At 40.5% G+C, this 260,318-nt stretch overlaps 12 protein-coding genes across 30 annotated transcripts; 10 read left to right on the forward strand and 2 right to left on the reverse strand.

The window, feature by feature from the left end:
- The first annotated feature begins 4,660 nt into the window (after positions 1 to 4,660).
- On the forward strand, positions 4,661 to 22,368 carry anln2 (anillin, actin binding protein 2). Of its 7 annotated transcripts, none has more exons than XM_061721232.1 (24): positions 4,661 to 4,792; positions 6,671 to 6,770; positions 6,903 to 7,070; positions 7,510 to 7,581; positions 8,605 to 8,789; positions 9,011 to 9,103; positions 9,514 to 9,603; positions 10,144 to 10,231; positions 13,201 to 13,529; positions 13,617 to 13,711; positions 14,397 to 14,526; positions 15,003 to 15,138; positions 15,472 to 15,657; positions 15,779 to 15,905; positions 16,009 to 16,057; positions 17,049 to 17,102; positions 17,187 to 17,219; positions 17,335 to 17,356; positions 17,522 to 17,631; positions 18,068 to 18,121; positions 18,569 to 18,655; positions 20,489 to 20,596; positions 20,685 to 20,830; positions 21,132 to 22,368. In XM_061721232.1, the coding sequence occupies exons 2-24, from the start codon at positions 6,677 to 6,679 to the stop codon at positions 21,286 to 21,288; spliced, it is 2,613 nt and encodes an 870-aa protein (XP_061577216.1). In that variant the 5' UTR covers positions 4,661 to 4,792; positions 6,671 to 6,676; the 3' UTR covers positions 21,289 to 22,368. The 7 variants fall into 7 exon arrangements, with proteins under 7 accessions (XP_061577216.1, XP_061577218.1, XP_061577217.1 ...); XM_061721234.1 differs by having other exon boundaries at positions 10,147 to 10,231; XM_061721233.1 differs by having other exon boundaries at positions 9,517 to 9,603.
- Positions 22,369 to 26,109: 3,741 nt separating this feature from the next.
- On the forward strand, positions 26,110 to 46,379 carry exoc3l1 (exocyst complex component 3-like 1). The gene is made up of 15 exons (XM_061721239.1): positions 26,110 to 26,371; positions 31,481 to 31,656; positions 31,736 to 31,955; positions 33,436 to 33,648; positions 33,814 to 34,013; positions 34,111 to 34,329; positions 34,557 to 34,627; positions 37,569 to 37,686; positions 37,932 to 38,057; positions 39,392 to 39,492; positions 41,129 to 41,245; positions 42,746 to 43,016; positions 44,063 to 44,218; positions 44,304 to 44,437; positions 44,529 to 46,379. The coding sequence occupies exons 1-15, from the start codon at positions 26,329 to 26,331 to the stop codon at positions 44,713 to 44,715; spliced, it is 2,352 nt and encodes a 783-aa protein (XP_061577223.1). The 5' UTR covers positions 26,110 to 26,328; the 3' UTR covers positions 44,716 to 46,379.
- Positions 46,380 to 47,049: 670 nt separating this feature from the next.
- Positions 47,050 to 62,000, forward strand: prmt7 (protein arginine methyltransferase 7). The gene is made up of 17 exons (XM_061721241.1): positions 47,050 to 47,267; positions 50,198 to 50,234; positions 51,338 to 51,487; positions 51,984 to 52,092; positions 53,648 to 53,760; positions 54,721 to 54,950; positions 55,046 to 55,226; positions 55,383 to 55,510; positions 56,672 to 56,810; positions 56,885 to 56,968; positions 57,050 to 57,097; positions 57,770 to 57,859; positions 58,073 to 58,234; positions 58,493 to 58,567; positions 59,423 to 59,583; positions 59,666 to 59,762; positions 60,710 to 62,000. The coding sequence occupies exons 1-17, from the start codon at positions 47,173 to 47,175 to the stop codon at positions 60,866 to 60,868; spliced, it is 2,058 nt and encodes a 685-aa protein (XP_061577225.1). The 5' UTR covers positions 47,050 to 47,172; the 3' UTR covers positions 60,869 to 62,000.
- Positions 62,001 to 62,035: 35 nt separating this feature from the next.
- On the reverse strand, positions 62,036 to 71,982 carry ciapin1 (cytokine induced apoptosis inhibitor 1). Of its 3 annotated transcripts, none has more exons than XM_061721243.1 (9): positions 71,848 to 71,982; positions 68,171 to 68,333; positions 67,527 to 67,670; positions 65,853 to 65,932; positions 64,548 to 64,716; positions 64,378 to 64,454; positions 64,088 to 64,206; positions 62,803 to 62,884; positions 62,036 to 62,712 (listed from the first exon to the last, which is right to left on the reverse strand). In XM_061721243.1, the coding sequence occupies exons 2-9, from the start codon at positions 68,325 to 68,327 to the stop codon at positions 62,602 to 62,604; spliced, it is 939 nt and encodes a 312-aa protein (XP_061577227.1). In that variant the 5' UTR covers positions 68,328 to 68,333; positions 71,848 to 71,982; the 3' UTR covers positions 62,036 to 62,601. The 3 variants fall into 3 exon arrangements, with proteins under 3 accessions (XP_061577227.1, XP_061577226.1, XP_061577228.1); XM_061721242.1 differs by lacking the exon at positions 71,848 to 71,982 and adding an exon at positions 70,651 to 71,017; XM_061721244.1 differs by lacking the exon at positions 71,848 to 71,982 and adding an exon at positions 70,558 to 70,645.
- Positions 71,983 to 72,810: 828 nt separating this feature from the next.
- Positions 72,811 to 80,354, forward strand: coq9 (coenzyme Q9 homolog (S. cerevisiae)). 2 transcript variants are annotated; one of them, XM_061721245.1, is made up of 9 exons: positions 72,811 to 72,912; positions 75,102 to 75,339; positions 75,463 to 75,598; positions 76,928 to 77,070; positions 78,109 to 78,193; positions 78,293 to 78,499; positions 78,733 to 78,888; positions 79,680 to 79,733; positions 80,035 to 80,354. In XM_061721245.1, the coding sequence occupies exons 1-9, from the start codon at positions 72,855 to 72,857 to the stop codon at positions 80,068 to 80,070; spliced, it is 1,113 nt and encodes a 370-aa protein (XP_061577229.1). In that variant the 5' UTR covers positions 72,811 to 72,854; the 3' UTR covers positions 80,071 to 80,354. The 2 variants fall into 2 exon arrangements, with proteins under 2 accessions (XP_061577229.1, XP_061577230.1); XM_061721246.1 differs by having other exon boundaries at positions 78,293 to 78,397.
- Positions 80,355 to 80,876: 522 nt separating this feature from the next.
- On the forward strand, positions 80,877 to 86,650 carry polr2c (RNA polymerase II subunit C). The gene is made up of 9 exons (XM_061722528.1): positions 80,877 to 81,031; positions 83,085 to 83,134; positions 83,566 to 83,634; positions 83,752 to 83,804; positions 85,041 to 85,169; positions 85,261 to 85,312; positions 85,564 to 85,732; positions 85,821 to 85,895; positions 86,438 to 86,650. Exons 1-9 carry the CDS (start codon positions 80,946 to 80,948, stop codon positions 86,580 to 86,582), a joined length of 828 nt encoding a protein of 275 aa, XP_061578512.1. The 5' UTR covers positions 80,877 to 80,945; the 3' UTR covers positions 86,583 to 86,650.
- A 2,266-nt stretch (positions 86,651 to 88,916) lies between these two features.
- On the forward strand, positions 88,917 to 106,838 carry LOC133443909 (diacylglycerol O-acyltransferase 1-like). Of its 2 annotated transcripts, XM_061721247.1 has the most exons (18): positions 88,917 to 89,052; positions 91,457 to 91,586; positions 92,720 to 92,807; positions 92,925 to 92,965; positions 93,760 to 93,845; positions 93,975 to 94,027; positions 94,860 to 94,965; positions 99,497 to 99,592; positions 99,675 to 99,734; positions 99,978 to 100,081; positions 101,705 to 101,743; positions 102,811 to 102,852; positions 102,938 to 102,982; positions 103,213 to 103,322; positions 103,407 to 103,472; positions 103,600 to 103,687; positions 104,485 to 104,547; positions 104,822 to 106,838. In XM_061721247.1, the coding sequence occupies exons 2-18, from the start codon at positions 91,465 to 91,467 to the stop codon at positions 105,008 to 105,010; spliced, it is 1,398 nt and encodes a 465-aa protein (XP_061577231.1). In that variant the 5' UTR covers positions 88,917 to 89,052; positions 91,457 to 91,464; the 3' UTR covers positions 105,011 to 106,838. The 2 variants fall into 2 exon arrangements, with proteins under 2 accessions (XP_061577231.1, XP_061577232.1); XM_061721248.1 differs by lacking the exon at positions 102,938 to 102,982 and having other exon boundaries at positions 102,811 to 102,863; positions 103,254 to 103,322.
- A 3,341-nt stretch (positions 106,839 to 110,179) lies between these two features.
- wwp2 (WW domain containing E3 ubiquitin protein ligase 2) lies at positions 110,180 to 173,551 on the forward strand. Of its 3 annotated transcripts, XM_061721250.1 has the most exons (24): positions 110,180 to 110,239; positions 112,874 to 112,955; positions 118,943 to 119,099; positions 119,526 to 119,647; positions 123,289 to 123,426; positions 131,418 to 131,496; positions 133,157 to 133,320; positions 133,623 to 133,866; positions 135,828 to 135,917; positions 143,870 to 144,044; positions 155,800 to 155,854; positions 157,407 to 157,488; positions 158,407 to 158,535; positions 159,882 to 159,960; positions 160,835 to 160,906; positions 161,102 to 161,190; positions 163,640 to 163,799; positions 165,868 to 166,001; positions 166,789 to 166,929; positions 167,026 to 167,146; positions 169,814 to 169,918; positions 169,997 to 170,093; positions 171,562 to 171,634; positions 172,827 to 173,551. In XM_061721250.1, the coding sequence occupies exons 2-24, from the start codon at positions 112,886 to 112,888 to the stop codon at positions 172,924 to 172,926; spliced, it is 2,676 nt and encodes an 891-aa protein (XP_061577234.1). In that variant the 5' UTR covers positions 110,180 to 110,239; positions 112,874 to 112,885; the 3' UTR covers positions 172,927 to 173,551. The 3 variants fall into 3 exon arrangements, with proteins under 3 accessions (XP_061577234.1, XP_061577235.1, XP_061577236.1); XM_061721251.1 differs by lacking the exon at positions 158,407 to 158,535; XM_061721252.1 differs by lacking the exon at positions 123,289 to 123,426.
- A 4,142-nt stretch (positions 173,552 to 177,693) lies between these two features.
- On the forward strand, positions 177,694 to 191,268 carry adat1 (adenosine deaminase tRNA specific 1). 5 transcript variants are annotated; one of them, XM_061721253.1, is made up of 9 exons: positions 177,694 to 178,029; positions 180,106 to 180,174; positions 180,295 to 180,349; positions 180,460 to 180,590; positions 182,230 to 182,857; positions 184,285 to 184,430; positions 185,292 to 185,391; positions 185,506 to 185,592; positions 190,931 to 191,268. In XM_061721253.1, exons 1-9 carry the CDS (start codon positions 177,858 to 177,860, stop codon positions 191,061 to 191,063), a joined length of 1,521 nt encoding a protein of 506 aa, XP_061577237.1. In that variant the 5' UTR covers positions 177,694 to 177,857; the 3' UTR covers positions 191,064 to 191,268. The 5 variants fall into 5 exon arrangements, with proteins under 5 accessions (XP_061577237.1, XP_061577238.1, XP_061577239.1 ...); XM_061721254.1 differs by having other exon boundaries at positions 177,694 to 178,017; XM_061721255.1 differs by having other exon boundaries at positions 177,694 to 178,011.
- A 4,387-nt stretch (positions 191,269 to 195,655) lies between these two features.
- gabarapl2 (GABA(A) receptor-associated protein like 2) lies at positions 195,656 to 209,876 on the reverse strand. Its single transcript, XM_061721259.1, has 4 exons — positions 209,676 to 209,876; positions 208,099 to 208,154; positions 197,702 to 197,874; positions 195,656 to 195,951 (listed from the first exon to the last, which is right to left on the reverse strand). The coding sequence occupies exons 1-4, from the start codon at positions 209,707 to 209,709 to the stop codon at positions 195,849 to 195,851; spliced, it is 366 nt and encodes a 121-aa protein (XP_061577243.1). The 5' UTR covers positions 209,710 to 209,876; the 3' UTR covers positions 195,656 to 195,848.
- Positions 209,877 to 211,321: 1,445 nt separating this feature from the next.
- Positions 211,322 to 232,488, forward strand: tmem231 (transmembrane protein 231). The gene is made up of 7 exons (XM_061721258.1): positions 211,322 to 211,733; positions 214,165 to 214,331; positions 224,914 to 225,042; positions 227,609 to 227,752; positions 230,090 to 230,171; positions 230,283 to 230,388; positions 231,006 to 232,488. Exons 1-7 carry the CDS (start codon positions 211,595 to 211,597, stop codon positions 231,166 to 231,168), a joined length of 930 nt encoding a protein of 309 aa, XP_061577242.1. The 5' UTR covers positions 211,322 to 211,594; the 3' UTR covers positions 231,169 to 232,488.
- A 7,156-nt stretch (positions 232,489 to 239,644) lies between these two features.
- Positions 239,645 to 255,801, forward strand: LOC133443915 (carbohydrate sulfotransferase 6-like). Of its 3 annotated transcripts, XM_061721261.1 has the most exons (3): positions 239,701 to 239,765; positions 239,900 to 240,040; positions 251,083 to 255,801. In XM_061721261.1, the coding sequence occupies exon 3, from the start codon at positions 251,163 to 251,165 to the stop codon at positions 252,360 to 252,362; it is 1,200 nt and encodes a 399-aa protein (XP_061577245.1). In that variant the 5' UTR covers positions 239,701 to 239,765; positions 239,900 to 240,040; positions 251,083 to 251,162; the 3' UTR covers positions 252,363 to 255,801. The 3 variants fall into 3 exon arrangements, with proteins under 3 accessions (XP_061577246.1, XP_061577245.1, XP_061577244.1); XM_061721262.1 differs by lacking the exon at positions 239,900 to 240,040 and having other exon boundaries at positions 239,645 to 239,765; XM_061721260.1 differs by lacking the exon at positions 239,701 to 239,765 and having other exon boundaries at positions 239,778 to 240,040.
- The last annotated feature ends 4,517 nt before the right edge of the window (positions 255,802 to 260,318 follow it).

Here is a 260,318-nt window from a genome sequence, read left to right on the forward strand (position 1 = left end):
TCAGGGAACTAGGATCAAATAAAGGGAAAAGGTTCTCTTTGGCCGAAGCTTTTCCACGGCAAAATATGGGAATGTTGCCACCTCAACCGGATTCCAGACCGGCTGCTGGCCCAAACGTGGCCCATATCAGCAGTTTTGTTTGGCCCACATTTGGCTTTGATTGACATTACTGAGTCAAGGTGAGCGTGGCTGCCTAAACTCAGCCAGACATCTACCAGACATGACTCATGTATCCCATGTCAAAACTGTCTGACATCTGGCTCAATCTAAGTTTTACCCAATTTCTGAACTTTGGGCTACATCTGGCCCACGTAGCACTTGCCAGTGCTGTAACTGAGCCATGAGTGCCAGAAGTAGTCCAGTATGCCAATATTCAGAACCACAATGAAGAGCAACGACGGTAGAAGGTGAAGATAAACTACTCTGATCCAACTGCACTTGTCAAAACTTTCTCTGAAAAAACCTGGGACAGATATCATTTAAGAAAATTAGGTCTGCATTGATGCTGCTTTGCATCTTCCAAATTTGACATGCCCTGCAGGGGACATTGGTGACTACTAAAATATGAACACATTTATTTTACTGTTACAATTTTTTCCAAACTTCAAGCATACATCTGGGTTCGATTCCCGCCGGGGGACGCTGTGGGCGCTGAAGTGCGTGTTAGTTCCCCCATGACTTCAGTGCCCACACCCTGGGTGGGGTTGGCGAAAGGGCCTTTCTGTGTGGAGTTTGCATGTTCTCCCCGTGTTCCCTTGGGTAGCTAATGGGAGCTACCCTCACAAAAACATGCAGACAGTCCTGGGCTACACATGCCCCCTCTGGCCAACCGGGGCGCCAGATGGGGTGGGGAGGATCCGGCCGGAATAACGTGATCCTTCCATGCGCTAGGTCCGGCCGGAGAATCCCCACCCTGTCTGGTGAAAAGATGCGGCCTGCTCACTCCTCAGGTTAAGGAGGAGACCTGAGTTCAGTGTAGGCCCTCCCGGGGTTGGTAGAGGATAGCAATGCCCAGGACTGTCACTTAGGTAGCAGCACTGGGTGATAAAATGGGAAAAAAATCGGGGATAAAATAAAATATTAAAAATAATAAATATTTAATATTAAAATATTAAAAAAAAAAAAAAAAAACTTCAAGCATACATAAATTGTAAATTTTTTTATGTGGACATGTGGTGGATCTGAGTCTCCCTGTGATAAACTGATTATTTTGATGGAGCTTGTGAAGATGCCGCCGTAGATGTCTGCAGACGGTGGATAAGGATTTCTAAAAGAGCTGTTTCTGGTTGCAGTGTGACGTGAACCTCGTAATCTAAACTTTATGTTGATTCATAAACCTTGAAAAATTTGCACTTATATTGAAAATACAACAAATCTATCTGACCATCACATTCGGTGCCAGTCACACACAAACATGGCATGTGATTGCATTGGCATGTCAGTTGACAGAAGAATTTTCTTTTAAGAGGAAGAGAAGGGTCTCCATTGTGTTTTTGTGCTCCTTCAAGTTCTTCTGAGAAATGCTTAGTGTGCCTTAGTGAGTGTTTTCCACATGTTAAGCATGACCTGAGAAATGTAACAAAGTGACTGAGAAAAACTGGAATGGCTCAACCCTCTAAAGATCCTCACTGTTAAACTAATAATAGAAGAAAAATTTGTCTCATTGAGTCTTTTAGAACACTGTCTGGGAACAGAACTTGGCTTGATTCCTCCCTGAGGACGCCTCAAAGGGACTTCCCAGAGCTCAAGGGCAGGCAAAGAGAAGGAAGATGGGCTCCATCTGTCACTTGAAGCACCATTCAGAAACCAACTAAAAGGTTATACATGAACCCTAATAAATGCCACGTGTGATAAAGTGGCTGAAAATTCAAATTACTTGAAAAGAATTTGGGGATAGTTTGATACAATGTTTGGCATTTGGAAAACATTTTCTGCAATTACTTTGTGAGGTCTGTGTGGATGCTGCATTGTTGATGTAGCTTGTGTGAAAAATTGTAAGTATAACTCTTTCTAGCTTTCTATACATTAGTGGAGTTCACTTCTGCGGTCCCTCGGCCTTCACTTGTAATAGTTTGAGTTGAATCATTTACAAAGTTTTAGCAATTATGTTTTTACATTTTTAGTAATAATGTATATACTTTTATGTGGTTTATGGATGACCAATGGGTAATCATTATCTGCAACAAAAAAATAAATACACTGATTTTTAAGGTTTCAAACCAGAAGTGGGTAATAAAGAAAATCTTGCCATTACAGTAAAGACTTTTTAATATAACAGAACAACTGTAAAATGATCTTTAAGTCTCATTTCAGTATTTCGACCACATCAACTCGGGGAACGGTGTTCGTCTTGAACGGCTCACCCACAGATGTCTTGCAGAGATTAAAATCAACTTGTTTGTGACAGAAGAGAAAAAGAGTCTGTTCACCACCTATCTTTGCATCTTTATGCAAATGTTATCTGTAGCATCAGCTCATGGAAGTGCCGTTTAGATTATGCTCACATTGTCTAAAGCCGCTTTGCTGTGGAATCTTGGGGGATTCCTGTGAACTTCCCTCCTCTTAAGAATCTGGAAACATGAAATAAAACCTTTTCACCTGTTAAACCTTTGCCACATATTTGTCAACTCAAAAATAAATAAAAAAATGTTAAAAAAGAGTTCTGTTTTGTGTTTTCTTTTAAAATTAGTTTGGTGCAGCTGCATGATGCTGGATGTGGGTCAGCAATTAAAGCCACTTGCAACGAAAAAAGTACAGACAATAACCAGACAAACAAGTCCCTGGATAGGGATGTTAGTGGGGAAAGTCGAGACGACAGATATCTGTGTGTTTACATATATAGACTGAGCTTGAAGATTTACAGCACGGCTGTACATAAGAAAGAACTTAGTTCTGATTCTTGAGGAAGCAGCGGTGCATTGACATGAGCAGCAAGATGCTGGAAATATTATCTGTCAGTTGTGGTCTCGGTGGTCTGCTGGGGGAACAGCATCGTAGCCAGAGATGCAAAAAGACAGAAAAAGCCTGTGTCCGTCAGTGGGTGAAAACAGGAGATTTCTGAAGCTGATTTGAAGAATGGGACACCGAACAAACATATCCGTCATGGATAACCCCAACCACATTTTCCACAACACACTGGTCTGTCTCAGTCTACAGAAGAAGAGATTATTCACACGCGGAAAACACTTAAAATGGTTATACATCTTCCTAAGAATAGAAAACCCAATCATTTAATCCTAAAGATCAGACCATGCGATCTTCAGAAGAACTGCAAAAAGAGCCACAACCCAGACTCTATGGGCCTCAGTTAGCATATTAGGTCTTAAAGTTCATGACAATACAATTAGAAAAAGACTGTAAAGTGTTATTGTGGTTTTGCTTTTTTGGCATAAACATTCAAAGTAGGTTGTTCCAAATCCAAAGGCTGAGGGGTTATAAATATACACAAGAATACAAAGAGTAAAAATAAAAAATCCTCCTCTATGATAAATCACACAAATAGTTTAAAATTACACAAATAGTTTAAAAAAAAAAAAAAAAAAAAATCTCTTTATGCACACGGGTGCAGATTATAATGAAGACAACCGCATGGTGTTCACTATATCTTATCAGATCTACTCTAGGATGTGCTTGCAAACAGAGGCGTGTAAATGCATAGGTGACCCATTTTCTATAGATCAACAGTTTCAGATAACAGTTGCAGCTTGTTGTTCAACAATACCCTAGAGGAAAATGTGCAGCAGTTTACCCACAGAGATTGAAAGCCTGTAAAATAAGACACACACATTGTTGTTCATATTATATTTATTTTTATTAATTTTATAATAAAATATAATCAACCTTTTTTTGTTTGTTCTTTCCCCCAACATCACTGTATGAGATGAGGAAGGAATGAATATATATATATATATATATATATATATATATATATATATATATATATATATATATATATATATATATATATATATATATATATATATATATATATATATATATATATATATATATATATATATATATATATATATATATCCCCATCCCTCATTCAGCACAATTACACTGGACTCAATTATACATATCCTACCTGTTGTTGTACTGTATTTATATCCCATACTGCACTATTTTTCTGCTTCTGTATATACTGTATATATTTGTTAATTATATATGTTCCTACTCTTTTTTTTTAACATTTTTTCTCTGTATGTGTATGCATGTGTGTGTTGTGTGTACTGCTAATGCTCAATGTGAATTTCCCCACTGAGGGACGAATAAAGGAATATCTAATCTAACGATAGTGTATTCTGGTAAATGGTTTGCGTGTTTGATTCATGTATTACGGTTTATACTTCGGATTCCAGACTTGAGATCAGATTTTAGGATCAAAGGTCCCCAGAGTAACTGAGATATCCGGTTCAAACAACTGTTCCAGGATCAGCCAGCTCCTTCTACTTGTAGGAATGTAGTTGGATCGGTTTTTCCCGTGCGATAAAAGGCTGATCCCAGATCTGCGCGATAAAGGCTGATCCCAGACCTGCGCGATAACAGGCTGATCCCAGACCTGCGCGATAAAGGCTGATCCCAGATCTGCGCGATAAAAGACTGATCCCAGATCTGCGCGCTGGTAGAGTGATTTACGGCTTCGTGACGTCAGAAGACCCGCTGAAATTCAAAGTTGAGTGGAAGAGACTGAAACCTGCTCGACGCCGAGACAGCTGCTGTCTCTCTTTCTCTCCTGTCAGCCCGCGTTTACTTGTGTTACAACTATCGTTTTGTTCCGACTTTTACTCAGGTAAGAAACGAAGAAATTAACTTTGAACAAAACGTTGTTAAATTCAAGCTAAGACTTGGTTGCTTGAGTTTGTTTGTAGTGCTAACTCCGGGCTAGGCTCATGGTAAACCGGGTCAGCTTATAATATAATATTATATCAATAGTCTCTAAGATCCACTGATCTTATGGTGAAAGAGTGAGGACATTCAGCAAACTGCTGTTATGCCACTTGAATCGACCTGGAAAAGTGTCTTTATCTGACCAGGTATCAACTATTTAGGTTGTTATTTAGGTTGATACCTGGGTGTTGTCACGCTTCAAATCACAGTTTAAGGTGCATTTCTTCAGTTTAAAACCTCTTATTTCTACCTGACATTAAAGGGAGACTTGTATTGTTTTTACAGGGAGAAACAGTCTCGTATATAGTTTCAAATACCTCAAAACAAGATTTGACACATAAAGTAATTGCAGAGGTGTATTAATGCTGCGTTCCATTTACCTCGGAAGTCGGAACTCGGAACTGGTAATGACGTCACAGCCGAGTTATCAGCGTTCCAGTTACAAAGTAGGTAAACAAGTTTGTAGTTCGCATATACCACATGAAAAATGTAAATTACACTATAGCAGCATATATATGCCAAACAATACTTGTATACGACTGATTTAGTGTGACCAAAACTAGAATGAAGTGCTACGAATTTTTACAGAGCTCTCTTCTACTGTTTACAACCGGGGCAGCCATCTTGGAATGTGAACTCGGGGGTGGTGAAGACTCTCCCACTTTCCCAGTGGGAAATCCCACTTCGAGGGGAGTTCCAGTTGAAAAATCCACTGGGAACTAGGAAATCCCCACTTCCGAGGACAAATGGAACGCGGCATAAAACCTCTTCTTTCTACCTGACACAAAAGGGAGACTTGTATTGTTTTTACAGGGAGAAACAGTCTCGTATATAGTTTAAAATACTTCAAAACAAGATTTGACACATAAAGTAATTGCAGAGGTGTATACAGTACTTGAAAAAAGTAACTAAGTAAAAGTAGAAATACCATAACTGAAAAAGACTTTGGTAAAAGTTAAAGTCACCCGTAAGAAAATTACTTGAGTAAAAGTCTTAAAGTAGCTCACATTAAATGTACTTCAGTATCAAAAGTATCTTGTGAAAAATATACTCAAGTATAAAAAGTAAAAGTGCAAGTGTTTTATAGTAGAAAAGAAGCAACACAACCAAAAGTGATCCTTCCCTTGTTTTTTTCACTTTCAGGTGAATGAAATGTAGTATAGAATACAACACCAAAAATAAACTGTCTTTCTTGCAAAATATAATTCTTTGATTATTTTAATTTGTAACGAGTAACGAAGTGGCAAATGTCAAAGTAATGAAGTAAAAGTATATTTTTTAAATGTAGTGAAGTAACACCAAAAATAAACTGTCTTTCTTGCAAAATATAATTCTTTGATTATTTTAATTTGTAACGAGTAACGAAGTGGCAAATGTCAAAGTAATGAAGTAAAAGTATATTTTTTAAATGTAGTGAAGTAAAAGTAAAAGTCCTGATTTAAAAAAAAAAAACGCAAGTAAAGTACAAATCCTCAAAACTACTTAAGTAGTGTAACAAAGTACATCTACTTCATTACTATACACCTGAGTAATTGAAATAAACAGCTTGCATTGTGGGGGAAAAGAAAACCATAAACGGTCAATGTCAGCAAGGTCAAACTTGTTTTAAAGTAAAAAGCAAAAAATGTCTAATTGAAACCGGGATAGCAGGGTATAATATAAACTAATAGGTAGTTTAACAGGCTTTTATTGTTGAACCAGTGTGGTTGTAGTTGAGGTGTTTCTGTTCTGTAACAGTGGGTGACATGCATTGTGGGTGTGTCATGTCTCTGTGTTGTAGTCCAGTATGGAGGCTGGGGAGGAAAACTCTGGCAACGTCAACTTAAAGAGGCAGAGAGAACCTCTGTCGGATTCAGAAGACAACATACACTCAGTGCCAGGTTTGTTTGTGCCGGTACTTACAGGAATGTGAAGAATGATTACCGTATACAGCATGAACATACTTTATTCACAGCAGCCTTATTTCCCTTTGACACTTACTTTTTGTTAAGTTTTTGTTGTTGTTGTTTCAGCAATCAGTGATGCTCAGAAGCGGCGCCGTTTGGAGGCAGCTGGTCAGGAGAACCGTAGTCCTAAACCAACCTCCTCTGAACGACTGGCTGTGCTGGAGATAAAGCCAGACACACCCATAGTTCCTTCAGTCCAGTCCCGTGTTCATTTGCTCACTCAGAGAAGAGATGGTAATTTTTCTTTTTTACTACTGATAAAAGTATGATAATGGGATGTCACTTTTTATTCAATTATATAACTTCAAAAATATACAACCTCTAACGCTATAACACTGTACCACGTTTTTCTCCAAACTATAACCTCAGATATAACATCAAGATTGAATCATGACCTTGATTAACGCTTTAATCTCCGTAAAGGAAAAATAATTTTCACAGCTGCAGCAGTTATAGCTCCTGTAAGTGTGTTTAATAAACTGTAAAAATAAGAACACGTAGGCTTGTGTTATGTATCTAGTTAGCTTTCGTGCTGTTGCTGAGTGATGGTTACGTGATTGGACTATAGGTATGAAAAATGATAATACCAGTTGTCCAGGTGTTAACCTGTGACATCCTCGAGAAGTGTGAATGTAATGGCAAGAGATTTATGTATATATTTCCCCACCTCTAGGAGGATCCCATGTGCACCAGCGGTGTTTCTCGGATCCCCTTGAGAACAAGGGCCTCAGAGAGCAACTTCTCAGTAAGAGTGCAAATAAACACTTTCATTCATACAATCATGTACAGCGTCTGTCACTAACTGTATACATTGTCACTTCAATGAATACAACTGTATTGGAGTGGTCTTTTGTTTCTAAGGAAACTCATACATTTCAGTGAGTACATTTTCCAAATTAGTATACATAAAGACAATTTTTACAGAACAGTCCAGGATCCACAAATAAAGCTTTTTTTTTTAACAAGCTAGTGAAATTGATTAAGCCTTCATGTCGTACAGAATTTTTGTGAAAGAAAAACGGAATCGGCTGACAAACTAAATCCATGTTTTAGTCAAATTGCACGGCCCTTTCCCTACTTTAGCTATGGGAATATGAGGAAAAAAACTGTCCCCCATTGTCCAATAGGAAATGTGTGACATATACAAGCAAACTTGTCTCCACCAGTTTTGTCTGACGGAATTTGACCAAAGTTTCTGCAAGATATCGTGAGAAGAGCGTAAGGGGCAGTCGGAAACATTTGAGTCCGGTTAAACGGTTTAAAAGCAATTGTACTGCCTACCAATCAAGGAAATCTTAATGTTTGACTAAGATTTGACTAAGAAAGGTGGTCATACAGAATCGCTTAGAGAAAGAATAAATAAATAAACTAATTAATTCTTATTAATCAGACATTTTACAAGTTATAAAAATAGAACAGAATAAAATACATTTAAAAAAAAATCAGGTATCCTCTGAACTGCAAACAGAAAAAGTCTTTTGAACTCTTAGATATAGATTTTTCTTTCTTTTTTATTTTTAGACTGTGCAAACTTTAGATCACAACTATACATGGAGTTGAGTTCAGACTTGATGTGGGATAGCTGAATAAAGTATTAAACGATATGTATGCTGATGTAGGAATTTCCTGTCAATGAAAGAGCAGTTACAGACTAGTCAACTTGGACCAGACACTGAAATAACGGGAGGTTGCAAAGACCATTAGAGGAAGGTTCATTTTCAAATGGTCAAATCTGAATAAATGTCTGTGTTCACAAACATTTCTTTAGCTGAGGGAGAATTTAGTCAACGGATGGAACGCTTTAAAGCACCAGCGACTCAGGTCAGCCCTAACTCCACGCCGAGCCCCAGCAGATCCTGTCCACGGACACGCTCCAACTTTGTGTCGGACATTCATCAGAAACTCCAGTGCACAACAACACCCAGCTCCAAGGAGGCCACACGCATGCGCCAGGTTGGTGCCACAGCCTTCACCACTGAAATGTATCGATGCTACATAGGACATGGAAGAATCTTAAAAGCCGCTAGAAATAAATAATATACACACTATGTTATTCAGAATTAAGTAAAATCTATGAATCATTTATCACCAAAGCTTTTTCTGAAAATGGTAATCAAGTCATTCAAATGTAGTTCAAAATATCTAATAAGTGTTTATTTTGTTTTGCTGACCAGATACGGGACCTGGAGTTGAACCAGATGCAGTTCCAGCCCATCAGTGAGAATGCTTGGCTGAAAAGAAGGAACTCTGATTCTTCTTTAACTCAGGTTGGTTTGTGTTAGAAGGTCAATAGTTTAGTACGGCAGGCACCGATACTGTTTTATGGGAACCAGATCTTCAGCAGAAGATCATTATGAATATATACAATCTATACAATGTGTTTTGTGATGCACCAAAGGAGAGCAGGAGACCAAATCAATTTGTCCGGCCTGCCATCAAGTGATATGTACATTTGTGTATTTCTTTCACAAATGTTTGATTGTTGTCTTAGGTGTAATTTATGCTATGAACAAAAGCAGACATCATGCTGCTTTAGACATGATGCGGCACTTTCTAGTGTTATAGTAATGTTTTTACATTTTTTTTTAATACATATATTATACACTTTTTTTCCCCCTTGTTAGATTAATTTCTTTATTTTGAACGATCTAGTTTATGTAAACCTATGTAACGTTAGCAGGAACGGACCCCCACTGGATCCTCATCACCCGTCTCATGGGTTCCTAGATCACAAAGGAGAGTTTGGCCTCCAGTGCAGCCCTGGGATGTGAGTTAGTGATTTTTAAAATGGGGAAAAGAAAAACGGCACTGCACTGACTGGTCACTTCCGGGCTTTCTACTCATACATTGCAAAATATACTGTATTTGATCACATCATAAGAAAATGAACTGGTGAACAAAGAATTTTGCCTGATTTACATGACTGAACTTTGCACTTGTTCACCTCTGGCACATTGCACCTTAAGGTTGTGGTGTAGTTTTGGGAAAGTTTGCTATTCACTTAAGACAAATAGAATATGGTGCATCATAATACTTGTGTTGTCGGTATCTGCATAGAGGGATTTGCTTTTCACTGCCTTTTTACTTCCTTATTTCTTATCTGGATCATGTCCTAAAGTGATTGTCTTAAATCAATTTTCTTCCTTCATTTTCCTTTAATACCATCTCTGGTTCTTAAGGTATTAGAGAAATTGTTCACATAGAGACAACAACGGTTAGAGGAGGTATTTCATGTTGTAAATGTACTTATTCATGTGCACTAACTCACAAACGCTTACATCCTGTTGCTGTTTTCTTGATTTCCCAGCAGGATCCTGGTGATGCCGAGATGAAAGATGGCAGTTTCACTGAAACCCTTGTGAGAGATGTGGGGAAGCCCTCTGTAGACATAATGGGTAAGACATTTGAAACTGTACACTACTGGTTTCTCCAAAATATGATAGGTTTAACTTAAAATATAGATATCAAGACTGGTCTGTGCTTTTACCAGATTAGAAAAGACTAACATAAAATGTTCAATCATCTTCTAAGAGTATTTACAAAAAAAACATTTAGGTAAGAATCACAAAATTAAATAAATTAATAAAAAATAATTGATGATTGGTCTGCTTTTAGACGCCGTTTCTACTACAGATCATATGAGAGAAACTGAAACTACATAATTGCTTTGCATTGTTGCATATAATCTTTTAAATCCAGAGTTGTGGATGGTTCAGTTTTACTCACCTGAAGCATGAGCAAATTCATATGCAGCATGAGAGCTTTCTCATGTGTGAAAAGTGGGTTTTATAGAAGATTGTTCTCAAGTTATTCTTTTCTAACATACCCAGTTTCAGGTCCCGGGGAAGTTGTATTAAAGTAAAGATCTCTACTGTTTGTGTCGGTTCCATCAGAGGATCGTCCACCTCCGTCTTCACTTTTTTTTTTTTTTTTAATTTCTAATCACATTCAATTAACTTTCCTTTATGCATTGTTTTTGTGTAACACAAAAATCATAGTTAACCAATGTTGAAACATTAGTTCCCACCTGCTACATTCTTACACTGGTAAAATAAAATTAAATAATGGTATTATTAAATTAAATAAAAGTAGATGATCCTCATAGATTTTTACTCTACAGGTCCTCATGCATCAACCTGGTAACCATCTCTCAGCAGCATCCGTGAACATCTGTCTCATGTTGTCAAACTAGCTTTCTACCGGCTCTGTTGTCTGCAGAAACATTTTATTTTATTTTTTTCATTAATTTCTCTTTGCTGAGTCGACATGATTGTGTTTGTGTCCGAGTTGGGGAGGTCTTTATTATTGGCTGGTCAGTGAAGCAAATGAGCTGGATGAATGTCACATGTGAGCTAAAGTCACACAAACACTAACAACTTGGATACTTAAAGCATAAATGTACAAAACAATCCATGGATTTTAGATTTCATTTAAACACGCGTTCTTGATTCTAGCTGCATTAAAATATTCCCAACTGAGTTACAACTATATTGGATACAAAAGTAAGTTTAACAATGAGCTGATTTTATGCAGGGTTTTTTTTTTTGGTTTGGTTTTTTTTGGGGGGGGGGGGGTTAAATAGAAATTAAATGATAGACTACTGCTCACATCTTTTAAATGTATATTTCTTTATGTGAACTAATGATATAAATGGTAGCTGACATATTGATCATAACATTTTATCAGGTGATGAGGCTCCTTTTTCAGCAGATCAAAGAGCACCCTCTGAAACCCCTGCTTCATCTGCAGAGCTTGAAGGATCTTGTAAAGAACAGGAGCCAAACACTTCTCATGGGGAGGAAGTGGGAGAGCAGGGGGAAGACAGTCTTCCACTTGTAAATGATCACAAGCATCGAGTTTTTGAACAACCAGAGAACCAGACAATACTGAAGTTGTCTTTCAGTGAGGGTCAGAATGTGATGGGGTTACCTACAGCTGAAAGGGAGAGTTTTCTGGAGTCAACTGCTGTGGAGGAGTCAGACACGAAGGAAGTAACAGATGTTTGCAGCGTAAGTGAGGAGGACGGGTCCGTAGTGTTTGCTTTAGATGAGGCAGACACAATGGATGTTTCTTCATTTGGAGAAGATGAAATTGAGCCCTCAACAGACGAGGAGCTCAAGATGTGGCGATATCCTCAACATGATGCGTTAAAGGATGAAAAATCTGTCATTGCTGAACAATACAAAGAGTGCACAAAAGAGGAGGCAGTGACTGACATCCAGGATGGCAAATGTCCACCTGCAGATGTCTCTTCTGAAAGTGTTTGCTGTCCTGAAAAGCAAGGAGATGAGAAACCCAGACCTGAACCAGAGAAACTTGAGTCAGAAATCTGCGTAAAGGATGTGGAAGATGGCCAAGGAAAACTGGGGTCTGGAGAAGGATGTCTTGAAGAAACACTTGCAGGAGATTATGACGTTCTAACAACGAAACAGGAAGAGAAAAAAGCAGAAAGATGTGATGCATTTGAGCAGTCAGGGAAGAGCCATGCAGTCTATAAAGATGTAGCTCTGACTTTGAAAGAAACACAGATGGAGACTGCAGACCATGAAGGGATTATTCAGAGTGAAGCCGGCCCTTTGATAAAAGCTCAGGCTGCATTATCAGTCACTAATGGAAATAATGGTGGTCAGAGTTTGACAGAGATCCAAGCATCTGACCCCCAGGAGATGGAACAAGAATCAGGTAACAGAAGGCAGGAAGTTGTAGATGAGCCGGCAGAAGAAACTTGTGAGGTAGGGGGAAGAGAGAGCTCAAAGAGAGTCACGTTTATGCTGGAGCCTGAGCTGATCAATAGCTCAGCTTTTTCTGAGACCGACAGCTCAATGGAGTCCAGGACAGATACAAGTCTGTCAGGTGAGACCAGTCTGAAGATGTACAAGTTGGCATGTGGGATGCTTTGACGAGAGGTGGAGCACCTGGGTGACGTAGTTTGTCGGGGAGAGGGTAATTACTTTCCACTGGTAAATGGCATGAACTGGTCTTACACCAAGAGGGTTTTTCTCTTTTTCTTTCAAAAACCACAAGTCACGGGATGTTCTCAGGGCTTCACACAGAATCTCTTCACTAATGTTAGCAGTTTATTGAGAACGTAAGATGTTAAGATAACATGTTTTTATGTATTATTTAATCCTAAATAAGTTATGAAATTAATGATGAAGGGTAATAAATGCACGGTTGTAAACTCACACATCTAGGGGTGCTGGTACCAGGATGTATTAGGATACTTTATTTTTTAATTAATTTATTTATTTATTTACTTATTTATTTATTTCCCTTGTAAAGTTGCCATGAACATGTTAAAATGTAATCATCAAACCGTCTTCAGAAAATTAACTGATACACTTTGAACACTTCCTTTTTTCAGATGCTGACCTGAGCTCTCACGATGAGACCAACACTGCTGAAATAATTGATCAGATGTTTGAGGAGGTTCTGGAGTGTGCTGGCAGGATAGAAAACGAGAGACAGCTCGATGAAGATGGAGTGGACCGTGACAGCGGTATAGGTGCTTGCTCTGGTGGCAAGGAAAATGTGGAGACGGAGGTGGGAAAGAGTGAAGACGTCGAGGCCAAAGAAGAGGGGTGTGATCAGAACAGAAAGCTTGAAAGCAGTGGGGATGAACTCCTCACTTTTCCTCCAGCTGGCATCCTCTCCCCTCTCAGCAAGTCTGTCGAAGCTGTGGTCACTCCTCTGGTAAGTTTTCTTGACAGCTATTATTTTTTTTCCCATGTGTAGAAATTTCCAGTAAAATACACATCTGTGCTGATTTTCCTCTAACAGCGACTGGCTGCAGCTCAAGAGTCTAATCCTTCATCTCTGCTGCTGACCCCAGACGAGACCAGCACTCCTCCTGCTGAATCTGCTCCCCTGTACAGGTGAGCACACTAGCAATAATGGCTAGTTTTAAAGAAATAAGCAATTTCAAACAAAACGGGATTGGTAGAATATTACTTAAGATAAGATAATCCTTTATTTCTCCCTCAGTGGGGAAACTCACTTTGTTTGGCAGCAGTACACTTAACACACACATGCAGGGGAGGGGTAAAAAGTAAAACATATATATAATTAATATATAAATACAGTACATTGCAATGGAAATAAAGTAGTGCAAAAGACAAAAACAGTGCGAAAAGAGCAGGTAGAATGTGTGTGAGGTACACAAACAGATATTGCACATATGGTATTGCATATCTTGTTATTGCACGTATTATTGTCTGTTACTTGTGCTTCTGGGAAACTGTGTTCTGGCAAAGCTTTGTGCTTGTTTTGTTTTCCTTAGTTGATGCTTTTCAACATCATGTTGACAAAGTAATACACTGCTAGCAACCCAGCAGTCATGAACAGCATGATCACCATGTCTGTGGAAAATACAGTCGAGAAGGCTTCCTCAGTGTGACGTAATTTTGCAAGAGGAAGTTGGACTTTTTCACTGAGTGATTAAAGTCTACCTCAGCTGCTAATGGCATCAGATTATTGGAGTCCAGTGCCCTTATTCACAATCTCGTAGTTTCATTCTTCATTATAATTTGGCTTTTGTGATTTGATGTCTGTTCCCGACAGCATTGACGCCTACCGCTCACAAAGGCAGAAAAAGCTGCCCACCATTCAGAGCGTCACTCCTGCGCTTCACAGACGGGCTCCAGACACATCCAAGCTTCAGACGTCCGTCAACACCAAGGAGAAAATTGCGGTATGTAGCTATGTGTGTGTTTTACATTTCAGAGAATGACCCAAGTTTAAACACTTCATGGCAAAAATGATAGTGGAGCTCACTCAGCCGACACATGACACCAATTCATTCAAATGAAACTGTAAATGGTACCAAACTCAGGATTCACACACGTCCTGGGCAGAGCATGGATAACTGGGAGATAACTGTAGAATGTCAAAGGAAAAATGGTAGTCCTGGAGAATTATCTAACATTTGTTTTTTTTTTTCATTTGTCATCATGTTTTAAGCTACTTTACCCATTTCAAACTTCTTCGGGGAGGTATTTTTTATTAATCTAAGGTTTCCGGGATCACACAGGGACTTGTCAGCTTTCAGTCCTTGAAGATTTTGCCGAAAATATTTCTTCAAGATTGATTTCTGGCTTTAGATTTAGACTATGTACCGTAAATGTACTCTTTACCCATGATGCGTGACATTGTGCTGTCCTTTTTTAGGGTCTGAATGAAGAAGCAGGGAAACTACAAAATGTGATGAACCAGACCCTGCAAGCTCTGGGCTGCTGCACTGATGAGCAGCATGGACGAGGCTCGCTGGAGGAGGCCGAGGCCGAGAAGCTCCTGCTGGTCTCCTGTAGGCACAAGATAGGATTTTAACATGCTGCAACGTTGTATACAGTTCATGATACGTCATGTTTAAACTAGTTTTCTTGGAAGCAGTAGTGTCTCGTATTTATTTATTTTTTTGGTTGGTTGGTTAAATACGAGTACTGACTACACCCAAATGAAGGTTTTATAACATTTGTCAATAGATTTTGCATATATTGTTTACAAAGATTATCATCACATTGTTTGGCTTTGGTCGTATCTGCAACCTGATAACTTGCTCCTACTGTAGTTGTTTTTGAGGCGTGATGACAGTGTCTCTTGGTCTTTATTGTGTTATTTATGGTTTTGTTTGTTTTAGGTGAGAAACATGCTGCCCTGGTGGCAGAGGTGGCCAGACTGAGACAGGAAAGAAGCTCTGAGTCTGAAGAGGCTAAAGAAGACACGCAGTACATCTCCCAGCAGCCCTGCAGAGGAACTGTCAGCATTACAAACATCCAGCTGCCTCTGAAGGTGGAATTTGTCTGCTCCTCACACAACCGCACAGGTACAGCTTACATTTTATTTACAAGTTGTTGTTTTTTTATAACTTTTAGATCTGTTAACTCAAAAAATGATTGAATTCAAAATTAATAGGATAATAGAGTAATTGTTCCATACCGGTTTAGGTCGGCCGAGCCACTACTTCTTCGTGCTGATCCGCTATGGGCCCTACAACGTTGTTGCAACGCCACTGGCCACGGCTGCTGATGCTCGAAACGGAGACACCATCTCCTTCTCAACTTCCGTTACACTGTAAAGCTGCACTTCATCAGAAATCACAAAATGTCCTTTAATCTTTTCAATTGAATTATGTTTTCTATTTTCTGTGTCAAATTCAAATCTCTTGACTTTTCAGGAAGGATATTCGCCCTTCCTTTGAGATTGAAGTTGAAGTCTACAGCCTGGTGAGATGAAACATTTTAAATTCTGCTGTGTAATTGTTTAACATGTATTTAAGTGAAATTAAAATAATACAAGCAGGACTTGGTTGGGTCTGCATGTTACAGTTGTAAATCTGGAAATGATAATTCCACGTCTGAAGTATTGCTGACTCCTATTCACTTTCCTGACAAGATGTTACATTATTACTGGTGGAAATGTTGCTGGTAATTGAAGCCTCCAGTTGAACTCTTCACTTTTAGAGCAGGTCTTAAGCCTTTACAGCACAATTACAGTAGAAGTAACATTTGTTTGTCTCTGACAAAAAGATAAATGAATAAACTGCAGCAGTATGTCTAGTTACTCACAAGCCAGTACCCACTTTCAGTCCATGTAGACCAGAGACAGGTTTGAGTTCAGGTGTGGATACAGCAGATAGGCCTTATTATTTCCAGTCACGTTCATACAAGTTATTTGCTCATATTGGCCTTGGGGATGTAAAAAAATATTTTTTTCCTATTTTGTTTGCTTGTATTTAAAAAAAAAAAAAAGGAAAATAGCCAGTTTCTCTCCTTTTTTTAAAAAAAAAAAAAAATATATATATATATATATATATATATATATATTTTCCTTCTAAAAAATGTTTTTGGGCAGTAGTGGCATTTATTCAAAGTAGCTGGACAGGAAATGCGTATAGAGAGAGAGGGGGAAGAGTGACAGGTATTCGAATCTGCACGAAAGCTTCTGTAATTGTCGCCGCTCGACCCACTGAGCTACCCAGGGCCCCTCTCCTTTATATTTTCTAGTATGGCCTTATGAATACATATGTACATTTGATTTTTGACATTAATGGAAAGGTTACTAAAATCTATGCCAATCTACGGACTTGTTCATTTTTTGCCAACTTACTGATATTTAAGACTTTGATTTTTCTCTAGTTTCTGCACCAGTAAAACCAGAGGAAAACCTTGATGTGATTCCTTTAGTTTCATATTTGCTCGTTGTTTGTGTTTTTAGACCCACGCGTCAGCTACCAGCGGCAGCGTGGACCGGGCCACTACTAAGTCACGGGCAAGTGGGGGATCTTTCTCACAAATGATTCTGCTGTGTATTTATCAACAACTGTCTTATATGTTTATGCTGTCACGTTTTCAGGTCACCCCCAGAAAGCTTCTGAATACCATCACGGTGAGTATTCAGGTTTTTAGTGCCTCAGTGTCCAACTGTTTTGTTTTGTCTTGTCTGTTTGTTTTTTTCCCCACTACATCATATATAACTGTCTCTTTTCTTTTCTTCCCAACAGAGATCGGGCAACAGTCTGACAGGTAAGTTGAGTTTTGTTTTGGTCGGGATGGTGGGATTTCTCTTGTCATCCTCTTTATTCAGTAACTGTACTGAATAAACACGGTCACGTATGTATGTATGCATGTAGTGCACTGCAAAGTGTGGCCATGTTATGACTTATCAGTCTGTGCTCCTTTGACTTCGAGGTTCGGCTCCCGTTGCCATCAACACTCGTCGCACCAGTAACTTTTCTCTGGTGGGCTCCCATAAGATCACCTTGTCCTCGCTGGGACACAGCAAATTCCCTCTCGATAAGGTAACAATGACTAATGGTACTGTATGTTGAGCAGGTCTGTCTGGTCCTTTTAAGTCAGTTTGAGGTTATTCGTGTCACTCTGGATGCTTATTGAATGATGCTGAACTGTGTAGTGAGCAGAGGAGTGTAAAACTGACCAGCACAACTAGTCTGTTATATAAAACAGGCTCTACTTACATCAGCTTATGTGTCAAAATGAGAAATGGGGAAATGCCATTTAATGAAAGCATTTTCCATTTTGATGCATACTTGTGTAGCACTGTCACTGGGCTGTTCACCTTTCTGTGCACAAACCCCCCCCACAAAAAAAAAGAAGAAAAGCATTGCAAACTTTTCATCACTTCTTTTGTTTATGTCAAGTCTCTGCAAAGGGATGGGCTCACTGGTGATGTAATTCTTCTCTCCTCTCCCGTTGTTTCTTGCTTCTTTCACTCAGATGAAATTTGAAGGCAAAATCAGGAGGCTGCTTGGAGATGAGTTTCAGGAAAAGGTCTCACTTTTTTTCACCACACTGTCACCCTTTCACTTCTTAGCATTTCTTCTCCTGTTTTTTGAAATCTAACCAGGTTCATGAATGGTGTCATACTCATTAATTCCCATTGCAGTCTTAGTGTGTTAATGTTGTAATGGTTAATGAATTTCATGCTACAAGTTACATTTGACGTCATGTTAAAGATTGTTCAACATATGCTGTAGAGTATGTTGTTAAACTGTGGATGTTCTGGTTGAGCCCAAAATTAAAAAAAAAACAAAACATGATTTCATTTCAATGGGATATGTTGTTGCCAGGTGAAATTAGACCAAAATATTTAGTTTTAATGCAGATTTTCTGAAGAGGAATATGTTCAAATGAAATTCTTAGAAATTCTATCTTCTGTTGCTTGTAATGTTTTTATCACACCAGTCTGACGGTGTCCCCTCCTTCCCATCATTGTAGGTGCCTTTTCTCTCTCCATTAGAGGGTAACATCTACCTGCAGCTGGAGAGCCAGAGCCACTCAAATATCCAGCATCAAGGATTCCTGGTCAGTGGTGTAGTGCTATGCCAGAGACAAATGTTTGCTATCTTCAATGTTGGAATATCTGTCGTTCATATTTTGATATAAGAAGTTTGAGCTCTATTAAAATCTGAGTTCAATTTTTATTAAAAGGTTCAGTCAAGACACAAATTGAATTACCGTATTTTCTGGACTACAAGCCGCACCCGCTGTATTTAAAAAAAAAAAAAAAAAAAAAAAAGATATGCAAGCCGCAGATATTTCTGTTGTTAGATTAGATATTTACTACATGTACAGAAGGATTTTGAACTGTAAATGATGTACATGTTTGTACCTAAATACTGTAGATCCTTTCCTAACAGTGTCTTTTAACACGGCAGCAACTTTGCTGATTAAAACGGGACAGAACCAAGAGAAAATAACCGGTATTTATGTATTTATTTATCTGTTTGAAATCTGCTTCTACCTCCTTCTATCTGCTAAAGAAGAAGTAGCGTATTCTTCTTTGCATTTATTTTGTCTTAGTTTTGATTCTAATTCCGGTTAGAGCGCCCCCTAGCGGTGGAAGAAAAATCCACAGAATAGCCGCACCCTTGTATAAGCTGCATGGTTGAAAACCTATGAAAAACGTAGCGGCTTATAGTCCAGAAAATACGGTTATGTGGTGAGGAAACCTTCATGGTGCAAAAGTTGAGAATACTGCCATCCATCCATCCAATTACTAGCCTGAGCAGAAGACCAGGCGTCCCTCTCCCTGGCCGCCTCCTCCAGCTCTTCCAGGGCAGTACCGAGGCGTTCCCACACAAGGCGAGGGATAGCATTTCCTCAGTGTCTTGGTTCAGCCCCAGGACCACCTCCTAGTCGGACACCCCAGGAAAAACTTCCCAGGAAGGCATCCAGCTGGCATCTCAACCACCGCTGTTGGGTATTCTTGACATGTAGGAGCGGTGACTCAGCTCTGAGTCGTTTTTGGTTGACCGATCTCCTCACTTTATCTCTAAGTAAGAGCAGCCACATGGTGCAAGAAACTCCCATCAGCTGCTTGTTTCTTCAGTCCTGCTCCTTTGGTCCCCATCCACAGTTCATGACCATAGATGAGAGTAATAAGAAGAAAGATGGACCGGTAAACGCAGCTGGCTGTAGGCTCAGTGCTCTCTTCGCCACAACAGACCAATCCAAGTTCTGCATGACTGCAGATGCTGCTCTGAACCACCTGTCGGTCTCTCACTCCATCCTTCCCTCACCGCTGAACAACACCCCAAGATACATGAACTCCTCCACTTGAGGCAGCGTCTCTCTGCCGGCCCGGAGAAGACATTTCAGCCTTTTCCAACTGAGAACCGATGTCTCGGATTTCAAGGTGCTGGTTCACATTCCAGTGGGAACTGAAGATTGCAGCTCAACACTTCCAGCGAGACATTTATCTGCAAAAAGCAGAGATTTAATCCTGAAGCCAACAAACTGAAGAATGATGATCTACAAATGTAATGACATGTTTTAAAAAAAGAAATGTTGTCCAGAGCAGGCTTGTCTTCATTACTGACAACTATTATTTAAGCTGTCTGCAGTTTGCATATTGATAAGAATCATCTGTTCTGGGGTTGGATCTTTAGGAAAAGTGTTGCTTATTTTGCAATAAGTTTTCCATTTTATCAAAGTTTAAAAAGAAATTCTTAACCTTTGCGTGGCGGCAGGACGAGTCATCCGATAGAGTGAAAATTCACACTGAAATGTTAAAGTTTGCACAGAGTCTGGTCGACCTCTAATTGGCTCGTGGCTGGTAAACTGACCAGACTGACCATCAGACTGACTTTCATGAATGTTTTTTATTTACAATCAATTTTGTATTCATCTTTTCAGACGAAGTTTGAACTAATCAGTGGTTATGGCGTCTGGCATCGCCGGTATTTCGTCCTGGAGGGATGCAACATGTATTACTGGAACCACCCAAATGAGAGAGAAACCAAGGTCTGGACGGACGGACAAACAGAGACACAGACTAGATCAGCTGGTGGTTGTAATGTGGTTTAATTTGCTCCTCTGTTTGAAATTGTAGGAAGCAGATGGCAGCATCTCGTTGTCTCGGTCTCTCAGTCAGTGTGTCAGGGCTGTCAAGAGAGATTCCTGTGCTCGACCTTACACGTTTGAGCTGGTGAGCAACATCACACAGCAGCAGGACCACGACCAGGAGGCATTTTCCAAGTAAGTTGTCATTTCATTTAACTTTTCCCAGCCACATTTGAATTGAAAGCTTCTCGAGTTTTATCCCACAAACCTTTAAATCATGACTCAGTAGTGGTTTGTCAGAACATAATGATTCATAAACCCGTTTGCTCTGCGATATTTCTCTTTTTCTTCAAGTTATGTGTTTTGGTTTACTTTTCTGTGTGAAAAGAAGACAAACAAAGAGGCAAATGTCAGCACAAAGTAAACAAACTACGATGCAAAAGCAAGTGAATTGCTCCAATTCTTGTACACAAATGCATGGTTGTTGTTGTTTCAGGTGTTGGTTCTCAGCTGACACCAAACAGGACAGGCTTGACTGGATGGAGAAGCTCAGTCAGGCTCTCTTGGACTTTCACACCTGGAACCCGACCCAGTCAGAAAGTCAGCACACAAAGGCAAACAGCACTGCGAGCCTGAGGGAGAGTATGCTGTGAAACGCCACGCGTGATGTGTTACAGTCTCCGTCTGTAAACCGTGACATCTTCCTGGATTAGTTGCAATGACAAAAACACATGTCGTATATTGATTTCATCACTGGGAGAAACCCGCTTAATTATTCTGTATATGTCCTTTAACCAGAATCCAATCTTTTAGTTGGTTTTCTTTTATTTTGAAAGTCACAATTCCCATTGAAGGATTTTTAGTTTCATTTAATCAGGTTTTTGTGGAAATCTGGTTTTATTTTGTTTTTTTCCTCCTCTCCTTTTGGGAAATCAGCTGCTTTAGTCTTTCTGGGATTATTATTTGGTCACTTTCAATAGTTAAGATGAAGTTTATCTTGTAGTATATATATTTTCACCATAATTTACTTATTTCGATTCAGATTGCATTTATAAAGATACACTAATAAATCTATTACTCTACTAATCTAATAAAGGAAAGTATAGTAGAAATGCTACAAAAATGATGCAATCTCTTGTTTGAATGGGTTTTTTTGTTTTTTCCTTCCTCAAAATGAAATGCTGTGATTTGCAGTATCTGCATATATTTGAACAACATTTTTCAGCTGGATGTTAACAGATGTTGGTTTTCTCCTGTTAGTCACTTTTATTCTTCTGGTTAGGGATTTCAGCTGATGCTGTGGAGGGTGCTGACGAAAAATTATACAACATATAAATGCATTATTTTTATTGAAGGTTAGGGGGTCCAATACACAATCATTGTCATCCCTGACATCCAACCTACTCTGGTGATGTTGCTAAAGAACTACCTGTCAAAATCTGACACCTGTCAATTACATTTATCCCTTTTTCTCTAGATGGGGTCTAACCTTCCTCCTCTTGCCCTTGAAGGGTTTACTTATTTACAAATCTAAATCATTTAACGTGATGCAGCGAGCAGGATCGCTTGTGTGCGTGAATTAAGGAACTGTCGTCACTTTGTTCAAATGAATGTGGTCTGTTCTTGTGATTGGTGAGTTTTCCATGTATTTGAGTTTGTCCCTATAAATGTTGTTTTTGTGTAGACTCATTCTATGCATTTGATCGAAGGTACCAATAAAATAAATGCATTGAAACATCTTCAGAGACGATTCAGATTTACAATTCTGTCCAACCCAGTCAGGCATTGGTTGATTGATGTATTACTTGTTAATCTGGTAAAATTTTGTAAAACCTGTTGAAGTCGAGAACAAACTTAGGTTTTGGCCTGTTATTTATTTGTTTATTCCCGAACACTCCCTCCTGTGTGCTAATTATCCTTCACATATGAAGTGAAGGCGCCGGCCGGCACGTTGACACGTTTGCGTGTACGGAGCCTGAGTAGTCTGGCAGGAAGCCTGCTCAGGTCAGGAATGTCATCCAGGAAGTGGTCTAGAATTAGACTTCCTGTTCGTCCCATAGCTCCTCTGGGTGGAGGTGCTGCTGGCCGTTATGAAGCCGGAGGGGAGGGGAGGGGAGCGCTAGCCAGCTTCCGGGACACCTTTGCAGATGGGTTCACCAGGACCATCAGCAGCTGCCTGCTTGGTGTTGAGCAGCGGTACCGTACAGCTCAGATATTTGGCTTCTGAAGACGCCTATTCAAGTATGCTGATTATGTTTCAGCATTTCCTGTAGTATAGTACAAAGGCATACGTATATGCATCTAAACTACAAAAGTACTGACGAGATAATTTACAGTAAACCTAGTTAAAGTTTAGGATATATAAGTTTACCACCCTTCTTGCTTTTAAAGCATTTTGAGACCCAACGGGTCCTTGAGTTCATTACCGGAGACTTTCCAGTCCTCTGAAGACTTTTCCTGTTCTCTCAACTTTAGCTTTAGTGATTGTAAGATGTTCCAACATGTCATTGTGTTCAACCCGAATGATTTAGTGTGTCACTGCAGTGTCGTCTGCAATTCTGAGAGCCTCCAACAGCCACCAGTGAAGTGCACCATCATTCCTCCCCCTCCGTGCATCACAGATGCTGACTAAACCCAAACATGGACTCATCACAAAAAGATTCAGTCATCTATTCATTTGTTTTAAACTGAAGAACATCTCATTGGCGTGGACTCTAACATTGACAGCTGGTCATTGTTGAAATGAGAAGCCTGAGACTTTTATAAACATCTGCAAGGAAAAGAAACCTCTTGACTTTTTTTCTGGGGAGGTTTCCATGGAAACGCTAAAAGTCTTGTTAAATATAAAACGTTTCCCCACATTATTATGAGTAGGCTTGATAAGCACCCAAAAGCATCCGTCTTGAGCTGCTACGTTACACACCACCTGGTGCAGCTTTTCCAGCGGGAGGCTCTAAGTTAATGTTGTGTTAACACCTTGTGCCGGGGCTGGGAATCGATCCAGCAGCCTTCTGTTGGGAGGGCAGCCACCTCCTGCCCCTCAACTGTCATGTGTGTAACACTATTTCATGCTGACTAGGATTTAAAAAAAAAAAACAACCCTGTCCTGAACGGTGATGTATTCATCCTGGACACTGGACGACGTCACCTCTGTCTGGACCGTGCAGGATGATTTGGCGACTCTGTCTGCTGATCGGTGGGTGATCGGGGAAGAAGCTGCAGGGAGGTGCTGTCAGTGTGACCAGACTAGAGAAAAGCAGGTCAGCGGCCTTGTCATCCTTATCGATGCGGCCCCACCCTGCCAGGAATACTTTTTTTTTTTTTTTTGCACAACATCCTGGCGTTATCCTCGATCTATTCCTTTCATGACTCTGGAGGAAATAATTCCTGTCAGGCCACAATGCAGGAGGTGACACCGAGGTAGACCTGTTCAAATAAGATTTATGGATGGAAAGATACTGCCCTGTTTCTAGGCGATGGGAAGTGGCTGCCTTGAGGATAGTTGCATTATCCTGCAGAAGAAAGGCAGGAAAAAAGTCCAGTTCCAACCACAACACCTAAGTGAAATGAAATCGGGACCTCTGAGACGTTACATTTGGTGACATGAAAGAGATGAGGGAAAACTTAGCAGCTAAACTGAAGGCTGAGACTGAATTTCTAATTGTTTTTCCATTATTAGGTTAAAAAACATCAAGGCAAAGTTAAGAAAGGAAGAAGATATGCTGTATGATTTCATATATTGTGGGGTTTTTTTTAAATTTCAGATGAGTTTGTTTTTCAGAGTGCAAAATGACTGCTCAAAAAATGTTGATCTTGCACGAAGAGATGTGTAGCACGGCTCTGAAAGCTGATTGGACCCCCCCCCTCTCAGACTGTGTTTGTGCTGGCCCTGGTTCCAGGACTACTTGGCACGGCCCCTGCTGTGTTTTGAAGAGGTCCGGGAAGCTCGAAGGCGTAAACAAGGGCGGCAGGGTCAGAGGACCCGACTGGTCTGCAAATAAACGTCCCTCGGTGGAGCAGCTGGTGTCACTCAAACAGCTGTAGGGAGTCAGATCGGGGGGGGGGTCAGTGACCCGGCCTGTTTCTGTTTCTGCTCAGATTCACGGCGGCATCAACAACGGGGAAATGATCAGGATCTTTGTGAAATCCGCCCCAGAGACGGACTAATGGAGTTGTTGACTCCCTCGCGACGGGTCAGAGGCTAACGACATCCACAGTCAACGTTGTTCCTTCCAGTGGACAGTTTGTCTCTGCAGGTCGAGGAGTCGCTCGGCCTCCCAGTGGGTCCTGTGGAAGAGACCCGGCCCTGTCGCTGTTTCCTCTTCACTCCCCCCGACCCGCCCCGCCCTGTGTGCCATCTGGAGGGTTTTCCTGGTCCCCTCCTCTCCTCAGGATCTCGTGGTGCTTTCATGTTCTGGGGGACAAGCAGGACATCCCTAAAAAATATCAAAAGTTTATTGCAACTTGAGGCATCTCAACGATACGGGCGACATATCGGTGTGTTTAAAGTCGTACCACAAACACTGAAGATGTTGAGCAAAGCAAACAGAGCATTTTTAGTGAAGTTTGGAAAGAATGTGATTTATTTTTTTCAAAGGTTACGACATAGTTCAGTTCATAGTCAGTATGAATAGTTTTAAAATCTATGTCACTTCTTTTCTACTTGCAAAGGTCATCTAATGTGCAGAGTTTTTGATGTGACAGCTTAAGTTGGTGTATAAGGAAATAAAAGCAAACATTGATTGGTGGGTCATTGAGACATGCATCCTTTAAACAACTACAAATATACTACACATTTATGCAAGAGAGCTGTTTTTTTGCTATTTTTCATACCCACAATTTGGATGTGGAGAAAAACCAATGTTAGTGGTTCTGAATTTGTTTGTTTCTTTAAACCAACCATCTTTTTTCTCTTTCTTCACCTTCTTTCTTTAGACAAGGCCCATTTTTTTTTTCTTTTTTGAGGGGGAACCAAGAAAGGTTTTGGTTTATGAAATGTTTATGTTGCCTAAAAGTTGACCCAAACAGTGCTGAGATGCTCCATCTGGGGTTTTCTGTTGGTGTTGTGGCTTTTTTAAACTATTGCACAATTTTTAGTACTTTTCACCACAACTTAAAAAAAAAACAATCAACAGACTTCAGAACCTGGTGTGCTGTTTTTGTCACATTTACAATCAATTAACTGGATATACATTAGTATTATATACATTACTTAATGTACATTTCATGCAGCATCTCACCATTTTTGGAAACACGTGAACAGAAGACGCTTCTTCCTCTTAGACCTTTACGATCTCCTGCCCAGGCTCCTGAATGCATCATATTTCCCCGTACCCTCCCTGTCTCTGCCCCTTTCTCCCCCCCCCCTCAGGCTCCAGCATTATTCTCTTTCTCTCTCTCTCTCTCTCTCTGCCCCCCCAGCTCCCTCCCCCTTCCTGCCGGCCTCTCGGCAGAGGATGTCAGGGAGAGAGAGGGTGTGTGTGAGGGAAAAGAGGAAAGCCGTTAGTAGAATGGATATGTGCCCTCTCTCCTCCACCCTTTCTTCTCCTCCCTGCTCTTCCTCCTCTCCTCCACCTCCTCTCCGGCTCTCTTCGGGCTCCTCTGCCTGCGTTGCACCCTGGGCACCTTCAGTGCCGGCCCCTGGGGGAGAAGTGGTCTCGTCGGGTGGACGGGTGGCTAGAAACTGAAATTCAATGTCAGCTGGGGATCAGAAGAATGGTGGTGACAAACCTGAAGGTAAAGGCTCACACACACACACACTCACACTCACACACAGGCACACACTCGCTCGCCACTCAGTTTGCCTGTTAACGTTCGTGGATGGCCAACACCCACTCCTTCTAAAGTCTCTCAACAGCTGTAAACAAAGTGGAGCAGGGCGCTGCAGCGTTGCCTCTCCGTGACACTAATGAATGAACTCTGCAGTGTCATCACCCGTGAGTCGGCTTCAGGGGGATGTATTGATCCGTCGCCTCTCATTGCATCTGGCATCCTCTCTTCAAGTGATGAGGGTCCCTGAGAACAGGTTGAATGTTTTGTTTTAAGAAAATGACATGGTGGTGTGTTAGAATCTTCCTGCAGTCCAAATCCCTGCTTACTTGTGTTTGCTGAAGCTCTCAGTGCTGTCACAAGCTCCTCAGCTGGAGAGTTTGCACAGTTGTCATGTTCCATAATCAGCTCAGATTTCCATCTAAAGAAACTTGCTGCTTGAAAACAAACACTTTAGGCCTTACATACTCCACATCTCCCTGATGAAGATCCTGTGATGTAATCAAGAGCACCAGCTCACAAGGAAACCTCGTGGTGAGATGACAAATGAACTATGAATGTGGGCCTTTCCAAATGTGTTCTGCTCTAAAATGAATGAGGACCATTTAAAGGGGGAGTGTAATATTTGTATCACTTCAGTAGTTCCTGTCTGGAACATCCAAACTTTTAGTTTGGTTGAGCTTCTGAAAACCATCCATCAACCTGATTTGTGTTGTAATGATGGAGTCAGATGATCCTCTATTAAGTCTTCAGTAAGATCCCAAAAAGATGGTTCACAAATTTTGTGAAGCAGACAGCCATAAAAACAGTGAAGATATTATCTCTATTTCAAAACGGTATGAAAAAAAATGAACACACTTTACAGATCCTTTCTTTCAATGGTATTTTATGCAATATTGGAAAACTTGCTGGTTTTTAGTTTCTTAAGTGTGATAATTTGCTGATTTTCACCATCCCATTTAAAGTATCTTCAAGTTATGATCTGATTGGTGGACAAGTCACCTCATTGTGCAATTTGTTTTTTATTTATTTATTAGTATTTATCTAATTTCTGCAGGACAAATGGGTTCAAAAGCTTACTATTCAGCTCTAAGTAATTTGCACCTGTTTATATAAAAGCAGTGTTGATAGATTATCAAGATCTCAATGTAGTTTTAAACACTGCAGCCATGCAAACTTGCAAACATGCAAATGCAGACGAACAATTAGTAATTCACTTGAACGAAGAATGGACAAAAATGTGTTGCATTTGAGACATTTAATGTTTGACATTCAGCCGTTTTGCTAATCGGTCGATGAGTCTGTGCTTGTAGAGCTTAAAATCTTAGATGTGAAAATGTTCTGCTTTTGTTCTTAATAGATGATAAACTATTGCATAGCTTCAGTAAACTGGGGGAAAATATCGATATGGTAACTATCATCACCCGGTAATGTGGAGGGTTGTTGGTGTTTTTTGCACAGGTTTAGTTTAGGTTGTTAAGTCTCCATCCGACCAGCTGAAATGTTGAGGCTCTGCTGGTTTCCATGCCAACCGACCAGCAGCATTCTGGTTCACTGATCAGTGAGTAACCGCTGTATTGTCCTCTGTGTGCCTGTGCCTTGGACTTTGCTGCTGCAGCACCTGATAACGTGACGCTCATCACTTCCCAGCAAGTGGTTTATTGTTTTGCAGAGTTGCTGATGATCAGATTTGGTCTGGCTGGGAGACGGCAGTGTCCCATAACCTCCTCGGAGACAGAGACGTCCCTGTTGTAACTGAGACAGGCTTGCAACCCTAAACAAGGACCTCTGACTCCAGCAGATGCTGAAGCTTTACCGATGCGTACCGAGCATGCAGGACGGGCCTCTAAACATTCAGCTCTTTCTGCAGAAAGCAATGTGGCTAAACATTGCTTTCTGCAGAGTCACTAATCTGCACATCATCCGAGACCAATTAAGGTGCATAACTGAAGCAGTGTCATGCAACTCCAGCTGCACATCTGTCTGTCTTTAGCTGACGAACAGATGGGAAACGATATCCTGCTTACCTGACCGGGAGACTGACAACAGAGCCTCTGCTCTCTCGGCTATTAAAAGATAATCTCCATTAAGACACAGAGAAACGCTGGACTCAGACTGAGCGGCGTATCCCGTTCCCAGAACATCGATACTCCTTATAGATTCCTGTTGTTGTGCCTGCTCAAGAGTTATTAAGTAAGAGTAGGATGGGAATTTACCTCCTAATTGTGTGAGCGCACTTGTAGAGGAAGCATGAGGTCTAATGTTGATGTTGATTTAGACAGTTGCAGTGTGGACTGAAAGTTTAGCCTCTTCTCATGAAAAGAAAACACAAAAAAGCACAAAAGATATAACATTGACAACCCTGTAAAATCAAGCTGATCGACTAGAGAAAGAAATCTGGCTGCCAGTTCCTGTCCCATCAGCGTCTTGTGTGTCACCTCGTAATAATCGTTTTCTCACAGTTATTGAGATCAGGATCTCGGATGATGTCATCTCATTTCCCCTGCAGCCTCCACTGGTACAGTAGAAAGCTCGGCAATTACAGGTGAACGTTGTTTCTGGCTGCTGCGGAACAGATATAAAAACATCATTATATGAAGCAACACTCTATCATTCTCGACACGCGAGCTCCCAGCTGGAAGCAAGCCCCAGAGCGCACTGCTTTTTATTTCTTGGAAGCTGCTGTTGCAACAGAAATAATGACACATTGTGAGTCACTTTAGCTTGACTTGGAGTGTGATTGGCCAGTTCCCGCCTTCCTGTCCTGGGAAAGGTTGTGCCCCAAGTTCAAGGCGCAGTTTTCTTCATAGGACTTTTAAAACCAAAGAATTTGAAGTGTTCACTCACCGACTTGGTGCCACGTTTGTCCAGTTAGAGAAAAACTAGACAAAACTTCCCACCTGAAACTGTGCAGGCTGGTTTGGTTAGTTGTTATGAGGCTTTTCCTGTGTTTAAATCATATTTAGGTGCTTTTGTGGGACACAGGAAGAAATCCATCCATCCATCTTCTAAAACTGCTTCTTGTTCAGTGTCACGGGGGTCAGCTCTCTGGGATGGGAAGAGCGGCAGAGATACACCCTGGACAGGCTGTCCCTTCACATAGAAATGCCTATAAAGATATTCAGAACATGTAAATATAGTAAATACGGATAAATACTGTTTTTTATCCATGTTCTGTGTCATTCAAAGAGAAATTGGTAACAGTTATTAATGATGGATCTCTTTGGCCTGACTACTCTGCATTTTGTGTAACTGGTCTTTCTGAATTAGTGTTTGTGTTTAACCATTTTTATGTTCATGACTCCAAGCCAAAAATCGTTTTCTTTATTTCTTTACAAGACGCCGTTGCTGCTGCTGATTGTATTTCTGTTGCACTTGTTCACTCGAGCCGACATCATTCAGATGTGTGAACCTGCAACAGCATCCTGGACTGATTCCTGCTCTCAAGATATGATGTTTACACAAGGATGAATGAGGAAAAACATGTTTAAAAAACAGTTTTTCCTCCTTTTTTGACAAACATGCAATCTATGACCTTAATTGAACCTTATGGTAACAAAAATCTGTAAACAAAAGACATGGTGGTAAGTGTCCTGTGTGAGCAAGGCCCATTTGATTATAGTTTAAGATTTAGAATTACAGCTTAAACGTGCTGACTAAGTAAGTTCTCTGAGTTCACATTTTACTTAAAAGTCCATATTTGTAGGATATAAACATTGATGACTTTTTAATTTGGACTATTTTGTTAGTATTGTAAATTCCAGTCAAGAAATGTTTCTTAATCCCATCATCAATAGATAATTTTCTTAACATGAGACAGTTTTGACTAGATTTATGGGACATGAGGGTTATTTCTAGAGGGGCTGTGTTTGCAGTGGGGTGTTAATGAAAGCCCAACCAAACAAAATTGTATGGGTCACAAAGATTTCAACGATGCTTTAGTCCCATAAAGACATAAAACATGTCAGGATATTGTTCTCAGAAGAGCGCTGCCTCAGGTTTAAATTAGATAAAAACTCAATATGAGAGCAGAATAATCTGTTTATTTCTTTTTCATTCAGTTTTATTTCCCGTCAAATATTGACATACAGCCAAAACCAAGCAAAATCGTTATGGAAACCGATATTCTGTTTTCAATCAAAGTTTAAATCCCCATATCTTTTATGTTTCAATGTAATCTTTAAGATAAAAACGGGAAACAACTAACTGGCTGGTTATTGGTCATTTTTAATCATTGTCATCTTCCACAGAAAAACCCACATTAGTCGACCTCAAGATGATAAGTTCACAAAATACAAATTATTCAGTGCAAAAGTCAGTATTTATTGGGTCTTCCTTCATTACTAAGCACAGATTTACCTCTTGTTAAAGAGTCTCATACAGGTGTTGCAGTGATGTTAATTAGGGAGACAGGTTCCTGTATTTTAAAGGAGCTGTCTGTAAGAAATGGCAAAAACTGGTACTGCAGTCACTTTCAAAATATTGTTGAGCGGCGTGTACCCTCCCCCTCCTCCCCCCGACCAGAGGTTGCCAGGTTTTTCATCCAACACATTCGTAGCGGCTGCTGCGATAATTAGAGCCGAGCTGGCAACCCGGATGCCGAAACAATACTGACTTGGTGATTGGGAGATAGGTGGAGGGTGGAGCTTCAGGCTAAAACAAAAAATGACAACATAAACATCAGTTGAGGGCTGCAACTCCTCTTTTTAAACTGGAATATCCTGGCTTGAGTGCTGTTGTCAGTGACATAAGTATTTGAAATGAACATGATTTTTAAATGTCTGTTGACATATCAGGGTCATTTTATGATTCGTTTTATTAGTGCTCTTACATACAGCTCCTTTTAAAGAAAGTGGAAAATGAATATGGATGTTATTAAAACTTTGACAAAAGACTTTCGCATGGTAGGCTGCTATATAATCCAGAAAGCATCTCAGCAAACACCGATTACAGAACTGTACAAGTATGCAGCTCTCTTATATTCCCTGATTTAATTTGGTCTGAAAGAAAAAAACCCAACTCCCTGGAGTTGTCTCGGCTGCACCTTCCCATCACTGGTGCGTGTCTCCCTGCCAGACCTGGTGCCGAGGCCTGCGGTGTGGCCAGAGGTGGAGAGGGCGGAGTGCTTGGCCCGCGGCGCCGCCCTGAAGTGGGCGTCGGGCGTCTTCTGTCGGCCCGAACAGCTGGAGCGCCTGAGCCAGTACAGGAAGAGAGAGAGCCAGCGGACCACCTCGGTTCACACCAGGCTGAAGGTGAACACAAAACCCTGATGCTCTGGTCATCTCAGTGAGTCACCTCTACTCACACACATACCTGCAAATGTGCTTCCAGTCTCTGGTGCAGTCGTACCTGGAGGGCGTGGGCTGGGGTCTGGAGCAGCTGCGAGAGGCCCGGGCCGAGCTGAAGGAGGTGTCCCACACCCTGAGGGAAGCTGGACTGGAGTCGGATCAAAACGCAGAGGGCGTGAAATCTTTGGAGAGCCTTCGAGAGGCGTCAGTCAACCACTGCCAGCTCCTCGCTGCCGTCAGCAACCTGCCACGGCTTTACTCTGGTGAGAAGCCCAGACACACATTTCATCATGTTATGTGGGGAATAATCCATGTCAGCCTTTTCTTTGGGAGGATCTCTCCTTGTTAATGTGTAAGTAACGTCCTGCCGTCATCAGGAGCTGAAATCTGCTTAATTTTGACTGTTCTTTTCATGTAACAGAGCCCCTTTCAGGTAAATTCAAGGGGGGAATACATTATAACTGGTTACCTGGAAAGTGTTAACATCTTTGGATATTTGCAATCATTGTTCTGAATTGTATTTCTGTGCAAAATGTAGGAACTGATGGTGTTTCTTGTTTTACTTAGTTTTTCTTTCCCCACAAAGTAATTTCATTTGTCAAAACACATCTTTTTCCCATTTCAGTCCTGCAACGCATTCCAAAAATTGTTGGTGCAGAATCTATTTAGTGCTAGTAAGAGAAAAGATCAACACAAGAGCTTGACTATGTCAACAAATGCATTTCTCAAGCACAACAGTTTGGAGCTGCATTTACAAAAAAATTGCACTTGAAACTTTTCTCTACAAAAGATATCTTTCGTGTTAGCCTTTTCTGGAGATGGCATTAGCGTGTTTGGGCCTTGAGACATCTGGGGTGGACTGTCACGCAGTGATAACGTGTAGTCTGGTCCAATGAATCGGTATGTGCTCCGGACAGAGACAACAAGGACTATCCAGAACAGAAGTGAGGCTCTGTGATCCTGTGAAGCTGCAGCGGTGCCTTTAGCAAAGGTCAGGTACACGGCAGCAGTCATACAAAAAGTTACGTTGAGACGTTAGGGCAACATACTGCCTTCACAATGACATCTTTCAACAATCAACCCCATGTCCTGTGCAGATTTAAGAGGCATGGAGAGGTTATAAGTAACGGGCTGACTCCGACAGAGAATCTGTGGAGAATGTTATTATAAGAAATACCTTAAAAGAATGACCTCCCTCCAAAAAAAACCAACCAAAAACCCTTTTTCACACCTTAACACATGCCTGTTTGAAGAATGGGACCAAGTCAGAAAGTAAGTGAGACAACAAAAGAACAATACGGAGGATTTATTAACCTTTATCGTTTTATATCCTCAAAGTCATTTATGTGTGAAGGGTCGGCAACAAAGAGACAATATCTCTTTTGTCCCTACAATTTTGGCATGTGTTGCAGGCCTGAAATGCAAAAATGCATATTTAATCACCAATACAATTAATCTGATGAGGAAAAAATGTCTGCAAGAAAATAAATCATGTAGTAAATCATCAAGTACATGTAAGAATATCTGTGTTTTTAGTTTAGTCCCGACGTTCTGCGATTTGGTCATTAACTACCAGTTCAGGTGTAGAATCATAGTTGAAGAGAGTCTTTTCCATTAGATGCACACTAAGTATATTCGTAGGAAGCTCAAGTAGGTCACTGCACTGGGAAACAGATCCGTGTGACAAGATGACGCCGTCGTGTGGGTTTCTGACAGAAGAAGGAATGCATGCTCCCTTTCCAGTTCGTAGCATGGTGCTGGAGACGGAGCGTCTGGTGGAGTCCCGCCGGCTCCTGGAGGCCCACGCCCGCCTCATGGATCTGGAGCACTGGCAGGACGACATCCTCTGGCAGCTCCACGGCGCTGGTGGGACGGCAGGAAGTGTGCTCAGCACGGAGGATCAGGAGCTGGTGGCCAAGTATTTCTCCGGAGTCGGGCAGCTGGTGGACGCCCTGGGTGAGGAGGTCGCCCACACATTACTCTGTGATGCTGCTTGGTCATTTTAATAAGAAAACAAACTATACAAGGAAAATGAATAATGTAGAATGTGTAAAAACATGAAAACAACACACCGCCTGTGCTTGAGAGCTGAGGTCTCCAACATCCGCCCCGTCGCTGCAGGGAGGGAGCTGTGGGCGGTGGTGAGCAGCGCTCTGGCTTTGGCCCGGCAGAATCCCACGCCGTTCGTGTCAGCTGTGAGGATAGTGGAACGCGAGGAGGCGCTGGACCGAGCTCTGCTGGCAGAGAGGGGGGGGTCAGGAGCCAACAGCAGGCCGCCGCCTGCTGGACGACCTCGCCGCTGGAGAGCCTGCTTCTTCCAAGTCAGCAACGCCCCGTGTGCCTGGAAACATCCCAACGTCTCACTGATTCTCACCTGTGTGTGAAAGCTTGTCTTGTTTCACATCGCCCCCCCCCCAGGTTCTAGAGGAGGCGGTGTCGGCGCGGTTTCGGAGCGTTTCCTACCTGCACACCCGGGGTCCGGGTCTGGCGGGCCACCTGTCCGCCCTGCAGCACGCCATCGTGGCCGACCTGGACACGGTGCGTCACCTGCTGGAGCACTGCGTCCCAGAACACTACCAGCTGACCGGGGCTTACCTGAGGGCGAGCCACCGCTGCCTGCACACCCACCTGGCACAGGTCAGTGATGGGCCAGAGATGAGCCAGCGCTGCACCTGAACTACCTGCAGCTGCCGTCATTTTTGGCACATTTAATCTCTCACTTATCTCTGGATTCTTGCCTAATTACAATGATCATAATATAAGGCACAGGTCTGTTGTGATACTTTGTCGTAGTGTTGTGGGTCTGGATTGGAGGGATCTGGGGTCAACTTCAGCGTCCACATCTAACTGCTATTCTTGCCTAGGTTAGCAGCTGGGACCTGGAGAGTGGGGAGATTTTTGCCGTCCTCAACTGGGTGCTGCACATCTACAACAGGTTAGATTCATGACCTGCACTACAACAATGATGGAAATGACTTTTTACGTAAGAGAGACGTCATGGCTGATGTACAAGATGATGTCCTGAGTATTTTTCTCCTACTTCAGTCAACATATTGCACGTGGTTGTGTTACAAAGCTCCTTTTTGAGCGCAGTCTCTTCATATTCATAGTTTTGTGGAACTAAATAGATGGAAATGTTGACACCAATTGTAGTCAATAACCCCTGAAAGCATCTGTTACTAATATGATAGAGAGGGGTGGAGGGGGTCCAGTTTGGTGCCTTCAGAATTGGGTCTCTGCTTTTTGCAGATGATGTGGTTCTGTTGGCTTTATCAGGCCGAGGCCTAAAACATCACTGGAGAGGTTTCCAGCAGAGTGTGAAGCAGCTGGGATGAGAATCTGAAGCCATGATCCTCAGCTGGAAAAGGGTGGAGGGCTCTCTCTAGGTCAGGGGCCGTATTGTGCCCCAAGTGGAGGGATTCAGGTGTCTCGAGGTGTTATTCAGAAGTGGAGGACTAATGGAGAGGGAAATTGAGAAGCAGATGCAGCTGCATCACTTTGTCGTGGTGAAGAAGGAGCTGAGCTGAAAAGTGAAGCTCTCACTTTACCAGTCAGTCTACTGTACATTCCTACCCTCGCCGGTAGTCAGGAGCTGTGGGTGGTGACCAACAGAGAGAGATCCCGAGCAGCGGATATTAGTTTAATCTGCAGGCCATCTGGGCCCTCCATCAGAGACAGGGTGAGAAGCTCCATCCAAGAAGATGGATGGAATGATGGATGGACGGACGGATGGACGGATGGAGATCCTACAGCACTGAGAGCTGTCTCTGACACACACATCTGAACACACAGGACACGTCGGCCTGCTAGGGAATGCTGGACTGGCATTAAGATATCATTTTCTTTCACATGCGCTGCAGATGTTTGGAGTCATAACGACTCGCATGCTGGGAAATGACTGCACCCCAGTTAGGAACACTGGAGTGAGTTTGTTTGTTTTATTAAGATCCCCATTAGCTTTTGCAAAGCAGCAGCTATTCTTCCTGGGGTCTTCATACTCTCATGAGTGACAATACACTGTACACACAATACAAACCAAACAGAAAAAATACTCATTCACAAATATATACAGAAACACAAACATTCACACATACAAAACATATAAACAAGAAAACATACAAGACAAGCTCCTACATTGAATCATCATGAATACTTTGTTACATTGCAAAGATGCCATGACCCAACAATATGAGTTAAATATTTAATTATTTAATTAATTAATTATTAAATATTAATCCTTAAAATCTTGTGTTGAATAATAATCTTTTAGTTTCATTTTAAAACTTAGCACATTTTTCTGTTGTGTTACATAATCAGGAAGTGAATTCCACTCCTTAATTTCCTCTCTTAAATTTGTATTTAAATCACTAATTGTTTCTTCTGTTAAATAAATCGTACTATCATCTGCATACAATGCCATGTGTGTTTTTTATGTAATACCAAGGGGAAATCATTAGTAAAAATAGAAAATAAAAGAGGCCCAAGGCAACTTCCTTGAGGTACTCCATGTTTAACATACCTTATATCTGACTCACTTCCATTAAAATAAACCAATTGCTGTGTCTCGCTCAAATAACTCTTAGTTGTTAACAATGCAGAAGAAGAAAAACCATAACGTTTTAGTTTTTCTAATATTAACTCATGATCAAACGCTGCAGAAAAATCAAGAAAAATAGCTCCAATAATTTTCTTTTAGTAACGTAACGTAACGTAACAGCCAGCTGACGGATAATGGACAACTCTGCTTTAATATTGATTTCACTTCCACTTCCTGTTGGGAATCATGTTGTTTACTGAAGAGCCTGTAACGGTATGGATGGATAACCTGAGACAGTATTTTCCCTCTATGTACACTCTAATCTGCTTTTACACTAATGTACAGTGTAAACTAGAACAAGTTATGACTGTAGAACTATTTTGTATTGAACTGTGAGTTGTTTTGAAGAATGAAAAAAATAATGAATCACGGCCCCCGTTGATATTAATCCATTTTGTTGCTGGCATTTCTCTCAGCTGATTCCTCTACTTTAAACCAACTTCATGAACCCTGTTCCTCACTTTCTCTCTTTACGGTTTTAGATGGTTAAGATTTATTGGTTATATGGGAAACATTTGATTGTTTTTGTGACAGTGGGTATTGTTGAGGAATTTATCAAAACCAGTTCAGAAGTCCGCTTTGTGGTATAGTGAGTTTTTATTCAGTAGCCGGCGGTGAGCACATCTACACAGACGAGTGTCTGGTTGATATGCCGACCCAGAGTGGCTCGACGACAAGACTTTTATACCGTAAATTCAAGGCGCAAAAGGCAGGGAATAGACAAGCCAAGTGACAGACAGTCAGGTGTGATCTTTCAGTTTTGGGACTACCCCTGAGGGGTCAGGAAGTCCATATATGGTCCTCGTCTCTGCAGGGGCTGAAAGTCAAATCCACTTCCACGGTGCCTGTCTCGGCAGGGATGCAAGACGCCGGAACTTGCGTGACAATGTCTTGAGCATTGAATGAGACTGGAGCTGCCTGCAAGTCCTCGTCCCTGCAGGGGTCCTCAGGAAGCTGGAAGTTGCATGACAATGTGTCAAGCGGGGGTATGAGGCTGGGGCAGTCTGCAAGGCATCGTTGTCCCTGCAGCGGCCACGTGCTGTCACAATGCTTCATCAGTATATATAGTGCCACCTTCAGGAACTATACAAGTAAAACAAAAAGCAGCATTATTTAAAGTTGTCTGTGGAATGAATGAGTGGCAGTAAACATGCTAACAATCCTGTCCTGATCTGGGTCTGTGATGTAGCGGATCCCTGCAAATCTGCTCCAGATAAAATAGAACTGATCATTCTCTCCGGATGGCAAAAACCTGAGTGTGTTGATCTTGTTTTCCCAGCCCGGACATGATGGGTCACGCAGAGCTGGTGGCGGAGATAGAGAAGGCAGAGCTGGGTCCTCTCATCTCCACAGACGGACTGGAGCAGCTGCAGAGCAAATACGTGCAGAGTGTTCGGGTGAGTGGACCTCCAACATTTCTCTTCAAGATGTGATGGGAATCCCTGCGCCAAGACAGACATGTGAAAACTCATTCCTAAACTAGTAATGGTGGCTGTTCAGTGCCATAAGCTTCATAAGACATCGTATAGTCTATACATATAAGTCATTGCAGATGTCACATTCTGGGAAAGCTACACATTTAACATGTGTTGTGTGATACTGAGGAATATGATGTGTGTTTTGTTCTCTTAATCTGCAACAGAAGAGTGTTTCAGAGTGGATGCACAAAGCTCTGCAGGTGGAGCTGCAAGACTGGCAGAGAGATGAGGAACCGGATACGGACCATGAAGGTTTTTACCAGACCAGCCTGCCCACCATCATCACACAGGTGAGCGCTAACGCACCTCATCTGACTCAACCAGCGGAAGCAGCCACTGCTTAAACTACTCTTCTTGCTTTTGGTGAAGAATGGTAATGCTGTGAAGCGTATGTGCTGTAGCCTGTCATGTTAACTGTCAGAGGAAAGCCTTTACAGGTCAGGAGGTCAGATGCCTGTTTTTTTTTTTAAAAGAGCATTGTAAAAATTAAACATTCGAATGAACAATCTCCTAAAGTTTGGCAGAATGATGTACATCCTCATCTTAACCATCAGTATTAGCTTATTTATCTCAGCTTCTGAGACAAGAAATACATTAAATAAAAGCTTTTAGAGACGTTTAAACCTTTAGTCTTCATCATTGGTTAATCCCTTTGTGTTCATTGGTTGTGTTTCTTGAAGAACATGACATCATGTAAAGCCCACTCTGATCACGCCGGCCTATACAGAGAAACACATGCAGACGTCGCTCCGGGTGTGAATGTGAGTCACGAGAACAACACGAGAACAGTAAATCCCTGGGTATTAATGGTTAGTGTGGGAAGCCTCATCGGTATTGAAACTTTGAAGTCTGGCTTCGATCATCCACGCTTAATGGAGGCTGTTAAAGATGGCAGCAATGGAAGAGTAGTGACACCAAAAGTGAGAATTTTAATTCCATAGAGGACTTTTGATAAACATTACAGGCTGTATGCATATGCAGATATCTGCAGTTTAGTTTAGTCTTCCTCAAAGGTCTTGACCCTAAAAGGTTCATTTTACATGTGAAAAATGTAGATAAAATAAGAGTTAGAACTAGTCAGGGATCCATTAAAGGCTTTTTATAGTTATTATAGTTATTTATAGTTATACAGTGCAGTTTTTTATAGTTATACAGTAATATTATAGTACTTTGAGGTAAAATTATTTTAAATGTGTTGTATTTCACAGATCAGTTCTTAATCACAGACCTTTTTCAAGAGTTTTGACTTGGCATCAATGCATTTTTGATATTGTAAACGTGAAACCTGTTCAGCCTTTCAAATGGCAGGAACAGTATGAGGATGTCTGTTGTCCGACGTTTCGATATCCAAGATGCAACTCCAGATACTGACTGAAGTGAGAACGAGCTGAAAGCAGCTAATCTCATTATGTTTTGATTTCATCAGAGTTATCATCCTCATGCCCATCCTCTCCCCAGAGATTCTGCTCCTAATGTTATTATGTTTCAGCATTGCATCAGGAAAAGTCTGCATGCGTCTCCTTCATGACTTGCAGAAGGCATCACGCCTCCTGCCTCAGAGCTTGTTTTGGGTGAGTTGTGATGTCGTTATTCAACTTGTGTGGATTTACTTGGTGACACGTAGATGTTGGAGGAGAACGCCAGAGTAGCTCTGATGATTGGAGAGTCCCTGCGAGATCAGACCATACAGATGGGGCTGTACGAGATGGAGAACCTTCTCAACAGGTGTGTTTTACTTCCCTTCTGTTTGAATCTTCCATCTGGAAATATAACGCTTATTCTTGCTTTTTTTTTAAGTAGCATATAAAAAGTTTGGATATAATGGAAAATGCACAAAAATAATTTACAATGACTTTTATTTCCTTGCAAATTCCATGAAACAACAGATTAATTTAATGTGTTAATGAATTTCAGGCCAGTGAGTTATGGAGGAAAAAAGAAAAATATAATCATGATTTCTCAAACGGATGGTGTCAGCAGGTGATCGTAATATTAACTTGATCCAAAAGCAACATCCATGAAAATGCAAATATGAGCAGAGGATCTCAGATTTAACAAAAAATAGTTTAAGTTTTTAAAAACAGTGTTTCTGAAAGAAATATGAGAACAGATTTTATATTTCTGTCTTTGATATAACATGATGTCTGTTATTTACATGTCTGTGATGGCAGTACAGACATGTAAATAAATGGGGGGGGGGGACTTCAGAACCACCAATCTATTATTCAATATTATGATGCAAAACCACATCCAGCAAACACCACAAAGACTTGGCTGATGAAGCGGCGGATGCAGGTGCTGGACCGGCGTGTTTGTGAGAGTGTGAACAGAATCTTAAAAAGATAATGATGACGTCAACCCAGTGTTGCACACATTAAGAAATGTTTACAGGAATACTGGGACAAAATGAAAAGTGAAACACATCGATGCCAGGACAAATGTTAAGTGTTTTACGTAGAAATAAATAATAATAAAAAAAACTGTTTTAAGCTTTAACCCTCTACAGGGCAAGTAAACATATTTGGTAGCTTCAGTAGAACTAATTTACATCCTATGATGATTACAAATAAAGGTTATAAAGTAAAAAAAAAAGTCCTTTAATATTCTCCAATAACTCTCTAGAGTTGAAATTTTACCGTTTTAAAGGGGACCTATTATGGCATCTAATACCTATTTTAAACAGGCCTTGAATGTCTTAAAAACAAGCTTTTGATTGTTTTTGCTAAATAAATTACAAATTCAGCCACTGAGCCATGTCTTTATCTTCCCATTCTCTAACCTCATTATCTATGCGGGATTCTGAGTGGGCGGGGCTATGATAATGAGACACTGTGCTGATTGGCTGCCTGAATGACACGATACACCGCTACGAAAAAATGGCGGAAGCTCCGGCCGGTGGAGTTAGTTGTGGGCGTGGTTTCACACATCGGAGGCCATCCTATGTAAATCGCATTTTCGTTACGTAACGACGGGAGCAGAATCTGAACGACTCATAGAAGTCACATCAGACTGGACGGCTCATCCGGGCGGCTGTACAGACACTGCAGAGTTTGGTTGCTTTCCTCCTTCTCTGAGTTGGCAGGCTGAGGGGAGACCACTTTATATATGTTAAAGCAAGAAAAAACGTGTGTTTCATAATAGGTCCCCTTTAGGTTTCTTGACTGCCCAATAAAAGATTATTATCATTTATGTGCCTCTGTTGCAGGACTGAAATTATGAAGGGTTTTAAAATACGCAGTCACTCAAACGATGCTCTCTTTTTGTTTTGTCACGTAGAGCAGGTTAAATAGGTCGTAGGTCATTTCCACCTGCAGCCTGGGCATCACTTTGTAACTGACATTCTGTTCTGGGAAAACGGCAGGTTTCGAGAAGCTCTGGTGGATTTTGGGAAGGAGTATCGCAGGGATCCGAGCAACAACAAAAACAAGTTCTACCTCCACTACCTGCTGGCCTCCATCAGTAACTGCATCATCCTCAAGTAAGACGATCGTACAGACCGGTCAGAAAAACATCATTGCTCCATATGTGACCCTCCACCTCTCTTACATGAGCTGGTAACGTGACAGCGGGGTCTTGAGTTGGTTACATCAATGGAGGGTGTGTTCTTAAAACTTATCTCATCATATTCTCACGCTGTTTCCAGGACGACTTTTTAAATTAACAAGCAATCGATGGGCAACACAGAGCGGTAGTTCACGGTGAATTAGTTAATACAAAAAGGATGAATAAACATCCCTCATTTCCCAGTTTCTACTTTTTATACACATGTAGATTTTGACTAAAGCAGTGTATGTGATGGACTGGACTTCCTTTGGCTATCTCTGAACCTGGTGCTATCCTGGTTTGGACCTGGTGCTGACTCGTTACATCACTGGAGAACAGCAGTCAGTAGCACTGAAAAGGTGTATGCTGATGCAACTGTTTATTACTTTGACTCCTAAAAAATATTGAGTCATTCTTCAAACGAGAGGAATGACTGAAGTCCATAAATAAAAAGTGAAACTGTGTTAAAACCTCCTGAAAAAGCAGCTTTTGAACATGTTCCTTGCTTCACAGTTAAAGACGATTATAAATGGTAATGTTTCCTAAAAAGCTCGATTAAAGACTACTGGACCTTTCTGCTTGGTCCTTGGAGATGTTTCACCTCTCATCCGAGAAGCTTTTTTAGATGTGACTGATGACGAGTTTCAGGCTCGTGAGCTGTTGCACTGAAAAAAATAAATCTAAGCGCATGTAAATATAACATATTTAAATCTGTGATATTAACAATTAAAAATGAAGTTTGTTGCTTTACATGAATACATCTAGTTTTTAACTTAATCTGCATTTGTTCAAAAAACAAGACATTGTGCAATTTTTCCTTAACAAGCAGTATTTCTGTAATCCCAGGCTTTTCATTTACACACAAACAACAAGCAATGATCTTGTTGTATTTACCTTTCCTTTAACAATTTTAATCTATTGGGCAGATTGACCAACGTTTAGATGAAACATGCTTTATTTGTTTAAGTAGAACACCACAGTAAAAAATATCTTGCTTGATCTGCTTTAAAAGAATTACGGCAACTTTTTCCCATGAGATTTTTTATGTAGATCAAGAAAGAATAGTCTTTGTATAAACTACTTAATTATTAGTATGTACAAAATTCATTTGCAAGTAAAGTCAACTTAATTTATTTTTTGTTTTTTTTTCCCTTTTTTTCTATTTTTTCCTTTTTTCTTTTTTTTCTTTTTAAAGTCAACTTAATTTTGATAAAGTAAACTAAAGTAAACAATTAAGTTGACTGTACTTGCAAAATGTATTATTTACATACATAAAATTAAGTAGTTTATACAAAGACTAGTCTTTCTTGATCTACATAATAATCTCATGCCATCATCATGTTGACTTATTTTTTTTAAGTAGATCAAGCACAATATTTGTATCAGTGTGTCGGGTCATTTCAAGTGTGAATCACAGACTCAGTTGTTTTTGCAGAAAGTCCGTGGAGAGCCTGCAGCTCCAGCGGTCCTCCCAGTTTGCGGGCCAGTTCTCCAGGACTCCCCCGAACCCACTGGCAGCTCTGAACCGGGCGGTGCGGCGAGCATGTCGCCTGGTGATGGATCAGCTGCTGCTGGAGCTTCAGCCCTTCCTGCCGGGCCTGCTGACCCGACCCTGGCTGGCCCAGGGAGATCCCACCCCCAAGCTCTGCCGGGTCCTGGAGCATCACCTGGAGCTGTACAGCAGAGTTCGACCGCCTTGCCGGCAGGTACGGTTCTCGCTCTGCATTCAAGTTGTAGATGACTGGATGACTGGATGAATGAATGAATGAATGAAGAAGTTTATTGCAGACTCGTGGTCCATACAAAATCAAACCAATAGCATAGGAAAAAAAATACATACAAAACATAAAACCTGTCCAGCAGGGAGAGTTACAAATATAAGCTTTTAAGCCAATGTCTCCTGAGACGAGAGGAGTATCTGACACAGCTCTTCCCAGGGTCATTTATATTGACAATGATGCCATTAACAGACTCATCCAAACGGCACATGAAACTGTGCATTACATTTCTAAGAGCAGCTTGAAGAGTATTGACTCTTGCAGCTACAAACATCTCACTTGCACTGCACCATCTAGGCCTTTTGAGTAAGATTCTCATAGCATCATTATATGCAACTTGAAGTTTCTGGAAGCTTACTTTTTTATAACTTGACCACAAGTGGGCAGTGTAGAGTGGTGAACAATAAGCTCTAAAGAGATTAATTTTCACAGTTTCTGAGCACATGCTGAACTTGCGTGCGAGGATGTTAGCCTGTGCGTACATCCTGCGGCACTGTCTGTGGATATCATCATCATCATTCATGTGTTCTGTGATAAAATGGCCGAGATATTTGACCATACTACAAACATGGAGACCATTAAAAGATAATTTAAAATCAGGAAACATTTGCCCCTTGTCCTCTTTACTTCTACAGATTAAAACAACACTCTTCCTGGCATTATACTTGATATCATTATCAATGCCATACTCAGTGCATATGTTGAGGAGCTGCTGGAGACCAGCGCTACTTGGGCTTAGCACCACCAGGTCATCTGCATACATCAAATGATTTACTAGTTTATCACCCAGCATACAACCAGTTTTACAGGCATTCAAGAGTTTAGACAGATCATCAATGTGTATAAATTAAAAAGTATAGGAGACAAAATTGGATGGAGCTGATACCGTGATGATTTCACTCGCAGGAGAAACACTGTGGGTGTGATCCCTGCATGGAGTAAGGCACGCGTTAATCTGGTTCTGGTGTCTGCAGCGCCTGCAGGAAGAGGCCCAGTGGCTGATGGTGGTGGAGTACGTCAGGGCTCTGATGCAGAAGAGGCTGGTATGCCGTAGTAGCGAGGAGAGGAAGCATCTTGCCCAGCAGATGCTTCAGGATGACCAGCTCTTCAGAGAGCTCTTCCACAGCCTGGTGAGGACATTTATCCATTGAAAATGTCTCCTGCTCCTATGATCCAGAGATCCAGACCCACACCAACATGTGTCTGTCTGAGTAGGAAGGTGAAGGCTCCGTGCCTGAGGTGAATCCTCTGGCCTTGCTGCCCACGCTGGCTGACTTCATCCGACTCAAAGACCCAGGCATGCTCACTCTGGAGGTGTCTGGACTGGCAACCAAATACCCTGACATCAGGTAATCATTTACCACCTGATTGGTCAGTGTGCCAGTGGGATTTTACAGCCCAGTTCAGGGTTGATACCTACATGTTTCTGTCTGCTTTCAGTGAGGAACATGTGTCTGTGCTGCTGGACATCCGCGGTGACATCTCCAGGGACATCAGAGGAGCCGTGCTGGACCTGCTGGAGCAGAGCGCCCCCCCTCTGCCAGCGGGGTATCGACCCATCTTCACCGACATCCTGGTGCCTCCCTCCACCATGGCCTTCTGTCTGCCAACAGCTAAATGTGCATGACTGCAGGGACTCAACTGTTGATTCTGCAGCCGTGGCCTTCAAACCCACAGTTACAAAAGCATTATTCATATCTTGTCCCAGTCTTCTTCTATCATCCAGGTTTCTATTACCTGGAGTGTGAGGCCTTAAGGGTTGTTTTCTTATGTTTTCCAGAGATTTGAGCTGATGACTTGCTGGTTCGGGTCAAACTTAAGTTAAAGATGTTTCTTTATTGCCTTAAATTATATTTCATGCTGTAGCAATTAATGATCGTGCATTTCTGCAGTCTATCGTGCAGATTTAAGAACCTGGATAATAAATCTGCAGTGAAGAGCTGTAAACAAGAATAACTGATCCTTAATCAGTCAAAAAAAAAATTGCACTTATTAGCCCCATACTCATCTATTATCATCTTTGTCTTTTTAGGAGTTGGGTTGATTTTTTTAAAATTATTTTTAGGGGGGTAATAACATCTCTTTTTAGTGATTTTAATCCAGTCAGGAATTTATGTCTACTTTTTTTTTTCTATTCCTGTATTCTACCACCTCAGTGTTCAGATTTTTTGTAATTCAGGGAATGATTTTCCAGTGTGACCGAAACATCTTATTAGCAACATATGTAAACAAATCTAGGAGAGCTACACCCAGTAATTTCATTACAGTGCTGTTGTAATAATAGTAGGATGCAGGTACTGCTGCTCTTTCGTGGCTTTCTGCTATTTATTTTTCTATTAGGTCAATTGTCACATTAAAATATCACCCAAAAAGTCCAAAGTTACTATCAACACCTCTTGCTTGTATTGTTTCTTTTATGTTAAAAGCCTATGATTTCAAAAGATGTGAAGTAGTTTACACATAATGAGTTTCACTATCATTTAAGTGTCTTGATTGCCAGCCTCGTAATAAAATCTTTATTGGGGTCCACATGTCAAACATATTTAAGAAAATGCATCTATTGTAAAAAGCACTGTATTCATTTGTTTTCCACAAGAGGATTAATCTCGAGGCGTGGTATAGAGAAAACAAACAAATTAAAATTCAAGTTCAGTTGAACACAGTTTGATCCATGTTATCAATATCATGTAGTTCATTTAAGTGCTTTTTAAATATTGGCACTTTTGGGAGAAGATGACCAGATGAGGAAACCAACAGATCACAGGTGTATACAGACGATCATTTTACGGAGTAGAAAATCATAATAATTAAATAAGTCAAGCTTTGTTGTTTGAAGGATAAATGGTTTTTATTAGGTTGTAAGTGAGTAACTCTGGCTGCTAAATCATTATTCCTAAATTACCTTTAAAGTCCTTTTTGACATCAACTCGTCATGAAGTATTTTTCTCTTCAGTTTTGTTTTATACTCTTGTTTATAAGAGGATGTTAAAAAAATCCTTTAATGTCTAGAATGTATTTATTATATTTATATTATTCTTCTGTTTCCCCTACAATTGTGTTCTATTTTTTTTTCTTCATTTTTTTCATTTTAAATAAATATTTTCTGGTTTAATACCTACAAAGCACACTGTAAAGGCTGTTGCATAAAATGTTAAATAAATTCTGTATGAAATATGTGTTGACGTTATTAAAACATTTGGAGCTCTGGTTTACCGTGTTAAATACTCTCAATAATATTTATCATGACAGTCTCAGTTTTTGTACATTCACTTTTAATCTGTAATACGTGGTTTCTACTGATATTGACTTCTTTTTGATTAAAAATATAAATGTATTTGTTTGAAACAGCATCATTACTGCTCCTGCCTCGACTCTGCAAGCTCCACCATGAGCCTAATAGGTCACTGCTCGACCCATAAGCCAAACTGATGGAGCTCTGTGGTTCTGGACAGAATCGTAAGGAGAATGGTGTCTTCTCCAGCCCTCTGATCCATAGACATATATACATATATATATATATGTATGTATATGTGTATATGTCTATGCTCTGATCTCTCTCTGGATACTGAAGGACAAAAATGCTCCATGATATTCCTTACTGCCAGATCTCTGTGGATGTGACAGAAGTTACAGGTATTAATTTTCACAGACTAATTTTAATTATTTTAAATAGTAGCACGTTTTACTTTTTGTTTTAATTTCAATTTTTCAAAATTCAATCATTATTATTAATGAAGTAATTTCAAAAATTCATGAAAGCAGAGAGTTTTTTATTGCACTTATTTATCTCATTGTATTGAAAACAAATTGTTTACACGGAACACGTGGGAGCTTCCCATAGTTCTCGTTTAATGAGTCAATAATAAAAATGCAAATAAAACAAAACAAAAAATTATTACTTCAGCGATGAAAACCCGTAGCGCGCGTGGCCAGTCACGTGACAAAATAGTTGTGACGTCGCTGGGCAAGATGGCGGCTTCCTGAGGCACAACGTTGATTCTGTGATCGAGTTAATATTCATCCTTCGGACGTAAAATCTTCGCTTTTTTTCTGGCTCAACAGCTCAAAAGAGGGTAAAGCAGACATGAAGACCTTCTGTGGGAGAGCGAACCCGACCACCGGGGCCCTGGACTGGGTGGAGGAGAGTCAGGAGTACGACTACCACCAGGAGATCGCCAGGTACCAGAGCTGAAATATGATCTAAACTGGCATAACTGTGTGAGCTCGCTTCTTTTAATAAAAGATAAAGTAGCGTGAACAATTGTATAAAGTATCAGTGTTTGACCCCGCTGCGACTTACTCAAAATATGGAGCCAAAGGTTCAGAAATATGATGATGCTACAGATAAAAAGTGTGCTTTGATTTGCTAGTGGCATTGACCAGAAACTCCCTGGCAGAAGATTGTATCTCAATGGGACTTTCCTGGATAAATAAAGGATAAATAAATAGATAAATAAATAATAATTATAGGCAAATTTATAGCCATAAACTCAAGATCATGAAATAAAAATCAGAAGTCATAATAATGAATGATAAAGTCAGTGATTTTATAATTAGATTTTATAGTTTATGCTTAATATGTAAGAAAATAAGAAATTCTGCTTTTTTTATTATTTTTTAAAGGCACCCTATGTAGCAATACCACCCCAGACCAAAGGGAGTAGCATATCATCATTTAAATATTAGGAGCATTCCAAACAAAAATTATTCAAAAAACATGTTAAGTCATTTTTTAGATTGGAGAGTCAATAGTGTTATGTTATCATTTTGGGAACTGTGATTTATTCTTTTCTTTTTCTTCTTTTCTTCTCTTTTTAATTGCAATTGGATCTGTGTATGTTTTGTAACTGGAATTGTATGTTATTGTGTATTGTTGTTTATATTGTATTTTTTAAATAGGACCCGAGGAAGACTAGCCTGGCGTTTGTGCGTCGGCTAATGGGGATCCTTAATAAACATAAACATATCACCCCCACAGCCTGTAAAAGTACTGGAGAAACCCTCAGACATCACTCATAGATAGAGACTTTCTTGATCCGAGGGAAATTCAAGTGACAAATATTTGTGGTACAAACGAACCTAGGAAGCTGGCTGGAACTTTATTTCACTCAACGTTAGGCTTGGAGCTAATGTTTACAGCAGAATATACAGCCTCTTTTTCTTCATGTGCGCCGCCATGTTGCCCAGGAAGCCGGGAGCGCGCCCACCATGGTCAGTCCAAATTTGCTGTGGTTACCAAGTACTTCAACCGATCCCCGTCAAAATAGCTGCAGAGCTGCTGGCAGACATTTACAGTGGAATATCCCCTCACAAATAAAGTTTCTGTGACAAAATCGTAAATTACTGCTGCATTTAACTGAAGCTGGGTACGTATAAGCCACCGATTATTTTGCTTAGCTTCAAAATGTGACGATGACTGGTGAGGAAGTGATAATGAGTAGCCACTGGCTGAGCCGACTGTCCTGCATAAGGCTACGCCTCATACTAAAGATATATTTATTGCTCTATATAAATTTGGTACGAAAAAATTCAACCCCCCCAGAGTTGTCATAGGTGTGAAATCTAACAATAGAGACCAAAACGTTTTTTTTGATTCAGTTAGGTCAAAGTTAGGTGGCTGGTGCTTGATTATTTATGAATCTTCGAAGCGTGACTGACTGATGAGGAAGTGAGGACGGCTAGCCATTTGCTGAGCCAGCTGCCAATCAAAAGTCTGCTCAGCTTGTTATACGTAATTTTTTTTGCTTAATATAAACATGCAAAGCACTTTTCTGCTACATTTATGTATGAAAAGTGCTTTATAAATAAAGTTTATTGATAGATTTATCTGATGTAGAATAGGAAAAAAGTCATCACCCGTACACTCGTCATGGCTGTGAAATATATCTAAGGAGACTAGTTGTGGGATTTAGGACCTGAGGTTCTCCGTCTTGTTTAAAGTCAGGCTGTATGTCAGATGTATCCAGACCATCTTCCTTTAGATCATAGATTTTTATTCAAGCCTTTTCTGCATCAGTTTCTTCAGTTTTCCGTTGCTTGTTGTCTTACTCGGCTCTCGGACTCAAACTGTGCCAGCCGTTGTTTATCTTGAGCTTCTAATCTTTGCAGTTCAGCAGCTTCCTTTTCTGCCTAAACTTGTAATGCAGCATCTTCAGCTGCAGCCTCCTTTCACTGAGAGACTGTTTGATGGGGAGGATGGGCATTTAGACCGGGGAGACAGTGACATGGAACGTGAACTGTTTGACTCTAATACTGATCCAACATCTGGCCGTGGCTCATCCCCATCCTTTGATGTTGGTCCGTTTAGTTGTTTTCTTGCTCTTTTAAGGATAACGTGAGAGCGATACGCATGTGTCAACTCTGTATGTCTGGCTCTGCAGTTTGCACTTGACGTAGGTCCTCATAGTTTAACGTCTGTGCCGGTGCTATCCACATTCTTTATGAGCTCCTTCAGTTCATCGTCAGAAGCCTCAGTAAACATTTCCTGTGTTATACCTCCACTTCTCATAGTTAATTCTGCACTGACGTATACTCTCAAGTCTCTCTGTGTGAAGCTCCTTTCCTTTCTCTCAGCTTCTTGTGAAGAGTGGTACGCAGGTTCGATGGCAGGTATCTGTGTTTGTTAGACGTCTTGAGAGATCTGAGATACTTGTGTGATTTAGCTTTAACTGTATATGAGAATGTATTAATGACACAACAGTAAGTTGGTGTGAAACAATATGTTGAAAAGAGAAAGGGGAACAAAATGAAAGAAAGAATTAACCCGACTTTAAATGAAACAAGTTATGGGAGGGTTGGTCTTAAAACTTTAAGTTCGCCTTTATCTATACCAGTGTGCAACAACAATAGTTTACTTGTATAGTCAAAGTTTTCCTAAGTCCACCTCTCACAGCACCTTGACCTGACCTTGTGGGAGAGCTTTCATGGTCTTATCTGGGAAATTGCAGCTTTCAGTCTAACCCCCGCTGCTCTTTAGTGAGATGGAGAGGGCTTGTGGCTTGTTTATCTCGAAGTGATCAAAGTAGTAAAAAAATGTTGCAGATGAAATCATCAGCAACACGTAATTTATGTTGACGGCATCAGTGGTGATATTTGTGTTTGTCTCTCAGGTCCTGCTATGCAGATATGCTGCACGACCATGACCGGGTAAGAGCACCTGAACACCTGAACACCTCCACCTGCACCTCCACTTCCACCTCCACACCCACCAGCCACAGCAGATTGTTTTAGAGAATAATAAGAAACTCCCGCGGCACACCACCACCCACTGTATTACTTGCGCCTCTTGCAGGGCTGAAGTATGAAAGAGGATTAGGGCCACTGAAGATAAAACATTTTAATTCTGCGAAAAAAGTCAGAATTCTGACTTTAATCTCAGAATTCAAATTATTTTTCTCTTCAGTGGCCCTAATCCTCTTCAGCAGCTGAAGACACTATTGTCTTAAATTCAATTAAATTATTAATTCACTCTGGAAGTCACTAATAGGATAATTTCCTCTGCACATCTTATGACCATAAACTTGGCTTATTCTTTGCATTAAAAAAAAAAGTAAAGTAAAAAAAAAAACAAAGTTACAACCAAACGAGGTCTTTAAAAGTGCCTTCTGGACTCTGGAGGGCAAAAAACCCTTTTAACCGCCTCTGAAGCACCTGGAGAATGAAAATGAAAGATTAAAAAGAAAAAAAATTGTGAGGTAAAAGTTTTTAAATTAGATTTTTCAATTCTTTGAAGAAAAACTTGTAATGGTTTGTCTTAAAAGTACCGATGCGGCGTGTCTTCACCAGTTTTTATGAATTCAACTGTGTATATGGACCAGACTCTTTGGTTTTACTGTTGTTTGATGTCTCCATATACACACTCTATCCCCTGCAGGGCCACACATGCTGTTTTCTGGTGTATTTGTCCACATACCGTAGTTGGGGTTGCTGTGCACGTTTCCCCTCAGGCTGTTGGTGGTGCCACTAATATTTGTCAGCAGAGTTTATCACTGTGATCTGACACGACTGTACTGCATTGGAGAGCTTGTACTTCACCACATTTCTCTCATACTCGAGCAAAAAATTTACTTAAAAACTGAAAAATAACAATAGTAGTAATTTGGCCTCAGCACACACCTAATTTTTTAGGATATTTTTTGTTTGATCCAGTTTTTAAAGATGATGTCTGTGTGCAATAAGCGTGATCAATACGGGTTCACCGTCAACGGCCTGATGTGATCAGATATTTCAGTCAGTTTGCTCTCTTGCAGAATGAGAAGTACTACCAGGGCATCCGGGCCGCCGTGGCCCGAGTGAAGGCTCGAGGCCAGAAGGTCGTCGTCCTGGACATCGGCACCGGAACCGGCCTGCTGTCCATGATGGCTGTGACTGCCGGGGCCGACTTCTGCTACGCTGTGGAGGTACGGACGCGTGTGTCAGCGGGGTTACTCGTGTGGTTCATGCTGAGATTGAAGTACACTTTACCACGAGAGCAGGGGTGTTTCTAGACCCCCTGGGGCCCTATGCAGGAGAGACCATGGGCCCCCCAGGAGTCCAGGACCACAGATCAGTAACAACATTTTTTATTAAACAATTAACATATAAATTAAATAATAAATAACATAACTATCTTTAATGCAAAGTTTACAGACACACTTACTTATTATGTGGCTACGAATGTGTTTGGAAGAGAATGGCTTAATTCACTTTACACAGACTTCATGTTCAGTAAACTTTCTTGGTGGATGAAGTGGCAGGCTGGCTAGCAGCACGACATATTTTTTTATAATATAACACACATAGCTTACACATTCCCACTTACCACTGAGTGGGTGCGTGCGTGCGCGTGTGTGCGTGCGTGTGTGCTACTTGTTGTGCACGGATGAATTATTGTTGTATTTTCCTGATTCCCTGCAGGTCTTTAAGCCCATGGCAGAAGCGGCTCGGTGCATCGTGGAGAAAAACGGCTTCTCTGATAAGATCAAGATCATCAACAAACACTCCACGGACGTGACGGTGGGACCAGGTCCGAGCAGCAAACACTCTCTTTACTTATGAGTCCAGATTTTTACCATTAACATCAGATTCAAGACGCACGGTCCACGTCAGCCGGCAGCGTAAATGTAGACACTCTAGAAATCAGGAGGAAGACAACACATTTATTCTTTTGAAGGAGAGTTTGTGATGTCACATGTGGCAGCCAAACACGTGTAACACTACTGGCGTTATTCCAGACCGGACTTATTAAAGTTATTATAGTTCACTGAGTGCCGGTGAAATGATTTTCAAAATTTTTTTGAAAATCGTTTTTTGACGTTTTTTCTGACGTTTGGTGCCTCATTTTTCTAATTACTCAAAAGAAAGAACAGGGTTACCACATTTTTAATAGGATTCTTTCATACATGACTTTTTTTTGTCACCACTTCTAAAACTAAGACGAACCAATTTTTTATACCTAAAACTGCTGATGCACCTGTTAAAATAACTAGAACTGAAATAATGAAACAAACTGAAAAAAGAAATGCAAAAAACTATTAAAAAGTTTTAAACTGTTATAAGTCTGTTTCAGGCTGGAGCATCTAGTTAAAACATGAGATGAGTGTTTGGATGCTGCTGCCCCGTAGAAGTGGTGGTGAGCAGCTCCAGACATGTTTTTACTGCTTAGACCTCCCAGAAAGTGGACAAGTGAAAACATCCTACATTTAAATCGTTCAGGTCTTTATTTAAACTTTGAAACACTTGTGTTTTTTTGTTTTGTTTTTTTGCTACCAAATTAGCCTCAATACAGTCCTCCTCATGTGGAAAGCTCAGCTAATGAGAATACATTTGTATAGATTGAATTTACTTTGAACATCTTTCGTTTAAAATTTGTACAGATTAAAAAAAACATGATAAAATTGCTATTAAATTACAGTTACTGTAATGAAACCATTTAAATGTGTTATATGAACCAGCCAGAATCTGCTAGTTTCCCAAATTGTTCAATCACCATTAAATTAATATCAATTTAAAAACTAATTCATTTCACATCCTTATTATAAAATTCAACTTTATTAATTCTGCTTCACTATGTTTGTTTCTATTTCCCATGTTCGGAATAAAGCTTTCATTCATTCATTCATTCATTCATTCATCCATTCATCCATTCGTTCTATTAAATGATTCAGTTCACTTTTTATTTAATGTTATCTTTCTGTTTAATGTCATTTTTCAGGCTTGTGTCATTTCAAAATCAGTCCAATTTTATATTCTTTTAGACTTTATTGTTTAATTTTTTTAATGCCGCTTTGTTATTTTTCCATGAATTTGAATTTTGGATGTTCAAAACTTTGAAGCGTTTGCTGTCTTCACCTCATAACTTTACAGTGTTTTGTATCTGCTCAGTTTCAGCTGAAAATATTCTAAAAACTCACAAACATTCTCCTCTTTCTTTTAATTTATAAATGTTTTCTTTACGGTTTTAATGTGAAAAATCTTTTACTTTGAAGGGCCCTTTTATTCAGAACAAAACAGTTTCTCCTCTGCAGGTTGGGTTTATCTTTTCAAAGTTGCGTGTATGTTTTGGTGGTTTGTTTTGACAGATGGAGATCTGCAAGAGAAGGCCAACGTGCTGATCACAGAGCTGTTTGACACCGAGCTGATAGGTGAAGGAGCTCTGCCCAGTTACGAGCATGCACACCACAATCTGGTCCAAGTGAGTGATTCATCTGTCGTCATCCGTGTTTTCACACCTCATTAATTATTAGTTTGGAATGAGAAAATGTTAATGCTCAGACGTAGTACAACACAGAGAAAATCTGCCTGGAGAGACATGATTACCAGGTCTGACGCATCAGGGAGCTGCTTTTCACTGCTGTACAAACAGGCAGCTCGTTCAGACTCTTGGTTCCCAGTGTAGGAACTAAGACTCCACTAAAACAGTCGCAAGATCATTCTGGCAGGTTATGTGATGACTAACAGAGAAAAAAAATAGAAAAATACAATTTTGGCCAAATAACTTTTTTTAGTATTATCAACCCATCCAAAAATGCATTCTAACAATTTCTTCTATTATTTAACTTGCTGGTTTTTAAATACCTGACATGTCTCTATATACTTCATGAGAGACTCTGATGAAGGTGTAAGTAATAGCCGAAACATGTCAGGTATTAAAAAACCTAAATATTCTTGTCTGACGAAAAGAATCAGCAAGTTAAATTGTAACGCCATGGACAAAAATAACTTTATTAAATCAATTTCTTCTATTGCCTTTAAAACAATCCTGATAACACATGTGCTTTTATTGTGGCAAAATTATAGAAAGAGTAGTGGCTTAATCTCAGAACTTTTATTTTGAAAATAATTTCCTGCAACAAACACTCCTCATTTGTCCACATAACATTCACAGAAACTGTATAAGTGAATGTTGACCAATGTGATTATTGCAAAATGAACCTCTGTCCTGGTATTATGTTATCGTCATATTGTTATCGTGTTAGTAACTTAATTAAAGCACTTGTTTTCTGGTGTAACATTACTTCATTTTGCCTCGTAAAGGTATTTGAATAAAACATTGCTAGAGGAGAAGGTTAGGGTTAAATAGAACAAGACTTCTGCAGGCTGGTTTGCATGAAGGAGTTTATCATGGTGATAAACATCCCTGGTCCCTCTGCAGGACGGGTGCGAGGCCGTCCCCCACCGGGCCACCGTGTACGCCCAGCTGGTGCAGTCGGAGCTGCTGGGGAGCTGGGCGCAGCTGCAGCCGGTGGAGGTGGAGGGCGCCCGGCTGCTGCCGCCCCCCTCCGTGGGCCGCTGTGCTGGAGCTCATTCGGTGTGCGACATCCAGCTGAGCCAAGTGTCTCCAGGCAGCTTCACCCCCCTGAGCCCCCTCTGCACCATGTTCAGGTAAGAGAGGGAGAAGCAGGTCCTGCTGGGTCGGGTTCTGCTCTGCAGCAACCGTTCACACCCCCCCCCACTACTATCCCTGCCCCCCCTGCCAGTGTGGACTTCAGCTCCCCGGTGAGCAGTGCCTTCCAGAGCCACTCCTCCCAGTTCGTGGCCCAGTGTGACGGGAAGGCGCAGGTCATCCTGTCCTGGTGGGACCTGGACATGGACCCCAGTGGAAGCATCGTCTGCAGCATGGCTCCCAGCTGGACTTACCCGCAGCCAAAGACGGCCCCAGTGAGTTATCCATCTGCATTTCACGAGCCGTTTTGTTTTCCAGCATCGTAACAACCAACCAACAGTTTCTAGACATCTGCGAGTGATGAGGTTGTGTCCAGCGTGGATGTTTCCCTTGAGTCTGACAGGCCCGCCACACTCTGCCGTGTGTTTCAGTGGCGCGATCACTGGATGCAGAGCGTGTACTTCCTGCCCGTGGAGAGTCGGGTCACAAGAGGGGAGGAGCTCAGTCTGACGGTCTGCCACGATGACTACAGCCTGTGGTACAGCCTGCAGTCTCTCGGGTATGTTTAAATGTCCCTCTTTAGATAGTCCTCTATTCATCCCTCAGTGGGGAAATTCACGTTGAGCAGCATCAGTTCACACAACACACACATAAAAGGATAAAAAAGTAAAAAATATATAATAATAGAATAATTTCAGACAAGACAGAGGCTCTGCATACATTGTGCTGCACATGAATGTGTTTGCAAAAGGAATGGAGAGTAATATGCAAACTCCACTTCAGATATGAGTAAAATGCAATGGCATCACGTTTTCACATGTTGAAACATTTTTTTTCATTTTCATTTAATTTAATTATTTATTCAAACAGGTTAAAACAAAAACAAAACAAAAAAATCTGAATACATAAAATGTATATACCGAAAAAAAAAAAAAAAAAACATAAGCAAAACAAAGCAAATTAAAGAGACGAATCTATATGTAGATAAATATTTCCTGTTTGAAAGGGTGTAGGATGAAGTTTCAAAATCTTTTCTAGTCCTACCCCTTCTAATGTTCTGTTTTTACAATTTCTTCATTTCACAGAACTTCTAAAAGAAAAGCATAAAAGAAAAAGTGGTTCAGCTGAGCAAGGCACTTTGGTCACTGGCTGTCAGTTCATGTGTCCATTTCCGTTTTGTATCCATAAACAGTATTGATTTTAAAGATTTGTTTAAACTTACTTAGTGATTTGCATGATTTCATTTAATCTTTGCAGTTGTTCCACAGATTAACATAATCAGTGATCCATATTTACATATTGTGTATTTAAAAATAAAACAAAATCTAGACCACCATGTTAGTGCAAACGTAGCAGAATTTGGGGTGTTGTGAAATAAATAAGACTTCACCACGTGAGAATGCTTTTGAAAGAGTTAACGTCTCGCAAAAAAAAAAAAAAAAGGTTTAAGGTTACGGGTAGAAAAGGTTTGATTGTTCTCAGTTTCTCACCAGGAGACAGCCTTCAGAAATGAATAAAATATGAGAATTGAAGTTAAGTGTCAGACACACAGCCTCTTGTCCTCACAAACTGTGATCTGTCCAGGAGACGCCAGCATGGTCCAGTTTGTCCCTCAGAAGTGTTTGTGTTTGCCTCTGGTTCTGTTTAAGCAACAAGACCTTTCCTGGTTTAATTAACGTCACCAGTGGATGTTTCCACTGAACTGGTGTGTCGTATTCAGCCAGCAGGACGCTCCGACGCCGGCTCCTTCCTCTCGGCCTTGCTGCACCTGCCGGGCTCACCTGGTCTGGACGCGGCCGCGTTTTGGCGAGCTCAACGACAGGCGGCGCACCAACAGTTACATCAGAGCTCTGCGCAGCGTGAGTGAAGACCAGCATCGCCGTGACCTCTGGTGGTCTGGGCTCACGTGTATTTAATGAGCTGTTCCACCCAGGTTCTGAGGGAGGACAGCGTGTGTCTGGCCGTCAGCGATGGAAGTCTCCTCCCCGTGTTCGCTCGCATGCTCGGAGCCAAGAAGGTACTCCGCTCTCCCCGGGGGGTTGCAGACTAGCTTCACAAACCAGGGACTCATGTTTGTGCTCTGGTGTCTCCTGCTCAGGTGTTCGGCTTGGAGAACTCCACCATGTCCAAACAGCTCATCGAGCAGGTGAAGTGGATTTATTTCATCTGGTGGCTTATCTTTGAGATCCTGAGATGTTCCCGTAAAACTCTGACACAGCGTTACTGGTTCTGGCAGCTGGTGGAGTTTCTCAGCTTCTTTTTCTGTCAGTCTGTGTACGTTTAACACAATGCCAAAGAAGACAGACATCAGCTGTGATTTTAGAGAAGCTGTTTTTGCTTCCCATCAGTCTGAGAAGAGTTAATAGCCCACTAAGGAAGATTAATCAGATCATTCTGATTAAAGATGTTACAGTGGACCAAAGTCCAGACCTCATCCTGACTGAAATGCTGTGATGGGAACGTAAAAGAGCTGTGCATGAACAGATACTCAAACTTCATGGGAGAAATCATTGTTTTATAGAAGAATGGGCCAGAAGTCATCCTCAGCAACATGAGGGACTGATTATGTCTTATAGGAAACGATTACTTCAAGCTCTTTCTTCTGAATATGCTTCTGTTAATAAAAATAATGATGCTATATGTTTTTTTGTCCATCTGAGTTTGGATGAAATAGTTTTTAAGACCTGGACCACATTTGGTTTACTGTCATGACGCATGACTCTTAATATTGAGAGCAGATCTACTTTCTCTTTACGTGACTGTAATTAAGAGCCATTTAACTACCTCATAAGTTTGAAAGTTTTCACTTCTCCTGCAGGTATTGGAGGCTAACTCGCTGAGAGGAGGGGTGGAGCTGCTGGAGGTGAAGCCTGAGCAGCTCACCTGCGGTGACCTCGGAGGAGAGCAGGTACTGTCATCTCTTCTTCGCTGGTACCACGAGGGAGAGAAGCAAAGATGCTCTAGTTTTATTCTGCTTGTAATGGTGCTGAGAAATGTCGGAGTTAGAAAAGTGTGTAATTTGGTGTAAAAAAAAAAATGAAATAAAAACACACATATATATTTTCTTTGGTTTGTAATGCAACAAAACTTCAGAGGCGTGTATGTTTGACGTCCCTCCCAGATCTCCGTCCTGATGGGTGAGCCGTACTTCAGCACCAGCCTCCTGCCGTGGCACTCCCTTTTCTTCTGGTACTGTCGCTCCGCCCTGGCGGGCCTGCTGCGGCCCGACGCTGCCATCCTGCCCGGCTCCGCCTCCCTGCACGCAGTCGCTGTGGAGTTCCAGGTCAGACAGAGGAGAAGTTCAAGAGCATTGTGGGATCTTTGCGGGCCTTAAACACCTTAAAAGGCGTCTTTATAGGGTTTATAAACAGCTTAAATGTTGTGTGTCAACATTTCTTTAAATTGAATCTCGTTCTTGGATGTTGATGGGAGAGTAAATGATAGACTGCTAATGGAAGTAGCGTTTAGTCCTTTGTGGAGCTTTAAACTGCTTCAATTGCTGGTTGGACGCTCATTCATGTTTGGAAATGTGAAATTCTAGGATTTGTGGAGGATAAGAGCGCCGTGTGGAACATGTGAAGGCTTCGATGTCTCCCCCATGGATGAAATGGTCCAGGTAAAATTGGTCAATTTTTCTTGCCTTTATATCCAGTAAAAAGATATTTTTTCCTAGTACTTGTCTGACATATAGTGTGTGAATATTTGTTTTAATCATATAGGCAAGGCAAGCCAAGTTTATTTGTATAGCACAATTCAACACAAGGTAATTGAAAGTGCTTTACATCAACATTAAAAGCAGCAAGACACAATTAAACAGTAAATAACAAATAAAATGAAATAAAATGATCAGAAAAGAGGTAAAATAATAAAATTGTTAAAAAGTAAGGGCAGTAGAGTACAGCAGGTAAGTATTTAATTTAAGAGTACGCTTGAGTAAACGGTAATGATTTTAACCCTGATTTGAAGGAGCTGACAGTTGGAGCAGACCTCAGGTCTACAGGAAGTTTGTTCCACCGGTGAGGAGCAGAATAACTGAACGCTGCCTCACCTTGCTTGGTTCTGGTTCTTGGGAACCACAACAAACCAGATCCAGATGAAGCTCAGGGGTCTGGGAGCTTCATAGGGAACTAACAGATCCAGCATGTATTTTGGTCCAAGACCATTCAGGTCTTTGTAGACCAGCAGGAAGATTTTAAACTCTATCCTTTGACTCACTGGAAGCCAGTGTAGCGATTTCATGACCGGTGTAAATGGTCCAGTTTCCTGGTGTTTGTAAGGACTCTGGATCTGGATATAGTAAAAAAAAATGTTAAATGGTGGGGAATTTTTTTGTCTTTTCAATGAAAAAATTAAAAGTCTGAATGGAGTCCTAACGGAGAAGTACGGATGGGTCGGGGAGGATGGTTTCAGTTCGGGAGGCAGAATCAGCTCCTGCGTTTGTTTCACCCAGCACTGACTTGTGTCCCCTCAGCGGTCTCTGGACTTCCAGGAGTCCCATGAGGCGGAGCCCCACCCCCTGTGGGAGTACCCGTGTCGAGCTCTGACTCGGTCCAGCGCCGTCATGACCTTTGACTTCACGCAGAGCATCCCGCAGCAGCCAATCAGCAGCCACGGCTCGCTACCTTTTCTGAGGTCTTTTACTTCACCTTGCTGTTGTCCGTTTTCTCAAGCTGCTCAGCACTGTTATTAATACTCTCTTTAATGTCGGTTTCAGGGCTGGCCGTTGTCACGGTGTCGCGTTATGGATGGAGTATCACTTAACTGATGACATCACTGTCAGTGCAGGCCTTACTGAACCAATCAGTGAGCAGGTATCAGCTTTTTCTGCCTTTATCGGCTGTACTTCTTTCTTTATTTTGGCTTTTTTGCGTCATCCAGTGGTCCTCAGTCTGAGGGCCGAGCCACGTTGTGGTTTGCTGTATCGCCAACTCGTCTCCAGATTACAGGTGTCGAACTCCAGTCCGCGGGCGCTGCTTTCCCGTATGTTTTGGGTGTCTCTTTGCATCAATACACCAGATTCAAATGAATGCCTCATCATCAGCTTGTCATCAAGGTCTGCACACGTCTGTTAGTAACACAGTTGTTAAAGCAGGGCCACATCCAACACATGCAGGACAGCGATCCCGGAGGACGGGAGTTTGAGACCCCTGTTCTGGAGTCTCATTGGCTGCAGCTCCATGTGCCTCGTACCACCAACTCCTCCTAAATGTGTAGCATGTTTGACAGGTGCAGCGTGGCGTACAAGGCTACTAGTTACTGCCAGTGGTACCCTGATTTGGTGCACATGGCATTATTGAGCTGCTATGTTGTATCATTTTATTAGAATTATAAAATTGCACTGAAATAACTCTGAAATGTGTATTTGGAAGATGAAATTACATCTCATTACTCCCTTTTTGCTTAGATTAGTCAAACCTGGACAATCATATGTTTGAAGGGGAAAAAAAAAGGCGAATCCCTCCTGATTCATTTGAATTGATAACGATTCCTGGATATTTTAAATATCCCAGGAGTCTTTAGTGCTCCTTTCCAAAGCCCACCGGGCTGAGGGGGGGAGGGCATATATTTATATTATGCATTATAGTTTTAATTCTAGGAAGTGTTTTTCTATAATTGCTGAAATGAAGAGGGAAACAGATGTTAGATGGATTTAATGTGATGCATGAGTAAACATTACAGCTATGTGAAGTTTGGTGATGACTTTGTGTTTAATGGCAGTTTTAATGTTTTTTTTGTTGCGTTTTTTTTCCCCCTGCAGGGCGACTGCAAGTGGAGTCGACACAGGAAACAGGGAGTGTACTTTTTAAGGTCGCCGTGGGAGAGTTCAGGCGACGGCAGCGCTGCAGTGTCATTCAGCTTCACCTTTGAACCCAGTTTAGGAGACATCAAGATGAACTTCAGCATCACGACTCAGTGATGCAAGTTACTGACTGAAATCCTGACTTTTACTTAAACTCTTTCCCCTTTGGTGGATTTTTTAACATCTGATTATTATTTTGTAAGGATCCATTTAGCTTTTATGGTATATCGATATCTGAGAAATTGTTTACGTGACCATTATCTCCCAACACCTGACCGGACTTGAGTGTTTTAACTTCAGAAAACAAAATGTACAACATCCTAGACTGCTCCAGTAAATACTAAAACAGTGAAGTATTCAGCGATGGATTTACTGCAACGTATTTAACAGGATTTCATTTGTTCCACATTTAAAGCTGCATTTTAACAGGGTGATTTTTCCCAGACGCCCCCGTCTTTAAGGGCTTCCTTTCCTCTGCCTTTTCATTTCAACCACAGGAACAATGGAATAAACAGACCTAAAAATGAGCACCTGCTTCTCAATGAATTTTGTTTCTGCCTTCCCACCGAGCAATCTTAAATCTAAATTCTCAACTAGTTTATAAAATTAACGTTTGTCCAAACTGTTTAAGTTGAGGATGCCATTGAAGTAACGGCTGTTGTTATGTAATATTAACAACAGCGTGCCTGGTCAGCTGTCTATGAATCCAAATGTTGCTATAAAGAGCTGTTTTATAAACTTTTATATGGATTGGTATATCATATATTTATTTACATGAAGCTGGTTTGTTGTCAGAACACAAGGCAAAGATTATTTTCGTGTTCAAAGGTAATTCCAGTCCACGTTTCCTGCTAACTTGGTACAAGACCATCAGGGAAGCACTTTAAGATGAAGCCTATGAAAGGTTTTCCTTGAAATCTCACCTCAAACACAGTTTAGGCACCTTTTTAAAAGCTATTTGGTCAAGTTTAGCTGGGATAGCCCTCCAGCAGATCAAATCTCATTAGATCAGGTTTGTATTGACTTGTTTCTCTTTTGGGGAATTTAGAAAGAAAATAAAATGCTAATTGACTTTTCATACTCACTGTGAAAAATTAATGCGTGTCTGACAAATGATAGTTGGGGCGAGTTCACACTTTAAAACATATTCTTACAATTGATTCGCTGCATCTATCTAAGATTTCCCAGTTCTGCTTAAAAATGATTATATAAATCCGTTGAAATGGCCTGTTATCAGTGACAGTAACACAAACATGTTAGAAACAGTGAAATAAAGGAAATACATTGAAACAAAGCGGATCAGTTTATTGAAATTCAATTAAACGAGGTGAAATTACTTTTTTCTTCATATTCATTAATAACCTGATTGGACTGTTTAAATTTGGCTTGAATGGCTTTCTGCATCTGCAAGTTGTGTCCATAAACAGGTTTAACAAGTTGCAGAAAACAAAAGCATCTTCATTCTTTAGTGGAAACCTCGCAGATCACGTTTCGTTCACATTACAATGGGAACACTTTCTTTTTTAATACATAGTTACATCGTCAGACTAGCTATTGTCACTCATTTGTTTATTTTGTTTTCATCAGAAATATGACAATTTTCAGGACCGAGTAGTTTTTGTTGACTGAAAGTCTCCCACTCCCAAGTTTAGCAGGAGTACAATGGCTACATGTTCAGTGCAAATCTCCCTCCTTTTTGCTGATTTTCTATTGCTGCTGTTGATACGTGAGCGTCACAAGAAAACACATCTCACCGGCAACAATTATGTCCAGTGAATAATCTCAATAATGCCTTCAGAGTGGATGGAAACGAAAGGAATGTAACGTCTTGAAGTTTGAACGGTGTATTTTCAAGCGTCCGTCAGCGTGGCGTTGTCCAGGACGATCTTCTCTCCTGGTTTGAAGGCTGGCATCCCCATGTACGGGCAGCTGGCACACCGGAAGGCATCGCCAAGGTAACACTGCCACAAATGAAATCAAAGGAGTTAATTCCTCCTGAAAAACTGAAAAACCACCGCTGACATCTGACTGGCTGCACAAAGTTTACTCACACTTCCACAGGCAGACTTTGGTAGGTTACTTTTCTGTTTTCCTTTACTGTCCTGTTCCAACTCTTCAGCGAGCCCACACGTGCTGGACGAAAATACAACATAGAGCAAGTGTTGAAACCAGAGTTGGGATGATTATATGCAATCCGAGTAACAACTTCAACCAGCATTTTAACTGAGATTATGACGCCCTCAGTTTATAAACTTGGGCGTTGTTTTTCCTATCAGGACTAAATGTAATGCTTACGAAATCTTAGAATTGCTTTAATACAACCTCAGATGAACATGACATCTTACAGTGTGTATTTATAACAATTCAGCTGTTGGACACATGATCTCTCTTTTGCCTCTATAACAGTTCTGCATTCAGAGCTCCTCGTCGACTCGATGACTGACGGGCGTTGACATCCTCCGTCAATATGGCAGAGGATGAGGTCATGTGCTGATATGTTCTGTTTGCTTTTAGACAAGAGTGACGTTGCATTATTACCCAACGCCTCCACTTTGGCCTCATCTTGCCGAAGGACATTGTTACAAAAATCCAGTGATTTGTTCAGGTGCAACATTGAAAACCTTGGCGCTGCTAAGATGTTCTGTTTGCATGAAACAGGATTTCTCCAGACCTGCTAACAAGTCCTATTTGTGCAACGTGGTAACTGAACCCTGTATGGTCCAGGATGTAGCTTTTGGACTTTGTCCAGTCCTGAGACAATTTGCAAATTGTCCCTGTTGCCTTTTACGTCAGCAACAACTGCTCCTCTAATATCAGTGCTGACTCCTTCTCCCTCTTGGCACTGTGTGAGCACTACTTAATGCTCCAGATGGGCCAACTGCCAAAACATCTGCTTTTACAGGCAGCTCACAAGGCCGTGTTTCTGATGCATGAATCAAGCATCTTTGATGAACATCAGCCTTCTCGATCTTTGCAGGAGCAGGAAGCTTGTACAGTTTTACACATCTAGCGTCTAAATTTAGACTTCTTGCTAAATAACACTGTGTAAAATGTGCTGTTCATCCCAGGTTATATTTTACCTCATTTAAATACCTGAAAAAACACATGCAGTCAATTCGGTAATTGACTGCATGTGTTTCTTCTTCAGATCTTTGGAGAAAATTAAATCTGAAGTCAGAGCACAAAGTAAGGACTTGAGAGCCTGTAATTAAGATAACATACTTCCATCACTAGTCTATGACAGAAAGCCCAGCTCTTTCTCATATTACAACCGTTTAAATAAAGTGCTTTTCAAACATTGACTGATGATATAAGACCGGTGTCGGGTCTCCTCACCAGTTCTTGCAAGCTTTCTTCTTCTTGGCACCTTCTCCACAGGTGGGAGCTTTCAGAGAAGCTGGATCTGGTTTCTTCAAATCATCTTCGTCCAACAGAGCGTCTGAGTCAATCAGGTCCTAGAGAGAACAGTAACATAAATAATCTCAACAGGATCATTGAGTTAAGGATAAATTACTAAGGCATTTAATAATCAGTAGCGTGTTTATATGGTACACATCCTCCTTCATGAGGGTCTTAATATCTCATAACATGAACTTGTGGAATCTAGAAAGACATTTCTGTCTCACCACATCGTCATCATCCATGTCAATGGCTGACAGCGTCCACATTTTCGCAGTGTTGGGATCCAGTGCAGGTTTCTCCGCTGAAAACACAAGTTTTTAATCAACTTTTCGCATCGTGTCTGAAAACAAAGCTTGTGATGCTTTCCTGCAGGAAGCCAAGTGCATGAACCCACCTGGCGTTGGCGTCTTTTTCCCAAATGACAGTTTGATCTGGCTGGACGAGCCCATCTCATAATTAGGTTTGGATGCAGATATGCGGACTCGAGACAGGGTGTTTCCTTGGTAACCTGTGGCCGTGCTGAGGGACTTCAATGCCTCAGGACTAAGCTGGGTTTTACTGACCTGAATGACAAAGAGCAAGGATCAAAAAAGCCAAACAGGATGTTCATCTTCTATTTCCTCCGATTAATACAAAAATAATGTTTAAAATAGCCCCCTAATAGAACAAAAACAAGTAATTTAGACACATTCACAAAAAAAATGATATACATTCTATCATTCCAATAATATACACCATGTCTAACTAGTCAATAATTCAAATATTTATTGCTCTACCATTTAAAATTTAGGAATTTCTTACACCAAAATAAAGATTATCAACTAATATTTGCTCTAATATTTCACGTTCTTCTTGCTCGCTCTGGTATGAGCTCAAAACGTCGTCATTTTGCTTCTAAAAAAACTTTCAAGCTCTCAGCTCGTTTCTGCTCAAAATAAAGTAAAAACATCAGCTTGACCGTTTTTACAAGATATTCAGCTGAGACAAACCTGCAACAGTTTCCAGTGTATCTCTCCCTACGATGAAAATCTGGTTACACTTCTGCAATCAATATCAAGTCACCTTTCAGGTAACAACAACCTTTTTATGGCTGCTACATGCTGGCCTTCCTTTGTGGAGCATTTCTCCCTTTTCCAGGTCTTGGTGCTTGTATTTAAGAGCCACTTTCAAGGAAGGCGTAAACCGCTTGTGATTGAACATTTATAGCAACTTTCTGATCATGTTGGTTGTGCGAGCGCGGTGCATTCACAGAGACGTGGAGGAAAACAGGAAACGTTTTTCTGCTCCACGCATTATTATTCATATTCACTCGTTACAGATTTAACAATGTTGTATTGGAAAGGTACAGAAGTGAGAAAACGCCTTAGTTTTTGAGCAGAAGATGAAATAAGGCGCTACATTATGGTCCGATTTTAGAACAACTGAAGAAACAGTCGAGTGAACGCGGCTGGAACGGCATCCTTTCACACCGAGGAAAGGACAACGTCACCCGTCGTCAGGCCAAAGAATCGGCCACAATTTACAGTAACGTGGTAAGAAAACAGAGATTAACTTTGAACACAGTGACACAAATTTGAAGAAAGCTGAAGACTTTGTCTCCTCCGTCATTACTGTTCTGATTTATGGACGTAACAGACTTGCACTGTAGAGGGATATCTTAGATTCTGTACTCTTTGTATGTTTAAAACAAGTAATTTACCTCCGTCACCGACATGAAACCAGACAACTTCAGTGATGACACAAGCTTCTCAGCCGTCCTTACAGTCTGTGCTTCTTTGCCTGCAACATAAAGTTCACAACTCAGACATGTTCTGACACAACCAGAAGTCCAGTCTAACCTGGAAAAGTAACCTTGTGGAAAAAGAAGAAAAACACTCGACCAGACTTATGAAAAACCAGCACTTTGTGTATTTTCCTGATTTTGTATATTCAGGAGATTACGATTGTGCATAATTTCCATGACACTTTAAATTTTAGAGACAGTTGGTCTGTATCTTAAAAAACATTAAATTTCATGAGATTTGATCCATCCGTCCAATCCATTAACTTCCACTTATCCAAAGTGGGTTTGGGAGGCAGCAGCCTAAGCAGAGAGCCCCGGGCTACTAGCCAGCTCCTCGGGGCATTCCCAGGACAGACAAGAGACATCGCTCCAATGTGTCCTCCTGGTCGGACATGTCCAAAACATCTCCCGCTTCACAACGGGTGATCAGTTGACGGCTCAGCTCCTCTCTTCACCACAATGTCCAAAACATGTTGACGCAAATCTGACGATACAATAATAAATTCCTGGTGCCACATGCACTGATGGACACTGATGGTTCCATCATGGTGTTTGTTTTGGACAGACTGTGACTAGCACAGATGTTCAGTAACAAGCTACAACTTGGGTTCAGATCAAAAGGATCATTCCTCCCAATCACCCTCTTCCAGGTAACACCATCATTACACACATGAGCGTTGAACCCCCCCAGTAGCACGACACCTGACAGAGACTCCAAGAAAGCTTGGTATTACCACCGGCATGTTGAAAAAACAGCAATAATGTCCAAATTGACCAGATGATTTATTTTACATACAATCTGGGAAGTCACCTATGAAGACAGTTCAGAAAAGGACAGGCACTTTCAAAGTAATACTTGGCAGAGGACTGGATGAAATGTCCATCAATCAAAGTCACAATCAGACTTAAACCACTCCGATGAGCCATCAACCGAACTCTGCAGCAACCGCAAAACAACAATGACAAGGAACACCTTGTTTAAATGAATCCTATTAAAATGGCAGCAGCAGCAGCTTTGTGATGTCAGCCTCTCCTTATCTTTTTTTTTTTTTTTAAGGTTTTTTTGGGCTCTAGTGGCCCTTTATTGGAGATGCAGACTGGAAAGGGGTAGAGAGAGAGAACGGGGAAGACACGCAGCAAAGGTGCGCGGGCTGGATACGAACCCGCGACCGCTGCAGGAGGAGGACTGTAGCCTCAGTATATGGCCCGCTGCTTAACCCACTGCGCCACCGAGCGGCCCAGCCTCTCCTTATCTAATGATGACACCATTATTGATCACTCCATTTCAATTTCTATGTATAGTCCTGAACTTTAGCTAGTGTGTGACTCTGCATTTCCAAGAGAGAAAAGTATGTTCCTTTGAAAGGTGGCTGGCCTTAGCCCTATATATAGTAGACTGCAAAGGCGCAGACAAACAACTGTGGCCACAACAAGAAAGCTACAGTCTCAAGATGACCATATTCTGATAAATCAGTATTTACCTAATTAACTTAGTTAACACATGTGCTCCAAAAAACTAAATCACACTAGCACACAACACAACTCTCAATAGGGACCAGGAAATTAATTGAACTGATTACTGTTTAATACCTGTAACTGGCTCATCCAGGATCAACTTCCCACCAGGTTTGAGAATTTTGACCATCTCTGCAAGGCTCTCTGAGTTGTGGATGGAGGAGTTGTCAGCCAGAAGGCTGGAGAGCACCCAGTCGAAGGTAGAAGCTGAGTGGGAGGCTGAGGAGTGGAAAAAAGGGAGCAAAAATCCCATCAATGCCTTCTCCAATATATTAACTGCCAAAAGGTATGAAGTGTCCATGCATAACTTTCACTATGCGTCTAGATCATTGGTCTTCAACCCTGGTCCTCAGGACCTCCTGTCCTGCATGTTTTAGATGCTACCCTGCTTCAGCACACCGTGATACAAATATCTGTGTCATTAACAGACTTCTGCAGACCTGGATGACAAGCTGATGATGACCATTAATTAGAATCAGATGTGATGATGCAGAGCAGGGCAACATCTGAAACATGCAGGACAGGGGGTCCCCAGGATAATAAAGATGTGTTTTTTTAAGAGAAGTTAAATGTTCCTGTTTGAACATTTAGAAAATTCTTGCTACAATTTTCTTGAAAAAACAAATAAAAGCATCAACTGTAAGACTGTTGCATTAAAAAAAAAAAACCCAGTTACAACAGTCATGCTTGACATATCATTACATAGGTGGGGGACTCACACAGCAACAGTCTCTCCATGTTCTCCACAGACACTTTTCCATCTGCACCAACAACAGCCCCCAGGTCTTCAGCGAGCTGCTTCAATGCCTCCGGCGCTGATGGCTGAGCCCACACCAGCAGCACCTTGTCTCCTGCTCTGATACCAAGATCTGCCATGATTTCCTGGAGGAAACATTGACACTGAGTTTATATTTCCACAGTTTTACTACATGTGTTAAAAGAAATACACAAAAAGTTTGGTATTGGATCTTGCGTTATTTTAAGAATAATCTGTAATATAGTTGATGATGAGATGAGCGGGAAATAATAATCCAGTAGAACGGCAACTTCAAAGTTAAGTTCTTCATAATAAGGTGGGACTTTTAACATTTAATGACAGTCTGGCTCCCATTAAATGTTAATTAAATCCTCACATTGAACACGAAAGTGACTGCATCTGCATTAGATTAGATTAGAATAGATTAGATTAGATTGTCCTTTATTTTTCCCTCAATGGGGAAAATGGGCAGCAGCAGTACACTCAACACACACATGCAGGGAAAGGGTAAAAAAACAAGTAAAAAATATATAATTACAAAATATAAACAGTTTATACATTGGAATGAAAAATAAATAGTAGTGCAGTACGGGAAAGAAAGAAAAACAGTGCAAAAAAAGTAGGTAGGATGTTTATGAGGTAGACAGATATTGCACATGTTGTTATTGTCCGTTGCTAGTGTGAGCAGGCCTGGGTGTGAAATTACCAGAAGTCAGTTCTGCGGCTTTAATTATAACATTCAAACGTTCCACATTAAATAAACATAAACCTGGTAGATAATTATAGTAACAAAATAATTACACTGCCAGGAAACAGCAGAGCTGCTGTTTAGATCTCGTCTGTGTCAACAATGCTATCCCAGCTCTTTATAATCCCCCCATTGTCCTTAATACTCTTGACTGTTTATACTTTGTATTCTGTAAATACTGTTTATTCTGTAAATACTGCACTTGCTGCTTTTTGCACTGAGATGCCAAACAGCATGTCGTTATCCTGTATTTTACATGTGTGATGACAATAAAGTAGAATCCAATCAAATCAAGTGATGACTAAAGAGCAGTTTCACGTTGCAGTGGGGCCTAGATCACACTCCAGGATTCCTACACATTTTTCAAGGTCAAATTCAAGCACTTTTAAGGGTCATTTTCAAAATCTTCAAGCACCTTATCACTGGAGTAAAATATCTACAGGAATATATATATACTCATAATTATTCTATCGTGCAGTAAACATCTAGTTAGGGCTGGGCGATATATCGAGATTTAAATATATATCGATATATTTTCAAACGCGATATGGTACGAGACAATATCGTTTATATCGATTTTTTTGATATTTTGTGACAAATTGACTTGAATGTTTTATTTGACATTTGCACAACTGTCAACCTCAGTGAAAAAGTCTGTCTGTTACTGTCTACATTGTATTAATTGCAGTGTATTTTAATTTAATTGTTATGCAGGAAAGGGATATTTGTTTTATTTTATTCAAGAAGCATTTTATTCTACATATGCAGGCAGTTTATTTTTATTTCATTTGTTTTATACATTTTGATATTGTGCAGACCTCTGTTAATAAAGGAACCTGTGTGACATTTGGCACGAGGCTTTGTATTAAAACTGACTGTTTTTTAAGGGTTTGCCTCAGAAAAAAATTAAGCTAACAGAGATGCTATGCTATAATGCTTTGGGGGAAACCCCAATTATGGCACAGAAAAAATATCGATATATATCGAGTATCGCCATTCAGCTAGAAAATATCGAGATATGACTTTTGGTCCATATGGCCCAGCCCTACATCTAGTTATGTTTCATCTGACTGATTGTATTTCTCCTTGTAATAACTAAACCACAGTCTGATCCCAATTTTGTGAAAGACAGAGTTATAATTTCAAGCACTTAAACTAAAATTCAAGCACTTTTCAGGCCTTGAAAACACAACATTGAAATTCAAGCACGTTCAAGGATTTCAAGCCCCCGTGGGAACCCTGACACTCAGACCATGTACACTGGAAGTGAGTCACAAAAAGCAGATTACCATCAAACTTCTGCCTGAAAAAAGATGAAAACAGTTTTCTTAAAACAGGATATCATTTATTCTGTTGCCTTAAACCGGCGCAGATAAATAAACGGTGGTAGGACTAAATTATATATAAATATACATGTATTACTTTGTATTTATAATCGCGCGTCGTTGGTGTATTGATCAATAAATATAAAGTGTATTTCCCGGCGGTTCAGTTTTAGCTGTTTCAGAGAACACGGTGATGACGCAGGTTCACGCTTATCAGCTCCATTAACACGTTAACATTGTTAAAACCCGCTACACGGCTCCCCAATAACACCTTACCTTTATATTTATTAATTTGAGCTCTACAAATCCCAGCAGAAGTTATAAAAATCAAAGAAAAGACCTTTAAGCTGACTGAACTGCGTGACTTACCTGCTGGTCTGAGGGAAGCTGAACAGTTCCTGAAGGTCAAGACTGTTTCCGGTTTGGACTTTCAAAATAAAACCACTGGGCCTGGCGGCGCTAAACTGGGCACTCAACTTCTCTTATAGCGACAATGTCCAACAACAACCAGCCCAACCGAGGTCCAGTATTAGATTTTAAGACAGGTTTACAAAATATTTAAAATATCTACCTGTCAATCACTTAAAAACTACAATTATGTGCTCTCCTTCCTTTGTTGACACTGAAATGCTGTGGACATTCTTATGTATGTGTCGCAGCGTCGAGTAATGGGCTGTACCAATACAAAGTTAAATCATATTGCCTGACAACGCCACCTCGGGAATTTCACCCAAAGAATTATTTAATATCTCTATCAAGACACACAAGTTCGTTTACTCAAGGCAAGAGACGTGAAATCCAGATACTTTATAAAAATAGGTTTTATTACACAATGTTTTAAAAGAATACTAAAAACCAGTCATGAAAATAAAGAGCAAAATAAATAAGAGGCAGGAGCTGTAGCGTACTGGTGCAGAGGGGAACTAGTGAAGGGAGTGGGAGTCTACAAAAATGAAAGATATTAACGTAAAAATAATTAAACACTCAACCACACGTGGCAAGCACACAGCACACAAAAGGGAAGGACTCCACCCAGGTCACCAACACCACCACCGGCCTACAGCAACTGCAAAACAACCAAATTGTTACAAAAATAATCATATAATAAACATGCAAAATAAGACAAAAGGGCAGGTAACTACTGCACTAGAAACACTGCCCGAAATGAAATAAACAAGGGTAAACAAACACTGGTCCCAAAGACTATTAAACTAAATTAATTAAAAGAAAATGGCACTGTATCGCCACATTTATTATCGGGGTCAAGCCGGGAACTGGGCGAGACTTCAGGGGACCCCAGCAGAGCAGACAAGCACCGCAGTGAGGACAAGGCAGAAGAGCAAGCAAGCAAGCAAGTGGGAGCGCAAGCAAGCAAGCAAGCAACAAACTGCAGCAAACAGCAGCAGGAGACGAAACAGCAGCGGTGGCTTTAATCAGCTGGTGGTTCTGACGTCACACCACCGGGGACTCCGTCAGCTGATGAGCCTTCCTACTATAAACAAAACTAAATTAGTATCCCAAGCTAAAAGTAAGTAAACTTGGAAGGCAGCAAAAGTAATAGCATACCTTCTAGTAGGTTCACACAGGCATAGAGTGAGGGAGAGAGGAAACCCGCACGGTCACCAGCATTTGTCCGTGACCACACTAGTGTTCAGCCAGCGTGGATAACAACCATAGTAGAGAGAGAGAGCTACACAAGAGATGCTAATTCACGCAACAGGAGCATAGCATTTAGTCGCCGCTCTGCAAGGAAATACAAATGATTTTAACATACCGAGAGAGCAAGACCACCAACTAGAGTGAAGCAGCAGCAGCATTACCTGAGAGGCAAGAACATCCGGGGCGGAAATGACGCAATGGGGGAAGTGCAAGACACAGGGAAAGCTGCCACTTATATACACAGCTGGACCAATTATGGTTGGCTACCAGCTGTGTTGATTAAGGGCAGCTCCCTCGTTCTGCTACATATGTAGTTCCTATAATAGAGTCTAAATGAAAACAAAGGCGTATATATATTTCTTTAACTGTAATGTAATTTGTTGGAGTTTGGAGTTTTTTGGAGTATTTGTCTGAAAGTTGCCACAGACACGAGAATTCAAAAAAGGACAATAAGAGTTATAAGACTTAGAAAATGTAGTTTCTTCCATTTCCTTCCATCCAGTTATTTCAGTATATTAACATACCCAATGATATTTTCTTCTCCTATATGTTCATTCAGCTATAATATAATAGTCTATAAACAATGAAACAGTCACTGTTTACTTATACTTTTGGATACTTAAGTACCTTTAAAAGCAAGTACTTTTCTACTCTTACTCGAGTAATATTTTGACTGAGCTACTTTTACTTGTAACGGAGTAAATGTTGACCAGTAGTATTTGTACTCTTACTCAAGTACTGGGGTCGAGTACTCTGTCCACCTCTGCATTTACATTTAATAAAATGTTCATTACAAAAAAAAAAAACAAGCACTTTTATTATGTAGTAGGTTGGTCGGGCTTTATTTTGACGTGCTTGACTTCCGGCGCGTCTCCGCGTCGCGCTGAGTGACGTCCCCGCGGTCACGGCTGGACATGGCGGCGCTGCTCAGAGGTCTGCGAGCTGGACGGCTCCTGCGGGGGCTCGGCACTGGTAAGACAGCAGCAGTGCTCTCTGTTCGGCTTGCTTTGGTACAGACCATTCACCGCGCAGCGACCTCTCTCTGGGACTGCAGCCTCACCGTGTAAACACCAGCCAGTGTTGACGTAGCGATCAGAGCTAAAGTCACTTCATGTAAGGTGATCATGAAGGACGGAATTAACTCACATCAAACTGGCTGCACTTCTGAATAAAAAAAAATCATTTTGGAGGAGGTTTATTATGCTGCAGACGTAGAAAGAGCTGAATCCCGACACATGCTTGTAATTGTAAACATGTTGGTCCTGCAGCTGTAGGACATTCAGCTAAATATAGCTGATTTGTTTCTCCTGTAGCACGAGAAGCAGCACACTGCACCACATGCACACTCATAATATGTTGTAAGCAGAGGTGGACAGAGTACTCGACCCCAGTACTTGAGTAAGAGTACAAATACTACTGGTCAAAATTTACTCCGTTACAAGTAAAAGTAGCTCAGTCAAAATATTACTCGAGTAAGAGTAGAAAAGTACTTGCTTTTAAAGGTACTTAAGTATCCAAAAGTAAATGCTTTTAAATTTACTTTAAGTAAGAGTAAATTTCTTATTTTCCACATCAGTAAATTACTATATTTTTTCTAAATTAATGTAAGGATCTTTTAACTCTTGTTTCTGAGAATTAACTCTTTGAAACCAGCTGCACTGATGTGCTGCTTTTAGAACCACAATGTTATATAAAACCTGCAGAAACACCAAAAACAAATCAAATGAATGGGATCATAAGAGGACAGCAGATGATGCAGAGTTTATTAACAATCATGAACTGAAACCAAATGAACCTGCACCATCCAACTAAGTCTGGATCCCCCTCAAAGACCACTGCTTTACAAAAAACTACATCTCTGCTTTCAATAACTCAATGTTGAAGTCACTTAACTTTACAGGAAGGACATGTACCAGTACAATATAGCAATATAGAGACGACTCAGCGGATTGTCTTCTCCTGACGCAGGCGTAGCCATTGTTGTCTTGACTTGTTGCGGCTCTGTCTTGACAAACGCAGGCTACTTTGGCGGTATCGTTTTGAGGAGGCTTGACGTATTTCCGCTTTACGTACATCCCAGTGGAGAGCGTGCACTGTGATAGGTCTCCTCCTTTGACAAAAAGCTTGTGTCCAATAGGATTTTAGGGAAGAAGAAAAAAGAGCAGACCTGAAAGTAACGAGTACTTTTCAGCCTTCCTAGAAATTTACGCGAGTAAAAGTAAAAATATTTGTCTTGGAAATGTATTCAAGTAAGAGTAATAAGTACCAAAGAAATCTAATACTCAAGTAAAGTACAAATCCTCTGGATATGTACTTAAGTACAGTACTCAAGTAAATTTACTCCGTTACTGTCCACCACTGGTTGTAAGGGTATGTTTCTGCTGAATTGTAATTGTTGAAGCATTTTAGCTCCTACAAGCAGAGGTGTATAATCCAGGTGCCATAAAGTAAAAATCCTGTCCAGCAGTTGTTCAAACAAATCACTAAACCAGCTCCTCTACAGGTAGATGGTAGGTCGTTAGTGAAAACACTTGTTTTAAATGTACTGGCTGATCCACAGGTATATGTTTTAATGAGCAAATATCAGCTTAATGTAAAGAAAATTATTTGACTAATGCTGCTTTGAGACTGACCCCATTTAAAAATTGGTCTTAATTTAAGATTGATTCAAATCTATTTTTGATTTTGTAAAAAAAACATTAAAGCACAGGTGTATAATCCAGGTGACATAAAGTAAAAACGCTGCCATGTTTCTGGATCAGCCTGTACATTTAGAACAGGTGTTTCCACTAACAACCTGCCATCTACCTGCAGAGGAACTGGTTTAGTGATGGTTGGATCAACTGCTGGACAGGATTTTTACTTTATGGCACCTGGATTATTATACACCTCTGCCCACAAGTCTACCAAACTCCCAATGACGTCACTTCTTCAGTGTGTTTAGTCAAAGCAAGTGGATGGGAAGCGTGTTTACAGCATTTAGGCACATGACAGCACAACAACTAGACTTCATTAACTGACAGCAGTTTCATCATCAGGTGTGACGGGAACTTTACTTTAAAAAGTGAATTTTGGGATCAAAGGGGACAGTTTTGAGTCGTTGACTTCTCAGCTCGCAGTTGGATCTGGTAGAAGCTGATCTAGATCTCTCGTCCCTCCAGTGGCGGCTGTGCCGACAGCCACGAACCCTCAGTGCAGCAGCCTAAGGAGAGGCTTCCACTGTGCAGCTTTGAGGCTGCAGGACGAGTCCAAATCCGACAAACCCCCCTCCTCTTCATCATCATCATCGTCGTCAGCGGGATCTACCTACCACGAGCACTACCAGGCTCACGCATCTGAACACACGGAAACGGCTTCCCATCTCGGCTCTGATCCAGCAGCAGAGACGACAAACACCAGGTTGGTCAAAAGGAAATCTTGGGTCAGTTGTGTTGCCGTGTGAAGTGCACATATAAGAAAAGAGTTGCAAATGTGGATTTTTGTGCTGTTACAATGCAACACAACTTTGGTATCCTTGCAAAGCTACCAGGACCAGAGTGAGGAGCAAGACGAGGAGTACGAAACAGAGGAGCAGCTGCAGGCTCGAATCCTGACTGCTGCTCTGGAGTTTGTCCCTCATCATGGTTGGTCCATGGAAGCCGTCTCGGCTGGTGCTGAGGTGAGCTTCAAAACCCATAGAGATACTATTCAAAGAACCTTGGCCTTGTGCAAATGTACATTGGTGTTTCTATAAATAGTTGCGCTCTCCTTTGTTTGTAATCAAAATACCAACCACAAGGCACTGTTTTTAATAGAGCAAAAAAAATGTCTGTCATTATCCACGAAATGCAACCAGGAGAACACAGGTTCCCTTGAGACAGTAACTTCATATACACAGGGCCAGACTGGTGCATACTTTCAAACCAAACCATTAGTCTTGAGAGTTTGCTTTCGTGCCTGACCCCCCCCCCCTCACCTGTTCAGTGTGCATCTGTGCTGAGAAGCTGATCTAATTATATCTGTCTAGCCATCAAATACAATGACACAAATCAGTGTTGTGCAACCACTTCAATCTCATAGCTTTTACCAGCTTTACCACCAACCTCAGTGGGTTCAGTCCCAAAAATCTGCAAATTCGACACATTTTAACATTTGTCAAAATATTCCACCATAAGATGTTAATTTACATCCAAAGGTGTTTAAAGTCTTGATGACCAGATGAATACAGATTGTCTTGGCATATTTGTTGTTGCCATGTCAACAAAGGTAGAGGTCAGTAACATAGTCTGACCTGGAACCACAGAGATAAGGCTGCAGAATCTGAACCAACCTCTGAACAATCTGAAGACCCCCCCCCCCCCCAAAAAAAAAAAAAGAAACACACTTTTTAAATACTCATACATCATTAGGTGGCCAAAGCCTTTATTTGTGTGGGCACAATCGGCCAAAACTCAAAACAAAGGCCCCCATCACGAAGGCATGGCTCAGGAAATAGAAGGTGCAGAAACTGCATCGACCTGGCTGCACTGCCGACCTTTTACACTCTAATTTTGTAACAAAGAATTCTGACAATAATATCCTCATAATGTTGCACACCTGAAGACGCGTTTGGAAGAAGAATGGGAAAAATCAACAGCTGAAACACTTGATCGGTTGCATCATCAGGAGCCCCTTAGGTGTTGTGAGAGAGGCTATGTTAGCTTTAGAAAGTGGTAAAAGTTTTAATGTCTTTTTTTGGGACTGTGTTGCTGTAAATTAACAAATGAAACATCAGCAATATCGCAGACTTGAGCTCACATATAAATGAAGGTTACAGTAAACATGAGAATTGCTTTATTTTTTAAATGCTTTTGGATTGAAATTGTAGAATAAACAGTTAGAGAGTGAATATCAGTGTGATGAGGGTAATTGAGGAGCTCCTGTGAGTAGCACAGCTGTAGGAAAGGTTTCAGATTGTCCTTGTTGCTTATTCGTCCTCTGATGTCTGTTCTTGTCGTGTTGGTACCAGTCTCTGGGTCTGTCCTCAGCTTCCACTGGCATGTTCGACAACGGAGCAGGAGACTTGGTCCTGCATTTCATCAGCAAGTGTAATTCAGAGCTGACAGAGATCCTGGCTGAACAACACAACCAGGTCCAGCTGGGCCAGGCCGAGTAAGTGCTGTATTCACACATCCCCACTGTCCCCCAGGATAAAACATTCATATCAAAGATGTTTATTTCAGAGGAAATTCATATCTGAAGGCTCGTGTCGTAAGAAATCATGTTAAAGCGGTAGACGGCAAAGTACAGTAGGCAAGTAGAGGGTTTTTACAAAGTACAAGAGCATTAAAATTCATGTGTGTTGATGAAATTAAAAAAACGTCTGGGAAGTAAATAAATAAACATGTTAAACAATTTAATTAGAATAACAAGAAATCTTATATGCAAACAGTAGTTATGAATTGTGGTGAAGAAAAAGGTATCCGTTACTGGAAATTCGGTGTAAACTGGGATGTTTTAAGCTCCGATAGTTTCAGCAGAGCCGAGGTCTTCAGGAAGCTCATTCCATGGATGGATTCATATGAGAAGCAAACAGTGAAGCTAAAATCTGCTCTGGCCTTCTTTGTTTTGATCCTGAGGACTCTAGGTCAGCCTGATCCAGTTGACTCTGACGGGTCTGCATGTTTCAGAAGTTCAGAGAAAATCAGATATATTAATTTGGGCCCCGGACCTATTGAGGGGAAAACATTTTCTTGTCATTTAAATCGTTCTGTACAGAAGAAGCTCTTCATCTGCAATAGATACTGACAAATAGCAAGAACGTACTACCGTATATAAAATAAATATTGACGACCCTGTAGGTAAATAATTAAAGCAAAACCTGAGACTAGTCATGATCATTACTTCTTTAATTCATCTTCCTTTTGAGAAAGCTGTAGGAAGGAAGAGGGAGGAGAAAGGGTAAAATAAAGAAAAAGATTCAATGAGTTTATTAATATAAAAATGAAAAAAAAAGTTTAATTTACAAGCAATAAAATGAATACACTTATTACAGAATAAATTACCAAATAAAGTGTTTAGGGATCATCTTTTAACTGTCTTAATATCTCTGAATTCATTTATTGTTCCTCCCTTACACTCGGTTATTTCAGTCTTGTCTATTTTGTGAGCTCTAAATACCCATCTTCCACTTTGACAACTGTGTTCCAGACGAAAGAAAACAGCTGAATTTCTAAGAGATGCTGTGGAGACCCGACTGCGGATGTACATCCCCTACATGGAAAACTGGCCACAGGTAAGTTGTGGCATGTTTTGGCCCCTCGCAGCAGAAATGTGTGAGCCTTCAGATGGCAGAAGAAAGGAGTGACCCCTGACCTTGTATCCCTTTTGTCAGGCGATGAGCATCCTGCTCCTTCCTCACAACATGCCAGACAGCCTGAAGCACCTCTCCACCCTGGTGGACGATATCTGGTACTATGCCGGAGACCGGTCCACAGATGTGAGTGGACCCTATCACCCTCGACCCCCCCCTTCTTCTGCACATACCTTCCTGTCCCCCTATCATCACCACCCCTACGATATCCGGCCTGCCACCGTTCAGGTTACTCTCCCCACTAACACTTGTTTCTGACTGGCTGGCAACAGGTATCGCTCAGAATTTACTATTTAAAAAAGTTTTCATGAATCTGCTTGTTTGGTTTGGGTTTAAATACTGGATGTGTGTGATTTGCCTCAAGAGCATTTGCATAACATTTATTGGTATTCCGATTAGACGTTTGTTCTTCTAACTAGTTTCCACATGGACTTTCTCTGCAACTCCTTTCTTCCTTGCAGATGAACTGGTACACCAAGCGGGCAGTGCTGACGGGCATCTATAACACGACAGAGCTGGTGATGCTTCAAGATTCCTCTCCAGACTTCCAGGACACCTGGAACTTCCTCGATAACCGCATTCAGGATGTAGTAAACATGGCCGGCACAGCCAAACAGGTGGAGAGCATTAACCAGTTGAACTAAGGGTGAACGAATGGTGTCCTGGTTAAAGGAGCATGAGGCAAGAATAAGAAATGAGACTCCATTAGCGCCACGACGACCGTCGGGGTTCCTGCAGCCAACAGCGAAGCCGACACGGGAGCGCCGTTCAAATCAAGCTCTAAATCAGACTTACAATGTTATCTTACCTGGTCAGTAGGAAATGAGCCATGTCAGCATCTGTTTTCAGTCCCAATTCAAGTTGAAGCTGCCTCCATGACTCAAACGCGTATCCAATGTTTACTCGTGCGCCTACGAGAACGCGCATGCAGCGTCATGTGACGTCACATCCGCAGGACAGCGCAGGAAATTCCGGTCCGGAATTGCAGCACATTTTGCAGCACACAGCCTGTTCAAGGCAACGGAGAGATACACTAGAGGGCTCATTCTTTTTGGTTTGGAACGCTTCATCTGACATTATTACTAGAAAACTTAAAACGTATATGAATTTTTTTCATAAATCCTGCCTCAATCCTGCCTCATGCTCCTTTTAAAGCAGAAGTGTTACTGACTCCTTTTTAATAGTTGTGTATCGGCACCTGCACCCCCTTTTTTTTTTTCTAATTTTGCTGATCAGTGAATTAATAACCTTAAACATCTATTGCACAAGTTGATTTGTCTTGAGTACTAGTGAAAGGGAAAGATGCTGTCCATTTATTAAAGACAGTGAGTGGTTTAGAAATGTGATCTGATGAAGAACAGGCTTCAGATCATATATGTTGTAATTTGTGTTCATCTTCGGGATGCAGGTGCAGTCGACCGGTGAAGCAGTAGTGCAGGGGCTCATGGGAGCCGCTGTTACAGTAAGTTGTTGTTTTTTTTACCCATGTTCATCCTTAGTCTCACTGTTTAAATCTCAACATTAATTTTCTAATCTAAGGTCATAACACCTTAAGTCATACCTCACATCATTCACACTAAATGACCCATGTTTCCCATAGTGGCTCCAGAAAAAGAGTAGCCATGAGTTTCACCAATTAGAAGAGGTGTGAAAGGGTTTATGTATATGAGTGCATTTGTGGGTTAATGATCATTAAAACCTTTATTTACTATGGCTATCCTAACTCCTTATGAAGAAACTCATACATGTTGTCTGTTTTGCAGCTGAAGAACCTCACAGGAGTGAACCAGAGACGATGATATCCTGACCATCTGGCTCATCATGAACAGAAGAACAGCTTTCTTTTTGACAATTCTTCTGTTTTGCTGTATAATATGATGGATTATGGTTTTAATTGACTGAGAAAACATCCTCATTTGTTAAAATCCATAGGTCTCTTTCTGTTCATCTGCAGAACCTGTGGCTCTGTAAAAGATTTTTCTCAATATATTCAATAACTTTTTCCCTTTGTATAAAAGTACACAAAAATCTATTATTTAGTTGTAGAAACACCAGTCCAATAAAGTTGTTGCTGTATATTTAACGTGTTTTTTCTTTTTCTTGTAAAGTTGTGCATTTCAAAGAAAAAGTGTCAATATGTAGTCACACGGGGAAATAATCTTTTTGTAAAATTTGTGTTATTTAAAATATGTACAAATGAACATTTGACCCACAAGTGTAGTAGTAGTAGTAATAATAATAATAATAATAATAATATGATGATGATTGGGCGGGTTTACAGAAAAGATCACTGTTGCAAATGAAATGAACTAAAATGAACTTCTTGAGTTGACTTAAAATAACTAAGTTAACATCACTTTTTGCTTTTTACTTTAATAGTTATCGATCAATTTTAGTTATTTTTTTAAAATATTTTTCATTTTGATGTTTTTCTTTTTTAATTGGCTATGGCCATGCTCTTATTTTGAATAACAGCAACCCTTTATAACCCGGATGTGAAAGAAAGACCCGCCTCATGTAATTATTGTAGCCAATCATTTAACGACATTTACGACTCTGGCCAATCAGCGATCAGTAAATGTTTCCGTCAGTTCCTGCCAGGTGAAACAGCGGCGGAGGTAGTTTTGGTTGTTTCTGCTCAACATTGGTCAGGTTTTAGTCTAATACTCCAATCATGCCGTATGCTAACCAGCCGACGGTGAAGATTACTGAACTCACGGACGAAAATGTGAAGTTTGTCATTGAAAACACGGATTTGGCGTAAGTATTGACCCATTTAGACACCGTTCAAATAGAGTAAGCGAGGAAGAGGGCAGCCATGATCCTCAGCATCATAAACACTAGCGCTAAGATTCACATAGAACTACTGTGATTATTCACTTTATAATAACCGTGGTCTAAAACTATATTGCTATTCATAAAGTAACATTTCTTAGGCCCAAAAAAAAGATATGTATCTAAGTATGGAAGATTTAAATGGGCCCAGAATAGTAGTTTCATGGTTGCACTAAATTATGTGCAAGTCAACCTGTCTTTTTGATTGATTGATTGATTGATTGAAGAATTTATTAGAAGAACTGCATAGGATCAGGTACAGTTTCATGACAGTACAGATTCGCTGATACAAAGTCAACTAAAAGGCATTATTCCAAGAAAGCATTACACTTGTTTACATTGGAGACCTTTTTTAAATTCATATAACATTGAATGACACACAGGTAAGAAGCAGTACTTTGTAGGGAAGATTGTTAAAAAAAAATAAAAGGGGAGAATTACTGTTATTTTGCACCGAGAGAGACTAAAAAGGTGATGAGACAAATAGAATAAGCTAGGTAATACAAAACAAAAGCAGAAAACAAAACAAGAAACAAGAAACAATAATCAGAAGGAACAGCGGGATGTGCAGTAGAGGCTTTGATTATTCCCAGTTACGAGTAGCAGCCTCCTGTAGGTGGCTTTTTAGGGCAGACTTGAAGGAGATTAGGGATTTGTCAGTGAGATTTGAAAGAAACATTTTAATGTGTTTCCCTTCATCCAGTGATGTGTCAGCTACAAGTGAGACTGGGGGTATAGGATTCTGCTCTGGAGGGTTGCTTCACTTGGTCAGGTTCACTAATGGATACAGGGGTGCACACAAGCTGGTACTTGAGGGCCAGTCTACTGCACGTTTTAGATGTTTCCCTGTCTCAACACAACCCTGATAGACAAAGCTGTGTCACCAACAGAGTTGTGTAAACCTTGGTGACATGTTGATGACGACCAGTGATTAGATTCAGGTGTGTTGAAGACAGGGAAACATCTAAAACATGCAGTAGACTAGCCCTCGAGTACCGGTGTTGTGCCGTATTCAGCACCCCTGCCGTGAAAAGCACCCCCTATATATATATATATATATATATATATATATATATATATATATATATATATATATATATATATATATATATATCACACACTCACATGAACACATACTTATTTACAAATATTATGGAAGACAACACAGTAAGCAGGCTATTAATTAATGACATCAATAACCATTTACCCGATTTTTTGTTATCTGTGACTGTGATTGTGGGAAAGTATGACTATTGTGGAATCCATGAGCGCATTTAAACATGAATCATTAACACAAAACTGGACGCTAAACAGAACGTGACACGGAATGAGAATATAATTTTTGTCATTGTGTGTACGTTGTCATTTGTAGTAAATTAAACATGAGCATTTAGTCCTTTTTGACATTTACTCGTGAATAAGAGATCTGTGGGTAATATATGTCCCCGCGACGAGGGGGTGCTTTTCACGGCAGGGGTGCTGAATACGGCACAACACCGGCTTGTGTGCACCCTTGGTTATATAAGAGGGCAGCTGACACCCTCAACATATTGAATGACCTGGTTTTCAAGTCAGTGGAATATTTATTTTTTTACGGTAGTTTTCTTACTTGATGACATAGGAATATTCCAGGATGAGAATCCCAGCACTCTTTGTGCAGAAGTTGTGAGTGGTTGAGTGATTAGATATGATGTTCACACTTGAGTTTGCGCACCACAGTGCAGACCTCAACCAGTGATACAAGTCTCCCATTAACGCTGCAAGATCCCGGAGATAACCGCAGGGCTGGATGGAAACAAATACTGTGACTGTTCATAAGCTTGCAGAAACAATACAATGTAATCGAGCTAAGGATTACAACAATAGTAGGATGCTTTTATTTATTTATTTTGCCAGGCAGTGTGTTGAATTTGACTTTAATGTTTGTTCTGTCTTTATTGTAAACACACACCCTAACGTGCTTGTTTCTCCTTTTCAGAGTTGCCAATTCTATCCGCCGTGTCTTCATGTCCGAAGTCCCAATAATAGGTAAAGTGTGTGTGTGTGTGTGTGTGTGTACACTGCAGAGTTAGTCCTCAGGTTACTTTAGTGAGCATTGTAGAAACTGAGATGATGAACAAAATGTACTTGTGTGCTGTGTTTTCTCATAGGCTCCCTGCACCCTTTCACTTTTTTTACTGGGGCATTTTTGACTTAAAGCTGAAGTTGAACATGCGCAATAGCTCTTTTGTTTTCACGTATTTCACGACTAAACTTTGATTATGACGCTGCTTTTTAAAATACAAAAGCTTAAGTAGTTTTGGTGTCACATTAAATCAGCTAAAATCAAACAAAAAATGATGTTTTGGAGATTGAGCGGCTGCTGCGGTCTCACGGGAACAAAAGAAAAATGATTGTGCACTCTCTTTCACAAGCATACACAAGATGACCAACCTGAATTTGTACCACTTTGTTTTCAGCGATTGACTGGATCCAGATTGATGCCAATTCCTCAGTCCTGCACGATGAGTTCATCGCACACAGAGTTGGTTTGTATCTCATCAGTGAATGTAACTCACCTTGTTGACTGCAGCTTTCTATGGCTGTTGTGCAGGCAGATGGATCTGAAGGGGGTGCTATAACTCCAGTGTGTCCCGTGTTTTCAGGTCTCATCCCCCTCACCAGTGATGACATCGTGGATAAAATGCAATATTCCAGGGTGAGTGAGTGGAGTGTTGCATGACAATTCAGTGATGTAGGAGTGTTAAATCTGCGCTCAGGAGAAACTTATCAGGGGTTGAGATTTTGCTCCTGCCTAATACCATCATTCTGGGTCACTTGTTTTGAACTACTCTTAACTGAGTGTGGTGCAGCAGTGTGGTGTTGAATTAAATATTTCTGTCACTGCTTGTCCTCTTTCAGCCGTTCTGGATTGGTTCTCTGAAGCTTTTAAACTGAATTTGAAATTAATCTTACCGTCTGCAAGCTCTTAATGATCTCGCTCCACCTTGTCTAAAAGATGCCAAAGTTTAAACGTGCTTTCTTGAGTTTTCTGAAGGAGAATCTGATTCAGAGCTTTTAGTTTTTTAGGTTCCTAGGTTAGGTTTTTAGCTTCCCCATGTCCTTGATATTTATGTGAATATTTTGCTGCTATTGAATAATTCAAGATACTGCAGAAGTTTTGTTTTGTTCCATGAAGCTGATTTTGTGCTTTATACAGTATATAAATTAGTTGTTTTTTTTTATCGTCCTAATTTGCTCTATGTTTAGTTTTGTAGTGACAACTTTATTCAGAAAGCCTAGGATCAGAACCCCCCCAAGGAGCAAATTATATTTATTATTTGTTGAGTTTTGCAGAAACTTGTTGGAGAAATTCAATGATAATAGATTTCTGGTTCTTCATCAAATTAATTGTGTGCATGTGTCTCTAAGTTTTCAAGTCTTGTGTAAACGATTTAAAAGTACCAGCTTCATATAAATATAAGTAATTTACTAGTATACAAATTTCTCAGTTTCCTGGCGCTGTCCATTAAATCCAGACAACTGCAGTGTCCAGAGGAACTGTTCAAATGATCTGTTATCTGTTATTCCAAGTCGCAGGGCCCTCCAGCATTCTGATGTTTACTCTTTATGTTTATGTTCATAAGTTGCATTAAATCAGTAAAAAATAATACAAATAAATAATATTATTTATTTAGTATTATTTATGTTCACACAAGTTGCATTAAATCAGTATTTAATGCTATTGGCTTCAAAACTTGTTAGCATTATATTTGCTAAAATGTAAAACTAATGAGACAGCAAGCATCTTGCATGTTGTTGTTTAGCAGAAAATTGAAGGGAATGTAATGGTTTATTGCAGTGCCATTTACTTATTTATTTATGTGTTTATTTGTTTGTTTATTTATTGTTAAGCTGATCCAGAATTAAACCTGTGGCTCTGTCGCTCCTGCAGGACTGCACCTGTGAGGATTTCTGTCCGGAGTGCTCCGTGGAGCTGACCCTTGATGTCCGATGCACTGAAGATCAGACGCGTCACGTGACTTCCAGAGATCTGTTGTCCAACAATCCCAGAGTCATTCCGGTGAGTCTTTCGTCCAGGGACTGAAGATAGAAAACAGAGTGGGAGAGTATAGCAGAGAGAAATATGACGGCATTGCATTGTGGCTTTCCAGGTGACGTCGCGGAGCCGAGACAACGATCCAAACGACTATGTCGAGCAAGATGGTGAGCTTAAGTCTGGCTTCGGGGGCTGTTTAAAGGTGGAGTGGGTGATAACTTAAAATAACTGGTCAAAACCATTTTTGTGTACCAACAATAATGAAATAAGCTGGATGTTTGGGTTGTATGTTTTCATTTGTGCGTCTCTTACTCTACCTTGAAACCTTTGCCAAGTGTCTGTGGATTGATTAACAAACCCCCAAACACACATTTTAATCATTTAAATGCTGGTTGCTGCGTTCACCTCCTCTATCCAGACATCTTGCTGGTGAAGCTTCGCAAAGGTCAGGAGCTTCGGCTCCGAGCGTACGCAAAGAAAGGCTACGGTAAGGAGCACGCCAAGTGGAACCCGACCGCAGGAGTCTCCTTTGAGTACGACCCGGACAACGCACTGAGGCACACGGTCTATCCACGACCTGAGGAGTGGTACGTCATTGGTTCACCATGAAGTCTGATTATTTAGTCTACTAAAAATGCTGAACAACTAAAGACAGACTGACCTCTTTCCTCCCAGGCCGAAGAGCGAATATTCAGAGATAGAAGAGGATGAGGTTCAGGCCCCTTACGATCCCAATGGAAAGCCAGAAAGGTGAGCAACTGGTCTTCCTTTACGACTATCGTTGAACAGTTCCATGTGGGAGTTAACATACATGATTTCTGTCTAGCCTTTTATATTTATTACTGTATTTATTTAGCTCTGTTACAATGGAGCTCTAGTCACCATGTAATTAGTTGTTTTTTAATCCAAATGCAAGTCAGGAAATAATTACTTTTGGTCTTGGTCAGTTAAACAAATACGTTCTGTCAGGTTAGTAAAGAAGAAATATTTGAGATTATTTTTCCATTAAAAATATCATTGGACATTTGGACTGCTGCTCCTCAGAGGAAGATCAGAGACACCCGGATATATTAAATCAAGATTATGTCTGGTATTTTTATATCTTGGCTGCCGGTAAAGAAGGCAGGGGAGCTTCTGGTCGTAGGTGCTGGGATCGTCTGCATGTGTCGCAGGTCAACCTATCACTGTCCTTGCTGCCTAAGCTCCAGTCTAATCTTAAATTGCAAGTTGTGTTCACCGCTAAAACCTGGAAAGCCTTAAATGTTTCTCACCTGAGATTTCCTTCCATCCAGGTTCTATTACAACGTGGAGTCGTGCGGTTCTCTTCGACCCGAGACCATCGTCATGTCAGCGTTGGCCGTCCTCAAGAAGAAACTAAGTGACTTGCAGACCCAGTTGAGCCACGAGATCCAGAGCGACGTACTCACCATCAACTAAACTAAACCTATTGTTTGAAAAGTGTCTTGTTTAATGTTCCTTTTTAAAATAAATATCTTTTTGAAGAATGTGGGTTTTTTTTGTTGGTTTTTTTTTGGGGGGGGGGGTTGTTTTTACAACAGTACAAATGATTCAGGTTAGCTTGTGAAATAAGCTGGTTTACTCACTTTCTTTGTGTAATTGTAAGATAATCTAAGAGCAAATTTCAGTTTCCAAAGCTTGTTAATTTGCCATCACAAAATGAACCAGCAGCTGAAATGACATAGGAGGCAAATGTTCTACTGAAAGGTTTAAAAAGCTATTATACTGAATTAATAAATTGATTAAAATATATTTTAAAATAGGTGTTTTTGAATTGTGCAAAACAAACTGAACCAATAACACAATCAATTTTTAAGCAAATGGCTTTGATGTTAATGTTGACATCAGTTTAAGGGTTTTGTGTCGATCCTTTATTATAGATTGTGAAATCTACAGTTGAGGACGATATTATTAGCCCCCCTATGGAATTTTAAGTTTTTGTTTAAGTTTAAGTTTCTGGCAAGATCCTTTTTAGCAGAGCAAGGCGGTTCTAACAGAGCATTCCTGAACATACAATCTGTCATTATATGGGCCAAAACATGTATATTTGTGCACCAAAACATTATTATGTAAGAAAAAGCTAAAATGACCAGGGACATTATTATTAGCCCCCTTTAAGAAATTACCATTTATTAAGTCATCACACAAGCCACTTTTATGCAGTGATGTGCTTAACCTTCACAGGTGATGTGCATAAAGGTAATCAGGTCAAACAGGTGATTGCACTCAATTCAGTTAAGTTAATTAACTCAAGCCAAAACATGGTATAAAAGCCTCATTATGGAGCTGGCAGTTGAGGAAGCAACATGCCAAAAACAAAGGAGATCAATGTGGACCTCAGAATAAGAATTATAGATGCCCGCAAAGCAGGGGAGGGATATACGAAGATATCCAACCGTTTCCAGGTGTCAAGGACTGCACCCTCGTAGGTCATTCCTGTGCAGAGCTCTAGTTATGGTCTTCTTCGAGACAATGATTCCTGATGTGGCCAAGTCTCACTCCAGTGACTGGAGTGAGAGGCATCATTCAACGCTCCAAAGACAGCAACACAGTGCAGAACAAGCCTGGCAGAGGTAGAAAGAGAAAGATTTCAGAGAGACTGGAGAGGAAACTGGTGAGAGACGTGTCTATAGACCCCAGATTAACTTCCAAGGCGCTGGCAAATGACTTGGCCACATCAGGAATCATTGTCTCGAAGAAGACCACATCAGGAATCATTGTCTCGAAGAAGACCATAACTAGAGCTCTGCACAGGAATGACCTACGAGGGTGCAGACCAAGAAAAACCCCACTTTTGAGGAAGAGGCACCTTCAAGCCAGACTTCAGTATGCTCGAGACAACCTGGAGAAAGATTATTCGTACTGGAAGCGTGTCTTATGGTCTGACGAGACTAAACTAGAGCTCTTTGGCCACAGGGACACTGCTTACGTTTGGAGAAAAAAGGACAGGTATTCAACCCAAAGAACACCATCCCCACAGTGAAGCATGGTGGTGGGAGTATTATGCTGTGGGGATGCTTCAGTGCATCTGGAACAGGAAATCTTGTCAAGGTGGATGGAATCATGAATAAAGAAAAATATTTGGCTATTTTGAAAGAGAACCTTAGGCAGTGAGCTGTGAAACTGGGTCTGAGACGTCACTTCATCTTCCAACATGATAAGGATCCTAAACACACCTCCCTCTTGGTGAAGAACTCCAGACGACCAAGGTGAATGTCATTGAATGGCCTGCACAAAGCCCTGACTTAAATCCAATAGAAAATCTGTGGGGTGACCTAAAGAAACATGTCCATGCCAGGCACCCATCAAATCTAGAGGAACTGGAGAGATTTGGCAAAGAAGAATGGGCCAGGATTCCTCAAATGAAGTGTGAGAGACTTGTTGTAAACTACAACAAACGTCTGCAGGCAGTAATACAGCAAGGATACACAATTGACTATTAGGGTGTGGGGGGCTAATAATTTTGACCCTGGTAGTTTTTGTGTTTTGTACAATATCTTAATTTCTGAGTGGAATATAAAATAGTGTAGGCATCCAAAATAAAACTACGAAGTCTACAAAAAGCTGTGTTCAGTTTATTTTGCTCTGGTAATATCACTTGGAAAACACTTAGAAAACAAGCACTATTTTGTAAGGGGGCTAATAAAATCGTCCTCAACTGTCCTAGCAGGAACGTTTTTTTTCCCCAACATCTTCTGAAGTAGGAGGCTTTTATTTTGAAAGTCTGCTAAAGACGCTCATCTCGTCCTCGGATGGAGGCAGAGGAGGAAGCAGCGATTTGTTGTGGTTGCTCATGTTGTTCATTAACATGTTGAGATGTTTGAGAGCCGGGACCTGCTAGACGGGATGCTGCTGCTGCTGCTGCTGCTGTCACGCAGGCAGCGATGAGGTGAGCAGATCACAGCGAGCCAGCCTCAGCTGGGACCTGCAACCTTGTATTGGGTTGAAACATCTTGCCTTTTATGAGCTAAGACATCTGCAAAAGCTGTGTCCTTCGTCGTGCATTTTATTCGGTACGTCTTACTAAATATATAAATTAAAAAAATCTATGTGTGTGTGTAAGACAGGGCTGCATGTACAGGATTATCTTCATCAACATTGTTTCTTTACAGAGCTATTTTTAACTTAATAAAGATAATCATAACTAGTTTTCTAGGTCAGGTTGAATTTATGTCTTGTATAGGCTGCTTCCCAAAAGATTTAGCATTTTTACTCTTTAGAGTATTATTATTATTATCAGTGTTGGGCAAGTTACATCCAAAATATAATACATTATATATTACTAGTTACTGTCATTTGAAAGTAATTAGTTACATTACAATATTACTATATCTGAATTGTAATGCGTTACACTACTTGTGTATTACTTTTGAGTTACTTTCAACAAAATAGCAAAAAAAGATAAAATCTTGTCCCACTGGCAGATTTTTCTACTTATTTCAAGTGAAAATTTACTTGAAACAGGTGAAAATTGTCAAATAAGTTATTTTTCTGGTGTTATTTTTCTGGTGATGACTCTAAATGTTGAAATAGCAGTAAAACCACATTCATTGATGAAATGACATAAGGGATGGAAAGGAGGGATGGCAGTTTTACAGGGGGGATGATTTGGACCGTTTTTATTTCAGGGGGGGATGATTTGGACCGTTTTTATTTCAGGGGGGGGGATGATTTGGACCGTTTTTATTTCAGGGGGGATGATTTGGACCGTTTTTATTTCAGGGGGGATGATTTGGACCGTTTTTATTTCAGGGGGGATGATTTGGACCGTTTTTATTTCAGGGGGGATGATTTGGACTGTTTTTATTTTCAGGGGGGATGATTTGGACCGTTTTTATTTCAGGGGGGGATGATTTGGACCGTTTTTATTTCAGGGGGGATGATTTGGACCGTTTTTATTTCAGGGGGGATGATTTGGACTGTTTTTATTTCAGGGGGGGTGATTTGGACCGTTTTTATTTCAGGGGGGGGATGATTTGGACCGTTTTTATTTCAGGGGGGATGATTTGGACCGTTTTTATTTCAGGGGGGATGATTTGGACCGTTTTTATTTCAGGGGGGATGATTTGGACTGTTTTTATTTCAGGGGGGGTGATTTGGACCGTTTTTATTTCAGGGGGGGGGGGGTGATTTGGACCGTTTTTATTTCGGGGGGGATGATTTGGACTGTTTTTATTTCAGGGGGGATGATTTGGACCGTTTTTATTTCAGGGGGGGGGGGGGGGGTGATTTGGACCGTTTTAATTTCAGGGGGGGTGCCATCACATCACCCCTCATCCCCCCTCAACTCGAATACTGCTCACATGGAACTCAGAACTTCTTCATAAATAACTCCCAGAGAGAAAAAAAACACCAGCAAGCTAACAAACAAACCAATATTTCTCTCAGAGTTAACAAAACGTACCAGCAATCAACAACTCGCAGCTGTTTTAACCTCTCCTCCTGATGGGCTGCAGGTGTGGTTTAAGGCTGATTTATGGTTCCGCGTTACACCAACGCAGGCCATACGCCGTGGGTTACGCGAACTACTGCGTACCCTACGGCGAAAGCTCTGCGTCGATTTAACGCGGAACCATAAATCCGCTCTCACAGCGCGACTGACTGAGCCCGGCTCCTGCTCCTCGCCGGGCGCAGCTCCTCGCCGACTCCGCGCTCATATATATTTAATAAATGTATAAAGCCCATATATTAATAAAGCCTCACTTGGCCGAGCTCTAACGCTGAGACCATGGTAGATTTAAGTTACACGCGGACACGCCGCACTGTTGACTTTTCCCTGCCGGCTCTGCTCACTGGCTAAACAGTCCCCACACAAACAGTGTCCAGCGGCGCTACGTTCCGCCGCGCCGCGTTCCCAACGCTTTTTTCTGTTGTCGGGATGTCTCGCGGACGCGGTGTTGGTGAATTCTTTAAAAAACAACAGCTAAACGGGTTAAAATGCGTTGTAACGCACGTTACTTAGATTGTAACGAGTAAAATATTACCGAAAATTTATTAGTAATGCGTTATATTACTGCGTTACAGCAAATAGTAATACATTACTGTAATTGCGTTACTTTTGTAACGCGTTACCCCCAACACTGATTATTATTTATTATCTAGTAAATTTGGTGACATTAAAAACAATTGGATTTTTTTATTACATTTCCTTTAATTGATTGGTTTATTTTTCCTCAGTGTCTATAATTTTACCTTTTAGAAACCAGTAAAACTGTGACAAGGATGTGAATGCACAGTATTCTGACTCTTCATTGTCTCTTGTCTGACTTTCATTATGTGCCATGAATCTTCAGAATCAGAGATGGCTGAGAAGAGGAAGAGGCTCCCATCTTCCTCACCTGAGGGGGACAGTATGAGCCACTGGGAGATTCCCTCCTCGGATCCACCCGCTGAACATGAACACCCCTATGCATCTCTGCTCTGGTAAGCTTTCATCACTGCTTTATACAAAACTGACAGTCAAGTGCTAAAGTTGGCATCCCTTCTTTTAATCCTATGATTTTGATGTGAAAACATGATAAATATTTGCAGTGGGTTTTAATATTAGGCAAATACAACTTTAGGTGAACTCCAAAAAAAGTGCCAGAAAAAAAGTGGGCCCCACTTAGCAGCTTGCAGGTCCACCTTAAGCAGCAACCTGAATAATTCACTTTCAATATGACTTTATTAGTATCTCACATCGCTTCCCCATTCTTCTTTACACAATTGCTTCAGTTCATTGAGGGTTTTTCATAATTTTCTTATGCATAGCTCTCTTGCCGTCCTGCCAGAGCATTTTAATTACGGTGAGGTCTGGATTAGGCGAGTCCAAAAACGTCCTTTATTTTCCTCTAGAAGAGACTAGTATACTGAGCACTTCATGGTCGGCTCAATGACTTCAAGGCGCCCGGTCCTGTGGCTGCAAAACATCATCAAATCATCACCCTTGCACTGCTTGACGATGGGGTGTTTCTGCTGAAATGATGTGTTGGATTTCACCAAAAAGTGAGACCATGGAATGAGCCCCAGCAACTCCACTCTTCTCTCAGTTATTGATACAGGCGTCGTTCCAGATGTCTGATTGCTTCAGATGCAGTTTTACAAACCCGCCATGCTTCTACGTTCTTTTTGTGTGGAATTAAATAAAGGTTCAGATACATTTAAGAGTTGCAGATTGAAGTTTTTGGTGTATTTTAGAAAAGGTTCATTGAAATGAGCTTCCTAAATGGGTGCATGAAACAGTTCTTCATTAGTTGTATTATTATTAGAAAGATCTTGAAAAAGAGACTTCAATGGTTCTGCAATGGAGAACTGAGCCCCTTCAGGGATTGTGACTTCAAACTGCAGCTCTTCAGTTATATTTAAAGCAAGTCACTTCATAAATGTGGTAGATTTTCCATTTCATCATGAGTGGAAAATGTTTAGGATGTTTAAATATTTTAGTCGTAAGTCTTACAAGTCCACAAGCAACGAACAAAAGCATCAGGTGAGTGTTTTTCCCAGTAATTATTCAATGACAGACATGATAGCAAGGGGGATGTAATTCACTCAAACACTCTTGATGTGTTTCTGCACAGTTGCCACAGTATCCAGGACTCTCTACTAAGCTCCAACAGCAACTTCACAGGATACAGAGGCATCCTCAACTGGATAATCATCTTCCTCGTCAGTGTCTCACCTCTTTCCTTTTGTTCTTCAAAATAGACACTCATTTTCTTAACTTATCAAAATATGCATTTGTTTTGTCTCATTAAATTGTGTGAGTATCTTTCTGTGTTTTAGGTCCTGACTCATGCTCACCTGTTCTTAGAGAATTTCATTCAGTGAGTGTTAACACATACGTTTATGTTCTCGACAGGCAAAAGCCCCTCTCTAGTGTACAGTTTGGGCTTAACTATAATTTATAGTAGACAAGTATGTTCAAGTTGGCATTTAACTTGAAGCACTATTATGTCAAATGCATTATTTCTTCACTAAAGTACTGTATTGAATTTCAGCATCTTATGATGAGTGAGTTTACAGGGACTGATGTGAGACATCCTTGTCTTTCAGGGTTTTTCAACTTTTATATAAGTTTTAAGAAAAAAAAATAAAACCCTCCCAGTTAAAAACTTTACTTTGTTACAAATGCAGTTAAAAAGTGGGATGCTGGTGCTTACAGCTAATTTGAAGTACAAAAGTTGAACTCAGGTATACTTTTTAGCCCATAATATCATCTCAAACATGGAACTACTAGTTCAGCATCAGTAGCTTAAAAGTTGCTTATGCTAAAAGACAATTAAAGTTGATGCAGTGTTGAAGCATGTTGTGACATCTAAGTTGCAGATTGGAACCAACTGAATCAGGCTGAGTAACAACTGGTCCTTTATGAACCAAATTATCAACACTCAAAGAATCATGTAGTAATAGATGCCTAATAAAAATACAGACTGCAAAACTCCTTGTCCAAGTACCGAAATAATGTAAATTATTTTATTCAAACATTATTCACAATAATTCACATGATTTCAAAATCTGTGCTCATTGCAAAATAAACTAGTCAGTCACTGTTTATATCCCTACATGGGTAAACAACACTTGACTGTTTTCCTACTTTTGTTTTTTCACTTCTTAACAGGCATGGCTTTTTAATAGATGTCAACAAGGTCGTGGGTCATCTGATAGAGGACAACTGCAACTGGCCGTCTGCCATCCTCATACTGAGTGAGAAGCTCTGTCAGCTGTAACTGCTGCAACTACAGCCGTACCATAAAAGAAAATAACATTATATGGAATTGTGTTTTTTCCAAATAAGGGATTAAACGTGTGATGAAATATTTGTGTTTCTTTCAGCCACCAACATATTTCCCCTGGTTGCTTTGTACTTGGAGAGGACTCAGGAAAAGGTTAGATCATTTTCTTACATACAAATCTATTGGTACCGTTTAATTACAGAGAGAAAAACCCACAATGGTCACCAAAAGAACCTGGAAATTACAAAGGCAATAATAAATAATAATTGACTGAAAATGTAAAAAAAAAAAAAAGAAATAAAAAAAATAATAAAACTAAATTAAATTTGTCAGTAGTAGATGTCCACAATAGAGTATTTGTCTGAACATTCTCTCTCTCTCTCTCTCTCTCTCTCTCTCTCTCTCTCTCTCTCTCTCTCTCTCTCTCTCTCTCTCTCTCTCTCTCTCTCTCTCTCTCTCTCTCTCTCTCTCTCTCTCTCTATATATATATATATATATATATATATATATATATATATATAGTACAGGACTGTCTCAGAAAATTAGAATATTGTGATAAAGTTCTTTATTTTCTGTAATACAATTAAAAAAGCAAAAATGTCATACATTCTGGATTCATTACAAATCAACTGAAATATTGCAAGCCTTTTATTATTTTAATATTGCTGATTATGGCTTACATTTTAAGATTAAGATTCCCAGAATATTCAAATTCTTTGAGATAGTATATTTGAGTTTTCTTAAGCTGTAAGCCATGATCAGCAATATTAAAATAATAAAAGGCTTGCAATATTTCAGTTGATTTGTAATGAATCCAGAATGTATGATATTTTTGTTTTTGTAGTTGCATTACAGAAAATCCCAATATTCTAATTTTCTGAGACAGTCCTATGTATGTATGTATGTATGTATGTATGTATGTATGTATGTATGTATGTATGTATATTTATTTATTTATTTATTTATTTATATTTTTTTTTGACAGGGATTGCTGTCCCCCGCCAGCAGCCATCGTTTACATCTCTTAAATCTGGGGTTCCTTCTGCTGTTTCCTGCTGCAGTCATCCTACGCGAACCTAAAATATCAACAGGTGATCACTTAGTGCACGTCTACCACAACTATATCAAATTTACTGTATAAATCCTAAATGGAACATTCACGATAATATGACTACTTTACCGTACTCACTAATTACAGATTACCGTAATTTACTTAAGTCGTAGTCTTAAAGATCAATGCACATTCTCACCTTAATTACAAATTATCATATTAAATTGCAGCTCAAATTGTGCTGGATTTATTAAAACTTTATTTTGGTGTTTATAATGCAAGTAAGAAAGAAATGCACTTTGTTTGGTAACATCACACAGTAAGTTATCCATTATAAAAGTGATTGTTATCTCCATGTAATTTTTGTGCTCTATGTTTATATGACCTTTTGTCATTTTTCAGACTATAAAGGAATATTCCTATTTCTACATGGTAACTGTCATTAAGGATAGAAACAGCATAAACTCAAGCAATTTTGAGTTACAGCCGAACAACAAGATAGCCATTAATGTGAACTTATTGATAAGTCACAACATCAGAGTAAATGGCTGTTTTAAATCTCTGACAAGACTCAGAAATATTGTTATAAATTTTGATGACAGTAAAAAAGGTTTTACACGTATGTCATTCCTGTTCACAGCCACGTTGTCATAAATCTGTACAAGTCGATATTGTATACCGTCAATAGACTCAAAGGTTTATGGCATCTGCTTCTATACAGTTGGATCAATACTTTAAGATTAAAAAGGCAAGTTTTAGAAACAAAAGCACCACGGGCGTAGGCTTCACCCCCACCAGCTGCCGGTGTTTAACAATCTCTGTTTTCCTTTGCTGCATTCTCGCAGCAAAACAGCCCTGTCGCTTGCCAGGCACTCTTGAACGTCCTGTATCAGTCGGATCTCTCTCTTTGAAGTTCTTGATAATGGAGTAAATGGTCATTTGCAATATTTTTAGCAGCGACTTCCTTGCAGGTTGGACCGTTTTGATACAAGACAATGGATTGTTGGGCTGCTTTGCTTTTTTATAATCAGTCTGCTCTTATTACAAAAATACAGCGGTTTCAGCTGATTCGTACTATTGCTCCGGTGCTGGTCGTTGGATTGCTGAGATTATTTTAGTTGGTCAAGTTGCGGCAGTGCCACAAAACATCTAAAACAGTTTTTTTGTGATTACGTAATGTTCATGCTGGTGAGGCCCTTTGCATTATATTTACGTACATCTGTTCAAGTTACCCAAACGTGTCTCTGGGTTGTTTCTAAATCCTGCAACCACAAAGACTGAAGCGAGAAAAAAAGTTGAACGTGAAATTTGTTCCGAAACTTCCCAAGTATTTACTTTTGTCCACTAAATGATTGACAATGAACAATTTCATCATGTCTGGCAACTAATATTTTTGGTTTAAAGTTTGAATGGTGTCTCTAGCTGAAAGTATACTGATGTTGCTCACTCTCAAAAAAGGAGAACATTTTTCAAGGTCTACTCCATGGCTCTGCATTCATTTTCAAAGGCAATTATAATCGTTAAAAAAATGAGTTGCTACAAAACCATTACGAGTTAAAGGACCCCAAAGTCAAAGCAGAAATGTCCCGAGGGGGGTGATCTTTGTTTTGGCTTTTTAAATACTAAAATGGATGAAATAGCGCAAAGTAGACCGGTTAGAAGCTGAAAAGTGGCAGAGACTCATTAGTTTGTTTCATGATTCTGTTGAACCACAATTCAAAAGCAATGTCTGATTTCAGTAAATCATTATCTATAATTATTATTTTCAGTCACGATCATTCTGGGTTTTTGACTCCTTAATAGACACACTTGTCCTTGTGTGTAAAGCTGCAGAATAACTCTTAAAAGCCAAACTGTAGAACTCAAATAAGCATTAATGTGACCCGGGTTCAAGGAAATGATACCAGGAGAACCGATAGGTGAGGACAAGGAGGTGTTTATTTAAGTTTAAATAAAACAATTAAACGAAGCCCAAAAGAACACCAAAATCCAAACCTGAAAACAAGAGCATAATGAGTAACAGAATCAACCAAAAAGCAACAAAGCCACACACTCCACTGAAAGGTACTGCATGTTCTTACATCAACTACAGCTGGCCCACTGGCACCAGAGTGGTGTCCCCCCTACTCCTTTTAGAAAGTAGCCCAGCTGTTTATCCCTAACCAGCCACAGCTGGGGCAGCTCACCTGGCTGCAGCACTCAAACAATACACACACACAATACGACCCACGGGACGTAACACTCCCACCCATAAAAGAAAAAAACAACAATATTCACATTTTCACTGTGAACACAAGAATGTTACTTTATACAAAGGATAAAGTGTCTGCTACCACATTCCCCACCCCTTTTTTGTGTCTTATCTCGACATTATATCCTTGCACCACCAACGCCCACGGCATTAACGGTTGGTTATGGTTGTACGTCTGTTGCAAAAAAAACCCAGGGGTATGATCAGTGTACTCTGTCACTGGGAGGGTGCTGCTGGAACCAACATACACATTAAGTATTAGGGCCATTCAGGAGAAAAAATATTTGAGGGGCGTCTTGCAGAAGGACTGTCCCAGCACTACAAGCACTGGCACCACTTCCAGCTTAAAAGGGACAGCAAACCTAGGTGCAGCTAAAACTGGTACACAGCAAAAAGGGGACTTGGCAGCATCAAAAGCTCGCTGACAGTCCACCGTCCATGTAAAAGGAACCTTTGGGCTACACGAAAGATGAAGGAGGAGCAACCAACATGGAGAAGTCTTTGCAGAAACATAATAACGTAATAACTGACCATACCTAAAAAGCGGCGCAGCTCATGTCTGGTGGTGGGTGCTGGATACTCAACCACAGCTTTGACCTTGGCATCCACTGGTTGAACGTATCCATGCCCCACTTGTTTGCCTAAATAGGTTGAGTGTCAGGTTGGCCATTGAAAGCCGTTGAAAAACGATTTTCAAAGGCCAACCTTGAACCCTTGAAAAACGGCTTTCAAACGCGTGATATGACTAAACGAATCAACGGAATACACCACTACATCATCCAAGTAAACATAACACCGCGGTACATCACCCAACACTCTACACGTAAGGCGTTGGAAGGTAGCTGATGTGTTCTTTAAAAAGCCATTACAGTGCACTGCAGAAAGTGATCAGGAGTAGCAAATGCAGATATCTCCGATGCTCTTGCAGTTAATGGGACCTGCCAGTACCCTTTCAAGAGATCTAACATAAAAATTAATCTGGCTGGATCAATGCTGTCAATACAGTCATCTATTCTGGGCAAAGGAAAACTGTGACTGCCTTCACTTTTCTGAAAATCAATACAAAATGGGGCTGTTCCATCAGGTTTGGAAACAAGCAAGCCCGGGGAACTCCATGGGCTGTGGCTAGGTGTAGCCAGACCATGTTCAACCAAGAACCCCATTTGGCAACACATCAACATCTGTTTGACCAATGAGCAATGATAAGCATGCTGTTTTATTGGAGAGGCATCACCCACATCAATATCATGCTCCAAGATGTCAGAACGAGATGGAACATCACCAAACAGGCTGGTAAACGACAAAAAGAAAACCAGGATGTCCCTCTTATGTTCGTCTGGAAGATAAGGCAGACAGGCGTTAACATCAGACAGAAACTCAGTATTACTTAACCTATCGCTCTGTTGGCCACCAGAGGGCATATAAAAGTCCATCATCAGTCACTGCCTCAGCGCACACCAGTGAGATGGACCCTGCTGCCACTCCTCACAGGAACAGAGCCCCTAGAAAAATATGGCTTGAGCATGTTCACATGACACAGCCATGTCTTTTCTTCTACGCTGTCAGACACATTCCTCTCCACCACATAGGTACCCAGGAATCGGGTAGGGAGAGCTGTTCCTGGTAATGGTGACAACACCAGTACCTAGTCGCCTGGTTCAAAACAGCGCATAACCGCCTTGCTGTCATACCGCCTCTTCATAACTCCTTGGGATGCCAAACAAGCTTCTCTAGCAGCAACAGTTGCCTTATGCAACCGTGCCCTGCACTGTGAAATGAAGTCAAACACACTTAGGTTAGCCGGAGGGTTGATCATGAATGTATCTTGCAACACCTTTAGGGGATCCTGGATATTACGTACGTATTACAGTTCAGAAGGACTGAACCCAAGGGATTCTTGTTTTGCATCCCGAATGGCAAACAATATGAAAGGTAGACCCGTATGCAATTTAGAACTGAGTACGCATGTTTTTGGACTGTGGGAGGAGGCCGGAGTAACCGGAGTGAACCCACCCAAGCACGGGGAGAACATGCAAACTCCACACAGAAAGACCCCCACCAGGCCAGGGAGTCGAACCGGGAACCTTCTCGCTGTGAGGCAACAGTGCTAACCACTAAGCCACTGTGCTGCCTAAAGGCAAACATATCATTTGAAATTTATTCTGACAATAGTAATTGATGTACACCTTTAGGTGATTGTGGAGGTTACCGATACAGGCCTCTTATTCCTACATTCAAATTAAAACTATATTATATTAGATATATCATTGTGATGTAAGTTTTGTTTTTGGTAGATGTTGTTTTTCTTTTCCTATAACAGGTGGAGCGTTTTTCTTCCTGTGGTTCTACACTGTTCTTGGGTTGAAGCTTTACTCCTACCAAGAAACCAACCGCTGGTACCGTCTGGCTTATTTAGGTAATACTGAAATGCGCCCGGTTTTGTTACCTGTTACCGTGTTTAACAAAGACCACAGTTTATAAACTTTTTTTTTTTTAAGAGAACAGCTGTAATGGATGTGGTGCACAAGGAGTCTACAAGGAGCATTTGACGCTGCAAGGTGAAACTCTTCATGAGATGATTCATTTATTTCTTGAACCCTTTGATAAAGTACTTAAAATTTTAACATTTCCGCTCTAAAGGGTTATTGGAGAATATTAATGTACCTTTATTATCTTTGTAACTTTTTTTGTAATAATCTTAGTATACAGTTCTACTGACGTTACCAAATATGGTCCCTTACCCTGTAAAGCGTAAATGTCTTTCATATTTTGCTCCTTTGACTCTGTCTTTGATTTCTCAGATCTGTATTATTTCCTCCTCGCCCCCACCCTGTGCTACCAAAGAGACTTCCCGTGTACTCCCAAGGTGCGCATCAATAAGTTGCTGCACCGGCTGCTGGAAATGGTGAGCTGAGGAGTCGTGCCTTTATTACAGAGATTTTTATGCACCATAAAGCAATCAGAAATTACAAGGTTGGCTGCTGATATGTCAAGATGGATGAAACTCATCACAATTAATAAATTAGAGGCTTTGTAATTAATTAATCGCAACGTGATCCAGGATAATTTATTATGCTGGCATTTACCGAATCATCTGAAACAGCGGAATTAATGGGTATTTTTTGAATTCTTTTATCCCTACTAATATACACCTGATTCTAAAAAGGGTTAAATGCTGGATAAAATGTAAGTAAAAATAGAATGTAATGATATGCAAATCACATCAACCTACGCTTTTTTCCCAATAGACCATCAAGAACATATAAGATTTTGAAATTGAGACATTTTTACAATTTCACGGAAAATATCAGCTTTTTTCCAATTTGATGGCAGCATCACCAAAAAAAAAAAAAAAAAAACAATGTGTAGAATCCCCTTTTCTCCTAACAACTGCCTGTAAACATCTGGAGGAGACCAGTTGCTGGAGCTTTAGGAGAGGAATGTCGTCCCATTCTCATCTGATGCAGGATTCTGGCTGGTCAACAGTCCTGGAGCTTTGTTGCTGGGTTTTTCAATTAACGATGCTCCAGATGTTTTCTGTCGTTGAAACGTCTGGACTGCAGGCAGACCCGAGTGTAAGCTGCACACATTAATGCAACCCCAAACCATCAGAGAGACAGGCTTTTGAAATAGGGGCTGATGACGAGATGGATGATCCCTCTATTTTGTAGTCTGTCCTTTTTAGTTTTTACAGTTTTACATTGAGGAACAATCTCCTAAAATTGTTCCACGGTTTTTCAACGCAGTTTGTCCCAGATTGGTGAACCTCTCTACCCATCTTTACTCTCTGAATCGCTGTTATCTCTGTTATTGTCAAATGGTGCTCCGGTTGATTTTGGTTTGTCCCAATTACATCTTCAGTCTTTTGTTGCCCATCTTCCAACTTCTTTGAGTTGTGTTGCTGCCATCAATTCAACATGAGCAGGCTCCAGCGCATCTCTGTGACTCTGCGTAGGAAGAAGCACGTACAGCTCATGGATGGACTTATTGTAATAATTAAATGGGCTAGAGCGTGTGTTCATGTGCATGGCCTCGAAATACTTCCTTGAAAGCTTTTTGGCTACCTAGCAACAGGGACGCAATTTGTGTGAGAGCGCTGTTCTCTGCCGTGCTGCACTTAATCCCCACAGCGAGTGCAGCTCATACGGCATCCATCTAATGGGCCTTCAGCTCACAAACAGCACCGCATTACCCTTTAAATCTCACAGCAGATCCTCATTTAATAGATCAGTCCCTTCAGTTAGTACATGTGTGCCCATGAGCAGCAAATTATGAATGTTTGTCTATTTAAAGATTCTTTTGACCAGTTTTTTCTTTTCAGTCATGATCACTGAAACAAATTGCTGCAAACTCATTAATTTTATTTTGAATTATCTTATCGCAATACTTTTTCTTTCTCTCACACACTTTCCTATCCATTTATAAGGGAAAGTGTGTATGTTTAGTGTATGTTTGTATCCTATGTGTCAAATTGTGTTGTTGCAGAGTGACTGCAAAGTAATCTGACCGCAGTATTTTCTATTTTCAGGTAGTTGTTATCCAGATCATGGTGGGCATTGTGCAGCAGGTAAAGCAGCTTGTTGAAGCTCTGTGGATATTGTATAATAACACAGCATAAATATTACAAGTGCGACTGTTCATGGTATTATGTTTCAAATTATAGTATTTGTTGTTTGTGATGTACATTTGTTGCGTAATTATGAATGGTACGGTCAAAATGCATACCTTTGTGTTTATGTAACTATGGGATGTTCAAGTTTACCATCTCTATAGTAACAAAAACATACATTCAGTTGAATAAAATAAATCTAAAATATTCACTTTAAAATCTGTCTTGATGCTTGCTGAGTTTCTGAGGTATTCTTGAACGTAATTGGACCTTTTTTGTTTGTCTTTTACGCATCAACGGAACAGTTTCAGATGTTACTGTGCTTTGACATATTAAAGATACTCTGCCATACAGATTTCAGCTTTTACGCTGTGAATGCACCATGAAGTCCTTTTATTTTCAGTTACAGGCAGAACTTTTAAAATCATTTCACAGTTGGTCCTTCAAATTGGATATTTCACTGTCTCTAACTGATTTTGACCAAATGCAGGCTAACAGTTGCTGGAAAAACAATTTTTCAAATGCAAAACACCTTTGCAGCTGTTCTAGCTGCAGACTGCGGACAAAGTCGAGCTCCACTCGACACGGGAAACACGTGGCCTCCGCCCTCGCGTAGTAAGAGTTAGGGCAACATATCACAGTCAAGGTGCTCTGTGGAGTGGAGCTGTTCTTCCCCACAGTCTGCAGCCAGACCTTTCTTAAGGTAAAGGGAATAAAAGCCACTGTTCATGCGGTGCTCATGACCCTCTTAAACAAAAAACAGCCATTTCCTGTCCTGCATTTTGCCAACAGAGACAAAACCTTCTAATTCTGCAACTGTGTCGTTCACAGGCATAGGCTGAAAGATCAGAAATGCAGAGTTGAACTGTATAAACTTAAACGGCATTATTTGATTTTATAGGTTGGTAGAATAAACACCAAAACAAATAAAAACTTTCATGTATCATCCAGCCCAGGCTTACCTACTTAATTTTAGTTAGGTTAGAATAAATATAAAGAAAGGCCTTTCTTTTTTTTCTCTCTAGTGGATTGAGCCAATCTTTCAGACGTCAGAAATCTCCTTATTTGTGAGTAAAGCGTAAGTCCTTGCAGTTGTAAACTGTAAACGCCTTAAACTTCACACTCATTCACCTTCTATGTCCTTTTACACAGACGATGGACATCACCGTGAGACTGGAGCACCTTGTCCGCCTGGTGGTGAAGAATCTTTAAATCATTTTAAACTTTTTTAACTTTTTCTGTCAACCTCACATTTGTCCCTTATCATCCTAAACTAAAGGGAAATAGGTCACAGATGGTGCTGATAGTGAGCAGGTGGAGGAGGATGTATCTACATGATATAGAAAACACGACAATTTTAAATAATAAGAAAGCTGGGATTGTAATTACATTGTGATGCGTTTTTACTGACACAATTTTCTTGTCAGGCACCGACCCATTTCCTCTGGATACTCTTCTTCTTTTTAAGTCACTCCTACCTCAGTTTCTGGGCAGAACTGCTGCGCTTCGGGGATCAGCATTTTTATGGAGACTGGTGGTCAGTTAGAGAAAAAGATATCTGTGAACTGTGTTGTCATATTGCGTTGGCACCGTGATAATTGCAGCTCTCGTTAACTTGCAGGAATGCTACAAACTTGATCACTTTCTGGAAGAATTGGAATATTCCCTTTCAGAAATGGAGTCGCAGGTCATTTACGTTCTGGGTTTTGTTTGACTCTGATGACACCAATACCTTTTTTTTTTATTGTTTTTTTTTTTAACCAAGTTTTATGTTTTCAATGTTTTTTTGTTTTTTTTTTCATCAATGTCCAAAGGCATGTATACACAAAGCTGGTGGACCACAACGTTCCCCCCTCGCAGGCGGAGCTGCTGGTCTTCCTGATGTCTGCTGCTCTCTGTGAGGTAAGCTGTGATGTGCTCTCTTGTGGTCGGTATGAAAGGAAAATTATTTTTTAATTAAACTAAAATAGACTTTTCCCTCTGATCACATATGAAGGTAGATTAATGTTTTTATCATTCAATAAAAAAAAATGTTGCTTCAATCAAAAAAAAATATGTTCAATAATAAAAGCGTGCACTTCGATTAAAAAAAGCATTTTCAACCAAATAATAAGAGTGTTTGAATGCAAAAAAATATTTGAACACTCCTTTTCTTTGATTGAAAAAGTGGATTTTTTTTTTCATTGACACTTTTTTGTGTGTTTGGTTCATTATGAGTCGGACATTTGTGTTTTTATTATTCAATAAAAAAAAGTTGCTTTAAACAAACTGCATATATCATATTAAAAAAAAGATTTAAATGCAAATAAATATTTGAGATTATTGTTTGTTGAAAACATTTTTTTTAATTGAAGTAATCTTTTTTGTGTTTGGGCCATATTATGGCTAGGACAGTTGTGTCATTAAAATTAAATCCCAAAAAAGTTGCTTCAATCCAAAAAAAGAAAATAAGAAAATAACTGTTCAAATGCAAAATTAAGGAAAATATATATGGATGTTTTTTATTGAAGTGATAAAGTTTTGAAGTCGTTTTTTTAAGTGAAAAAAGTTTTGAAGTCTTTTTTTTTAATTGAGAAAAGTTTCGAAAGTCATTTTCTTTTAAGTGAAAGAATATTCAAAGTTGTTTTTTTTTAAGTAAAAAAAGTGCTTGAAAACAAGCATTCCTAATTTGGGCTGTTTTCATTCCCTCTTCTATGCAGTATCTGATTGCTCTGCCCTTGCACAGCTGTCGTCTCTGGATCTTTCTTATGATGGTTTTAGAGGTGAGAATTAAACACAAGTGAAACTTTAAATTATGTACCAATGTGCAGCTACAGGCAAACCAGGCATCTGTCTACTGTACAACATCAGTGAAGAGGAGATTTCTTCACTGCTTGAATATTTAACTGCTCATTTTTTCTGTGTTGAGTTAAGCTCACTTGTTTACACCTATTTACTTCTATGTACCAGGCCTTAAACTTAAGCTCCTGTCTAATATTCTGCCTGTTTCAGTAAAATGTGAATGTCTTCTGTTAAAATTGTTCCTTCTTCTTCCAGCTCTTGGTTGCAGTATTCTTCAGCTACTATTTCCAGGGAAACTATGGAAATGGTTTAGTGTGGCTCTGCCTGCTGCTGGGCCCCCCTCTGGCTGTGACAACCTACTTTCACGACAAATACACTGGTTCTTATCGTCCGTCCTCCTTACCACAGACATCACACCACAAAGTTTTCCGGCAGCTAGACTGAAAATTGGAAAACATCCTGAGAGAATTTCGACTGTACAATATTTATAAGTAACCTGATAAATCCCACTTGTAATGCAAAGCTTGTAGAGTATTATAATCCATGGCCGCTATTACTTCATTAATACATTTTACAACATAAGACATATTAATGTACCTGTTCACGTATACATTTCAGAATCTTAGGCATCTGTACTTGACATTCAGCTAAGGACCCATTGCTCTGATCTTTGCTTCCATGATAATGTTATTAGGCCTCACTGAAAACAGGTTTAGTGCTAGGAGACTGTAAGTGATGATTTTAGGTAAAAAGATACCTGTCAAGTAAAGTCTGAGGGAAAGTTTTGAAATGCAAAAGACTCTTCCATATTCCTGTCTATTTATGTATGTGTTTATTAGAAGCCTTTACAGAAAAAAATTACTTTCACATATTTTCTACATGTAATTGCCTTTGGAGAAGTGTGATCATATGTGGAAAATATGTAACCACATGTTATAACGTGGTTACATGTGATTAACATGTTATCACAAGTTATAGCACATGAGATTGATATGAAAAATATTTCCACATGTTGGAACATGATAATATGTTACTGTTTATTCCAAATGTGCCTGAGCCGTTTTAATTTTAACTTTTGCACATTAATTTCCCTTGTTTCATTTTCATGATTTATCTGACATGTAATCACAAAGTGTCAAGGAAGGGATGAAAGTCCTTATCCCCTCACCTCCCCATGGGGGTCCCCCAAGACTCTGTGCTTGGGCCCCTTTTTCTTCACAGTATACACCATCTATCTGGGGCAGATTAGCTGCTCACAAAACTTCTCATATCACTGCTATGCAGACGATACACAACTATACCTGTCATTCCTGCCAGATGACCCCACAGTCTTGGCACAAATGTCATGTTTTCTTTCCGGCCTATGTGCATGGATGAAAGAACATCATCTTCAACTTAACTGTCTAAGACTGATGTCCTGGTTATCCCTGCCCATCAGTCTGTAAACCACTCTATAAACCAAAATATCGCCTCCACTGCTATTGCTTCCACCAAGGTTGCAAAAAACCTTGATATAATGATTGATGACCAATTATTGTTCTTCACCATATTGCCTGTCTCCTGTTCATGCTACTTCTTTCTTTACAACATAAAAAAAATAGGCATAACTGGACTCAATACTCTTGGCACAGGCCATGGTTATATCCCACCCCAACAACTGCAATGTCCTCCCAGCTGGCCTACCACTTACTTGATAAACCTCTACAAAACATCAAGAATGTGGCTGTAAGCCTGGTCTTTAATCATCCCAAAAGGGCACATGTTAAAACGCTGTTCTTTAACCTCCACCAGCCTCTATCAAATACAGGTCACTGAAACCTGCCGTCAAGGTGACTTTGGGGTCCACAGCTGCTTTTTTAAACTCAATTTAAAGGCTTATACCCATTGCTGGGTGTTGCATTCTTCACAAGAACATCAGCTGGGCTTGCCCCATCTTTACACAAGGCGATCTGAGTCTCCATGGTTCCCCAATGGTAGAACTATCTACCAGGTAGAAGAGCAGGGTCATCGCTCTCTGTTTTCAAGAAGTCCTTGAGAATCTTTCTCTACCAAGAGCACCTGCTATCCTTTCAACTCTAGCTCACTTTCCCTTTAATCCACATCTACATGCTCTTTCATACTGTACATACATTTGCACTAGTTTGGTTTAATTCTGTAAGTCTGTTGAAACTTCTTTAGCTCTTGTTCTGTTTGTTGTTTCGGTTTTGTTCTCCTTTTTGCTCTTGTCCTGCAGTATGTTTGTTTGGAAAAAAATAAATACATTCATAATTCAGTTCTTGCCTGCATTAATCTGTAATTTACTAGGTTAACTATAACTTCATTGTTTTCAAGTGTAAGTTGCTTTGGATAAAAGTGTCAGCTAAGTGTAATGTCAAATGTGTGGAGAACAGAGAATTTGTTTAAGTGTTACAATATGCCTCCTGTTTTGATGGAATAAGAACAATGTGACTATATGAACTTAGCAGGTCTAAAGTTCAAGGGGAGATAATAAGTCTTCATGAAACAACCAGAAGAGGAGAATAAAGAGATGAAAGCTCTAATAAAAGGCTCTAATAAAAGAGATGGATCTTCAAATGGAGAGGACAGCCGTACCACAACTTTACAGCCTGGAAGGAATGTGTATTCTTTGTCAGGTTACGGACTAGAGCACCCAAATGCACTAGGAAGGAGCATTCAATAATAAAGTCTTTTATTTGAAACCAAAAATGCTGCCATATATCCTTCCAGGGTAGGATATCCAAAAACCAGCAGCATGCATAAGAAATGACTGCAGGACTGAACAGTGGCTTGAAAGACTACTGGCAAGGAAAGCACAGAGAAAAGACAACGCAATGGCAATTTTTCAGTTGCAGAAAGAACAAACTGTGCCCTTCAAACCTCTGAAGTACGTTCTCCTGAGCCATGCATGTCAAGTATGAACTACCAAGTACAACCCCCCTTCCAAAAAGAGTTAGCACGCTGTGTAAAATAAATAAAAACAGAATACAGTTATTTGCTTATCTCATAAATCCATATTTTATTCCCAATTGAAAATTAACAACATATCAGTTGTTGAAGCTGAGAGATTTAAAATGGTCTTATGATAAAAATAACTGTTCTGTGGTCAGATTAATCAAATTTTTGAAATTGTATTTGGGCACCATGGATGCCATGTCCTGCAGACTGCAGGGTAGAGGGACCATCCTTCCAGTTATTAACACTTATTTCAAAAGCCTGGATCCCCGATGATTTGAGGTTGCAATAGTGCCAATGGCATGGGCAGCTAATACATCTGGAAAGGCACCACCAATTATGATAAGTACACAGGTTTAGGGGCAACCTATGCTCCCATCAGTATACTGTACTGCCTCCATCACAATAGCAGCTCAGAACTTTCACCAATAGAAAGCATTTGGTGCACCATGAAACAAAAGAAATCCAGAAACAAAGGCCCATTGAGAAGCTAGAATCCTGCATCAGACAAGAATGAGGCAACATTCCTCTCCTAAAACTCCAGCAACTGGTCTCCACGGTACAGGATCATGTAGCCGTGTTTCCCAACCCTGTTCCTTGAGGCACTGCCCTGCCTGTTTTAGATGTTTCCTTTCTCAAACACACCTGATCACTGTGAGCTTGTCATCAATGTCTGTCAGTGGCCCACTAATTTGAGTCAGGTGTGTTAGAGCAGAACAACGTTACAACATGAAGGGTAGTGCCTCCAGGAACAGAATGTGGAAACATTGACTTGGTGTGTGTGGAAAAAAAGAAATTCTAGGGAAGCATATCAAGCTTCCCTAGGTAAATGTCTGGCCGTCTGGCCAAGGTATTCATCTGAGCAGCCAAGGGACAGGTTTGGCGGGGATCCCCAGGATCTATCCCTAGTGCTGGTTAACTCCCAGAAGGCACATTTACCCAAAGGCTATGCACCGCAATGGGCTCTGGGTTGAACAGGAATGCACTAGTTTGTGAAAGTGGCAGGTGGCTACAGCAACAATCTTTACAGTGCCCTGATGCTCAGATTTTGCTGCTTCCCAAGACATAGTTGTTGATGCACCCTCTCTCCCTGGAAGGTGATACAGAGCCCTGTCACCCCTGATGTAACTGCTGGACTGTTCTCAGTGCACCCCAACAGAGTCGCGCCTCCAGGGTGGAGACATAGACCAATTTCAATTCAAGTCAAGTCAAGTCAAGTCAAGTCAAGTGTGCCTTGAAGCAAATTAATTCTAACCTATTTGACTCTCCATAATCTATTCCCCTGTGGATTCACTTAAAGGTGTGTTGGCACACTGTGTAAACTTTTAATTACAAACTTATGTATGGTTCCTAGTGAAGATGGTGGTGAACTTGTACACTGCCATCATTGAATCCATCCTCACATTTTCCATAACAATCTGGTTTGCTGCAGCCACGGCCATCACCCACTCTGCTGACATGGGGACCTGCTTAGCCCTCCCACCTCCCCAGGAGCTGTATATCTCCAGGACCCAAAGGGGTGCAGCCAGGATCGCAGCTGACCCCTTTCTCAGACCCTCTGGCAATAGGCTCTGGTCTAGGAGCAGAACCTCCTGCCACAAGAAGAGTTTCTTCCCCACTGCAGTCAGCCTGGTGATCACTGACCCCAGTTGACTTAGTCATTTATTTATTTATTTATTATTAATACTTTTATTTTGTTTATCGATTTTTAAACTTATGTTACATATGTCAAATTTGAAATGTACCGGTATATATATATATATATATATATATATATATATATATATATATATATATATATATATATATATATATATATATATATATATATATATATATATATAAATATATATATATATATATATATATATATATATATATATATATATATATATATTATTATTATTATTATTATTATTATTATTATTATTATTATTATTATTATTATTATATTATATCGTTGCACTGCTGTAAAGACATACACACTCATGTGAATGCTGCAATCACCCATGTATATACTGTAATTCAAATCTGTGTAAATCATATGATCACATCTCATCTGTTCGTGATATATATTGTCATTCATTCATATCTGACCTGCACCTTGTAGCAATAGTTATTTATTAATCTGCACTGTGTACATACATATTTATATATATGTATATGTGTATATATGCGTATATCCTGTACATTGTGTTTATTTCACTGCATAAGCACTTCTGGTTAGATGCTAACTGCATTTCGTTGCCCTGTACTTTTTACATGTGCAATGACACATATATATATATATATATATATATATATATATATATATATAAATATAATACTATTCTATCATTTTTGTATTGTTTTCATTTTCAGCTTTTTTACTCCTGACACCACAATAAAATTATGCAATCTTTTTCAACTTTGCTGTCAAAAAAGAATGCTAGATTCTGGTTAATATCTGCATTAATATAATTAAAACCCTGCAGTGTTTGTGATAATTACATTTTATTTTACCCTGGCCCTGTTAGGTTGGTAAAATGTGACACTTTTTTTCTTTTCATAATGACATCGAGTTTTGCAGCAAAGATGTATGTTTCCCACTGCTGTTCCAGGTGCGGAGGCTGCGAGCAGCCGCTGCGCGGCGGGGGGGAGGCGACCCTCGGTCACGTGACCGCAACACTGACGCGGAAATGAAAGTTCGCTAGCAACAACGGCGGAGCACAGCTGAAAAAGGTACGCCAATCATCATGTTTATGCTTCACATTTTCGCGTGTCAGTTCATATAGCCTTTTGTTAGATCAACCAGGCAACTATGAATGCTGTTCTACGTCCTCCTTGGGGTTTAGAAAGGGTTATTTTCTGTGTGCCCTTTTGTAAAATTCCTCTACGAAGCTTGCTGCTAACAGTTAGCTTCCCCTCAGACAAGCTGGCGAGAATTACATGCACCTGGAGGGACGCACCGGAAGCCGCCTTCAAAATAAAAGAACCACATTAACAACAATAACAAAGAAAACATATTAAGGAAACCAGAATTGGTCTTAAAAACGATGACTTTTGATCGTTTTGCAATGTTATTTAATCAAAGGTATGTCTGGGGTTTATTTAAATAGAAGTGGGACAAGAAACATTTCTTTTTGCGTAATTAATACAAAAAGTTAAATTATTTTTGCCATAGGTACTCCATACTTAAGATAAGATAAGATATCCTTTATTTTCTCCCTCAGTGGGGAAACTTATTTTTGTTGTCAGCAGTACACTTGGCACACACATGCAGGGGAGGGGTAAAAAGACTGAAAAGTCAGAAATAAAAAATATTCAAAAAATATATACAAAATATGTATAATCACAGACTTGTTTCTTTCTCTCACTTTATTTAACCTAGGAAATAGTATATTTTTTATCGAAAGGTGTTCAAAGTTAATACATCATTGCCTTGGACGTGCTTAACTTTGCAGGATAGGTTTATATTACTACTACAGCCACATCGCATAAAAAAAGGCTAATTTTAGTTTGAAAGCAGAGACCGGAAGCGACAGTATATTCTCAGTGCGCTGTGGCAGTGATGCATAGAAATACCTCAATAATCTTCCTTGTTTGTGTTTTGTGCTTGGAAGCCAATGGTATTTAATACGAGGACAATAAATGAGTTTAGCCGAACTGGTTGAATCTGTTTTAGTTCAAGTGAAACTAAGCCAGCTTGCCAACAGGGAAGAGGATCTACATAACGCTGCCCAGCCGGTTAGCCTCTTTCACATGAATTACGGAAGATGCTGCTCGCTTTTGTAAATATAACTCTCAATGGATCATCTTCAGGTGCATATTTAGTTGATAAAACACTAAATAATTTGGTGGATCATGACTCGGACATGTATGCCTTTGCAACACTATTTTTTTCTGTTCTGAGCCTTTGGTGGCAGCTGCAGTCACCTTGGTACTGCATCAGGTACAGGGTGAGGGCTTTAAACCAATTATATAGGATCAACATTTTTACTTGGTTGATAGAAAAAGAGTTGACACTGAGGGCAGTAGTTCTCATACCGGTGTTCATTTCTGCTGTGGATTTCAGCTTTGTTTTCCTCTCAAATGCTGCAGACTACATCTCTGACTTTGGTCAAGGTGATGTTGACTTGGCTGTCATCACCTCTGATGGGGGAAACAAATCTCGGATGTTTAGGAAATCTATAATATTTTTCTTTCTTTTTTTTTCCTTCCATGTTTGATCTCATGTTGTGATCATTGGTGACATCGAAACGTATGATGAGCTAATGAAGGAGATTATGTGTATAAACCGCCCAAGAACACAAGGGCATAAAACAACTCAACCACAGCAGTGAAATGCAGTTTCCTGATTAATTTATATATATATATAAAAATATAATACTATTCTATCATTTTTGTATTGTTTTCATTTTCAGCTTTTTACTCCTGACACCACAATAAAATTATGCATTCTTTTTCACCTTTGCTGTCAAAAAAGAATGCTAGATTTTGGTTAATATCTCCATTAATATAATTAAAACCCTTACTCTCAAATGCTGCAGACTACATCTCTGACTTTGGTCAAGGTGATGTTGACTTGGCTGTCATCACCTCTGATGGGGGAAACAATCTGGGATGTTTAGGAAATCTATAATATTTTTCTTCCATGTTTGATCTCATGTTGTGATCATTGGTGACATCGAAACGTATGATGAGCTAATGAAGGAGATTATGTGTATAAACTGCCCAAGAACACAAGGGCATAAAACAACTCAACCACAGCAGTGAAATGCAGTTTCCTGATTCATTTTTAATCTTTAGTTACATCCGATATATAAGATGGTACTCGCAGGGACAGTTTTCTGAATTATTTGTTTTAACTTGATTCTGTTCAATCTTTCAATGGTGTTTTTTTTTATTTGCTAAATCTGATTCATTCCTCCAACACTGCTTAACCCAACATGTTGTTTACTGCTGTAAAGTGCTTACCAATTGTTATGTGCATTTTATTATCCAATCCTGCAGAATCATCTGCCTCTTTTTTTATCATAATTTTTGTATGGTTTTTAAGTATTGTTTTGTTGGTGTCATATTTGTAACTGTGTGAGTAATAATGCTGAGACGATAGAAAGGAAAAAAAAACAAAAACAAAACAAGTCTTCAGTGACTTTCTCCTCTAGACAGCACCTCTATGTAGACTTCCTTAACCAGTTTAAAGGATAAAGTCAGGGAACAATCCCAGTGAGGACTGTAGATTACAGCAGTAAAAGCTTTGACATTACTTAGTTTAACTCCCCGTGCACAGAGGGGGGTGTGTGGGTCACCAGTGCGCCTCTGCTTGTGATGCAGTTTATTGTAACATGGTGTATGTTTGCGGTTGTGTTGCAGAGCAGTGATGTCATGGCAGCTGCCAGCATGACCAGACCTGGCAGTGCCCAGACCACTGAAAAGTCTCCGCTGATCCTGAAAGGTATTTATATATGTATATTTGTATATACGCTTATTTCCATTTTGTAGGTCCAAACATATGCATTGATATAACTTTTTGTGAGCTTTTCAGGTGATTGTTGTCACATTTGCATCTGAGTAATAGCTTGAATGTATCATACAATATCTCCATGGAATGACAAGGTGATGTGTTATTTAACTTTGTTTTAATCTCGGTTTGTACTTCTGTTCACACCCATGTTATTTACATCAACTGCAAATGAACTCCTGCTAACTTAATGGCTCCCCAGACAGTCAGACAAACACGAAGCTGATAATTATACCCTCTCTTAATGGTCATGGCAACCCCTGCCTCTCTCCTAGGGTTGTTGCATATTTCTCCTGTGTTTACATTCACATGTGGCTTCTGTTGCATTTAACATTCTTAACTGCTATTTTTTGGCTGCAGCTATGAGCCACTAACTGTTCAAACCGCCTCACAGCTTCTGTGAATAGCGAACGTTGGGTTGCCTCTGTACTCACTTTCTAAATTGTTATTGTTATTGCCATTTTGAGATGATTTTGTGAACCTGAGATATGATTGAGCCTAAGCTTTATAGTATACAGCTATTTTATGAGGGAATTCTGAATACGATAGAGTGGAACATTGCTATAGTCGATTGTTAATGGGGGCAGCGGTGGCTCAGGTTGTAAAGCGGGTCGTCCAATGGTCGAAGGATTGGCGATTTGAACCCCGCTCCCCAAGTCATCTATCGTTGTGTCCTTGGGGAAGAGACTTCACCCTCCTTGGGTCCAGTGAGGGCCTTGCAGGTGTGAATGTTGTATGAATGTTCCGGTGCTGGTCGGAGAGGCCATTGATGCGGATTGGCAGCCACGTTTCTGTCAGGCTACACATGTATTTTACCTTCACAGAGCATGAATAAGGAGTGAATGAATAATTGGAACGGTTGTGTGCTCTTTGAGTGTCCAAGAAAAGCGCGATATAAATCAAATCCATGATTAATGAAAACTGAACTGTGGATAACTCCTGCTCTGGTGCACGCTGCTTTCTACCACTATGGAAAAGTCTCATTTGCGCCTAGTTTTGTTGTTTTTATCAAAGTTTTAATGGCATTAAAGACTTTCCTAAACCTAAAGAGATTGGAATCCTGAATATTGTAAATGCAGATATCTGAATGGGGCAGCCCTTTAAAAAGAGTTAAATCTGTGATTGGTTCTTCACACTCAATACTGACTTTTGCTTGTAGTAGAGTCATTTTGTTCTGAACATGGTGTGTGTTTTTTGTTTTGTTGTGAACGTGTTATCTTGAGGATGACTATTATACTGTTCTCTATAGCCAATGCAAGAGATAAAAAACAACTACCAATAACTGTTCAAATGGTTTATTTGTGTCTTAATAAAAAGATGAGACGAGTAAATATGGACAGTCACTTAAAATGTTATAGAGAAAGAGGACTTTTGCACAGCACTTTCAGTCAGGGATTGGTAACATCCAGTCGTGCTGACTGGAACTGCTTTGAGGAGATTTGTTCACACAACCAGAGGGATTTCACAGAGATGGTCAAGTCCAAACATGTAGATAATTACCTGATTATTAACATGTCAGAGAGACAACATGATATCTCTTAAATGAACCCCAAGACTGAGCCTGACTGAGTAACTCGTTGCCAGCTTTTTCCTGCTCCAAACTGTCATTAATAATTATTAAAATTTGTCTTTTGGATGATCTTTAGAAGGAAAGATTCAAACAAGTAAAACTGTCTGGTATAGATCTGACCCGCACAACATTCAGGGGAAGTGTTGGATCTTTCCTTCTTGCATAAAAGCTTCATCTCTGATAGATTCTCAGAATATTTGTTGTGAACAGTTTTCTGTGGTCGTTGAGCCGAGTTAATCTGAGATGTGCTCTGATGGGGCCGCTTTGTATGAATCTCTTATGTTTCAGATGTGCCTCTAGTTACTTTCCTTGTCGTGTTGCATCAGCCCGATGGCCAGTCCAGTGTAGCAGCCTGAAATTATGACACGGTGAACCTTTTCAGTCTGGTTTTCACATGCAGATTACCTCCATTTGTTTTGTTTGTGTTTTTTTTGTGCTAAATGTTAAACATTTGCTTTACAAAACCACTGAAGATTGCATGACTGAATATTAAAGCAAACTTCAGGGACACAGTGAGTGTTGGACTCCACTGATGACGACTGGCCGGTGACGACTCATTAAGCAGCTACAGCTTCTGCCTTTAGCTGGTAATCTAGCCTCCTTCTACGAACAGTAATGGCACAATTGTCTTTGTTTGTTGTAGGTTTGTTGAACTGTGGCAATGATGAACATGCCAACTCTAAATAACCATATCCAGTTTTGTCTGTTGAAGTGTTTTTATAAGTCATTGTATCTCAAGTGCGCCTTGAGTTTTATTATAGCTCATTACTAGCCACAACTAATCACAATTCACAAATATAAATAGTACAAAGGATTTGAGGATTTTACTTCTCTCTTAATCCTCTTACAGATTTATGAGTCAATACTGATAAACACATTTCCAAACTGTTTGCACACCTAAACTCATCAATCATATGTCACCTTTTTTATTTTAAGTGTGCCTGTGTATGTGGTTTTGTTTTGCTTAGAAAATACCGTCTTTAATCTAAGTGTAACATTTAGAGACCAACTCACTGGTTGGTTCATCTGTTAAAGTATCGTGTTATAGCAGCCAACAGTTTTGTTTGAAACATAAGAGACTCTTAATTTTCCATTGACCTGTAGTCACTCAGCAGCTGTCGGTTAGATAAAATTCAATTTGCACTTTTTTTTTTTTTTTTTTTCCAAGACCACATTCAAGACGATTATGCAGTTCGACACCCTTTTGCAGCCCGGTAAATGTGACATGACTTCTCTTGAAATTTTCCTTTAGCCTAATTAGATTTAAGAACATAGTTGTCAAAATAAGAACCTAAAATAACAATGTCTGTACAAACAGATCTCAATGCACTTATATGCCTTTTTAACCTTGTCCAAGTGCTGCAAAGAGCTTTGCAGCGACCCATTCATCCTCTATCCAGTAGCTACGCTTGCTGGGGCTGGGGATCAGTCCACTGACCTTTTTTAGACTTTTTTTTTTTTTCTTTTTAATGCGTGTTTTAAATTAAGGGAACAGTCTGCACGCAGCTCTTTTTCCTGTATCAGCATTAATTAATCATGCTTTGATGCTTAAGACCTTTTAGGGCTTTTTAAGATGGTTTGTGATTAGCATGTACCGATTTATTTGTAAAGTTTAAGATTACAGTTGCACAACAAACATGTAAGCTAAAATATAAGGAATATAAAATAAGCCTACACACTCTTACTTCCCACATAGTTTTGGCTTGAGAAGCGGCGGGCGGCGGTTTTCTGTGTAAAACTCTGAAGACGTCTCCCGAACATTAGTCGGCCTGGACTAAATTGCAGACAGATGAGTTTAACACAAAACTGGTGAATGATGTGGAGAATTAAGCTGGCAAATGGATTTCCCTGAAGACTTGGCTGACCGTCTTTTAATGTGTGATCATGCTGTTCTGTATCTAATGGATCAGACGATTGGGGCTCAAGTAGCAGAGCAGATTGTGACCTTACTGCAAGGTTGGTCAGGGTTGATAGTCCATCATAATTTGAGCTCAGCGTCTGCATTTTTGTAGGTCAGAAGATACACTTCTGTAGTGTTATATGTACACTTACTATTCTTTTAAAGCTTTGATTTTTATGTTTACTCTAACAAAGCTAGAAATAATCTTATTTTATTCAATCACAACAACTGTTTGATTTAATATACATCATGTTAGCTCTGACCCACCTCCTCATTTTCTGCTCTGCCCTCAACTGCTGCCCGTCTGTTTTATCCACCTCCTCTCATACTCCAAACCTACTCGCGCTGTTCAATATCTGGCACTCTTCCACCCGTGTGTCCCTTCCTTTAGTTAAATGGAAAACTACAGTGACTCAACTGTTTTGATGGACATTCGGGAGATGATCAAAGATCATCGACATGTCTCAACCATAGCAGAGCTGATATTTTGCATGTGTTAGGAAAGAGCGCAGACTGAACACTTTTTGTTCTTTTTTTTCATCTGTCATCAGTTATTCATCCCCTCTTCCTGATCCGATACACTTTTAAGAAGCCTTGCCAAGATTTGTTCGTCAGTTTGCGGGCCCGCGTTAATTCATAATGGAGAGTTTGACTCTTGTAGAAATGACACACGCTCTTACAAGATTCTCAGCAGACGTGAAAGAATTCAAAACCACTAAGCCTGTCTAACTCTAGCTTTTATCCCACTTGCAGAGCTCTTAGTAATGCTGAGAAGCAATCATTTCACAAAGTCACATCACGCTGAATGTTTCTTGGATTCCATCAAAAAATCCAACACAATTTCAAACACAACAGTTGAGTTGAGACAAAATGTATGTGAACGAGGCAGACAGTAGTGTGGGCTTCAGGATCTGGAAATTCAGGTGTGTTGACAGTTTTAAGCTGCCTCCACTGGGCCTTTGGCATAAATCCTGCTCTCCCATGTCTGCATACTGGCTTTCTTGGCTTGGACTATGTAATCCTGAGGTTTCGTCTTAACCATAAATTTACTTTTTAGGTGCTGCTTTCATGAAAAGAAATGAAAGTGGTTTTGCGTTTGTTTTTTTTTCCTCCAGCAGAGGGCGGTGTTTGTTTTTGTTTGATCTCTTGCCCTGCTACCTGCACATATGTGTGTGTATTTTACTCACGTGTATTGAAGCAGATTATGGCCCAAAAGGCTTGAAAAAATACTGTAAACACAGTTTGTTCTTTGTATACCAAGAAAAAACCTAGTGACATTTTAATTTCCAAAATACTGTATGATATACAGAATTTGTTCTGATAGCACATAACGTTGCAAAACAGGCATCATTGAGAGTTTTATGCACTTGTTAAAAATATATTTTTGCAAAGTTGCTTATTGCAACAGATATATGGTGATAGTTTGAATTACGTTTTTAACAGTCGCCCGAGCTGCACTTGAACACGTGACAGCCGCAGTTGAAAGTGACCCAAAATCGGGGTTACATGAAGTTCTTTAAATCTGCAAGAGAAGGAACCGTGAATCAGCGCAACTCCCAAAACAACCTGCAGGCAACTTTAATCGGGACCTTATATTCAGTAGGAAATATTACCAGTGAGAAACGCATATTGTTGTTTTTTTGTGTGTGTGTGTGGTTTTAATTGTTTTATTCTTTGTCATTTTTTGTATTTAGTGTTACATGATTCACTTCATAAGTGCAATTAGTTTATTTAAACTTGTGGGTTTTCTTTCTTTTCTGTCAGGTATTCTTTCAACTGAACTGACCTTAACTGACCAGGAGCTATATATATATATATATATATATATATATAATAGTAATTGATGGGAATTTACATTTTTTATAATATTACAGTAACTTGAATTTCATTCCTTCCTCAGGAAACCAAGACATTGATAATAAATAAAATAAAATCAGGCATGTCTTTTTAACCAACTTAATGATATCTGAACTCATAAACAAACTGGTGTTGTTAAATAGTCCGAACACTTAGTTTGATAAGTTGCATTTCTTTTTTTATCAGTTGTATTAATATATTTGAGGATGCAGGCAATGTCTTTTTTTTTAATTCTTTGCAGATGATTTCATTTAGGGATAGTGTTCATAATAAGAGAGCAATATCTGACAATCTGTTTATTTCAGTTTGTAATCTGCAACTATCCTTATTATCATGAACCAATAATGACGGCACTGTTCTGATTAATAGCTTCTCAGATGTGAGAATTTCATGTATTACTTTGTAATTTTGCTGAAAGGTCACAGAAATAATTAGAATCCACTCATAAATCAATAACCAAAATTGTTTGCAGTTCCTTTTCCATTAAATAAATCAATGTGTTGTGGGGAAAAAAATTACAAAAAACAACACCTTTCTGTCGTCTGATGTAATTGTGCATTTTTCTACAGCAGTAATTTGTGTGTGTGTGTGCAGTGTTGTCGGCGAAGCCCCAGTCCCCCAAACTGCCGAACCGCCACTCTCGGCTGAGTTCCTTTGTCGAAGTGACTGCTGACGGTCTGACCAGCGAAACCAAAAAAACAGGGAAACGCAGCGGGCACCTCGAGCTGCAGTGGAATGAAGACCTCACCCTGTGAGAGACACACACACTTGGACTCACTTTTATTAAAGCTATTACATTATCGCCAGTACACAACGATGATTATTTTGAACATAATAGTTGATAGTAAGCATCATGTAGTGTCTCTGAAAACGCCACTATATTAAAATAATTCACCCTTTAAATGAATCTCAGGTGGTTCTTGGGCAGAAATCAGGTTTTTTTTTTCCAACCTTTAGCAGCTTCTTGGAAGAATTCACACTGAATTTGAGATTTCTAATGGTACATAAGGAAAATCAATATTTTAAAACAGGAAAAAATTCTGTTTTATCCTGTACAGGTTTCTCTGTAGAAGTTTATCTGTGCTTAATGCACTTGTTATATAATGTAGGATATCGGCTTGGTAGCAGGCCATGTGGACTCAGTATTTATGTGTTCTTTTTGGTGTGTGTTTCACAGTAATGTAACTCCTCAAAGTCGTCTGGATCTAAAGCTGTGGAGCTGCCATACCTTGAGGAAGGAGCTATTGGGCAGCGCTACTATAGACCTGTTGGAGACACTGCGCACACATGATGGCAAAAGTAAGACACTCAAGAAAAGAAAATCTGATACCATGTTTGCCCACAGGGCCAAATCAAGTATATTTACATAAAACTGTGCTCTCTGTTCTCAAGAGAGACTTAATCGAGGCACTGCCACCTCTTATAGAAAATAACGTTACCTGGAAAATGGGGGCAAAAAAAAAGAGTCACGTTAAAATTTTGGCCTGAAGTTTCATAACTTAATTATGATTTCTTTAAAGTGGCCATGGGAATAGTTTTATTCTGCATCCTTTCTACTCCAAAATGAGGTTATTTTTTTCCCTCTTGGCTTAAAGGCAGTCGAAACCCGGTTTGTAGCGGAAAAGCACTACAGTCTCCCCCTGCTCACTTACAGAAGACTTGGGCTCCATCCACATAAGTGTGGTCTCATTGTTAAGTGTAACCGGACAAAACTGAAAGCTTTTTCTTTGCTTTCCTTATTAGCATTGAGTCCCTACCACATGACCATTATTGGAAAAAAAAAACAGTTTAGGCTTTAACAATAGTGTACATGGGATGAAACAGCAAGTGCTACTGACTTTGTTGTCCCTGGTGAAGGATGGCAGCAGTTTGTATGTAATAATGCTATAAATATCTACATGTGCAGGAAACAAGGCAGTATAAGAACAATCTGCAGCCAAGGTTAAATAAAACTGACGTTTGAGTGACGCATGGAACGCTGTTTTGAATGAATGGCCATGTGATGTGTGGGTACAGTGGAGTAGAATGGTCAAAGAGCACTGAAGGGTTCTAGGACTTCACTCTTTAGTTTGACTAAGTTTAGATTACTGGTTTTCTGATTTGAGATCAGACGGCACACGTGAGAGAGGAAGAGTCAAAGTTTAACATGCAGCCATGATGTTTGGGCTTCCCTCGGAACCAGGAAGACTAAAGCTTGCAAAAATCAGCCACCCCCTGTAATCTAAACATTGCTTTGCTCTAAAAAAGACTCCCAGACCTTAAAAAACTAAACTTGTTAACTAAATGCAGCTAGGTAAGGTCACATGACAACCTGTGACTTTTTGTTGTTGAAAATCACCTGAACTTTGACTGTTAGACACCAACAGAGAATTAAATTCAATTCAACTGTATTCATTTTATTATTACATAAACAATGGCAGGTAAAAAAAAGAAGTAGATACAAGACATATTCCACAGTTAAACAGAAGAAACCTCATTCAGATATTAGTCAAGAACTAGGCCTGTGGAACCAGAATCAGCTTCAGCCATGTTTCACTAGTACTCATGGTCATTTACTTGAAGATGACTCAGTAAGCCTCACTTTTTTAAGAAGCAGATATCACCGATGTCCTAGAAGCTGCGTTGGAGGAGATTTAACAATGTGACTTGATGTCCACAGTGGGCCACCGCTGGAACTTGCCATTGACCTGTGAAGATTGAGTTTTCTCTTGTATTCCTTTTTTTATTTGATTCAAAAAAAAATATCAACATGCAAAGGCTGGATATTTAAAATTGACCAAGTCAAATTATAGAAAGAGTAATTAAAAAAAGAAAAAAACTAAAAAGCGTAATTAAAAAGAGACATTAATAAGTTTGACGGTCTCCATTGATTAACTTCTAGATTTTCTGGCAAATTTGGGTTGAGGGGCTAGAAGAAGGGGGAACCCGCAAGACGAAAACGGCAAACAAGCATAAAACACATGCAGAAGCATGGTTTAAGAAAAAAAAGAAAGAAAAAAGGATGGCCTGCCTAGATTCACAGAGGAGAATTTGGTTGAACTTTGGCGAGAACAGCCATGTGCCTTTGATTTCTCCAGTGAGCAATATAACATGCTTGAGCAAGAAGGTGAGGAGAGAAACTGCCAGTTCTCTTTAACAACACACACAGAGAACTGCCAGTTCTCTGATCAAACCGGGATGATTCATAAAGACCTTTTTATATCACATTGTAATGTTAACGACGAGACACACTTGCATAATGTTCACAGAGCAGCCGTAATTGCGTGATAATGACCGGATCCGATCGCAAGTAGACAGCTCCACGCACCTCTGTTCACACCTGGCATTAATATGTCTCCACACATCTATACCTGCAGCTAGGGATCGGTCTCACCCACTTGCCCTCCATGGAACAAGTACTTGATTTCCAACTGCAGCGACCGAATGCATTGCTGCCTTTGACCCGTGGGTGTTCGCAACGCAGAAGAACCATGCTTCACACACTCCTCCTGTCTGTTAGGTTTAGTTTTTTATTCCAGTTTAATCTAAAATACGAACTGTAGATATACATCAATAATCGGAATGAGAAAGGATCCAAAAACAAAAGATAACAAATTAGTTGGATCGAAACAGGAGTATGATGTGTTGAAAATGAAAAGAACAACCACTATGGTAGGCAAATCCAAACAATGCAGACGAGTTTAATAAATGGCTCCCGCTTGTTGTATCTCACTATAATATATAGTATATTACATCATGACTGTTCGTCCGCCAAAACAGAAGACATTAGTTATGTAGGAGCCGTTTCTTGTAGCTTAGCATGAATGATTCACACTGCATAAAGAATATGGTACATGTGGCCCAGACCACCCTCTAATGTGGTTTCATGAGTGATCAGATGTCAGTGCGTCCTTAAATGCCTCCTGGGTGCTTTCACACCCTGACGTAACAACATGATAGTATGTTCTTGACAATGAGAGCAGAACATCTTTGTTGCGTGTCCTTTCCTGGAGCCGACCCTGACACCCTCAGCTGCCTCCAGTTAGGCTCTTTATTATGGAATATCACAAAAAAGGTTTCAGTTGTATACCACATTTCGTCAGCTAAACACAGAAACCTTCATTTACTTTGGCTTCCTGGGGTAGTAGACCTTTATTATAGGCAGCCTTTGTTGAAGACAAGCGTTTGCCTCTAACTCTCATTGTTATGAGAATGATTCGTCACATATTCCTGCTTGCCTTTTTAGAGCTCCATGAAGCAGAAACGCTGTTCGCATGCGAGTCAGCCGACTGTCCAGTCATTCCCATGGGAATCCTTGTAATCTCTGACAGATGTGTGAAACGCCGCCTACCATCTCTCTTTTTTTTTTTTCTTTCTCTCTTCAGACTTTGCTGCAAGTGCCCTGAAAAATTTCAGCATTTGTGGTGAATTTTCCGAGAGACCACACCGTTGGATGATCTAAGTAGCGAACCAGCTAACGAACTGGTGTCCACATTTTTAACACATTTTCATGTGAAAATTTTACACCTATGTTGGTTTAGAAATGATGGGAAGCTGTGCAGCATATAGAGTGCATGCATCATTCCCAAAGCTAACTGTTTTCCAGGAAACTGGACTTCCTAACTTGCCTCCCCGCTGATATTAATAGCTGTCCTGTGGTAATTCCATTGGTATATTCCATGAAACAGGATGGAGAAAATATAAAAGATTAGATTGTCCTCATGAGAACATTTGAAGAAAAATTGAGACTTGTACCCCCCCAGTCCGAACGGTGATGGAATCTTTGGATAGTTCTGAGAGTTCACAATGCTTTTCCCAATGTCCGACTTTGTTCCTCCTCCTCTGGTCCTGTTTAGCACTTCTTCCAACGCAATCTTCCCCGCGTTCATCACCGCATCGTCTCATACAAAGGCACTCATCCCTTTTCTGTCTGTCTGTCTGTCTGTTCTTCCTCCCTCTAGTGGAGAACGTCCAGCTGAGTCTGGTGCTGCAGACGGAGAACAAAGGCTCGGTTGTAGCAGGAGGGGAGCTCAACGTCTGTCTGGACGGCATGGTTGTTGATCTGGGCTCTCTGCCCAATGGCAGCGCGGCAGCAGACAGTGAGTCCTGCCTTTACATCACACACTCATGCTCTCAGAGGTGAGAGTAATAAGATAGGAATTGAACACAGGAGCACCTCAAGATGGACTTATAACCACATGCATGTGTATGTTTATGTCAATGCTGTCCTGTGAAGAATCTTGTGAAATCCAGGTTTTACAAGACCTGGATGCAAAGCATAGATTGCATATGTTACAGTTAATATGCACATAACATTTTCCCACAGTAATCCAGACAGCTTGATGGTAAAACAACAACAAAAAAAACACCAAATGAAACTTTTCTCCTCCTCTCACTCTTTCCCTTCCTGGCTGTATTAAATATTTGGTAATATTGCAGGAGCTACCAGGCAGACACACACATGCATCTGATTGTACAGTGGGATGTTTGTGTGTTCCTCTACCCTGGCCATGAATGTGTTCTCCACTTGGGGAAAAAAACAGGTTTTCTCCATTATGTATATGACTTCTTCTTTGCCGCATGGTTTTAACACGACAGCGTTTGTGCTGACACGACTTTGGTTTAGTCACAGTGACATGAAGGCCTTGGTTTTTTTTGTTTTTGTTTTTTTCCTTTTCATTACTGTTGTTTGTGTGGAAACATTATTGAATAGTAGTAATGCATTTTTATTTAATGTTAGTTTAAAGTAATATTTTGCAATTAAATCAGTCCTAGGTCTATTACTTGTTGATAATCGGTGTAAACTGTCCTTAGGGACCAAAATAAAGTCAATCAATGCAGTTATGAGTTACAGCGGAATATATGTTTTCAACATAATCGGTTTGATGTTAGCCAAGAGAGGAAGTAGAAACGTTATAACTAAATTGCTATTTTAAGCCTCTGATAAGACTCATAAATGTCATTTCACTTAGGCGATGATATGGATAAGGTCCCTACACACGAACGGAGGTCATTTTAACTTTGAGAGTGTACAGAAGGTGAAAGTTCCTCAGTTCCTGGTCAACGCTTCTTTAAATTTGGATCAGTATCACAGTTTTTGGTAGGCGGTGGCCATGGCTTTCCTGTTCATTTTGTGTTTAGTAACAGTATTCAGTAGTCGAAGGGGACAGAGTTAAGATGGTGTTGAAGCGAATGGAACGACAATCCCGATTTTTTTGGACATGTGCAAAGATAAAATGATCTTGGTTTGTCTGTAGATACTCTGGCCAAACTGTCACAATAGCGATTTGTTCTGACGTTGCTGCGCTTCCCCTCTGGGCTAACGCCAAACAAACATGCAAATGCTGCTCTGAATTGATTCTGGTCATTTTGGTCCCTAATGACAGTTTCCCATCTAGTAACAGACGGAGAGCTGATTCAACTCTGGAATATTCCTTTGACGCAGTTAAAACGACTGTGAATTCCTAAGTCGATAGATTTAAGTTTTCTGTAAAATGAGGGGATTTTCACTTCTCATAACATGTTCTTCTGTTTTTAACGAAATACTGCAAAACTGCTTTTGTTACAATTTGGAATTTTTCAGAAGCAACTCTGAAGCCGGTTGATGGAGTATTGTTCAGTTCACTTAAAACACTAGTGAGTGTAAAAGGTTTACTAGCATGAAAAAAGTATTAGAAGTATTGAGGTGTTAAGGTAAGGGTTGTGCCATCTCAGAGACTCTATATTAGGATATCATAAAAGCACAAGAAGTTCTTATTTTCTGCCAGGTTGTAAATTAATCGAATGAAACGTCAGAATGAAACTCCATCATGTCATTCTACAGTCACTGACCAAAAACAGTCACCACATTTCACTTATAATCAGTATTTGTTTCTGCTCAGAGTTGGATTCATCTTTCACCAACATCTTGTTGTGAGAATCAGAATCCGGTGGTTCGTCTTAACCTGTGTCCACCAAATCCCAAGACTCTGGGGTCACTCTCACAATTTTCATCTTGGAAAGTGCCTGTGTCATCGATGAAGAATGTGGTTTTTGGGTGTATTCAGGTCAGCTGACCAAAGTATTTGTACAAATAAGAATCCTGAACATCAATGTGAGCAAGAGAAATAATCCCAGATCGTAATAGTTAGCGTAATAGTATCGTAATAGTGGTTAGCTACATTGATGAGGGTCTTTTGAAGGTGACGTTGCTTTTCAGAGAGTAAGTTCAGTGGTTTCACGACATGCTGAAATGTTGGTGTCACGCATCAGATGAGTTCTGTGTTCTGCCAGCTCAGATTGCAGCAGCTGTGGCGGTGGATGGCGTGGTTTCACATGCCCTCTGAGCATTGCGTTGACGTTCATCAATATAACTGATGCCGTGTCGGCCTCAAAAAGCTGTTACACAGCTGCTGAAACTTCACTGGTGTTGATGCTCGGAGCAATGAGATGGGATTCTCAAGACTGGGTGTTAAAATATTAATGGACAATAAATAAGAGCATCATTTTCTTTTTTTGTTTTCTAAATGTGTGTCACCAAAGTCCAATTTAATCTCATTCACCTTTGTTGTTTTAACCTAGGAACAGTGCAGCACAGTTCCTTGTTCCAGTCGTAAAGGGATAGGCCGGCAGAATAATTTGGTGAACTGCTTGAGCCTGTTTTTAATGTAAAATGCTGTAACTGAGGAAGATTTAAGTCTCTGAATGAAATACACTCTATGATTTGGTCTGCGGCTTTAGTTCCTCTGCTGCAGAGTCCCACCTGCCAACAGTTAATGTGAACCTACAGTACATGTATATTTATTCCTTTCAGCAAGGTCAGAGTTGTAGTGGAGAGTTTGGTGGATTTTTCAAATGTGTTTCAGAAGTTGTTCTGTAGTGCCAACAGCGCCATGTCAAGTATACGGTTAAACATGAAGTAACAAGACACCAAGAGAATAAGCTGACTTTATACAGTATCGGTCTCTCTTCCAGGTATTTGCAGAACTCTAACATCAGAATAAGAGACCACCTAATATAATATAATTAATCCACTCTTTCAATAGCTCATTGCAGGACAGATTTCAAAGCCTTCACACACTGGCCCACCAGTATTTTCCACTTCTGTGTACTACGTGAATATTTTACCTTGGCCTCTGGTTTAAGGCAAAGACTAAGGGTCTTTTTTAACTGATACACTGGTCTTGAGCTGTTCTCAGAGCCCCGGCCAAGCGTGTGCAGCACACACACAGACAGCGCTTTTCATACGATGGCACACAGAGCCTGCAGTGTGTCCTGCTGAATGAACACAGGGCCAGCAGTGAGGGCTGAGGCCTGCCACAGCATGGGCTGGATAAATGTGTCTCTTTGTGACTGTTTTGGTCTGAAGAGAGGGTTACGAGAACATATGCATTTATTTTTGTGTTCGTGCTGTTGCACTGCATGTCTTCACGAGGACGGTAAAATGAGGCAGAGAGAGAGAGAGGAAAAAAAAAGTCCCGTAGCTGAAAGATCGGCTGCATGAGGCTTGATGGATGGGCCGATTGGTAAATTTAATTTCCAGTGTTTTTAAATTGTGAGAACACGGTCACCAGAGGCCGCGATGCGTTTGATACGATCTTTTCCTCTGCAGTACTGTAGGATAATTATCACCAGATGGATGGCTAATTCTTAGAGGGTTCAGTACCTGAAGTGGGACCTCTCTAAACATGGTAACCTCTCAAGCCATCTATTATATGAGCACTTCTTTTTGTAATACAGTTCAGCAGAAAATGTTTAATTATTCAGCATTTCTCTTCATGCAAAGCCAAGCTGTCTTGCCAGTGTCCATCTCTAGACATAAGTCTTCAATTAAAAGCAAATCAGCATATTTTTTTTGTTAAAATGTGTAACCTTTCCTTTTAAAGCAAACTCGTAATTCAATGGGCTGAGTGAAATATCGAGTCCCTGCAATGCATTTAAACAAAGTTGCAACTGTGCGTGCAGGTCAGAGGCTAACGTATAATGAATGGAGCCCTCCCTCTCTGTTTTCTTTTTACGGCCCGTTGTTTGGAGACTCTCCGCACATATAATCACAGACATCAGGGGCGCTTGTTTCGGAGAATCGCGTAATTGAGCCTCATTGCTTGCTCCTCAGCAGTACAATCGCCTTCTGTGATCCACAAGCACTGTGCGTGGTAGCAGGGGGGTGGAGGCGGCTTGCTCTCCTGACTGGCTGGGGCAGGGATGACAGAGGTCATGTATGTATGCACTTTTCTTCTCCTTTTTTTTTTTTGAAAGGGAGTGTACCTAAGCGAACAGAAGGCTGAAGTGTGCCTTTCGAAAACTAGGGTTTCATGTTGAACACGTCTCTTGTATGTGTGTTTGTGATACAGATGTTCATGTGCTTAACCTGCAGCGATGTGTGCAGGCAATTCTGAGCTTCCTTTAATAAAGCCTATATATATATATATATATATATATATATATATATATATATATATATATATATATATATATATATGTGTATATATATGTATGTATATGTACCGGTGTGTATGTGATGTGTGTGTTAAAGTTAGGCGTGTGTTACCCTCTGGTTGTGCAAAGGCCCTCTGTTCTCAGGCTGAACGCTGCTCTGTTAGTTCTGACATTTAACTTTTTTTTTCTTTTTTGGCAGGTATTCATTCACACACACACACACACACACACACACACACACGCTCATGCACAAACAGTTCTCTATATTTAAAGGTGGGGAGAAATCAACTTTAGAATACAAATATTTTTACTCAGGAAATATTGTCTGACTTCATGACTGATTTTCATATACGCTGCATATTTAAACGTCCTGTCCCACAGACGCAGGAGAGGCACAATCAGACTGTCCACCCTACATAGTACTTATTATCCTGATGTGTCAAGGAAAAATCTGCATTCATGAGATGAATCGGCAAGAAAGTTGCAACAGAAAAACTAGAGCGTTACTGCTGAATGAAAATGGTGTCTTTGGACTTTATGGTGGTTTAAACCTTTCTGCCTTTTGCTTTTATTTTTGTTAAATGTATAAATATGGCACATATTTGTTGTTCATCTGAGGTTTTATTTGACTAATTTTTAGACTCGTGACCCTGCAATTAAAAATGAGGGTGCACTTTAAACCCAGATGTAGTCTATAATAACTTAGATATGTTTTGGCAAATGTTTGTGACAACAAAAGTTAAGTGACCTGCTAAATATTTACGGGATGTTTTCTCATAGTATGAAAGCAAATTTAAAGCGTTTTTTGTTTTTACCAAAACACGTTAAGCCTCAGCACTTGGCTTCCGTTTGTGTGTTGCCACATGTCCACGGTGGTCTGAAACGGGTTTGACAGCTGATTGATTTATCTATCTAAAAGTTTAAAGATCCACCTCACAAATTTCTGCCATGCTGAACTTTCATCTGTCCAGTCATCACAGACCTTTTGTCTGCAATGATTTCTTTGTGTTGAAGCACAATAAACAAAATGGAAACCAATTTAAAGTATTCTATTTAAAATAAAATATTATTTATATATTTATTTTTACATTTTGTGCCACTGTTAGTTTAATGTCTTTGAAGTTTAAAGTGTTCCTGATGCATAAAATAATTATTCCTTCCTCTGTATTGTAAATGATAAATTAATCAATAATAAATATATTGTTATTTGCAGACATAAAACGTTTAGTGGCACAGAAAAGTAATATTTCAAATATTCAATATTTTTGCCATTTTTCACTTTTGTTGCTGCTAAAAGAACAGTAGTCTAACTTGAAGCTTCAGCTGCAGAACAGAAATATGTATTAATATAAATATTTGTTTATTTGGTTTGCACTGTAGTTGAATTGTTGAGATGCTTCTCCAGGTATACACCGGTCTCATGCATTTCCACAGACAAACACCAGACCAGTAATTAGAGCCGTGCCATTATGAGGGAGGGGATGATGTACTGGGCGAGTGGGCCGTGACACAATGGCTTCTCCTCAAGACCACTGTTTATTTTTCTGTATGTCCACGGGGCCTGTTCACAAGAAGCTCTTTCATAGCCACAAAACAGAGGTGTGTGTGTGTGTGTGTGTGTGTGTGTGTGTGTGTGTGTGTGTGTGTGTGTGTGTGTGTGTGTGTGTGTGTGTGTGTGTGTGTGTGTGTGTGTGTGTGTGTGTGTGCGTGTGCGCGTGTGCGTGTGCGTGCGTGCGTGCTCTGCAGCTGATAGCAGCATATACTGTATAGATGTATAAACATGAACACCGTTCGAGGCAGTCGTGCTTATTGGAAAATGTCGTATTTTTCTGCGTATGAGAGAAAGTGAGTGTTAATGAAAGGCAGGTTACAGACCTGTGGTTTTAAGTCACAGTTGAAATTGTATAGTCACACATTCCCTTTCACCGCACACCTACGAACCAGCGCAAACTGCGCAGGACAGACTGGCATGACCGGTCTCTGTTGAACCCCCGACTGTACCTCCGCCGCCACATGTGTCAAGGCTATATGGATTTCATTATTTTTCTTATAAACATAAAAGGGTCTAAGCCCAGCTATGAACACTTTTTCATTCTCTGCAGCTGTGAGGAGGACCGGTAACCTCCGCAATGTTCAAAGTGAGACAATAAATCCTCTCTGGAGAGACGAGAACTCATGCTGATGTTCAGGAAACTGAATTTGTTCCTTAAAGCTTCTGCCAGTGTTATTAAAAACTTTTTCTTCCTTTTTGCTTTTATAATTCACTACACTTTTATTTTATTTTTTTCTTAAATTTTCAGATTGTGTCCTTAGTATAATAGTTGGATTTGCAGGCAGCTTTTTTTCCTTTGACATATTATTCTTTAATTACCACGCTGACAGCAGACAGATGACAGGAGTGAAAGAATAAAAAGAGGTGAATAAAGACTGCAAAAGCCTCATGGCAAACTCAAATATGGGATGCTGTTAGAAAGAACGCCTGTATATACCACTTTGGCAATAGATAATAGTATTGACAGGTGATTTTAAAAGGTGTCAAGAAAGGCTTTTACAGTGAAACTTGCAGGAATGATGGAAGTGTTTCTGCCCGCATACAAACAAAAACATTCGTTTTGTTGATTTATAGATTGAAATGTGTAAAGTCTTACAACAAAAAAGATGATGGAGTTTGACAAGCAGGCCTCCCTACACTTTGTTTACGATGTGTGGCTACACCTCGATCTCTGACTGAACTTGTTGGACTTTATAGGTTGATCAGTGACGGGCGACGCGAGGCCGGGGAGCAGGGAGATGACGTACTCTGCATCCTCGCAGGCTTTGAGTCACTGTGGTTTTATGATGTTAGTTTTCTCATTCCAGACTGTAAGAGAGGGGCGGAGGGGGTTCTAGCCACACGCTTTCTTTATTTGCATCACTTGTTGTTTTGCAAAGCTTATTTCTTGTTTCTTTTAGGAGGTTTTTTCTCCATTCCTGGTGCAGGTGCCAGTGTCATGTACGGAAAGAAATGGTCAATATTATTTCCCAGCTCGTATCTATAGGAAACGTTGATCTAAATCCAAAATATATCAGTCTTTTGTAGGTTTGAGTAAAGTTTTATTTGCGGTGTTAATGTTTTACAATAGATGGCTGTTGGTTTTTAAATCTTATTAAGAAACAATGCTGGTATCTGAGATTAAGACTAAAGCATAAAGTTTTACACAGATTTTACAGGAAGCTTGGTGGTTTTAACTTCTAATCCATTTTGTTTGAGTTGCGAGAAGCTTTCAGCGTTACATCTGTAATCGGGTGATAGATATTTATTTAAAAGACAGAGAGACGAAAGAACTTTCAGGTTGATGCAATTTCCTTTTCTGTTTTTGATGTTTAATCATTGATGAAGCACCGAGCATGACCTTGAGTTGCTTTATTAATGATGCAATGACCCCGCCTATTTCTGTCTGGGGTCACAGGGCTCCGCAGGAGCTTGTAACTGTTGTCTGTGTGTGAAAGCGTCTCAGTCCACATCAGAGCCGCATCTGTACGTGGTTCATGATGCAATATGTGACCAAAAACAAAATTGTCACTTTGTGAGGTCAGAAAGACTGTTATCTGTATTTTCTGGAGCGTTTGCATAATTGTTGTGGCTGGGATCACTCTGTGTTTACTTATGACCGTCGTCATGTGTTTGTTGCAGAGATGCTTCAGTCTGACAGACCCAACCTGAGGAGGACACAGAGCGAGGACACCTCCAGTACAGCTGGATCTCAAAGCAGGTCAGAACACACTCGCTCGGCGTTGGTATGGACGCAGTTTGAATTTCTGACACAGTGAATGTATATGAATGAAAACGGCATTTTTGATGTCTGCTTATGTTTAATGTTTTAGTCTAAATTATGTTGCCCTCATCTCCATCTGGTGACTCGGATCAGGAATTTCCAAGGTATTGTATTGTGTAACTTCCTGTCCTGGCTTTTAGTGCAACAGAGAAGAGGATGGAGATTCTGGGATTCTGTTTTTTAAGATTACACAGTGTCAGATGGTGGACGGATGTGAATACTCACCGATACGATTCTGGCGGTACCTGAGAGTATTTATGATCCTGGTGTTGGCATCAGAGAAACCCTAGCTCTGCATACTTATAATGATACACTCACTTGATTTGGATGTCATATTCAGTTTTTGTTGTTAAAACTGAGTTTCCTGTGGGGAAAAAATCCCCAGGTGTTACTATGAATGTCCACATCCTCATGAATCTTATCATCAAAGATCCACAAGGCTTTTTGATAATAATGTCATGATTTGACAAGACGTATAGAAGGTGGCAAACCTCACCCAGCTTTCACCACCTTAACAGACGGATGCAAAAGCAACTTTTCAAGCATGAAAGTCCTCCGTGCTGTTGGGTCGAAAGCTCTACAGACGTTGTGGTATGCTAATAGGAATAATTGCACAATAATAAACTTGTATAACCCTTTTCTAAAATACTGTTTTCAAAGGGCTTATATGAAAATCATAAACCCAGGATATAATTATATTTAAAGTAAATGGAAGAAAGAAACGGATCGAATGAACGAGTCCGGTGCCAGTTTGGTGAAGTGAAGGACTAACGCGGAGCGCCCACACGTTATCCCCCACAGATTGTGGTTTCAGACGCTGCTCTCGCTGGCTACAATGGTAGAGGGATAATAAATAGTGGAGGAGGCTGCATTTATTTCAAAGCTTTGCTGCGGGAGTGCATGGGGTCAGATGGTATTTCCCTCCAAACATTGTGGGGGGGCGTTAAGCACAGTTCAACCGAGAGTCCAGACCACCGCTGTCATGGAGAAGCACTCAACCTCTTTCTGTTATGCATGAGGAGATGACACCAACAGACATGTTGCTCTCGGATAACAGAAAGCTCGTCCGCCACACACAAACAACCCCTCCGAGGATGATAAATAACGCGTCGGTGTCGAATTGCTACTTCTTTCCCCTGTTGCTTCTTCTCCTTATTGTGGCGACTAAACAACTGTGTCCTGAACTTGGTTTTTCTTCATGCCGCAGCATTCCTTGATTCTGGGGAGGGAAAGGCAGCATGTTTTCTTTGTAAAAAAGTGCTCAACAGAAAAAGCTAAATTATATTTAGCTCCAGGAAAATATGAGGGTGTCCAGAAAGGAAAAGTAACCAACACCTATGTTTTCTTGTGCTTGTTTGCTCATGAACATATCGGCACCTGTGCCAGCTCTGTGTCATGAAGCGATCGGCATTTTAGTCATGAAATCAGCTGAAGCAGATGTCAAAACATTCAGGGACCGCATAAGACACACATTTTTTTTCTTTAGATTCACTGTGTGCAGATGTTATTTCTTAGCGTCCGCTTGGCTTTTCTCGTGTCCTGTCCTCATCTGCTCTCCATCCCGCTCATGATCTGCCTCGTCTTGCTCTGTTTGCAGAAGCAACAGGCACTCGGTGGGGGGTCCGCAGGGTGAATCTCCGGGAGTCTCCAGAGGGAGCTCTCTGACAAATGGGGAGCTGAACGAGGAGCAGATCCCTGGGCCAGGCTCCTCTTCACGCCGCCGCTCCTCAAAGGGTCACGGCAGCCCTGGAGGCGGTGCAGGTAACCAGTTTGCTCTTGAAACTGCTACGCACACTTGGCTTGAGCACAATTTATTTGTTTTTGTAACTGCACTCTGAATAATCTCTGAAAAGAAACGAAAAACCATAAATCAGAGCTTTACCGCAGTGTTCAGGGGTCTGAATATATCAGATATGTTTTTCAGTGGTCACATTTGGCTGTAAAATAACTGTATAATGATGAATGCGTGAGATCCATCGATACCGGTTTGTTCATCTACTGCTAGAAAAAGTTTGCTCTTTTTCCCCCTACGATGACCTCGTCTCCTTTACATTTTTGCTCAGATAAAGTCGAGTTGATGTCTAACGGGATGGAGAGCAGTCGTGGAGGTGTGGTTCGCCAGACTCCTCCACCGCCCTCTCCATCAGGCCGATCTCCGGCCGCCAGCAGCAGCGGCAGCAGCCCCTCTCCCGGTCAAGAGGCCCTGGGCTCCAGCACCCCCGCCGAGCCGGGTCCTAACAACACATCCAGCACAGAGCAAGCCAGCGTCGGCACCACCGAGCCCACCACAGAAACGCTCCCGGCAGGGTAAGAGTCCCCAGCAGCTCACTTTAGAGTGGTTAGACAATTCAGGATAAAAGAAAGGGCCCTTACACAGACGGTTAAAATAAAGTTCAGTTCAGTCTAAAACCAATTAAAGTCCGATTGAGTTTCATTGTTTTTAAAGTGACAGTTCTGAAACCAAGAGATTACTTTGAATCTTCAGTATGCCTCAGGCAGCAGGTGGTGGTGGAGAGGAGACCTTTGGCAGACACAGACATGGAGAAAACAACACAAAACATTAATTTAACAAAAGGTTAAGGACAAAATGAAATGCATATGCAAGTGAGGCGATATCACGTGCAGTCGCATCGCTCCCTCTAATTGGTCGTAGAGGCATGGACTTTAATATTTTAGCGACATCTGGATTTAACTTCATTTAACGTATTGAATCAATACAAAAAACAAAAAAATAACTTCAATCAGACAGCCAGAGAAAAAAAAAAGAATCTCACTGAAAAATGCGGCCTGAGATTAATCAACACTTAATAGATAACATAATTTGCAATATGTTACGTTGTACCATACTGTAACCAACCAGGAATATTCCTGCTTGAATTTTGTGTTTATTAGTGACAACTGGAGTAGAAAATGCAGCTGCCTGGTTCAGATTTGGAGGATTTTGGGTAAGCAGGAGAGGATTGTTGCTGCTGCACTGTTAGATCTTCAGAGGAAACTCTGCCACTGGGTGAACCCGGCGTTCTGGCAGCAGGATGGGGAGATCCAACGGCTCGTCCAAAAACTCTGTCTGAATGAAACGCTTCTCTATCAGTACTTAAGAACGTTGACACGACAGTTTGATGAACTGTTGTAACATGCCACGGCGAAAATGAACTTTTCCTCTCTGCTGTTTTGGCATTTCCAACGTCAAAACGACGTTGGCTGCCTTGTGCAGATTGTACATTGGGTTGTTACCCACTACTCAGAAAAGTGTGTCACAGGAAGTGGAAGACGCTTTACCCGTCATTAGATTACGGCAAGAACATACTTGGGATGAAAGTCTACCAATAAATTATGATCCTTTAAAATTGTAAATGGTTATAATTACAGCATACAGGAATAAAAGAAAAAATAATTACCCCTGATAAAAATGTGTCGGCAAAAAATATCACAAAGACTTTCATCATAAGAGACAATTGGCTCAGTTGTTTAAGTTCATTGTTCAAGTTTATTTCTCATATCGATTAATGACTGAATGTAGTTGACATCCAGATTAGGTGAAATCCTGGGGAAATTTCCTGTGCGAGAAGCTGAAATCCAACTTCAAGCCTTTGACTTTGTGTTGTCTTTATTTGTAAAGAGCACAGCATGCCAACAGGCCAGCGTCATGATTGCAGGCACTAAAGTGCAGCTATAAATGATAACTACGGCTGTGCTTCATTTACTGCAGCTGTGATTGTTGTGTAAAACCATCTGTTATTAGAGGGGTAAGAACAAAGGATAGTTTGAAGAAAATGGTCATTATTACTGTCTGATTCATTGTTTTATAATGCGATTATAAGCACTACAGTAGTGTTTTTAATTGTGAATAGTTAAAATTAGATTATATGTGGATGAAACAACTATAACAGATAATTCACTGTTTATTTCTCTTTCTCTGCTCAGGTCACATACGCTTTATTAAAGTGCTCCATGGCAGGGGAAAACACTCAGGAAAAACTTCTAGAAAAGATAAATGAGATGTATTTGGTCATTAGTTTCCCCCCACCCACCTCGAGTGAGCAATTACTTCAGATAAAGACAGACTTAGAAAGGTGGATTTGTTGCATCAATGCTGCTCTCTTTTTACATAAAAAGCTGCTCCTATGGGGACCCTCCGTTCTAAGAATAGGAATTTAATTTGTAATAATTAAGAATTCTCAGAAGTACTGAATGTTGTTGTTGTTTTTCTTTAATGTGATTAGTGTGTTAGAATAAACGGGTGTTTGTGTTTTTGTGTCTCTCTGCAGCTGGGAGCAGCGGGTTCTTCCTCATGGCAGAGTGTATTATGTCGACCACAACACCAAAACCACGACTTGGGAGAGACCACTGCCACCTGGGTACGCCTGTTTCAGCTCTATATTTGTTCTCTCTGTTGATGTACTTTGACAGCCATAAGGGTTGGACAGGGCTAGGCTGCTTTAGTGGACATTTGGCTTCGAAAAGATGGCCATGTCTTTCATATCTGTCATTAATGGTGACCCGATTTCAGAACTAATGTCTGTTTAGCCTATAAAGATGATTCAATACTTTTTTGATGATGTGGGCATCTAGTATGAATACATTCTTTCAGATTTTTAAGTGGAGAAGCGTACAGTGTGAGTTCCACATGGTGACAAGTTCGACTGAACTTGTCACACAGATCGACTGAATTTAGGAATCTAGCAAAATTCCTTGAAGTCATAAAGTCATGGACTGTTTATCAATGACAACTGGAGCCATCCATAATGTATGCGGTGGAGCTCCAGCTCCACAGCTGCCGTTCCAGGAGGCAGGTTTGGCCAGTAATTCTTTTGATACCAGGATGTGCCAACTAAAATGCTTTACGCATAATAGTTTTGGACAAGAGGTCTTATTGGACTGCTTGTAGATTATAATGCCTCGACTACGGCGTAAGCCATCACCATCTTGGCTTTTTGCCACCCGAAAAGACCCGTAAGGATTGGATTAGGGTATGGAGATGTACAAACTGGAAAATAAAGACGTCCACAATAAAATACGTATGATTGAGAGTAAATTGAGTGTAAGGAGACACTGAGTTGCAGGAGAATGAGACCAAAACTGTTTTGAAACTGCATGCTACTCTACTGTTGTGTGCTGATGTTGGCAAAATGTTGGCAAAATGAAGAAAAGTATGTACGGTAATATGCGAGTAATATCGTAGCAGTCCAGTAGGTGGGACAGTGACTACGTTTACATGCAGTCAAAATTCGGGTTACGGTCAATATTCCAGTTACTGAAACATTCGGAATAATCTGTTTACATGTGTGACCAAACAGGGTTATCGCTGTATAAAATGTTCATATCTTTCATTACATTTATGAAGTGATTAGTCTCCTCCTCACTCCAAAAGTGTGGCGTGGTCTTACTTTTCGCCGTGTTTATAAGTACTTCCTGGACTCAAAAGAACATGCACAGAAAACAAATTCCTGTTCCTTTTGATGGGGATATCCCGTTAGGCGTTTACATGATCAAATATTCAGATTAGAAAAGGAGTAACCCAGGGGTCATATTCAGGTTTTTAAAAACCGGATTATGAGCAAATTCCAGTTATTCAAAGGGGTTATTGGTGTTAACACGGCCGTGCAAAACCGGGTTATTGCTAATATTCCGGTTAGAAAAGGGTTATTGACTGCATGTAAACATAGTCATTGACTGTAACAGAAAGGTGTCTGGTAGCTCCATGCTTTCATGAGAGCTTTGCATCTTCCCTGCTCCACTCGTAGTCTGTTGAGGGTCTTCCAGGTTGGCCCTGGGAGGTCGTGACCGCTGTGGAGGCGTTCAGTCGGGGTGATTACTCTCTCCATCCAGTCATGGGCTCGTGTGTTGGTTCCATTCATCTTTCCAGATGTTGGTCCTTGCTGTTTCTTTGGTTGTCTCGAGAGGTGGGACTGTCTTTAGGAAGCTGGCTTTAGATTTCAGTCGTGGGTGGGGGTGCCTGGTATCAAACTCCTGTACTCTTCGCTCGGCTTGCGCGATGATGAATCGTCTGATGTTGTAGTCATGCCAGCTAAGGCATAGAGGCAGAGGACTGGCGTTGTCTTCAGGCATCCTGTGATGATGCGGCAGGTGTCGTTGAGGGCTGTGTCGACCAGTTTGGTGTGGCAGGTGCGGCTCCAGCTTGAGCACGCTGATTCGGCTGTGGAAGGGCAGTTGCACGGACGGTGGATGGATCACCGCCCCACTTTGAGTTTACCAGTTTGCGCATGACGTTGTTTGCTTTGGTGTTCTGAAGATGGGTTTTGAAAGACAGCGTCCTGTCGAAGGGGCCTCCGAGGTACACTGGGTGGGGCTGGTTGGAGAGTTTGTAGCCATCCCATGAGAGGCTCAGTTCTTTCCCTGCCTCTCCATTTTTAAGATGGAAACTTGATAGTTGGGTTTTTGATGGGTTGGGTCTCAGGTGGTTGTTATTGTAGTAGGTTGTCCTCTCTTGGAGGACTCTTTCCAGGACAGACTCAATCTTCTGAAAGTTCTCCTGTTGGGTGGGGATGCAGAGGTCATCAGCATAGATGAAGCAGCGGGCGGCATTGTGGGGGAAGTGGTTGGTTGTTGGTATAGATGTTGAAGAGGAGGGGGCCCAGTACGCTGCCTTGTCCACTACGCTGTATGTGCAGTATGTAATATGCAGTTTGGAAAATGGCCAAGACCCCTATGATCTGCAGAGGATAAAATTGAAAATACACTAGGGCAACGTTGAAATAACAAAGAACTAGTTGGAATGGTTCTGTGCTGACAATCCAAACTGGATTTTAAAAGACTTCTAAAGTTGAAGCAGCTACAAAATGCCTGTAAGTCATAACCCCTGCAAGCAACTCTCTCTGATTGTGGCTCGTCTTAGATTCTAGTTTTGACTGTTTTCCTATCATTTGATATGTGCAAATAAAATAAATGTGTCCACAGAAATGTTAACATTTACACTCATCTGTTTCTTTTCAAGACAAGACCAAGGCATCTTGTTTTTTTTTAGAAAGGTTTTTTAAATTCTCTGGCATGACTTCACATCGCAGTGTAAGTGTTCCTTAATCTCGCAGTGTGATTGTAGTATTTGTGTGCTAAGCCGTCAAAATGGAAGCCGTTTTCTCCATCTCTTTGAGCATTTTCCCCTCCCAGAGTTCAGTCTTTTAATGACACTTTTACTCGGCTCGATTATTTATTGATTTTTCACCGAGTATGTGACTGAAAGTCAAGGAGAAAAAGAGGCTGTTTTTAGGAAAAGGTCGCCCTCCCTTCTCCAAACCCCCTACCCCTATCTCAGTTTTTCCATACAAGGAACGAGAGCGTGGGGGCCCGGAGAACAAAAGTCTTTTCTTAGTGCCACATGTACCTCCATGCACCACTGTGCTGGCTGCTGGCTGCCACGGCTCTTCAGAGAATCAATTAGCAGGCTAAGACTGGGGTAACGGTCCAGATGTACACACCAGGAACTGTTTAGAGGCTGGAGGGGGCAGGGTGGGGGTAGTTGGGAAATCGAGGTTTGGGAGCCAAAATAATGAAAGCCATCCGAAGCCAGGCTAAGGAGAGCTTATGAGTCACCCTCTCTCTATCAAATATTTTCTCGAGTTTGTGACCAGCAATACATCATGAGCATAACCACTGTGGTTTTTGATTTGCTCAGTGTGGCAACACTCTTTGTTTCTGCAGCAACAGGAACTTGTGCAGTAAAACTGATGTTGTGTTTACATTAAGCTGTGCTTGTCAGCTTTGCATCATGCCAGTCCACCACAATGTTGTAATTTCATTTGATTTTTATCATGTAATGTTATTTAGAGAAAGATAAACAATAGAAAGTAAATTATAAACCGGCATCTGGTGATTAAATCCAGTATTGCATTTCATAACATCAAATGGTTACATTTTCTCTAAACTGTTTCTTTTCCGTTCTTTATAGTTTAAAATGGTATCAGTTGTTCCAAACCAAAGTTTAAACCTCTACTTTTAAATATTTTCTACGGTTAACTGGGCAGTCTAAAAGAAAGCTGTTGATTGAGTACAACTTGGAAGTCAATTCTGAGATAATGCCAATCACAAAATCTGAAGTAATCAATGAAGTGCATCCGACCTGAAAGACTTTTATTGCTTAACATAGTCTTCTTACAGCACATGCATATTTATATTTTTTTCTAACGTGGGAACGTTGAAAAAATGCGATTGACTCCTTTCTGTTACCAGTAGCAACGTGTTACCAGCTTGCTGAAAACGATGCCATACTTACAGAAATGGTTATGCAACGGTAGCTGTTATTTCCTACCAGGGGCCGACCATGTGAGCTCGCACGACATTAAGGGATTGCGTTTTACCAGCCTACTGGCTGTGATGGTTCACAGTTTCTGAAAAGTATGCCTGTCTTTTGGAGAAAAGTATCATATTCTTTCTGGCTTGACAGAGGGAGTGAGCCCTACGTAGCAGGACTTCCAGCTGCTGTGCTGACTGGTAGGATGGATCTGTTGCATATCTTAATCTGCAAGTTGGTCCTCTGTGAGCCACTGCAGCCTAAAAGCATTTGTTAATAAAAGCAAGGAAAAAAACATTAGCTCGGGCCAGTTCCACTTAAGTGCACTCAGGGAGAATTTGCGTGCCCACCTGAGTGTTATATTAACGTCACTGCAGATCAAACCAGGAGCCGTGACTACTGCAGAGTCACTTGGCGCAGGACTGAATGCAGATTATACCCTTTCCCCGGGCAGACCAAAGCCAGATGTTGGAGGGTGTTGGTGGGTTTTTTGGTCCAGCATGAAAACGCCTACAGGTCTGAGGGGCGGAGATTAATTTCAAGAGACACAGAATGTTTCATAAAATATGTATCTGGTAACATATCTCCTCTGTCGCATCATAAAACCTCAACATTGTCTTCGATTAATTAGGGAACTTTATAAAATGGTATAGAAAGTACAGGAACAACACAGTTGTTGAGGATGCTCGGTCGTATGCAAGTGTTTTCGACACCATTGCCACATGCAGTAAAGTGACCTCCAGCTGAATGAAAGTGAAACCAGTTTTAACCGTCACTTATCTTTCGACAAACTACTTGCCACACCACCAACTGATCAGTTTGCTAATCTTAAGTGTCGTCAGTGGTTAAAGCTTTCTAACTAAGGTGCAACTTAACTTTGACCCTTCAAATGTTTGAGTAGTACTGGAACGTTTTGCTCAGTTTATATAGATGCAGAAAAGCAAAGCAAAAGAGGCTCAGAGTGTCTGCAAACGCGGTAATGAGTCGTGAAAGGACCATCCGAAAGAAGATCAAAAGTATGCGGCGTAATATTGAACTAGATAGTTGATGGTTATGTGAGTATAGACCTCTAGTTCCAAGAAAAGCATGGGAGTGGATGGTTAATAACATGACTGGTACAAGGAGATATAATCAGATAAATAATTACATGGAGACTCAACAGGCCACTGCGGGATCTGGGTTTTTCCTTGGCTCCAGTAAATAAATGGCTTGTTCTAATATCAGAGAGGAAACGCTGTTTGTCCTGCCTTTGAATTAAGTTCAGAGGTATGAGTGATCAGCACTTTTCTGAAGCAAATAACTCTGTTTGTAATCATCCAAGGAGCTTAAGTATCGATGTTGCCATTGAGAAGCATAATCTAAGAAGCATAACGGGACATTTCTTGAAATCTACTATAAAATATTCTAAATGTCCTGGATTTTTGCAAATTGAGCAGAAGATAGCAAATACATCTACGTTGTTAAAGATTGATTTGAGTGCTGTTTTGCCTAAAGGTTTAATCTACTCTTCTGCACAACTCACTCTCCTGTTGACTCGTTTCCGTCTCTCTGAATGTGTCGTTGCTTCACCATTTGAGAACTGTTTTTGTGGAAGAAGCAGCAGTTATGGATTATGACAGTAGGAGCCAGTTCATGGTTGCTGTATCAATATGAATGAGCTCACTGAGCTTGATGAAACGATGCATTTCTCTTAACGTCAGTTGCGCTGATGGGTATGTAATTGCTTTGGCTGCTTATCATTCCCCTGCAGAGTTTTCTTCTCCAAACAAGCATCCTTGTTGAATTTCTGCTCATCAACTGCGTTGTCTGGTGTGTTTGATCTAAATTGTAGCCTCCTCCAGGTGGTATTTCAGCACTGTTAGTAATCTGGTAAACGTGGTGAATATTAGCAGCTGGAATGACTGACTATGTTAGTTAAGAACAACATTTTTTGGGGGCAGTTACGTGACAGAAATACACCCACAACTTATAGAAACAGATCTTCAGTGAAGCAGCCTGGATATGGACTCATCTGGAGCCAAAACATATGAATTTGACAGAAGTGACGTAATACTTGACGTGTCAGCGAGGCCATTGGTCTAAACACCTCTGTTAAAGAGATGGATGGATGGATGGATAGGTCGGTAGGTAGGTAGGTACTTTATTTATCCTGCAAGGCAAATTATTGTTTTTCAGTAGCATATCAATTAATAGAAACAAGTGGAAATTGAGAAATAAATTAAATTAAAATGTGATAATAATACCTTGAAACACAACTACGGGGAAAGGTTTTCCTGTGACATCGTGTTCAGGCTGCTCCCTCTTAGAGTAAGCAAAATCCGAACTGGTTGCCCTCTTTGCTGTCACTCATGAGAATGGTCATCCCAACACATTTAAAAAAAGAAAAAAAAGGCAACATAAGCATTCTTTTGCTTTATCTGGGGATATTTTGTGACACAACACTGAATTGTGTTGTGTCAAAATATCCCCAGATAAAGCAAAAGAATGCTTATGTTGCCTTTTTTTTCTTTTTGACTGAAACAAGGACAATCAAGTGCATCTGCAGCTTGACTGAGTCTGTTTTTGATCAAAACAAAAATGTAATTGAATCAAGGTTTTGTAACTCTTTTATGTCCATTTTTTTAATTGCTCCGCCTTATTTATTTGATCATCTAATCATTTCTTTTCTGCGTCTGTGAACTTTGTAGTTCAGAAATAAAAACCCCTAAAATACGAATATTGAGATATTCAGCCGGATTTGAGGCAGAGGTGTCCGTCTCACGCAGTTTGTTTCCCTGTACACCGAGCACACAGGGAATGTGTTTGTTTGTGTGTGAGTTTGCATTAATAGCTGTGGGGAAACAAAAGTGAGTCTATTCAGAGGTCCTGGAAAACTGGGAGGGTCACGCAAACCTGAAATCTGTGGCTTGATTCCCAAACTGGGAGTAGAAGTCTGATGTTGAGGCTCTATAACCCAGCTGCAGAGGTGGATCCTCCTCAAGGTCTTACAGGTTTTACTAATTGAGTGACAGTGGAACATCATCCATATTTGTGAACATGAATTCATTTTCCTGTGGACTTGCGAAGGGCGTTAATATCTGCGGTGCGTGTTTTCGTGAACACACAGGAGTCGATTCTGTTTTCTTTACAAATTCTGTTGAACTTAAGTCAGAGTCAGTCGGTCCTGGTGAACCCAGGGAAATGGTCTGTGTCCCCATGGGTTTCGTGGATAGCCTCCATGTGCGCGCAAGTGTTTGTGCTTCCGTCAAATGTTGGTATCTCAGCTCATGTCCAGACACCCCTCCCCCGGTCTCACGGGACAAATACGTGTATAATCCTCTGAGTAATGTCAGCATCAGTCCAGGAACCCATACTGCAGGGCATGTTTCTTGTCAGTCGAAGACCCTGTGCGTCCCATTGTTTTCCCTCCCCATCATCATCAGCATCATTATCAGCACCAGCAGCGAGGGGGCTGGCGGCGTCCGAGGCAGAGCCAGACTCTCAAGAACACAGAATGTAATGGAAAAAATGCCCCCCCCCCCCCCAGCCCAAGTCCCCTGATGCTATTTTTAAAATCTATTTATTTATTTATTTATTTATCTTTTGTCAGGCCCGGTCTTTACTGGAGCAATAGCCATTTTTACAATTGGGATTTTCTTTTTTCTTTTTTTTTTTTGGTTCGCACATTTGGTTTAAAATAGGAGAAAAAAAAAAGATCCAATGTTTACACAAGTCTATTAGCGACGGCCTGCTTCGACCATCTTAGCAGCATATTCTCTTTTCTGTCTCCATTTGTTTTCCTTCGCCCTCTCCATACTGCTGCATCCATAGTGTTATTTTTTTATCTTCCTTCCCTTTCCTCCCCTCTTTTCCATTCTTAGATCCCACTCGCTTCCTCCTACTGTTTTTTTTCCCTTTTTCTTGTCTTTGCTTCTTTTTCCTCATCTTCATAAGTAAATGCTGTTATTATCAGCAGCTCTCCGATATACAACCGCCCACTGTTTACATGCTTCATAAAAATGTTGTTGAAAGCTACAGCGCCTCTCACTACCCCCCCCCCCCACCTCTCCTTCCCGTGTCTAGCTGGGAGAAGCGGGTGGACCAGCGGGGACGGTTCTACTACGTGGACCACAACACCAGAACAACCACATGGCAGAGGCCCACGGCCGAGTCCGTGCGTAACTACCAGCAGTGGCAGAGCCAGCGCAGCCAGCTGCAGGGCGCCATGCACCAGTTCAGCCAGCGCTTCCTCTACCAGGTAATCCAGGCATCCATTGGATCACAGACGGTGATTTTTGTCGAGCCAAAGACAGCGAAAGATTCATGTTTGCTTTGACCTTTTTCTCTTAAGATGTCAACATTACCTTCCTGAGCAACAAGTGGAATGCAAAGATAGGTTTGCCAGCAGATTATGTACAAATCAAATACATCATATCCTCCCAAAAACATACAATAGGAGATACGTGTGTCTCACCATTGAGGTCATCTTTGAACATACTGTGGCTGGTAATCACCAGAGCCAAGAATGTGGCTCTCAAATTGATGTGGCCTGAGTGGAATATTTAAGTGCAAAGAGTATTTGTTTTGGCTCTTACGGTCATCAACACAAGCCAAACAAATTTTCAAAAATGTTTAGAAGCTGGTCGAGTGCTGGGATCAGAGTCCTCCTGTAGTGTGGCCCTCCATGTCTTAGTAGAAGCTGTAATGCACTCAGCTGCTGTTATGAGGGATCACTGTTAACCCTGGTGTTTTCTCAGTGTGACTGTTGATACACCTGCACATGACACCACTTTTCCACGTGTTTTTATTGTCCATCATATGCTGCACTTTCAGTTTCTACAAGCCCCGGCAAAAAAAAAAAGAAAAAAAGGAAAATATGGGATCACCACCCACGGATGACGCTCATTCTTTTATTAATTTGTTTTAGTTTTATTTTGTGGAAGGAAAAAAAACATCACAGATGTGCCACAAAATCATTTCGTCTAATAGCTCAATAGTCTGACTTTGTAAAAACATACATTGCATTCATATTGTTTTTTCAACATAAAGTAAAAGAAAAGAAAACATGGAATCATTTTGTAATTGACACTTTTAAAACAAAATCCTGCACTTGTCTACATATTCATATTAGTCTGCAGTTCAAAGAGAGTGCCATTGATTATAAGGAAATGTGTATCAGAGGATCAAAAAGGTGTTTCAAGAAGATGTGGCTGAAGATGTGGCATCTTCCCGGTTATCTGTAGTTAAAATGTTGAGCAAATATAAACGAGCTAAGGAGGGAAAAACGCAGGAAGACCAAAAATCACATAAAATAATTGAAATATAGGTGGGGTGGGTGGAGGGACTTAAAATAGTCAAAACAAATGTCTTGAAAACAGAAAGTACACAATGTAAGAAATGGTCGGCAATGGGAGTCTGTGTTTGAGAATGAACTGTAATAAATCGGCTAATGAAAATCGAAGGTCTTTTTACATCTCGATGTAAGAAATCCAGGTTACTGTACGGACTAAGTCCTAAAAGTCTAGTGCTGGTTGCTAATACGGAGATTTTAGTTTAGACGTGCGCTCCGAACATATCAGACGAAAGGTTGTATATATTGCTTCGCAGGTTTATTTTTTATTTACTTAACGAAAACAACCAACCAAATTGCTCACATCCAAAAAAAACATAAGCATAAACTAGCCACATCCCGTGCACACACCAGGCACAGTCGACCTGGAATCAGCTGAGCCACATAGCAAATACAGCAAAATTATATGAAATGCAACAATGAATATGGCTCTTACAGTGAGCTAAAGAGAAGAAGTCATGGACTGCGGAAGAAAGGGATTAGGCGATTCATCACTTGATCTGTTTCAGGGAGGGAAGATGTCATAACTTTAGTTCGGGGCAGGTCAGCTGTGACGTGATGACGACTCCATGGCGATCAAGAGCAGTATCAGGTGAAGGATATGTCAATATAACGAAAAAGCCAAGAGCCTTAAAGCTTTTCTTGAACTCAGTAGCCCGAGTCATAAACTAAGTTTGTTCTGCCACTGTAGCACCTTTATTTCATCTCACTTGCCCCTTTTCCACCAAACCGGTTCCAGGGCTGGTTCTGGGTCAGTGCTGAGTTTGGAGCCGGGCTTTCCACTGACAAAGAACTGGCTCCGGGCCAGAAAACCGTGTTCCAAGGTAGCACCAACTCTTTGCTGGGCTGGAGGAAAGAACCGCTTACGTAAGCGGAGGGGACGGAGTTATTAAGAATAACTGCAATAGCAAGACTGCGAGACGGCAACATTTTCCAATAAGTGACGAATTAATATGGATACAGCAAAGCAGCAGTGGTTTGTGGAGGAGACAACCTGTCTTTTAGTGATTCGATCCATGGAGGATGCTACACGGACCAAGTCCGTATTAGAGCAATTACGTTGTTATTGCTTAAATTTTCACACCAATGCAAACGCAGCAACGTAACTGACGTTTGCAGCGACGTAACGACGTGGCTCCCCTTAGCACCCCAAGCTATGGAAAAACAAACCGATTCTCAGCTGGTTTGCATTTTAAACGAGTTGTGAACCAGCACCATCACTGGCCCAGAACCAGCCCTGGAAACGGTTCGGTGGAAAAGGGGTAACTGTGCTGTGTGAACCGCACAGAGGCGAACAGTGTCGTGCTCTGTTCAACCTTGTGATGTCGTAACAGAAGCACGGCACTGGGGAAATGTACGAGAGCCGTAACGGTAGCGGAAGGATGGCTGTAAACTTCTGCAGAGGATGAAATCAGTTCACCACAGGGATGATTAGAGGCCCGCTGTCACAACGGCGAGACAAGACGTTTAGCCATGCGACGAGCAGGCTAAAGCACGCTGTGGAGGAAGACAAAAAAAGGCATTTGACCACAGTGGTTGCGGCGACACTAGCGATTTAGGGCTCTACTTACTCAGCAAACCCTTTTGCCCTGTTGCTTCACAACCTAGAGGAGCCTCCATCAGCTGAGGCCGGCGTCTCCCTGCTGTAGCCATGGTAACAACGCAAACGCCAACAGCTACAGGGAAAACGAAGCCAGCACTGCTGTCTTCGTCCCAAAGGAAGAACTTGTTAGAAGCGTTAATATTTTTCCGGGGCATTTACTCAGAGCCATGTTTTATGTTGTGCTGACTGAATAAAGCAGTCAGTGACTGGAGACATGAGAGACTCATTACTGAGCATGGACCGCGAAGAAGAAGACAGCCTCGTTGAACGCCATAATACTTTGTGGAAGCACACTTCGGGGAGGCAGAACGTCACATGGGATCAGTATGAATGCACAGCTGGAGAGAGATGAAGAGGAGAGATCTCCAGCCCGTCTTCATGCCGTGATCTCACTGTTAAAAGGCCAGTCCAGACCTCAGTCCACTTAAAGATTTATGGTAGGAATAGAAAAATATGGTCCATGACAATGAACTGTCAACCGCTGTAAGAGAAAGTTGGAACCAGATTAACCGACTCCATCCTTCAAAATAATGAAGCTGTCAGCAGACAGACAAGTTGCACCAAAATACTTTTTTTTCGTATTATTATTTAAGAGTGAACTTATTTTTATTTAAATCCTATTTTAATTGATCTTAAAAAACAAATAATTATAGTTGTCTAATAACAACAACATGAATTAACTTGGGCAATGACAATTTTTTGCTGTTAAATAGTTTTGTATCATACCTGTGTTTTTTGTTGATAGGTTTTCTTTCTCCATCAACTTAAACAAATAATTGATGTCGTTCAGGAGTGGAGTTAAGCATTTCTCTTCCCCCCCAGGTGTTTGTAGAGTACCTGCAGTATAGTTGAAAAACAGCACAAAGTTTTCGGTTCAGACTTTTGCCAGATTCCTGCCGGAGGAAAACCCCTGTAGCGTGACACATTTTTGCTGGTTTGAGTTTCTGAGCTGCACTTCCCAACTGATAAGTTAAGAAGAAAATAAAGTAAAATACTTCTCAGGATTTGTCACATAGCATATCGTGGTCATCACACCTAAATGCGTTTCCTGTTTAGACCACGGTTCAGCTCAGTACCTGGAGATTTATCGGGAGACGCCAGCGGTAGGGAGAGACTTGTTCGCAGTAATTTTCCAGTGGAGGCGGCCGACGTTCGGCCGTGCCTCTGACAGTCGCCGTCCTCTCAGTGCGCCAGCCAAGGCCGGGCTGCAGCCAGACAGTAAAGACTTATTGGATTAAAACAACAGAGCTTTCTCAATGGCCCATTAGTAACACCAGCCTTAAAACTCTTACAGGCTTCAATAAAAACACCGCACCCAGCACTTTGTGTACTAGCGCTTTAGTTTTTGCAGTACGCGTGTGTACATTTGCTTTCCTAAATCTCCACATAGTAAATTGTTTTTATGTGACTCTTTTGTCTTTTTTTACAACCATAGAGTTGTTTAGTAAGTTTTGGTTTTACTTGGTCCATCCTTCAGATACTCTCATCCTCTTTGAATCCATTTACGCACGCACCATCATTCCACCCCTTCATTCTTTTAAACTTGCTTTTCCCTAATTACTGATTTAACACCCTAATACACTGCCTTTTATTTCCTGTATTGTGACATTATTGTAAAGTGTCTATGGCCAAAGTCGTCACAGCAAGTTTGAGCTTTGAAGAAAATATTCAAAGTTGTTTCCATACATGAAGTGAATTTCAACCTTCGTTTTACATCTGGACACTTGAACATACAAAGCAGCAGCAAATGTAATTTCTTCATAACAGAATCACATAATCTGTAAGCAGATGGTAAAGGTTGTTAGTTTTACTTTCTTATCATCCAATACCATTTAAAGTAAGTTTTGCTAGGTGATTGTTTAGACCAGGGGTCCTCAACCCTGGTCCTTGAGGGCCGGTGTCCCTGCAGGTTTTAGATGTTTCCCTGCTTCATTGCACCGTGATACAAGTGACTGTGTCATCAACAGAATTGTGCAGCCCTGGATGAAAAGCTGATGACGATGATTAATTAGAATCAGGTGTGTTAAAGCAGGGAAACATCTAAAACATGCAGGACACCGGCCCTCGAGGACCAGGGTTGAGGACCCCTGGTTTAGACCCTGTGAAATTGCTGGTATTGCTGGAATCATCTTAAGCTTTCTTGCATGATAGATGGAAAGCATTTATAAAGTTATCAAAAAGTAAAGTCAGTACTCTTGTGCTGTGGCAAAAATTACTCTGGATTATTTGTTAAAATCAAAGACCTTGCTGGTGATTGATATGTCCTCTGCCAGATAACACCTCTGTATGATGGAGGTCTAATCCTGCACACCACCAAGGTTCTTTACATGAAGGTGAAAACTGGTGGATATATTACATTTTGAAAATGAAGCTTACTTTTTTTGTATAAGATTTTAAAAAAATATTTAAACATATAGAGAACACTAATTAGTTTCAAACTGTCTTCAGATATGTATAAATATGAAGCTCACTTTGGGTTTAGTGAAGCTTGGAGCTAAGAACAACATGTCATTTAATTAATATTTTAATTAATTAATTTGATAGCCAAACTTGGAAAAATAAAATGCAGTCCAAAAAAGTATTTAGACTCGATGTATTTTGCAAGGTTCCATTAATCTAAAGGAAACATTTGTGCCCTCTTCCCACAAGCTGACAAGAGATTTACTTGAAATATCTGTGAGATGTGTGGGCCAAAATACTACAAAGATGTTGTACAAAAGCACCTTTTGGAGTCATGAATTTACACCTCCGTTCATAGCAGCCTTTAGGGGGCAGGGTTAGGCTCTCACCTCTGCTCCACCCCTTTCCTGAAGTCTCTTTTTCCTTGTTCTGCACACTGTCATGTTGCAAATGAATGGCACGAGCAGGCCTGGCAACATCTCCACCTAATATTAATCACAGTTAGTATTTTTAACTTCTGCTAGCCTTAGCTAGCCCAAGCGGCCTGCTCCTAGCTAAGCTCCGTCCTGGTCCTTCTGTCCCAACCCACAGGAAGTCTGCCAGTCTGTTATTAAAATTAACCCCGCAACAAAACACAATCTCTTTAAAATATGAATAGTTGTGCTCTGGCAAGGCAAGTTCATGTCTACAATGTGACTCAAAGTGCTTTACAAAGACATTCAAACATAAATATAAAGCATGATTTAAAATGTTATCAAAAAAGAAAGAAATATGAACAATAGATTAAAGTAGTTAAAATATGATTTAGGTTTTGGAACTGCAGGTTTAGAGCTTTACTCAAATGGAGCTAAATATAGGTACGTCTTCAGCCTGGATTTAAATACACCAAGTGTTTCAGCTGATCTGAGGCTTTCTGTGAGTTTGTTCCAGACATGTGGAGCTGAGTGCAGCTTCTCCATGCCTTATTCTGACTCAAGGAACTGATAAAACCAGATCCAGATGACCTGAGGGGTCTGGAAGGTTCATACTGGGTCTGGAGGTCCCTGATGTATTTTGATCCTGGACCATTCAGAGCTTTATAGACCAGCAACAGAACTTTAAAGTCTATCCTCTGATGGACAGGCAGCCGGTATAAAGACCTCAGAGCTGGAATGATGTGGTCCACTTTGTTGGTCTTAGTGAGGACTGGAGCAGCAGAGTTCTGGATGACTGTTCGGACTTTAGCCACAGCTCAGCAGCTATTCTCAGCTAATGCTAGGCAATAAGTAGCGAAAGTGATGATGGCTGATCATTGCTTGTTCCAGCCACCAATCAACAGTCCATTCCCTCAATTATACATAAATATGTGGCCTGATATTTAATTTCCTCCAAGTGGTACAAAAAAATGAAACCCCCATTCTGTTGTCATGGAATCTAGCTATGGACCCCAAACACTTTTTGTTTGTTTCTTTTTCAAATTGGGATTTAGATATGTTTATTTCTGCTTGAAAGTTGGGCATTTTAACATGAGGGTCACCGGTGATTACTCACTTTCAGAGCCAGCCCCTAAGGGTCAGATTTGGAACTGCAGGTTTGTTTCTACTTTCTTATAAGTAAGAATAAGTTAAGTTATTCTTATGGTACTTTCTACCATGTGAAGGAGGACGCAGTGCCTATTTTGAGAGTCAATGATATAATACACCTAAATGGTAGAGGAATACTTGACAGGAACTTTAAACTCAAATACTACAACCTTGGGAGAGATGCCCCCTCAGGTATTTGGGGAAAAGGCAGCACCATAGGTAGGAAACAGGTAGCTGGCTAGTGATAAATGAGTCAAAACCAATATTTTTTGGCTCTTTCATTTAATGTTATAAACTTTTGGCTTCATCGTTGGTTCATCCCCCTTGTTTTTTGGAGGCTGCAAGGCAAAACTATTTTTATTGTCAATAATGGATTGAAACGGTGCCCCATTATCACCCCCACACTCCCCCGGCTCCATGGCTAGGTTTCCACAAGGCTCTGATCAAGGATCTCCAACGAGCAGGTTACACGGCACGGAAACCTTTCCAGTGATGTAAGATTTCATAATGTGAAAATAATTTTACAACAGAAACATTGTTGCAAGCAGCGTCACTATTGATTCAGGTTTTTGGGAAATAAACATTCTGCTGGCGTTGGAAACTCGTTCCCTCCGTCCTTCTTTCTTTCTTTCTTTCTCGTCCCTTCGATCCTTCTTTCCTTCTCATTCCCTCCATTCTTCAGCCAGTGTGTGTGTGTGAGAAAAGCCAAGAGGCAGGTCTGCCCCCGGTGTTGATAGTATACCACTCTGTCTTGGAATGCCCACGCTGCTGATAGCAGCGGCTATTTATGGCCCCAGTGTGTGTGAACGAGGAAACACACACACCAGGGCTCATAGTTTCACTGTGAACGCAGCCATTCGCTCTACTGCCCAACTGACATCACACCACTGCTCCCCCTGAGCGTTCCTCCGCTTCTCTACAATTAAAGGCTTTGTGGGTGAATTTTGTCACAGTGTGTATGTGTGGGGTATTCTGTCCAGGATTTAAAGTTTGTGATATGGGGCTACATAAATAAAATACCTGCTGAATGTGATTTCCTAGGTTGCTGTATGTGGTTATATGAATATTGATGCATGTGTACTTCCCTGCTGTGGGATCATGTGCTCCTCCGGCGTGGGCGTGGGGGTTGGAGCTCATGTGCTCATACGGCTGTAATGTTGAGGTCGGGTGCCACATTTCTTCTGTGCACCACATGACAACAAAAGAGGGTCAAGGGGGCAGTTGTCCATTTTAGAAGGGACACTGTAATAGGCTCACACACACAATATACACAAGTGTAAAGGTGTTAGGTGTGGCACACCTAACACCTTGAGCCTGAAATGCTTGGACCCTGAGAACTAAAGACGATTTAGCATCTCTTCATTTTAGAAGAGAGTTGTTTAAATTACTCTCGGCTACCATTTGACATGTTGGTTGATGTCAGAGTCTGCTGGTCTGACATTGAAAACATATCTGCCAGATCATTGTCTTACCCTTTTTTAAATTGCACTTGTTCCAGAAAAAAAAAAAAAACAATCGATATTTGATACAACTTCATTCTTGGTAAATAAATCCAATTCGTGTCCAACTTTCTTATTTCATTCATTAGTCCACTTGTTTCCACAAACTTCTTTTTAATTTTTGTTTTGTTTCTGGAAAAAAGACAAGTCCTGCATTTGAAAACCTGTCTTTGCCGTTATCATAATTGTGACCTTAAGTCTGTGACCTTGAAATCCTGAGGATCAGAGGTGGGGGTACAAGCGTGCGTCTGCAGAGTAATTGGGGCTTGTTCGGAGGGCAGCCTCACAGTCGTTAACTGCTTTTTTTGGGGGGGGGGTCTCCTCTGTTTCCTCCCCCACTGCCCTCGCTTATATTTGGTGTACCTCTACTTTCCTTTTACCTCTTCCAATCACGCCGTCTCCCCTGAATGATCGCTCAGCAACTTAATCTGCTTGTCTAGAATCCGCTTTCAGTCTTCAATGTAATCGAGTCACAATTTAGGTGACTTCTCTCTCTACTTCTTACTCTTTTTTTTTTTTTTGTCTGCCACTCTTCATTTTGCTTGGTTCCTTCACTTTCCCTCGGTTGCCTCCTCCCTCCCTTCCTCTTCCCCTCCCATTAACTTTCTGTCCATTCTCCCTGGAACAAGGGCTCCCTAACAGCAGCACCTGAATCAACCCTGTGTTTCATCGCTTGTAGCCCCAAACAGCAAACTCACACACGTCCACGCGTCTGCACGTCACATTCGGACCGCTCGCCAGCGCTCATATTTCCATGAACGACATTTGTGCCGTGAAAGGACAATGAATGAATCACATTTAAACCGCCCTGATGCTGCTCTGTACAACACTGTTATTTATACATATTTCTTTTACTCACGTAGAAAGACGTGTGGTGTGAAAGCTGAAGTCTGGCTGCAGGATTCATGATAGTAACATTGTTACTGTACTTACTACATTACACTTACTACTTACATTGTTAATGACTTGGATATCTTCATGTAAACTGCATAACAACACATTACTATTAGAACAAGGTCTTTATTTGTTTTGTATGTTTTAGAATTACAATCTTAAGAAGAAAAGCAGCTGAAAGAGTAGCACATCTTATCATGGAAACTTTCATCATCGGCAAAAGTTGACACTCACAATATCGACTCTTGATTGGATGAAAAACCCTCATACTTTTTTTTTTTCCCTCAAAATAAATTCATCCAATAATCACGGTTGAGGCTGGGAGCTTAGCTGGTTAGTTGGAAACCTGCTTTTGATCATATGTTGTTTAAAACTTGTTAAAAAAGATAATAAAAGAAAGAAACAACCTCTGACTGCTGCCGGCTCAGTCTCAACAACTTTTGTCCATAAGCTGAACCTCAGAAAGGTCTTTTCCTTCATTTTTTATTTCAGTGTGAATTTGCAGCTGCTGAATGAAACACACATTCAGTTTGAACTCAGCGTTCGCTCCGTATCTCAGTTGGGCATTTAAACACAGGACCATCTGATTTGAAATGCACATGTTTTTGTTGTTGTTGTTTGTTTTGTGTTTTTCCCGGATGAACTCCCCAACCTCTTGTTTAACACCCTCCCCTCTATTTGTCCTTGATTTGCCTCCTTTCCTCTGCAGATGTGCAAAATTCATTGTTTTTGTGTAAGAATTGCAACAAGCACTTTTTTTGCATTATTTTTATTTATTTTTTCTGTCGAGTTAAAAAGCAAAAAGCTTAAATCCCTTTTCACCTGTGGTAACTGGCATTAAAACCGTGATGGTATATTCCTCCCGGTCCATAACGCCCAACCTTTATTTCACACGTTGGTGCCAACATGCTGCTTTTCCCTCACTTCCTCTCCCTCCCTTGTTTTCTCAGTCTCCCTTTATTTTCCTCCCTTCAGCCTCGCTCTGTCTGGAAGCTGCTGAAGAGCTGAATGGTCAGAGCCAGGATGAAGTCATCATGTCTTTATAACATTATATTCTCCTTTTACCTTTTTTAGTCACAGAAAACCCAAAAGGGTGGGGCGCTGGGGCATAGATTGGCTGTCGATTGGAGCAACACATACACATATACACACACACACACACACACATCCGCACAACCTTTAACCCTCTTATGTGCCCACTCTCGCTCCTCCAGCAGACCCAGTCCTTTCCACCCCGTCTCTCTCAGAGTTTCCATGACAGGGCTGCTTTAAATGGGAGATGTGCTGTTCAAAGTGACGTTGACGTTCAGAGGATAATACTCCACTTTATGCCTTCCCAGGAAATAATCATCACAGTTGCAGCGCATGTCTCAGAAAGCAAAAGTTCTTTGAAGAGCAACCAGCTTTCATTTGGAAAAATGTTTTCCTACCTTATGTTCAAAGACGGGACACAATTCAGAGAAGTTAAAGATGGCGAATCCATATTTAAGTGTTTTGTGTTAGTTGCTTAGTTGCTTATAACCAAATACACCACCGCCACAGAAACATGTTGTCATTGCAGAGGCCTTCGCTCGGGTTTCTCGGTACAGTTAATGAGGCTGGAGTCTTGAGAGGATGCCTAAACGGGTCCTTTTGATAATCACCATCCTGCATGAAAACCCACCAGTGTCCGCTAATTCCCCAACAAGCATCTTTTCAGCTGCTTTTCCACTCAAGCTAATATATTCATACATGATGTGTGTGGGTGTGCACGTGCATATTCCCACATAAGAGCATACAAACTGTCTGACTGTTTGCCACTGACAAACTTTCCACACCATGGTGCACACACGTAAAAAAAAAAAAAAGATGTGTGTGTGTGTACGTACGTACGTACGGCTGCAGGCTGAGTAAACCCCACAGTGGTTTCCAGGCCCAGGGTGAATAAAGGTGCCTTTTGTCAGACGTTGGGTGGGTGAGGAGGGGGGGGATAAGGAGGCAGGGTGGGTGGGGCCGTAGTGGAGGTGGGGTGTCCAGTCTGGAACAAGCATGAATGTTCTCTCAGTTCCTTCAGACATCACACTTCCCTGCCTGGTTTCACAGCCGCACTAGAAGAGAGCGAGAGAAAGGAGGAGGCGGAGGAGGACCCGAGGGTGGGGCCCGGGGAGTTGCCGGGGTGCCGGGGTGGTGGCGGCGGGGTATATTTGAGGAGGTGCGCGGGAAGCTGGTAGGGGGGTGGGGCCTGCGTCCAGCCAGTGAGCTCATTGGAACAGCGTTGTTGTTTTATCCTCCTACCGAGCATGTCGTTTTTGGAAAGGCATACGAGCCGCCGGCCGGCCAGCTTCCTCAGTCGCCCCTCACTGCTGCACGAGTGAGGAGCCACCCCCACCCCTTTCTGCTCTCCGCACCTCACACACACACTCTTAAACCACTGATATCATCCCTGGTTTCACGAGGTCAAAGGAAAACTTGATCCTCAAACGTCGGAGGAGCGTTATGAAGTAGAACTTTTTTTTTTCCTTCACTAATCTCACCTGCTTGGTTTTTTTTTCTTCCTATTTTTATTTTTTTCTTAAAGTTTTTTTTTCAATCAAGTAGCAGCCGAAGTTTTTCACATCGTGCCATACGATGACGATGAAGGCTGAGAAAAAGTGGGAAGACGTCAAACAGAATGGAGAGAGAGACAGAAAGGTGATTTGTCTTGTCTCCCTGTGTTTCTCCATCAGCCGTCCGGCGCCCCGGTGGAAAACGACCCTCTGGGACCGCTGCCTCCAGGATGGGGTAAGTTTGCCTGACACACTCCTGTGCCTGCACGCCAGGCGGATACTCTCCCTGCAGAGCGTCCCCTGTCAGCACATTTGATTTGTGTGCATCTGAAATCTCTCCTCACCTGCTGGAGGTTTTGAACATTTTGGATTCGATTATCTGAGCTGTTTTCAACGCGAAACCTCCAATTCAAGGCCTAGTTTGTATTTTTGACGACACTTGTCAGCAGGCAACAGTGAAGTAGCAAAGTATGTTAAAATATAGGTAATGGGTTATTTGTGTTAGTGCAAAATGTGCAGTGGGACAGAAGTTTGACCGGAATTTTTTTTTTTTTTTTGCAGGGCAGAGATTTTTTTTTGTGCCCTTTGCAGAACTCCTGATTTTAAGCCTAAATGAAGCTACAGAAACTTGAATTTTGATGTTAATATTCTTATTTTCATTAAGCACTTTCTTGTAATCCCCTATTAGCAGGTTAGCCGTAATTTGGCTTATTTATTACTTCTCTCTACTGATCCTAATTTTCATTCTCATGTTAAAAATCTGGATGAAATCCCCCTTTGTTTCAATTTACCGTCCACACTCGATTTACTTTTAAAGTCCACTAATTACAGAGGCTGCATTATTAATGAAACTGTTGATCATCCATCATTTTCCCCAAATGAGGATTGTAATCAGATCTACTCAGCATCCTGTCACATACATCCATTCATAAAGGAGCTCTGCTGGCAGACTCCGTCCCACCGACATTTTCACAGACTTGATCCCACATTCTCTCTCCAAAAAGCCCTCACTCTTTACCCATGATGCCTTTTCAACATGTTGCGGTCCCCTACAAATGAAAACCTCAATTATATCATTGGCTTAGATTTGATGCTCTGGCACTCCGTTTTCATCTGTGGTCACTTCTCTTCTTTTTTTTCTTCTTTTTTTTAAGGCAAATTAAAAAAAAATAAGCGAAAAGATGGAAAGATAGAGGCAGGGGGGGAACATTAAAGATACTGGGGGGGGGGGTTAAGATGGATGTTAAAGACGAGTGTGTGAGTAGAGGAGAAATGCTAGTAAGAGTTGCAATGTGAAGCCTACTGTTTCTGGGCCCTCCACACACTCCTGTTAATGAGAAAAAGATGTTGGAGGGACGGAGGGAGGAGGATGGGGGGCACCAACGGCTCTCCCTTGAGACCAGTGGGCTACCATATACACACACACACACACACACACACACACACAACAGTGAATACACTGCCATTAAAAAGCTGTTTTGTGCTGCTTCTAAAGACGATAGTTTAGTATTTGCTTTTATAGTTTTGGCCCCTTTTGATTACCGTCAGAACGCCCATTCACTAACACACTTAGGTTTACCCCTGCGAGGTATGTAGATCAAGCCGCAGTGAAATACCACACAGACGTGCTGGTTTTCTCTCGAGGTGGTGAGACTTTTTGTCTTCATCCCAATAGAAAGATGGAGCGACTCTCGGCCATCCCTCTGATCCCCGCCGTTGTAGCTGCAGAGGTTTCCTGAAAGACCCTTGAACACTCCCTGTCTCTTCTGTCCCGTCTGTGTCCACAGAGAAACGCCAGGACAATGGCAGAGTGTACTTCGTCAACCACAACACACGGACGACACAGTGGGACGATCCTCGAACCCAAGGGTGAGACTGTGAGACGCGAAAAACCAACGAGATGTGTGTGTGTGCGCATGTGTGTGTGTATGTGTGTGTGTGTGGCTGCTTTACACTTTGGGTGTTTTCTCATCCTGAAGATGATGTGATCATCATATACATGTGTGAGAACAGAGTAGGCCATCCACAATATGATATAAATGGATGTAAAATGTTTCTCACGTATCCCAGTATTGTCCTCGGGAAGAAACATTCGCTGCATCCACTCAGGAGAGTTAGTACCTCACATGTTACCAATCTCTCAACAGCTAGAAGCAAATGCACAGGCCTTTTGGACTCAACTCCATTACGAAACGCTCTATTTGCACTTCATTTTGCTCATGTTGCTGCCATCATCTTCTCTTTATTTGCCTTCCAGACCATTTGACGTGTTGTTCCTCTTACATCACCCATGACAACAGAAACTCAAACTAAATCTTGAAAATGTCAGATTCTGAATCATCAGGCTATTTTGGCATTCAAAATAAATTTACTTCCAGCTAGTATTCATGGGGACCAAATATAACGTTTTTCTTCTAGACAAAGTAGCTTGTGTAGATGGTATAGATAAATATTGTATAGATCTAAAATACCTGTTTAATATGCTGCAACCAGATTAATCTTCCTTTAAGACAACCTGCTCTTTGACTTTAATAATAATTACAACAACAACAAGCTTCTCTTTCACCGGTGAAGTTTATCTCCACTACTTTGAAGGAGTCTGATTAATCGTAACAATAATCTTAAACTCCGACATGGAGCGGCTCATGTTCATTTTTTTTTTTTTTTTTTGGTAAGACCCTCCTGCGCTCTAGCTCCACAGGTTGGCAGGGGGGGGTTATGTTAGATCCGTCCCCGAGACGGGCCCCTCCGCCCGGGACCGTGCTCACTGCCCTCTCCCTGTTGCAGGATGATCAAGGAGCACCCCCTGCCCCCGGGCTGGGAGATGAAGTACACTGCAGAGGGAGTCCGATATTTTGTGGACCACAACTCGCGCACCACCACCTTTAAAGACCCCAGACCTGGGTTTGAGTCAGGGTAACTATTCTCTGTCAGCCCATTTTTTTTCTCCCCCCCAATCAATTAAAGACCAGGGCAAAGACATTCATGACATCATGGACCCACCAGTAAAGAAAAACACTTAAAAATGAAATTCTTTTTTTCGTGTGACTTTGCCCTGCTCTGAAATGAAAGCTTGTTAATTCACACTATCCTCTCGCTCAGTGGAAGCCTTAAAACTTCATCTAAACTACGCCATCTTTTAGAGCTTTTATCTGCACCTCTAATGAGTCGATGATTTAACCCATTTTCCTTTTTATATTTCTTTGCCTATTTCTGATATTGCCTTGAGTCAGACATAGTCAACGACAGCATCACAGATATTTTCAGAAAAGCTCACAGCAGTATGTTCATGCACACACACACACACACACACACACACACACACACACACACACACACACACACACACACACACACACACTGATGATCCTCTCAGCTTGTGGACGTTTGCTCTGGCTTGAAGCACTTTCACATCTCACCACAAAAGTCAGCAGAATGTGCAGATCCACATTTGTGCTTTTTTTGTGTTTATATTTGCCGTGTGTGTGTGTGTGTCTGTGTGTGTGTGTTTGTGTTCGCTGCTGAAAGTGGCTTGCATGTGTGGGTGAATCTGCAGGCTGCTTTTCCTGCTGATATTTGCATGTATTTTTAGGCCAGCGGTCACAGAGAGCTCCTGAAAGAGTCCTCACTGTTTTCGCTCTGGATCTTGCAGCCGTGTGCGTCGGTGGCCAGCTCTCCGCTGCTGCGGTCTCCATTTCCTAACTCAAACCAAGATGTGCCTGGCAGCTCTGCAAGCACAAACCCGATGCATTAGAGGCATCTGCCCCCCCACAATTCCCTCTCCTCCTCCTTTCCTCCCATCATCTAACTCTCTTTTCTCTCTCTCTCTCGCTGTTTTTTTTCTTTCTCCTTGCATCTCAGCTTCTCAGCTGCTGACAAAGCACATATCGTGTGTGTGTGTGTGTGTGTGTGTGTGTGTGTGTGTGTGTGTGTGTGTGTGTGTGTGTGTGTGTGTGTGTGTGTGTGTGTGTGTGTGTGTGTGTGTGTGTGTGTCGGGTTAGTGGAGCTTATACTAACACAGCTGCAGGCCTGAGCTCACCTCTGTCTTTGAGACCCAGACGGACTGATTAGTTATTTAGAGCAGATTGACTAGCGTGAAGTTAATATTTACACAGACCTGCAACCCAGAGCTTCGAGCCTGCTTCAATGAGACCATCATGTTTTCAGAGTTTGTCTTTTTCTTTCTTGAAATCTTCTAAAAGTGACCAACTTGTCCCATTCTTCTTCTTTTTTCTCTCTTTCTCTCTGGTGTGTGCGTGCAGGTCACGGCAGGGCGGTTCTCCCGGCGCCTACGACCGCAGCTTCAGGTGGAAATACCACCAGTTCCGTTTCCTGTGTCATGTAAGTGTTTCATACGCACGCTCCACTTAAGTGTCTGTAAACGGATGAAAAAACGGAAACAGCAGAATGGTTTACATTTTTATTGATGGTTTATTGATAGTGAACGTGTTCCCCAAGTGAACGCGATGAAGGAAAAACCGCAGGAAGTGAAACACCTGCCTTTCTGGGGAAAATGTCAACATCTTGTGATGCTGGGAACTAAGACAGCTGATCTGTTGACGCCTTCCACTCTCTCGCTGCGTCTCTGAACGTGTCCGGGAGTCCCTGATTGTCATTGCGTAGCACCAACTGGACTGTAACTTTAGTTTCTGCAGCTGGAGTACGTTTGTGCCGGTACCACTTCCTATGCAGTAATAGCTTCTGTAAGTAGGGCGGCGGACTGTTAATCTTGGGCTTTGCAAATCCAAGTCTTTTTAATTATTTCTTTCATGCTTTTTATGGTATAGAGGCAATAAGAAAGACCAAAGGGGATATTGATTCAAAAAAAAACATTGCTAGTGTTATTTTAAATGCAACAAGCCCCAAATTCCACTCACCTTTACTGCAAATGGCTGCAGGCAGACATCCCAGGAGCAAAAATGTGGAGTCTTAGCAGGGAGTTGGCAATAGATCAGACCACCATAAAGTCAGTATTTTTGTAGATATAAATGTTCTTGTATTTACCATATCAGCATCTGTTGCTGCTACTAAAGTCAAATCTATAAAACCTTACAGTGAGTACCGAACCAAAATAAACTACGCTGATGAAGGGAAGGATGTTTTCTCCCAGGCTAAAAGTGAAACTGAAGAGATTTCACCAGCTGTCACCATCTGTTTTTACCATCCCTTTTAAAACGTGCACTTTCTCTCTTCTCGATATTCCTCGTCTGTGCAGTCCAACGCCCTGCCCAGCCATGTGAAGATCTCCGTGTCCAGACAGACGCTGTTTGAAGACTCGTTTCAGCAGGTCAGACAACACATCCCGCTCCGCTCTGCGTGTCTTACTGGTCCCTCCTTTTCAAAGATGCATATCTTCCACCCTGACTCATTTCTGCAGTTTTAAAACTGAAGAGAAACTACTTTAATGATGAAGTTTGCAATTAAATCAACCGTAAATGCTTGTAGTTTTGTGTACCACACTAACGAAATGCTTTGCCATCAGATCATGAACGTGAAGCCGTACGATCTCCGCCGCCGACTCTACATCATCATGAGAGGAGAGGAGGGGCTGGACTACGGCGGGATCGCCAGGTGAGAGCCGCTACAGAGCAGACGCCTCTACATCCCGCATCATTCTGTGCATCCGTTGTGTTTTGTTCTCCAACTTTTTCTTTAACTTTAGGCTTTGTTTTTTGTAAATGATGTTAATGTTGGTGATGGTGTGTTATCTTTTTCTGCTGCTTCTTGATATCTGCTACAGCCTCCTCTTCTGAATAAGACATTGACTTTAAAAAAAACTCATTCAAGCAGTTTAGTAAAATGATATTTAGGTGTGGGTACGTTTTTAAACAGTGTTTAAACTGGATTGTAGCATGGTTAAATGATCTAGACCTTTTAGTGACAGTAAAAGAGAAGAAGAGCAATACTGTTCAAATTGAAGTTGATCACATTTCTGGGTTTTCTGATGTTATTGTTTAAGAAGAGTATGAAGGGTGCTTTGAACAGCTTCACTGCTCCAGCGTTTGCTTTCTTTGCTTTCTGAAGACATTTAGTTCAGATGATGTGAGTCTTTGTGTCATCTCAGGGCTGGTCCTAACAAAACCATCAAATGAATTTTAAGTCTCAAGATGAGAGGTTTTACATTCTCTGAAAATACATCCGTCACGTAACTCTCTTATCTCAATCACATTCACATCTGCAGCTCTCAGATCGCTGGCATTTATCTGTCTTTAATTATATTCTCGTGTCAGGATGTCAAGCAGTGTTTTTGTTTTTTGTTTGTTTTCTTTTCCTTTTTAATAATTAAACATTGAAGTGATTTTCACGGCCGGAGTTTTGATAACTGGATGAAATTCATCAGGATCAGTGTTGTAATTCCCACTGCGACCTGAAGGTGGCGATGCTGCACTGCTGCAGCAGGTTTGTCAGTAAGAGCCCAAGCTCATACACGATGACTCTTTGTTCACTTTTAGAAAATGTAAACACAGAATAAGAGTATGTAAATAAGGCAATGGTAAAAATGAGGTCCAGCACCCAACGTGCATTGCCTCTAATAACACACAAGCTCTTTTCCAGGAAAAAAATTCCGTTTGCAATAGCAAACGGAAGACCTCAGAAACTCAAGTGCATTGAGCTGCATATAACAGTTTAAGAGTCAACGTGCTTTTAAGGGTTACATGTTGCTGTGTGGACTCATGCAACACCTCCCTCCCAGCATCTCTGCCCTCCTCCCCCATCCCATGTATCCATGCTGGCTCCTGCATCTGCTGTCCCTTCAGGTCTTCTTCTCTGTATATGTCGTTACCTTTCTGTTGGTGGGTGTTTCCATTTTGTTTCCTCCTTGGTTTTACATTGTGTCTCTGTCTCCGGTGTCACGTCAGTGGTTTTACCCTATGGTAGGTGACATCATGCTGTTCTACCACAGGGTAGAACCACGGACGGGATGTTGGGAGGTGTCTGCGTCCGTCAATCCGTCCGTCAGTCCATACACCCCCCCTACACCATAAAACCCTCAGGGTGTGGGCAGGGGCCCTTGGGAGCGCTCGGTGCCGCAGCTGGTGGAGGGTCTTCATTCTCTCTAACATGCATCCTTCCACAGTGTGTCTTATTGTTTTTTATTCTTACCCCTCTGTATTTAAATTCAATGTTTATTGTTTTGTCTTTATGTAATCCATTTGTGCTGTTGATTGTGTGTAGCATTCTGTGTAATGTGTATAAAAAATTGTTTATGAAATTCTGTATGTTTAAGTTTGGGTAAGAATATCAAATTTTATCCCTTAAAACGATACTCAAAGCAACGATTCTGTCAACAAAACATTCAAACAGCTCAAAATCTGGTATTCTGTTCCAATAAACAACCACAAGGTAAATATTGTTAGATAATTGCTTGTATATTTACAAGAAGAAAAAAAACGTCTTATAGACATATTTCTGAAATCACAAAACGGCTCTTGCGTGTTTACGTTAAGGATGTCTTACAGGCATGAGGACTTTTGGGGGGACGATTCAGTATCAGGCAGAATTTAATGGATGAGGTTATCAACAACTTGTGTGTGGTTTTTGTTCCTTAAAAAAAGACAAAAAGACAAATGCCATAATATGTTAACCCTTTACAAGGCAGGTGACCATATTTGGTAACTTCAGCAGAGCTACGTATTATTATAATTATTATAATAAAAAAGTTAACAGAGGTTCTTTAATATTGTCCAATAATCTCTAGAGATGAAATTTGAAAATGTCATGTATTTTATTGACAGCGCTGTAAAGGGTTAAACACATGATTAAATGCTGTCATAAAGGCTGGTCTGTACGGGATCGTTGGTCTAATAAAGATTCTCATTAGTTGCTTCTGTATAAACTGTGTTATGTGTTGGACTGGATTGTATTTGTGGGAGGATGTCTTAATATTGACCGCTAAATCTCTGTTCGCAGTGATGAAACCATTTTCCTGCTTAGAAGTAGAAGTGATTGCTCTGTTTATTCGGACATCATCGTACTGGAGATATTCTGCAGTAACGTCCTCTGTCCTCTCGCTCCACAGGGAGTGGTTCTTCCTGCTGTCTCACGAGGTTCTGAACCCCATGTACTGTTTGTTTGAATACGCCGGCAAGAACAACTACTGTCTCCAGATAAACCCGGCCTCCTCCATCAACCCCGACCACCTCACGTACTTCCGCTTCATCGGGCGCTTCATTGCCATGGTGAGCTTTACTTCACACTTTCACTGAATATGTTGGCTTTGACTATTTCAGTTTCACTGTTAAAACTGTACGGTCTGGACCTGAGACTGAGTCTGTGTCTGGGTTCATCATCCGGTTACTGACATTTCTGTTGGAGGTTTCTCCCTTTAAATCTCAGTCTCAGTTCCCCCAGTACCTAGATACAGATCAGTCACTCTGACTCATCTAACAGGCCATAATAAACAGGCCATAATAAACAGGCCATAATAAACAGGCCATTCTCAGGTGAATAAAAGCTAAAGTTGTTGTGGCAACCTGGGGCTTTTTTTTTAATTTTCAGCCCTGCTTAACTTAGTAGAAACAAAGCTTGTTGAGGATATAAACATTGTACAAGTCATTGTTCATTCAAAACTGTGTATTCCTAAATTACTGCAGCACGAATCCGCACCCAAACGTCTCTTCCATTGTTGTTTTTTAAGGAAAAACCTCTAAGCATGTTTTTTCTTAAAGCTGAAGAGCTCAGTTGTGAAGTTACTGGCCTCACGTAAAGATCGCTGATGTAACTTACTGTAAAAGCTGTGAAAGTTGCCATCGTGTGTCAGATAACAAAACTAAAGCTGACTTTTTCATAAAGTACACAAAACACATGGTACACAGGTACACCGTCCGAGCGCTTCCTCGCGGTATGTTATGTGGATGTGTTACTGGAGGTTGGATGCCAGTGAGTACGGGGCGTAAACCGCTGGTTTCTGCCACACGCTCACTAGTCTGGCTTCAGTATTCACTTTAAAACCCCATCAAATCTCTGGAAACATCTTTCTCCTGTGCAAGCGACACACTTCAGACGTTCTGCATGCTGGCAACAGAGAGCATTGTTTATTTGCTGTTGGTTTTTTTTATTGGATGTTATACTGATCTTATGGTTGCTCAATCATCTGGAAAATCAAAAAAAACACAATTGTGATATATAAAGAAAAGGGTTTTCCTTGAAACCATCATTACAGGCTGCATCCTGGGGTTTGTATGATAGTTGCAGTCATGACGGAAGAAATGATTTGACGTTGTGTTTAATGCAGTTGTTTTCAGTCTCGTGAACAGTGAAAGCTGTAATGTCCCTCTGGGATCGGCTCCAGAGGGCTGTCAGTCCTAAAAGCCAGCACGCTCCGCCCTCCTCCTGCGCCCTCACCCACACTATGACCTAACTGCCGCACCCAGCCCACACCCACCAGCAGCTGCCTATATTTAGTCCTGAAATGCGCTATGCTCACTTACCTTCTTAAAGATGCTTTTCTGATATTCTTTTCCTCCCTTCTTATGTTTTTCACCGTGCGCCGTCACTCTCTGTGTGCAACCTGGGAGCTGAGGGGCAAACACATGGTGTGTCTGGACAGTAGGACAGAACAGACTGTGACTGAGTCTGTCTGTGGGCGTCTGTGTTGTTGTTGGCTCATCGCACCTCTGAACCCTCTGCTGGTTTTTTAACATTAAACAGCTCCGTCTGGCTGACTCTCTCGGTGACTACGCATACCAAAGAAAGATTATGAGCTCTTTAAGCTCACATTTCTGCGCCCCCTGCCTTAATCTCACTGACTCACTTATTTTTTTAACCTTAAAGACAAAGACAAAGCAGTCGCAAGCTTGTGATTCTTGACTTGAAACAAAAACAACAGCAGCCACTTTGTCAGGTGGGAGAAAAGTCGGAGGTGGCTGCAGAGATTCCTGAAATAAACGGCTGTGTTCCCTATAAAGGACATGGGTACATTTGTAACTGTGGAATTGCCACTGAACAATCCCCCCCCCCCCGTGAATCATCAGCACAGACACCGAACGTCTGAGTCGTAAGCGTTTCTCATTTGTCGAGAGTTAATGTGAACCACATGCCACCAAAATCCATGCAACACCACTAAAACATAACTGAAGTCCTGGAGGGTGACAACACTCTCCCGGCGCCTGTGTTTGGTTATATCCATCAGCTTCAACCTGCCCATCCTCAGCTTTACTGGGCTGAGACTGTATCTGTGTGTGTTATAAGGAAGTAGGTGGCATTTCTTCTCTTCAGGTGGGTTTCTGATGTCATGTGTCTCCGCAGGCTTTGTACCACGGAAAGTTCATCGACACCGGCTTCACGCTGCCCTTCTACAAGCGAATGCTGGACAAGAAACCCACACTCAAAGACCTGGAGTCCATAGACCCCGAGTTCTTTAACTCCATCATGTGGGTCAAGTAAGTACTGCAGCACGGCGTTGCAGCGCCGTCACACAACACCACGAAACGGCAACCTTTCTTTGACTTTCCTCCACCGAACTCCCTCAGCTCCTGTTAGTCATGTTGATTCTAAATCTGGCAGTTTGTAAAGTAATTTCACACAATGTCAAATAAATCCAGGAGTCATATTTGACTCTCAGTTCGGAGGCTTCAAACATGTTGTCATATTTATATTATATTTTTTCCATGTTGTGTCTTTGAACTGCTGACTTATAAAGCGTTATGCGTGATTTCATAATCTTACCTGGGTTACTGTACTGCACTCACGTCTCGTCTTCAGTTAGACTCTTTAAAACCAGTACATTTAAAATCTAAGCCTTACCTGCAGCGGCCGCTGAACACATCTGAGACTTGCTGACATTTCATCTCAAACATTGAGTCCATGTTTTACTCATTTGGCTCTTTTTCTATTGAGGACTTATTGTTATTTAGTCGTGGGAGGTGTTGTCTTCACTCATTTCCATCAATATTCTCTTTCTGCAGCAGAAATGAATATAAACAGCTTTTACGTTTCTCTGCAAAAAGTTAACTTAAATTAAAGTGGATCTGCAGAAATCCTTTGTGTTGTCTCACTTCTAGAGCTGTTCTCTAATTTCTAACTGGCCGGTGAGTCTCAGGTCAACAGAAGTGCCGACAAGGCCACGGGCGTCGTCGGGTTCAGGCCCGATGGTGCAGTAATGTTACACCAGACACGGGTGCAGCTGTTTGAGACTGTAGTATCATTATGCTGTCTGTGTGTGTCCAGAGAGAACAACCTGGAGGAGTGTGGCGTGGAGCTGTACTTTGCACAAGACATGGAGATCCTGGGCAAGGTTACCACTCACCAGCTGAAGGACGACGGAGAGAACGAGCTGGTCACTGAGGAAAACAAGGAGGAGTACATCGGGTAGATGGACACGAGCAGCCGTAGCTGAATAGATGAAGGAATAACACCTCAGCGACAATTTCCACTTTAAAACTGAACTCCCCTCTCCTCCTGCAGACTTCTGACGGACTGGCGGTTCACCCGCGGCGTGGAGGAGCAGACCAAGGCCTTCCTGGACGGCTTCAACGAGGTGGTTCCTCTGGAGTGGCTCCGCTACTTTGATGAGAAGGAGCTGGAGGTGAGGAGGAGTAGGAGGCTTGAAATATATCATTCCTTGAATCCTCAGAGGAGAAAACGTTAATTTCTTACATCTGTTTGTATATAGACTTGCTTAATTGCTCTGTAGTCAGTTTGTGAACTTTCCTAAACCGGATAGAGGGCTTTCTGTAGAGCCACGCTTTGAACTAAACATATCCGTGTGCAGCTGGAGTTCACGGTAAAATATCAAAATATAATTCCAGGATTTAAGCATCAATGCGGTGGAAGACATCTGAGATGATGATTGACAGAGAGAAAGTCTCCCTTTAATTTGGTGTCTTTTCTGGTTATTTCATTTCACGGTGGGAGATTTTCTTTTTTCCTGTGGGCACGAGTTCTCACAGCTGAAGATGTAGGAGAGGGAGTGAACGGGAGCGTCTGTGTATCGCATACAGGAGCGGGAGCTTTGTGTCAAAGGACATACAGTGCATCCGGAAAGTATTCACAGCGCTTCACTTTTTCCACATTTTGCTATGTTACAGCCTTATTCTTAATTTGATTAAATTAATTTTTTTCCTCAAAAATTCTACACACAACACCCCATAATGACAACGTGAAAAAGGTTTTTTAGAGATTTTTGCAAATTTATTAAAAATAAAAAACAAAAAAAATCATATGTACATAAGTATTCACAGCCTTTGCTCAATACTTTGTTGATGCACCTTTGGCACCAATTACAGCCTCAAGTCTTTATGAATATAATGCCACGAGCTTGGCACACCCAAGCCCATTCCTCTTTGCAGCTCTCAAGGTCCATCAGGTTGGATGGGGAGCGTCGGTGTACAGCCATTTTCAGATCTCTCCAGAGATGTTCAATGGGATTCAAGTCTGGGCTCTGGCTGGGCCACTCAAGGACATTCACAGAGTTGTCCTGAAGCCACTCCTTTGATATTTTGGCTGTGTGCTTCGGGTCGTTGTCCTGCTGAAAGATGAACCGTCGCCCCAGTCTGAGGTCAACAGCGCTCTGGAGCAGGTTTTCATTCAGGATGTCTCTGTACATTGCTGCATTCATCTTTCCCTCTATCCTGACTAGTCTCCCAGTTCCAGCATGATGCTGCCACCACCATGCTTCACTGTAGGGATGGTACTGGCCTGGTGATGAGCGGTGCCTGGTCTCCTCCAAACATGACGCCTGCTATTCACACCAAACAGTTCAATCTTCGTCTCATCAGACCAGAGAATTTAGTTTCTCATGGTCTGGGAGTCCTTCAGGTGCCTTTTGGCAAACTCCATGCGGCTGCCATGTGCTTTTTACTAAGGAGTGGCTTCCGTCTGGCCACTCTACCATACAAGCCTGATTGGTGCAGAGATGGTTGTCCTTCTGGAAGTTTCTCCTCTCTCCACAGAGGAACGCTGGAGCTCTGACAGGGTGACCATAGGGTTCTTGGTCACCTCCCTGACTAGGCCCTTCTCCCCCGATCACTCAGTTTAGACGGCCGGCCAGCTCTAGGAAGAGTCCTGGTGGTTCCCAACTTCTTCCATTTACGGATGATGGAGGCCGCTGTGCTCATTGGAACTTTCACAGTACCCTTCCCCAGATTTGTGCCTCGAGACAATCCTGTCTTGGAGGTCTACAGACAATTCCTTTGACTTCATGCTCGGCTTGTGCTTGGACATGCACTGTCAACTGTGGGACCTTATATAGACAGGTGTGTGTCTTTCCAAATCATGTCCAATCAACTGAATTTACCAAAGGTGGACTCCGATTAAGCTGTAGAAACATCTCAAGGCTGATCAGTGGAAACAGCATGCGCCTTAGCTCAATTTTAGGCTTTATGGCAAAGGCTGTGAATACTTATGTGCATGTGATTTCTTAGTTTTTTATTTTTAATAAATTTTAATAAAGTGTTGTGTGTAGAATTTTGAGGAGAAAAATGAATTTAATCCATTTTGGAATAAGTCTGTAACATAACAAAATGTGGTAAAAGTGAAGCGCTGTGAATACTTTCCGGATGCACTGTATCCTGGTTTTGTTTGCAGCACATCATCAATTACTAAAAGGCTCCTTGATATCTATTGTTTCCCCGAGTCGGTTTATCGGTGCAGCGTGTATTTCAGTGTATTCACGAGACTCTTGAGTGAACGGAGAGTAGAAAACTAAAGAAGTAGCAATTCTTACCTGCAGACTCGATGGCAGTGAATATACGGAAATATACGGAAAGATCGACTGCTGCGATCACATGTTCTCTTGGTTCGCCGCCTACTCGAGATTTGACTTGGGAGATGGAAAATCTCTGCAAGTCTGAAGCAGAGACTGCAGAGATTACCCTTCTCTCCTTTCTGGATCATCTCTGCAGCGGGGACACGAGTAGCAGATCCCTTCATCGACATCTAGGATGTCATGGAGATGATCCATGCGTGTGTAACGGTCTGTGGGACTGGATTTCCACATCGTCGGGTGAATGTGAGACCGTGCAAACATTTGCAAACCCTCCAGTTAATCCTGGCTCTGCACAGCAGCTACATTATAAAACGCTGTTCAAACAGCTGCATGTCTGCTGTGTCCACAGACTTGCGTGACACGTGGTGACTCCCTCAGGACGGTGTTTGTGCACTGACGAATCAGATGGACAAATATAAAGAATGAAGAAGATGCACTTGCCCTGTCTGGACTTACAATATGCGTCCACTGTGTTGTTTGTCTCAGCTGATGCTGTGTGGGATGCAGGAGATTGATCTGGCTGACTGGCAGAAGAACACCATCTACAGGCACTATACCAAGAACAGCAAGCAGATCCACTGGTTCTGGCAGGTATGGAAGAACTCAGCCCACGGTTCCTTCAGGTTTGAGCACCGGCGTCCGGAAACTGATGACGAAATCTTCTTGCAGGTTGTGAAGGAGATGGACAACGAGAAGAGGATCCGTCTGCTTCAGTTTGTAACAGGAACCTGCCGGCTGCCGGTCGGAGGCTTCTGTGAGCTCATAGGTACACACAGTTTCCGTTTCTTACACACACACACACACCAAGTGTAAATACGTGGGTGTGAAGATGCTCCTGTTTATTTCATTTTATAATTATGATTTAATGTTGACGTGGAACAAATAGAAAGAAAAGGGTTTTGTATATTCAGGTGTGGTCGGTGATGTCTGTAGACACAGTCCATAAAACAACTGTCACTGAAGAGACTTTTTCATTTCAATTTTATTTATATAGCGTCTATTACAACAGAAGTTGTCTCTAGGATCTTTCCAGAGAACTAGAACACGAACATGACCCCCGAGCAACTATGACATAAACATAATATAAACAATGATTGGTAAAAACTCACCTGGTGGGAGAAAAAGAAGAGAAAAGGGGGGTGGGGGGACAGACCAGCACAACAAACTACAAGAACAAAGAACATTGTTGTCCATTCTTTCTTCTTAACTGTATTTAACCCTCACAGCAACACAAAGGAACCTTTGTCATCTTAAGCTCGGCTGGTTCACCTGTAGGCGTAGCAGTTTAGTCCCATTATGACGCCATCAAATATTTAATCTGGTTTGGCGTCTTCTTCCTTTTTTCTCTTTCATCATCACTTTCTCACGTCTTGTACTTGCTTCTTCCACGAGGTCAACTGTAGCTCCGTGAGCTGGTTTCATCATCGCTCATGTGTCTGTCATGGAGCAATGCGCCGCTTGTCGCAAGAGACGACCAGGACGGAAGTCCAACGTTACATTAGCTGGTTTTTAGCTGATGGTAGAGAGAGAAGGGGGCAAAAGCTGGACGATGCTTCTTAAAAGTGGGAAAATATTGGTTCAAATGAAATTAAAACTCCAATTTTTTACATTAAAGAAAGTATTTTCTGCTGCTTTAAAAATCAAAGACTAAATATTCAGTCTTTACTGGTTCTGAAGTGAGATGAATTTCCCGGCTGTGATTTTTTTTTTTTTCTCTTAACTTTTGCCATCTTACACTCATGGTCAGGATTCTGTGTTAAATGCTTCTTTATTCAGACTTTTAAACTTTTTATTGCTGATTATCGTGATTTACAGCCTGCTGTTACTGAGAGACAGGGCTGTGGTCCGAATGGTTTAAGTTCGTCTGTCTTTTTCAACGTTTTTTAAACATGACGCTGCAGCGGCTTTGATTGTGTCTCCAGATAATCGTGACGGCCTTATTTTTCTTCAAAATCATCATCACATTAATCCTGTTCATTTTAGGATGATGAAAGGAATCAAGCTTTTTATAATAAGTCGGTAAAAATGATCCTAAAACAAACAGCAGAGGCGCAGCTGCACGATGATGTGCTGAAATGAACATGGGATCTGTTGTCCTTGGAGGAAAGTTTGAAAATTGTACTATTTTTTTTTATATCTTGTGGTTGACATGACATGACTAAAATGGATGTTTTTAAAGCTTTTTGTTGAAGATTCCAGCTCATATTTGATGACTCTCTCTCTGTCCTTTTCAGGAAGTAACGGTCCCCAGAAGTTCTGCATAGACAAAGTGGGGAAGGAGATTTGGCTTCCAAGAAGTCACACGTGGTAAGAAGCCGCCTCGTCTGCTGTCAGTGCAAATCTTGAGATGTCAAGAAATCTCAGGTCTTCACAAATATGAGACAAGTGTGCATTTACCTTCATTAACGAATAAAAGCATGTGGAAACAGCTCACTGGGGTGTAGCTTGTATTTTAGAACAAATTCATTTCACTTTCAGAATTAGAAGACAAGATGCAAGAACAGAGGAGCGCTTTTTTTAGTAGGATATATGAATATCATGATGTTTGGTATTCAGACCAACATCCTGAAGTCATTGAGGATGTTTTCTTGTGTATATTCAGACCATTGTCAAAAATAAAAAGATCTTGTTTCTGGGACTGTTGAATTTAACTTTATTCCTCCAGTATAAGTCACATTAATATTATTTAGATGTCATCAGAGGAGGGTTCCTTCAGCTCACTTTGACCATCTGTGTGTTTGTGTTTCTTTCTTCCTTTTTTTTAAATCATGTCCTGCCTCTGAGGTTTATGCCTTTTAATTTGGAATCAAAGCAATTTGGAAAAAGACAAAACAACTATTATTGTTACTCACCTGAGGTGAAAAATACTAAATCACTGCTTTATTTGGAGCTTTAACTCAGATGCACATCTGTACGACATGCTGGCTCTTGAGTCTGATCTGTTTGCTTCATCTGGGAATTGAAGTGTGTGAAAACTACTGACATGTTAAAGCTGCTCATGTCAAAACTATGTACTAATATATATTAACGACACTACTTCCGTGTCAATAACCCCACTCAACACTTTAGAAAACTATAGGACGTCGTCAATAATCAGTATTCAGTTGGACAGACAAAATAATGTAGACAAGCTTACTTAGAAATCACATTGGACCCAGAAACGTGCTGACAGCAGTCAGATTTGAGATTTTATTCAGTATGACTGTGATCCAGGGATAGTTGGTAGATCTGTAGGTATGTTCAGCATAAGCATGAGCAGTTATAGGGAATGCCAATTTGTAATAAAAACACAGAGGATAAAAAAGAAAGAGCACTGTAGTGAACTCTTGTGATGCTTTAATGTTCCCCTGCAAGGATATAGTCCCCTCACCTCCTGTAAAGAAATGCATCCCAGCACATTTTAACTGCAGGCATCAAAGGATACTTTAATTAGTGCAACTCCTGAATTTACAAAAAAAAAAAAAGGAGAGAATAACAGTTTCTTTCCTGTATTTCTCAGCTTCAATCGTCTGGACCTGCCGCCCTACAGAAGCCTTGAGCAGCTCAGAGAAAAACTCCTGTTCGCCATCGAGGAAACGGAGGGATTCGGACAAGAGTGAAATAGGAAAACGGAGACGAGCCGGCGGGACGACAACAGTTAATTCAGCAGGATAGAGTTTTGTTTTGTTCTTAATTTGTCAATCACAGGGTTGAACGTCACCCGTCATCTGAAAGCCCTGACCTCGGGGAGGGTGTTTGTGAACTGAATCATGGGTTAGCGGTGCAGCTCGGACACACAGAAACACAGAAGAAGAGTGTGTGTGAGTGGGTGCACGTGCGCTTCGTTGCTCATGTTAATGCCATTGTGTATATGCACGTAGATGGTGTGTGTTGGTCTGTGTGGGTCGGCACGTAACACCCCCACACTTCCACTCCTCGCTTAGAACCGCACCAAAACCCGACGGCATTATAGTCCTAATGTCGACTCACAACAACGGCACAGCTACACGCAAATGCAGTATAACATATCTAACGGAGAAAAATACACTTTTTTAACATTTTAAAAGCACCGCAAGAGAGTCACCGGAGTTCATGAGAGGGGCCAAGAGTGTCGTTATCATGAATTAGTGCACCTCTGTAACAGAGGCTAGAGAGAGGACGTGTTTTATTTTTTATTTTTCTGTTAATTGTGAAGTCAGCATTTTCCCTTGTACAGATGCAAAATAAATGAGATTTGAGTCTTAAGCTGGTTTGATGCCTTCTATGAAACCGTTTCTTATGATGTGGTAATAAAGATATTCTCTGTGTATAAACCAGAGAACATCTTTCTTGCTCTTGTTTAAATGGTGTATGATGAACTTTATTTATAAATAAAATTACACAAAAATAGAAGGATGAAGAAATGGCAACCTAAATAAAAGTGGAAGAAATAGTTGGTATATTAATTGTGGGGAGTAATGCATCGTAACTGAATAGTGTGAATTTGGTCTGCACTAAGGAACCTTTTTCTATATATTTTCTATGATATTTTAGAAGATTAAAATGCTAAGCAAGTTTGTTATTAAGTAATAATTCATGCTCCACCAGTTTCTTGAACATTAATAAATAATCCCAGATCAAGATAGTAATTAATACTATTTAGTGCAAGTTACAGTCAGTTCTTTAAAGCTGAAATGATCGTTACGGGCTCGCGCAGCTATTTGAGACACAATTGCTATTCAAAGTAGTACTTTTAATGACGAGTTCTGCCTTTTTATTTAATTCAACTCTCAGAATAATAACCAAGACAATTGTTTCAGAAATGAACAAAAACAAAAAAACTCAACAAGGCAAACTAACTTTTGCCTTGTGTGGAAAAATATACTTTTTATTCTTGATGAGAGTAGTTCTTGTTTGTGCCATTTGCATGCAGAAACATTTTAGGACATCAAACATGACTGAAAGAGGGTTGAGAGAGTTCAAGGGGCTGCCTCTGACTCAATTCAAATGTGTGAAAAGGGTGTTAAGGAGATGGAACCTTTCCAGAACCTGCAATATTTTTCACTTACTGAGACACAATTTGTGTTTTGATTTGTTGGGCCTCAGATATTAAACAATACATGCTTGGATGGAGCAAACCTTTTCATATCATCTTTGTCAGTGGCCACTGGCTGTGCAGGAAGCATCTTTATGCACAGCAGTATTTGCAGTCTGCAAATGGAGATTTGAACATCATCTGAATACCAAACACTAGAGGAGATGGAAATGTACCAAGCATCACAGGACTGCAAAATATCCCCAGTCGTCAAGAGCTCAGATGTTCAACAACCCTGAGACACAAACTAAGCATGTAATGACTCACCGCTTCTTGATTAAAGCTCAGTTCAGAGGCCTAACTACACAAAATGTATGCACCAGAACATGTAACCACAAAGAGACAACCTTGATAAAGATCCATTTCAGACTCAAAATTCATGAAAAACAAACACTTGCACACCAGAGAAGAAATGCTGCATGACCACAAAGAAGCAGAACTCAGCATGCAGGGATAGGAAAATGACAAAGGATGGAGGTTAAGATGAATAATACTCTTTAAAAGCCTAACTTTAAATAGTTTATAAATTTTACGAAATACCTATGGAATTGACATGGATTATGTAGGACAGAGGATTCAAGCTTGTGCTGGAACGTTGATGTTACATACATACATACAGTGGGGAGAACAAGTATTTGATACACTGCCGATTTTGCAGGTTTTCCCACTTGCAAAGCATGTAGAAGTCTGTCATTTTTATCATAGGTACTCTTCAACTGTGAGTGACAGAATCTAAAAAAAAAAAAAAAAATCCAGAAAATCACATTGTATGATTTTAAAGTAATTAATTTGCATTTTATTGCATGACATAAGTAACTTTATATTTGTTACAGAAACCTTTGTTTGCAATTACAGAGATCAGACGTTTCCTGTAGTTCTTGACCAGGTTTGCACACACTGCAGCAGGGATTTTGGCCCACTCCTCCATACAGATCTTCTCCAGATCCTTCAGGTTTCGGGGCTGTCGCTGGGCAATAAGGACTTTCAGCTCCCTCCAAAGATTTTCTATTGGGTTCAGGTCTGGAGACTGGCTAGGCCACTCCAGGACCTTGAAATGCTTCTTACGGAGCCCCTCCTTAGTTGCCCTGGCTGTGTGTTTCGCGTCGTTGTCATGCTGGAAGACCCAGCCACGACCCATCTTATATGCTCTTACTGAGGGAAGGAGGTTGTTGGCCAAGATCTCGCGATACATGGCCCCATCCATCCTCCCCTCAATACGGTGCAGTCGTCCTGTCCCCTTTGCAGAAAAGCATCCTCAAAGAATGATGTTTCCACCTCCATGCTTCACGGTTGGGATGGTGTTCTTGGGGTTGTACTCATCCTTCTTCTTCCTCCAAACACGGCGAATGGAGTTTAGATCAAAAAGCTCTATTTTAGTCTGACCACATGACCTTCTCCCATTCCTCCTCTGGATCATCCAGATGGTCATTGGCAAAGTTCAGACGGGCATTGACATGCACTGACTCTGGTCTGTACAGCCGCCCAGAGGATCCTTCCAGTGTCATGTGACTTCTTCGAGCCGTTCAGATTCTGCTCCCGTCGTGACGTAATGACGGGAGCGATTTCCATAGTTTGGCCTCTGCTGCTGAAACCACACCCAAAACTAACTCCACCGGCCAGAGCGTCCGCCATTGTTTGGAAGCGTTGGCTGTTTGAACAACAATTGACAGTAAAAATTTGGTTTTGCATCGACACTTACCCTCATAAAAGGATCAGTACCAACAGTACGGACCTGGCAACTGCACACGAGTCAGCGGTAAGTGACGTAAATTTCTTATGTTATTTATTTTTGTCTACAAGTATGATGCCATTGCTGATATTTGCATGGGCTAAGTATTTAGCGTAGCTCCGGTGTTACTATTAGTAATACATTTTTTCTGTTTATGGTTTCAGATCTTCCAAGTAATGCACCTGAAGCTGTTCAACGACACCTTCAGAAGATGCACGGCCCTTCCTTGAGCCAGCAATAGTGCATACATGTTATTTTTTTTAACAATAAAGTTGGCATTTGTGCACATTCAGTGTTGTGATTTCTTTACAGTTAACATGATTCATTTGTCTTGTAACATAAGAAATGAAATGATGAGGAATCGGAGTAAAGAACTGTTAGTGTGAAGACGAGGTAAAGGCTGATTTATGGTTCTGCGTTACACCAACGCAGAGCCTACGGCGTAGGGTACGCATCGATTTAACGCAGAACCATAATTCAGGCTTTAAGATCCCAGGGAGTCGTTTACACCGTGGCATAACTGCATGCGAGCGTCCGACTATCGAGCTGCGTGACATCGGACGCTCTCTGTCCACACTGAAACCGTTAAACTCACGGCCAGTTAGGACAGTCCAATAGAAAATAAAGCAATGGAGTTGATTTTGTCGCTGAAGCTCCCTCGCATCGGACATGCTTTAATTGTGTACGGAGCCGCTACTCTTCTGCCCGGAGCGAGGCTTTGTGCCCTCCCCTGCTACACGTCATTCAGGCAGTCAATCAGCGCAGAGCCTCATTATCATAGCCCAGCCTCTCAGAATCCCTCATAGAGAAGGAGGTTAGAAGCGGTAAAAATAGAGACATGGCCCAGAGCCTGAATTTCTGATTTATGTAGAAAAAACTAGCTTTTGATTGTTTTTAGGACATTCAAGGCCTGTTTAAAATATACATTAAATGCCATAATAGGGCCTCTTTAAGAGAACTCCTGTTGCAGGTGTTGTAGAGGCTATCGGAAACCACAACCTCCCAAAAACCATGAAACAAGGAGTTATTGTCCTTATCCCCAAATCAGAGAAAGATAAAAGATTTGTTGACAACCTCAGACCTATTACACTTTTGAATAACGACTACAAACTTCTGGCACAAATTTTAACTAGGACAGTGCTTCTCAATCCTGGTCCTCGAGTACCACTGTCCTGCATGTTTTAGATGTTTCCCTGCACCAACACACCTGATTCTAATTCAAGGTCCTAATTAGCTTGTCACCAAGGTCTGCACAGTTCTGTTGATGACACAGGTACTTGTATCACGGTGTGCTGAAGCAGGGTAGCATCTAAAACATGCAGGACAGTGGTACTCAAGGACCAGGATTGAGAAACACTGAACTAGGAGATTAAAAACTACTCTGCTTGAAATTATTGATATAACATCCGTCTTAATAAGATGTATATGCTACATAGTCTAAGATATGTAGCCTCAGGAAAATAGTGTTCATATACAGTCACATATAACTGCACATGACAGTAATATATGGCCATAGGGCTTTTATTTTGACAGTTCCACTCACTTTTGCTCAACCCGGAAATGATTTAATCGTGCTCCCGATCACAAGCTCACAATGGCGGTAACTGTGCAGTAACCATGGCAGCAACGTGCATCTCTCACGGTCTTGGTGAAGCTGAATGAAACAAGCGGTGGGCAGACAACGGAACCAAGTAAAATAAATGAAGTGTGGTTAATACTTGTGCCCCCTGTCAGCCGTCGCTGCTGACATGATAGACGCGGATGAAGTGGCCCGGCTGTGCTACGAGCGCTTCGGCCAGCTGGCCCGCAGAGGGAAGCCGGAGCCGGGCCGGGAGTGGACGCTGCTGGCGGCCGTGCTGCGAGTCTGCCGGGGCCCAGACCCGGACCCGGGTACAGGTACAGGTACAGGTACAGACCCAGGTACATGTACAGGTACAGGTACAGGCAGTACTCGAGTTGTAAAAGAAAAAATCAGGGGGGATGGTGGATTTTATCATATGGGGACAGATCATTTGTGCTGATTACAAATAATATAATATATTACAAATAATAGCACTGACCAAAACACCTGCAGAAATACTGCAGGAATGACATAGCAGCAGTTAAATGCAGCCTTCTGTAAGCTTTAAATATCCACTGGGCTTACATCAAATACATCAAAACACAACAATAAAAAACAGTTTTATGAACTTATCAATATGACTCTGTCCTTCACAGGATAAGTAAAATCACTGCAAAAACTCAAAATCTTAACAAGAATATTTGTCTTATTTCTAGTTAAAATGTCTCATTTTGGTAAAAATATCTCATTACACTTAAAACAAGACTCATCACTGGAAAAAACAACAATTTTCACCTGTTTCAGGTAGATTTTCACTTACACAAGATAAATCTTGTCCCATTGGCAGATTTTTCCTACTTATTTCAAGTGAAAATGTACTTGAAACAGGTGAAAATTGTTAAATAAGTTATTTTTCTGGTGATGACTCTAAATGTTGAAATAGCAGTAACACCACATTCATTGATGAAATGACATAAGAGATGGAAAGGGGGGATGGCATTTTTACAGGGAGGATGATTTTGACCGTTTTTATTTCTGGGGGCTGCCGTCCCCCCTCAGCTCGAGTACTGGGTACAGGTACGGTACAGCACCGCCCTGTCCTGCTGCTGGCTGGGAGTCCGGCGGAGAGCATGGAGAGTAAGGTTGCCACCTTTCAGAAATAGAAATAAGGGACACCCCGACTTCAGCAGCGCAGGCGCCAAAAAAAGGGACATCCCCAAAACTTCTAAAATGCATAGAAATGTATTTATTATATATGAAAAAAGAAAATGCTTTGGTTTAAAGTTTAAAGTGCTTTAATAGCATTGAACTTGCATGACTGTACAGACAGCCAACCATACTAGCAACTGAAATATCCTCCTATGCTACGTATGTCCATCAGCCAAGATGTATAATATACATACAGGTGAAGAATATGGTGTAAAAGTTAATTTATTTCAATAATTCAACTTAAAAGGTGAAACTAATACATGTATATTACATAGTCTCATAACAGGCAAAGCAAGATATGTTAAGCCTTTATTTGTTAATTTTGATGATTGAATTGTTTATTGATTTCATAATATATTCTAATTTTTTGAGATTTTTTTATTTGGGGTTTTCATAAACTGTGAGCCATAATCACCAAAATTATAACAAATAAAGGCTTGAAATATCTCACTTTGCATGTAGTTGGAAATAATATATTTGTTTCACCTTAAGTTGAGTTTACTACGAATGAAGTTTTGCAATATATTCAAATTTTCCGACCTTCACCTGTATATTATGACATAAATAAATAAGAGCATAATATTTGTCTGTATTGGTTCAATACGGAACGCAACTTTTAATTCCCAATTACGGAACAATCACAGCCTCAAGTCTTTTTGAATATAACGCCACAAGCTTGGCACACCCATCTTTGGGCAGTTATGCCCCTTTCCTCTTTGCAGCTCTCAAGGTCCATCAGGTTGGATGGGAAGCGTCGGTGCACAGCCATTTTCAGATCTCTCCAGAGATGTTCAATGGGATTCAAGTCTGGGCTTCCTGTCTTTTATGTTACTAGCTTCCAATGGTCTGTCAGGTCCTACCCATTCCCTTATAAAAGAAGTCAAACAACATGTTGCCTCAGACTCAACTGTCTAGCCTGCGTGCTGCAGCTGACTCTCCTGATTGCGCATCAATAAACTTTGGTAATCTCGAGCTCACCGATGTTGTAGTTTGTTAAGGATCTGTACTTTACTTTGTGCAATTTATAAAATTCCACAACAGAACACTGCAAAAAATGACTTTGTTTTTACCTTCAGTTCTTTGAAAGAGCAACTACATACAGCACAACACACACACACACACACACACACACACACACACACACACACACACACACACACACACACACCAAAAATAAGATAAAAGAATGATGTGGTGTGTTGTCAATGTTTATTCCTCTTTTACAGCTGAGAAGGAGATCGTTTCCATGGGAACCGGGACTAAATGTATTGGAAAGACAGCTATGAGTCCCAATGGTGTGTGGTCCTGTTAATAATCGTTGGATGTCATTTTTATTTCAAACACTGTCTTCTACTAGTGATTTATTTTTGGCAGGTTAGCACAATTTTATGCTTGATTCTTTGGACTTTTTTTAGGTGACGTTCTTAATGACAGCCATGCAGAAGTTATAGCCAGAAGAGGTTGCATAAGGTACGTTTTTCTGTTTATTTCCACCCAATTCTGTGACCTTGCAACCTGGTGGTCTGTACTGATACGTGACGGAGTTTAGATGCCCGATGTTGTTGTATTTTTATTATCAGGTATCTCATCCAGGAGCTGCGAAGGGCTGTGAGCGGTCAGAGCAGCTCTGTGTTCTGTCCGTCTGCTCAGCGAGGAAAGTGGAAGCTTCGGCCCGGAGTTTCCTTCCTCCTCTTTACCAGCCACACTCCCTGTGAGTTCAGTATGTTCCCAGTGTGACAAACATACCATCTTCTTCACAGCATTTATTTAACATCAGTGTCAGCATCTGATAGTGGCAAGTAAAAATATGTGAAACTCCTGAAATTATGTTTACTCTATTAGTCGTTCTTAAGATAAGATAAGATCTTCTAAGTCACAAAACAGCAAAACGTGAGCAGAGCGAATTTGTGTGTATGCTGTCTGAGTTCAGGAGCACATGCCATCTGAAACAGAAGTTGCTTATAATTTAACCCCAACCATGGTTGTGAATCGATTGGCTTTTAAAAGTTGCATTTGTCAGCAATTTGATTAATTGGATCTGTTAAAAGTTCTAAGTTTGGGGGAACAAACATTTAATAACTTATAGCTATAAAAAAATGAATGCTTAATAAGTTATTCCAACCTTTCGTTTCATAAAATGTGTTGAAAGCAAGTTCTTCCAGGCTGCTTCAAAATACATTGATATAACACGTAATAGAACAAGTCCACTCAGTGACCGTGTTATTGGGTTCACCTGGGAGGAAAGTGATTGATATATATATATATATATATATATATATATATATATATATATATATATGTATGTGTATATGTGTATATGTGTATATGTTGCTGCCGTCTCAATCAGGTATTATTCCTGCAAGGGAGGTGTCTCCATTTAGAGAAGCATTGTGATTATCTGCAGCTTTTGTGACAGACTTGATGTGTGCACCATGTCCACAGCCACACATGCAGGTCACAGAGCACCATTAAACCTCTACATGTGGTCAGTCGCCGTGCATGAACGTACACACGTTTTTACAGTCAAATCTGAGTGTGATGCAACGTTTCCTCAATTCAGAGTCTGTTTTTAGGACGGAGCTGATTTATGTGCAGATCTACTCACGGAATGAGACCCAGTGTTTGTAAACTGGAAACAAACAAACATGTATTTATTTATTCGTTATTTCTTTGTTCAAACACTCCTTGTACTTATTATTACTTGCAAATATTGCATGTTCAAGAGAAGTTTTGTACCTTGCTAAAATTGCTTCTCTACAATTATCCTTGGCATTGTGTTAATATGCACCCAAATGGAGACCAGAAAACTGCAAAAATGTCTACTTGTATAGATGTGCTTGCATTTGTTCAGATTCAGATTCAGACGACTTTATTAATCCCTTTGGGAGGTTCCTTCGGGGAAATGAAATCTCCATCTCACTCACTCAGCACTGTCATATACAAGAACCAAGAAAGGAGAAATAAAACACCCCCCGAAAACCAACACCCGTATAAAAGATAGAATTATATGAAAATACATTTTTTTAAAAAGAAGAAAAATATATGTGCATATACGTGTGTGCGTGTACCAGAAACATGTATACCGGTAATATAACATATACATATATACTTATATATAGAGTATGTGTGATAGAAATAGAAATATATATATATATATATATATATATATATATATGTGTGTGTATGTATATGTATATGATATGTAACAATTAAATATGTTGGTGATCAGTTAATCAACTGACTTTGATTAGCAGCACATAGCTGCTACTAATAGTGCTGCTGCTCCTGAGCTGCACATAGCTGCATTCCTGCGTAAGACTACGCCGACTCAAACCTGTTGTTCTCACCAGGTGGAGATGCATCCATCATCCCTATGACCGACTTCCAGTCGCAGCCCTGCCCTCCTGTCACATCTGTAAAGAGCAGTGAAGGGGCCGATGGAGGAGGGAACCTGAAAAGGAAAGCTGAGGAACAAGGTGAAGGACACAAGTTGAAGTCGGCTCTTGTGGTGGACCGAGGGCCAGCAGAGTCGCCACAAAAAGACATCGAACAGCCTGAATCCTGGAACCCGGCGCGTAATCTCCTGAAAACACCTTCTGAAGCCGCATCGCGAGCTGAGGGACAGCCAGAGATCACTTCCAGCAGCTGCACAGACACGAGTCAAGCGGATGATGCTGGGGAGCATCCGCAGGTCCCGGACATTCACAGAACGGGGGCCAAGTGTGTCCCAGGTGGCCCTGCTGACCTCCTCCTTCCTGGGATGGGGTACCACAATACTGGGGCCCTCCGGGTGAAGCCGGGCCGAGGAGAACCCACCCTGTCCCTCTCGTGCAGTGACAAACTGGCCCGGTGGGGGGTGCTGGGCTTCCAGGGAGCGCTGCTGTCCCATTACCTGGAAGAGGGCCTGTACTTCAGCACCGTGGTGGTGGGGCAGTGTCCCTGCAGCCAGGAGGTCATACACAGAGCTCTAGTTTCAAGGTGAGGAGTAATGCTGAAGGGCTTAATCTAGTCATGAAGTAATACAAATAGTTTAGCTGAAGTTGGCTTTTCTCCCTCGGTTTGTTTCTGAATGCTCGTGTGCACTTTGAAAAGTTTCTTTCTAAAGGTTTAAGGCTGATTCTAATTCTTACTTCATGTTTCAGCATGAGCACATTTTTTTAACCATTTCAACAAAACGGCCGATTGTTCTCTTCATTTTCAGTCAATAAGTAAGTCTACCCTGCGACCCAGCACAGGATTAGGCAGGGATAGAGAAGGGATGGCTGGATAAATAAGTGTGCTTATCATTCATACCCAGATACCTATTTATCTTTTACAGCTCGGTATCCAGAACACAAACATCATGATGCGTTTTTGAAGCAGTCAAAGTATTAGTTAAACTGCGTCTTTTTTGCGTTTCCACTGACGTCTAAAGGCTGAAATATGCTTCTGCGTCACACACACGCAGAGCACACGGCGCAGTCGTGACGTCGTCACGAACCGTTCAGACTTCTCCGTCTCTCCATTTGGTCGCGGTGCAGTACCCCCCGCGGCCACTAGTTAGCGATCTTTTTCTGAATGGTTTATCCGACTTTTTCCGGTCACAGTAAATCAAAGAAATAAGGACAACTATTGTGCAAAAAACAAAAACAAAAAAAATCACACATAAACGAAGAAAAAAGCCCTGGAAGTTCACTACTGCTTCAAACCGGAAACCGGAAATGCTTCGCTTTCAAACGAACCAATCACAGCCCTCTCGGTCTGCGTGTGGTCGGCGTCTCCTCGACGCGTAGTTACAATTTTTGGGAGGTGCACGTCACTGACGGCGCATGTGACGGCGTGTCCTCTGCGTGTACAAAAACCACACGCCGTAGACACGGCGTCGTTTTGACGCAGAAGCATAATTCAGCCTTAAGCTTCGAGGTGGAGTTTTAACAGAAGGTATGTAGAGACTAATTCTACATAGTCACAACTGACTTGACGCACTAGATGCTTTGTCACAGAGTCACATGTAAATCCTCCTTAAATCTCTGTTTGTAAAAGGACTGGTGCTTTCCAAAGCAGCTTGGGCAGTGATTTGGTGGAACCATTTGCTTGGACAGGTCAGACATGTCAGACAGAGTTTGTTTTGCAGCTGCCAGGTCACGGATTGGTCCGACACAACACTCCGACAGATTGATACCTCCCCAAATGGATTCCTACACGGTTTCATTCATTTTTCTAAGAGTCTGCAGCTTTGCAGGATCATTTTCCTGCCCGCCCCTCATCATATTGTGGCTCACCTATTACGGCTGCGCATACTTGAGTCACAATGGACAATAAACGCTATTGTTTATAGGCGTGTTGCCCAAGACTAGTAGTAGCCCTGCTATTATGGGGATTATTTTCTCCTCTGTGATAACAGTTGTCCTTTTGTATACTTGCAGGTGTTTTCATGTCTCCAACCTCCCTGCTGGTTTCTCTCTCTGTTCACCGGTGCTGCTGCAGTCCAGCCTGGAGTTCCCTTTCAGCCAAACGCAGACCAAGCTCCAACACCACGCGTCTCAGGGCCGCATCTCTCCCTGTGGAGCAGGTAGACTCGTGGCCCCCGCACAAAATAACAATTCATTTGCGTGTAATCCAGCAGATATGTTACTGGCAAAGGTTATGCTGGTTTTCTCACAGTGAAGAAAACAAAAAGGCATTTGCTCTTTTATCATCCATGTACGATGGAGAACTGAGATTTACGTGAAATTGCTAACATCTCTGTCTGTTTCATTTTAATATATTAGGATGCCAATGAAATATATTAGACAGGTAGCCTATTAAGGTGATCGGACTATTCCATTAATAAAAAGGATGCAGTAAAAAATCAGGTCCAAATAGTTGCATTAGATTAGATTAACAGGGGTTCTGTCTACTTTAAGCAAAAGTTTCTCCAGCAGTGCATTTCCAATCAGTTGCTCCAGTTTAGAAGAATGAATGGATAAAAGAAAGGATGAAGGATGTATATTTTTCAATTAGTGATTAAAAGGTTAGAAGATAAAAAGCCCTCGTCCAAAAATGCAAGAGAAATTGTGTTCAGAGTATCCAGCGGCCGACCCAGAACAGGTTGAGATTGATACATTTTCTCATGTGCTGCTTCATTTTTATTTTTAGTTACACTTCTTAATTGTTTAAAAACTGACCCCAGTAGTTGTTTCTTTTTTTTGGAAGAGGAATCTGTGTCCATTCTTCTCGAGTCTTTCAAGAGTTCAGCTCCTTGACACGTCCATGGTCATCATTGTCCAGTTCTTAGTTTAATTATGACACCTTTTATAATAGAAAGCAGATGTGACCTCGCAACGTTTCAATGAAGCTACACTGTTTTAAGTTGTGCACAATGAGGTCTGGCATCGTTTTATACCTCCTTGGGAGAAAAATGATGAGTTTAACAGAGTCACCTGCATTTCAGCCATCAGCTGGTGTAATGTGGCCGAGCAGCCACTAGATGTCACTGCCAACGGCTACAAACACGGAGTCACCAAGCGGGACCTGGGCACACCCAAAGCCAGGTTACACCAATATCCTTACTTCACCAATGTGATGTACTGAGAATTCACTATTTGTTATATTTTGATCAATATAGACCTTTTCAGAAGTATTTCTTCCAATGTTCATGTTTTCAGGTCTCTCCTGTGTAAACTGGAGCTTTTTCATTCCTTCCTGTCTCTGGTGGCGGCCACGGAGCCCTCGGCGCTCCCCGACTCGCTCAGGTAAAAACACATGTCACTGGGATTATGACGCAACTCAAACCAAGGTATCATGGTCTGAAAAGATTACTGAGAATCTTTCCTCAGATCTGTAACTCACAATCTTACAAACGTCTCATTTAACCAATCATGCCCCAGTTTGTGAGTTTGTGTGTGTGCACAGCTGTATTTTGTTTGCAACTTAAACTGCAAACAGAGGTGGAGGGTTTCACATTACCTGTAGACATAAAACAGCAAATTGTGACATTGTGTTCCTGGGTGGATTGTCCTGCGTCTGTGTGCACACCCTTGTGTACATGCCGGGTGCACACATGCATGACTCTAAATATTAAATGGACTGTATCTATATGCTGCTTTTCTAGTCATGTTAACCACTCAAAGCACCTTCACAATGCAAGTGTCACTCATCTGTCCACACTCTTAGGTTGTTTTCATACGGGCAGAGTCCAGTCATGTAACTGTTGGTTGTCACCAGCTCCCACCGTAGTGCCACATGGCATTATGGGAAAGAGCATGCAAGGACTGCTCAGTTTCACATTGGAAATGTTCCCACATCATCCAGATGATTTTTGTTCAGTTGTTCACATTCTGTGTACTACATTTTGGCAAAATCATCACGCGCTACTGTGTAATACGCAGTTTTGAAAACAGTCGTAGTTTATGCGGAGTACTGAAGCACACTCAGCGTTTTCCACAGCACACACTCAGTCACACACCTAAATGCCACACGCAAACCTGCACGAACGTCAGTTTCTTCACTTGTTCTTCAACAAGTGAAGAAACAGCACCTTTTATTCTGGCTTAAAGATTTAATGACGCATCAGTCTGTGACTGATGTTTAATCTTGGTTAATCACTGCAAGATACAACCTGATCCCCCTAATCATGAAAGTGATAATGAGATCACTGTACACTTTGTTATGCACTTACAGTGCATAACTGTAAGTGCATAACAACATTTTTTTTTTAACTCTTAAGTATATAAAAACACTGTACAGGATGCACAGTTGCTACCATATATGAGTGTAAAAGTCAACTTCAAATGTCGAACAAACTACTGTTAACACTTGAGTATTTTGTTATTAAACCTGTCATTGGAAGCCCTAAAAAATCCTGTTCATTTTGAAAAGAGAAAAAAAAAGGGAATTTTGCTGAAAACACATGTTATGTTTTAAGTGAGAGCTGCTTCAATTCAGATTGTTTTTGGTCTCTGAACGTTTACACTGGTTACCATCAGATAATCCAGCTGGGAGTGTTTTAACCACGCTCCTTTTAAAGGCAGGTTATATTATAGATATCTACTATACAGTGTGGGTCTTCAGTTGATTTTAGTTTTTGACATTTATCACATGTAACTTGTGACAATAGAAAACATCCTCTTCAACAGTGGCTTGATTCAGAAATTCTTTTGTTTCAAAACTTTTAAAATAGTCTGGAAAAGATAATTAGATAATTACATCATGTTTCTTTTTTTTCTTAGGTGTTTCTAAGTGTTAATTATCATAGTTGATAAACTATTTCCAAGTTATTATTGATCAACTTTAAGCACTTGACTATTCTCAGTATTAATTCTCAGTATTAATAAAAAATAAAAAATTTGCTTTACAGAAAATTGAGTTTCTACAAGAGGGAAGGTTGAAGATGAAAGAAAATAATTTTCTTTCATTTTATCTATTTTACATGTCAAATGAGACCGCGTCAGGACTTCTACTCGTGGTTGGTTTCAAACTCAGACACGTCCAAGTCCACAGCAGTTCTTTATTACCCTCCAAAGAAAAAATGATCAGCTCTTGTTTCATTAAGCGCTTGCGTTTCATCTAATGCTTTCCTTTGATACATCTGGAGTCGTCCCAGTTCACATTTCTCTACTGATGTTACCCATAGTTGAGTCTGTTTCCTCACATCATGAAGCCACGCTGTCGGCACATGCAACTCTCTTTCTCGTGTCACAGATCTGCACGTTGCTATAGTGAAAACATCTTCAGCAACGTCACACGCTTGACTCGACTCGAACTGAAGCTGTGTAACCTGTACTTGTCCCAACTAATGGTTGAATTGGGCCCACACGACGTCAGGGGCCATGAAGGAGGGAGAAAAAAAAAGGGTTTTGTTACCTTAATAGGCTACGTGTCACTTTTTTTTTTTTTATTTGGTTATTAGGTTTATTTCAATGTTTTTAATGTTTAATTTGTTAACTCCTGGTGTGGATAGATCCCCAAGATATCGTTCCTCACCTCAGCGTCAGGCCAGGTACTTATTTATTCATGATTATGTTTTAATGTCTATGGTATATGTGTTTTTTTAACCATGAGTGTGAATTTTACTATGTTAAATGTTGATTTTATTACGGTATATAAAGCACTTTGTGTTACAATTGTATGAAAAGTGCGATTATAAATAAAGTTTGATTTGATGTGACTCGACCGCCGGGGGGACAGGAGGAGAATGAGTGTGGCCAGTCAGAACGTTAGCCTACATGGCGACAATAGCACTTCTCTATAGTGGTGGCACGTGTGTGTGCATACGGTGTGTGCTTTTGTTTAGGGCAGGGATGGGCAGAGGTGGACAGAGTACTCGACCCCAGTACAGAATAGGAGTACAAATACTACTGGTCAAACTTTACTCCGTTACAAGTAAAAGTAGCTCAGTCAAAATATTACTCGAGTAAGAGTAGAAAAGTACTTGCTTTTAAAGGTACTTAAGTATCCAAAAGTAAATGCTTTTAAATTTACTTTAAGTAAGAGTAAGAGTACATTTCTTATTTTCCACATCAGTAAATTACTATATTTTTTCTAAATTAATTTAAGGATCTTTTAACTCTTGTTTCTGAGAATTAACTCTTTGAAACCAGCTGCACTGATGTGCTGCTTTTAGAACCACAATGTTATATAAAACCTGCAGAAACACCAAAAACAAATCAAATGAATGGGATCATAAGAGGACAGCAGATGATGCAGAGTTTATTAACAATCATGAACTGAAACCAAATGAACCTGCACCATCCAACTAAGTCTGGATCCCCCTCAAAGACAACTGCTTTACAAAAAACTACATCTCTGCTTTCAATAACTCAATGTTGAAGTCACTTAACTTTACAGGAAGGACATGTATCAGTACAATATAGCAATATAGAGACGACTCAGCGGATTGTCTTTCTTCTCCTGACGCAGGCGTAGCCATTGTTGCGGCTCTGTCTCGACAAACGCAGGCTACTTTGGCGGTATCGTTTTGAGGAGGCTTGACGTATTTCTGCTTTACGTACATCCCAGTGGAGAGCGTGCACTGTGATAGGTCTCCTCCTTTGACAAAAACAGCTTGTGTCCAATAGGATTTTAGGGAAGAAGAAAAAAGAGCAGACCTGAAAGTAACGAGTACTTTTTAGCCTTCCTAGAAATTTACTCGAGTAAAAGTAAAAATATTTGTCTTGGAAATGTATTCAAGTAAGAGTAATAAGTACCAAAGAAATCTAATACTCAAGTAAAGTACAAATCCTCTGGATATGTACTTAAGTACAGTACTCAAGTAAATTTACTCCGTTACTGTCCACCACTAGGGATGGGACACATAAAAACATCTGCCCCGGGGCCTGTCACCATGTGTTACGCCCTGGCCTTAAGTCTAGAGGACTGAAGTCCTGAGGTGAGGACAGTGCATGCATGTGAATTGGCTTGTGTCCGTATGTATTGTGCTTATGGAGGAGAATCCTCCTCATGGGCTGAACAGAGGCCCTTTTGTTTATGAGCATTCCTACAGAAAACCTGATCCTGAGCCAGTCTTGACAAACAGAGCCGACACACACCTACCAACCGTCCGTGCAACGCAATTGAAAAACAAACTGAAACCTTTAAAGGGGAAAATATAACGTAAAAGAGCGTGGTTGCATAGATATGCACACCCTTAAACTAATACTTTGTTGCAGCAGCTTTGGCTTTTATTGCAACACTCAATCTTTTTGGGTAGGAGCCTATCAGTGTGGCACATTTTGATGTGTCAATATTTGCCCACTGTTCTTTGCAAAATCGTTCCAAATTTGACAGATGGCGAGGGCATCTCCTGTGCCCAGCCCTCTTCTGATCACCCCACAGATGTTCGATGGGATTCAGGTCTGGACTCTTATTCCGGTGAAGCCATTCTGTGGTGGATTTTAGATGTGTGCTTTGGGTCATTGTCCTGCTCAAATATGAAGTTCCTGTTCATCTTCAGCTTTCTAACAAGGCCAAAGGTTTTGTGCCGACACTAACTGGTATTTGGAATATTTCCCTCCACCCTGACTAAGGCCCCAGTTCCAGCTGAAGAAAAACGGCCCCAAAGCATGATGCTGCCACCACCATGCTTCACTGTGGGTATGGTGTTCTTTTGGTGATGAGCAGTGTTGTTTTTGTGCCAAATACCTTTTGGAATTATGTCCAAAAAGTTAAACCTTGGTTTCATCAGCCCATAACACATTATCCCACATGAGATTTCAAATGTTTCAAATGTGCTAAATTTAGCCGGGCTTTGATGTTTTTCTTTATAAGATAAGGCTTCAGTCCTGCCACCCTAGAAGATGGGAGATTGTTGTCACATGTACTACACAGCCAGTACTTGCCAGTACTTCCTGCAGTTCCTTCAGTGCCGTCGGCCTCTTGGCAGCCTCCATGACCAGTTTTCTTCTCATCTTACCATCATTTCTTGGAAGGACGTCCTGTTCTTGGTAATGTCACTGTTGTGCCATATTTTCTGCACTTGATGATGACGGTCTTCACTGTGTTCCATGGTGTATTTAATTCCTGGGAAATTCTTTTGTAGCCTTCACCGGACTGATATCTTTGAATGATGCGATCCCTCTGATGCTTTGGAAGCTCTCTGCAAACCATGGCTTGTGCTGGACGATGTGGCTACAAAAATGTCAGGAAATGCCACTAAAACAACTGAACTTTATTTGGGGTTGATCAGAAGCATTTTATTTGGTGACAGGTGTGTGCTGACTCCAATTTAACAGTTTGAATGTAATTGGTTCAATTTGAACACAGCCACATCCCCAGTTATAAAAGTGTGTGCACATTTATGCAACCACATTATCTCGGTTGTTTATTTTTACTTTACCTCCCTGAACTATTTCTGTTTGTTTTTCAATTGCGTTGTACAGGTTATAAGTCACATTAAAGGTGGAAAAAGTTGTGAATTATTTGTTTTGCTGTCTTTTTTTTTTACATCACAAACGTGGCACTTGAACAGCGGTGTGTAAACTCTTTATACCCACTATGTGTGAGTTTGCATTCCCACAAGTACTGTATGTGAATGCATGGGTGTATTCCGCACCTGAATACCAAAACCAATGCCTACTCTTTCTGTGTGTGTAGGACAGTGGACCTGCACTCTTACTGGGACTACAAGCAGGCCTCCCAGTCGTACCAGCGGGCCTGGCATCAGCTCCGCAGTCAGGCCTTTCCTCTGTGGCCACGCGGCGACAGAAAACTCCTCCTCTTTCACTGAAAATCCGCTCTGCGGCAGGAATGTCCTTGTGGAGCCTGATTAAATGCAGCCTTTGTTGGAGCTAAAACCCAGAGGTCACATGCTGAAATAACCACTGACCTGCAAGTATCGTCTCTCTCTCCTTAAATTGTGATTCTGTCAGAACTCATTTCAGTGTGTCCGGACTCTTAATAAAACAGCCCGTGTGTTTGCTCTGATTTCCCTTGTTTGTCTCTCACTTGTCGCCTGTTGGGTCAGCTGGTCCGTAGCTGCGCCGTCTCTGTTTCCACAGCGGGACTTTCTGTGTTGTCCTGCTGCTCTGCGAGCCTGATGACCGCTCCTTGTCGTCTGCAGATGATGGCTTTATTTTCACAGGTCACGTTGTGAGTGCAGCTGTCTGCCTGCGCTCGTGCTCTGAAAACACAGAGCTGAGTTTCTCAGTGCTGGAGAGAGAAGACCTGAATAACCTGTCACTTTCTTCATCAGCACACCTGACACATGTTTTGTTAGAACCATCAAGTTAATCTTGCTTGTGATAGTTGTCAACGCATGCATTTAGGAGACATGTTCACTAAAAATGTATGAAATGACTTGCTGATTGATCAGGTTTGACTTAATCTTTTGCCTCAGGCTGCAAAGCCAGCCCTAACAGTCACGCTCTCCACATGAAGACATAATAGTTGGCTTTGCATGTATCTGCACAACAACTGGGCCCTTCATTGTAAATGATCCACTGTTTCATTGTAAGGACCAGGGGTCGTTTGTGGTATTGGTTCGGGTCAGCAGATTCCAACTCATTTCTTCTTGGCTGATAATGAATAACATGTTGCAGATTATGACCAGTTTATTTATGTATATATATATATATATATATATATACAGTATATATACACTCACCGGCCACTTTATTAGGTACACCTTGCTAGCATCGGGTTGGACCCCCTTTTGCCTTCAGAACAGCCTTAATCCTTTGTGGCTTAGATTCAACAAGGTGCTGGAAACATTCCTCAGAGAGTTTGGTTCATATTGACATGACGGCATCATGCAGTTGCTGCAGATTTGTCAGCTGCACATCCATGATGGGAATCTCCCGTTCCACCCCATCCCAAAGGTGCCAAATTCTGACCCGACCATCTGAATGTCGCAACAGAAATCAAGACTCATCAGACCAGGCAATGTTTTTCCATCTTCTGTTGTCCAGTTTTAGTGATTCTGTGTGAATTGTAGCCTCAGTTTCCTGTTCTTAGCTGACAGGAGTGACCCGGTGTGGTCTTCTGCTGCTGTATCCCATCCGCCTCAAGTTTCCACGTGTTGTGCATTCAGAGATGCTCTTCAGCAAACCTCGGTTGTAACGAGTGGTTATTTCAGTTACTGTTGCCTTTCTATCAGCTCCAACCTGTCTGGCCGTACGCCTCTGACCTCTGGCATCAACAAGGCACTTTCACCCACAGAACTGCTGCTCACTGGATATTTTCTCTTTTTCTCACCGTTCTCTGTAAACCCAAGAGATGGTTGTAGGTGAAAATCCCAGTGGATCAGCAGTTTCTGAAATACTCAGACCAGCCCGTCTGGCACCAACAACCATGCCACCTTCAGAGTCACTGAAATCACCTTTCTTCCCCGTTCTGATGCTGGTTTGAACTGAAGCAGATCGTCTTGACCACATCTACATGCTAAATACATTGAGTTGCTGCAATGTGATTGGCTGATTAGAAACTTGCATTAACGAGATCTATTAGAAAATATTAATATTAGAAAAATCAATACTAATTACCGTAATTAAAAGTCTGGATTCCTCTGTTAAAAAACTAACAAAAAAAAAAAAAGTACAGGTGGGATTTGCATCCTACCGGGTTAAATATTTGCCTGCACGCTGGTCTGATGAAAACTGACAGCTGGGTGCAAATGTGGATTAGCCTACACCCTACGGTCACTGAAACACCTTCACATTGACAAAAGCAATAATGAATAGTAATTAACTGAACACTGACTAATGGAAATCAGATGCATTTAACATTTTCATTAAAAAAAAAAAAGATAAATTTAAATTTGATTTTATTGGTCAAATATTCCAGCTTCTTTACTTTTTTAAAACATTCCTTTATGTCTTCAAGGTAATTGTGTCAATCATACAACACTGACACAATATATTCTTGGATATAAACACGTTCCATCTCACATATCTACAGGCCATGTTAGAAAGCCTGACTGGTTTGGAGATGCACAGTCAAGAAAGAGGGAAGATAGCTCTGGATGTTTACCTCTGATTTAGCACCAAAAACCAGTGCTTCGGCCAGAGTTGAAGCTTCATCTGAATCAAGAACCAAAGTAACGAGATTCCTAAAAACACGTTACTTTCAGAATTAGAGATGCTCATGCTCACTGAGCAGGTTGGTTTTATGACGTCATGAACACGTGAAAGTATGCTACTACGAGCTGAAACTAGATGATTTCGTTACCCATTATTTTTGTAAATATTTTGAAATTTAAGGTATGGCAAGAAATCATATGTATTTCCTGAACTGAAGCCCTTTTCCTCATCATCTGCTTGCTGCCCAATCCTGGGAATATACAGCCAATTACCAACCAGGGATTATATATATATATATATATATATATATATATATATATATATATATATATATATATATATATATTAAAAAAATTACTCAAATACATTGAATGATATTTCCAAATTAGTGTTATTACTTTTAGGACCTGGATTCACCTCTTAATGATATTGAAGGAAGACATCTGGGTAATTCACACTTCACACACACCGTGACGGGAGATGTCACCGATTGATGGAGAAAATGCCGAGCAAAAAGGTCAAAACTTACGAAGGAAAGAGTCAGAAAAGAACTGATTATTCATTTTTATTAATGAGTAATCTTGAATGACAGAATCAAGCCCCAAGCGCAGAAGATAATCATTAACTATCCACAAATAATAGGTACGTTGAAAGGATCTCCGTCTTTAAAAGTAGCACGTCTTTCTTCAGTTATTTACTGCACATTTAATCACATAGACAAGAAAAACTAGGAGCTACGCTTTAAATCTTCTTACTCGTGTATTTGGCGATGACTGTTGCCAGGCCACGGTCAGTTCAGTTCAATCTGAGCATTTCATCTGTCCCCAAATAGGTCTGCAGTGGAAGAGATTTCAGCATTAATGACTTTCTGTAAAATAACAGATCAGACTGCCCACTGCTTTTCATGTTTGCACCCTGCAGAGAACAATGATGGACCACACTGTTTAGTTTGCTCCTTTGTGATTAAAGGAAGTAATTTAGCTTTCACTGCGAAGACGCAGTCGACCGCAAATATTCTCAGCCTTATGAATTAAAATATAAAAAAAGAAACCTAAAATGAAAAATCAAGTCAACTTAATTCTGACCACTTTATCACTCACTCCATAATCAAAAGCCGAAAAAAAAAGAAATGAAATGCATATGTAAATAGAAATTTGAGTTTTCAGTCAAACTTTATTTATACATATTTAATACAAGCCAGAAACATCAAAAATTAATTGCACAAGATGGTAAAAAGGTGCAGGAGACTAATGTGCGCCAAGAGAGAAAAGAGGTATTTTACCAAATATAAAACTAAAGACAGAATCAACTCATGAACGAAGGAGGCACGCCTTTAAAAATACTCAGTACAATGTGTCACTTTACTGGGAGCTGCACAAAAACAGTGTTTAATGCGTAACCCCTTCCACTCCACGCCTCTTTTGAAGCAGAAATACATCAAATTTGTAAAACTTTTGATGAGTGAATGAAGAGATGAGAATTGAATGAGACTCTGATAGCCGTCCCACCTGAAGCAGCCGTGGAGGATACGCCATCCGCCCTGTCCTCTCGAGTCAGCAGCTACTGACGCGCTCGCGTTGAAAAAAGACTTTTATTCTATCGAAGGTAAGAGGAGAAGCTGTCTACCTTTCAGTTGTCAGTAATAGTTAATTTGTTGTCAGATGATAACGCACAAATATCACAGTTCAACTCTATTGACTTCAAGTAAAATGTTGATATTCATGCTGTCCTCTGAGTCGGAGTCCTGGAAACTGCTGACACCTGTTCAGCTGACATTATGTGCAAAAACATCAGAGCCGGACAGGGAAGCACTGAACGTCCCGGAGGACTCGTGCTGGTCCTCGGCTCTGAGCCGGGCTCCCCATCGTACGCTCATCCAGCATCATCCACAGTCATACTTCATGGCCTTCTTTCACATGCTTCTATTCCGATTTAAAGCCTAACATAGTGCTACTTTACATACTGGAGATACACACGACAGGATGTCAATGAATATGGTCACATAATCGCAGGGTTCCTTTTCTAATTTTGACTGAACACAAGTATCAGTGACAAAGAAAAGATGTCGGTAGGTAACGTCAGGATTGGTGTGTTTATGTTTCTTCTTTTAGTCTAATCGTAATGATGAAAAGCATCTCTGATTCGCCTGCTTTGTTGGCAGTGTTTAAGATTTTCCTCTCCATAAATGACCTTAAAACATATGTGATGACAAAAGGGCTACTTTTGAAGTCGATTTGTCATTGGCCGTAAGGGTCATCCGAGCCTGAAAAGTTTGCGCGTCGGATCGTTTTTGTTGTTATCTTTTCTTTTTTTTTTCTCTTCCTTTCGGTATAAAAATTGACAATTGTGCCAAAAGTGCCAAATGTGTAGACGCAATACTTGACAACACACGTAAAGGCCAATGTCTGAAGCTGTGTGCACCCCCACCGGTGTGTGTCGGGCCCTACTGTGTAAGTGTACGTGTGTGTCGGGGGGGAGACTGGTACTCGGTGAAGTTATAACCCCGTGTTGTAACCAAAGGTGTTTTCTCCGCTGTAGGCCACGTACAAAAAGCCGTCCTCGTCTTTCTCCTTGTCGTACAGCTGGCCCATGGTGAGACTGCAAGACAAATAAAACCCACATTATGTTGCACACAATGGTGACACACATGTACAACTGCACATGTTCAGGTCTTTGTAACAGATCTGTGTTTTTTGGTTTTTGTTTTAGGTTTTATCAAAGCTAATCATGATGTTTAGGCCGTAATTCCTTTTTTAATGAGTGTCTGTTTTATCTAATGTAAAGTAAAACTACTGAAGCTAGACTTGTAGTTCTCAAGACCGGTCTTGGTCTCAAGACCACTTTTTTCTGGTTTTGGTCTTGTCTCGGTCTCAGGTCTCTCTGTCTCGCCATGTCTTGGACTCGGATAATTGAGATGCCGTTGCTCACCAAGGTGACAGAATCATGTGATCACCAGTTCTTCCTCTTGTTAATGTACAGTTTTGTAAACTATTTGTATTTTGCATTTGATGTAATTTGTTTTGGTACATCTGCATGTGTCTGTATTTAATTACAGTATTGTGTTTATAACTGCCTTGTTTGAATAAATATATTAATAATATTTGCATATCGTGATTGATTAAGCATCAGGTCCATTTCAGTGATGCTGATATACGGTGTAATCTAATTACTTTAATAGTAAATAATGTAATTTCAAGTTGGTAATTGTATCTTTAATATTTAAAATTCAGGTTTCATCTAAAAATTTGGTACAATTTAAATTAGTAACATTTACTATTCATTAGATTTTTCTGAGGTGGAGGGGGGTGTTGGAGGCTGGTTATTTTGCTAGATAACTTTGGTAGTTAGTAGTCGTGTCAATCCTTTAAAGCACTGGAGTCAATCCTCCAATAGTGTAGAAATAGCAGTAGTGAAGTCGCCACACATATCTGATCTCAGCTAATTGATGAAAACATTTATAGTGAGTTCAACATCAGACATCCACTTCTCTGTGTTATTGAGCTGCAGTTGAAAACAACCTCATATGTAAACTAAGCAGCTGAACCAGGATGGTGCTGATGTTCTACACTCACACAAGATGACTAATAACTAGGTTGTTTTTTGAGTCTCGGTCTTGAGCTGAACTAGTCTTGGTCTTGGTAGTGTCTTGGTCTCAGTTTAGGCGGGCTTGACTACAAGTCTAACTGAAGCACAACTGCTACTGCAGACCCCTGTAGAAGAGGTCAGACCATCAGTCCAGCTCACGGCCACAAGACGATGGAGCCCGTCCCGACCGTTACTAGACGAGAGGTGGAGTGCAGCCCAGACGGGCCGGCGGACCATCACAGCCACGCACGCTCACTCTCGCATGCACGGTCGTTGCAGAGTCAGTAGTTTATGTAAAAATGCATGTTTTTGGATTGTGGGAGGAAACTAGAGTAAGGGGAGAACCGGAAAACGCCACTGAGACTGGAGCTCAGGTTCAACTCAAGTCCTCTAGCTAACCAGCCCATTACTTTATTCCCTGGGAAAAAGCTGTCACCTGTTTCCTTATTGTTTATTTTGCACTAAATTAAAGGTTCTAGCTCTGATTTAAGTGTAAAATTCAAACTGAAATACATGTATTTTTTTGCTACTTGCATTTTCCTTATCGTACAAACTCTTTCCTGACTTGTGTGAAGGTTGGACACTGTGCTGCTGCACACAGCAGAACACATGATCCTGCAGCTGTAAACGCTCTGTAAACCATTTTAACTAACAGCTGTAACATTGTGTATAATCTGCATAGATTTGGAAACTATCAGTTTTGGTAAAAATGCCACATTTGGCCTTTAATGTTTCCTACTGAGAGGAGCAGTGTTTCTCTCACCTGGACTGAGGGACAGTCTTGTCAACGAAGAGGAAGATGGCTTTCTCTGAAGGCAGCTGGATGCGTTTCCTGATGATCCACATGAACTGGGCCACCGTGATGTCAGAGGGCACCAGGTACTTCCTCTTATCGATGTCCACTATCTGGGAGCCGGAGACCTTCTCCACTATCACCTGGAGGACACGCGTTGACACACGCAGAGGAGCAGGTTCATATAAAATAAACCTTTATGGCATGATTTGATTTGATGATTTGATTTTGAACATGCATGATAAAGTACAAGAGTACAAATATATATATATATATATATATACATATATATATATATATATATATATATATATATATATATATATATATATATATACATATATATATATGTATATATGTATATGTACAGCACTTGGGCAGACCTTACGGATCCACCAACATGCTCAAAACGGAGTAGGAATGAAGTAGCCACTTATCGAGTCCTACCCCTGATACTTACATACATTCTTACTTATAATAAGATGAGTTTCAATAAGCTTACTTATAAAACACACATACCTACTTTAATAACTGTTCTAAACAGTGATATGATATTCAATTATATGTATGTATAAATATAGTCAAAATCAAACAAATCAAGGCAAAAGAGAACAAAACAAAAGCCCATCATTTAGTTGTGCTGCTATGTATGTATGTATGTATGTATGTACTAATAGAAGTAATTATAATGCATGGTATTACATTATCATTACTTAACTATAATACTACAATATAACAGAGAACAATAGACAGCAATGGTATAAAAATATACTTGAATAACTATATAAGAGTAGATATGCTATACATACATTGGTTCATATATTTACATCCAATTATATACATAAAAACTACTATAAATCTATATATCGACATATCTACATATACCGGTAACTATAAATCAATATATATTAATAGAAATATAGATATATAAATGCTGTACGTATAATACAACCCATATAACATATCTATATCCATAATATACCTCTATATATCTACATATATTAATAAATGTACATATCTACATGTTTATTCGCATCTGTATTTTGAATACAATGTTTCTTTGTATCTTTTTTTAAATTGTGATATGTTTTGACTTTGTTTTTAGCTTTGAACATTAGTTGTGCTCTATTGAAACAGACAAGATCCAGAATTTTTTGTGATTTGGATTGTAGAAATAATTGATTAGTGTGATCCTGGTAACCTGCGTTGTGTATAATTCTCATTGCTCTTTTCTGCAGTATGCACAAGGGTTGGAGTGAGCTTCTGTATGTGTTCCCCCAGACCTCCGAACAGTAATTTAAATACCAGTGCGTTGTATAGGATGAATAGTGCTAGTTCAAGAAATGTTTTGCCTTTGCTAAAACGACAGGGTGTGAGAGCATCAGTTGGTCGGGCTCCCAACCAAACAGAGCAAGACACTGATTCCTATCGACTCCCGCTCCCTTAGCATCATTTCAGAAACATGTCTTATACTCGCTTTTAACTCCAAGAGCATGTGTCTTCATTAAATGTTAAACAAACTTTGGATATATTCAACATATTACGACTTTTAAAAATGAATCAATATTTTATTTTTTCCCCGGGGGGGGGGGGGGCAAATATTGTACAGTCAGTAGTTACAAAGTTCCTCCTAATATGAAACCAATGGGAGTAACTGGGGCGTGCCAGGATTCTCTGGGCCTTTTTCACATAAATCTGTCAGGTCATTCAAGGATGCCCTCGGGATTTTGCTGCAATCGTTGGTTCTACGCAGACGGTTTGTGTTCTTAAAGGTCAGGAGCCCGAACCAGCACACTACAGAGGAGATCAGCAGTGATTCGGCAAAACAAGACCCGTTACCCTCAGACACTCGGTGGGCCGCCACTATTTCCACCTTTAAATCTGGACTAAAGACTCTGTTCACCAGCTTTCACGGTCCCCTAATCTTGTCATTTCTTGTGTCTGTGTTTTTAGGTCAAATTTGGGATTTATTTGTTGTCATTGAATGTTCTTTTTTTTTATTTCAATTATAGCACTTTGGTCAGTAAGATCTGTTTAAATGTGCTTTATAAATACATTTTACTTACTTACTTACTAACATCTTCATAAAACCATTGCCAACATTCAAACTATAACGTTTGTGAAGGAAGTGCATCTATTGAGAGTTTGGTTTTGCATACTGGGCCCATGTGGGGTTCAAAGGTCAGTTTATTGGGAAAGACGTTGCCCGAGTATTTGTGCTGATTTTTCATTGATCTCCACAGGAGTACTGGATGATTCATTCTTCAAAAAAAAAATATAGATATTGAAATATAGAATGACCTTCCCTGTAGCTTTGGACACTTTGATGTCCAGAACTAGCGACCTACACTATTCTGTAAAGTCATAAACTAAAGCGCAGTGGTCCTGGCTGTATTCTGTGAATACAAGCCTCTCATTCCAAGTCTGACACATATTCGTGTCAAGAAGAAATAAAAGGTTATCATTAGGCACATGTACGTTGGATACAGCGCCATTGATTTGAAAAAGCTGTGATCTACTGGTTAAAAAAACATTCATCCGGGGGCACGGTGGCGCAGCTGGTAGTGCAGCGGTCTCACAGCAAGAAGGTCCTGGGTTCGATTCCCGCCGGGGGACGCTGTGGGTGCTGAAGTGCGTGTTAGTTCCCCCATGACTTCGGTGCCCACACCATGGGTGGGGTTGGCGAAAGGATCTTTCTGTGTGGAGTTTGCATGTTCTCCCCGTGTTCCCCTGGGTAGCTAGTGTGAGCTACCCTCACAAAAACATGCACACAGTCCTGGGCTATACATGCCCCCTCTGGCCAACCGGGGCGCCAGATGGGGTGGGGAGCATCCGGCCGGAATAACGTGATCCTTCCACGCGCTACGTTCGGCCGGAGAAGCCCCACCCTGTCTGGTGAAAAGATGCGGCCTGCTCACTCCTCAGGTTAAGGAGGAGACCTGAGCTCAGTGCAGGGCCCTCCCGGGGTTGGTAGAGGATGGCAATGCCCAGGACTGTCAGTAGGTAGGAGCACGGGGTGGTAAAAATGGGAAAAAAACCGGGATAAAAATATTAAAAAAAAAAAAAAAAAAAAAAAACATTCATGAGACTACAGTTCAGACCAAGATAGACGCTGCTCTGTTAAACCAAAAGAAGACCTGCCACATGCAGGCATTATGCTTGCCAGATGTCTCAGGATCAGGTTCAGCAGGGTGCCGGTGCCGTCATCTGTGCTCCTTACTGACCCAAAGGCAAACTGAAGCAGATCTAAACATAGATGGTTGGACTTTTCTCGGTCTTTTAATGTATCCATCATCTAGACTCGCCCCAATCCTGCTCAGGGTTACACTGCTGGATTTCATTAATTAAAAAATAAATAAATACATAAATAAATAAATAAATAAGTAAATAAATAATTGGACCCCTTTTGGACTCCATCCCCATCACTAATGTCACGCCTCATATACAGGGTGTGAACCACTAACAAACTGGTTTTCTCCGTATAATTTCAGATCTTATGGGAATAACTAGCGCATCGCTTCACAAGGGTAAAAGAAGCGGTTGCCACCTTGGCTAGGTCATCTAGGTCCTCTCAGATGTTCAGAAACAGATCCCAGTCTGTATCACTGAAACAGTGGTGAAGACACAGGATTGTCTCTGCTGACCAAACGGTGCTGCAAACCACCTGAAAAAAACCCCCCTGCATACTGGTTTATAACACCGATTAGGGCTGGGCGATATATCAAGATTTTAATATATATCGATATATTTTCAAACGCGATATGGTACGAGACAATATCGTTTATATCGATTTTAAAAAAAAAATTTTTTTTTTTTTTTTTGATTTTGATATAGCTTATTTTGTGACAAATTGACTTGAATGTTTTATTTGAGATTTGCACAAATGTTTTGTTATTTGCACAACTGTCAACCTCAGTGGAAAAGTCTGCCTGTTACTGACTACATTGTATTCATTGTACAGTGTATTTTAATTTAATTGTTATGCAGGAAAGGGATATTTGTTTTATTTTATTCAAGAAGCATTTTTATTCTATATATGCAGGCAGTTTATTTTTATTTCATTTGTTTTATACATTTTGATATTGTGCAGATCTCTGGTAATAAAGGTACCTGTGTGACATTTGGCACGAGGCTTTGTATTAACACTGATTGTTTTTTTAAGGGTTTGCCTCAGAAAAAAATGAAGCTAACAGAGATGCTAAGCTATAATGCTAAAAAATATCGAGATATATATCGAGTATCGCCATTCAGCTAGAAAATATCGAGATATGACTTTTGGTCCATATTGCCCAGCCCTAACACCGCTACAAGATTTAAGACACATTTCTGCCAAAGAAGCTCTGAACTTTGAGTTCTGGGGGCTTCTTCATAGTTCTACTGTACTGAACTATAGAAGTAAATACATCCACGTTTGTGGGGTCCTGTATGCCCCAACCTCCATCTGCATACATTAGGGCTGTGCGATTAATCGATTTTAAATCTAAATCGGATTTATTAATCAAAATCGATGTTAAAAAAGGAAAATCGGAAAATCGATTTTCCTTTTTTGCAGCTGGCTGCATTACAGACAGAGCTCGTCTAGTCATCTTTGTTTGGTCAAGAAAATTGTAAATGTGGTCACTTTACTAAACTTAAGGAGGATTAACAGTATCTTTCAATTGCACTTCATTCCCAATAGGGAAATTTGTTTGCTATTTTTCTTTAAAAATAAAGATAAAATATTTTAAACAATTTATTCCATGGTCTTTTGTAGTTTTACCCAAAAAATCGAAATTGAAATCGAAAATCGGGTTTTCAGAGAAAAAAATCGGGATTTTATTTTTGTCCAAAATCGCCCAGCCCTAGCATACATGTTTAATGCATTTAACACTCAGTTAAGACCTTGCATTAAAATGTGTTCTGGGAAACTGAATCACAAGTGGCCAACACTGATGCAAGGTCTGAACACATTCAAAGATGGATTCAAATCTAACCCGCCAGGAAACACGTGAAGGTCATCTGTGACACTTGTGTCCCGGTTCTCTTTGTAGACTGAAAACAAAAGCCTCCAGGGACCGTTTCAGGGATCGCCTAGCAAATTAACATCTTCAGCGGGGCAGATAACTCGACGACCACAATAAAGCTCTTGTCCTCATGTTCCTGCTGAGCCTTTCCCTGTTTTGTTGCTCTTTGATCTGTGTTTAATATATGCTTCGTTGACTTGTCTTCCAGCTGCTGCCTTTAGCGATTAAAAACTAACTGCACATTCGGAGGTGACAATGATGTGAATTTTACTTACATATAGAGAGGGAATGTGAGATCAAATCAGACGCGTTTGAGTATACATTTTAATGCCTGACGTGAACACATACACACATGCACACACATGCACACTCACACACATCACTGGATTTCTCAGGACACATTTTGATGTAATGTCTGGTCCCTATCTTATATTCAAAAAACCCAACACATCCAACAATGGTTTGACTGTAAAAAAAACTTCCTGTTCCGCTTTGGAGTCGTTCTGTTGTCCGCCCTTAAAACAGATGAATGGATAATAAAGAAACAATGCTCTGCTGTTCTTGCATCATGGGTGTGAGGTTTTAAAACCATTTCAGATGCTTATGTTTTTACAGTAATTTGTAATAAAACTGGAACAACGGGCCGCTCGGTGGCACAGTGGGTTAAGCAGGCGGGTCATACACTGATGCTACTGTCCTCCTGCAGCGGTCGCAGGTTCAAATCCCGGCCTGCAGCCCTTTGCTGCATGTCATCCCCATTCTCTCTCTCTACCCCATTCCTGTCTGCAACTTCAATAAAGGGCCACTAGAACCACAAAAAAATCTTTAAAAAAAACAACTGGAAAAAAAACATAAAAAGTGTTTGGAAACAACTAAATTTAGTTTAGTTTAGTTTTTATTTAGCACATAACATAAAAAAATAACATTACACAAATAAGTTCAGTTAAAAGAAACTGTGCAGGGAGGAGCGAGCAAGCCCGTAGGCTTATGAGGAGCCCCCACCTAATAACATTTAACAAAATACTTATGAGGATACAAAATCATAAAAAATAAAAATAAATCATAAAAATTGCATGTAGAACATGAATGAAAATAAAATAATTAAAAAAATTTTTAAAAAAGAAGATAAAAAAAAGAAGATAAAAAAATGAAACATAACTGACATAAATTCCTGTTATATACTTAATTTGGTCGGTGCACTCAGCAGATATTTGGATTACATTTGTTTTTAAGATAGCTTTAACTTATCAGCATTTAACTGCGTCGCTGCATCTTTACAGCAGCACCGAACAAAGAAGAGCCACTGTCTTACACATATATCTAACAATGGTGTGAAGACAAACAAAGGGAGGAACTGCTTCCTCCTCCCAGCGGCGTTCCCACTGAGCAGGTGCAGTTTGAAAGAGATAGTCAACAAGGCCTGGATTTAACAGGCATTATGATCCTCATCAAAGCCAATGGTTATGACGTATGGTGTCGTCCAAATCCCTCTAATGTCAATGTCAAATGTTGACCATGAGAGGAACTTCTAATAATCTTCTGCCTTTTCAGGGCGTGTGGAATTGCAATGTGTATTTGTAATCCTCTCCCAGATTAACTGATGCATTCATGGGGCAGCCTTTGACAAAGAAACTTTCATTGAATCCAGAACTAACAGAAACTGCACTGATCCCAGATTCAACATGTCACAAATCTTGGAAGAACATATCTCACGATGCCAGAACTACTGGCCAGTCTGCTACAAACACATACTGTACACATCCTTCTGCTCTCTGTAACTTATTTGTCCATTAAAAATCGTTCACAGTTTTATTACAATTTAATTATATTTGCTTCTTCCTATTTTTGAGCATTTCAGCTTTGCTTTTCTTGACCTTTGTCACCATTCGTAATTAGTTTGCTAAATAAAGCTGCTATTCTTTCTTTTGTTGGTGGTAAACAATGGGTTGTTCATACAGCAAATATCCAAGGTAATTTCCTTCAAATTACAACTATACTATAAGAAAAGAGTGAATCCAGGTTCGAGCCATTTCAACTAAAGTACGAACATGAACTGAATGTTTTTGGCTGTTATCGTCCGTTTCCTCCTCTCCTTCTTGCTTTTGCATCATTTTGTTTCGGAGCTTGTTATGTTTTTGTCGTACTCCCCATGTTTCCTTCAGTATTTCTCACTATTGTCCTGCCAACATTTCAAGTAGCATTACTGGATTTTCAGTGTCTCGATATTAATTATTTCCTTCTCCCAGTCTCTTGCATGGGGATACTCTGGCATTTTGACTCCTCGGGTGAACAGAGGGTTCAGCATCAAAACTAAGCTCTTTATTTACAGGTTTCTTAATTCCTTTACGATTACTGTGAGCTCTGGGTAGTTGACTAAAGAAAAGTAATACTTATGAACACAGCAGGACTAGGTGTCCTATACAAACCGTCTGTAGAGAGGTGAGGTGATTGTTGTAGACATATGATCAAAATCCCATCTGAACACCTTACATTACTTGTTGTGTTGTTCTCTCAGATGTAAATCTTAGTAGTAGTAGTAGTGGTAGTAGTATTAGTAGTAGTAGTAATAGCAGCAGCAGTAGTAGCAAAAAAAAACAATATAGTAGTAGTAGTAGTAGTAGCAGCAGTAGTAGTACTAGTAGTAGCAGTAGTGGTAGTAGTAGTAGCAGTAGTAGTACCAGTAGTAGTAGTAGTAGTAGTAGTAGTAGCAGTAGCAGTAGCAGTAGTAGGAGTAGCAGTAGTAGTAGCAGTAGTAGTAGTAGTAGTAGTAGTAGTAGTAGTAGCAGTAGTAGCATTAGTAGTAGTAGTAATACCAGTATTAGCAGTAGTAGTAGTAGTAGTAGTAGTACTAGTAGTAGTAGTAGTAGTACCAGTAGCAGTAGTAGCAGTAGCAGTAGTAGGAGTAGCAGTAGTAGCAGTAGTAGTAGTATTAATAGTAGTAGTAATACCAGTAGTAGCAGTAGTAGCAGTATTAGTAGTAGTAGTAATACCAGTATTAGCAGTAGTATTAGTAGTAGTAGCAGTAGTATTAGTAGTAGTAGCAGTAGTAGTAGTACCAGTAGTAGTAGTAGCAGTAGTAGTAGTAGTAGCAGCATTAGTAGTAGTAGTAATACCAGTATTAGCAGTAGTAGTAGTAGTAGTAGCAGTAGTACCAATAGTACCAGTAGTAGTAATAGTAGCAGTAGCAGTAGCAGTAGTAATACCAGTATTAGTAGTAGTAGTAGTAGTAGTAGTAGTAATACCAGTATTAGTAGTAGTAGTAGTAGTAGTAGTAATACCAGTAGTAATACCAGTATTAGTAGTAGTAGTAGTAGTAGTAATACCAGTATTAGTAGTAGTAGTAGTAGTAGTAATACCAGTATTAGTAGTAGTAGTAGTAGTAATACCAGTATTAGTAGTAGTAGTAGTAGTAATACCAGTATTAGTAGTAGTAGTAGTAGTAGTAATACCAGTAGTAATACCAGTATTAGTAGTAGTAGTAGTAGTAGTAATACCAGTATTAGTAGTAGTAGTAGTAGTAGTAGTAGTAGTAATACCAGTAGTAATACCAGTATTAGTAGTAGTAGTAGTAGTAGTAATACCAGTATTAGTAGTAGTAGTAGTAGTAATACCAGTATTAGTAGTAGTAGTAGTAGTAGTAGTAGTAGTAGTAGTAGTAGTAGTAATACCAGTAGTAGTAGTAGTAGTAGTAGTAGTAGTAGTAGTAGTAGTAGTAGTAATACCAGTAGTAGTAATACCAGTAGTAGTAATACCAGTATTAGTAGTAGTAGTAGTAGTATTAGTAGTAGTAGTAGTAGTACTAGTAGTAGTAGCACTAGCACCTCACTTGGCAAGTATTACAGATGGGTTCAGCTGTGAGGAGATCATCAGACAAGTATGTCACATCAGAGGGATTAAGTATCCTTTCTGTCCGGGAACATCAGAGCTGCGCGTTCCCCTGCTTCAACACCGGATTCAGATGAATGGATCACCAGCAGCTTGTGATCAAGACTGTTGTAACGAAACCTTCATGTGAATCTGTGTTTCCCTGCGTGTTGAAGCAGGGAAACATCTGAAACGTGCCAGACACGGACGCTCGGGGCCCTGAGATGAGCAGCCCCGCCCGACAGGACTGATTGTCACCTGATCAGATCACGGTTTAATGGTATTTGATTGTCAGTATTGCTGTGTTCAAGTGATTAATTTGGTCGATGGGTTAACACTCCAATAATATTACCACTGTGTTTTCACAGCTCAGTGTTTGGCAATAATCTCCTGCAGTGATTTCCCTTCATGTCATCTAACTGTGTGTTTGTTTGTTTGTTTGTTTCTTTCAGCACAGATTTGTTTCGTTTTTTTCAAGATTGGGAAAATCTCTCTCGTGTGCACGTTTTATCAACTCGTGAGCACGTTATATTAACTTGTGCGCACAATTTAATTAAACGTGCACACAAGTTAATAGAACGTGCACACGAGTTGATAAAACGTGCACACAAGTTAATTAAATGTGCTCACGTTTTATTAAAAATATATTGCATGATCCTTCACAGGCTCCGTACTTTATTAGTCCCACATAGGAGTAATTCATGTTATATCAGCTATAGAGAACAAGGTAGTGTCGAAAAACAATATATATCCCCCCTCACAAAAATAAGAAAAATAAAGAAACATATTTTCTCAATAAAGTTCTTATTTTTGCCATCTCAGAAAATTAAATATATTATATTTGGTGCCTAACTGTTTCCCAAGTATACAGCGCAGTCTTGCCACATCCAATATGGCGGCGGTGTTGACGTATCGCAGAGTTGTTTTTACGATGGCATACTATGTGCTAACAATGGCCGCCAGATAAATATTGCAGTAACTACTGTATACTACTTGATAAGTTATGTACATACTATGCGAGTTAAGATTAAAAAGAGGTAGCAGGTTAAACTATCAAGTTAATATTAAATATATATATATATATATATATATATATATATATATGTATGTATATTAAATACTATAATATTAAAATGACTGAAAGCCTGCTATCTCTTTGTAAATCTCAGCTATTGGAGGAAACAGATCTCATGCTGTGCATACTGTATGTGAAGAATATGTCTAAATTATTTTATACTTGAGTTTGTGGCTTTGCACATTCAATTTTAAATGTATGGGTAGAGAAAATGTGTGTTTTTTTTTTCTGTAAATCCAGGATTTTGATTTATTTACACATATTCAGCTGGTAATTGTTGAACCCCCAATGTCAACATCACAGATTGATTGTCTTCCTTCCTGCTAGAAACCACGGATCACTCTGCATCAGCCCCCTTATCACTTGACTTACTGTCACTCCATCTCGATGCTTGATGTCAAAAACACCCCTCCCCCACAACTCACCGGCACTCTGTCAGGGTATTTGTTGCGTATTTTGGCTGACTCCACACATCGGTGCTCTGAAGGAGACACAGCAAACAAACAGGAAGTCAGAGATTAAAGGGATGACTAAGGTCTCTTGGGATTCCTCCTCCCTGGCCTTACAGCCAAGCCCCGTTCAATAGTGCTGCACATGCACAGGGAAGCACAACTGAAGGAGCCGCAGCAGACAGAGCTGCTCTGTTTTCTTTAAAAAAAAAATTACAAGATGCCATTTAACACAAAGTCTGAGAGTTATTAGCAGTTTAAATAGCACAATGCATGGAAAAGCATGAAGTCTGCACTTTAGGATAAGCACATATGAAAAAGCATTTATCTTAGTGATCAAACTTTATGTATTCCACAATTTTAGTATGTTTGACGAAACCAGAATCTAAGTTATAAGCAACAACAACCTTAATCAAGTGATTCTAAGCATAGTTAACATCAGCAGTGTGCAAGTGCACTAATTTCAGGCAGGCCCCACATGCAGCAGACAGATAACGCTCAGAGGCCAGGGAGGGGAGGGTGAGGTGATGGGTGATGGATCCATTTAGGTGCACTTGTTCATTAGCCCAGATAAGAGCCCTACTTTTAGTCCTGTTTCATTAAAAAGGAGCATTAAGGTTATCTGACAAAAGTACACCACGGAAAAGCTGAGATAAGCGATAAAAACAGCACCTACGCTGCAAAAAAGTGTTCTAATCATCAGGATTTTGGAGAGAACTTAACATACAACTCTTTTTAAATAGATAGTCCTAACCTTAAGCATTAAATACTGAAGAAAAAAAAACCCTACTTCCATTTGGGATCCGTGTACAGTGTCGGCATGGTAAATTAAAATTGAATGTCCTGTCTCTAATATAAATCCTGGATGAGATGGCTAGAAACCTGAAGCTCAATAATGTTAAAGTACCATTAGTTATTGCTGGTTTATTACACTTTTTGTTAATATCTGCTCTCCGAGTTCACAAGACTACAGTAGCAAGGCTTTTATTTATACATATACATATACATATATATACATATATAATCATGAAACACTGGACGTGATGTTCTGTCTGTTCCATTGGCACAACGGACAGAACATCACGTCCAGTGTATCATGATTATATATATATATATATATATATATATATATATATATATATATATATATATATATATATATATATATATATATAAATATATATATATATATATAAATATATATATAAACATAAACCTGGGCATTATAAATTATAATTCGTAGGATGGAGGGGGAGGGCGCATTCCAGAGTGTGATCAGATGTCAGATTTGGATCATAATCGTGTCTTTAAAAGCAGCCAACCTGCAGGAAATACTTGTTAGCATGAGTTAGCCGTGCAGCGTAAGCCACTTTCGATTAACAGCAGTCGTTTGGAGGTTACAACGAAACGCATGCATTACTGCGCTTATGAAGGGCAACAGAGCGAAGGGAAAAACAGGAACCAAGTCGATGCGGCGATTGCAAAACAGAAACAAAGGTGCGTGACGTGACGAGAACATTATCTTCTTTCATAACACTCCAAACCCTTTTTACCGAGGGAATGGTCCTCTTTAAACATCCATTTCATCTTCGCTGGATCCCCGCACTCAGGCGTGATGGCAGAGGAGAAAGGCAGGCGTCTAAGTCAGCAAATAATGTCGGGTTGATTCCCAAAAAATTGAGGATCAGAGCGATCAAAACAAAACGTCAACAGTAAGCGTCCGCTGTTCAGCTGTCCGTCTGGCTGGGGAGTGACGTCACCGGCCGGCCCAGGGGCGGCGCTGCTGCCTTCAGGTGCTCGTGGAAATAATCCGGACTGTCCACATTTACACTGTACAACCAACACTGTCGCACGAGGATCACTTGGCAAGAACCCTTTCATTGCAGGGGTTTAGGTTTTAGATACAGGATAGAAGCACACATTAGATTAGGCCCATTTTAAAATCCTTACCCTGACTACCTGTTAGTTTTCGTGTTGATTTTAAAGTTCTTTTATTAGTTTATAAAGCGCTACTTGTACAGACTTACATCCGACACTTTAAAAACCCCATATTGTACATTTCTGTCTATATTGTTCACTTCTGTTTATACATTTTATCTGTCATCTGTCATCCTACGTCACTTTTTGTAAAGATTCATATCCGGCACTTTTTAATCCTCATATTGTACATTTCTGTTTATTTCTGTTTATACATTTTACTTTATTCTATCTCTTATTTTATCTCCATATACTTGTTTGCTTTTATATTTTTATTTTTATTTCTACTGTATTGCACCAATCACCACAACAAATTCCTTGTGTGTGTTAACAAACTTGGCAATAAACCGCCTTTCTGATTCTGATTCTGATTCTGATTCTACATGGGCTTGCACCAGAGTATATTTCAGAGATGTTTTTATTCTATGAACCAGGAAGGCCCCTCAGATCCTCTGGCTCTTCCTTTTTAGCTGTTCCACAGAGTAGAACTAAAACATTTGTTGAAGCTGCTTTTAGCCCCCATGCTCCAAAACTGTGGAACATGCCGGAGGATCTGAGAGGAGCTGGAAATGTGGACATTTTTAAACGTAGACTAAAAACTCATCTCTTTGGTCTGGCTTTTATGTAGCATCAAATTTTATAGTTTTATTCTGTTTAACATGTTTTAGAGGTATTTGTTTTATTTATTTATCTATTAATTGTAATGTTTTTATTATTGTTATATTTTATTGTTGTGGACTGATTATTTTTTCCTTAATCCTTTAACTTTTATCATTGTTTCATTTTAATTAACTATTGTATATCAGTGTGCATTGGTCTCCCAGTTTCTATTTTGTTTTTGTTTTTATTACGCTTATTTTTCAGTCAAAATGTTAAGAACTTTGTATTTCATGAACCTGGATGAAAGGTGCTATATAAATACAATTTGATTGATTGATTGATTGATTGATTGAAGCGTCCAATACACAGTATATTGTACATTGTATTTTTAGTCTCATCACTCTCATCACAAGGTTTGCAGACACGACAACATAAGCAAGCAAATAACCCAAAAGAGTGTCAAAAACAACAACAAACATACCACACAAGCCACTACATGTTTGCACTATATAACTCATATCCGTTAAATTAGTTGTCGCATTCCCTGTTTCACTGACGGTACTCGAATGCATCCTCAGTGCTAACAGCGTTACCCTGGCAACCATGAGACGCTTCACTAACATGGCGTGGTGCTAGTTTCACTGGTTCCAGGCGCGAACATAAACATATCAAAACGCCATGTCTTATTACTTAAAACCCAATGAAAGACGTTTTTAACCCACAGACATTTAAATTGCCATTAACTAACGAAGGTTTATTAGTTTTTTGTTGTTGTTTTTTTACAGTATTTTCACGTTTCTCATCGTTTACCCTCTTTAGCCCTGTAGCTTAGCACCTGGTGAATCGGTAGCTTTCGAAATAACTTGTGGCTACAAGTCTCTTAACTTCACCACTTATGGCTTTCTATGAGGTCTACTCTCACCCAGCTGTGATTCGGTACAAAACGAGCGTGTGCACAAAGGCCACGTTGTTTCTGCTCGTTGTTTTGTGCCTCACCTACATCGCCCCGCTGCTGGTGGCGTACAGGAGCCAAGGTACAGTACTGTAAATAGGGATGCCACCCGTCCCGTAAAATACGGAATTGTCCTTTATTTGAGAAAAAAATGTTGGGACACGATTTGTACCGTATTTTCATTAACTTTTACACTATATTCTAGTTGAATTATTGAAATAAATTAACCTTTACACCATATTCTAGTTGAATTATTGAAATAAATGAACTTTTACACCATATTCTAGTTGAATTATTGAAATAAATGAACTTTTACACCATATTGTAGTTGAATTATTGAAATAAATTAACTTTTACACCATATTCCAGTTGAATTATTGAAATAAATTAACTTTTACACCATATTCTAGTTGAATTATTGAAATAAATTAACTTTTACACCATATTCTAGTTGAATTATTGAAATTAAATTAACTTTTACACCATATTCTTCACCTGTAGGCTATATTACATATAGCCTACATACATACATACATACATACATATTACTGGGCTGATATGGACATACTAGCATAGGAGGCTATTTCAGTTGGTATATGGTTGGCTGTCTGTACAGTCATGCAAGTTCAATGTTATTAAAGCACTTTAAACTTTAAATCAAAGCATTTTGTTTTTTCATATAAAATAAACACATTTTTATTCAGTTTAGAAGTTTTGGTGCTTTTTTTTGGCTCCTGCGCTGCTGAAATCAGGGCATCCCTTATTTCTATTTCTGAAAGGTGGCAACCCTAACTGTAACCCTGCAGAAAACCCACATAATCAGGGTTATTTCACACAATAACAACTATACACAAGCTAAGTGAGAAGACGACTAAACCAACAAAGATATAACTGTTTTAGTTTTAAGAATAAGAATCCTCTAAAACTTTACCAAATATATTACCATATATCGACAATGTTGTTCATATTATTACAAATGAATTGGGGAGTTGTTTCACCGAGATACATATTCTGTGGCTACTCCATCCCATAGCCTTTATTTTTGTTAAATTGGTTTCTAGACATACACACGTGTGTGTATTTTTCAGAGGTGTCAAAAGTATTCACATTCATTACTCAGGTAGAAGTATAGATACTAGAGTTTAAAAATACTCATGTAGAAGTTGAAGTATCAACTCAAGTTTTTTACTGGTGGTTTATTGGTGGTTTTTTACTCAAGTAAAAGTATAATAGTACTGGTTTCAAAAAAGTAAAAGTAATGTAAGGGGGAAAAAAGCCATTAAGGACAAAAGCCATTGGAAATGAATGCATCTTAGTATAATGCAAATATATTAAAGAACCATATATGTGTACTATTGAGCATTAACATGTGTTTCAGAGAGCAGGAGATATGATGACAAGTTGCCTATAAGTATTGTAATGGTGCAAAAAGTCAAACTTCAGAGGCATGTTATCATTTATCCTAACCTTTATTGGAATGTACATCCAAGTTTAGTTGCAGGAATCTGAGGGAACGGATGTAAGAACAAAACTGGACAAGAACATCTGAAACAACCACAACCAAATTCACTCTATCCGGATGGAGCAATTTAACTGGATAGTTTTTTTTTAAAGGCCGAAATGAAATAGAGTAACGAGGCTGTTTTTAAAATGTAAGGAGTAAAAAGTACAGATAATTGCGTGAAAATGTAAGGAGTAAAATTAAAAAGTCGTCTGAAAAATAATTACTCCAGTGAAGTAAAGATAACCAAAATTTCTACTTAAGTAAGGTAACAAAGTATTTGTACTTCGTTACTTGACACCTCTGGTATTTGTCCATTTTTGGGTTTGGTGTGACATTAATCCTGCAGCAAACTCTGTGAATGAGATTACTATTGTTCAAAAACCTCTGATGACAAAACACATATAGCTTCAAATCAATAGAATCTACTGAGAAACACTGCTGGGAAGTATAAAGTAATTGCCAATTATATTTGCAAAATGGTTAACAGTCAGTCAATAAAAAGGCCTTCAGCAAGACCACGTTATATAAATACGGCAGTGCTGCAGCAATTCTGCAGCTGACAAATAATTATAATACATTTTTCTTCTTTTGATATATAAAAGCTCAGAAAAAAATTGAAAAAGGTCATAATTCCGAAGTAAAATATATTTCAGATACAAGCATGTATGCCCAAATAAGCATATTGTCTCTTGTCTGATCATCAATGGAAATAATTATCAATTATTGATAATACATTATTACACATTAGTAATTGCAACCAACTGCAATTACATTATACATTTCACAAGAAGAGAAGAGAGGGAATATTTTGAAAAGTAGCAGCTTTTTTATAGTTGTTTCCACAGTAAGAGTTGATGTGTTTGTGTGTTCTCATGAAGATTTAAAACTACTAACCAATCACACTTTGCATTTCTGAGTCAAGGTTTAAACAAACAAACAAACAAACAAATTTAAAAAATGGATTTATCTCCAACAAGTTGAAGTGCATGACAAGTGGTTGATGTTTCAGGTTTCTGGATAAAACAAAGCACTTATGAGGAGCAGCCTGTTGTGAGGTTCCAGTACCAGACCCTGATGGTGGCAGCGACCAGCACTCAGGGAGACTATGTCGCCTGGAGCACCTTCCCCCATCTCAACAACATGCTTGGGACAAACCTCCGGATCCCTGCTGTCTCTGTAAGAATTTATCATGCCTATTTCCCTCATATTACCTTAGTGAACAGTCCCTTTTGTACACAACTGTCCTTTGTATCCGTCACTTGTTCCTTGTGAAATGAGGGTTTAAATGTGACCTATTATGGCATTTAATGTATATTTTAAACAGGCCTTGAATGTCTTAAAAACAAGCTTTTCATAGTTTTTTCTACATAAATCAGAAATTCAGCCTCTGGGCCATGTCTTTAATTTTACCGCTTCTAACCTCCTTCTCTATGAGGGATTCTGAGAGGGAGGGGGGGCTATGATAATGAGGCTCTGCGCTGATTGACTGCCTGAATGACGTGTAGCAGGGGAGGGAACAAAGCCCCGCTCTGGGCAGAAGAGCAGCCGGCTCCATACACTATTACTGCATGTCCCATGCGATGCAAGCGAGCGTCTGCGACAAAATCAATTCCATTGCTTTATTTTCTATTGGACTGTCCTAACTGGCCGCAAGTTTAATGGTTTCAGTGTGGACAGAGAGCGTCCGATGTCACGCAGCTCGACGCGATAGTCGGACGCTCGCATGCAGTTATGCCACGGTGTTAACGACTCCCTGGGATCTTAAAGCCTGAATTACGGTTCTACGTTAAATCGACGCGTACCCAACGCCGTAGGCTCTGCGTTGGTGTAACGCGGAACCATAAATCAGCCTTTAGTTCCCTGAAGGGGGGAACGGGTCACCTCGTCTTCACACTAATTCACACAGGAAGATTTAATTGAATTCTAAACAGCACCACAGCACAGTTCTTTACTCCGATTCCTCATCATTTCATTTCTTATGTTACAAGACAAATGAATCATGTTAACTGTAAAGAAATCACAACACTGAATGTGCACAAATGACAACTTCATTGTTAAAAAAAATTTAATTTGTACACACTATATACACCATATACACTACTTACATACACCATACACTGTTTATATACACCAGTTGTATATAAATAACATTTATGCACTATTGCTGGCTCAAGGAAGGACCGTGCATTTCTTCTGAATGTGTCGTTGAACAGCTTCAGGTGCATTACTTGGAAGATCTGAAACCATAAACAGAAAAAAATGTATTACTAATAGAGCTCTGGTGAGTGGCTCCGGTGCTCCGGTGTTACCTAACGGGTAACACCGGAGCTAAGCTAAATACTTAGCCCATGCAAAGATCATACTTGTAGACAAATATAAATAACATAAAAAATTTACGTCACTTACCGCTGACTCGTGTGCAGTTGCCGGGTCCGTACTGTTGGTACTGATCCTTTTATGAGGGTAAGTGTCGATGCAAAACCTAATGTATACTCTCCCTCGCTGTGGAAACAGCCACACGATACACCGCTTTGAAACAATGGCGGAGTTCTTGTCCCGGCGGAGTGGGCGTGGTTTCACGCAGCGTAGGCCGACCAATGGAAATTGCTCCCGTCGTTACGTAACGACGGGAGCAGAATCTGAACGGCTCGTAGAAGTCACATGACACTGGAAGGATCCTCTGGGCGGCTGTACAGACACTGCAGAATTTGGTTGCTTTCCTCCTTCTCTGTGTTGGCAGGCTGAGGGGAGACCACTTTATATATGTTAAAGCAAGAAAAAACGTGTTTTTCATAATAGGTCCCCTTTAAGTAAAAAAAAAAAACAGTGGATATCAACTGAAGATCTGCTCATTTCTGTGGTATTTGGTGGTATAGTGAACAAGCTCAATGACTGATTGCACACAAAAAATAAATAAAGACTAGAAGCTGCAAGAGGCAAAATAGCTGTTAATATAACTGTGTTGTTTCCTCCATGGTGACAACTGGAAGAACAGAAGAAGCTGATGACTGTTGCCATGGTGGCCTTATTTCTGTTGGACTTTAACTTTTCATATACTACATATGGGTCATGTGGTTTCAAAACATGTAAAACTACATTTCATCCAAGTGACTGTGAGGAAAACCCTGTTCATCTCTGGCTTGCAGATGCCAGTTAAGACTATCTTAACATCACACCTGTAGTCTGTGGTAGATATTTAGTAGCGATTTTGTATATTTGCATATTTTTCTGCAAGGAACGTCAAATGAACAGATAGCTGTGTTTATCTGTTCATGCCTTTTGGAGGCATGGTTTTAAAAAAGTTTCCAGCTGTCACCGAATCTACCTTTAAGCACTTGAATAGCTAATAATTACTTCGTCTGTGTTTATATGAAAAAAATGGAAAGTGAAAGCCTTCTTTTGTTATTCATTTATGGAAACACAAAACAAACACTTTGCACTTGAGATTTCATTCTCATGTCAAAACTAGGGTGGGTCCAGCTGGATCAGTGCTGGTCAGACTGGTCAGACTGCTGTGGGTCTGCGTCGCCGCAACGCGTAGTTACAATTTTTGGGAGTTGCACGTCAGGCACCATAGGGTGTGCATCGCTGCATACCCTACGGCGTATGCTCTGCGTCGATTTAACGCGGAACCATAATTCAGGCTTTAAACGCCATGAACAGTTGTCGGGTGTTGGGAGCATTTTGGATTTTGTTCTGGTAAACGGATACCATGGCAGCCTTTAAGCTGGATGTGAAAAATGAAAGTTTTTATCGGTACTCAGACAAGTCAGTGTGCTCTTTTGGTTTTGTACATTCTCAGATTTGTTTGACCAGGAACTTTGCTGATGTGTGGTTGGAAAGACAAGTATTTATGTATTTATGGTGAAAATAAAGCAGAATGATCTAATCTCGTCCTGTAAATTAGTGCATGATTATAATAAATTGTATTTCTTTGGCGCCTTTCCTCACCCAAGGACATCGTACATAGTTAAAACATTAATATTTAGTCTGGTGTTTGTATTTATTGCTTCTTTACACATTATCAAACTCCAAAACTTTTATGCTGAATTTTACTTGGTTTAATCATCATCAGATAAGGTATATGAGGGTTTATGATTAAACCTTAAATAACAGTGTCAGTGGTTATCAAAAATGTTTAAAATGTTACACAAAATATGTCAACATATTTTTTTTTTTTTTTTTTTAATATATTCTTATCCCATTCTTTTTCCCATTCGTATCACCCAGTGCTCCTACCTAAGTCAGTGCTGGACCATTGCTCACCCTCTATCAACCGCGGGAGAGCCCTACACTGAGCTCAAGTCTCCTCTTATCTTGAGGAGTGATCATTTAACTCACAATAAATGTCAGATATTGTTAAAATGCTTCATCCCACAATTTTTAAATATTGTAACAGCTGAGGTTTGATCAACTGAAAATCAAGATTTTTGATGCAGTGAGCAACCTTGGTAACAAAAGTGCACAGAAGAAAATAACATTATCAAGTACATGAATAAAAATGGCATTATGAAGGTACCAGGAACCATTTTTCTCCAGTGCCATCAGACTCCTCAATTACATCCTACTAGATTCCGCAGACCCGCTTGCTCTCTGCTTGCCTTGCTTGCTTTGCTTCTATTACTCATATCTTCTTACCTCTCAACCAAAATCTACAGAAAAGTTGGACTTAAACCAGTGGCACTCAAGGATTTTTCAAAGATTTTTCAGCTTTGTTTTTATTATTTTTCTTTAATCTCTTCTGAGAGGAGGGCCAGCAGCTGCATCTGTTTCTGGGAACACAAGCTAATCAGCACAAGATGCATCAATTTTCCAAAGATGAGTTAAACAAACCTCTCCAGAAAATAGCAGTAATGGAAAGGAAAATTCATCGGCTTGAAGTGAATGTTGAGGTAAATGCTTCATATGGAAATTAAAAAACTCTACTGATGACCCACAACGATGAACAGGCTGATACTAGTCCTCCCTAGAACTCTCTCAGTGCCAAGCCTAAGGAGAAATCACATCCTTTAGACCTAACCCTAACCCTGGGAAGAACGCTAACAGGAAGAACACAGCACCTGGGTGAAACAGCTTGGCCAGCACTAAAGAGAAATGTTTCTTCAACCCCAGCAGCTGGAAACAGTAGTAGACCACTGGGCCTCAAACCCTGATATAAATACCCTGATAAATTACCTCAAATGCTTTTGCAGCCTGAAAAACACCAAAGTACTCTGTTTTACCAACAACATGGTGTCTGATATTTCAGAGAAAATATTGATGATCGCTGATGAGCATCCAACAGTAAAAAACCTCATCATACACACGGGAGCCCTTGATGTTCTGAAGCAGTGGTCGGAAATCTTGAAAGATGATTTTATTTATCTACTGAACAAGGTTTGGGGCCTCAGTACCAAGATGTTTTTCAGAGGACCTCTACCGAGAGTCCAACGTGGAGATGAGAGATTCAGCAGACTCCTGGTGCTCAACAAATGGCTTAAAGATGTGTGTGCTGAACAATCAGTAAACTTTGTTAAAATTAGAATTAGAATTGTCTTTATTGTCACAAAACCACAAAATTGGCAGTACAAACCCTTAAAGTGCAGACTAAAAAGACACATTAAACGACAAGATTACACACACGCACACACCGTAGCAGTAAGGAGACAAAACCGAAAAACTGTAGATTGCAGAGACCCTGAGCAAAAATAGATTAGATTAGATTAGATTGGATTAGATTCAACTTTATTGTCATTGCACATGTATTGAGACAACGAAATGCAGTTGTTATCTAACCAGAAGTGCAAAGAAGCAGAAAGTGCGGAATGTACATTGGTATAAAATAATGAGGTACAGTGTGTGCAAAGTGAGCAGCAGTTTTGTAAACTGTGACAAACTATGAAAGGATATATAAAGTATGGAAGATATGTACAATACAGTAAAGTAGTAAATTATGCTGAGACTATAAATATGAGAATATACGGTATAAAGACTTTTAACAGTCAGTGCAATGTTCAGTTGATTCAAGGCACTTACACAGACATTGAAATTCAGCAGCACATTTGGTGATTATAAGAAAAAGGTGGTGTTGAGTGCATGTACCTTGCATGTCATTACTATAACACAGATGGAGATTTATAGATAAAGGTATTTGCAGTGTTAAGCACTGTTATAGCCTTTGGATAAAAACAGTTTTTAAGTCTGGTGGTCTGAGCCTTCAGAGATCTGAAACGTCTGCCTGAGGGCAGTTATTCAAAAGTGCTGGTGACCTGGGTGGGACGAATCCCTCAGAATGTTTTTAGCCCTACTAAGACGGTGAGAACTGTTAACAACCCTTTGGAGGGATTTCCGGTCAGCCACTGTGCAGCTGGCAACCCACACACACATGCCGTAATTCAGGATGCTCTATGGAGCGACGATAGAATGACACCAAAAGTTTCTGAGGCAGATTGTCATTCCCGAGAACTCTCTTGGATTCACTCTTGATAACTTCAACATTTTCTGGGAATGCAGACATCTTTTTAAGATGGATGGATTTTGTCTTTAATAAATATGGAGCACAGCTGTTCACCTCAAACCTTTTTCACCAGCAGTCTCTGCTGAGAACAGGAGGCAAGGAAATCAAAAACAACTGATAAGACAGCATTCTGAAGTACAACTGGTGCTTGCTGAGATACCACGAGGACCACGAGGACAGCACACCCAGAAAGAGACTAACACGTCACAACAACAAGTGGAGTCGCCTCAGTCCCAACAGCAGACCTCAAACCCCAGACCCCACACACCTCCTAACTCTCCACCACCGCTACCCAGTTTCATGATTCACTGATGTGTAAAAAGCTCTTCTTCAGAAAATATGACTCTTAGGAATATCTGGGGGCTAAAGGTTCCTTCTCGAGCCATGTTAATGAACGTCTACAGGCTTCCACAACACAATGCAAACTTTTTCAGTGTTTTCAATGTCCTGCTGTAAAGCAGAAAGCAGAAAAGGGTGGCCTGCCTTCTCCGGGTGGGTGGAGAGGTCCTGCCTTTTCATACATATATGTAGCACAAAGTGACACACCCTCCCACCCTCAGACAAACCCCACTTCCCCGAATACACACAACAGTCACATCATAATCATTCAAATGTAGAGTTTACACAAAAAAAGAGAGAGAGGGGCCACAGAAGAAACACCACCTTACGGAGGCATCTGCATCGGGAAGCGGACCCCAACCCAGCCGTCCCACCCGTCAACAGGAGATGCCTCCAGTGGGGCGAAGAGGTCCAGCATCACCCCCCCACTGGAAGCAAGCAGGGCCACCCCCACCGCACCAGGGCATGGTAGACCCCCATGGAGGTCCAACACAGCCAGATCCAGACCCCCGAAACAGAGGGCTCCCACTGAGGACACGCTGGAAATTAAGAACTAAAACGAAATTTACCATAAAATGATAATGAACATGATATAGTATGAAATGTTATATAATAATAATAATAATAATATTTAGAATAAAATAAAATAAATAAATAAAATAATAATAATCATGCCGACTGACATGCCTTCCATTAATGAAGCAGAGAGTGTGGACTCGGGGACGTGCTCATCCATCACCAAAGCCGAGGTCACTGAGGTGGTTCGTAAACTCCTCAGTGGCAACGGGGGTGGATGAGATTCGCCCTGAGTACCTCAAATTCCTGGATGTCGTAGGGCTGTCTTGGTTGACACGCCTCTGCAATATTGCATGGAGGAAAGAGACAGTGGAGTGGCAAACCGGGGTGGTGGTCCCTCTTTTTAAAAAGGGGGACCAGAGAGTGTGTTCCAACTATAGGGGGATCACACTTCTCAGCCTCCCCGGGAAAGTCTACGCCAGGGTACTGGAGAGGAGATTACGGCCGATAGTTGAACCTCGGATTCAGGAGGAACAATGCGGTTTTCGTCCCGGTCGTGGAACACTGGACCAGCTCTATACCCTCCGCAGGGTGCTCGAGGGTTCATGGGAATTTGCCCAACCAGTCTACATGTGCTTTGGGGGTCTGGAGAAGGCATTTGACCGTGTCCCTCGTGGCATTCTGTGGGGGGCGCTCGGTGAGTATGGAGTCCGGGGCCCTCTACTAAGGGCTGTCCGGTCTCGCATTGCCGGCAGTAAGTCAGACTTGTTCCCGGTGCATGTTGGACTCCGGCAGGGCTGCCCTTTGTCACCGGTCCTGTTCATAATTTTTATGGACAGGATTTCTAGGCGTAGCCAGGGGCCGGAGGGGATCCGGTTTGGGAACCTCAGGATTTCATCTCTGCTTTTTGCGGATGATGTTGTCCTGTTGGCTTCATCAGACCGGGACCTCCAGCATGTGCTGGGGCGGTTTGAGGCCAAGTGCAACGCGCCAGGGATGAGAATCAGCACCTCCAAGACTGAGGCCATGGTTCTCCACCGGGAAAGGGTGACGTGCCTTTTCCGGGTGGGTGGAGAAGTCCTGCCTCAGGTGGAGGAGTTCAAGTATCTCGGGATCTTGTTCACAAGTGACGGAACAATGGAGCGGGAGATTGACAGACGGATCGGTGCAGCGTCCGCAGTTATGCGGTCGATGTACTGGACCGTCGTGGTGAAGAAGGAGCTGAGTTGAAAGGCGAAGCTCTCGATTTACCGGTCAATCTACGCACCTACCCTCACCTATGGTCATGAACTTTGGGTGATGACTGAAAGGACAAGATAGCGGATACAAGCGGCCGAGATGAGTTTCCTCCGCAGGGTGGCTGGACGCTCCCTTAGAGATCGGGTGAGGAGTTCGGTCACCCGGGAGGAGCTCTGAGTCGAGCCGCTGCTCCTTCACATTGAGAGGAGTCAGCTGAGGTGGCTTGGGCATCTGTACCGGATCCTCCTGGACGCCTCCCTAGGGAGGTGTTCCAGGCATGTCCCTCCTCCCTAGGGAGGTGTTCCAGGCATGTCCCTCCTCCTTAGGGAGGTGTTCCAGGCATGCCCCTCCGGGAGGAGACCCGGGGGAAGACCCAGGACACGCTGGAGAGACTATGTCTCTCGGCTGGCCTGGGAACGCCTCGGACTCCCCTCGGAAGAGCTGGAGGAAGTGTCTGGGGTGAAGGAAGTCTGGGTATCTCTGTTGAGACTGCTGCCCCCGCGACCCGGTTCCGGATAAGGGGTGGAAAATGGATGGATGGATAATAATAATCATTAAAATAAAATAAAATAAATAAATAAAATAATAATAATAATCATTAGAATAAAATAAATAAAAGTGTAATAATAATAATTAACTTAATAAAAAAAGTTGAGATAAAACGGAAATGGTACTTTAAAAGGAGATAAAATGCTATTAATTAAAAGCAAGAGTAAAAAAGTGGGTCTTTAGCCTTTTTTTTTTTTTGTTTTTAAATATCAGCATTCTCTGCAGCCCTCAGGTCCACCGGCAGGCTATTCCACAATCGTGGGGCATAGAAGCAGAAGGCCGCCTCACAATTGGTTTCTGTATTAACTTTTGCAATTATAAAGAGGCCAGTACCAGAGGACCTCAGGGTTGGTATGGTAAAAGTAGTTCTGCAAGATAAGATGGCTCAAAACCATTAAGACACTTAAAAAAGACTAGAGAAGGGCCTTGAAATCAATCCTGAGACACAAAGGCAGCCAATGCAGTGACCCTGAAACCGGAGTAATATGGGCCCGCTTTCTGGTCTTCATCAGTACACGTGCTGCAGAATTCTGGAGCAACTGACGGTGGGATATGCTTTTTCTGGGAAGACCCGAAAGAAGGCCGTTGCAATAATCGATACAATTAAAAATAAAGCATTCATTAGCATCTCCGTGCTGGACAGAGAGAGAAACGGGTGGACTCTGGGTATATTTTTTGATGATAAAATCCTGTTTTAATGCATGGATGGATAGGTTGCCAGGACAAGCTCTGAACTACTGTTTGATGATTAACACACAATTCTTACTAAGGCCCTGTCCCAATACTCCCCCTACCCCTCGTTTTCATCACTACCCCTAAATTTTGCGCGTTCCCGTGAGGGTAGTGGTGTCCCAATTCCTCCTTTCACCTAGGGGGAGTGGAGAAAACGAGGGGTAGTGGCTATGAATTGTCCCTACGTTTGTAGGGTTTTGCGATCCTCACTCGCAGACCTAGGGACCAAAAAATTTCCCAGAATGCTTTTTGTCGTCATTTGCGGACTGAATCCCAAAAAAAAACATGGCGGACATTTCTTATTTTTTAGTGAATGAAATCAATATTTTGAGTTAGTTTCTACATAAAAATGAGTTTTGATTAAATTTCTAGCGAGAAATATATATTTTACTTTCATAATATTCACTCAGTGAATGTACATAATCACTTTTTTGCCCGTTCTTTGCAACCTCGCCAGAATAAAGGCTGATTTTATGGTTCCGCGTTACACCAACGCAGGCCTACGGCGTAGGTTACGCGGCGACGCGCGCCGTACGCCGTGCCCTACGCCGTAGGCTCTGCGTCGATTTAACGTGGAACCATAAATCAGCTCCCGAAGCCGGCAGGCAGACAGAAATCCCGAAATTTTCGGAGCAAATTTCTTAACAGGCGTAGCTACAACTGTTAGATTTCATCTATTAAACTAACATTTATCTTCCTAAATTATTTATTTCAGCCAGCTGTAATTCTCCACAGAGCTGCAGGTTTCTCCCCGGGAAGACGGCGCAGGTTGACCTGGCAATCAATCCTGTACGTGAGCTGCTGCTGCGCCCCGGTCTCATCATCGCCGAAAACATCAGATCAAATTTCTTAACAGGCGTTATTTGGATAAACTGAGCACAGGTTGGGGATCTTAAAGGTTACTTTTACGCCTGAAAAAATATTAAAACTTAATAAAGTGGCATATTATTAGGAGCTACAGCTGAAATTAAAACAGCTTTTGGCTCTCAGCTTCCTGATCAGGGTAGGGATGAAAACGAGGGGTAGGGGGTGTATTGGGACAGGCCCCTGGGAAGATTTCAAGTGCCCTAAAATCTGTCCCTTCTTTTTTAGGGGTAGTGAAGAAAAGAAGGGCAAGTGAAAGAAAGTAGAGCTAGTGAAGAAAAGTAGGGGGTGTATTGGGATTGGGCCTAAAGGCTGAAATATGCTTCTGCGTCACACCAACGCAGAGCACACGCCGCAGCCGTGACGCCGTGCTGAACCCTTCGGACTTCTCCGTCTCTCCATTTCGTCGCGGTGCAGTACCCCCCGCGGCCACTAGTTAGCGATCTTTTCCTGAATGGTTTATCCGACTTTTTCCGGTCACAGTAAATCAAAGAAATAAGGACAACTATTGTGCAAAAAACAAAAATAAAAAAATCACACATAAACGAAGAAAAGAGCGCTGAAAGTTCACTACTGATTCAAACCGTAAACCGGAAATGCGTTGCTTCCAGGCGAACCAATCACAGCCCTCTCGGTCTGCGTGTGGTCTGCGTCTCCTCGACGCGTAGTTACAATTTTCGGGAGGTGCACGTGACGGCGTGTCCTCTGCGTCGATCCAAACCACACGCCGTAGGCACGGCGCCATTTTGACGCAGAAGCATAATTCAGCCTTAAGAGTCCTTGGAGGAACTACCTGTAGTTCCAGTCAAGCCTCAAACGTTCATAACTGTCCTTTGTGTACATCAGTTGTTCCTCGTGTGGGTTTTCCCCATTGTTATGAAATACATGCAACAGTTGTTTCCTGTTTTCTTTTTCTCAACCATCAACAGCACAAGAGCATTTAATGAGTGGCAATATTTCTAGAAAAAACGTACACCATGTATCATTTTCATGTATCATTTTCATTTTCATCACGCTCTACAGGTGAGAGAAGAGGATCAGAATGAGGATGGAAAGTTGGACCTTTTGTTATTCCAGCTGCAGCTTCCTCTCAAACCTGACGAACAGGTGTACAGCGTTCAGCTTCTGATCACCTTCAGCTACCAGCTCTTCGTATGTATACCACTTCCCTGATCAGTGTGTCAGCCCGCTCACATGAGTCTGTGCTTCTGAGAAAGTCACATTAAGATGGACATACTATTTTATGATTAAGTCTGTGTTGCTTTTGTTTGGTTTGAGCAGATTGTACACCAAATGGTTAAAAAACTAAAATCTTCTTTGATTATTACATTTACTTGGACTACTAAAGATACTATGAACCTAAGATGGTAATCCATCAACTAACGCTTATTTGAGTTCAGGTCACGGGGTCTTCTCTGGCCTAAGTGGAGAGGCCCAGACCTCCCTCTTGCCAGCCACCTCCTCCATGTCCTCTGGGAGGATAATATTCCTTTCGCGACACAGCTGAGAAATATGATCTCTTCAGCGTTCCCAACTCAGGGCCTCCTCCCAGTTGGAGATGTGTAAAATATTTCCCCATCGAGGAATCCAGGTGGTGTCTCAAAAAGATGCTCGAACAATCGCAGCTGGCTCCTCATGATGGGGAGAAACAACAGCTACTACTCACAATCTGTGAATATAGTTGAGTGTAGGAACTTAAATTATATGTAAACAGAGAGTCTTGGATCATTCTACGCTTTTTTTGATTGAAAACCATCGTCTCTCGTTTGGAGGTGCTGATTCTGATCCAAACCGCTCCAATGAGATCTTAAATTTGTGGTCCGATTATGTCAAGAGGAGCATATTGTCTGGAAAAAGCAGAGATGGTATCCTGAAGCCACCAACTCGTACACGTCTGGCCTTTGATTGTGTGTAGAAATTCTGTCCATAAAAGTGAGGAATTGGTGGTGCAGTCCAGTCTCTGTCTGGCAGCATTGCAGACCAAACTCGCTTCCATTTAGATAGGGACTGAATGGCTCGTAGCAATGGACCCAGTATCCCGTTCTCCTGGAGCAACCCCCAACAAAATACACACAGGGATCCAGTCAAGTTTAAGAATTTTCTGCCTCCCTCAGTACGCGTTTGGGCTCATCGGCCTGTCCACCATTCTCTCCTGACATTTAATCAAACTTACCGTCGCAAACAGTTGCGCATCCAATGACATGACACTAAAGTCAGTTATGGAACTGCAGCCTAGAGTTTCCTTGTGCCATGTGCGCCTATGTACACTCGTGTTTGAACATGGTGTTTTCTGTGGACAAACTGTGATGCAGAAGTCCAACAGCAGAACACTGCTTTGATTCAGATCAGAGAGACTGTTCCTCTCGCTCCCGCCCTCTGGGTAACACTGTTGTTGCTCACATAAGCATTGAGTCCAGGAAACAGAATGACTGAGTCTCCTGTAGAAGCACCTTCCAGCACCTTCCTGCTGGATCCAGAGAACAGGCACAGTCTGTTCCTCAGTACAACAAAAGTGGTAAAAGCTTTAACCATCTTAATTTGTTTTGGAAGGTACTTTAGACCCGAATGCAAGAATAGATGTACCGGTATGCTGTATTAAGAAATGTGATGCAGCTAACAGGACATTACATTTGTTAAATCCGACCTTTTGTCAAGCTCACTGGCATGAAAAACCACAATTATGTGTGATTTTCCGTCCTCTCATACTCCAGTTCCAGTGCTTTATTTACAGAACTCACAGCATGAGTCACAGTAATGAGTTGAAAAAGCAAAAGCTGAGCATAAGACCTGTTTTTCCCAACTGACTGATACTGTAGTTGTTAAGTTTTAAAGAACACCCATACACAACCACACAGTGTTCAATCCAATCCAATTTTATTTGTTAAGCACTTTTAAAACAACCACAGCTGACCAAAGTGCTGTCCAAAAAAATAAATGAAAACCTCATAAATAAAAGACAAAACAGCTCAAAAAACCATAAAATAAATAAATAAATTATACCATGTTGAAGTGGAGAATGCTGATTTGACAATTTCCAAGCTATAACATTAACTAATGAAAATGAATCAGCCTGTAGTCTCTGTTGCCTCATCTGTCATAGGACCATTTCATTTCACTTTAGTTATGATATTTTTATATAGTGTGGTAACAAATCTTCTCTTTCTAACTTTTGAGATTGAAAGCTATGTCGGAATGAGTGAAGCAAAGAAAAGGAAACTAGCGGACGTCTTCAAAACATTCCTTCGACATGTAGTGTGTCTTTTGTAATGTTCACATATTCTCTCCTTTAGTGGCAACAACGCCGCTGGTAAAGCTGATACAGCAGAAAGTTGTTTTTATCAAGTTTGCAGTCTGCCAGCTGTATCTCAAATGACTGATTGGTGCGCATGCCAGACCTCAGACGTGTCTCTTTTTTGTTTTATTTACATATTATCAAGTTATGTCAGTCAGATATTGCAAATTTGTGCGTATATGAATTCCAAAAAGTGCACTGATAAGTTTAAGAACAAATAATCATTGTTTAAACTTGTTCAAATTTTTTAATTTTTTTGTGTCATGGCTGTGCTATCTAAAGGTGATTGAGTTGACAGTCACTTGAGGCACCAAAACATGCTTTCAAACACAGAAAACATCATTTGACGTCAGTGACGGCGGTACAGACTGCAGCAGCACCAGATATCCAAATAAAGTTCATCATATTGTCTCTTTTCTTTCCCAGCGGATGTCCACAGTAGTGATGCAGAGCCTGGCCTTTGTGCAGCACTCTTCTCCTGTCCCTGGTGCTAAGCTGTTCGTTAGTGGAGACTTAAGGCTGCAGCAGAAGACACCCCTCCCTCACAGAGGACTGTACAACATTTACAACGTGAGAGGACACAGTATTTTTGAACCAATGTCATTTCAATTAGAGTAGACAAAGGTCCTGATAGCCACACATTCATACTCTTCAAGTAACATGAGCCAAGCTAGAGCAGAACATCTAAATAATTTCAAATTGACTAAAATATATTTTTAGGAGAGAGAAAAGGTTAGAGTTAAATGACCAGTAATCAGTAGTTAACTTTCTGTAGCAACATTAGTTCAAAAATGGCATGTCATTTTTTTTCTTGCCCAAAGAAACACAACATTTCACAATTACTGAGATGCATTTGCAGTATCCCACGCCCCTCTGTGTTTGCTTAAAATATGTTGAGTAATTTTAAAGTGGAGTTTTTAGTTTATAATTTACAGGCGTATTGGCGCTGGATCAATATCCCAGATGTCTTCCTGCAGACATCTTACTTTCATTAATGTTGATGCTAAGATCCTAATAAAGCTAAAGCTCTGACTAAACTTAAAAGTATTGTCCAGCTATTATTTTTAAAACAGACTGGATTTCTAAAAAGGCACCATCTGTTTTATGGTGTACCATTATTCACTCACAGCCTGCTATGACGACACCTGAGAGGGATTTTCAGTAACGCTGAAGAAAGCCTCGGTAGAGAGTTGAATGGGATGGATTACCCATTCAGTTCTTTCTAAATGTGGTATAGGTTTTATTTATGTCATGGATATGTCTTCTGTACACATTTCCTTTGGCCTGTGTATCTACAAATAAGGTTAATTGAAATTTCTTTTCACTTTCAGGCGGTACTAGATAAGTCTGCCCTCTATCTCTGTGATTATTTGCTTTAGCTATGGAGCCACCAGCAATTTGCCCTTTACACAGATTATTTATTTGAGAATATTTCCTGATTATTCCCAAGACTTTATTACAACAGTCAGAACTTCAGCATTCAGGCTGGACCACTATGGTTTCAGATACTTGGGGATTAATATAACCAGATCATAACCTTCTCTTTTCTCTGCTAAATATTCAGTAGTTGTTTCTAAAATGAAGCAGAACAAAAGTGGGATTTTTTTTGTTTTTTTTGTTTTGCCAAGTAGTTTTTTTTTTAAACCCTTGATAAAAACATCTGCTCCACGTGGCATGGTGAAAGATATACTGTACATCCATGGTAGCTTATCTGTGCCATATTTCCATTTATATTATTGGTCTGCTAATATTCAGAAGATTTCTCTTTGGATTAATTCAACTGACCTTTGAAGATTTGAAATCTTCTAAGGATCTTTATATAGCTGGTGTTTTCTGTCGCTTTACTGATTTATCCTTCAAAATTTCACAGCCCCCTTCTTACTTTTTCCTCTACCTTGAGATAAGATTGTGCTGAGTCAGTGTTCCCTACATTTCCTTCTGTACCTACAGATCAGCTTTGGGGGGAATCCCTCTATTCTGTTCATCAGAACTTGATTGTTTTTCTGTTGTATGCTGCTTTGGATAAAAGTCTCTGCTAAATACAATGTGATGTAATCAAAAGTCCTACATTTCCAAGGGTTATGATAAACTTCTCCCGTTAGATGATCTTTTTTTCAAAGTTAGACCTGCTCAGGAGGAAGAGTTTTGAATAATGAATGGAGGGAGTTGGCTGTCACTAACATGTATGTATACATTTCACTCTCATAGTTAAAAATGTTTTTTTTTTTTACAGGATTCACCTCCCTAAAGCTAATTTCTTAAATTTTATTTAGAAACAAAATTGATCATTGTGTTAAATGTAATGCATCTTGTAATCGTTCCGTTTCTGCAATTTCTTTTAGCAAAGTTATTGTGACACAATGTCAAAAATACTGTCTTTAACTTTGAAACTCTCCATATGGATATTTTTGGCCTCCCAAAAGCCTCACTATAATTCAGATAGAATTTTGATCATTTTCCTCATTATTGGCAAGACGGTGTTTGCTCTTCTTTTGGGAATCCAGTAGTGCTTTGGCCCGTTAACTGTTTTTAATATCGACACTTTCTTAATCTGTGACTAAGTCTGGCCTTGTTATGCCATGCTCTGTTCCTGTTTTTTCTCTATTTAATAAATGTGTTAAAAAAACATACAAAATGACCCAGAAATGTTCAGAATTGTTACAAATGGCCACAGATCCCTCTCTGACACTAGTCTGGTCCAATATAATTAATAAAGTATATTAATTAGCGTTACTAAAATGTTCATATAAACAGAAAATGCTGTTTAAAATCCCGACTTTGTCCTTTATAATCCCCGTAAAGACACATTTATTATTACAGCATACAATATTCTAGATATTCTGCCCTTGTCAGCATTTACTAATACCACATTCATAACTTATTATAAGCTATATTCTTTTCCCTCAGGTGTCGGTGATCGATGACTCCAGCCCCTTCGCAAACACATATGACCTAGAAAACATAGTGGGAAGCTACCAAAAGAGAAACTGTAAGTTGATAAGAAGAACTTATCCTGTTTGCTTGCATACCTAACTGAATTATTTATGCTGTGTGTCTCTGTTTTCTCTCACTTTTTGTTCTGTTCTTTTATCTGCCCAAGTGACAACAGTGTTGTCCTGTCCGATGCCCGTATGGACTGTGGGACGAGCTTCCGGTTCCCCGTTTGAGCTAAAAGCTGAAATCCGTTACCCCACAGAAGTCATCAGATATCCTTTAACATCTAGGGTGAAAGGTACAAATACAGAAACTCAGAGATCTTCTCCTAACTGTGTAATAAGGGCTCAATTAGACTGAGGGGACATTAAATAAATGTGATTAATTATGATTTTGTGTAAAATATTTTGATATTAAGTTAATGATGCACATTTATTGCACACTTCTATAAGGTGTTTTATATTAAATCCAGTTCTGAATTATCTGCAACAGGTAAAAAGTACTTTATTGATATGAAATGGTTTGTATCATTAAACATAAACCCCGTTCACTTTCAGGGTGAAATAGAATCAGGATTTATTGTCAGGGTTTTGATTCACTGTTGTGAAGGAGAATAATATTTTTTGTTACATTTTATCCTTTATGAGAAAAAGCCAGTGAACTTCCAGGGAACACAAACAATGAATACTCATGATCTGCACAGTTAAACAGGGGTACAGAAGCTATACCCACTTTTATTGATTGGTTGATTCAACTTGAACAGAAGAAAGAATATATAATATCTTCTCTCAAAGGTACCATAAAGTCTCTTTAACACCGACTGTTCCAACGAAGTAATCCGTGCTGTCAGCTTATCATCATCATTACTGCCTTAACCTTCTCCTTCCACTTATCGTCCTGGTTTTTGGGAAACCATCAAGTTCGCCTGGGTTCAGTATGTCAGCATCCTCCTCATCTTCCTGTGGGTCTTTGAACGCATCCAGAGATTTGTTTTCCAGAACCAGGTTCTAGCAACCGTACCCATACCTGTGGGAAAATCCCACCTGTCATGATGCAGTGCTCATATTTTAGGCCCAATTTCCTGTTCCACCTCAATAGTATATTGGCACAAATACACATTAAAATACCAGTTCTTCCTGATCACTAAGCTTGTTATTGTACTGTACACCTGCTCTTTGTTTATTTAGCTAATTAAGGGGGCAGGGTGTCACACTCTGAGTCACAACTTGCTTTTCTGGTAAAGAGGAAATTTAAATACAAAAGAGGGTCTGTTGCCCCTTCTTGTATTGACTTTTGAAATCAATACAAGAATCAGGCTTTGACTCACCCACAGTGGCATCATTCCCTTTCTTGTGAAGTGTGTTTTGTTGCCAAATAACAGGAGTGTGTCGATGAAACAAACATCCTTTAGTCTAGGCAACGTATTTTAATGAAATTTAAGTGGCAGGGAAACCCAAAAGGCTCCAAACAAGAAAACATACCAGAAATTAGAGTGAAAGACATCTAGGAGCACAATACAGAACAGATGGGCTTGATTACAGGAGGAGACAAAGGACTGAACACTGATCTGCTAAAACATCACGATCACCAGCCTAATACTGAACCGAACCTCCTTGTGTTCCCCCAAGACCTCTGACGCATCAAGGGCTGCGCTAGGAAATCTGTCCTGTAGTGTCTGGTCCCAGGATGCTGGCAACAGATCTGCATCTTCTCTTTCTGTCATTTGTATTTGCATTTTTCTGCTTTCTGTGCAGTGGAACTGCTCCCTGCAGATACCATCAATCATCAGCATGACATCTCAGCAGAGCATTACATTTAAGCAAGATGGGAAGTATTTATTCATGTCATCTGCCGGTCATCACAATGTTACGGCTGATGGGTTTCTCTATACAGACACACGCCCGCAGGGAAAACAAGAGAAAAACAATGTAACAAGACGTAGAATAATAACCGGGACCAAATGAAAAGACTTGTAAAATAAGTCAGAACATCAATGAAACCAAAATTACATTCACTATGACAAAAAGAGCAAGCTGTGTGTGAGGAGACTCAGATAACTCATTAAATGTGGACTCGTTAAAGCAAAACTGTACATTGTTGATGGTAGGTTTTTGTTAATTTTTTTAAACTTTACTAGATTTTTTCTATCATATATATCACCAGCAAAGCAGCTGTTGTCTCTGAAAGATTTGTGTAGTTTGTCCAGTTTTACGTGACAACATAGGGAGCAAAGAATGTTCTTGTTGTTGCTGTGTTCTTTTAAATGTATTTTACTCTGAAACACAAATTCACATCCTTTTTCGCAACTGCTAAAACTTCAATAAAAATGTATAGATTTCTTGTAATTTTATTTGTATGTTTGTGATATTTTGTGACACTAATAAAAGAAATTGATTTTTGTATTGTATGTAGCTTTACTGGACTAACTAGAAAATACATAATACATACAACTTAACAATATGTGTTTGCTTTAAACCCGTTAATCATGTTTGGTCCAAAGTAAGGTCACAGTAAATAATAAAAAGACATTGTTGTGCTGCTAGTTGACAAGAATTCAAAACGCACCCAGAGATAGATTTGTTGACACCCGGCAATAATTCATAAATCACCATTCAGGACAGCAATGTACCAAAGAAAAACAGATGGAGTGATTTTGGGACATGTTCATGGGACGTAGATCAGATCCAGACTTAAACTCTCAGACCTGACAAACAGTTCTGAGACTCCTCTCTGGTCTGCAAGGAACAATGAAGGCAGCCCATTTCACATTCTCATAGCGGCACTTGGCCAGTGTTTTATGTGGTTAACTGACTGGTATGATGTAAAAGTTATAATGATACACACCCACATTATTTATAACCTGTTTTACTTTTACTTACTTAAAAAAATGGGTTCTTAGACAATTGTGTTATTGTGTGAAGATAGTTGTATCTACTTAAGAGGCAGGCTTATTTCTCCTCCTCCCTCTTGTGCACTAGCCCAGGGGTTTGGCAGTGTGTGAATGCTGGTTTGGTTTGTGGGTGTAATGTTTGGCCCAGATGCAACTCTGCTAGCTCATTCCAACCATTCAGTCCAAGCTTGTGTAATTTTTAGGTTGATCCATAAAATTCCACAAGAGTTACATCGACTGAGACTGAAACTGCCCTCGAGAAAGTTTTAAACAAGTTTCAGATTCCTGTTTTTACCCATAACATTCTGTTCCTGTTCTTTCAGATCAACACCTGATACATCCTGCTGGTACTGATTACTACTGAAGAAAAGAGTGCTTCATGTTTTATCCTAATTTCTTAGTCTTGCATCCGTCTGTGAGCAACTTAACACCCTTTTTTTGCCCTTTCTGAAAATGAATCGGTTCACAGTGAAGCCACCTCTTTTGAAAATTTCCAGAAGCCTTCAATCCGTACAGTCGGCCAGTTTCATGATTTCATTCAAGTAGAAAGTGGGGTCGTCTCTCCTCATAAATCAAGTCCACAAAAGAATATCAGCCTGATCTAAAATAAGATACGTCATTATTCAGTCATCTATGAGGATTTTACTGTAGTACCATAGCAATGCATGAGAGGAAATACTGTCCTAGTATTAATTCATACCCACCGTCTCTTTGAATGCTGCAGACTTCTTCCCATGTCACATGCTTGGAAAGCACCGAGTGGTTCCTTTAAAGAAGGATCTTCCAGAAACTGACGTTCGCTGTCGAAGTTCGCCCTGTTTTCCACCTGAGCTCAGCTGAGATCAAGGGATGACCAATCTCTGGTCCAGCGCAGATTCATGCCTCTGCGCCACCAAAAGTGCCTCTGTGTCCTTTCATGTTTCCAGTGCAACTCAGAGTGCCACTCCGGAGGATGTCACACTAAACCTCTCTCTCACAATGTGAGCTTGATGAATCAGGACATCTTCTTGTCGGGTGCTTATTTTCCTTTTTCAGGTGGGCCAATAAAAGTCTCTCCAGGACTTTCATCATGTGAGATGTTAGGGCAACACGTCTATAGTTATTAGGAGAAGATGGATGAGATGTGGGGGGGAGGAGGGGGGGGGGGGGGGTCCATGATCCATGATCCATGACCCATGACTGAGGTGGAAGATGACACAGCTGAGGTGTGACAGGGAAGCTGTGGGTCAGGGGAGGGTGGGAGGTCTGTTTGGCTGGGGGCAGGAGAGGAGGATGCTGAGCTTGTTTCTGACCTGAACCTGTAGAAGAACATGCTCAGTTCTTTGGCTCTGTCCAGACAGGATCTGAGCCTGTGACCTTGTTTATCCCCGATCACACCTCTCTTATACAGTAGAGCTTGTTCCTTAGCTTCTGCCTGTACACCTCCTCGTTGTCTCGGATCTCACCTCTCAGTTGTTTTTGTACTGACCTCAGTAATTCTACGACCCCCTTTCTGAAGGCTCGTTTTTTTTTCTTCCTGAGGAGCTTTTTCAGGTCATGGGTGATCCAGGGTTTATTATTGGGGAAGCACCTCACTGTTCTGGTGGGGATGATGTTGTCCCCACGGAAGTTATTATATTCAATCACATACTCAGTCATGGCACTGATGTCATCGTCACGTGGCCCACGGAGCAGTCTGCAGCCTAAACACACCCCGCAGAGTTTCTTCAGCTCCCTGTGACAAACTCCTCGCAGTTGTTTCGGTCACAGGTTGCCTCTGGATGATGGGTTTGTAGGTGGAAGAGAGAAAGATCAGATTAAGATCTGCCTCACTGAGAGCAGGCCCCAATTGTAATAGTAGGGGGGGGGGGGGCTTTGCCTAGCAGTGTACATGTCTGCAATTCTGATGAGATTATGGACACTAAAAGTGCTCTTTGTGAACGTTAATGTAATGTATAACTTCATATTGTATAGAGATCTTGCAGGAACACAGAGCTACTTTTTGGAAATCTAAACCACAACAGGGTGCGTTTTACCTTTTACGCTTAAAATGGATTTAAATATGATAGAGACAATACCAATTACTAAAATGTATTGTAATTTGTTATATAAACAAATCTATATCTATTTAATAAACTGTCAATTTCTGTTAGGGCCTAGTGTCAGTGTAGGTCAATTATCCGCGTCCCCCATTAACAAATCTACTGTGTTTTCTTTTTTCTTGACAATAATTTCATATTTAACATTTTATCTCAATCCTTCATGAATGTCACAGAGGTTGGGATGTTTTGCAGGGTATAAACTGTGACCTTCAGGTGCATTTCGAGGGAAACTCCAACCGCATCGGTCATGTGTCGCTATGACGCCTCACGTCAGGCTGATCTGTTGTTGATGCATTTTATTGGGGAAAAAACAAAAACCACATTACTTGATATGACTTAACAACAGCGACATCACACTGCGTTACACAGAGACTGTGGGTACCTGCTGGTTGAAAGGCTGAAGGAGTAAGCTCTGTTTTGTGTTTACTGGAGCTCTTTGCTATCGGCTATGAAGCAGGAGGACAGGATATGAGTCTGAACGACAGGAACCAGCTGCATCCTTTAAGTCTGGCTTTTTTATTTAGGATTTCTGTACAAACCACATGACCAGTTTTGCATCCTTACAGTTCTTTTTTTTTTACACACCAATAGCTAAGAAAGGTAAACATCAGTTCATTTAAACAGTATGTTTTATAATTAAATGCTAAAAATACTAGTCGAACACTGTTGCCTCACGGGAAAAACGTTACCGGCAGGGGTCTTTTCCCTGCTCTCCCCATGCTTGTGTTGGTTTTGTCCGGGTACCTGGGCGTCCTCCCGCAGACCAAAACCATGTATGTTCGGTTAACTTGTGATTAACTTGTCCATGGAAGCCAATGTGAGTGTGTGTGGCAACCTGTTCAGGCTGTACGCCCGCCTCTCGCCCAGGCAGCTGGGATCGGCTCCAGCAGACCCCCATGACCCAAAGAAGTAAAATATAAGCAGAAAACAATCATCTGCAAACCTCATAAATCCACTAGAACATAAACACCACATCAGATATTGGAATTGAGACCCGTTGCCATTTCCTAGAAAAGATTTAGCTCGTTTTAAATTTGATTACAGCAACAGAAACTGGAATGGGGTGGTGTTTACCATTGTGTAGCATCTCCTCTTCTATTAACAACCGTCTGTAAACGTCTGGGAAGTTAGGAGACCAGTTGCTGGAGTTTTAAGAGAGGAATGTCGTCCCATTCTTGTCTGGTGCAGGATTCTAACTGGTCAACAGTGCTGGGCCTTTGTTGCTGGGTTTTTGGTTTCATGATGCTCCAAATATTGGTGAAAGGTCTGGACTGCTCGTTCACCAGTTCAGCATCCAGACTCGTCTCCAGACTCCAGACTCCAGACGCTGTTGTGATGGATACAGTGTGTGGTTTAGCTTTGTCTTGCTGGAATAAGCAAGGCCTTCCCTGAAAGAGACGTCTGGATGGGATCATATGGCGCTTTAAAACCTAAATGCAGTGCAGCCAGAGAACCGAAAGATCACGATCCCAAAGATAATTTTAATGTAGTTTGTCGCAGAATGGTGAACCTCTCCTATCTTAATGTCTGGGAGGCTCTGACTCTCTAAAATGCTCCTTTTATACCCGTACCTGTACTGACCTGTTGCCAACTAACATAAATAGTTGTCAAATCGTTTCCAGGCTTTTTGAACCCCTTTTTTTAGAATTGTTGCTGGCATCAAATTCATTATATACAGACAACTATTTGCAGCTAAACGACAGCAAAACTGAGGTTCCGGTTATTGCTCCAGATAAGATCACTCCACTAGTTTTTCAAAGTATTGGCACCATTTCCTCTGCTGCTCACTCCAACCTGCCAAATTTGGGGGTGATATTTGACCAATCACTATCATTTCATTCCCACATTAAACAGTTGACCTTGCTTCTTTTACTTATGCAACATCAGCAAACTGAGATCCATAGTTTCCGCCACTGAAAGTGAAATGCTCATACGTGCTTTCATTTCATCCAGGATACTGCTACGCACTTTTCACTGCACTACAGTTAATCCAAAAAGTATGTATTTTATTGCTCTACACTGTTTTTATTCTGAAAACAAATGTCTGTGAAAAGCACTATATGAATACACTTTACTTACTTACTTACTTTTTCTTGGAATGTCAAAATGTCTGTTTCAACCTCAGATACATGTTGTTAATGTTCTATTGGGACTAAAATATGGCTTCAAGAGATTTGTAAATAATTGCATTTTACATAGCTTCCCAACTGTTGGAAGTGGGGTTGTAAGACAGACATGGGGTAACCTTGGAAAGCAACATGCATCAATACAATTCAAATGTATGTTAAAAGCTCTAGCTAACCCGTAGGACTGAGTGTGGTCCTGTGATGGACTGGTCGTGGCCTGTCGATCCCTCCATGGCAGGCTGAACAATGACAACTAACAAATCACCCCAATAACTGCTGTCATTTTCCGGGTCCACCTCAACACGGAGGTTTCAATGTTGCCACTTGGCCTATGAAGAATTCCAGATTAAACATACTTTCAAACCTTCCAAATCAGACTTTACTAAATTACATGAAGCACTCCCCAAAGAATGTATATTTCTGATCCAAAATATAATGTCTAATCAACATATACAGCCACGAATACCCTCACTGTTAATTCAAGGGATTTTAATATAAGACAAAAAATGAGATAATCATTTTATTATAAACTCTTATTGAAAACCTATTCCCTGAAAGACAAAACAAAAATGGCATTTTACTCCAATTTGATAAAAATTCCATTACTAAATTATGAACAATGTATCTAACATTACCTATTCCCCCAAAGCGAAAGAAACACACTTCAAAATTATGAACAACAAATATCCTTCCAAAGAACTACTCAGATCACGTTTTGGTTTTGATGATATTTGTTCATTCAGTGAAAATGACATATAGACTACGGACCATATAAAGTATTTTTCTCATGTGGTGTGGTACTTATGTTCTGGCTTGACATTCACAAATGGATAAAGTGAAGGATTTTATCCTTTCCAACTTCTATCTCCAGAGATAATATAACATTTGGCATTTTTTACAAAACACAAGTGATGAACTCTGTTGTAATGTACAGTAATCCTCTGTTTAGCCGAATACTTTATTTATAAAAATAGATATTTAAAGTCATCCTCCAAATTTGTTGGTTTTTTTAAATGAATTTGGATTATATTTAAAATCTTTAAAACTAATTGAAACAAAAGCACAAAAAATGTATGAAGTGTTAAGACATTTTCCCACTGATTTAGAAGACTGATATCCTTACTTACCCTTTGTATGATGGACTTTGATGTATTATTTTACTTACATTTCATGTATTTAATTTATTTATTATTGTTTGTACCTTATTTTCATATCATATTACTGTATAATTTTCATGGGACATTCAATCTTTATACACTTTATTCTCATGTTTACATACAGTGTCCAATCTACTTCTCTCCCTTTATCAACCTTGTTTCGATTACAAATGTATTTGTATGCAATGTATATTTACCATGTTTGTTTTATAATGAACCTTTGACACGAATAAGAAATAAACAAATAAAAAAAACCCACATACATTATCCTTTCATACATGGGTTCTATCTTATCTGGATATTGTTTATTTAGAGCAGGGGTCACCAATCCTGGTCCTCAAGGTGTCCTGCATGTTTTAGAGTTCTGCTTTAACACACCTGATTCTAGTTAATCATCGTCATCAGTTTGTCATTGATGTCTGCACAATTCTCTTAACGACACAGTCACCTTTATCACGGTGCAATGAAGCAGCGAAACATGTAAAACATGCAGGACACCGGCCCTCATGGACCAGGATTGGTGACCCCTGATTTAGAGTTATCAACTGCACGAGTTCACGGTGCAAAGGAGTCAGCAGAGGCTTGGCATACACTTTTATCAAAACTTCATAGCCTCTTATCCTAACACAGATTGAGAGATGATTACCTGGATCAAGAGGGTGGGTGGGTAATGTCTGGGGTTATGATTTTATTTTTATTTATTCATTTATTTACTTTTGCCTTTAATTATGTGTTAATCCTGCATTGTTATACTTAATAATATGGGCATTACTTTCTTTACTTTTAACTGCAAATGATGATGAGCCTGCACAAACAAGTTTTTTTACCCATGTTACTACCAGTAATATGATGTGACAATAAAGTTGATTGATTGATTGATTGATTGATTGATTGATTGATTGATTGATTGATTGATTGATTGATTACTTCACCATGGAATGATAGCAATATAACAAGGATATATGTGTGTATTTCTGTTTGTTTTTTGTTATTATATTTATCCATTAATTTGTTGCTGTGATGTATTGTTGCTTGTTTGCTAAAAATATCAAATATATGCACCATGTTTTTTTTTCTCAGAAAAAGGAAAAAAGAAATAAAAATTTGATCACAAAAAAAATAAAAAGTAAAAAAAAAATGTTGCCACTTGGCCACAAGGTCATAACTCCGCAGAAGAGGCAGAGGTTATTAGTTTTCCAGCATCTCCTGGCGCGGTGCTGGCAGTGCCCGCCCGCCCCGCCCGGCGGCTGGGTGGGGACTGCGCCCCGCCCAGCCGCCGGGCGGCGCCGCGGGCCACGTCCGAGCGCTGCGCTGTGTCCTCGGGAGGTAACGGAGAGGAGACGGGAGTCACCGCCGCCTCCGCTGGAAGGCAGCACGGCCGACAAAAGTTCAAAGGTATTTTTCTGAATATACATGTATATCAAACTAAATGAGTATACATGAGGTTAGTACTCCATAGTCTACTGGCACCGTTTTTTTCCCCCCCGTTTAACTTGGTGAGACTTGAGCGGACTATTTTACGTTTGAAGGAGCCCAGGAGGATACATTTGTCATCACAGCTCAAGATGCAGCAAACGCGCTTCCAGCAAACTTTTACTCCCTAACCGACCACTGTGGACATCCAGACGAGGAACTGCGGGGATCCATTAAACTCAGTTAATAAAACAAGAGTAAGTTGTGTGTCTAACACAAAAATTGGATTTTGTGACCCATCAGATTCTGCGGTCGGATTGCATTACTTCGGTAATAATACATTTATAGATGTTTTTCTTATCCTTGATCACATACTTACTTGGAATTGAGCAGTAGAAGGCAGGAGTTGATTATAAACCCGCGGATTAATTGATAACAGATGAGTTTAAGTAAGTCAAGAAAACAGAGCTGCACAAACAGAAAGATGAACTATCCTATGACACGTGTGAGCATGCAGCTGTAAAAATGTAACTGTATATAACGTACATGTTGGTGTATACTATATTATTAGGGGTTCCTAACAAATATGTTTATTGCACTTAAAAATACAGCAATAGTAAAAGATTAGACACGAGTAACATATGTGTATAAACTATGACTAACTACCAATGATGTAATAGTTTTTATGTTATTACATTTAAATGAATAGACTAAAGTAAAAACTAAAGCTAAAATATAGTAATAGAGGATCAAATTAGAGTATTACAAGTAGTATAAAAAAAGGGAGTCTATAGGTATAGGAGAAAGATTGGTGAACCCATTGTGTAAGGGGAAAAAGGAGTTGTTTGTGAATCTTCCTTTAAGAAATAAATCGCACCAGCTGTTCAGCAGGACAGCATTCCTTGATTAACCCCTCACCGCTCTTTGCTTTTTTGAATGTTTGCGACTTATCCTAGACTTAAAAATAGTATTTTTTGCAGCAAATGCAAGCCTATCATACCATTAACCAGACATGTCACATGATATGAACCAAGATATTCCCGTTGTATGCAAAGCCACACTTTTTTTTCTTTTCCCCTGACAGCTATCTTGCAAAATATTCGTCTTATATGGTTACATTTTAGGACAGGGCACTGTTGACATCTAAATCATGAAGGTACAGGTTAACTAGATGTTATTTCTTATTTTATTTTAGCTTTTTATCAGGCTATCATGCAAGATGTTGAAGATGTTCAAATCCAGTAATCATGTGATTTTGTTTTCCCCCTTAAGCTGGTAATTAATTCCTTAAGTCTATTTGTCAAAACTGTGTGTGTGATGAATTAGAAAAAACTGATAAAACTTTTACAAACTGTTACAAACTTAGTTTACATAAAAAAGAAAGTAGGAAAGAAGGACAAGGGGTAATATGAGTACATGCTGAATGAGAACATTAGTGAGTAACAGCTGATATGAACCTTTATATCAGTCATTCTCAACCACTCATCCTCGTATTTCAGTGGTGGTTTTATAACTAATGAACATTACGGATAAGTGAGAAAATAAAAATCTCTGCTGACTCAGCTGTAGCTGCTCTTGCTGAGAGGAGATTGTTAGAAATGATTAGTTGAAAATGTTAGGAATCTGGTTTTATATGATTGAACGTTTCTCCTGGTTAGTGGCGGAAGAGGCTTTTTGTAGTTTACAGGTTTCGCTTGGTCTTAGTTTTCTTGTCTTACTTTTCTTCTTCAGTGTTTCATGTCCAAAGTATCCGGCCCTCCAGGACCCCAATTGGGTATAACTTGTGTACATTTTGCTGCACTGAATTAACTTTTGCTTGTCTGAATTCAGACAAGAAAAAGTAAATAGTTAGATGGATGGTTAGATTTCTAATAATTTCATAAAATCGGAAGTGTTGCTTTTCTCACTCATTGCTGGTCTCTCACTTTGCCTTCTCTTCTTCTTTGCAGTTTTACAGCAGCTGTATTATATAACCTACCAACGTAACTGTGCCGCTCTTTTGTTTTGGGAAGGCTTTTTGGATTTGCAGAGACTTTCATGTCAGCTGCAACCCCCCGATTACGTACTAAACCGATGCAGGTTTTTCCACGTTTGCATTGCAGTGTATCTTAGACTCAACACACCTCTACTCTGGACAACATCCATTTAGGGGGAAAAAAAAGAGAAGCAAACAATATAAGGAGGAAAACCAAACAATATAAGAAGAGCATGGTGCAGCATAAAGAGGTTTCACATCACTGACCAAGATATTAGAGGGATTATTAATTTTATTTAATTGAAGTTTCTAGCATCACAGCTAAATGGTTGCGAGTTCAAATATCAACAATCCCCTGAGTTCAGAGACATGTTTCTAATCTATCAGGTGAGTCGTGATTTGTGGGCAGGAATTCTGTTGTTTTTTTATTCCTCCCTAATTCCACCACTAACATAAAAACTACATAATCAACACTTAGCTTCAAATGGAGACTTTTATGTTAAGTTTACTATTACCATGGCAATTTAAGTAAATATACCCCATTTTCAGATTTTATCACTTGTCAAAATGTAGTATGTAGTCACTGAACTCCAACTGCAGAATGTCTGATCAAGCGATTTTTACACAGTATTTAAAGTTTATGCTACATAAAAGGTATTTGTTTAATACAATGCAAGAGCTTTCCTTCCTTTCCAGACATCAATGTTTGTAACTTATAGTAGGACTTTGTCCAGTGCGAATGTGTTGCATAAATCACAGAATTGCTGCAGGTGCAGAGGTAATTTTAGTCCAGTGGAAATAGTATAGGAGATGCATGACAGTAGGGATGGAAGAGGAAATGAGAGAGCAACCAAGCAGGAGACCAACGAATAAATGAATCAAAAAAATGTCCAATGTTGGTTATTATGAATTATCTGTTGGACAAATGGTCAACATGCATGGTTGTTATCTCGCTTGTCTGGTCCTGTGATGGAGTGACGATAACCTATCAGGGGTGCAACCCACCGCCCCCCAGTTAAGATAGGCTTTATCTCCCCTTACCATTAACAGAAAAGAAGGGGGTATGGAAACTGAAACACGGTTCTTTCTTTCAACCTTTAGAGGTTACTACAGGCGTTAAAAAGACGCCGCTAGTTTACTGGATATTCTACACAACCAGAGGTGTTTGGCTTCAGCATCAGACAATAAACATCTAGATGTAGTGGAGCTTGTATTTACTGTCAAATTTCTTACCAGCCACATCTTTTATAATCTTATTTGATTTCTAAACTCGTCCGCCCTGAAAATTCTGTCATTAATTGTGTGCAGGATATTTATGTAGAGCAGCCTCCAATGTTTGTTTTTCCACCACTGCTGTTATTACAACTCAAGATTTACTTTGTTCGTCAACACCAGAGGAGTTTAAGGGAATATTCAAAAGAAAGCATGTTGACCTTTCAACAACAGCTTCCCTCATCAACTGTGATCAAACAACCCATCAAGACACATTAGTCACACAAGTGCAAATTATGACCAATAAAGATCAATAAAAGACTGAAGGAAGTATTGACAGAAGAGAAAATGAGAGTGATTGAGGAAGACACCAAACAATAAATAAATCTTCAGAAAAATAAATAAATCTACAGTCTTATTCACATTGGACTAAAATAACCTCTGAATCTGCAAGATTTCTGAAATTACACCCTGACATCTGCATTTAGTTCCACATATTCATGCTGGATATGCGAAATCTGTGTTTTACCGTCATTTACAGACATTGATCCGGGAAGTTACATTGAGGCCTTGCGTTTTATGAAACAAGTACCTTTTATTTGACTTTCAATTTGAATATTGAGCTAAAAGCATCTGATCAGACACTCTCAAGAGTTAGATTACAGTGATGACTCGTCACATCTTGCCGAAGTTTTCATTGAATCCCAAAAGGTTTCGCGCTGAGGGGCGTTGAGCTCGATGAAAGATTAAAAGTTTCTTACTGGGTGATGCAGCCACATGTGTCATCATCTCGTTGTCGCTCTGCTGCTGACCTATTTCTTGTTTCTTAATATTCCGTATGAAGCTTCATTTCTCTATATTTATCATCTAAAATGATAAGATCATCACACTACAGTATATGTGGATTCATGCTGAAGTTGTTATATAATATCACACTATGTACTGAAATGATCAAAATTACTAAAGGAAAGTGGCAAAAAGGAGTGGCGACGAGAGTATTTAAAAAAAATACGATTCCAGCCTGCACATCACCGAATTACTGACATGTGCATTCCGATGGGATTAAAATTATCTCGTGACCTTGGGGTTTGCTGAAATAGAGTAAGTAACTTTGGGTTGAATTTTTACTTTATAAATCGCAGACATGGCACATTCGGATGGGATTAAAGTCACAGACGCCTTCTGTGAATTAGAATTAAAATAATCTTTATTGTCACTGTACCAGTACCACGAAAATTGCAGGACAAACCCTTAAAGTGCAGAATAAAAAGACACATTTAAAACGACAAGATTACACACACACACACACACACACACACACACACACACACACACACACACACACACACACACACACACACACACACACACACACACACACCACACACAGTAGCAGTTTAAAGGGGACCTATTATGGCATCTAATACCTATTTTAAACAGGCTTTGAATGTCTTAGAAACAATTAAAACAATTGATTGGTTTTGCTAAATAAATTAGAAATTCAGCCTCTGAGCCATGTCTTTATCTTCCCAGTCTCTAACCTCATTATCTATGAGGGATTCTGAGTGGGCGGGGAGGCTATGATAATGAGACATGTGCTGATCGGCTGCCTGAATGACGCGATACACCGTGGGCCCAGGGGGCGGAGCAGGGGTCCCAGCCCAGGGGGGGCGAGGCATTCTTGATGGGCCCTTGTGGCTTAAACATCCCCGTTAAAACATAATTGCTAAAAAAAAAAAAATGCCACAGATCAGCCCCTCTGACACACAACCACAGCACGCAGGCGACACAGTCAGAACCATTCACATGAGGTTTCAGCACCATGGATTTTGCCAGTCATTATGTCAAACCTAATTAAAAGCCTAATGCAGACTTTAAGATATAAGTATCAAACTGGAGATAAAAAATCAAAAGACATCCAGTGATGTCGGATTCAATACAGCCGAGTAGCACAATTCAGACACACGTGTTCAACCTACACGACAACAGTTTACAATGTGCGGCGACATGTATTTAACACAATGACCGAGCAGACACGGCGGTCCAACGGCAACAAACAATATAGGAAAGGCCATATATTCAGCATTATGACAATGTTATCAGAAATAATTAATATTCTGACAGCTTACCAATGATGGTTCCTTTAATTTTGAAACCTTTTCAAAACCAACTGTTTCCGAACCATCAGCCGGTTCTTCATTGCCGCAAACCTTTTAATCACTTTGCTCTTATCAATGGCGAAGTCCCTATCGATTGAGAGCAAGGTGAGGTTTGATAGTTTTTAATCAACTTCAGCTGCTGAAACTCAGCATGAGTTTCCTGCTTTAAGGCTCTGATGCGACAACTGGCTAAAAGTAAACAGACAACATGCACGAACCTGTGCATGACAGGCAGACACACAAGGAGAGAAGGGACTATTTCTTTCATTTTTATTTTTTAAAGCGACACTACGTAACTTTTCCACCTTAATATCATATTTCCAGAGTCATTGTGATGGTATATCAACTTCCAACAGGTTTAATGACACCTTTGTCATGGTCTGAGGGAGTCTGTATCACCTTCACTGGCACTATGTAACTTTGAGGAGCATGGTAGGAACCCTGCCACACTAAAAAACTACAAATCGTTACGACTTTGACTGCTTTACGGCATACGTCACTTCCCCCTCCTTCCCGATTCGCAGTCGAGACGAAAATCGGCGGGGCGTGGAGCTCAGAGCTCCGCATAAGCTGTTGCTGTGTTATGGCTGCAGCAGCTCCACATAACAGACGTGGGGAAAAGACCCTAATGGTTTAAGTTTTCAACGGTTTCCTGCTCGGAGGCAGAGCCACGCAGGCCAAGTATCTCATATAACAAAGTAAAAGAGTGAAAGAGCCGTCGGCTCGCTTTGGATCGCGGCTGTAACGACCAAACACACAGTAAAGCATGATTTATGGTTCTGCGTTAAATCGACGCAGACCCACGGCGTAGGGTACGTGGCGACGCGCAACGTACGGTGCGTGTCGCCGCGTACCCTACGCCGTAGGCTCTGCGTCGATTTAACGCAGAACCATAAACAGCCTTAAACCACAAACACACACAGACGGGCGTCGGATCCAAACTCGGGTTTTATTCCCCACTTCGCCAGCTAAACGCAGTTGCTGGCCAGCTCTCTGCGGAGCAATTAACCCCAATCTTCAGATAAAACTAGTTTGTTGAGGAAAAAATATTAACTCTATTTGTAGCTGCAGAGGAAAAAAATAATCTCACGAGGAAAACAAAAATATTGCTCACGCCTCTTCAACATAATATAGCAGTCAAAAAAAAAGAAAAGAGAAGTAAGAGGGATACAAAACATGTACTGTATGTTGTACTATTATACAAATTTATTGAAACACATGGCTCTTCAGGGATTCAGGGATCTCTTAGGGATTTCATATGGATCCAGACCGTTAATAATCATTATTTTCTCCATATACTGCTCCCTGGCTTCCTTGTTTAAGGTATCCCGGTAAATTCCAGTTCCTTTCCAGCAGTTTAACATCTTTTTTTGCGTTCCTTCTGTTCACTTGGTGAAACAGAAAAGCGTCCTGTCTTCTCTCATCAAAACAAATGCACGCGACGGGACAGGAGTTTTCCGGCAGTACGCGCTGGTGCTCATGGGAAACGTAGTGTTCTTTCTGGTAAAACACTACCGATTTTGTCCACAAGATGCCGCCAAACTCAGAAAAGCTGAAAGTTACGTTGCGCTGCTTTAAACAACTTTATCCTTATGAATGCAATTGTTATATAGTCCATTTTTCCTTATTTTATTCAGCACACTTTTTTTCCCACTTTGGCGTGGGCCCCCACGCAGCAGTGGGCCCGGGCCCCTCTGCCCCCCCGCCTGCTCCGCTAGTGGCCAGGCCTATACTGAACATAGAAATATTTTGGTTAACAGTCAACAGCACTACCTCATTATTCTTTATTTCATTTTTTTTAATGATTTTTTTTTTTTTATTGGAAATAGTTTCACATTGTACAACAGTAGTAAAGCAAAATAACTGGGAATACTTCCATCCTTCCATTTTTCCCATCTTTTTATATCCCTCCCACATTCCCATCCCCAACCCAGCACTCACAACAGACCCAGAGTCAAGAAAAACAACCAAGTAGCCTACAGTATAAAGAAAAAGAAAAAAAAACATAAATAATAATAATGATACTACTCATTTTATTTGTAATGCTAGCAGTCTGACTGCAAGCCTACAGATGAGCAAAAGCCTTGCTGGGGAATACCAGAGATTTTGTCAGACTTCATAGACATTCGTGGGTTAGCCCAGTGTATAGCACAGCAGTTCCTGGGGGGAAAATCCAGGACGATGCTTCCCAAGAAAATTCCTTCCCTTCCCTAATGGACATATTAGGACTTGGGAAAAAAAACAGTAAGACTAACCCTTAACAAATTCAACACATATTTTTTATTTCTTCTATATATTAACCATAATTCTTTTAAATCTTTTTAATACTCCTGTGATATTCTGATATTCTGTAATAGCCTATGACTAGACAGATGAGAAAGTTACGTCATGCTGTAGCGTTCTTTAAACAACATTTTGACGTGACTTAGGTAAGATAAAGAAGTGATGACATTGTTCATAGTTTTTAACAATGTGAACAAGTTTGCGTTTGTTTTTTAAATGAGTAACAAAGGCGAGTCCTACTCTTCCCTTGGCTTTTAATCCGTTGTGTGACTCGTTTAAGGATGAAGCAGTGGTGATTTTTTTCTTAGTACTTACGGAAACGGACACAGGATGCTGTGCTTATGTGATGTTGTCATTGATTACCGTGGTAGGAGAGTGACTAACAGAGAAGTACATGGGTTTGTAATGAAGGCATGAAGGTGTTTATCCCGGGGGTCTGAGGGAGAGTCGCTCATGTCAGGGCTTGTTCAGTGAGAACAACACATCAGGTCAGGCTTGAATGGGTCATCCCAGCTTCATATAATCTTAACCTCCTGTTTTGATCAGCTATCTTCCACAATGTTGTAAATTTTTTTCACGATCATTACTTTGGTCTTAAAAGCCCTCTTTGCTTTATGCTCAAGTTAAGAAAAAAAAAATGTCAATGCTCCAAAACTCTGAATATAGCTGAATATCAAGCCATGAGACCATAAGTGGTTAAAGCACCCTAGACTCAAGTATCTTTGATGAAAGCAGAGATCTGCTATTGTTCAAAGAAAATGCAGACTGACAGCCTCCTCAATACGTTTCTTTACCTTGTCACTCTTCTTCACTATCATGTCTTATGTGCATTATGGGATGAAGTCATAAAAACTATTGAAATTATAAGTTCAGGTTTCAATGTTGCAGTGGGGGATTCATTCACTACAAAAAGTAAAGAAAAATATTTGCTGATGATTTAATTTAACAAGGCACCTCAAAAGTCCTTGCTTCATGGACTTTTCTGCTCTTTTTTTTTAATGTTGTTTTTTTTATTTATTATGTATTCTTATGAACACCAAATATAAAGTATTTGGGGGTCTTTTATCAGTCAAAGTAGCTCTAAACCACACCTCCAAACTAATTTCATTGATTACAAAACCATGTGTGCGAACAACTGACTTCACTGAAGCACTTTCATTAGATAGATAGATAGATAGATAGATAGATAGATAGATAGATAGATAGATAGATAGATAGATAGATAGATAGATAGATAGATAGATAGATAGATAGATAGATAGATAGATAGATAGATAGATAGATAGATAGATAGATAGATAGATAGATAGATAGATAGATAGATAGATAGATAGTCTGAACGAGAAGGGAAAAACCAAGAAAATGGCTGATGGTTCAAACGAAGAAGCTGACATAACCGCAGACAAAATGCCCTTTCACAAAACATGAAGTTCCACGATCTTTCTGTATTTTGCAATCCACAGTCCATAAGTCTGTAATGTCTTTGGTCACTGACTAATGTATTCTACTCAGTCAGCACTGAGTGAATCACAGCACTGAATGCCAATGAAAATTTATAAATGTTTTTTCCTTGTTCTTCCCGTGGGGTACACACAACACTGCTGGCAGGTTACCGATTGATGCAGGTATTTGTGGTATTATCCTCGGCTGTAAGATATGGAGCTAGAACAGTCTCATAATTCACAAATGCACAGGACAAGTTTTACAAATGCACAGACCGATTTGCAAATGCAAACACCGTTTCAAAAATGCACAGAACAATTCACACGTGCGTAGGACAAGATATAAGAAAAGCAGAACAGTGATCTCCTCTCCATCCTGTTTATTTATCTTTTATTTCCTGTTGCTGTTTATTTATCTTTACTCCACCAACTCGAAATATTAATCACTTTTCTAAGCGAACGGCAAAAACGCAGTTGAAACAGCAGGTGTATCCGCCCCTTTAATCTGATTGGTTTAAGAGTAAATCGTGTTTTATCCACTGCTCTGCGTCCCCCACGTGGGGTGTGCTCTTATGATTGGCTGAAACAAAGGAAGACATCTGATTGGTTGCAGATCCTTCTGTGTTAAAAAAAACGTATTTGTGGATCGAGTCACGTCAGGGGAGTCTCAAAAGTCACACACAAATCCAGCGCAGCTCACAGACAAAAAAACGTTTGTAAATCAGGTTATATTTGTGTGTGCATCAAAAATACAATTGTATATCTTGTCCTACGCACGTGTGAATTGTTCTGTGCATTTGTAAATCAGGTTATATTTGTGTGCGCATCAAAAATACATTTGTGTATCTTGTCCTACGCACGTGTGAATTGTTCTGTGCATTTGCAAATCGGTCTGTGCATTTGTAAAACATAGTAAGAGGGAGACACAAACCTGGTTTCTGCAGGAGGGAGATGCTAACTTGGCTCCAATAGGAAGAGGCTCTTTTAGGTTGCTAACAGAGCCTTTCTGCCACCATCTTTTTCACACAGCACTGTTAGGCCACAGCCCTGTGTGAACATGGGAAGCCTCAGTTTCAACCTTGTGGCCCAGCTCTGAGGCCTTTTTCTGAGACCAGCCTTGATTTTAAGGCCACATTGTCTTGATGTTGACCGCATGGTCTTAAAACAAAGGAAATTAAGGAATGACTCCTTGCCGTTTATTGCCCTTTGGGGGGATACTGTGAAAGTGATGCGCGGATAATGCATTGGTCAGCGACTCCGATTTACAGCAGGCCCCCCTGCCGACGTGAAGAGTGCTCTACTGGTTGTTAAATAGCAGAACCACAAGTTCCACAACCACCAGGACGCCGCCGACTACCTGGGCAGAGTTAGTTTAAAGCAAATTAGCGTTGAGTGAGTTTATGTTTGTTTGCTTATTACTGTGTAACGTGCCGACGGTCTCACAAGCTGACCAACGGTCGAGACGTTTGTATTATTATATTGTTGAGGACCTGTTTAAGTGGACACATATAACGTTTTCCCACACTGCCGAAGCGGTTTGTGCTCCTGTTTCTCTGTCAAAAACTTAGAGCGAGTGTCGTGGATTCAGCTCCAGACACTGGCTCCTGAGTGGGAAACCGCAGAACGATAAAAGGTACCAGTGGTGAGAGATCACGTTTTCTTCCCTCCTTACTAACACACACACACACACACACACACACACACACACACACACACACACACACACACACACACACACACACACACACACACACACACACACACACACACACACGTAGATGATCTGAAGTTTGTTTTATTCTATAACGCCACCCCTGGCAACAGGCTGGCACGTATGGAATAACAGCCACTTTGATATTGATTTTGCTGTTCAGTTATTATTTCCCTGATTCCCCGTTTTGATTGATTCATTTTGATAATTCATTTTGATAAGTCTTGATAAATCTTCTTTATTAATTATTAATAACTATTGTAAGACAGTTATTAACAACTCTCTAATAACTGAACCGACCCTCCCTTTGTTGCACAACCGCACTATGGGTTGGAATAAAAGTGCTAAAGAGTTTTGAACTGGATAGAGCAACCATGGTGGTGAGGACAGTAGAGGTTGAGGAAGGGAGGAGCATTCAACTATTCAGCTCTTTTCAGAGGTAATTTACAAAGAAAATTGTGCATAGTGAAAATGTGCTGGCTGGTACAAAATATTGTTTTTTATTTCTTTTTTTCAGGAAGGCCATCACTCTGATCCATAAAGGACGAAAAGAGGCAGCTATACCCTGACACCCAGAATTCAAAGATATCCACAACCATGAATCTCCGGTGCAAAGTGAATCTCAACACATTAGTTTTTCTGCTGATTCTTCAGGGGGCAACAGTGGTCATTTTCTATGGCTGGTATGTTCAGCTCAGACCCTGTGAGTCTGGAACTCCCACTCGGAAAGTTCATGTTCTGGTGCTGTCGTCATGGCGATCGGGCTCATCCTTCATGGGTCAGGTATTCAGTCAGCACCCGTCTGTCTTCTATCTCATGGAGCCTGCTTGGCATGTGTGGTTCACATCAAAGGAACCTACTGCACGACTGCTTCGGATGGCTGTGAGGGATGTAATGCGGAGTATATTCCAGTGTGACTTCTCAGTAATGGATTCCTACCTGCCAGAACAACACAATGTGTCCTTTTTGTTCATGTGGAGTCACAGTCGAGCACTGTGTTCCCCGCCTGCCTGTCCTCTCACACCACGCAACCAGATGAGCAGTGAACCCCAGTGCTTCCAGAAATGTGATGCTCGAGGCCTGCAGAAGGTGGAAGAGGCCTGTGGCACGTACAGTCACGTGGTGTTAAAAGAAGTGCGATTTTTGGAGCTGGAATCCCTTTACCCTCTTTTGCAGGACCCAAACATGGATCTCCGCATCATCCATCTGGTCCGAGACCCCCGGGCCGTGCTGAAGTCCAGAGAGGAGTCAGCCAAATCTTTTGAGAGAGATGACAGTATTGTTTTGGGGCAGAGAAAGGTGCCAGCTGCTGAGGTGCAGTATCAGGTCATGCAGGAGATCTGCCGCAGCCATGTACGCATTAATGAGAGGGCTGTACTGAAGCCCCCTCCATTTCTGAAAGGACGCTACAAACTAGTTCGCTATGAGGATGTGGCACGCAACCCACTTAAGGAGGTTAATGACATTTATGAGTTTGTAGGTTTAGGGATGACCCCACAACTGGAGGACTGGATCTACACAGTCACACATGGAAATGGTAAAGGTTCTAGAAAAGAGGCTTTTCAAATTACCTCTCGAAATGCTACAAACGTCTCCCAGGCTTGGCGCACCATGCTGCCTTACAGCAAGGTCAAACGTGTTCAGGAAGTGTGTAAAGGAGCCATGTCACTGCTGGGCTACAAGACAGTTAATGGCGAAAAAGAGCAGAAGAGACTTGACATTGATCTGCTGGTTCCTCAAGAACCATATCAGTTCAGCTGGGTATCAACAAAAAAAGAGCATAAAAGTAAAAGATAAAAGATTAAACGAAAACTTATCAGCAACTGACTACAGAGGACTGAATTCTGTACCTGATCCTGTGGGTGTCACAGACTGAACCTCTTTATAAATAGAGGAAACACTGACAATGTTCAATGTAAAAGTATTGATCTGTGAGGAGGATTAAACATGTTACACAGTTAGTGAGGGGACAATATTCAAATGAAAAGTGAGAGCTCTGTAGTACTGTCAGACAGTACAGTTTGTGTTTTCATATCATAATCAAAAAGTAGAAAAATCTGATACCAAGGACAGTTTTCCTAACATGACTGCAGGTTCCCTGCAGACACTTTATAAATGGATCAAGTTTACAGAAAATATTCTACCATTAGAGCACTTTCAATAAGATTTTAAGATCAATTTAAAATATCTGTAAACTGGCTTCAGTCTAAATCTGCACACAGAATCCTACGAGAGACACAAGAATGTTTACAGATAATTACTAAGTTGGGAGAGCTCATCACAGATGATCTGTATCATGTGTGTGTCTTTCTTCAGTGACTTTTCATTGAATTTCTGCTCAGTTTAGTTTAGCTTACGTTGCGTTTTGCTGCTCGTTTTGCACTTTGCAGACTTTCTGGTAGCTGGGACGCATGACAGGTACAATTTTTTAAGCTGTGTTGAGACCTCTTTTGACTCCACAATATTTAAGCTGGGCATCGGGCCAGTGGCTCCTGAAGGTCTGATGATTCTCCTACAAGGCAGGAGCTTCACAGTGAGAAGGATCCCCGGTTCGACTCCCTGGTCCGGCAGGATCTTTCTGTGTGGAGCTGCATGTTCTCCCCGTGCTTGCGTGGGTTTCCTCCGGGTACTCCGGCCTCCTCCCACAGTCCAAAAACATGCGTACTAGCTTAATGCTAGTGTGAGTGTGAGTGTGTCTGGTTGTCTGTTTATCCATGTGGCCCTGCCATGGACTGGTGACCTGTCCAGGGTGAACCCCTGTAATGAGCTGGGATAGACTCCAGCAGACCCTCGTGACCCTGCAAAGGATAAACGGGTTTAGAAAATGGATAGATGGATGTTGTGCCTCTTGTTCTGGGATGGTCAGGAAACACATTGTTAGCATCCAAATAATTGGACCCCCTACCCTTTCTGCAGCAGCTCCTTTGAGTTTATTTCCTGCCACCTTGAGTACTTTTCTGTCCATTAGTACTCAATAAGTTTTTATGTAAATATTTTAGCATGGTGACTAAACTAGAGAAGGAAACAGAGTTTGACATATACTACATAGGCTATACTACTTTATTTTCTTGATAAATAAAGAAGCAATGAACTGCTTAATTCTGTACTGATCATGTTTTTTAGAGTGAAATAATTAAAATATGAATCATAATTCTCTTTAAATTTTAAATTTGATTCTCACATAATGAATTATCCACAGTCCACAGTTCATTTACAAACTTAAATAAACGCTTCAGGGGAAAACATGCAATCCTGCAGTTTCAAAAGAAACAGATAAGAGGAATTAACATGAGGAACTACAAACAGAAATTAGCTATATAAAACAGTCTGACCTCATCGGCCCCTGCATTCAACGGCGAGCTATCGCAGCTTCCTAATCTGTCCCGTCATACACCGTTTCCCATAAGGCTGGCACAATAAAAGTTGTATTCCAACTTTATGGGCAACCGTGTTCACTTCACGTTTTCATGATTCCCTACATTTGAGTGGGAGACTGCAGAATACTGAAGGGTTAGCAGGACATGAATAATCCCACATTAGGACGCTGCAGAATGGGGTTAATGCCTTTTTACAAATAATTTTCGTGGTTGAGAACATGTTGCGTAGTGTGTATGGTGTATGTGTAATCAGAAGAGAAAGCGCTGTAGAGCGAGAATGAAAGAGAAACACAGGAAATAGAGGGTGTAGACACTACAAAGCAGTGAGGTGCTACATGCTGTCATGGTTAATTCAATTGTCTTTTAAGACCCATCCTCACCAATAAAAACTAGAACAATAGTAAGCTTCAGACACCTCAGCAGTGCCAGGTGTCTTAATAAAATGTCTGTTTAATTGACCATAGCTTGAACTGAAAACTCCATTTAGGGAGGTGTGTTTGTACAATATCGAGTGTTTTAACACAGAAGAGGGAGTCAGAAATATCAAATGACATTAATGAAGTATGTAATTTCTATGAAGGATAATGTAGAATAAGAAAGAAATCAGTTTTGGAGCTGTCCATCTTTCACCACAGAATTTGATCCTGGATGTATGCTGATTGGCTGTCAGTTTTTCAATCATCCATTGAGTCTTTCCAAAAGGGATCCCACTGATGTTGTTTGCCACCTTTGTTGTTTTCATACTCTCAACTCCACCATCAAGTTTAACTGGAATAATAACCACAGCTACCTTTCTATAGTTAATGTTATACTTTTTATTCTACAGTTCAGGGCGGCCCTTTGCTGCTGTGTCAAGCATCTTGACTATAATGTCGCCCTCGTATATCGCAGAGTCGCCTGCTCAGTCTTTAGAAATATTCTCAACAATATGACTTGGCAGTTCATGAGAGAAATTAAACGATATAATTGGTTTAGTTCAATTCATTCTATTTATTACCAAAATGTATAACCAAAGGGTGAATTTGTGAAACTCACTATTCAAGTTTCTTCAAAAGGTCATTTTAGATGGTTGTAGCTGTGGGTGGGAAGGATCTCCTGTGGTGGTTGAAGACAGAAGACACTGTTGTTGAATCACTGTTGTGAAGACGATGTCCAGTGTTGACCATTATGTTTTTCATTTTATGAAGCATCTTTCTTTGTATTTTGGGGTTCTAGAACAGATCTACACTAATGGACCCTTATTGTTGTACATCTCACTACAAGATACCGTATGAGGCTATATTTGTCCTTTTCCTTTGTTCACTTATCAACATGGTTCTCCTGAGGGATTTAAACTAAACATTACTAAACAATACTTCAGCCGCAGGACAAACTTAAAAACATAGCTACATTTATACGTTAATGTCATGAATTATTTATGAATCAAAAGACAATGAAATTATTGTGTTTTTTTTTCCTATTGAGTTATTAACATGAAGTTTAAACTGCTTTTATTAGAATGTCTCCCTTCCTTTACTGTGAAAAATCTAAGACACACAGCTGTAATTTTTAAATATTGTCAGAGCTTTTTTTTTAATTTGTGGGAAGAATTGGTAAAAAAAACTACATGGTACTTATTATAGCAATAAATAAGCATTCATATATATTATTTTTCTGTCTAAACTGGCATTGCTGGGTTTCTCTTGAGATGTTATTGCCATTTGGGCGCCACCTCCTGGCTGAGTCTTTCTCAAACGATTTAATTTATTGTAGAAGTATCTGTCTTCATACCAAAGTTGATGAAGCAACATTTGTTGGAAAAGGGACTGAATTGATTCTTTTAGTTTTGTATCCCATCATGATTAAATTATTAAAATAAACCTGATTACTTTCTGTCATTTTGTGGGCTAAAAAAAAACATGAACATGGTTGGATCTGAATCAACATCACCAAAGCAGCATATCTGCTGACACATCCTGAGCTGTAACACATTTCCATTTGATTTCAGCCTACAGACATTGGCCCGGTTTCCCAGATCAGTTAAGTAGTTCTTAACAGCGAAAGACATCTTTCAAACCATCTTAAGGAGCCTGTGAAAGAAGTCTTTCGCTGTTAAGAACTACTTAACTGATCTGGGAAACCGGGCCATTATTTGTTTCTTGACAACCAAACAACAGATAAGTCCCAGGTATATGTGAGAACTCCTCTGAAACCTGTTGAGCACTTCCAGATTGAAGAATTGTTGTTTACAAGATTGCTAAATTACAGTGAGTTTAACTGTTCAAGACTATCCGTACGCGCAAAGGAATTACAGAAAAGTTGCCGTTTTCAGACATTTCTTTTTACGAGATACAATATTTGTAATTTGTATAATTATTTCATGCAACTTATTTACATCTGTAAATATGCACAAATACACATACATAAGACATCACATTTAAAGTTTGGTCAAACAGAATAATTAAGGACCAAACAAGCAAAAAACAAAACAAAAAATGCAGAAACTGAGATTGGCAAGTTATTTGGTACCAAAAAGCAATAGACAGGATTGCTCGGGGGTCATGTTCTGGTTTCTCTGGAAAGCACTTAAAGAGACCATTTGCATTGTAATAGAGGCTATATGAATAAAATTGAATTGAACTGAATTAAAAAAAAGCTTGGTCTCATTTGTCCAAAGGACTTAATTCCTCCCAAAAGCTATGTGGCTTGTCAAAATAAAAGGGCACTGATTTATTTGTACAGGCTGCCTTGTCACTACTGTCCAGTCTCAAACACTCTCCTCATTCACTTAAACACAGTCTGGAGGTTTTAAAAACATCATACTGTGGCGGTCCTCTCGTTGTATAGGTAAATGAGAAGAAGACTTCTGAGTTATTTTACTTAACTCTGAATAACTTAATATTAATTATTCTGGATCACTTTTAAATTAAAAAAAGCTCTAACTAAAAACTAAAACCACACTATCATTAACTTACTTTTTAAATGCAGTTTTTACCCGAAATCTAGCGTATTAGACCTTTTTTAAAGTTCAGTTTTACTGTAGTCACATCAGACCTATTTGTACCCAAATGGAACTTCTATACTAAGTAGGCAATCCAAAAAAATCACAACAGTCAGTATTTATACAAAAATAATTAATCAATCATGTATTAATGATTACTGCAACGATTAGTGCACATGTTGAGTAAACAAACAAAAATAGTACAATGTAAAACAATAGTAAATGTGCTGTAAACACTGTAGGTTGAAAAACCTTAAATGAGAAATAGGCTACCCCTATTCTTTCAGGAATAATAATTAATACTCAAAAGGTTTGTTGTTGCCCAATACCAAAAATAATAAATACCTTTTCAAAAGTTATTATTGTAATGTAACAGAAATCACACCAAAGTAGGAGACAAACTTGTGACTTTGACGGCAGCTGGAGGAATACTGGCATCCGTCATGCTTTACAACTGATCTTTGCTCAGCATGGATCAACAGTTAAAGTGAGTTTATCAGTTTTCCTTCAGCAGTTGTCAATATTAACTAATTATTTTAATTATTAACTAATATTAAATAGTAGCCTACATTGTTAATTTAACAATGTACTGCTGACTCCATCGCGGCTACTTGTGGCCCCGCCCACCTGGTCCGCAACAGCCAATCAGGAGCCTCCGTGCAGCCACCGGCTCAAACCTAAATTACGCTCTGCGTTGTTGTAACGTGGAACCATAAATCATCCTTCAGGCCGCCTGCTGGAGCAGAGCAGCACCGAGCAACGGCTTGGTCCACAGTGGAGAGAGAGAGCACCACTGATGAACTTGAACGGTAATGCTTTAAAAACTATTCATTGGAATGTTGTTGTTGTCTATATTAGCATTAAATTACCTTGATAAACTGGAACCATCTTTATTCACTTCAGTTTAACTTGATTTGTGAACACACTTATTTCCGGGGGGGTTCCGGGGGGGGGCCCCCGGGAAATTTTTTGAGCATAATGCATTTAAATGCATCAATCTGGTGCACTTTGGAAAGCTAGAATAACAATAATAGGGTGTCTGCTGCCTTAACTTACCTTGGAAACATAGCTCCGGAGCTTCTCTACCCGGCTAAACTAATATTAATAACTAAATAATTAATAACTAATATTCTCCGCTCCTCTGTTTGTGTGTGAGCACAGAGCATGCACAGCCTTCACCGCTGATTGGCTGTTTCCCGTGCCTGTCTCTGTGTGTAACTAATCAGATGGTGCTGTGGGCGGGATATTGCTGGACACAGGGCAGTGACGGCAGGCAGAGACGCGACTGCATCAACCCCAAAATAATGCAGTTTTAAATTGTACAAACACAATATTGGTATCGTTGGAAAGGGAAAAATGTCCTCTTAATTTTGGGGGGGCTGAGATCAAATTTGGGGGGGGCTTCAGCCCGTTTTTTTTATTTGTAGTGAGAACATAATCCACAGCAACCGACACAAATCCATTCATGTGTAGGCTATGTGCTCCGCGGCGCGAGGACCACATTGATTGCAGCTGCCCTCATCGCCGCTTGTTGCTTTTCTGATTCGTTTTGAAGAATCATGCAACTCTTCCTTCTTTTTGAAAAAAGACAGTAAATTCAGCTGTCTTTTTTACATGTTTGCGTTGCTCGCTGCTTGCTCCCCAGATCCAGCAAATTTCCAAAGTTTTTTTGGTCAGGGGCGTGGTTTGCTGGCGCATCTTTTCATTGCATCAACAAATCTCCGACTCTTTCAAATGACGTTAAATCTTTATAAACAACATGAAATGCTTGGGATTTGTTCTGTAAATGAATTTATGCATATTATTATTTTTTATACATTAAAAAAAAACTTTTTTATATTATTATTGTTTTATATATATACGAGAGGTGCCGGATCTGCCCAAATAAGTCCCGGAACGCAGGGAGGCCAAAATCGAGAGGTGCCGGATCTTGTTCCGGCAGGATCCGGCACAAATTAACCCCTGCATACAACCTTTTCTAGTGTGAATTTAACGTAAGTGAGTTTGCTATGTATGTGTTAGACACACTGGAAGTACAAAACATTTGTGTCATTAATCTATTTTGGTAACATTTTCTCAGATGATCTGCATTATTACTTGTCACCCACATTTGTTAAATTTGCTAATCGAACAAGGAAAATAATATACGTATATGGGGCTTGCTTATGAACATCCTTTACTAGACTAGATTAATCAATTCAGTAATTATTCATGAAAAGGGTTTTTTATTTGTTTTTTTTAACATGTTCATAGATTCCATGAAATTCAAACATTTGTATTTTTCACAGGAGCTGTGTCTTTATTTATATTTCCTGAAATACATGTAGTGGAGGATCATAAATACACAGGGAACCTCTAACAATATCCATGCATGTATTCTTTATCCATCTTCTTTTTATCAAAGCTACTTTCAAATGATTTTGACTGTAATATGTATGTTTGTAATAGTTTTTGGAGGGACTTCCTGGGTATGTTAATGTAGTTGCAGTGCGTGTTAATTTTCAGTCAGTGAATCAGTCTAGCTGTTTTCCTTGAGGCTGCATTGCAACACGTCTAACTAGATTCTTTCTTTTTTTTTTTTTTTTTTTTTTTTTTTTTTTTTTTTTTTTTTTTTTTTTTTACCTTGTCTGCACACATATTATTGATTGATACCATGACGGTAGAAACCAAAAGTGTATATATGTGCATTATTACTATATGTAATATATACATATATATACGCACACATATGCGTACACATACATAAATATACACATACAAACCCAGTGTTTTTTTTTTTTTTTGTTTTTTTGTTTTTTTTTTTTTTTTTTTTTTGTTTTTTGGGGGGGGGGAGGGGGTGGGGGGGGGGGGGGGTGACGACATCCACTGCCAATCCAGGAAGCAGGAACACACGGAGACACACGTCAAGCACTGGAAATCTGCAACAAAAAACCACAAACAAAGCACGAAACCGGCACGGAGCCAACCAAAACACGAACAGCAATCGACCTAAATCTTGAGATCTGATCGCAGTCTGAGCTAAGCTATCGCTACCGCTACCTAAGCCCAAAAACTAGAGAGCCAGCATGCAGGTGAACAAGCCAGTGTGTATGTCTATGTGTGTGTGTGTGTATGTATATGATCATGCGTGTGTGTGTGTGTGTGTGTGTGTGTGTGCATGTGACTAAATGACTATATGTGTGTATGTGTGTGTGTGTGTGTGTGTGTGTGTGTGTGTGTGTGTGTGTGTGTGTGTGTGTGTGTGTGTGTGTGTGTAATAAACCAAACAAAGCTCCACCTGAAGTGTATCTATAGTGGGGGAGGGGGGGGAGCGACCCCGCCACCCGCGAGACCAGAGGCCGACAAGGAAGAGCCCGGAACCCAGGCCACCGGCAAACCCCACAGAGGGGAGAAGTA

Source organism: Cololabis saira, chromosome 5 (assembly GCF_033807715.1).
Source record: "Cololabis saira isolate AMF1-May2022 chromosome 5, fColSai1.1, whole genome shotgun sequence".
NCBI classification, from domain to species: Eukaryota; Metazoa; Chordata; class Actinopteri; order Beloniformes; family Belonidae; genus Cololabis; species Cololabis saira.

Excerpts from the sequence above, each read along its gene's own strand:
- anln2 (XM_061721232.1), top strand. The coding sequence starts at position 6,677 with ATGGAGGCTGGGGAGGAAAACTCTGGCAACGTCAACTTAAAGAGGCAG. Across the intron at positions 7,071-7,509 it reads GCTCACTCAGAGAAGAGATG|GAGGATCCCATGTGCACCAG; the intron begins GTAATTTTTCTT and ends CCCCACCTCTAG. Across the intron at positions 8,790-9,010 it reads AGGCCACACGCATGCGCCAG|ATACGGGACCTGGAGTTGAA; the intron begins GTTGGTGCCACA and ends TTTGCTGACCAG.
- exoc3l1 (XM_061721239.1), top strand. The coding sequence starts at position 26,329 with ATGTCAGCTGGGGATCAGAAGAATGGTGGTGACAAACCTGAAG. Across the intron at positions 31,956-33,435 it reads CCTGCCACGGCTTTACTCTG|TTCGTAGCATGGTGCTGGAG; the intron begins GTGAGAAGCCCA and ends CTCCCTTTCCAG. Across the intron at positions 34,628-37,568 it reads GTGCTGCACATCTACAACAG|CCCGGACATGATGGGTCACG; the intron begins GTTAGATTCATG and ends TTGTTTTCCCAG.
- prmt7 (XM_061721241.1), top strand. The coding sequence starts at position 47,173 with ATGAAGACCTTCTGTGGGAGAGCGAACCCGACCACCGGGGCCCTGGAC. Across the intron at positions 57,098-57,769 it reads CCAAACAGCTCATCGAGCAG|GTATTGGAGGCTAACTCGCT; the intron begins GTGAAGTGGATT and ends CTTCTCCTGCAG. Across the intron at positions 58,235-58,492 it reads CAGTCGCTGTGGAGTTCCAG|GATTTGTGGAGGATAAGAGC; the intron begins GTCAGACAGAGG and ends GTGAAATTCTAG.
- ciapin1 (XM_061721243.1), bottom strand. The coding sequence starts at position 68,327 with ATGGCAGATCTTGGTATCAGAGCAGGAGACAAGGTGCTGCTGGTGTGG. Across the intron at positions 67,671-68,170 it reads CATGGAGAGACTGTTGCTGT|CCTCCCACTCAGCTTCTACC; the intron begins GTGAGTCCCCCA and ends TCCACTCCTCAG. Across the intron at positions 64,717-65,852 it reads GTTTCATGTCGGTGACGGAG|GTCAGTAAAACCCAGCTTAG; the intron begins GTAAATTACTTG and ends TTTGTCATTCAG.
- coq9 (XM_061721245.1), top strand. The coding sequence starts at position 72,855 with ATGGCGGCGCTGCTCAGAGGTCTGCGAGCTGGACGGCTCCTGCGGGGG. Across the intron at positions 75,599-76,927 it reads CCGTCTCGGCTGGTGCTGAG|TCTCTGGGTCTGTCCTCAGC; the intron begins GTGAGCTTCAAA and ends TGTTGGTACCAG. Across the intron at positions 79,734-80,034 it reads TCATGGGAGCCGCTGTTACA|CTGAAGAACCTCACAGGAGT; the intron begins GTAAGTTGTTGT and ends TCTGTTTTGCAG.
- polr2c (XM_061722528.1), top strand. The coding sequence starts at position 80,946 with ATGCCGTATGCTAACCAGCCGACGGTGAAGATTACTGAACTCACGGAC. Across the intron at positions 81,032-83,084 it reads ATTGAAAACACGGATTTGGC|AGTTGCCAATTCTATCCGCC; the intron begins GTAAGTATTGAC and ends TCTCCTTTTCAG. Across the intron at positions 85,170-85,260 it reads ACAATCCCAGAGTCATTCCG|GTGACGTCGCGGAGCCGAGA; the intron begins GTGAGTCTTTCG and ends GTGGCTTTCCAG.
- LOC133443909 (XM_061721247.1), top strand. The coding sequence starts at position 91,465 with ATGGCTGAGAAGAGGAAGAGGCTCCCATCTTCCTCACCTGAGGGGGAC. Across the intron at positions 92,966-93,759 it reads TTCTTAGAGAATTTCATTCA|GCATGGCTTTTTAATAGATG; the intron begins GTGAGTGTTAAC and ends ACTTCTTAACAG. Across the intron at positions 103,473-103,599 it reads TTTCAGAAATGGAGTCGCAG|GCATGTATACACAAAGCTGG; the intron begins GTCATTTACGTT and ends CAATGTCCAAAG.
- wwp2 (XM_061721250.1), top strand. The coding sequence starts at position 112,886 with ATGGCAGCTGCCAGCATGACCAGACCTGGCAGTGCCCAGACCACTGAA. Across the intron at positions 112,956-118,942 it reads GTCTCCGCTGATCCTGAAAG|TGTTGTCGGCGAAGCCCCAG; the intron begins GTATTTATATAT and ends GTGTGTGTGCAG. Across the intron at positions 166,002-166,788 it reads AACTCCATCATGTGGGTCAA|AGAGAACAACCTGGAGGAGT; the intron begins GTAAGTACTGCA and ends GTGTGTGTCCAG.
- adat1 (XM_061721253.1), top strand. The coding sequence starts at position 177,858 with ATGATAGACGCGGATGAAGTGGCCCGGCTGTGCTACGAGCGCTTCGGC. Across the intron at positions 180,175-180,294 it reads GACAGCTATGAGTCCCAATG|GTGACGTTCTTAATGACAGC; the intron begins GTGTGTGGTCCT and ends GACTTTTTTTAG. Across the intron at positions 185,392-185,505 it reads CTGGGCACACCCAAAGCCAG|GTCTCTCCTGTGTAAACTGG; the intron begins GTTACACCAATA and ends TCATGTTTTCAG.
- gabarapl2 (XM_061721259.1), bottom strand. The coding sequence starts at position 209,709 with ATGAAATGGATGTTTAAAGAGGACCATTCCCTCG. Across the intron at positions 208,155-209,675 it reads TAAAGAGGACCATTCCCTCG|AGCACCGATGTGTGGAGTCA; the intron begins GTAAAAAGGGTT and ends TGTCTCCTTCAG. Across the intron at positions 197,875-208,098 it reads AATACCCTGACAGAGTGCCG|GTGATAGTGGAGAAGGTCTC; the intron begins GTGAGTTGTGGG and ends CGTGTCCTCCAG.
- tmem231 (XM_061721258.1), top strand. The coding sequence starts at position 211,595 with ATGGCTTTCTATGAGGTCTACTCTCACCCAGCTGTGATTCGGTACAAA. Across the intron at positions 211,734-214,164 it reads GGTGGCGTACAGGAGCCAAG|GTTTCTGGATAAAACAAAGC; the intron begins GTACAGTACTGT and ends TTGATGTTTCAG. Across the intron at positions 227,753-230,089 it reads GACTGTACAACATTTACAAC|GTGTCGGTGATCGATGACTC; the intron begins GTGAGAGGACAC and ends CTTTTCCCTCAG.
- LOC133443915 (XM_061721262.1), top strand. The coding sequence starts at position 251,163 with ATGAATCTCCGGTGCAAAGTGAATCTCAACACATTAGTTTTTCTGCTG.